General features: G+C 46.5%; 13 protein-coding genes, 2 long non-coding RNA genes and 2 pseudogenes across 39 annotated transcripts; 6 read left to right on the top strand and 11 right to left on the bottom strand.

The window, feature by feature from the left end:
• Positions 1 to 32426: 32426 nt before the first annotated feature.
• On the top strand, positions 32427 to 36420 carry LOC148659763 (immunoglobulin lambda-1 light chain-like). Its single transcript, XM_088633919.1, has 3 exons — positions 32427 to 34005; positions 34455 to 34814; positions 35945 to 36420. The coding sequence occupies exons 1-3, from the start codon at positions 33963 to 33965 to the stop codon at positions 36280 to 36282; spliced, it is 741 nt and encodes a 246-aa protein (XP_088490045.1). The 5' UTR covers positions 32427 to 33962; the 3' UTR covers positions 36283 to 36420.
• A 17798-nt stretch (positions 36421 to 54218) lies between these two features.
• Positions 54219 to 64423, top strand: LOC148659761 (ETS translocation variant 3-like protein). 2 transcript variants are annotated; one of them, XM_088633918.1, is made up of 5 exons: positions 54219 to 54391; positions 57281 to 57515; positions 59143 to 59314; positions 60790 to 60916; positions 61864 to 64423. In XM_088633918.1, the coding sequence occupies exons 1-5, from the start codon at positions 54334 to 54336 to the stop codon at positions 62208 to 62210; spliced, it is 939 nt and encodes a 312-aa protein (XP_088490044.1). In that variant the 5' UTR covers positions 54219 to 54333; the 3' UTR covers positions 62211 to 64423. The 2 variants fall into 2 exon arrangements, with proteins under 2 accessions (XP_088490044.1, XP_088490043.1); XM_088633917.1 differs by lacking the exon at positions 54219 to 54391 and having other exon boundaries at positions 57066 to 57515.
• LOC148659762 (uncharacterized) lies at positions 57588 to 58777 on the top strand (annotated as a pseudogene).
• Positions 64424 to 66267: 1844 nt separating the features above from the next.
• Positions 66268 to 91700, top strand: lig1 (ligase I, DNA, ATP-dependent). Its single transcript, XM_088633888.1, has 26 exons — positions 66268 to 66481; positions 67825 to 67896; positions 68647 to 68812; positions 69611 to 69746; positions 70268 to 70393; positions 71061 to 71522; positions 71651 to 71747; positions 72035 to 72148; positions 72506 to 72562; positions 72865 to 73037; positions 75856 to 76022; positions 76494 to 76570; positions 76739 to 76830; positions 77415 to 77514; positions 77911 to 77996; positions 78841 to 78956; positions 79405 to 79500; positions 79826 to 79936; positions 80069 to 80140; positions 81185 to 81329; positions 81729 to 81811; positions 82135 to 82287; positions 88968 to 89021; positions 89680 to 89823; positions 89937 to 90029; positions 90431 to 91700. Exons 1-26 carry the CDS (start codon positions 66465 to 66467, stop codon positions 90509 to 90511), a joined length of 3090 nt encoding a protein of 1029 aa, XP_088490014.1. The 5' UTR covers positions 66268 to 66464; the 3' UTR covers positions 90512 to 91700.
• A 1584-nt stretch (positions 91701 to 93284) lies between these two features.
• On the bottom strand, positions 93285 to 118141 carry atp1a2a (ATPase Na+/K+ transporting subunit alpha 2a). Its single transcript, XM_088633889.1, has 23 exons — positions 117880 to 118141; positions 112296 to 112391; positions 112107 to 112166; positions 109899 to 110102; positions 108810 to 108923; positions 107748 to 107882; positions 107125 to 107242; positions 105584 to 105852; positions 104650 to 104848; positions 103436 to 103545; positions 102905 to 103039; positions 101822 to 102011; positions 101160 to 101335; positions 100463 to 100599; positions 100141 to 100291; positions 99499 to 99667; positions 98898 to 99052; positions 98130 to 98253; positions 97666 to 97811; positions 96118 to 96248; positions 95568 to 95669; positions 93856 to 93947; positions 93285 to 93488 (listed from the first exon to the last, which is right to left on the bottom strand). The coding sequence occupies exons 1-23, from the start codon at positions 117889 to 117891 to the stop codon at positions 93460 to 93462; spliced, it is 3054 nt and encodes a 1017-aa protein (XP_088490015.1). The 5' UTR covers positions 117892 to 118141; the 3' UTR covers positions 93285 to 93459.
• A 3375-nt stretch (positions 118142 to 121516) lies between these two features.
• LOC148659758 (uncharacterized) lies at positions 121517 to 131323 on the bottom strand. 2 transcript variants are annotated; one of them, XR_015939312.1, is made up of 6 exons: positions 131193 to 131323; positions 128538 to 128865; positions 128102 to 128177; positions 125798 to 126091; positions 122689 to 123727; positions 121517 to 122273 (listed from the first exon to the last, which is right to left on the bottom strand). XR_015939312.1 is itself a non-coding variant. In XM_088633895.1 (5 exons), the coding sequence occupies exons 2-5, from the start codon at positions 128859 to 128861 to the stop codon at positions 122940 to 122942; spliced, it is 1482 nt and encodes a 493-aa protein (XP_088490021.1). In that variant the 5' UTR covers positions 128862 to 128865; positions 131193 to 131323; the 3' UTR covers positions 121517 to 122939. The 2 variants fall into 2 exon arrangements, 1 of the variants encoding a protein (XP_088490021.1); XM_088633895.1 differs by having other exon boundaries at positions 121517 to 123727.
• Positions 131324 to 131340: 17 nt separating this feature from the next.
• On the top strand, positions 131341 to 137056 carry LOC148659757 (uncharacterized). Its single transcript, XR_015939316.1, has 3 exons — positions 131341 to 132051; positions 133221 to 133305; positions 133476 to 137056. It is a non-coding gene; the product is annotated as an uncharacterized LOC148659757 (long non-coding RNA).
• Positions 133334 to 144218, bottom strand: LOC148659756 (uncharacterized). 2 transcript variants are annotated; one of them, XM_088633890.1, is made up of 4 exons: positions 144064 to 144218; positions 137677 to 138984; positions 136417 to 136533; positions 133334 to 135162 (listed from the first exon to the last, which is right to left on the bottom strand). In XM_088633890.1, exons 1-4 carry the CDS (start codon positions 144074 to 144076, stop codon positions 133994 to 133996), a joined length of 2607 nt encoding a protein of 868 aa, XP_088490016.1. In that variant the 5' UTR covers positions 144077 to 144218; the 3' UTR covers positions 133334 to 133993. The 2 variants fall into 2 exon arrangements, with proteins under 2 accessions (XP_088490016.1, XP_088490018.1); XM_088633892.1 differs by lacking the exon at positions 136417 to 136533.
• A 3050-nt stretch (positions 144219 to 147268) lies between these two features.
• Positions 147269 to 180444, bottom strand: LOC148659754 (uncharacterized). The gene is made up of 8 exons (XM_088638128.1): positions 179297 to 180444; positions 164187 to 176951; positions 162298 to 163636; positions 160993 to 161080; positions 159704 to 159785; positions 151101 to 152819; positions 149849 to 149965; positions 147269 to 148566 (listed from the first exon to the last, which is right to left on the bottom strand). Exons 1-8 carry the CDS (start codon positions 179304 to 179306, stop codon positions 147398 to 147400), a joined length of 17289 nt encoding a protein of 5762 aa, XP_088494254.1. The 5' UTR covers positions 179307 to 180444; the 3' UTR covers positions 147269 to 147397.
• LOC148659755 (uncharacterized) lies at positions 155883 to 159395 on the bottom strand. The gene is made up of 2 exons (XM_088633893.1): positions 158719 to 159395; positions 155883 to 158144 (listed from the first exon to the last, which is right to left on the bottom strand). Exons 1-2 carry the CDS (start codon positions 159362 to 159364, stop codon positions 156811 to 156813), a joined length of 1980 nt encoding a protein of 659 aa, XP_088490019.1. The 5' UTR covers positions 159365 to 159395; the 3' UTR covers positions 155883 to 156810.
• Positions 180445 to 181697: 1253 nt separating the features above from the next.
• Positions 181698 to 198118, bottom strand: LOC148659753 (butyrophilin subfamily 1 member A1-like). 18 transcript variants are annotated; one of them, XM_088633897.1, is made up of 12 exons: positions 196929 to 197213; positions 194161 to 194259; positions 192886 to 192963; positions 192381 to 192479; positions 186791 to 186835; positions 186618 to 186653; positions 185681 to 185716; positions 184378 to 184413; positions 184206 to 184238; positions 183766 to 183792; positions 183204 to 183294; positions 181698 to 182318 (listed from the first exon to the last, which is right to left on the bottom strand). In XM_088633897.1, exons 1-12 carry the CDS (start codon positions 197074 to 197076, stop codon positions 181730 to 181732), a joined length of 1317 nt encoding a protein of 438 aa, XP_088490023.1. In that variant the 5' UTR covers positions 197077 to 197213; the 3' UTR covers positions 181698 to 181729. The 18 variants fall into 18 exon arrangements, with proteins under 18 accessions (XP_088490023.1, XP_088490022.1, XP_088490040.1 ...); XM_088633896.1 differs by having other exon boundaries at positions 184206 to 184241; positions 196929 to 197076; XM_088633914.1 differs by lacking the exons at positions 194161 to 194259; positions 196929 to 197213 and adding an exon at positions 197972 to 198118 and having other exon boundaries at positions 184206 to 184241.
• A 178-nt stretch (positions 198119 to 198296) lies between these two features.
• LOC148659752 (E3 ubiquitin-protein ligase TRIM39-like) lies at positions 198297 to 208501 on the top strand. Its single transcript, XM_088633894.1, has 8 exons — positions 198297 to 198565; positions 198758 to 198854; positions 199982 to 200580; positions 204014 to 204109; positions 204956 to 205189; positions 205537 to 205684; positions 206553 to 206579; positions 207170 to 208501. Exons 1-8 carry the CDS (start codon positions 198440 to 198442, stop codon positions 207703 to 207705), a joined length of 1863 nt encoding a protein of 620 aa, XP_088490020.1. The 5' UTR covers positions 198297 to 198439; the 3' UTR covers positions 207706 to 208501.
• Positions 208502 to 209278: 777 nt separating this feature from the next.
• Positions 209279 to 227308, bottom strand: LOC148659751 (uncharacterized). The gene is made up of 18 exons (XM_088638127.1): positions 227251 to 227308; positions 225717 to 225794; positions 224604 to 224951; positions 224152 to 224433; positions 223625 to 223732; positions 222275 to 222301; positions 221912 to 221938; positions 221803 to 221829; positions 220221 to 220723; positions 218160 to 218205; positions 217323 to 217427; positions 215949 to 216296; positions 214776 to 215057; positions 214288 to 214395; positions 213620 to 213646; positions 212123 to 212149; positions 211966 to 211992; positions 209279 to 210802 (listed from the first exon to the last, which is right to left on the bottom strand). Exons 2-18 carry the CDS (start codon positions 225790 to 225792, stop codon positions 210255 to 210257), a joined length of 2916 nt encoding a protein of 971 aa, XP_088494253.1. The 5' UTR covers positions 225793 to 225794; positions 227251 to 227308; the 3' UTR covers positions 209279 to 210254.
• LOC148659750 (erythroid membrane-associated protein-like) lies at positions 227305 to 236805 on the bottom strand. The gene is made up of 7 exons (XM_088633916.1): positions 236528 to 236805; positions 236039 to 236146; positions 235344 to 235370; positions 234992 to 235018; positions 234883 to 234909; positions 231755 to 231875; positions 227305 to 229394 (listed from the first exon to the last, which is right to left on the bottom strand). The coding sequence occupies exons 2-7, from the start codon at positions 236115 to 236117 to the stop codon at positions 229325 to 229327; spliced, it is 351 nt and encodes a 116-aa protein (XP_088490042.1). The 5' UTR covers positions 236118 to 236146; positions 236528 to 236805; the 3' UTR covers positions 227305 to 229324.
• A 172-nt stretch (positions 236806 to 236977) lies between these two features.
• LOC148659749 (uncharacterized) lies at positions 236978 to 238993 on the bottom strand. Of its 2 annotated transcripts, none has more exons than XR_015939314.1 (3): positions 238792 to 238993; positions 238163 to 238267; positions 236978 to 237158 (listed from the first exon to the last, which is right to left on the bottom strand). It is a non-coding gene; the product is annotated as an uncharacterized LOC148659749 (long non-coding RNA). The 2 variants fall into 2 exon arrangements; XR_015939315.1 differs by lacking the exon at positions 238792 to 238993 and adding an exon at positions 238391 to 238782 and having other exon boundaries at positions 238163 to 238234.
• A 3066-nt stretch (positions 238994 to 242059) lies between these two features.
• Positions 242060 to 254634, bottom strand: LOC148659748 (butyrophilin subfamily 1 member A1-like; annotated as a pseudogene). The gene is made up of 8 exons (XR_015939313.1): positions 249442 to 254634; positions 248683 to 249045; positions 247875 to 248156; positions 246993 to 247100; positions 246231 to 246257; positions 245893 to 245919; positions 244612 to 244641; positions 242060 to 243604 (listed from the first exon to the last, which is right to left on the bottom strand). The product of XR_015939313.1 is annotated as a butyrophilin subfamily 1 member A1-like (transcript).
• A 2434-nt stretch (positions 254635 to 257068) lies between these two features.
• mpz (myelin protein zero) lies at positions 257069 to 274072 on the bottom strand. 3 transcript variants are annotated; one of them, XM_088633886.1, is made up of 7 exons: positions 273875 to 274072; positions 268243 to 268406; positions 267266 to 267479; positions 266489 to 266618; positions 265866 to 265920; positions 264102 to 264157; positions 257069 to 261363 (listed from the first exon to the last, which is right to left on the bottom strand). In XM_088633886.1, the coding sequence occupies exons 1-6, from the start codon at positions 273918 to 273920 to the stop codon at positions 264134 to 264136; spliced, it is 633 nt and encodes a 210-aa protein (XP_088490012.1). In that variant the 5' UTR covers positions 273921 to 274072; the 3' UTR covers positions 257069 to 261363; positions 264102 to 264133. The 3 variants fall into 3 exon arrangements, with proteins under 3 accessions (XP_088490012.1, XP_088490011.1, XP_088490013.1); XM_088633885.1 differs by lacking the exon at positions 264102 to 264157 and having other exon boundaries at positions 273875 to 274071; XM_088633887.1 differs by lacking the exon at positions 264102 to 264157 and having other exon boundaries at positions 257069 to 259901; positions 273875 to 274071.
• Between the last annotated feature and the right edge of the window lie 7602 nt (positions 274073 to 281674).

The raw sequence follows: 281674 nt of genomic DNA, 5'->3' as shown, positions 1-281674 counted from the left end.
GCTGAAATCGGTGCACTTCTGACTGATTGTCATTCGTTACGGTTTAGATAGATAGATACTTTATTGATCCCGTGAGGGAAATTGCAGTGCAACAGCAGCTTAACACACACAACACAGCCACAGTGTAACGAATTATATACTAATAGTACAATACATACAATACAATACAAGAGTTACTCACAGTCCGGACACACAAGAGGAAACTAGAACAGAACAGTACACAGAAAATCGTATCACACGTATGAATATAAATATAGATGTAACCATAGATATAAATATAAATATAAATGTATTGCACAGGTCCCTGGCATATATTGCACAAAAGTGGTTGTAAACGGGAAAAAGAAAAAGAAAAAGAAAAAGAAAAAGAAAGAGAACAGATGTAGCAGTATATGTGTATATGCGTTTAGTCCAGAAACAGGTCACTGTCGCTGTTGCCTCTGCCAAGACGCAAGGTGGATGCGTTGTACAGTCTTATGGCAGACGGCAAGAATGACCTCCTGTAGCGCTCCCTGTCGCACCGTGGGTGAATCAGTCTATTGCTGAACGTGCTCTTCATTCCTGCAAGCCTGTCATAGAGGGGATGGGAGAAGTTGTCCATGATGGCCTCCAGTTTGGACATCATTCTCCTCTCAGCCACTACCTCCAAGGGGTCCAGGTCAGACCCAATGACAGAGCTCGCTCTCCTGATGAGCTTGTTCAGCCTTTTGGAATCTACTGCTCTAATCCCAGAGCCCCAGCACACCACTGCGTAGAAAATGGCACTCGCTACCACCGACTGATAAAACATGTGTAGCATCTTACTACACACATTGAAGGACCTGAGCCTCCTCAAGAAGTAAAGTCGGCTCTGTCCGTTCTTATAGATGGCCTCGATGTTCTTAGACCATTCCAGTCTATCGTCGATGTGCACTCCCAGGTACTTGTACGAGTCCACCATCTCCACGCCACTCCCATGGATGTAGACAGGAGTAGGTTTGACCTTTTTCCTCCTGAAATCTACCACCAGTTCCTTTGTCTTTGTAACATTCAGTTCCAAGTGGTTCACCCCACACCACTCCACAAAGCTGCTGACCAGTCCTCTGTACTCCTCCTCCTGCTCACCCTTGATACATCCAACAATCGCAGAGTCATCTGAGAACTTTTGCAGGTGGCATGACTTTGAGTTGTACTTAAAGTCCGAAGTATAGAGGGTGAAGAGGAATGGAGAAAGAACTGTCCCTTGAGGTGCCCCTGTGTTACTCACTACCAGTTCAGACACGCAGTTCTGAAGTCTCACAGACTGTGGTCTGCCCGTCAGGTAGTCAGTGATCCACGAGGTCATGGAGGCATCGACTTGCATCTCCTCCAGCTTCCTCCTTAGAAGTAAGGGCTGGATGGTATTGAAGGCACTGGAGAAGTCGAAAAACATGATCCTTACAGTGTTGCCAGCCCTGTCCAGGTGTGAGTAGGCCCTTTGCAGCATGTAGATGATCGCATCCTCCACACCAACACTGGGCTGGTAGGCAAACTGTAGGGTGTCCAGTGATGAGCTGACCATGGGTCTCAGGTGGGATAAGACCAGTCTCTCCAGTGTCTTCATGATGTGAGAAGTCAGTGCAACTGGTCTGTAGTCGTTGAGGACAGAGGGGCGCCCTTTCTTTGGTACCGGGACCAGGCATGATGTCTTCCAGAGCACCGGGACTCTCTCCAAGCGCAGGCTCAGGTTGAACAGTCGCTGGAGCACTCCGCTCAGCTGATCAGCACAGGCCCTCAGAACTCTGGGACAGATGTTATCTGGTCCTGTGGCCTTACCCCCGTGCAGCCTCTTCAGCTCCTTCTTCACCTGGTCAGCTGTGATGGTCAGCCTGGCCCGGGGGATGATGCTCATAGTGCTTTCAGTGCCGGAGGTGTTAATGGCGGAGGTGTTGGAGAGTGGCAGCTGTGGGGGATGTGTGGGTGAGCAGCCGTCGGGGGTTGTAGCTGTAGGCGGCCATGTTTGTGGGGGGATGGAGGAGGTGTTGGGCAGTTGCAGCTGTGAAGGGTTAGGGAGCGTGTGGCTGTGGGGGGATGGGTGTTGCGCCACAGAGGACCCAGAATCAAACCTGTTAAAGAACTGGTTCAACTTGTTGGCCATCTCCAGGTTCCCTTCTGTTGCAACCCCAGCCTGTTTGAAGCCAGTGATCTCTCTCATGCTGCTCCATACATCTCTCACCCTATTCCTTTGCAGCTTGTCCTCTACCTTCCTCCTGTAGGCATCCTTGCTCTCTCTTAACTTCTGCTTTAGCTCCCTCTGTACACGCTTGACCTCTTCCTTATCTCCCCTCCTAAAGGCTCTCTTCTTGTCATTCAGAAGAGCCTTCAGGTCGCTGGTGATCCAGGGTTTGTTATTTGAAAAGCAGTGTACGTCTTTGGTGGGGATGGTGTTGTCTACGCAGAAGTTAATATAGTCAGTGACACAGTCCACCATGCTGTCTATGTCCTCCCCATGTGGTTCGCACAGCACATCCCAGTTGGTGGCCTCCAAAGCACCACGTAGATCCTCCATAGCCTCCTGAGACCATCTCCTCACGGTCCTCATGGTCACAGGTTGGCGCTGGACAATAGGCTTGTATAGTGGTGTAAGCAAGACAAGGTTGTGATCTGATCTGCCAAGGGGGGGAAGGGCTGTGGAACTATATGCATCCTTAGCATTGGCATATAATAAGTCCAGTGTTTTGTTTTCCCTGGTCGGGCACTTAACAAACTGGTGGAAAGTAGGCAGAGTGGTGGAAATAGATACGTGGTTAAAGTCTCCTGAAATAGCTATAAAAGCGCTTGGGTGCTTTGTTTGTAGCCTGGCTGTGACTGTGTTTATGACGTCACACGCTACCTCTGCATTTGCCGTTTACTGTAAGTTGCGATCAAGCTGGGCAACTGTTTTATTTAATCATCTAACTTAGATTTAAATTAGTCTGACTATTCAATTGCTTTATACAGGTCACCGAAGCAGCTTCGACCCTTAATGAATACCGCATGATTTTAAAAGACTGCAGAGCGCGTGATTTCTTTTGTCAAAAAGGCGGCAGTGTGCAGGCACTGATAACAGCAAGGACACCACGCTGCCTTCCGGAAGACAACTGAACTGGACAAGCAGATTCTCCACCGGGATTCGCAACGGAATCTCAGCTTTGTGTCGTTACTTCCGCGTTCGTGCTCATAGTACTCAAGTTGCTGCGATGAGAACAGAGCAACACCCCTGACAGGGAATTGCTGCTGTCTGCTGGTGAAAGAAGGTAGTGCACTGAGCAGAAAAGCGACCACTTGGAAGTGCTTCTGGCACTTTGTGATGTCAGTGTTTCTTAGTGATACAAATATGCTCATTATCCAGCTATCCAAGAACAAGCCTTCATTGTATACACTTCCTGTATTCCCTACAGTCTGAAGAATGATGACAGCAGCCTTCAGAATACTGTAAAGCTGCTCACTAGGGTGTGATCAGGTTCTATAGGAATTGAATACATCCAACCATTTTCTAGCTATTTCTCAGAGGAGCCTAGTAACCCCCATCTCTGAACTGGCTTCATCACTCTACTCTCCTCCCCACTGAGAGCTGCTGTGTGGTGAGAGTACTGGTGCACCATCCAGATGGTTCCACACATTGGTGGCTGTGGAGGAGAGTTCCCATTACTTGAGTGACCAGAAAACCTAGTGTAAGGGATTATAATCAGTATCAGTATCAATATCAGTATTGTCCCGATGGCCAAGAGGCTGGACTTTCACCAAAGCTAGTTTTTATCTAACTTATCAAAATTATCTAACTTCCAACCTCTTTATAAACTTCAACCTAAATTATAATTTAGAAGTTAGAACCTCCAGTTCTTGGATGTTGTTGTTCCTCAGGAAACATTTCAATGCTACTTAGTGTGTTTTTTTCTCAGTCATGTTTGTGAAATGTGTGGTGTATTAACATCTCACAGCAGGACAAATACAGTATATGTTGAAAACACACTGAGTATAAAAATGTGCTAGCCCAAATATAACTATAACAGCATGAAACACTCAATACAATTATTTTCTGAAGCCCAGGCACTATAGTAATATGTAATAAAAATGAAAATTTGTTCTAAAGTAATATTTTCCTTCCCCAAAGCTCTGGAACTCTATGCCTAAGGACATCAGAGAGCCACCTTCCCTAAGCTCTTTCAAATCTAGACTCAAAACCTTTAGAAGAGCCTTTACTTAACTGTTTCTGTTATTTACCCCTTTGCTCCTATCATATTCTGTACCCTCATCTACTGTCTCCTCTCATTGTGCGTATCTTGTGTATTTTTCCATTGTTGTTGTCGTTCTGTAAAGTGCTTTGAGAAACCACCTTTAAAGGTGCTATATAAAATAATGTTTATGTTGTTTTCATTGATTTTTCACCATTATCATTGTCAAACATGGGGGCTATTAACATCTGAAAATATGAGTAAAATGGATACTGAGAAAATTCATGAAAACCTCATTAAAATATATATTCTTAAGTCTAGGTACAAAATGTAAATATTTTAAACCATGGCGAAGTGGATGGTGGAACATTTTTACTTTAAAAAGAGTCAGAGAAGTAGAGATTGCTACAGCACTCAGGGTCAGGTTGTGTCAAACAAGTGTTTTTATTTCATTCTGTAAGATATTATCACGGATGTCAGAAAAGGATGAACCGTGGAGAAGCAGGAGAGCGGAAAAAGACCCTATGCGTAGCGGCGAGACAGGGGTTAGCCTGGGCTCAGCAGTTCAGGAGTCGTATAGAAACCTATGCCCTCAGGCAGCGGATGTGGGGCGACCTGGTGCTAGGCAGATCTCAGGACATCCGAACCTCAATGCTGAGCCCCGGAGAATAAGAGACCCGGAAATATATAGCCCCATAGGGAGAGAGACACCGGAAGGAGAGCAAAGCAAAGGAAACTAGGGACAGGACAGAGTAGGAGCGCCCTCTGTCTGCAGAGGGTGTGACAGATGTTTCTGTTGTAAACCTTCCTGCAGTAGATCTCCTGGGGAACCGTACTATCAAGGGACGACAAGCAGAAAATCGTTGGAGTCGCTGGAGATCCCATCTGTTTCCTGAATCTTAGTGAATCCAGGATGAAGAGAAACTCACACACATTCTCAAGAAGAGAAGAAGTGGGGTTTTACATGCAGAAACTACTAAATGACATTCACATATACATTTGGTTTATTATGACCATAGGTTACAATTGTACTCAGCTGAAAAGCATACAGCAGCTCAAAGATTGACAAAACAGGTATTCCAGATTTACAGACTAGAGCTGACCCACCAGTGGTTGTTGGCCAGTATACATTACCTTGACAAATATTACTAGACTCTATATAATTCAGTCATGGAAAAAGACAAGAGGGTTCAGGTGAACAAAACAGAGACTGATGTCATTCTGGTAAGTGCTCTTTATTACAGAAATGTGCACTGATATTCCTGAAGAGCAAGCTTATAGATAATATTTAAATTGTGCAGTCCAGAAACAAATGGAAGCTTTTGATGGATTGAGTGGCTTGTAGAGTCTGGTCCTTGAGTAGTTACTTTAACTGTACTGTATATACTGTAATGTAATGTCATGTACTGTATTTTAGTTCTAATTCCATAATGACCTATATACATCTATCAATGTATCTATTTTCTAACTGCTTTATCAAGTACAGGGTCATGGGGGCACAGGACTGTATACATTCTGGATATACCAGATTACCAGTCTAACACAGACACAAACATGCACACACTTGCACTAGGGACACTTTTTCCCAAAAGTCAATTAACCTAACAGTATGTCTTTGGACAGTGGGAGGAAACTGGAGCACCAGGAGAAATCCCATATGAACATTGGGAAGAAAATATAAACTCCAAGGATTTAGCACTCCAGCAATTAAACCCACAATCCCAGTACAGTGAAACAACATTGCTAACCACTATGCCATTGTGATACAATAAACACATTGTTCTGTAGTTAAATTTCATATTATATTATATATCAGCATGCGTAGGCACCTGAAGAAGGCTCCACGGTTGAAATATTGTGTTTTCCTTCTTCTCTTTTCAGCATGGAATACAATTATTACTTGTTCCTAATATTTAATATACTATATTATGATCATAGTTAAGCAGTGATATCAGTCTCTAATATGTACATGTTCAGTAATTGTACTGTATTGTCATTGTAGTTCAGCAGTAGTAATAGTTAATAGCAAAAGTAGGTGAGTGAGTTTTACTCTTATGTGAGGACTTTGATATGCTGCTTTGCAAAATATTATTTGAGAAACACTGGATCTACTGTATTACTTGATGTATTACAATACATTAGATGTTTTTCTAACAGGGTGAAAGATGTTTTTCTTTACTGTCACACAATAGTAAGATTCTGATGTGGTGGGATTTTGTCAGGGTTCAGATAAAACTTATCTCACTGTGACTATATAGCACAGTAATACACAGCAGTCTTCAGTCTTCAGGCTGTTCATCTGTAAGTGCAGTGTCCTTTTTTAATTGTCTCTAGAGGTAGGGAAACTCTAGAAGACATTTAAAGATGTTAATTAAATAAATTTAAATTAGATTTAAATTACAGCTTCTTCTGGTGCGTCAGAAAACTATAAATAAAAGAGAGATGACACAACTGTACTTTGGGCAGTGTACTGTCTAATTACTGCTGTGTTCCCGCACAAGATGTTGTGAGAGTCAGTGTTTTATGCATCAGATGCGGATACATCATTTTGGGACTCATATGTGATTAAGATATGTGACGAATATTTGTTTCATATTTTTGAATAATTATAAAATATAGAAAATGTTTGTAACCAGAAACTGAACTCTTCATGATCATGTAAGCTATTACAATGGATCTCCATAATGACAACTGTTTTTCTCACTGCACACCACAATGAATAATGGGGTTAATGGATTAAATGTAGATAATTTGTTTAAATTTACTTAGCATTAACTCATGAGCATTTCACTGGTTTAATACTGTTGAACTTAGTTTTTTTTTTAGTTAAGGCTCTAACAGTAACAATGTATGAAGGCACCTTGATAGATTTTAATGTGGAGATTAAAATTGACTAAGTATTTCTCATTACTGTATATGCTTATTTGTAAATATCTGTTTGCAGTACTGTGTTAATTGATATGTTTTGCTAATGAATACGCTCAGTAGATGAAAAGAATCCCAATCCCAAAATCATATGAGAACTGGTTAGTTTCAGTGGGTCAACTGGATAATGAACATAACTGCAAAATTTTAAGGATTATTCAGCCCTTAATATTGCAGGAGAAATTTGGATTTTACGTTGAAACAGGAACTCCAGTTTCCCCCCAATGGTTTTTATTAATGTCATGTCACTGTAGAAATTACTCAACAGTGTGTTCAGACAGTTATTGTACAGGCAGTGAAGGGAACTTCCTCACTGTGGTCCTCGGGCACAGTAATACACAGCTGTGTCGTCAGACTGCAGGCTGTTCATCTGCAGGTAGACTGAGCTGCCAGACTTGGACACTGTGAACCGGCCCTTGATGGAGTCTTGGTAGTTTGCACTTCCATCATGGTAAATTTCTGCCAGGAACTCCAGTCTCTTTCCAGGGGGCTGACGAATCCAGCTTGTTGCATAGCTGCTATCCATCAGGGAATATCCACTGACTGCACAGGACAGCCGCAGGCTCTGTCCTGGCTTTCCGATCTCCGAGCTGGACTGGGTCAACAGCACATCGCATCTGTGAAACCAGGAAACACAAATCAACCTCTTACTAGACATCAGAGACACAATATATACAGCAGACTTAAACAAAGCCAACGGGAAACACTCACACTGCACAAACAGCAAGACCAGTAATACTCCTGCTGAGACACTCATGTTTGGCTCAGGACTGTGACTGTAAAACCTGGACAGACAGTACAGGTTTCCTCAGAGAGCCCCTGTTCATCTGCGTTTAATATGCCTCTGCCTCTCGGTTTACATGAGGGATTTGCATGAAGTTTGAGAGACAGGAAGCTCAGCTTCTTTCTCTTACATAAAATCATTCAGAGTTCCAGCAACATGAGTTGTGTTGTGACTATGGTGTATAAGTGTGGATTTATGTACATGTAAGAGTGGATGTAGTGTACTTGAATAAGACCTTTCAGTGCGCAATGTTTAGTATAGTCTTTTTCTAACATGTATTTTTGGTTTAGAATTTCTGTGAAATTGGATAAAGACATTAGACTTTAGAAAATTAAAAGAGGGAAAAAACTTTGTCATGTCCAAGGGTAATTTCATATTCCTTATTTATAATAAACATATTATATAAATATATTAGTATCATCAGACAATATCTGTAAAATATTATAATTCAAGACAAAACTGAAGCAAAGCATTATACATGAAAATGGAACCTGTGTTCTGCAGTTTATACTGTAGATGCATTTTTACTTTACAAAGAGAAAAAATATGTTTCTCATTGCTTTTCTAGATTTATGCTATAAATCGCGATGCCGTTCTTAAACTCCGAATCGTGTTCCAACAGTGAATATTTTATAGAATCCCATTGTTTAACACCTGACACAAACTCATTAAGAAATATTTTATCCTGATTGTTTAATGAAATATACCACAGTACAGTATATGGTTTCCTATACAAATTAATCTACAACATTAGAATACCGTATCTTGAAAATAATACAATAGATTAAATTGTTTAACTTTGATGTTTCTATTCATAAAAGTTTTAGGTAAAAGTAAAAATACAAAACATATTTCTGCAAGTTCCTGGAAAATGTTACATACACAGTCCAAATGTGAAAATTGGGATTTTAAAAGAGTTTTTTTTAGAAATTCATATCAACAAGCTAGATAGTTTTCAGGTTGTTTTTCTATATTTTTGTTGAATTACTTCAGTTCTAAATCGTGTACCAACAGTTAATCTGTTAAGGAACCAGTTCTGGAATAAATCAATATAATTTCAGCAAAAAAAAAAAAGAAAATTGACAAACAAAATCTTCTCAGAGAGACTTCCATCTACCTCAGCCTAATATGGAAGTGGGAGCATATAGTAGTTGGCTACACTGCTTTGGGAATGCACTACATGGCTGTGGAGAAGTCAGTGGAATTATGGAATTCATACCCGTGATTGTAACAATTTAAATATTCAACCTTAAGTCTAATTTAATTTATTTAAATATTACAACCTTATCTGTCGCTCTCTGTGTTACATGGTCCTCAGGTCTCAAACCTATTGAAAACCAATGGTACCTGTTGGAATCAGTATTGCAGTTCCAAACCCCCTTGACCCCTGATAGTGACCTTAATTAAAGACTGTCCTGTGGAGGAACAACACTTTGTCTGGTGAGATTTTGTCATTTTATAATTAAAGCTCATCCTGTTGAAGATTGGGATGGAACTTGGTTGTAACTATGTGTCAAGACACTGGGAGCACACCTATAGAACCATTTACCAGGTGGGGTACTGTGTTTACAGAGGAGCAACACTGTATTCACTGGGATATTATACATTTTGGACCAGTGGGTCAACTGTGTGCTTTTATGATTTTTGTGTCATAGAAACAATAATACAGTCGTGTATTGCATAGACACCTGTAGCATAAACAATTCATGTACTTCCCTAAATTATGTACATTATGTGGTTTTTGTAAGATCTGTTCACTGAACTCGAATACACTGCAGAGTCTTCAGTCTTCAGGCTGCTCAATTGTAAGTACGGTGTGCTTTTGGAATTGTCTCCGAAGACTGAATATTCCCTCAACAGACTGGGCACAGGTTATGCTATCACCACCAAAATTAATGTAAGCCAACTATTTCAGTACTGTAGCACTCTTGGCTTCACATGGGTATGCACCCTTGCCGCTGCCGCCTCAGGTCAGCCCCCCACCACTGGGGAATCAAACCCGGGCCTCCGGCGTCACTCAACAGGGACCCAGCCAGTTGAGCTAAAGGGAGATCTCCCCTCAACCCGATGGCTGCGGTCCCTGCTATTCACAGGGAAGGGCGGTGACGTCACCGCTCTGGTAAGCCGGCTCTCACAATCTGCAATGTCGGCCGTAAGCATTACACTACTTTCCCGGAAGCCTATCAGATACAGTTCACATAGTAAGCAGTAATAGCATCTCCACCCTTGTCCTGTTCAGAGCCTTATGTCTTATGGCTTTTTAACCTGAACAATATCAGACTGGACACCGGGACATACAGAAAACGAAGCAAGAAAAATTGAGTTCCTCTCTATGTACTTTACTTTCTGCATCTCTTGTCTACCTTGTGACATACTTATGATTTGTCAGGTGAGTAGCTTGTTATCTGTGAGAGATGCAGACTAAGTAAAGTACATAGAGAGGATCTGTAGACAAGGAAATAGGACTTTAATGAGCAAAACTTTCACTTTTAATACTTTCTCAATCAGAAAGACCCTCTGCAACTTAAATAAGCAGTTAAGATCTGCATACTGCCATATGCTGACATCATTGGACACTAAAAATAAAAAATAAAAAAAACTTTTTCATACCTTAACAGATAATATCAATGTCTTCATATTCTGTGTCAGAGAAATATTATCAGGAAAGAAGCTAAGCAAAACACTTCTAACACACACACTTTTTACCTTTCAACTTCTTCCATAGAACACTGGAAATACTTTTTGTACAAGCAGTGCACTGACTTCACTCACTGTGTGTGTAGCACAGAAATACACTGCAGAGTCTTCAGTCTTGAGGCTGGTCATCTGTAAGTTCACTGTGCTTTTGGAATTGTCTCTGGAGATGGTGAATCTTCCCTTGACAGATGGGATATAGTCTGTGCTGTCACCATCATCACTGAGCCTCACCATTCCAATCCTTTCCCAGGAGCCTGTCTGATCCAGCTCACATAATAATCAGTAATGGCATTGCCAAAGTTGTCCTGCCCAGAGCCCTGACAAGACAGTGTGACAGACTCTCCAGGTTTTTTAACCTGAGCTAGGCTGGGTAAGAACAATGTCAGATCGGACACTGTTAATATCCTGATTGCTTCCAGAGTAATTATTGAAAAGACCTCTCTCTGCTTGTCCCCGGATTGATTAACTACTCACCTGTACAGAATGCTATCATGAACAACACAATAAGTATCTGCATTTTGGCCTGTCAATACTGCCACAAGGAATGAGCACCCTTATCAGTGCTTTACTTGTGATCAGGGCAACAGCAGAGGGTTAAATAAGAGAAGACACAGGCAGGTCACATTTAAAAAGCACTGACCTCTGGGAGAATGAGCTACTCTCAGTCTATCAGAGCGAATGTCTCATTTACAGCTGCTCCATTTTCAAAAGAGGTTACAGAGAGTTTCCTAAGTCATAATTTCAAAGCCAGGAGAGCTTTGTGAATCTGCCACAGTTCTTGTTTGTGTAATCCCTTTTGAAGGCATTAATCGCTCAATAAATAAATTATTTGATGAACAGATATAAAATAATGGGTTTATGGAGTAGACAAAAGATCATCATAAGTAAAAGGGGTTTAATGTAGTATAAATTTTGTCATTTTAAATCGTTACATGAATTATAATACGATATAATCGCAACATAACTTTGCAATTTGCTATAGATAGGTGGCCGATATGTACTAAACAATAAATCATTTTGTTTTCAAGGAGTAATATTTTACAGATTTGTGAAACCTGGTTTATTAACATTTCAGAGCAGGACATAAGAAAATTTTGAGCTCAATGGACAGTGAGTAGGAAAGTGTGATTGCCCAAATAATTCTTAATACTGTAAGGAATCCAAGTGTTGAGGTACGAGGACCCTATGCAGATGAAGGAGAATGTAGATACTGAAACAGGTGTCCAAAGCAAAACGAGTTTGTAGTCAACGAGTTTCTAACAAGAGGAAAGTTAGGAGCTCTCTAGGAGAGGAATCAATACCTTGGAGCGAGAAGTGAGTTGTTACGAAGCATCTTTCAGGACCCTATGCAGACAGCACAATCTGGAAGGGAGTGAACAGAACCCGGGGAGGAGATGAGGAGCTGGGGTGGTAGACGAACAGGGGGGCGTGTCGAAGGTGCTCAGGGGGCGTATTCCAGGCGAACAGTCCAAAGGGAGTCCGAAGGGAAATCCAATACAGGCACAAGTCCTGAGCCGGGTGATCCAATCCGAGACAGGCAAGACAAAGTTAAAAGCCGGAGCAGGATCTGGCGAAGGGTCATTGAAAAAAAAATGGGGGAACTGGACCAGGTGCTCCAAATCCCAAATGCGGCTGTTTCAAGATGCCGATAGGAGGCCTATGCCCTCGAGCAGCGGACATAGGGTGACTCGGTGGTAGGCGGAACAGCCTGAGCATCTGGCTTTTAAGGTGGGCTGAACAGGAGGCAGGTGCACAAAATCAACTCAAATGTGAAAGAGCCGGAGCACCCTTAAGGGTAGGGACTACAATCGTGACACAAGTTAAGATGATTGAAATAGCACTGTGTGCCGCACGGTAGAGCTGTGCAGATGGATTAACACGTGTGGCAGCGCTTGTTATTATTAACCCACTGCTGGCACTGGTTAGCTCTCATGTGGGTTGATCTCTGCTGGCTGGCGGTCATGACACATACCATGAAACAGTCGTTAAAAATATCTTCAAAAGCTCAGGCACGAAATGCAAACACTTTGCCCAACAGCGATGGGGACTGTCGAACATTTTCATGGAGGCTTTAACGCCTGTCAGAGAAGTGGGGAGCGCTACAGCACCGAGGGTCGGGGTGTGTCAGAAAAGTGTTTTGCTTTCATTTTTTGAGATATTATTCTGTTATAAACCCTCTGCCAGTAGATCTCCTGGGAAGGTTTGTGGGTCATTGAGCATTTCAGGGAAGGAAAAGCAGAAAAACGTTGGACTCACTGGAGATCCCATCTGTTTCCTGAGACTGAGCGAATCCAGAATGGTGAGAATCACACACACTCTCACAAAGAGGTTTAATGTGAGGAAACCCCCAAATTATTTTCACATGTTCATTTGTTTTATTATGTCCATAGGATACTCAATTAAACACAGTGTTTCTCAAACATTGATAAGACGGGTATTAAAGATTTACAGATTGATGTTGTGCTGGCTATATTGTGGCTTTGGCTGGGATTGAGTTTCTAGTATACATTTCTGAATCAAATATTTCCGGAATCTATAAAGCAAAACTGCAAAAGGACAAAGGGAGTGGTATGAAAAAAAGCAAAGCAAGATATTGTTCTGGTGAGTGCCCTTCATTACAGAAATGTGCAGCAATATTTCTGAGGGGCAAGTTTATAGGTCGTGCTTAAATTATGCTGTTTGAGCCACTGAAAACAAAAAGAAGATTTGAGTATTGGAGTCTGGAATGGACATTTTTCCTGAGGACAGCAAAGTGTTCATGTTTTTCTACTGAACACCCCTGTACAGTATGTACTGTAATCTAATGTCCTGCACTGTGTTTTAGGTCTTTTTCAATAGTGATTCTGGCCTTTATGTTCTGTAATTGTATTTCTGTAGCGAACATTGATCTATAATATGCAGCACTGCAACTTCAGTTCAGATACTGATATTGATTTATAATTCAGCCCTGTGTAAATTTATTTAAATAATTCATTATGTAAATTTGTTGTTTCCAGAAGATTTTGTCACGACTGCCAGCCAGCTGAGGTCAACCCACTGGCTAACCAGTGCCAGCAGTGGGTTAATAATAACAAGCGTGTTAATCCATCAACACACCCTCAACTGTGTGGCACGCAGCGCTATTTAAACCATCGAAACCCACTTCTCGCTGCTCGGTCTTTTTTCCTCTCGTAGAGAGGCCTTGCTTGAAATCGTCTAGCAATATCTCTTTTGGCTTTTGAACTTCCTTTTGCCTTTCGACCACGGACCTGTCTTATGTTTTGCATTTGGCGCCTGTTTCAGTATCTCTCGGCTTTTGAACTACCTTTCACCTTTTGACTACGAACTGGCCTAACATTTTGAATTGGACACCTGCTTCATTATCTTCATTCTCCTTTGTCTGCGTAGGATCCCCGTATCTCAACACTTGGATTCCTTACAGATTTGTGAATATAACATTTCAGGTGCAAGTCAGCTTAATGACATGTATGTTGTGCCGTTGCAGGCGAGGGGTGTGTTCAGTGTGGAGGCGAAGCCCTGCAGGTGTCGCGACCCTCTTTCTACCCCTAGAGGGCGATCCACCTTTCTGTCCTGATCTTCCATAGCGGGACAGGCTGACCTTTTTCCACAAGTTGAGTTTTTATTTTGGCCTTGCGCTCCCTGCCTGCTCTCCCACACTGGACTCCCGATAGATAGGGCAAGTCCAGTCTGGACACTGCTCTACACAACTGCTCAATTTTCTATTTTTTTCCTTTTTGTTTCTTTTTGGTTCTTGCTAAACTGACACCTGTCACCGTCGTCATCCCTCCTCTAGAGGGCACTCCTACCTTTTTCATTGTGTTTCCCATTTTATTTTTCCCAGCTTATCCCCTTTAAACCCAGCGTCTCCATAATTCCGGCTCAGCTTTGGAAGACAGAAGCTGCCTACTACCGGCCACAGGAGTGGCCCGAAGGCCTTGGACTGCACCCTGATTTGGACTTCCTGTCCAACAGGGGAAACGAGTCCAATTGGACTCGTTTGCCTGCGCTCCCCACCATGCACCAGATCACCACCGTCACCACCCCCCTGTGTTTCTACCCGACCTGATCCTGCTGGGACCCTGATGTCCTCCTCCAGTTACTTCCGGATTGTACCATCTCGCATAGGGTCTTATATGGGAAATTCCCCCGTGTAACACACATGGATTAAATGTGTTTTGAAGCTTAAAAAGGAAAGTAAAGCTAACTGACCTGTCTCTCTGTCCAGGTCTCCTTACTGACAGGAGATAAATGGACCCTGACCCGGCCTATTCCAACACTATAACCTCCCACTGATAACAGCCCATTCATTGGTCTGATTACAAACACATCAGCTGAAATTATTACAAACACAGTGCCCCTTTGGGTTCACTAATTTCTCCCTTTGCATCACTGCAACAGTAGTGGGAGGTTCTGTCATGAGTGATTGTTCCTACACAGGCAGCCATTCACCAAAAGTGAAGACCTCAGATCTCTCATGGTGTGTCTCTTGTGACATGATTCTCCAGTACCCCATGTCTGGGTCCAGGTCCATCGTCTATCCTGTTTGCATCTGGCTTCCCTGAATCTAACTTCAGAGATCTTGCTGCTCACCCAGTCCTGCATAACCAGTACCTTCATGCCACTTGTTCTAACAAACCCTATTGAAGGTGGAGGAGAGGGGTGATTTGGATGGTGTACTCCAAAAGATTATCTTGCCAAGCCTGTTGGGAGGCAAAAAGCCACAGTGGGAAGGAGGCTCACCAACCACCCCTCCGCTGTTAATGAGGGATGATCCAGGGGTTGTCTTCAAGGGATGAAGCTGGGTCAGAGGAAGGAAAGAAAAATTAAAGTCACAATTGAGTCAGCAAGAAGCACCTGGGTCGGTGGACATGGAGGGGATTAGGAGTTGACCTCCCGAAGTTCAGTTTCAAATCTCCATTAATGTATATAATTCAATATTCACTGCCACATATTTAGGAATGTATGATGTTCAGATGTTTCCTGTGGTGTATAGAGAGGCTCAGTCTTAAGGGCAGGTTTCTGTAAGGCCTCTTGGTTCAGTCTTGTAACCGTGTCTCGCGCACAGTAATACACAGCTGTGTCTTCAGCTCTCAGGTCGTTCATTTGTAAGAAGAAGGTGCTGGAGGAGGTGTCCATGGAGGCAGTGAAACGTCCTTGGACTGAAGAGGCATAGTACTTGTTGCCTTCATTATAGTAACTGGTCAACCACTCCAGCCCTTTCCCAGGAGCCTGTCGGATCCAGCTTTTATAATCACTGCCTATTGGGAACCCAGACACCTGGCAGGACAGTTTCACAGACTCTCCTGGCTTCTTCAAATCTGCAGAGGCAGGCTGGGTCAGTGTGATGCTGGACTGGGCTGTAACAGCTGTGGAAACAAACAGACATCGGCTCAGGATTCACCACTGTGAATGAAGCTCATGACCCAAAAGTGACACAGAACAGAGATTTTACCTGACACTCCCAGCAGAAGAAAACACAGGACACTGAAGTGAGTCATGGTGTAAAACTGCACACAGTCTCTCTTCTGAGGAACTACAGCTTCACTGTTAGAGAGTGAGGATGCTGTCAGTTATATACAGGAAACAGATGTTGATTTGCATGCAATGCAAACTACTGTGAAGCTGTTATATTCCTTCAGCTGATGCTCACTGCTATCACAGTCCCAATTTTATTTTACATATTATGTTCAGATTCATTCTAATCTGATTGAAACTACCATGCTTAAATTTGGATTCTGAGTGGCTACATACAGTACTATACATGAAAGATGTGGATAATAGAAATGGGAATTCAGGAACAGATTTAGCATTTGTCCCTGAGAAAGGTATTTAATAAGAGTTGATTTAGTATTGACTTCTTCAATCTTTTTGCAAGGGATAGCTTGCTTTTTGTTTGAATTTCATCTAGGTTGTAGCTATGCATGCTTATGGAACTTCAAAGCTTTTAGAATTGTAAATGCAAAAAGTTTAGTTTTCAGAACAACACTGTACTGTTGCTCTAGGTGCTTCAAATCCATCATGTTGTCTATTGTGATGTTCTGTATGAGTATACTGTACATATATATTATTTTACAATGTAAAACACATAAAAGTATATTATTGTTATTGTACAGCATTCACTCACCTGCACCTCACAGTTTATGTACCCTGTATCATGTGTGTTAATGTAGATGCTTCACTTGGGAGCTCTGCAGTGCCGTTTTATTGCAGCGGCTGCATTGTCGTGAGTGACTGCTGCCCCCTAGTGGTTCTCAACACGTAGTGATAATCACTATATTGAAGCGGTGGTGGTTGTTTTTTATACAATACAACGTGAATCTATAAAACGATGCACAATTGCATCACTTCCAGTTCTAAAGTTTTACTGCTACTCTAAAATAGATTTTAAATAAACATGTGAAATACAGTTCTAAGTTTACTTGCATGGCCAGAAATATGCACATATTTCATTTCAGGACCCAACAACTAGTGTACATACTGCTATCCACTATACTTTCTTATACTGTATACTATACTACTTCTATAACTATTATCTTATTATATACTGTACTATACAACTACTATACCTGTACATTCTGTTCTATACTATACTAGTATCCTCCAGTCCTCCTCCTGCAGGGGTCTCCTGTTCTGGTCCTGCAGGGGGCACTGTGTGTACAGCAAGGGTCCCCAGTCCTGGTCCTGCAAGGGGTGCTGTGTCTACAGCAGGGGGTCCCCGGTCCTGCTCCTGCAGGGAACACTGTATTATACCATACACCTAATTATTTTGTTTCCAGCTGAGCTCTCGGTTATAAACGTAATCCCTTAATTGAATCAATAACAGGACGGTGTAATTGTTTATGGCTCATAAACGTGTTGAGGGTAGTCTTCTAAACACTGATTTCTGAAGGAACGCAATATCCCAAACACCGGAGTTAAAATTAAGCTTGCAGATATTCCAATCAAGCAGCGACAATCAATTCCAATCATCAGCACCATAAAGACTTCAGTGAGTTACGTGAGCAGGGCTGGAAAGAAGAAGCAGCTGCTCTGTGGTCATTCTGAACCAGGACTGGGAACCCCTGTACTCCACTACTACTGCATGCAATCATGGTGACATGACAAGTCTCTCTTTTATACACCCAGGAAACACAAACTCACGTGTCACCCATCTCAACACAGCCAGAGCTCCTCCCACTCTTTGAGCTGCTATCAGGTCAGGATTAATATCAGCCTGGATCAGGGCTATATCAGTGCAAAGAACACCTCGTCTACGGGAGCAGGAGAGCTCCCAGGTCTTGGTGAAGGTTTCGGGCCTGGTATCTTATGAAACAATTAAGGAACTGGCCTATCAGGAACCAGAAGAGAGTCCTTGAGTCTCAAATGGTCCTTTGAGGATTCATTCACCCCTTGTTAGGTTTTATCCACTTCTTTTATGAGTAATCTTGTATATTTTCTCCATCTCCTTCAGTACTAATCTGAGTTTCTAAATCAAGTGCAAATGTCCTCTAAGATTTTAAAATGTTTGAAGGAATGTAGTTATCCTTCTGCATCGTAAATCATCAGTATCAGGACTCTTACTCCAGATATGATGTCTGTAGACTTTGGTCTTGAATTTCCCCCTGGTCTTTACCAATCATGGCCTCCTAATAATCTCTGAACCAGCTTAATATGGCCAGAAAAAAAAATACCACTCTGCAACTCACAACAGGCAGCCCACTGAAGCTAAGAAGGTATGAGTCTGGTCAGTACCTGGATGAGAGACCTCCTGGGAAAAACTAAGGTTGCTACTGGAAGAGGTGTTAGGGGGACCAGTAGGGGGCGCTCACCCTGTGATCTGTGTGCGTCTTAATGCCCCAGTATAGTGACGGGGACACTATACTGTAAACAGGTGCCGTCTTTCAGATGAGACGTAAAACCGAGGTCCTGACTCTCTGTGGTCATTAAAAATCCCAGGGCGTTTCTCGAAAAGAGTAGGGGTGTTACCCCGGTGTCCTGGCCAAATTTCCCATTGGCCCTTACCAATCATGACTTCCTAATAATCCCATCTATGAATTGGCTTCATTACACTGCTCTCCTCCCCACTGATAGCTGATGTGTGGTGAGCGTTCTGGCGCACTATGGCTGCCATCGCATCATCCAGGTGGGTGCTGCACATACTGTAGGTGGTGGTAGAGGGGATCCCCATTACCTGTAAAGCACTTTGAGTGGAGTGTCCAGAAAAGTGCTATATACTGGAAGTGTAAGGTTATGGTTTTATTTATTTAGTCCACCAATTGTCATAGTTGTGGTGGCTGGGTTGTGACAGTTTTCCAGGTTCAGAGGTCATGTCACCAGCATGTGACTCTGCTGTTTCCTCTCTGGTGTAGAGAGGCTCAGTTAAATTTGTTATGAGCCAATCAGGGTAAATTAGTCTGACAAACCAATAATTTACATGTGAGGGTCAAGATACAACTTTTGTACAGGTGCCACAAGGTGCCATTAAAAAAGAGGTGTGGAGGAATGGTTAACGTTTTAATTTATTACACGACAAGGAGTTGTGACAATGGCACAGCGGATTATAGGATGTGATTTACCATCAATCATTGAGATTCACACCATCCGCTGTCTCATGAAAGCCCCATCCATCTATTAGGATGCCAACCATCCCTGTCACAAACTGTTCTCCTCCCTGTGCTCTGGCAAGTGGTACCACACTATTAAAGCACAGATCAAAAGACTCAAGAACAGCTTCTACCTTACTTCAGTACCCATCCTTAACAGCTAACTGCAATGCCTCTGACTCAATACACATCTGCACTATACACTTTTGACTCGGACTACCATGTTTTTTTTTTCTCTACCACATATTTATTGTTCTTGTTGTGACTATTTATTATGCATTATTTTGTAATGTACTGTCCTATTGTATGGTGTTGCCTGTTATACTTTGTCATCGGCTGTACAGTGCATGTCCTGAGAGATCAGCACGAATAAGAATGTACATCGTACATGTCTACATGACAATAAACTCCTCTATCTCTACTTCTATAAGCATCTGGTTAATGAACTGTACAATCTAAGCATTTAATGAACCATATGATTGGATAAGAGGATCTTCTTAATATATTAAATACCACATTCTTCATGTTTATCACCAGGTTTGAAAAATACGCACACATACGTATGTAGATTAACATTATTTCTTTTCAAGGATGTTAGATTTAAGAATAACATACTGTACTGTATATATGTCAAGGAATGACATTTCTAAGACATTGTATTTCATTATGTTTTGTTTCATGTACTGTAGTTCTTCTGCATGTAGTGTGGTATCTCTCTCCACATGGCTCAGTTAGACATAACTTCTGGCTATGAAGTTCCCTCACTTAAGTGCAGGTTATTCCTAAAAGACAAAGCTGTTGCCACAACTACTGTCAACAGTGGCAATAATGAAGTGCTTCAGATAAGTGAGTTACACTGAACGCATCAATTCACACACATTTCACACTGCAGATTTACTGATATTAAACACTGACCCAGAAAAAAGCTTGGTCTCTACATGTAATGAGATCTTACTGGTTTATTTCTAATAGTAAGTCATCAGTTTATTTCCTCAAGGGACATAAACAGCTAAATCTAGAGACACACACTAGGGGAAAATATTGTCCTTCCTGAAGATAATTCATTCTATCTCTTACTACATCCATTGAAATTGATAACATCATGAATGTGCATGAAGAAAATGAGATTGTTTGACTATAGATGGTTATTTCAAGCCAAGTGTGAGAGAATGAGGGCCTGGTCTTGATGTGAGATCACAGGACTTAACGATTCTCACTTCAGCTGTTCAGCTCACTTGTTAAACAGTGAAAGTCTTCATACAGAGTCATTCTTCCTGTTTGTGAATGTGAAACCTGTTACACTTGAGGGTTTTTGTCAGGGCTCAGGCTTCACTTCTCTCACTGTGGGTCTTTAGCGCAGTAATACACAGCAGTGTCTTCAGTCTTCAGGCTGCTCATCTGTAAGTACAGCTGATTCTTGGAATTGTCTCTGGAGATGGTGAATCTTCCCTTGACAGAGTCCGGATAGTTTGTGGTGCCTCCACCGCTGCTAATAAAGGCCACCCACTCCAGCCCCTTCCCAGAAGCCTGTCTGACCCAGTGCATCTCATAGCTGCTGAATGTGAATCCTGAGGCTGTACAGGTCAGTCTGTGAGATCCTCCAGGCTGGACAACTGCAGGTTCAGACTCAGTCAACACAATCTGGGACTGAACACCTGAGGGAACAAAAAGGAAAATTGAAAAAAGATCAGAAATTAATATCCTTTCTGCCACTATTCAAAAGTCTGCTCACCTCTTAGACACATGCTTGTTAAGAGTACTGCAATCAGAAAAGCCATTGTTGCTGGTTGAGACTGTGGTCTGTAGACACACTTCAGTCCAGACAGTCGACACTCTCAGCTGTTTCTCCTCCAGCCCAGTGAGATAAATGAGACAGGAAGCCCTCTGAGTTTGCATGGACTCCTCCTCATGGGATGGGCAGTGTGACACAAAGCTTAAATACTGAATCACACTCTGGGGAAGGAGACCTGTTTTCTTAAAGATCATTGAATGGCTTTTTAATACCTGAGTGGCAAAATTCAGTGACATTAGGAGTGAGAGTTCGCTTCTGCTGGGTAAATTATTTCATTATCATTCTCAAATATACATATATTTAACAAAATTAATGTTATTAAATATAAAGATGCACAATACTGTGATTCGTATGATCACGTATGATTCATGTGATTTATACAGTATATTTGAAATAGAACTAGAAATATCATTCAATTTGATTTGTAACTATGTTTTTTCGAATTATCTTCCTTATATTTTGATCTCCATGTTTTGACTGTGTTATTTTCAGATGTTTATACAAATAGCCATGTGTGTTTTGTCATTTATTTCCAGTCCATACATTTTAATGGATTATAGTTCCATTGATTTTGTCAAGATTTGATGAATGTGACAGACAATAAAGTATTTAAAAGAAAGTCTTGTGTCTGTGTGTGTCTGCTCTATGGTGTCTCCCTACACATGGCCCAGAGAAACATGATGTGGGTGTTTTTTGTCTGGGCATGAAGTTCCCTCAGATAACTGCAGGTCATAAGGAAATATCAGTAAATGACAGAGGTGTTATCTGGGCAACAACAGTGGTAGTAATAAGATACTATAATTAAGAATGTTGCAATGACTACTTAAATGCACATAGATCTCAGGCTGCAGGTGCAGGTATAGATCAGGAAATAGTAGTTCAGGTGGGGAGCTGCGTCAGCATGCATAGGCTGCAAAGGAATAATAGGTTTATTCCATGCTGAAACGAGAAGAAAGAAAACACAACTTTTCGGCCGTGGAGCCTTCATCATTGTGTTTTCTTCTTTCTTTCTTCTCTTTTCAGCATGGAATAAAGCTATTACTTGTTCCTAGGTCAGGAAATAAGTTTAAAAAAACATTTTGACCGTGTACTAATGAAGCCTTTCTGCTGGCCAGTGACCTAAGAAATAGGAAATGTATTCCACCAATGAAGTAGAACAGCAAGCAGGAGAAAACACTATGGGAAAATACTGTTTCAAAGGCAAACCACTCTCTGTCCTGAAGTCATTCCTCTGTTTGTTTCTTTTTATTACGCAAATTTCTCTCAGGATTGTGTCGGACTTAACATCTTGTTAGAGGTTACTCTACCAGAAAAGTTACTCTACCAGAGGGTGTTGGTGAAACACTCCAGATATTTGGAGGAAGCCTGACTGCATATACTTGAGATTATTGGAGAACTGGCCTCACCAGTGCAAAGGCAGACTTCCTATAAGGGCAAATGCTATATTAGGTATAGGAGTGGTAAGACCATGTCGACTCAGGGAAATCAGAGCCACCAAGACAGTGGGAGGCTCTTGAGGTTGGCTATCAACCTCAAGAGGTTGAGGCTTTATCAATTTCCCTACGGGATTAATAAAGTATTATCTATCTATCTAATGGGTAGCTGGACCTCACTGTCATGGGATTCCATCTAAAGCCCCCGCAGGGGATTGATCAATATCGCAGGCAGATTGCTCTAGGGAGAGAACAGGGTGGACCGGGTTGGGAGCTTCAGGAGAGAATCAGTCTCACGGTGAGACATCGGGGAAGGAGTAGAAGGTTAATGACCCCCAGTTCGTTAACACGGAAACGACCAAACGTCCCACTCTCCATGACCATACTCACCCGTGTCTAGGAGGCCCCCTGTAGGAGGCATGTGATGTTTTAATTTGGTAATATTACTTTAAAAACAAACCTGTAAATATGTTGATGTTCTACTATTTGAAAACTACGATGTTTTGTTTCCGGAAAGTGCACGTATGCCTTTAAGACGGCCAATCGCCGCTGTTCGTTAACGTAAATTCTAGTAGTTTTCGTTTTCAAAAAACAGAGAGCAAGTGAGAGCCCAACGGCCTCTGACGTGCTTGTGTAGGTGCGAGTTTAGTTTACTTGAGCTTTGAGGAATAGCTTTGGTGCTGTGGAAAACTTCTCCTTTTGTTTTTGACGAAACCAAAGTGAAAGTGAATAAAACAAGTTTAATTTTTAAACCTGGCGAAGTTCATTGTGGGGTCTACATGGGCATAGCCAGCCATCAGCTCGACTTTCTTCGGATACTTTACCCCCTAGTAGAGAGCTTCCTAGACACGGGTGAATATGGTCACGGAGAGCGGGATGTTCGGTCGTTTCCGTGTTGGCTCTCAGACAAGAAGGAAGACGGGAAAGGAGCGAGACGGACCAACCGGAATTGACGAGGACAAAGTATTTCCACTGCTACACTATAGCAAGATACTATATTACATACTTAATCCTGGTCGTGCAGCTGTGGACTGTATGTGTAGAGAGGTTACAATGATGGTCTGGGTGCACTCTTAAGTGAGGCTAGAAACAGGTTTTAATGTGACGGATTTCACCCATGCTCGGCTACTATCTGGGTGAGCACAAGATGTTCGTTTCAAAACAGGGGTGAGAATGTGAGGGATTGGGATTGACAAGAGATCACAGGACGTACAGGTTCACCCCCTGGAAACTCACTGCTCAGCTGTTTGGTTCAGCTGTTAAACAGTGAAAGTCCTCATGCAGCATCAGGTTTCCTGTCTGTGAATGAAACCTGTTAGGCTTGAGGGGTTTTGGTCTGGGCTCAGGCTTCACTTCTCTCACTGTGGATCTGCCAAGCACAGTAATACACAGCAGTGTCTTCAGTCTTCAGGCTGTTCATCTGTAAGTACAGCTGGTTTTTGGAATTGTCTCTGGAGATGGTGAATCTGCCCTGGACAGACTGGGCATAGTTAGTGCCCCCATTGCTGTTTATATAGGCCACCCACTCCAGTCCCTTCCCAGGAGCCTGTCTGACCCAATCCATCCAGGCACTGCTGAATGTGAATCCTGAGGCTGTACAGGTCAGTCTGTGAGATCCTCCAGGCTGGACCGCTGCAGGTTCAGACTCAGTCAACACAATGTTGGAATGAACACCTGTTGGAAACATAGAAGCTTGAATTTAATCAAAATTTGAATTGCAAGGACTAGTATCCTTTCAGCCACCGTTGATAACACTTACCTGTTAAATATGTACTTGTTAAGAGTATTGCACCCAGAAAAGCCATTGTTGCTGGTTGAGACTGTGGTCTGTAGAGACACTTCAGTCCAGACAGTCGACACTCTCAGCTGTTTCTCCTCCAGCGCAGTGAGATAAATGAGGCAGGAAGCCCTCTGAGTTTGCATGGACTCCTCCTCATGGGATGGGCACTGTGACACACAGCTTAAATACTGACTCACACACTGGGAAAGGAGACATGCTTTCTTAAAGATCATTGAATGCCCTTTTCCTTATGGACACTTTCCTTTTGTAGGCAAAATACAATATTTCTGCAGAAACTCAGAGCCATCTGGATGGGTGACAGTGCCTGTAGTTTTCACACTGAGATTTCACTGAACGAAATAGTTTGTTACAGTTTGTGTAAGAGGTCTCTGTGAATTAAAATGATGTTGATGCGAATGGATTTTACCATGCGTGGATGTGTATGAAGGGGCTTCATTCCTCGATGGTTCTGACTTTGTTTGAGAACAGCGCCACCTGTAGGCAAACCAATGAGTGCATATCCAAAACGCAGAGCCAGCTGGCTGGGTGACAGTGTGTTCAGCCTTCAGATGTTGAGCCGGGCTATGAGGGAGCAGGAGAGAGCTTGGATCAGTTTGCGCGGTGCTCTCTGGGAATCCCCTGGAGATACTGAATTTGATAGCACAGGGCCAGTAATACACAGCAGTGTCTTCAGTCTTCAGGCTGCTCAGTGCAGTGTGCTTCTGGAGTTCTGTCTGAAGTATCTGCCCTGGACTATTCGTGACTAGGGAATAGACCGACAGTTCTGCAGGTGTGAACTGAACACCCACTACAGCCCCTTCCCAGCGGCCTAATTGACCCAGTGCATCTAGTAGTGGCTGAATGAAAATCCTTAAGCTGTACAGGTCAGTGTGTGAGATTCTCCATGCTGGACAACTGCAGGTTCAGGCTCATTCAGCTCATTCATTTATAATGAGATAAAAATGCCAGAAAAGGCAGTGAGGACAGATGCAAAGAGGCAAGGTGCAGCATCCAGAGACGTTAATATGAAGCTAAAGAATGTCTTGGTCCCTTTGCTGCTCTGTTGACTGAAAGGTACAAGTTGTTAAAATCCTCTCATTAGTCACTTACTGCCACTCTGCTTATTACTGGCAACTCTCTATGGTTGACACCAGGTGGCGCTGCTGTGTACATGAACACATAAAGCCAGCAGCCATATCACCCTGCAACTCTCAACTGGCAGCCCACTGAAGCTAAGGAGGTGTGAGCCTGGTCAGTACCTAGACGAGAGACCTCCTGGCAAAAACTAAGGTTGCTGCTGGAAGAGGTGTTAATGGGGCCAGTAGGGGGCGCTCACCCTGCGGTCCATGTGGTTCTTAATGCCCCAGTATAGTGACAGGGACACTATAATGTAAACAGGCGCTGTCCTTTGGATGAGATGTAAAACCGAGGTCCTGACTCTCTGTGGTCATTAAAAATCCCAGGGCGTTTCTCGAAAAGAGTAGGGGTGTCACCCTGGTGTATATATTTGCAGGGATCTACTGTAATGGGCTCAATACAATCTCCTCACACTGCTAAAATGGATAGATACTGTATGTGCATCAGATGTGTTGCATTTTTGAAAACTCAAATAATCTCTCCAGCCAGCACCTGCATTCTGTCAAAAAGGCATCTATCAAAGAAACATTGACATGTGTATCTGCTGTAAAGATAACTGTGTGATCTTGCACCATTACTACAAGATTAAATCATTAAAATGATCAGGCTCAGCAAATGCCAGAAGACTCTGTACGTCACCATCGTGAACTAAAGATAGAGTCATGAGAGTAAGTTGCTATGCAGGTGCATCCTCTTCACACCACAGTGACCTTCGTCAGAGTTGAACCACTTCCTCAGAGAGCAACGCCCTTCCAGATCGCAGCCGACCAAGAAAGATATAATCTTTAATCTGCTTGTAAAAAGGATTATTTAAAAAAATAAGTGCTGTGGTTGCTTTTTCATTTGCAAGAAGTTGTTTCCCAAAGGGAATGAGAATGAGTCTGTTTCTCCACCAGTCTTGATGAACACTCATCTGTTCGCCTTTTATTAATGACAAAACATTAAGGTCAGAGAGTCACCTTCTCTAAACTCTTTCAAATCCAGACTCAAAACCTTCTTCTTTAGAAGAGCCTTTATTGAACTGGTTCGCCTCTGTACCCCTCTGCTCCTACTATACTTACAGTACCACCATCCACGGTCTCCTTTGTGTATTGTAATTGTGTTTTGTCTTGTGTATTCTTTTTTATTTATCGTTGTTGTCATTCTGTAAAGCGCTTTGAGAAGCTACCTTTAAAGGCGTTACATGGAACAAAGTTTTTTTTTTATTATTATTATTATTATTATATTATTAATTTGCATTAAAACCTTGATTAGTAAACCAGAACTTGTTGTTCCTCTGTAACCCCTTGCACAAGCAGATGAAAGAAAACACAAAACGTTCCTAATATGACCATTTTCTGTTTTCTATTCATTTTCATTTCTCTGAGATAAAGATGGACAGGCAGGTAAACCTGAGACAGAACTCTGTCAATTGAACCTCTCCAGGACCAACATCTTCTGTTTCATTTGGCCTGTGTTCAGTACAGTATGTCTGATTCAGGTGATTAATAAAGAGGAACAGCAGCAGAACTGAAGTGTATCAGCTACAGGTCCAAGTGCTGGCCGTCTTCATCCGAAACACAGTTCTTTCATATATTGCTAGAAATAATGCTCATGTTCAAACTTAATGTTGTTTTAAAGTTTAATGGCTTCAGGTAATAATAAAAAAAGCATTTACTGTATGAAACATTTATTGTTCAACTCCCACGCTTTACTGTCATAATAACTAGTGGCGTGGAATTTGACTCAGTAAAGCTCATAAATTTAAAGCCATACAATACCAATATACGACATAAAGCCAATGACAGAATTCATCCACCCAACATATTCACGCACCAGTGATCAATTAAATAAATAACGCTAAGAAAAATAAGTGTGCCCCGATAGAATAACAATGAGCTGTGCAAAGACTTTGAATGTTGTTCAAACTTGATTTGGAGAATGTATGCATCTCACAGGCTCCAGGTAGGTGCTGCTGAGGGACAGCCCTCTCCTATTTGCGAGCGTTAGTTGTGTCTCGAAGCCACCGAAAGAGGAAAGAATGACGGTGCCAGTCTGAGTTGTTACCGTGAACGCACAAAAAAGGTCTCCAACTTACAGATGGCCTGTATGAAACGGCTTCAGCGAACAAAAAAAAAGACAAATCTGAAAGAGACAGCTGCGAGACTTCGTGACACCTCGACTGAAAGCGAGAAAAAAAGAACGGTAAACCCCAGATCGTGTAGGCTCTGCGTTAAATGTTGTTATAAGCACATTTTGTTTAATAAAATAATTAGGAGTGTATTGTTCTCGAATTGCGGTGCACAGGCACAAGGTTTTAGCACATTGTTTCTTTTAGAAAGCCAGGATTCTGCTGTGCGTCTCTAGACCTGAACATCGTTACCCACGTTTCTGAAATGAAAACCTACACAATCTCTTCAGCGGTGGTCGAAATTAGAGAATTTTGTCGCTATACCTCACAATGAATTTACATTAAATGATAAATTCGTCCATTAGCTTCGTGTTGGTTTTCCTACACGCTTATAAATACCTTTGCCTTTACCGAGATAACAGTGACATACAGTAGTGAATACGAGTACGCCGGCTAATATGAATATACAGTAGGTAAGATACTCATCTACTGTACAACCAAAACCCCTTTGAATAAAAAACAGTTTAAGAGCATGAATTGTCTTAGAATTGTGTCCTTGTAAGCAGGGGCGCTGCTTGATCTGTTGTTAAAGGTCTTTTCTTGCGTCTGTCAGCATTGTCGCTGGGTTTAAATTATAAAATCATTTCACATATATTTAATGTAGACTATACTGTTTAAAGACAAAAAAAGTATATAGACTACGAAAGACAAAAAAAAAATACCAACAAGACACTGCAGGCATGTTCTTCAAGTGAAATAATACATCAAAATGTACTGCAAAGTCAATTTGAAAAAGCCACATGTTAGTAAACCGTTTTATTTTATGTAGACTCAGTTTGAACCTGTATGATCAAGTGTACAGAAAGGATGTACATTTATAGAACATTAACCATATAAACACATTGGATTATTATGTAAATACAAACATTAGTAAAATACCTTCATTTCAAATATAGCAAAAGAAACTAATTTTGAGGGTAGTTAAGGTACCCAAAGAGACTTAAAAGAGCTCAATTTAAACCAGGCACACAGAACCGTCAGCAGTTTTGCTGACTATATAATAAAAATTAATATTTCGATTATATTTTTTTAAAAACATCAACCTAGTGATTAGAGTCTCAGGTTATACAAGGTGAGGGAATTCCTCCTCACTTGTAATGTTCTTTGCTTTTAGGTATACGACAACAGACTACCACCTTGGTTAATTTGTTCAGAACAATTATAAACTAGAAAAGGTTTGCTCATAATTAAAACAATAGGAGCACGATGAAGAATCTGTACTTTTTCAGCACAGTAACACTGGTGCACAGCTTACCGTGAACACAATTAAGTTAGGCACATTCAGGCATTTTGTTAGCCGTTTTGTAATAAGAGCCTTTTTTTATTATAACAGCAATAACTCTGGTCTTTATAAGGAGAGCCCAGAGGAAGAAAGGCTTGTCTGCACAGCTCCTCTATTTGGAATCGATGCGCTAGTATTTTATTAGGGGGTGTGTTTAATATCCTGACCTCTGTTATAAACACATATAATGATAACAAAAGGCTTGGAAGCAACATCTTAGCATGTGTTTTTAGTAAACCTCTGGAAAGTCCTTGCTCTGTTAACGGGACTCGAACTCAGTTGCACACAGCTGATGCCCACAGGCTGATCCAGGGCGGGTAATATGCATATCAGCCCAAGGCGATGGCCAATCAGGGCCCAGACCACTAAACCACGTGACCCAGAAAAATCGGCGCGATGAAGATGCAAATTCAACGGAGCTGACAGGAAACGCAATCTCATGAAGATATGCAAAATAACTGAGGCTGCATACAGACCGAAAAATATGCCGTTTTTATCGCATCCAGCTTAGACGCAAACTGAAGAAGCAGGCAACAAAACCATTCTACCCCATTCACCAGCACTGACAGAAAAACGTGCAAATGCGCTGTAAGTACCGATACTTTGGATCGGACAACACACCAATATCAATACAAGTGCACTACCCGCACAAACCAATATACAGTATACAGAACAGGGGCACCCTTGAACTTGACACTCGAAGAAGGCTCTTTTTCTTTTTACCATGGAATAAACCTTTACCTGTTCCTTAACATGTAATTGTTTTAATACAGAAACAATTATCCAGGAAAAATCCCTCACACCTGAAGAAGGCTCCATGGCCGAAACGTTGATTTCTTCTCTTTTTCAGCATGGAATAAACCTATTAATTGTTCTAATACTCCATGTTTAGGAGTATTAGGAGAACACATCCCCATATTTACAGGCATTCTTAGTACTTTTTAGTTGACACGTATTTGGAGTTACAGTATGCAACATCATTCAAGGCCCGCATCTCCCCCTTAAACCAAGAATGACCTGTTCTGCCAAACTGATTCTGCCACAGTGTGGCGTATAAATTTGCAGTGCTGAAAGTTCAAAATACCGCTGGTTTCCCGGATTTCACAGAAGGTATTCACATATGCGAGAGTAACTTTTATCAAGTTAAAAGCTTGAAAACCTCCTGTCACGAACCTCAATCATTTTAACGTGAAACAAAAACACACGGAAAGCCCCTGATTTATATGAGGGGACATTTTGAGTTGCACATTAACCTAAAGACAACTGTGAGAGACACACTTATCTTTCGTACGTATTAAATGTTTACATTTTTTTCAGTTTTGTCTCGTCTCCTTATACGATTATTGGTCATGAGAAATTCGGGAAAATCACTTGTCTGCAGGTGTGACACTATAGACTGTAGTAAAGTGACCTAATGTTTTTTAATATTTGAGGACATGAAAGCGATTTACAGACCAGCCAAATGAATAAGCTACAAGATCTCTTCAAACAAGTTTTTTTTCCATATCACAGTGTTTTGTAATTAATTAATATGACATAATTAATCAGAACACTCAGAAAATTCCATATGGATGTATGGGTAAGACTCTTTAGATTTAGGAATCTTTGTTTTAAGATTATGAAGTCCATCTAAATGACTCTGTTTACAAAACACTCTCTAGCCGGAACCAGAAGGTCCTACTCTGGCCAGAAATAAACTGACAGAACTCATAAACAAAGCAAAACAGGAAGCTTCCACTCCAGTGGGCGGGGCCTTCAGCAAAACAGGAAGTGCTTCGCAAAATGTGGTGGGACCTTTACCCTTTTGTAGAGACTAACAGAAGTCATAAACAAAGCAAACCAGGAAGCTTCCATGGCAGGTGGGCGGGGCCTGCAGCAAAACAGGAAGCGTCTGCAGCCTGTGGGCAGGATTTTCCTTCACTTCCTCTTGCAGTGTTTGCTGGGAGCATTTCTTCTTTCGATGAATATATAGGAGAGAGGGAACCTCCCAAATTATGTTTAATCTAGCAAAATTAATGTCAACACTCTTTACAAGGTTTGAGTCTTCCTGGAGAAGTGGCCCCTTCGTAGAAATTACACGTTGTAACTTCTTCCTAGTTCTGTTAGTATTTACTTTGTCAAATGTCCAAATGAACTGAAAGTAGGGCTTTGCGACCATGTACATTTTTAATAACTGGCTTTCTCAGATCTCATTGAGTTGTAAGGAACCATCTACACAGATCTGATGAGTATTAAAACTGCTGCACCCAATACAGCAAACTTTCTGCTGGGAGGTTTTTGAATGGTACTTGAACCCTACTGCTCTTATCTTTCATCGTGAGCCATCCCTCCCTGTGGAGCCCTCAAAGGCTGATGGGAATCAGCTGATGTGGCACATCCATGTGCTTCACACCTCCAAGTACCTGACCACCTACCAAAAGACCAGTCCCATTCTTCAAGGATCCTGGAGGTTCTGTAGGAACCTCAACAGCCTTAACATTGGAACTAAAATGATGGTGCTTCTACACACATTAGACCTGATTTTCAAAAGCAGGGGGTTGACAAATTATGTTATCTGTGTTTATCCATATTTACTTACAGAGTTTGCAATGATTATTGTCTCCTGAGACCATCCTGTGCTTCTTTGTGGACTTTGCAAGCACTTGCAAGCCTTTCTTTCAGTCTTTTCTGAACACTGGGCTTTATCCCTTAAAGGGGGAATAAGAGTCTTGATATATCACCAGTGAAACACATGGAATGCCTCTAAAATGTATATGATAATCATTTATTTATTTGTCTTATATTCAACCAGATAACAATTGATAAACGCTCAGAGACGAAGTAGAGAGGTCACTTTAACACATCATAGCAATCTTCAATAAAGGACTCTGGCTGACTGACCCAGCTGGGACATGAACCTACGAACCATAAGGTTGACTTCACTCTATTATCCCTTTTAAGCCTTTATTATCACACACAACATGGGCAGTAAGTTCAAGACACAACATCATGGAGAGGAAGATTTAGCAATTTTGAAATTATCTTGGTTCTCTAGATTTAATTACTGCACGCTTAGTCCTGAAGCTAAACCTCAAGAGCTCTTTAACAAAATACCTGCAAAGCATTCAAACATGCAGGTGTGTTCTGCTCCAGAATCTTTTAAGAGCTGAAATCCTATGAAAATTAGGGTTTTGCTGAGGGTTTTACTCACTTTTATCCTAAACCTAGTCAGTCTTCTCTATAAAATCCCTTTAATGAAACACATATTTTAAAGCAGGTGATATACTGTAATGGTGTGGGTTTTAGCCAGTGCACTTTGATCATAATTTTAATTTCAGACAGGAGTGCTGTTTTTGATGAGTCTAAATTCTCTCCAAAGAGACACGCTGTGCAGGTTAACTGGTGTGTCAGAATCCTCTCCTGTAAAGGTGACTGGATGGCAATGAAAACAGTTACTTAAAATGGATGGAAATATTTAGCTGAAAGTATTAAGTGAGAATTCTGAATCACTGAGTTACACCAGTGTTACAGAGAGGGTGATAACTGATGTGGTAAGATGCTCAAACTATGTGATATTAGAGTCAAAGATGTGTATAGTATTTCATAAAATTGAGATAAACCTTTAAATTAATCTTCATTCCTTTCACAAAGGAATTATTGTATAATTGTTATTTTGTATTGTATTATTATTATTATATTGTAGTAACTTGACAAAGATACAATAATAGAAACTACTGTATTTCAAAGCAGTTATCTGACACTGATCTCACAAATCACAAACCTACAGTATGATTTCCTTCACCACCCTGCTGTTCCCTGTTTATCCCCAGTTACTTCTCCTGCTCTCTCAGCTGCTCCTATTTCTCTCTCTACAGTGTCTGTTATCTCCTGCTCTCCTCTCATCGGCTGGTCTCTCAGCTGCTCCTTCTCTCTCTCCTGCCTCTTGTACTGCTCTCTACCCTGTGGAAGATCCCTTTGTCACTCTGCTCCCTTCTCTCTCCATCTCTTCATTCCTCTTCCACTCTGGTCCTCTTCACCTAGTCTCTCAGCTGCTGCTTTTCCTTTCTCTACAGCTGCTGCGTCTCCTCTCTCTACAGTTTCTGATATCTCCTGGTCTTCTCTCATCTGCTGCTCTCTCAACAGCTGATCCTTCTCCTCTCTCTACAGTGTCTATTCTCTCCTGGTCTCCTCTCATCTGCTGGTTTCTCAGCTGCTCCTTCTCCCTCTCCTGCCTCTTGTACAGCTCTTTCTCCCCTCTGAAACCTGTCACACCTATGGAGGACTCCTTCATCAATCTTCTCCCTTCTCTCTAGCTCCTCATTTCTTTTCTCCTCTGCTCCTCTTCGTCTGGTCTTTCAGCTGCTCCTACTCCTCTCTCTACAATCTCTGATATCTCCAGGTCTCCTCTCACTTGCTGGTGTTGTCCCTTTTCCATCTCCTCTCTCTGCACCATCATCTGTTTCTCCTTCTCCACCCTGGCACCACTGGGGTGACACCCCCCAATCACAGTCACACTGTCTCTGTCTTCTGTCTATCACCTCATCCACAGCCATCTGCTGATCCTTTGATTCATTCCAACATTACAATCATTTCTTCTGCCACTTATATCGTTTCAACTATCGCATTAGGTTTTTGAAGTGCTGCTGTTGTTTATAGTGTATTCTGGCACTGTTCAGTTTTTGTAGATCACTGATTGTCCAGAATGTAGGCAGAACACCCTGGATAAAGGCTATAGCTAAATAAACCAATGATGATATCAATTCACAGGCCTACTGACCCCTTGCCTTCTACAAGACTATTCTTCATCAGCATAGCACTGAAGACCTATAAGTCTATGATTGTCCATGCAGATCAATAGGGAAGGGCCTTGTTGTAACTTCAGCAGGAGACAGAGTTCTCCCACAACAGCTTATTTCAGGAATCTTTCCCAAAGTGTGCAGAATTCTTTTTCTTCACCAAACTCTGTCTCCAAAAGTTGGGTCTTGGAAAAACCTGTGGGGTCGTTTGAAACGCCTGACCGTCTCTCTAAAAACAGCTTGACAACAACGTGTTCGGAAACGGAGAAAAAAGTAACATCTCAGCAGCCAATCGCGGCCTGCCAATTTACATAAATGTCCCTGATTTCCCTGAGTGACGCACGGATACCTCATAAACAGCCCTTCGTAAGCTCCATTGGTCATAACGGCTGTGGGCGCTGAGCGTTGTAACACCTTGAGGAAGACGTCCAAGATGCTTACCATACAAGTCCTTGTAGCTCTGGTCTCTGTGACCCGTAAGTATGGTTTCTTGTCTTTAACACTCAAGTGTATTAAGAAAATTGTGAGGTTTTCAGAAATAGAATAACACGATTCCAGTAAACGCAAAAGGACTTTACAAATAGTGCTTACAGCTGAAAGAAATGAATGGAATTCTTATAGGACATTGCAGACATGAAAGAATTGAGCTTGGGACAATGAACCAAGGCGGTGCTGAATTCAAGGAAGATATGGATTAAGGGTAACAATAAAATGGGGTTTTTGAGGGGGAAAGTTGTCATGATACAGAAATCTCAAGCTTGAATTTGAAAAGAGTGTCCTATAGCAGATACATCGGCAAAGACAAATCATGTTAGAAATGTATGAGGTGCACAATTTTGTGAAAACTCCAGCATTTTTAAAGAGAATTAGGAGATGCACACCAGCAGTGCAGAGCGTAATGTTAAACTTTTTTTATCATCCACAGTTGTCCAAGGAGAAATAGTTTTCTCCCAGTCTCCCTCAGTAGTCCCTGTGTCTCTTGGAGAATCTGTCACTCTGGAGTGCTTGGTTAAGGGTGATAATGTCAGCAGAATAGGTGTGCCCTGGATTCGTCAGACCCCTGGGAAACAACCTGAAGGAGTAGCGTATTTTACTTCTGATAAAAAGATCTACAGACCCTCTGCGATCCCTGATCGGTTTGTGCCGTCCAGAGATGAATCCAAGAACAGCTATCTTCTCACTGTGAGCAACATTCAGGAAGGTGATGACTCCATCTATTACTGTTTCAAGTACTATACTGATGGCGAACAGACATGGGGAGAAGGAACTCGCATCAAAGTTCTCAGTAAGTGTCTTAACTTTCTTAAGAAGCAAAAACTCTCATACAGAAGACTATCATACCCACATAATCAAATTGGTTTTATTCAATATTCACCAAGATTAACGATTGAGCTCTGTGACATTCATGTGAAAAATCATTAAGAAGCCAAATAATATGAAAATGGTCATTCGATTAAAAAAATGAATTTTAACAAATTAAAATAATTAAAATTATATATACTGTTTAACACATTGACCATTAAACTAAAAAAGGAAGAAAAATGCTGTAGTTAATTCTAATGCAGCTTTTTAACCAAATAAAAGACAGATAATGTTTATTTGTTTTTTATTTCATGTGTGCTCATACCCTGACGTTAAAACCCTAGATTGATTCATCGACCCATCCACTTCCATTCTGCTTGAATCATGATACTTTGCAATCGTGATAATCATTATAAAAGTATTTGAAAACACCTGACTGAAAACGACAAGTGTCTCCGCAGAAAATACTCTGCACATTTTTAAAAATATTTATCCTCCACGAGAAAATGACGGCACTTTAAGAGCGGCAGTATGCTACCACCACCAAATTACATCGTACTATAACTCTAGGTTGCAGAAAATTCATAGCAGGCTGAAAGAATCACACACAACATACTGTATGAAACAAATGGCAGAATTGTTAGCATTGCTGCCTCACAGCGCTGGGGCCCTGGGTTCAATTCCTGGGGTGCTGTCTGTGTGGAGGCTGTATGTTCTCTCTGGGTTTGTGTGGGTTTCCTCCTGGTGCTCTGGTTCCTTCCTAAAGTCCAAAAACATACTGGTCAATTGGCTTCTGGGAAAACTGGCCCTGGTGTGAGTGTGTGTGTCATTGTGTCTGTGTGTGCCCTGTGATGGACTGGTGTTCCGCCCAGTGTGTACTTTGCCTTGTGCCCTTTGCTTGCTGGGATTGGCGCACTTCAATAAAATGCTTAATGGATATAAAGCAAAATAGAAATAACTCCATTTTAACAATGCAACAGCCATTTTTTTCCATTCATGGGGCTTAGTTTCATGATATATATTCCTCATATTAACATCTTAGTATTTAATTTTCTTAAACCCAGGTAAAGAGAGGATTTGAAAAGCTCATTTTCCATTTCCTTGCTCCTACAGAAAGCGGCCTCCCCCCTCCTGTCCTCCAGCTCTTCCCTCCGCCCACACAAGAGGTCTCCGCTAACGGCTCGGTGACGGTCACCTGCTTGGTGAGCGGTTTCTACCCCGGCTTCGTCGACGTGAGCTGGAGTGTGGACGGCGCCCCGGTCACCAGCGGCGTGCACAGCGCCCCCGTGTGGCTGGACAGCGCCAACGCCGCCCAGAACACCTACGTCACCAGCAGCTCCCTGAGCCTGCCTGCGGCGGAGTGGCAGACTCACGCGCTCTACTCCTGCATCGCCAAGCACGAGTCCAGCCCCACGCCCGTCATAGCATCCATCACCCCGCAGGGCTGCTGAGCGCCCCCTGGTGGCTCGAGAGGCTTCAGCATGCTGCTATGTGAACGCAAATGTCAAGATGTATGATCTCTGCAATTAAAACTCCTTCTCCTAATGTATCGCTTCAATTCAAGTATAATAAAGACACATGAATCCAGACTGATCTGAGTTTTCTGTTTAATATTTCATAAATTAACATGTTGCTTTACACACACCTTTCCCCATGAAAGGGAAACTCAGAGGGAAACAGTACAGAGTTTGGTTCCAGGTGGCATCAAGGTCACCTTGTGGACAGTTCTTCAGTTTGGGTGACAATCAAGTATTTGTAGTCTCATGCACTCCTGCTGTCACATTCAATGCTTGTTCTGTTATAATTAAGGTCTTTTGAGCAGCTGAATAAAATACTGTATCTCAAACAAAAAAAACTCCATAATCTTCCACTCTGTTGTTGTTATCGGTATCTTTAAGGGTAATATTATTGGACTGTGTGTGGCCTTTGAGAATGGCAGTTACATGATATTATACAAATGAAACAGAAGCAGTTAGCACACAGTGGGCAAACCCTGGAGAAGAGCCTGGATATCGTAAATACTAACTTGTACCCCCCCTGTTTCCCTAATAAAGCACCAATGACTGATTTCCAAACACGTAGCATGTTGTTTCAGTAATCAAGCACAGTAGTAATAGAGATCTCCTGTTCTAAAGTGGCCCCTTCCACTTGTAATTCAAAATACTGTGAAGTTGTTACCTGCATATTAAAATAGCAATAGTTTGGATTGAAAACTTACACTATCTTACAGAATTCATTGTCCAAGCCCCTGGGATGTTTCATAATTTTGGTGAAATGTCTGCTCACCAGTTGTATTATGAAGTTAATAAGGAGGAACCACCTGATAATGCTGTCTGAGCCCACAGGATAGATGGACAGGATTTTGTTAGTTGCTTTAATTTACTCTCCAGCAATAAAGTATTATGAAGTATGAATTGTCTCATGCACTCCTACTATAACAATGTATGTCTGTTCTGTTATACTCAAGGACTTTGGATCAGCTTACCCTGAGCTAAAAAACTCCATAATATTCCACTTTGTTGTTTGCTCACTACAGTATATCTTTAAGGGTTAGTCAATTATACCGAGAAGGCATTCTTACATTTCATACATAAAGGGATGGATAATTAATCGTATGAATTAAGTAATGCAAGCAATCGTTTCCGTTAACTATCTCAACCATCTTGAGATCCCTCTGCCCATGATGTTTTCAGTAGATCAGACTCCGCTCTTATTAACTCTTTAACAACGTTTTAGTGACAGGTTAATAGCTCTAAAGGTAATATTTAGGAAAGCAAAACAGCTCAAGCTACAGTACAGTCCAAAACAATACGCGCGCAGTCGTTTAATTCTCTCATTCAATTGAGATGCAAACTGATTAAGCAATTTTACCACATTCGCCAGCCCTGACCAGGGAAATGACGTGTAAGTCAAAGCTCACCATATCTCTACACGCGTACTGCTGCGGTCGTATCCAGTTCGGTGTCCTCCGAAAATCGGTTTCCCCCTCCGTAATGCGCAGGCGCTCCTCAAAATGCTCCTCAAAATGACTTAATGATATACAATAGGCTCATGCGTGCGCGTTTGTGCTTTTGGTCATTAAGGTCTGCATTAAAAGGAGCCTGGTGTTTGTGTATGTTTATATCGATATATTAGTGTATTTAATGAGTTGTGTAGGGATTCGCGTCGTGTAAAAAAACACGAATGAAAACTACACAAGACAAGGGAACCCGAAAGAAAGCACACAAGGGCTGTGTGCATCTTTTGTCCTTTTTGGCATATAAATATTTTCTATCTGTGCAGGATGAGAAAAAGCATGGGTCCCAGAGCATTTCGGAGGGGGATACAGATGGGGATACTGAACTAGATAGGAGCTGGTCCAAACCAGTGTATGCATTACATGCTCACGGACCAGTACACAACGAAAGGGAGACCTGTGATTTTCAAATGTGCAAAAGAGTCAACTCAATCTGCCCCCTGTTGTGAGGAAGCCCTGGGAAGACAGTCCCATTTTATTAAATCATCAATCATTTGAGATGGAATGGACACATTGTGCTAGGTTACACAAACGATTACGAGAGAATTTAAAAAGTGCAAAGCAGATGTACGTATGCATCAACTCAGAACACGCGGTACACTGGAGTCGAGCTTTCTGCGCACTCGGCAAAGACAAAAACCCGCCCTGCGTCGTTTCTCTGATGCGGGTAGCTGTTGTAGCTAGTTATCCTACAGTGAAGTCCTTAAGCTCCGTATTCTACGGCTTCCTCTACTTCATTGCTCCAGCAAATCAGTTCTATTTGCAGTGTGTTGGACAACAAATGATCGACTGTTTAAGTCTTTTTTTTTCATTTTATATTTTATTTCAACCAGTACATCGACAGTATATCTTCTAGTATTCTGTCATAGCGTGCAAAAGTCAAACTGCAGTTTGTATTTAGAGGCGTCTTATTGGACAGGTAGATGTGAAAGGACCAAAGACAACTTACAGGGGAAAGTCTTCTGATTTCCAAATCCACACAGGCACACTCACAGGGATTCCACAATCCTTTGAGTTTCTGTAAGAGATCAGATGAGATCACCTTATTGGCCCTATACAATTTCTTGTATTAGGAATTTGTCTTTTTGCAGACCCCAGCTTGTTCTCCATGAGACACACAGACAGGGAGAGAAGCTGGGGCTCAGAGCGTAGGGTCAGTCATTTACACAGCACCCCTGGAGCAGTTGGGGTGAAGGGCCTTGCTCAGGAGCCCAACAGAGTAGGATTCCTCTGCCAGCTGTGGGATTAGAACTGGCAACCTTCCAGCCACAGGCACAGCGCAGCTCCTTAGCCACAGAGTCACCGCTCTGCACTGAAGCATTGTAAGCATTGTTCATTTCAAACCCTTTAGTGAAAACCGCAAAATTTGAAATGAAATCTTATACCATGCTTTAATAATTTAGAAAAGAGTTCTATACTGTAGCTTCACTTTGGTCAGTTCGGTTCGAACCTGCCCTGTTACTCACATACCCACAACTATCAGCTATTTCGTCAGTAAACCTGACACTGCCGCAAGGACAATGTCATTTGGTAGCTGTGCAAGCTCCATGCCTGCATGACAAAATATCTCCCTGGGTTCACAGGGGCTGGTTCAAACCTGGCAATAATATCAACATTGTCAGACCTGACCCCTGATTCGTTTCTGTGCTGTACCTCACAATTATCCCCTGGTCCGCTGAGTTACAATGCTTTGTTATTGCAATGTCAGATATACTGCTGTCATAGCTGACATTTTTCATTCTCCTCAGCGGTACCTCAGCCTTCAATGCCCATCAGTCTCCTTACTGGTCCTCAGCCCTCATTCCCCGTCAGTCTCCTTACTGGTCCTCAGCCCTCACTCCCCATTAGTCTCCTTACTGGACCTCACTCCCCATTAGTCTCCTTACTGGACCTCACTCCCCATCAGTCTTCTTACTGGTCCTCAGCCCTCACTCCCCATCGGTCTCCTTACTGGACCTCACTCCCCATCAGTCTCCTTACTGGTCCTCAGCCCTCTCTTCCCAACAGTCTCCTTACTGGTCCTCAAACTTCACTCCCCATCAGTCTCCTTACTGGACCTCACTCCCCATCAGTCTCCTTACTGGTCCTCAGCCCTCACTCCCCATCAGTCTCCTTACTGGACCTCACTCCCCATCAGTCTCCTTACTGGTCCTCAGCCCTCACTCCCCATCAGTCTCCTTACTGGACCTCACTCCCCGTCGGTCTCCTTACTGGTCCTCAGCCCTCACTCCCCGTCAGTCTCCTTACTGGTCCTCTGCTGGCCATAAGCCTGCTAGAGCCTGCTGGCATTGTAGATACAGTATGTGTTTTTTAGACCATTTAAGTATTGCAAAAAAAACAGAAACCTGCCAACCATCTAAACCACTCATATTAAATTTCAAGTGTTGCAAAAGACAAATTCTTGAAAGTATTTTGAATGATTTGAATTCATCATATTGACTTTGAGATGGTTTTACCGGCACATACTATTTACCTGTTAACTCAGCATGCGGATCACATTGGAACATTTCTGAAGTGAAATGTCACAACCTGTACTTCTTTGATTGCACATCACGCTGAATCTCATCAAGAAACTTGCCAATGGGACCGAAATCAGTGCCCGTGGTTATAACCCATCTCTTGACGAGCTGACGATCACTTGGAAAGAAACAGTCTGACTTGCTGATCCGATCCTCTGTTTTGTGTGCGACCCCTATGTTCTGAACAGCCAAAGGCTTGACAGTGAGGCGTCATTTAAAATATACACATGAATTCAAAAAGACAAAACAGGATTGACATTATTAAGAGACCCCATTTCCCATTCACTTACAGTGACTAGTGAGCAGGAAGGGCTGCTTTTACATCACAATTTGCGCAAACTTTCACTCTTGCCTGCCTGCGACAACATGGCCACCTTATGGTGCTTTCACAAAGTTCACCATTCTGCACTTCATTTGAAATTTGTCAAATTTTGCGAAACCATCAATTAGTTTATTTTGTTGCTGAAATTTAATACCCGATCTGAGAAATTGTTCCCCATTAAACCCAAGGAATCCTACCATACCAATCCTACCATACACTGCACAAGAACGTGCTCTATGGCCATAGCTAGAGCATTAATCCGATCAACTGCAGCAATGTTGCCACGTGGTGGCCAGATCGTGTCATTACAGAGGCGACAGACCTCTAAGGAAACGTGCGTTAGTAATCGCTTTCAGGATTGATGTATCCTAACCCGTTAAAAAAAAATAACATTTTTGTTTTTTATTTTTTTCTCTCCTAGTGTGGAAATGGATTCAAAACGCATCAGGTATTCCAATCAATAAGACCCATAAGAAGGAGAGTGTGTGTTATTGACTCTCCTTCAAAACCACAATGCCCTGAATTATCTCAAACCTAATGTCCTAAATATTAAAACGCTTCCAGTTTCCAATTTTTGGAATATAAAGTTAGTTTTTAAGCATAGGACACTTTCCTTATTGTCATTCTCTGTCTTTCCAGCAGATGTAGTCCTGGACCCTGATACAGCCCACGTCAGCCTGAACATCTCCAAGGATGGGAAACGCGCAGTCCTGTCTGATGTGCCTCAGTCCTCTGCATCTACTAGATTTACTGTCCATCAGTGTGTGTTGGGTTAAGTGGGATTCATCTCAGGGAGGCACTACTGGGAGGTGGAGGTGGGGGATAATCTGAAATGGGGTGTGGGCATCTTCAGGGGATCTGCTCCTAGAAATAGGGATTTTTTAACTCTGACACAGCCAGCTCCTTAACTGCTTTTTGGTTGTTGCAAAATCCTGGAACGGAGTGGATCGGAAAGGCAGCAGAGATGGATTCAAAGGTGTGTTCATATCAGCACGCTAAACACCAGGAACAGGTAACCTGGACTCCTCCAGTCCAAACGTTTACATAGAACTGTTCTAGCATGTATTCGTATTTTTTCTTATGGGGTCCAGGTTCTAAAGGTCTGTTCAATAATGAGGGAAGAGCTGGAACAAAGACCTGTAGTGGAATGGAGTGGAATGCATCAGCCACTAAGCCAATAACCAGATCAATTAGACTGTTAAAAATGTTGAAGTCTTCAGGCACTGTTGTCCTCCAGGACTGCAGATCCACCCCTTGATTTATACAACAGCTTAGAGCTACAACATAACACAGCTTTTTATTATTATTTCCCACTATATAATAATGGATTATGTTGGTCTTCATTCTCGGATAATAAGGCATTTTTGTGTTTTTTCTATCTCGTGGTGAGAAGGAGCTGTGTGTGATTTTGAAACTTCAGCGGAGCCCTCTAGGAAGCTCGGTGCTATTTTCACCTTTCCTCTCTGTCCTTCATGTCCTTCTGCTGACACCTCAGTAAGACCCCTGTGTGGAGTCAGGCCTCACTACAGGAGATGTAGTCGTTCCTATCTGTGTTTTCATTTAAAGAGCAAAATTTCACTCTAACGAGCTGAGATCTTGAGATCTTGTAAAGCATCATCGAGATTCTGCTTTGCCTGCATCTTTTTGGGTGAGGAATTTGCTTTTTTTTTCTTCTATTTTAACTTCTTTTTTTAATAACGAAGGCTTGTGTGTGTTAAGTGCACAGAGTACAGCATTCTCTACTGTACTGCACTGAAAATGAGCGAGTTCTAATGTCTTCATACATCTGGATCAGCTAATGACATTAAGCAAAGTCACTGGAATAATTAACTAGGAATATTATTACTTAGTTACCATTCTGTGCTGTATTAAGGTGACGTCGGGTGTCTGAGGGAATAATTCTGAGGTCTGAGACCAACCAGAGGGTGCAACACAGGAAGGAATGGAAATGTAGTTTCCGAAGGTTTTTGCCTTACGCACAGTTCCGGAGGAATGAATCCAGAGTGTGTAATAAGGGGGCACTATACTGATTTACACCATCGATTGTGAACTGATTGTGAACTCGACAATAGGCCAACTGCAGCTGGTCTTATTTGTCTTTGCCTTGTTCAGTCACAGAGGCAACCGAAAAGTTCAGTAATCCCCTGAGACAGCCAGCCTCTCCGTTGCCTTATCGCCCTTTCTTATCGTCAATTCAACGGCGAAGTAGCTGGTTGTCACAGATCTCGATTTTTTTTTCGTTCCCTTTTCACTTATTTTCTCGGATTTTGTTGTTGTTTTTGTTGTTGCTGACGTGGTAAATCTGAGTCGCAGCGGTGTCCGCCTCTATAACCGGGCACTGCCGGGTGTGTAACTCGTCACGGCCCCGGTCTTTGCCGAGGGGGGCTGTCGTGTGCGTCCGGCTCTGCGTTTTCACCTTCTCCCTGCGGTCCCGCTCCCGCCCCCCTCCGTCCCAGGGGAGTCTTGAGTGACACACGGATGTTTTTTTTTTTCCCAGACACAGCGAGAAAGAAGAGTTCGAGTGACTGAGCGGGAAGTGTACAGAAACCTTTTAGAAACCGCAAAGTGGAGGAGGAGGAGGAGGAGGAGAGGCGGTGTGTGCGCGCGCAGGAGACCCACGCCGCCACACGATCTTCAAGAACCAGCCGGAGAGCGGAAGTTTATCCCCTCTGTTTCTGAGAGGAACTGTAGCAGCGATGCACTCGAGGGCAGCCTATAGGCCTACAGGACGGCCCCGAATCCCCGGCATTAATCCCAGACCTTTGCCCGGGGTTCGGCAGGATGAAGTCCAGCAGCAACGTTGTGGTCGTGAAAGTGTCCCAAGTCTGAGTCGCCCCTGGATAAAGCGCCGGTCCTCGTCAAAGGACAGGGTCCGGCGCGTAATGGTTTGACCCACGGTGAATAACGAAATACGGCTTTTCGACAAGAGATAGCAACAAAAGGCGTTTTATGTAATGAATCGCACACCGAGATGTATAGTCCAGTATGGCTTGTGTCTGTCCGTGAAAGATTCAGGTGCAGTTGTGCAAGGAGAGAAACGCGGCATTATCAGTTCTGTAAATGACTCCTTGTGTCCGCAGGGCGAGATTCTTGTGTCCCGGCTCGTCAATAATAATAATAATAATAATAATAATAATAATAAACTTTATTTTATATAGCGCCTTTAAAGGTGGCTTCTCAAAGCGCTTTACAGAATGACAACAACAATAAATAAAAAGAATACACAAGACAAAACACAGTTACAACACACCGTGGATGGTGGTACTAGGAAAAGCAGAGGGGTGAAGAATGGAACAGTTCAGTAAAGGCTTTTCTAAAGAAGAAGGTTTTGAGTCTGAATTTGAAGGAGTTTAGAGAAGGTGACTCTCTGATATCCTTGGGGAGAGAGTTCCAGAGCTTGGGGGCATAACACGAGAAGGCCCCGTCACCCCTACAATGTAGACGGATAATCGCCACCTTCACGGTGCACAGTCGTCCTGCTGTTTCACTGCACGGTTTTTCTCCGTTTCACATCGAATCTTGATCAGGGTTTCCTCCCCCGGCTGAATACATTTTAAATCTCTTCTAAAAGCCAACACAAGAAATACGTCGGGCACTTCTGTTTTCGAGGCACAACGACGTCATTACTAAAAAAATACACATACGGTATATATACATTTTACTTTGCGCGTTTTAGCTCTTGATGGTAACGTCTTTATGGAGAATTGGAGAAGGGAGATTGTATCCTCACAACCGCAGGGGACCTCCTTGATACGGACGTTCACTCAGGTGTTTAGTTGTGTTTTTCCTTAATGCTCGTATGTACAAACTTCTACACCCTGTTTTCCTGTGGTACAGAACTGCGACCAGGGGAGGCCGGAGCCCTGTGGTACAGTACACTGACGGTGAAAAAGAAAGAGACGCTTATAAATAGATAAACAAACACACCCACTGATCTTTTGTTGACAAGCGGGCTGTCTAATTTGGAACTGGCGGCGAGAAGCGGGTTCGAGGACGAATCCCACATAAATCTGGGGACCGTTTTTATAGACAGTTTTAAAAAGTTTCGCTGTTTCAGCTGGACTGCAATGGGCGGCGGGTTACCCTGCGCGACGAGACGCGCTCTCCTCAGCCGAAGGGGCGCTCGTCGTGAGCGCACGCCTCCGAGCCGCCCGGGTCTGTGTCCTCTGTCTCTCCGGCGAGCAGAAATAAGAGGCTTTCCTCCGAGATTTGCCCCGGGCTCGGATTTTGAGGATCTGAGAAAGGCCGGGATTAATGTCGCTAAAAGAACTGTTTGTTTTACTTTAACTGATGTCGGGGTCAAATCGCGTGGAGCACAGGATTAGAAGGAATTAAAGGAAACAGATCCAGTTTTACAGTTGTCTGTTGCTTTCCACGAGATTACATTAGCTAATGATATGATTCTAAGGCGAGCGTATTAGGAAAGCCGAGATACGCTGATACGAGAGGAAAGGCGTGAAAGGTGAAAGTATCTCGTACAGTTTCCACAACAAACACTAAACTTCCCAGTGGGCAAAAGACGTATAATATACGTCTATTAAACGTATAACTTAGACGTCTAAATGTGGTCTACAATTCGTCTAGAATGAAATTCTAATATACGTCTAAAGTTATACGTCGATTAAACGTCTATGTTTAGACGTTCATTATACATAAATGGTTGGAGTTCTATTATACGGATAAATTTAGAGGACTATTATACATATATGGTTGGAGTTCCGGATAACTTTAGAGGTCTATTATACGGATAACTTTAGACGTCTATTATACGTATATGGTTAGAGGTCTATTATACGTATATGGTTAGAGGTCTATTATACGTATAACTTTAGACGTCTATTATACGTATATGGTTAGAGGTCTATTATACGGATAACATTAGAGGTCTATTATACATCAAAGATAGATTTTATAGGTGTAGAAACAAGTAAACCAAGCCAATGATTAGGTTTAGAAATTTATTCTGAAAATACACATTCACACCTGAAACATACGTATTTCAAATTATACATTGTATACAATCAATCAACAATCAACATATGGGCAATAATCATAAAAAACACAACTAGTCTTAAACTTCAGCTACAAATTCTGGTAACATGGCAATATACAGTATAGTAATGACAAACACAAACTAATTACATTAACACACTAACTCAAAACCACATTTTGATTCAAATATACATTTTAAAATGTACAACTTCTATATTTCCAAGAAAAAAAATATTACAATGGAAGTTAAGACGATTTTTGTCCACTATTTGCAAACCCTGTCTAATTGTCCTAACAGTTAGAACCAAAAACCTATTATTTTCAGAGTCCAGATCTCCTGGCCCCCTGCCTTGCATATGCATTCTTCAAGTAACACATTGCGTGCTCCTTTATTTCTTTTTCTGTTGATGTAGGGTGGGACTTCAGCACCGCAGCTAGGAGAAAATTATATAATATTACTTCCCAAATAAATGATGATTAATATCTTCTTTAGTATAATCTAAAAAATGAACGGTTTACTAAGCTCAAAGCTGAAATAAATGTATAAAATTTGGCTTGCATCATAGCAGTTGAGCAATAAAGTCTGTCCTAATTAAAGAGTACCCAAAGTTTGAAAGTACAACATAGAATAAGAATAAGAGAAACGGCAAAACGATTTTGTGTCATCTTCCCCATTCACACTATTTTATGTGCCATTTTTTTGCTTATTCACGTACTATTTTAATCAAAATAATATTAAGAAAGATCTGTATGTATTCAGATAGTATTATTATTGTTCATACTTACTCGTCAAAAGAGGATTGCTGAGATATTTGCAGATATACTTCTACATTTGAAAAACGTGTCCAAAATGGTGACCAACGAATACTAGCAATGCATTGTGGTATATAACCGGAAAATATGCTGGGTTCGATATTTTCTCAACGTATGCGTTTATTAATGTTGTCGATATTATGGTTGAAATTTAACATTGATAATACATCGCGGCTATGTGCCCCCTGCTATGAGCTGATGTGCAATTTTAACGCATGCAGTTAGTAAGGATCGGTCACTGTTGTATGGTATTATATATAATGACATTATGGGATAGGATGGGGACAGGCCTGGCATCACGGGGGGAGGGGGGAATGTCGCCCCTTCAGTTTTGGGCAAAAAGATTTACCTAACTTAATTTGCGCCCTAAAAAAATAGTTGTACTTTGTCAATGGTCAGACAACACTAAATGACACGAACAGTTATTCAGTCTGTTTGATGGGTAGGAGGGCTATCCGTCCAGGAACTGCACATATCAGTGTCGTTATTGAGTGTCAACATTACGATCCTGTTTGCTCAGGTAGACCGATTCCTTGCAGTAGCTTATCATTATACTTAAAATCGTTATATAACTAGGACTAGTTATAGCAGTCTGTGCTTTCTGTTGGTTTTACAACATTTTTTTATTAACGATTCAGAACGTCCATGTAGCTGCAAAAATGAACGCTTATGGTACTTTTCGCTCCAGGCAATACAAACCGTGAGAGTGACGAAAAATGTGAAACTGAACTTCATCGCAAATACCAGATTGCTAGTCGTTATCTTCTATCATGAAGCACTAATCAATGGCATAGCTGCGAGATTTCATTTGGGTAGCTGCACCGTACAGCTCCGTTTCAACCGAAATATCACTCCCCCCTCAGAATTTCAGACGCCCCCTACAGATTTTTCCCCGGGCACCGCGCACTGATAGGGGACGGGGTGTCCAGGAAATGGTATCAACTTTTGTCAAGAAAATAAAAATAGAAACTCTATAGGCACTCAAACATTTTACTGTTTTTTTTTCAGGCAGGTGGCAAGACCCCCTCAGCAAAACCCTTGTATGCCAAGCTGTGGGCATTGATTCGTCGAATATACGTATATTTACGGCGAAATTACGTCTATACGTATATATACATCGCCTCGACGTATAATCAACGTCGAATTGCAACCGTAAAATCGACGACATGAATAAACGCATATATAACGTCGAAAACACATCTAACACAGTGCCTGAGGCTTTTTACTGTATGTATCGTGTGTGCCGCAACTAGGAGTATACGGCACTCTGCACAGTGCATGAAGTAAATTATTTTGGCAGTAATTAATTTATTATATTTACTATATGTATTATACACGTGTAAATTAATTACTGCCAAAATAATTTACTTCGTAATTTACAATAAAAAGCCTCAGGCACTGTGTTAGATGTGTTTTCGACGTTATATATGCGTTTATTCATGTCGTCGATTTTACGGTTGCAATTCGACGTTGATTATACGTCTAGGCGACGTATATACTGTATACGTATAGACGTAATTTCGCCGTAAATATACGTATATTCGACGAATCAATGCCCACTGGGTTAGTACCATGTTACTGGAGACAATTCCAACTGAGAGGCTGCGACTCTTCTATATATTTTTTTTCTTTTCAGCAAGAGCAGTGAAAATATTACCAAACAAAAGAATTTAGCTTTTGTAGCTAATTTAGCTTCTGTTACTTCTGCTATTTTTGACTGAGACTTCAGATAACATCGATAAAGTTTCTTTTAAAAACGTTCCTCCTGTAACTGTCACTGTGAACTGGCTAAGAGAACTGAATAGTACTGTTAGAATGGCCACTCGATCTGTAAATACACTGATCGTTTTTTTTTTTCGGAAAGTTGAGTGTACAAGGCGAGAAACACCCTGGATGGGCCGTCAGTCTATCAAAAGGCACAGACACACTCGCACAGCTGGGCCAAGTTTCCCAGAAGCCAGTTAACCTACCAGCCTGCCTTTGGACACTAGGAGGAAACCAGAGCACCTGGAGGAAACCCACACGAACCTGGGGGAAAACATGCAAACTCCACACAGATAGCACCCCAGGAATTGAACCCAGGGCCCCAGCAATGCCAAGCAGTGTGATGGTGGCTTCCCCTCGTCAGAAATCTACACTCTGATACCAACAGTCTGGAACAGGATCCCCAATTCTAATCCTTGAAGGACAGCATGTTGACACATTTGGATAGCAATTCAGCTATAAGCATCCTATATCAGTTCAGAACTGGACTTATTGGACCTGACTCCCAGGGCATTCCTCATAAACAGTAGGGGTGTCCTGGCCAAATTTCCCCCTGGTCTTTACCCATCATGGCCTCCTAATAACCCCCCTCTCTGAACTGGCTTCACCACTCTGCTCTCCTCCCCACTGAGAGCTGCTGTGTGTGAGCAGACTGGAGCTTCATCCAGATGGGGGGACACACTGGTGGGGGTGGAGGGGATCCCCATGACCTGTAAAGAGCCCTAAGTAGAGAGTCCAGAAGAGCGCTATGTAAGTGTAAGGAATTGTTAACTACTATTATAAATATGAATTCAGTCCCCCCAGAATAAAGCTCTGAAATATACCAGCTAAATCTCATTCTCTCCTTTTAAAAATCTCGCTTTTCGTTTTGCCCACCAATAACTAATCCTCTTCTGAGTGTTTGAGCTTTCATGTCAGAAACTTTAAATCGGTGAGGAGGCGAAACCCCTGTCACTGAGCAGCCCACAGGAATCTCACAGATTGAATATTCTGAAGAATTTTCTAAAGACCTGGCACCCCTTAACTGTCATCATTTAAAAGGCTGATATTTTTAAAGTAATTAAGTGTTTTTGTTTCTCAAATGTGTTCCCCGAACTGAACAAATGACTTGCCTAATTGAACAATAACTTTCAAGTTCTAATTAAAAAAAAACAGGTGATTTGTGATGACCTATTAGACTAACTGGACTGGGGGTCCCCAGGACCAGGGCTGGAGACTCTCTGATTTGGGGTGACCTGTGAGACTAACTGAACTGGGACTCTCTCTTTTAGATACTGGAAACGCAATCTTCGGATCTCTCCCTCGCTCACACAGGAGCTGACGGTGGTGTGCCCAGTGTGCCGGGAACCTTTGACCTATGACCTGGAAGCTCTACAGACCTCGCCTGCCCCTCAGTTCCCCAAGGTGAGGCCGCACTTTCTTCCTGTTGCTCTTCAGTCCGTCAGTCAATCTCATTCTTACAGCTCCAGGACCAGGACTGGAGATCTGGGGTGACCTATAAGACGACCTGGTCTGGGGCTCCCCAGGACCAGGGCTGGAGACCCCTGATTTGGGGTGACCTGTGAGACTAACTGGACTGGGGCTCCCCAGGACCAGGGCTGGAGACCCCTGATTTGGGGTGACCTGTGAGACTAACTGGTCTGGGGCTCCCCAGGACCAGGGCTGGAGACTCCCTGATTTGGGGTGAACTATAAGACTAACTGGACTGGGGCTCCCCAGGACCAGGGCTGGAGACCTCTGATTTGGGGTGACCTGTGAAACTAACTGGACTGGGGCTCCCCAGGACCAGGGCTGGAGACTCCCTGATTTGGGGTGACCTGTGAGACTAACTGGACTGGGGCTCCCCAGGACCAGGGCTGGAGACCACTGATTTGGGGTGACCTGTGAGACGATCTAGACTGGGGCTCACCAGGACCGAGGCTGGAGACTCTGTGGTTTGGAGAGTCTGGAACAATCTTTATTACTGGTACCATCTCCTCGTGTCCTCTGCCTGGGCCAGGGTCCACTGGGCCACTCTGGTCACTGTCTGCAGCCGGGCTGAAAGTCAAGACTCCAGCTGTGATGCATCAGACCGCAGGAACACTAACAAGTCACCTCCCCCCACCCCCTCGCCGTTAAAAGGCTGGGAATTGAATGGTTTTCAATTAGCCAGCTCCCACAGGGGGCATCAATTATTAAGGAAGGTGTCTGAGACTTTTATGTGTGTTTATAGTTGAATTAAAAGCCTCCTGTATCAATTACTGACATTCCCAACTCAAGTACGCCAGGATGAAAATTAACCCCTTCCCTGCCTCCCGTTATCCCGACAAAGGGCATGTTACAGTAAGTCTGGAAAGTCTGGAGAGCTTGTTCCAGACTCCCACAACTCTTTGTGTAAAGAAGTGCTTGCTGCCGCCCTCTTCTGGATCATGGCTGATTCATGGCAGGTGGCAGTAGGCGAACACGGCCAATTTCAATCTATATTTCTGCTTGACCAGTGACAGACCCTCCCAGGCGTGCCTTACTTCATCTAGGAAGACCGAGATGACCGAGACCGAGCGCCTGCTCCACCCGGGTGAAGCTTCTCTCAGACGTTTATTTAAAAGCAGTGAAAGGTAGTGTCGCAGTTCACCAGCTGTGTAAAATGGCGTCTCCCAGCGCCAGAAACTGCCCCAGCTGTGAAGGAGTGTCAACGAGAGTCACTGGAGCACCCCTGTTATGAGCTGAGTACAAAGTGCCGGAGTCGCTTTAAGTATCGCTGAGGCGCAGTCTCTGTAAGGCCGACTGGGCCCCGAACCGCGGTTTCGCCTGCAGGTGATCTCAAATCAAGAAGTGGAGTGGAAGTCAAAAACGTTATCAAAGCGATCGCTCGCAAAGAGCAACAAGCCGGGGCTCTTTCGCGAGGACAGGAAAGCATAAACCAAACACGAACGTGTCACTCTTCCCCCCCTGGTTTGGCGTGTCCACCGAGTAAAGTGATTACACCGCGCCAAAATCCCCTCGGATCTTAAGACAAACTTATTCCCGCACGTCTTAACTGTGTCTTAAGACGGGGGGAGACCCGCGTCCTCGTCTCTCTATCCAGCCAGAGGCTGATAAAAAAAAAGCAGCGTATCAGCAATCCTTTTAAAGAGATTTGGGACGAGGTGGGGGTTTGAGGAGGGTGGGGGGGGGGGGGGTGCGAGGGGTTTAGAGTTGAGGCATATAAGGCCCCGGGATGGGAAATGTCCAACACTTCCGAAAGACATTCCGCGCGTGGGCGTGCGTGTTTTCTCCGCGCCCACGGTCACACGCGAAACCGGAGTCTTCGCGGTTCTGGGGCTGGAATCAAGCCCGCAGTCATCGTCAGTCAGTCTCCGCGCTGGGAGAGAACAGGCGAGCCGGCCCCTCGGCAGAAGGAGTGAGTGAGCTTCTACATCTGTCTTAGCAGTTGTGCCATCTCTGTGATAATGTTATCGTTAAACTACAGTAGGTAGAAAAGTTGTTGTTAGTAATAGCATCATTAATAGTCATTTCCAGTATTAATAGCAGTAACATTATTATTATTATTATTATTATTATTATTATTATTATTATTATTATTATTATTATACGATATTATGAGACGGAAGACACTTCACGCAACAAAAACAAAAAGCACACACTCTTAACAAGAGTGTGCAAGAAAACGATAATTAACTGGAAACAGCAAAGACCCATAACAATGGTTTTAAAACTTATAGATTTAAAATATAATTTTAAAAAAGTGTAGACGGTGTACTTATTATTATTGATGTTCTACAGTTCTACAGTACATCGAAATGTGTCTTTTTACGCCATCAGATTTTAAGCCTTGAACAGGTCCGGCTGCGGCGCTTGTACTGTGCGTTTGCTGGGTTAGGCGCGGTGGAGGGGTTTCACGATTAAAAGCCTCACGGTCTTCCAACAACCCGAGTGAACGGCCGCCCTTCCAGCAAACAGGACGAAACAAAACAAAACAAAAAACAACACAACGCGTCTCACAAAGGCAAAAGAAAATGATCCCAAAATGGGCATTTTCAAGGACACCAGGAAGTGTGACGTTTTCTTATGAGGCGCGCAGGCCAACTGCCCTACAACTCGGGTTCTACAGTCGAACCCCGTTTTTTTTTGTGTGTGTGTCGGTATCACAGGTTTAAAAACAAACTGCTCAAGACCCAGAGTTTTCGCGCGTTAATTACCGGAATGCAGACCTCGGCAGCAGCAGACTTCGGTTTTACCGTGTGCAGGTTCAAGGGAACACACGTTGGTCCGTCCGAGAAATTATGAGTTTACATTATTACTGAACATTGACGATCAATAGTGTCTATTATTATTATTATTATTATTATTATTATTATTATTATTAATTTAGGGTTTGTTAGCGCGTAGCCTAATGAAGTTGGAGTTGGAGCTGGAATGGAAGAAGCAGAGATTAATTCGACACTTAAAAGCACGAAGAAGTAAGAAAATGCCGCTATGTCACCGCACCCACATGCCGAAACCTTGTTTTTTTCTTCGATCTTGTTATTTTTTTCAACTTAAGTTAATGTTCTGCGAAGTACCTTAGATCAGAGGAACCCGGGTTTTACAGTCTGTCTAAACCGCCACAGCTCCTCCGGCTCGACAGAAGAAACCTTGGTGTTTTTTTTATTTGTGTTTTTTTTTTCAGCTTAAATTTAAATTCTGAGAATTTAACTTCTTCGATCAAGGAAACCAGGGTTTTACAGTCTCTCTGACTCTCCAGGTCCTTCTGAACAGGAAAAGTCGTCTTGTCCCAGTAGCAGACATCACAAGCTACTGAGTTTCTGGTGCTGAACGGACAGCGCCTAGTGAATACGGCGGTCCTGCCTTGAAGCATCGTCATTATTGTTTCTCCATAAAATACTGGGTGGTTTTACGGTTTGCAGAAAAACATTGAGGCCTGAAATCTTGATCCCTCGAAACACAAGCGTGACTCTCTTCGCTGCTTCTGTGCAGCGACGCGCTGACTCTGCACGTTCTGCAGTACGACTGCTAAATTCTTTACTGTACAGTATAAAGAGTCGCTCTTCAAAGGACCACGTATGCTCTGTGAAAACTGCACGAAAAACAAGGTGGAGGACCCTAGTAGTTTGTAGGAAAAGTGCAAATTCATGTTTTGTTCCAACGGAATAGGTCTGTCGCACGCAGTCCAGTATTTTCTCCTTTCCTGTACATAAAAGACATGTATTTGTAACAATCACGCACAGGAAAACAAAAATGAAATGATCGTGGAAGACGACCTGTTTTGTTTTGTTTTGTTTTGTTTTGTTTTTTAGAATAAGGTGGTTTTAAAATGTTAAATGTTTTTTAAACCATTTGAAAATGTTTTTTTAAAACCACAAAGAAACATGAGGATTCCTTTTGAAACGAAATCTCACTGTAACGCCCCGTTCACAAGTTCAACGATATTTCTTTTTTGAACAGCGCTTCTCGTTTCTCGCCCCAAGTGTCGAGATTCACGATCTTGAGATGGAAGATACTTTGGAATAATAAGTAATTAACGAACTTATACATATTTAATTTATATATGTATCATTTTTACACCTGTATACATTTTTATATACTGTATAACATTTGAAGAAAATGGTAAACAATTGATTGGTAACAGCTTTTTTTAAAAAAAACGTAAAATATAATGAAAGGCATGTGAATTTATGAATTTAATAATAATAATAATAATAATAATAATAATAATAATAATAATAATAATAATAATAATAATGTGATTGATTTCAAAACAATTAACCAATTTTATTATTAATAATATTACTAATGGTGTCTTCAGACTTACATTTATTTACTACTTATTGCTATTAGTAGTAATCGTAGAAGTACTCCTGTGCAAAGTGTTTGAAGGAATGTTTTAACATTTCCGCAGGACATTTAGCTATGTTGCCGGGATTGTTTTTTTTTATCTTGCCCTAGAAACATCACATTTCATTTTTGTTTATCCTCTGTCAATCACCTAACGAAGTCCATCCTCCCCCCCACTGACGTCCTAATCAGCGGCATCGCAAAAAAACAACGAAACGAAACCGTGCCCGGGAGGTCGGGAGTCCAGCCCGTCCAGCCGGAGATGCACTGCGGCTGCGCGGGCGAGTCCGGGCCCGTCGCCAGCCCGTACTGGATGAGAGGTACAGCGGCCGACCGACTGAGCTTCACCGGCGCCTGTCGCTCATTAATTCTCGACTCGCCACGCCGCTTGCAGCAGCTCGGCGGTGTCGCGTTAGTTCCGTACTTTTCTTTCACCCTGTCAAAGGAGAGCCGCCGGGTTGATACACAGGGTGAATTTTACTGCGCAAAAATTCCTAGGCGGCTTCGAGAGACAGATTTCATTCACATTAAATACTGCAGCTCTCTCAGAATTGACGTGTCGTCTTTAAAAATATATTTATCATAAATAATTTTATTTATATAATAGACAGGTTCCATCTTACCTTTTTTAGAAAAAAAATAACTGAAGGGGCAGGGCGGGGCGGTGGCTCTGTGGCTCAGGATCTGCGCCTCTGGCTGGAAGGTTGGCGGTTCAAATCCCGCGGCCGACAGAGGAGTCCTACTCCATTGGGCCCCTGAACAAGGCCCTTCACCCCAACTGCTCCAGGGGCGCCGTATAAATGGCTGACCCTGCGCTCTGATCCCCAGCTTCTCTCCCTGTCTGTGTGTCTCATGGAGAGCAAGCTGGGGAATGCGAAAAGACAAATTCCTAATACAAGAAAGTGCATAGGGCTAATAAATTGATGTTATGTTAAACTGTACATTTTTGCGGGCGATGTGTCAGTAACTATTTACACGGGTTTAAAACTTACGTCTCTGGAATTAGCAACAGATTTCGTTTTGCTCTGTAATTGTAAAGGATTGTGGTGTCACTTGGACTGTTGATACTCCAGCATCGTTAGTAAACGCTCGGGGTTGTCATTCTCTGTACCCCCGATGACTCCAACACAGCTTTTTGAGGGCCTGTTGTCTTCTGGTAGGCGGAGATTTTTTTTAATTAATTGACGGGGACGTCAATTATAAAAACGTCTCAATCATTTTCTTAATCAGTCACGTATAATACGTTTTTAACGCTTTTTATATAGATTACACAACTCATGCACGTCAATCAAGATGCGGTTACCTGAGTAGTCACCTGTAAGTGGACTGCAATGCAAACCACTGTATATGTAAAATAAAAAAGTTAAAGTCCTTTAAATACACCTTCAAAGTGTCATGCTTATCATCCAATAAATAAAACGGTTTAAGAAAATAGTACGAGACTTAAAAATAAACGGTATTTAAAAGGCTCAATGTGAGTGTCAGTCCAGAAAATAGCTCTGTAGTTAGAATGAATCTATCGAATATAGGTTTCTATATTCTCCACACCTAACGCTAAGCACTTTATCCGCAGATTCGTGTTAAAACCGATGAACATTTAATTACTATCCGTAATTTGCACAACGTACAAAGGTGAATGTACAAAGTATAAACACTGCACATTAATTCATGTGCGTAATTGTTTTTATGTTATTGTTTAGTTCCATCCCCGGGTGGAGAGCAGACCCAGAGCGCATCTCCTCTCCCATTCACCGTTTATTGGACATTCGTTTTTAATCCACGCGGTTTTATTTATTTTATTTATTTCAGAGGCGTTTTTCAGCCCCACGCCCGCCGTGCAAATCGAGAACTGCCCGAATACGGGGTTCCTGGAAGGTCTTTTCCAACTACTTCCACAGGACTGTGAATTCATTAGAAAATCACCTCGGAGTCTGTTTAAAAGTGTTACAATCGCGAAGCTTAGTTAGAACAACTCCATAACGGAGAAAATAATTAAATAGAACAACTCCATAACAGAGAAAACAAATAAATAGAACAACTCCATAACGGAGAAAATAATTAAATAGAACAACTCCATAACAGAGAAAACAAATAAATAGAACAACTCCATAACGGAGAAAATAATTAAATAGAACAACTCCATCACGGAGAAAACAAATAAATAGAACAACTCCATAACTGAGAAAATAATTAAATAGAACAACTCCATCACGGAGAAAACAAATAAATAGAACAACTCCATAACGTACTGTAGTAAATGGGAGGAAAAAAAATCTCTGAAGACTCTAGGTCCTCCAGCAAATGAGACCCCTGGTTTAGATAAGATAAGATCCGAGGTGTAAATCGAGAGCTAGCTCCATGTTTTCTATTAATTAAAAAAATGATTGAGTTTTGTGGAGACTTTCTCTTGAGAGAATTGGAAACCATAACTGAGAACTCAATTACACGATTAACCTAATTATGTTCTAAATTAGATCGTTTATACTCCCGTACAGAAAACAACTACGATCCGCCCCGGACCCCAAAAATATCACCCCTACTTTTACGTACGTTTTCCACCAAAACATGAAAACAAAAAACAACAACAATAACTAACATCCATGCTGTGGTTTGCGTTTTTAGCAATAAGAAACACTGCTTACCTAGCTAGACACTCAAGTACAGTATTGTACAGTGAGCACTTCATTTCACACTCACAATTTTCATTTTTTTAATACCTTTAATACCACGATAAAGATGAAACCACCAATCTTCTTAAAAAGCTGTTAGCGCACACAGGAGAGCGAGTCACGCACTCGGCTCTGGTGTCTCTCCGTGGGCTCCGCGCTACAGTACTCACCCCGACCAGTTGAATTTGACGCGAGTCGTATCAGGGCCTTCCTCTTCCTCTCCCCCCCTTTAATTTCGTCGGAGGTCTCGCCATTCCTCCCCGCGTCGCTCCTTCGTAGTCTCGAAGTTGGCTTTCCTTACCCGAGACGTGGGTGACGATTCCCGGGCTGCGTTGTGGCACGTTTCCGCACGATCCCATTGGTGAAAAGAGGCACGGGTGAACTTCCCGTCTCCTACAGCCGAGGACAGTTACCCGTGAGTGGCGATGAGCGACTGTATAGCTGGCCTGGGAGCCGGTCGGGAAGCGCGAACCAGTAGGAGACGGACGCGGCCGGGACCGTGGGAGGAGCTGAGACCCCGGCCACTCCTCCTCTCCGCAGGGCTGGTGTACCCGGAGTGGGCCTACAAGCCCGACTGGACCCCCGGCTCCCGGCAGATCCAGCTGTGGCACTTCATCCTGGAGCTGCTGGCCCGCGACGACCTGGGCGCCGTGATCGGCTGGCAGGGCGAGTGGGGGGAGTTCGTCATCCGGGACCCCGAGGAGGTGGCGCGGCTGTGGGGCGCGCGGAAGGGCAAGCCGCACATGAACTACGACAAGCTGAGCCGGGCGCTGCGGTGAGGCGGCTGCCCACTGGGGGGCGCTCCCGTCCTCCCAGCCACTAACTTGTTTATCCAGTACAGGGTTGCATGATTCACTGTGACTGTTTTCACAAATCCACCCACCCATCCATTCATCCATCCATCCATCAATTCATTCATTCATCCATCCATCCATCCATCCATCCATCCATCGATTTATTCATTCATCCATCCATCCACCCACCCATCCATTCATCCATTCAGCCATCTATTAATTCAATCCATTGATTTATTCATTCATCATTCTCCCACCCATTCATCAATTCATCCATTCATCCATCCATCCACCCATTCAACCATTTACACATTCATCCATCCATCCATTCCTCTATCTTTTCATTCATCCATCCACCCATCCATTCATCCATCCATTTATCCATCCATCCATCGATTTATTCATTCATCCATCCATCCACCCACCCATCCATTCATCCACCCACCCATCCATTCATCCATCCATCCATCGATTTATTCATTCATCCATTCATCCATCCATCCATCCATCCACCCATCCATTCATCCATCCATTTACCATCCATTCATCCATCCATCCATCGATTTATTCATTCATCCATCCATCCATCCACCCACCCATCCATTCATCCATCCATCCATCCACCCATTCAACCATTTACACATTCATCCATCCATCCATTCCTCTATCTTTTCATTCATCCATCCACCCATCCATTCATCCATCCATTCATCCACCCACCCATCCATTCATCCATTCAACCATCTATTCATTCAATCCATTGATTTATTCATTCATCATTCACCCACCCATTCATCAATTCATCCATCCTTCCATCCACCCATTCAACCATTTACACATTCATCCATCCATTCATCCACCCACCCATCCATTCATCCATCCATCCATCCATCGATTTATTCATTCATCCATCCATCCACCCATCCATTCATCCATCCATTTACCATCCATTCATCCATCCATCCATCGATTTATTCATTCATCCATCCATCCATCCACCCACCCATCCATTCATCCATCCATCCATCCACCCATTCAACCATTTACACATTCATCCATCCATCCATTCCTCTATCTTTTCATTCATCCATCCACCCATCCATTCATCCATCCATTTATCCATCCATCCATCGATTTATTCATTCATCCATCCATCCATCCATCCATCCACCCACCCACCCATCCATTCATCCACCCACCCATCCATTCATCCATTCAACCATCTATTCATTCAATCCATTGATTTATTCATTCATCATTCACCCACCCATTCATCAATTCATCCATCCTTCCATCCACCCATTCAACCATTTACACATTCATCCATCCATCCATTCCTCTATCTTTTCATTCATCCATCCACCCATCCATTCATCCATTCATCCAATCCAACCATCCTGGGAAGGTTTTGAGAGCACTCCCAGCAGTCTACAAACTATTCTTGCCACAATATTTCTGTTCACTGTTGCAACTTTGTGTTGTGCTGTTGCTAGACCTTTATTTTGATGCTTTGGGAACACGCCCCGAATGTTTGTAAAGGGGCAGAATAGCTTGGATCTTCGTCCAAAGCCAAAGGACAGGAGTTTTATTTCCTTCTTTCTCTTCTAGGTACTATTACAACAAACGCATCCTTCACAAAACCAAAGGCAAGCGTTTCACGTACAAGTTCAACTTCACCAAGCTGATCCTGGTCAACTATCCGGGCTGGGACCTCAACGCTCTGTCCAGAAGCTCGAGTAGGAGCAGCGCCTACCAGGTTCAGTCCAGCCTGCGAAACCAAGTGAGTTTTTCATGTCTCAGCGTCCACTCGCTGCCTGAAACTGGGGCTCCCCAGCTCCCCAGAACTGCAGGCCCACCATACATATTGCCTGAGGCACTCCCACTGACGCATAGATGCACATTTAACTCTGCGTTTCACATGGGGCGACAGAGAAAACAGCTTTGACTGGGGAACCTCCTGGGTGGTTTCTAAGGATCCATCCGGGGGTCCCCCCAGATCTCCAGATCGAGAACCATTGGCCGAGAGCAGGGGTTCCCAAACCTTTGTGTCAGCCGAACCCCTTCAACCTAAATTATTTGCCTCGAGTACCCCCTTGGGATTTTAACTAAATCAGACTTTTCAAAAAATGTAGATAAATGCTACAGCAACCCTCTTAACATGCTTCTGTTCACTTTGTAAAATATTAATACTGTATTACTTCTGTTGTTTTCTTATTCTCATTATTACATTGTTATTTATTAATAGGACTATTTAACCTGACACTGACGTTTCCATCACAATCTCAGAAATCCCTGATGGAGAACCCCTGGCCTAGAGCACTGCAGTAATGGAGAGCATTCTCTGCTTAGATATGTCAAAGTCCTTGTGAAGAATGAGCAATGGTCCTATCCTTTATTGGAGCACTGTAGACTCAGCCAAACACCTGGTCCTTCACACACACAGGAAAGCCCAATGTGCACTCTGACTTCTGATATAGGGAGTCATACAAAGCTCCAGCAGTTCAGTTATGCTTCCTTGATGACAGAGCCATAGACACATAGTCACTACAAACACCATAAGAATGCAGTGGTTGCACGCTCAGGCCAGGAGCTCTTAGGTTGGAAAAGCTGCCCTACTTGTGACCCGTCCTGTCACGCCCTGTACTCCTAGAGGGCGCTCTACTTCTGTCCTGTTCCTAGTTCCCTGTGATTATTCATGTCTTTCTGGTGTGTCTTGTTGTGTAGCCTATTTACTTCCTGGGTCTGCTCCGCTCCTGGCTCAGCATTGAGGGTACGGATGTCCTGAGACCTGCCTAGCACCAGGTCACTCCTGTACGTGGCCTGAGGGCATAGGTTTCTATTCCGACATTGTCTGACCCCCTTGAGCCTGGGCTAATCTCCGTGTTGTCCCCTTTTTACTGCTAATCATAGGGTCTTTATTGCTCTCCTGGCCATTCCACGGCATGCCCTTTCCCGACATCCATAACACCTACAGAACCGCTACACCCACCCTTTGTGACTGTACCTCCAGCCCCTAGCTGTTGTCAGAACACAGCCCTGATGTCATCTTTTGCGGTCCCCAGGGGGTACTCCTTTATGAGCAGGAGAGTTTCAGGGTAACTGGTGTCACCACCGATGTCTCCGACTCGGGCTGTAGTTTTCATGTCTCTCCTTCTCCCTGCAATTCACCCTCCGGCCAGGGGGAGGTGCTGCCGGCCAACATACTCTGAGAAACCATCAGCCCTTATTCTCATCATCATCATGTCAATCTGTCAGTTCCTGCAGAACCTGCTGTTCACCCAGAGAGCCCTGGTGAACCAGATCAGCTCTCAGAGAGCAGGGTGTCCTGGTGACGTCACCTGTGGAGTGGAGGGGATATCAAAGACGCCAGGGCTAGACAGAGGTAGGACACCTACAGGGTTTGGTGGGGGGAAGGGGTGAAGAGGGATATCAGAGCCTTATTTATCAAACTCAGGGAAGCCTGCAAAATTACAGCTCATGCCATGGACTGGACCAAACTTCCAGTCCTCATAAAGATACGTCACTAGCTTGGGTCTAGAGAACCGATCTGCAGTACAAAGATTAAAAGCAATCAATGGTTTGGCACTGACGGCTACGATCAATTTAAATCTGCTTTTCACTGTGGCTCTGTATCTTACACACCTGGCTCGAGTCCAGCTGCATACCTGTGGACTGGAAAGATGATCGGTCCAGACCACGGGTGATCCCGACAGGTGCAATAAGAAATGAACACCCTTGAGGGAAGACAGCTGCCCCACCATTGCAAAATGTTACATGCTTTTCATTGTGTTGTTTTTAGTTACAAGCGTCAGTAAGTGTTTCAAATAATTATCCAGGAGAACATCAGAGAGCAAGCGTGGCACAGCAGCACAGCGGTTTGCGTTATTGTCTTGTAGCGCTGGAGCCCTGGGTTCAATTCCAGACCCGGGGTGCTGTCTGTGTGGAGTTTGTGCTTTCCGTGTTCATGTGGGTTTTGCTCTGGATGCTTTGGATCCTCCCACAGGCCAAAGATATGCTGGTGTAACCCAATTAACCAATTGGGTTCTGGGAAAATTGGCCTTGGTGTGAGTGTGCATGTCTGCCCTGTGATCTTGTCTTGCGCCTGTTGCTGGCTAGGAAAGGCTCTGGCTCTCCTGTGAGCCCAAGTTGGAAGATGGATGGAACTTTAGAGAGCACCTTGAATACTACTGGAAAAAACAAAATAAAAACGATAAAAAGCACAAATAAATGGGTGTCTGTATGTTGTAACTAAGTGGTAAAGATCTGCAATACTAACTGTCTAATCCTACCTATAAAATACTGAATTATCCCATTCATCTTCAATTGCAGCTCTGCATTTGGCTCGCCACCCGTTTTTTCTGCACCCCTGCTGTCTCCCAACGCCCCTCCCCTTCCCGCATTCCCCTCTCCCGGGTGGGCGTGTCTCCTATCTCTCGGCCCCGCCCCCTCCGGGACTGAACCTATCAGACGTCCCCCACCTGCCCCCCCTCAACCCCAGCCTGCACTTCTGCCCGCCCTTTCCGGGCGCGCCGATCCCCTGGCCAGCCAGCAGGAGCAGGATGGAGCAGGAGGAAGAGGAGAGGGCCGGCGGGGTCCCGGTGAAGAAGGAGAGCTGGAAGGGGAGTGACCAGACCAGGATGGGGCAGTGGAAGACCGGCTTCCCTGTTGCAGTTTGATTTACAGACAATATTCCTTCTGTCTTTAACACGCGATTGATTTGAACGCTTGTCCCTGCCAAATTCAAATCCCTCCTCCATCCGAGACTGTGGAAGTGCTCCACTTATCCTTCTCTCATTTCACCATTCAAATTGGTAGAAATCAGACTCCCACCTGGGGTCGTTACTCCTGACCTGTCCTGAGCACGTTTTAGACAGACGCCTGCTGTGGTACAGTGTACATGTCACGATCGTAAACCCCTCCTCTTAAGGACGTTCCAGCCCTTCCTTGTTTTCCACTCATCTCCTGCACCTGCTCCCTGTTCCAGCCCCCTTTAAAAGCCAGGCGCTCACTCTGTTCCGGGCTCTGCATTGGGTTCCGTACCAGGCGAGTCCGGGACCTGGAAGCGCCTGGTCCCGTTAAGGTTTTAGTTCCTGTTCCTGTTCCCGTTCCCGTTCCCATGCCGGTCCTGACCCGGTTCTTGTTTTATCTCGTCTGTCTTGGATGCATCGCCGGGCTTTGGACTTTTGCCCTGACTTGGATTCCCCTTTTGGACTCAGCTCTGGATTGTTTGCCTCGGCCACACCTCCCCCGAACACAAGCGCACCATGGAAACGCCCCCCGTTTTCATTCCCGATTCCCGCATGCTTTTTTTCCCCTGTGTTTTTTCTCACTCATCCCCGGATTGTGTCGTCTGCATAGGGTCCAGAAAGAACGCTTTTGTTACAGTACGAGACCTCACGAGTAACTGAAAGGCCGGGATAATGTTATCAGGAATAGACACTGGACCATAAAAGGAATGGTCACTCATAAACCCCTCTACATGGACTATTAAACCCTCTGGATCACTCCTGGAATTCAGGACACGGTGGAGGAAATCAGTTCCCCCTCCAGCACTCAGTGACTTAAAGACCAGAGCAGAACAGCAAGGAGAAAAATTACTAGCTGAGGAACAACGTGTTTTATACTTTGTTCTCTGCGGTTTTTACAGTGAGTCTGTTATGAGGTGACATCGCTCACGTACCATAGGTAACCTGACTTTGGCAGATCCCTTGTTAAAAGAAACAATATGTGCTGTGACCATTTACATTGAACACTATGCAAGTGGATCAATCTCACGGTTACGTATCGTGACCGTCGCGGTTCCGCGCGGGCTCCTGCCCTCCGCCACCCGTTTCGTCCCACCACACCTGGGGTGCGAACCTGGGTCTCCGGCGTAATGCAACAGGGCACCAGCCACGTGAGCTAAAGGAGACCTCCACAGCCCAGGCGGCTGAGGTCCCTGCTCTGCGCGAGGGAAGGCGATGACGTCACCGTGCCCGAACTCGCTCGGCTACAATATGAAGCTCAAAATACCCCTTGTGTGTGTTTGCTTCCAGTGTTCTTGAAAAACAGCTTCTTTTTTGGTCACAAATAAACTCATCTCCAACCTTCTGCGGACTGCACTATGACTCCCTGCATCCCGACAAATAAAAAAGCAGACATCCTCAGCTCCCATTTCCAGAGGACAGACCCAGATCTTGACAAGGAAGAAGACAGCTCATTGAGGAAAAAAAAGCAAAGGCTTATTGGAAATTAAGATGCCCCACTTGTGGCCGAATCAAACCCATTTATCTTTACGAAGAGAAACAAAAGTCTGTAGACACAGTTATAGCAGGGCTGCTCAACCCCTGCCCCTCCAGTTGACTCCATTGTAGGACTTAGATCATCAGCAGCTACAGTGTGTCGATCCTGCTAAAACAGGGTTTTTGATGAACGTTTGGGGAGGATGACAGCAACTAAGCACCCATCTATCTGCCTCCTGCCTCCACCTGCGCAGCCGCCTCTCGGTCTTCTCCCCGCCCTGCTGACTTCCTCTCTCCTCAGCCCAGGTGTCGAACCCCCCAGCCGAGCAGAATGAGCCAACGCGTCTTGCGTCCAACCCCCTGACCGCTATTCCGAAACAGATGCTCTTGCTGGATGTCGGGGGAGGGATCTGGACTTTGTGAGCTGCTGGAAGCATCTGCAGTACCACGTAGATGCTCAAAACTGAGATCCCCCCAAACAACTTCAATACAAAGTTATTAGTTGTTAAGTAGCAGGATCACTATAGCATCAGGAAAGCTGGTAGCATTATAGCACTGCAGTGAATGAGATTGGAGGGGTCAAAGGTTGAATGTTCTGGATCTACTCCGTGTGTCTCCATTCTAATTCTGTATGTTATTTCACTACAATTAAAATATATATAACTTTGTGCCATTTTCATTTCATCATGTTGTGGTTCACGCTTTTATTTGCAGAGTTTCTGGTTCGCATTTGTGTTTCTCTGTTCTTTGTTTGCTTCTTTGTTGAAACAAAAATCTGGATTCAATCAAAGCTTCGATCGAGTCACCCTCTGCAGATCTGTTTTGAATCAATGAAAGCAGAAGTGGTCGGAGTAAGTGATCAGTAAATCACGAAGTGATCAGAACCTCAGATCTCCAGGTGTCAGTGTGAACAGAGGAGGAGTTCAGGCTGTGGAGATCAGTAGGTGATCAGTAGATCAATAGGTGTTCAGAACCTCAGATCTCCAGGTGTCAGTGTGAACAGAGGAGGAGTTCAGGCAGTGGAGATCAGTAGGAAATCAGTAGATCAGGAGGTGATCAGAACCTCAGACCTCCAGGTGTCAGTGTGAACAGGAGTGTGTAGGAGGTAATCAGTACACTGTAGATCTCCAGGTGTCAGTGCGAAAAGGGGAGTGGAGGAGGTGATCAGTAGACTGTAGATCTCCAGGTGTCAGTGCGAGCAGAGGAGGAGTTCAGACAGTGGAGATCAGTAGGCTGATCAGCAGGTGATCAGTTGATCAGGAGGTGTTCAGAACCTCAGATCTCCAGGTGTCAGTGTGAACAGGAGTGTGGAGGAGGTGATCAGTAGACTGTAGATCTTCAGGTGTCAGTGTGAACAGGAGTGTGTAGGAGGTGATCAGTAGACTGTAGATCTCCAAGTGTCAGTGCGAAAAGGGGAGTGGAGGAGTTGATCAGTAGATCACGAGGTGATCAGAACCTCAGATATCCAGGTGTCAGTGTGGACAGGTTGGTGTAGCAATGGGGATCATTAGACTCTAGATCTACAAGTGAGCTGCAGGTCACCACTAACAGGCTTGTCAGAAGAAATTCAGTGGGTGAGTAAACCAGCCCTCTAGTGCCAAAAGACATTTTGTCTTGTGAATGCAAGGAAATGGTTCACTTTATTTGGATTATAATTCTTTATGTGTTTTTTTTTCCAAAGTAGGTGTGTGTTTGGCATAGGCTTCATGTCACACAAACAATCCAAATGACACGAACAATTCCTGTAAATTCTGTAAATGTCTGTGCACCAATAGTAATGTGCAAACATCATAAAATATGACAGAGAGAATTGCTACCTAGGCTGTTAAAGACTGTTGTAGCTGTTTTAGGAGTCAGGATACCATAAGGTATTTTGTCAAGAAATGGGGACTTAGACATATCCTGTCCTTATGGCAATGTGACTCTTTATTTTCACATTCAATATTATTATATTATTATGCTGCTGTAATTTCAACTAATGGGGATTCTGACAAAAGAAAACAGATACAAATGATCATGCTCTCTTTTTACTCCCATTTATAGATGCTGTTCAGAATGAAATCATATTTCATATTTCGTAACATATTCTTAAAGTCTTAGTTAAAGTCATCATAACTGGCCACTTTCAGTAGGCTGAACTGGCTGGCTTACTTCAATAATTGAATTTATCGTCGTCTAGACTGATTTGTACAGAGAATCTTTTTTTTTCTAAGTTTATATGAGTCTGATTTACTTTTGCCCATCGACTTAACATCATATACCCCTCTCCATGTATAGGATGTTCAATAAAGTCAAGCTGAAATAATCCACAGTTCTGAGTTTGCCCGTTTTTCTTTAAGCAGTAATAGCCCTGTGGCAATGAGAAGAGAATTCTGCGACGACCGCACCGTGACGGCGATACACTAACCTCTGCCCCCCACCAAGATGGCGACGTCGTGCGGCGTTTCCGGGTGTTTCGTGTCTATCTGTGTCAGAGAGCGAGATGTCTATGGTTCTCGTCTGCAGGGCGGGTTTTCCCGGCAGCTGCTGGGCGACGTCACTTTGGCGCTTCAGTTTAGAGTCGGAGCGCGCGGAAAGAAAGCGGTCGGGAAGGTGGCAGCACTTTGGATTAATTAAACAAACACACAAAAAGAGAAAAACACGTTATCTTCGATTTGATTTGCTGTTTGGCATTCTGGACCCGGGCCTTGAAGACATCCGGAGCTGACGATGCAGAGGAGTATAGCGTGAGTTTCATCACTGGCGATTTGCTGGGTGTTTGTGCATGCAGAGAGAGACTTTGCAGCAGCCTGGGCTGAGAGGGCATTGGGCATTGATGTGCACGTATCTGTATGTGCCGTCGTGTTCAACGGCTCTGCTGGCGTGCCTTGAAATGGTTTATTTTTTTCCGGTTGTGTTAACGATAGCACGCGTCGTTTTAACCGGGTTGCAAAAGAAATATGTGGTTTAAAAATTAAAAAAACAAGGAATCGCACTCAGCGATTGTGTCCTAGACACAGGTCTTTTCACAGGTTTGGGGTCTCTTCTACAATCGCCGATTGCATTCGGGATGAGCTGGAGTCTCACGGCCCGGCCTGCTGTAGGCTGTTTATTTGGCTGCTGTACTGTACTGTACTGTAGGGGAGGCTGGAGCCGGAAGTGTGCGTGTCCAGAGCCCCGCTTGGCAACCTGTTGACCGGTCAGTGCGACCTGCGGCTCTGACTTGAGACGAGAAACAATTTGCGCCGCCGCGTTTTATGCTCCGTGCGATTTAACGTTCAGGACTGACCGCCTTTTTCACTGCTGCAGCGTTGAGCTGCGTCCAGGCGCGTAGCTGCTGCGCGGTGATGCCGGTGCATTATTTATTTGCCAGCAGCCATGTCCCCCTGCAGCTCAGCACTGGCAGCCCCACTGGAGCTCAGCAGTGTGAGCCTGGTCAGTACCTGGATGGGAGACTCCTGGGAGAGCTGAGGCTGCTGCTGGAAGAGGTGTTAGTGGGGCCAGTAGGGGGCGCTCACCCTGCGGTCTGTGTGGGTCCTAATGCCCCAGTATAGTGACGGGGACACTAGACTGTAAACAGGCGCCGTCCTTCGGATGAGACGTAAAACCGAGGTTATGACTCTGTGGTCATTAAAAATCCCAGGGTGTCTCTCGAAAAGAGTAGGGGTGTCACCCCGGTGTCCTGGCCAAATTTCCCCCTGGTCTTTACCCATCATGGCCTCCTAATAACCCCCCTCTCTGAACTGGCTTCATCACTCTGCTCTCCTCCCCACTGAGAGCTGCTGTGTGTGAGCAGACTGGAGCTTCATCCAGGTGGGGGGACACACTGGTGGGGGTGGAGGGGATCCCCATGACCTGTAAAGAGCGATATTATTTATAAATTGCGGGGTTTGGAAAAGCAAGGTGTTGGGTAAAGAAATGTTGTTGAATCGTCTTAACCGAACGAAAATAAAATCAGATCTCTGGCTTATTAAAACCCATGATTTTAAAGGCGCTTCCGCCTGTAGTTATTGTCCGTGGCCCACACGGTTCGTGTCGACCTTGGTCGCTGTGCGTGTGTGTGAAATGAAGTCCGCGCTCTCTGTCGCAGCTCGTTCTTCCGGCCCGCGGCGGCTGGCGACGGGAAGACCAAGGGGAGCGCGAGGACCGCGGAGAAGACGGAGTGAGTAAAAGACTTTTACTGCCTTTTTACCCTGATCTCACTGGGCTTTACTGCACTGTACTGTACTGTACTGTGTTTGTACCCCGATCTCACTGGGCTTTTACTGTGCTGTACTGTGTTTTTACCCCGATCTCACTGGGCTGTACTGTGTTTTTACCCCGATCTCACTCGGCTGTACTGCTCTGGACTGTGTTTTTACCCCAGTCTCACTGGGCTTTAATGCACTGGACTGTGTTTTTACCCCAGTCTCACTGGGCTTTAATGCACTGGACTGTGTTTTTACCCCAGTCTCACTGGGCTTTAATGCACTCGACTGTGTTTTTACCCCGATCTCACTGGGCTTTAACTGCGCTGTACTGTGTTTTTACCCCGATCTCACTGGGCTTTAACTGCGCTGTACTGTGTTTTTACCCCGATCTCACAGGACTTTACTGTACTGTACTGTGTTTTTACCCCAATCTCACTGGGCTGGACTGCGCTGGACTGTGTTTTTACCCCAATCTCACTGGGCTTTTACTGTGCTGTACTGTGTTTTTACCCCAATCTCACTGGGCTTTTACTGTGCTCTACTGTGTTTTTACCCCGATCTCACTGGGCTTTACTGTACTGGACTGTGTTTTTACCCTGATCTCACTGGGTTGTACAGTAACTTTGCTCATCATTAAGGAGATCGTCACCCCCGGGTTATGATGGGGTGCCCAGCTCCCCAAGCCCCAGATCCTCAGCTCAACCTCTCCCTCTGTCTCCCAGGCCCGCCAAGTCCCCCCTGAAACCGCAGAACGGCACCCCGGAGCCCGACTCCCCCATAAAGAAGACGGCCAAGAGAAGCCGACGCATCGCGGACAGCGACGATGACGAGCCGCGTGGCGGGGAGACCCAGGGGGCCACTCCTGCACCCCAGGCTGCTGCGGAGCAGGTGAGCGCCCCGCTTTTCTCTCATGCCTGGGGGGCCGTGAGTTCAAATCCAGCTGGGGGGCACAGCTGCTGCCCCCTTAAGTGAGGTTGCGCCTGCAGTCCCAGCTGTGAGAGTGTCGGGAACAGACACTGCAGGAGACTGACAGGCGCTCTGGATAGCGGAATAATACAAGAATTCAGTCCCCAGGCAGTTAGCAACATGACCTCTTCGCACGACACTGTTTCCCATTCAACCTGAGCTATCCGTTAACTGGTTAACTGAAGGGTCTAATTGATCACTTCCTCGGTCAGTCAGACCACGCGGTCATCTGCTTCATGTTCATTGAATAAAGCCATCCAGTGAAACCTGCAGCGTGTGTGAGGTTGAGTCGTCAGCACCAGGTGGCTGCTCTTGGAGCAGGGGCAGCTGTGTTTTATCAGTAGAGCGAGGCCGTGTCTTGCATATTTGTTCGAATTTCAATCTGCCGGTAGCCAAAACAGCGTACATTCATGTTGTGAAGTGCCCATTTGTTGCTTGCTTTTATATTTATTAAGAGACGTCCTTATAGCACAGTGTGTATACATATACATTCCCAATGTAATGTTATAGATATATGTACATTGTAGCACGTCTGTTAGTTAATTGATTGGTGTAACTGACCAGTTAATTGGTTTAATTGGCCTTTTTTTATTTACTGTAAAATGTAAACATTCTTAGAAGACTTTCCCCTTTGATTGTATTGTAACGGTAAAATTGTCATCATATTTTTAGGGGAGCAATATTTTTAGGGTCTTTTATTCTGGGTTTTCTCCCCTCCAGGTCACCCCTGTATCTGCCCCTCCCCAGCCCAGGACGGATTCTGCCCCGGACGTCAGCTCCCCCTCCGGCAGCGAGGGCTCCCCCGGCAGCGAGGGCGCCGTCATCTCCCCCTCCGGCATCCCCAAGCGGCGCACCGGTACGCCCTGCCCCGAGGGGGCAGCGCTGGGTCAACCCTTCGGCGTGGTTCCCATAGATAGTTTGGCAGACTCATAATACTTCTTAACCCTGCATGCCGATCACATTGGAAACTATCTGCTATGAAATGTCTGTTGCACAACCTGCACTTATCCACTCATTCATGAGAGTACATAGTCATTGCAGGGACTAGTGAGCAGGAAGGGCTGCAATCAAGTTACAGTTGGCCGGAGCTCGAATGCCAGTTTGCGACCACATGGCGATTTATAGTACTTTCACAAAGTTCACAATTTAGCAATGCCATCGATGAATTTATTTTGTGATTGAGACTTAATAACCCGTCTGAGAAATTAATTAATTTAATTGATTAAGGGGGGCACAGCTTAAATCTGGGGATTTAAACCAGGATCCTCCTGGTTGTTTGCTGAAATACTTGAAGATCTACTTGTCTGTGTCTGTGTTGCTGTTCTGCGTGTTTTTCCATGTCGATGATGATGAACGGGAACTTGACTCCTTCTGCAGCCCGGAAACAGTTCCCCAAAAGGAAACTGGAGATCACAGAGGAGAGACGGGCGTCGCCCCCAGAAGACGCCGGGCCGTTGGAGAGCCAGCCCAAGAGAGCACGACTGGAGGATCGGGAGACGCCAGGTAAGAGTCTGAAAGGATTTGCTTTTGGAAAATGAGACTGAGAAATTAGGGAAACGTGTTAAGAAAAAACTGCTGGTCAGTACAGATCCCAGGACACTGTCAGTAAGAGTAGAGGTGTCCTGACTGGTCAGTACAGATCCCAGGACACTGTCAGTAAGAGTAGAGGTGTCCTGACTGCTGGTCAGTACAGATCCCAGGACACTGTCAGTAAGAGTAGGGGTGTCCTGACTGGTCAGTCCAGATCCCAGGACACTGTCAGTAAGAGTAGGGGTGTCCTGACTGCTGGTCAGTACAGATCCCAGGACACTGTCAGTAAGAGTAGGGGTGTCCTGACTGCTGGTCAGTACAGATCCCAGGACACTGTCAGTAAGAGCAGGGGTGTCCAGTCCGCTGGTCAGTACAGATCCCAGGACACTGTCAGTAAGAGCAGGGCTGTCCTGACTGCTGGACAGTACAGGTCCCAGGACACTGTCAGTAAGAGTAGAGGTGTCCTGACTGCTGGTCAGTACAGATCCCAGGACACTGTCAGTAAGAGGAGAGATATTAACTCCACTCTTGTAATTAATCTCTACTCTGGGTTACATTTTCCTGATATTCGGGGGTGGGTACTCTTCTTCACTTCTTTTTGCTTCTGGCTGTTCACATTTATGCGTGTGTGTCCCCGAAGCGGAGAAGGGGAATGGAGAAGCCATGGAAGTAGACTCCGGGGGCGTCCCCTCGGAGAAGCAGGGAAGCTCGCCCGTCGGGGGAGAGCCAGCCGGAGCGGCCGAAAGCGACCCCTCGCCCGGGGCGGTGGAGGGGACGGGAGACATCGCCGAGATGAAGGTCGAGCCGGGGCCGGGCGAGGCGAGAGAATCGGAGCCCTCCGAGGACGCTGGGAAAAAGAGGCTGGACGCCACGTCCAAGCCAGCTGCGCCGAAGGCAGGGGCCGCCTCCCCTCTCCAGAAGCCCGACGACGCCAACGCCAAGACCAAGACCAAGATGTCGGCCAGACCGGCTGCGAGCAGGGTGAAGTCCCCCCAGGCGGACAAGAAAGAAGGGAAGAAGGGAGAGGAGGTCGGAGCCGGGAAGTCGGTGGAGCCAGGGAAGGTGGAACCTGCCAAGAGCCGGGCCGTCAGCAGCTTCTTCAGTAAGTCCCCCCCCCCTCTGCCACGCGGCGCAGTGACCTGGGTCCCGCAGCCCCCGCCACGTCGCCCCCTCCCTCTCGGACCCTTCCCACCTTTTCCTTTCTCAAATCGGCCAACGTTGCTCCAACAGCCCCCAAGAAGGCGGCCGTCAAGCTGGAGAAATCGGATGGCGAGAAGCCTGCGGTCCAGACGTCTCCGCCGGAGAGCAGGGAGACCAAAGGAGGGAGGTGAGACTCGGGGATGGGGACAAGCACGGGCACGGCCGGGAAGTTGGGCACGTCGGGATCCCATTCCACATCCCTTTCTTTCCCCAGCAGGCTGCGATGGGAACGATGATGATTCAGGTGGGACCTTTGAACAAGGCAGGGTCCGCTGAAGTAGTTTCTAACAAGTGACACATTAGCCCTGCGTGCATATGTGATGATGTCACACCCCAGGAATCATGTAAAATCCTGTAAATGTTAAGAGCTGTAAAAGCTCGGCTGAGTGCCCCTTTCCCTCTGTTTCATCGTAGCTTCTTCGGCAAGCCGGCAAAGTCGGAGACGGCTGCCGGCACCCCCTCAGACTACAACCCCTCGAAGTCGAACTACCACCCTGTGGAGGACGCCTGCTGGAGCCACGAGCAGAGGTGGGGTGTCCCCTTCCGGGGGTGCTATCCCGGGGCAGCGGGCTCCTTGCGGGGATGTTCTGAGAGGGAATGTGATCCCACATCTGTGCACGCAGGCAGCGGCGTTTTAAGAAACCGCGCAGAGCTTTTCTGCCCGAGTGCGCATTGGGGTGGTGTGAGAGCGTCCGTTCGCCGTCTGGGGTGACTTGCAGATCTTGCCCGTTTCTTTTTTTTTTTTGCTTTAAAGCGGGAACGTTAAACAAGGCAACGTCTGTTGAAAGTAGTCGCCGGCCAGTAAAACAGTAGCGCTGCTAGTCGTGAAAATATCTTTATTATTTCCCGATCCTCTGAATCGCCCCTCTGGCCCTTTCCCTGCAGAGTCCCGTACCTGGCTGTCGCTCGGACCTTTGAGAAGATCGAGGAGGAGTCTGCCAGGTGGGTTTCCAGCTGGGCCGGGCTTTCCTGCCTTTCAGAACCTGTGGGGATAACAGCCCAAGACGGGCGTCTGCTCGGCCCCTGCGTTGGTCTGGCGGCCTGCCAAACGCTCATTTTCCCCAGATGCTTTCCTGGGATAGTTCTGGGTTCGGAGTCGTCATTCGTGAGTCGCATGGGTGCTTTCGTTCCGGTTTGCGGGACCGCTCGGAAACGGTTGTATTCTTTGGAATGACTAAATGAGGACAGAGGGTCCGCTGTTAAAAGCTGTGCGCAATCTCCCATCTCCCCCTTGTCCCTCGCAGGCTGAAGAACATCGAGACCCTGGCCAACCTGTTCCGCTCGGTGATCGCTCTGACCCCGGCGGACCTGCTGCCCTGCCTGTACCTGTGTCTGAACCGCATCGGGCCGGCCTTCCTGGGCCTGGAGCTGGGCGTGGGGGAGACCGTGCTCATGAAGGCCGTCGCCCAGGCAACAGGTACAGAACGGGACTCATGACACCACGTCCTAGCTCCTGATCTTAGAGGAGTTTTGAACTTTCCTTTCCTCGTCCCCGTTTCCTTTCTGTACACCACGGGACGGGGGGAAGTCTCTAGGCCTCCGATCCAGTAGGATTTCCAGGTCCCTGTGAAATCGCCGGTTTCCAGAGAACTGGGACAATCTCTTTGCTATTAGTTAAAGCAGCCTTTTTTGTTTTTGGGTGAAGTCATTTCTTTTTAATTTTTAATTTTAGAGAACAAAACAAAACCATTTTACATATAACCCACCATTATTCAGCCTTACATCACAGGCAAAAATGGTCTATTCCTGTTTGTCCCCCTAGTATTTTGCAATTATATAACTTTTAAACAAAACTATATACATTCAAAAGAAGGAAGATGCATACATTTATGAATATGAAAAGGGAGGAGATCAGTTATTTTGTATCTCAACAAAATCCAACCTTAAAGGTTTAATGTTCTGAACCCATCTAGACCAATATTTGACAAAATATTGTTCATTTGTAATTTTAGTGAAAATGTTATTTTTTCCATTATATGTACAGTGCCTTGCGAAAGTATTCGGCCCCCTTGAACTTTTCAACCTTTTGCCACATTTCAGGCTTCAAACATAAAGATATACATTTTTTATTTTATGTGAAGAATCACCAACAAGTGGGACACAATTGTGAAGTGGAACGAAATCTATTGGATTTTTGAAACTTTTTTTACTAATAAAAAAATGAAAAGTGGGGCGTGCAAAATTATTCGGCCCCCTTGCGTTAATACTTTGTAGAGCCACCTTTTGCTGCGATTACAGCTGCAAGTCGCTTGGGGTATGTCTCTATCAGTTTTGCACATCGAGAGACTGAAATTCTTGCCCATTCTTCCTTGCAAAACAGCTCGAGCTCAGTGAGGTTGGATGGAGAGCGTTTGTGAACAGCAGTTTTCAGCTCTTTCCACAGATTCTCGATTGGATTCAGGTCTGGACTTTGACTTGGCCATTCAAACACCTGGATACGTTTATTTGTGAACCATTCCTTTGTAGATTTTGCTGTATGTTTGGGATCATTGTCTTGTTGGAAGATAAATCTCCGTCCCAGTTTCAGGTCTTTTGCAGACTCCAACAGGTTTTCATCCAGAATGGTCCTGTATTTGGCTGCATCCATCTTCCCCTCAATTTTAACCATCTTCCCTGTCCTGCTGAAGAAAAGCAGGCCCAAACCATGATGCTGCCACCACCATGTTTGACAGTGGGGATGGTGTGTTGAGGGTGATGAGCTGTGTTGCTTTTACGCCAAACATATCGTTTTGCATTGTGGCCAAAAAGTTCGATTTTGGTTTCATCTGACCAGAGCACCTTCTTCCACATGTTTGGGGTGTCTCCCAGGTGGCTTGTGGCAAACTTTAGACGAGACTTTTTATGGATATCTTTGAGAAATGGCTTTCTTCTTGCCACTCTTCCATAAAGGCCAGATTTGTGCAGTGTAAGACTGATTGTTGTCCTATGGACAGACTCTCCCACCTCAGCTGTAGTTCTCTGCAGTTCATCCAGAGTGATCATGGGCCTCTTGGCTGCATGTCTGATCAGTCTTCTCCTTGTCTGAGCTGAAAGTTTAGAGGGACGGCCAGGTCTTGGTAGATTTGCAGTGGTCTGATACTCCTTCCATTTCAAGATGATCGCTTGCACAGTGCTCCTTGGGATGTTTGAAGCTTGGGAAATCTTTTTGTATCCAAATCCGGCTTTAAACTTCTCCACAACAGTATTACGGACCTGCCTGGTGTGTTCCTTGGTCTTCATGATGCTCTCTGCGCTTTCAACAGAACCTTGAGACTATCACAGAGCAGGTGCATTTATACAGAGACTTGATTACACACAGGTGGATTCTATTTATCACCATCAGTCATTTAGGACAACATTGGATCATTCAGAGATCCTCGCTGAACTTCTGGAGTGAGTTTGCTGCACTGAAAGTAAAGGGGCCGAATAATTTTGCACGCCCCACTTTTCATTTTTTTATTAGTTAAAAAAGTTTCAAAAATCCAATAGATTTCGTTCCACTTCACAATTGTGTCCCACTTGTTGGTGATTCTTCACATAAAATAAAAAAATTATATCTTTATGTTTGAAGCCTGAAATGTGGCAAAAGGTTGAAAAGTTCAAGGGGGCCGAATACTTTCGCAAGGCACTGTATTTCCTTTATTAATTCAATTAAATCATTCATTGTTGTTGGTAAATCTAGGAGAAGCCACTTTCTTGTTATAGCTTTCTTCCCTGCTGATATAGGGATTCCAAACAAGTATTCGTCAGTTCCCCTCCAATCAAAATCCAGTTTACCAAAATATAAAGCCTCAAATGTAAAGGGTACATTCCTATCAAATAGAGTTTCCAGGGCCTCATGTAACTCCTTCCAGAAAAGCCTTATTTTAGGGCACTTCCAGAATATATGCCAATGATCACCTTGGTCTCCGACACTTAGTTTTCCCCAGTATGGTGCGCCTTCTGGCTCGGAGTAATGAAAAACCGAACAGTGTTTTTCCAGCAGAGCTCTCTCCATAAATGCGAGTTTGGATATCTCTGTTGAAATTCACAAAAGTTAAGCCACTCTTCATTCGAAACTCTAACCGGGTGAACTCATTCCGAGACCGTTCAGGATCAAAATCCCGTTGGCGTCGGGGCCAGGCTGCGTCCGCGCCGGTCGTTCTTGTCGCTCTCCGCGTTATCGGTTCCCTGTTGTAGCCCGCCAGTATCTGGGAGCTGTCACAGCCGTAAGGAATCTCGAGGCCGACAGCAGCACCGTGTTTCTGCCCTTTCAGGCCGGCAGCTGGACAAGATCAAGGCGGAGTCCCAGGAGAAGGGAGACCTGGGATTGGTGGCCGAGAGCTCCCGTAGCAACCAGCGCATGATGTTCACGCCCCCCAAGCTGACGGCGACGGGGGTTTTCGGCAAGCTGACGGACATCGCCAAGATGACGGGGAACGCGGTGAGTGGGGGGGGGGGGCAGAAGACGGGGGCGGGGGGGTCCACCAATGGCAAAGGGGGCCGATATCTAATATCATTCTCTCCCCAAGGATATCCGAGATCCACCTTTCCCAGGTGTTTAGAAAGGCTTTCGCTTAGTGTCTGTCTTCTCCATTGCCTAACCTCCGCTGTGCTTCTAACTGCTTGTCTTTTGTCATTTGTAATCCTTAATAACCGTTTTATTTTTAAAGCCTACTTTGAGCACCTACTTCTAATAAGTAAACTTTATTATTATTATTCTATTATTATCCGGTCGTGCAGACATTGGCTAAGCCAACTCCCGAGTCAAAGAAATCCTGGGGCGACTAGCTGCTCCCTGCTTTGCTGTGATCTTGGCCGAGTGCTTCTTCTGGGGGGGGTGGGGGGGGCAGTACGCTAGCGTTCAGTCCCACCCCAGCCAGCCCCCGGTCTCATACCTCCTCCGTCTCCGCAGTCGACGCACAAAAAGATCGACATCATCAAGGGGCTGTTCGTGGCCTGCCGCTTCTCCGAGGCACGTTACATCGTCCGGTAAGGCTCTCCCGGCCTGGTTTCCCGAAACCCGACCCGTTTCCCCCGCCGACGCCTGGATTCGGGGCCGCCGATAACCCTGCCGTCTGATTTTTCTTCTTCGGGATGTGCTGTTGGGTGGGGCGAAGGTCCGGGACTAAGAGCACCATTCCCCGGGTTGATTCGCAGGTCTCTGGGCGGGAAGCTGCGGATCGGCCTGGCGGAGCAGTCGGTCCTGGCCGCTCTGGCGCAGGCGGTCTGCCTGACCCCGCCGGGACAAGGTGAGCCCCGGCGCCCTCGCGCCCGCCGCCTCCAGGAGCCCCGCACCAGGCGGGCGCAGTCGGATCCCCGTTCGGGACGTGTCCCGATATGATTGGCGCTGCTCCAATTAATTAATGAGCAGAAATGAATGTATTTGTCCGGGTAGGTCAGTGGGGAACTGATTCTGCTGACGATCCGGTGGCCCAGGCGTGATTTATTGAGGCGTTTTTCTGAGAGCAGACCAGCACCAGCGTTGTCCCCTGTGGTTTTGAACCTCAATCCCTCCTGTCTGGTTGGGCTCTGGGCTTGTACACTTGACATCACATTACGAACAGACCCTTTCACTCGGGTGTGAAAACATTTCTTAGGTTTTGTCAGGGTGAGATTTGGGAACTAGATTGTAGCCGGTTCTCTGCGTCTTGCGCAGCTTATTCTTAGAGAGTTTAGTTGTTTTTAGGTCTTTGAGGGCTCTTCTTTGCTTGAAAGTTGCTGCATAGCGTCATTTGATTGCTAATATGGAGAAAGGAATGCCGAGTTTTACACCAAGCAAGTGAAACGTCCGTTTTTGCTCTCTGCTTCCCCCAAAACCCACCCCACGGTGCAGAATTCCCACCTAAGGAGGTGAATGCTGGGAAGGGAATGTCCCCGGAAGCTCGGAAAGCCTGGATTGAGGAGAGAGCCCTCATCCTCAAACAGACTTACTGGTAAGTCCTTTCAGACACTTTGTATTGTTCAAGTAGGGGTTCAAAGTGACTTGCGAAATATCGCTCACAGACCAGATCTTTAACATGTTAAGCATTTCTCATGTCTCAGGGATTTCTATTTGTCTGTTTTGGCTGAACAAATTTCAGGCACCAGTTGGAGAGAGCTTGAAACACTCCCATAGGCAGTAGTACTTTAAATGACGTCAAATGATAGATGAATTCCTCTATCTCATCTCTTTGGTTTTTTGTTTGTTCTTCAATGAACACATTTGCTCCAGTTTTACTTTAAAATCCCAGATTGTAACTGCCTGGGCCTCCAGCGTGTAGAATCCCTTGGTGGACATCGCTTGGATCTTGGATTTGTATTCCCTAATTTCCCGTCCCGTCCCGTTGCAGCGAGCTTCCCAACTATGACGTTATCGTTCCGGTCTTGCTGAAAGAGGGGATCGAGGAGCTGCCGAAACACTGCAAGCTGACACCTGGTAGGGAGAATTCCAGACGCTTTGCTTTCCTGTTCCGGCCACTCTGCCTCTTGTGTTTTGTTATTTATTTTCTCATCTTCGTTTTGACTTTCCCTCTGAGGAATTGAAAAGCAGCAGCTTCTCAATTCCCCAGTGGGAGAGAAGATGACCTCACTCATAAAGAGCACAAGAAAAGTTGCCTGTAGTACTAGGATCTACAACCAGCCACATCTTGAAGTGGCCCCGCATTTGGCTCTCGCCCACCTTCCTCGGTTGCCTTTGGGATCCTCGATGTCAACGAATGTTTCCTGTTCTCTGTTCGTTTTCCATCTGTGAAGATGGGCCGTTTGATTTGCAGCTGAGACTGAAATGCTGCCCAGGGTTGACCCAATCGATGTCCTTCGGGATCTTCCAGACTTGAATCCTGTCTTTTCTCGTTCTGTTCGGTTATACAGTGATGCAAGGAACCTGTCCGCGTACTGTTGAGGGCACAGGTGGAAAGTGTGGTTTAAATGGCTTTAAAACCGGGAAGAGGGGGAGAACTTCTGTACCCCAAGGGCTGGGCTGTGAGGAGCAAGCAGCTCCGGGCATGTTGTTGGAGCTGATAACCCTGGCTTCTTTCAAGAAACAGCTGATCAGATCAATTGATTATCCATTACCAACTAGGCTAAAGGGTCCGCATGTCCGCCTTTTGGTCCCACCCGTTCTTATGCTCTAACAGTTCCCTGGCAGTCAGTATCTTGGGGGGTATCTCTGGTGACCTCTTCCTACGGCTGTAATAGTCTCTTTGTGTCTTGGTGGGCCGCCCTGTTCCCGCTCCTCAGCCCTAGGGTCACCAGGGTCATGCGCGTTTGGTCTCCTGCAGGGGTGCCCCTGAAGCCCATGCTGGCTCACCCCACGAGGGGCATCGGCGAAGTCATGAAGAGGTTCGACGAAGCCACCTTCACCTGCGAGTACAAGTACGATGGGGAACGGGCGCAGGTGAGCTGGGGCGCGGAGGTGCCTGGGGGGGGTGGGGTACGGTCGCACCTCCTCACTGTGAAACCCCGAAGAGGGGGACCCCAGGCTTGAGGTTAGATGAGAATCGGAAAACCCTCGTTGGTAGCCAGCCAGACTTTGTCATCTGATGAGAATGAACATGTTTTGGCTGGCACTTGAATCCAGGGTGGTACTTGTTTTATCCAGTCGGGTGGAGCTGGTGCTCGGAGGATGGGCTCAAGGGGCGGAGCCACAGCTTAGAGGGTTGACTAGATGGGCGGAGTCATAGATCAGGGGGTGGGGCCATGGGGTCAGGGGAGGCCTTGTGGGACGGGACCGCTCTGGTGGAGGGCCTTGCTCAAGGGTGCGCCGGTCGTGCCCGACGAAGTGTTCACCTCCGCTGCCGCAACCCTGGCCCTGACCGTGTCTCCCTGCTGCCCGTTTCCTTCAGATCCACATCCTTGAAAACGGAGAGGTTCACATCTACAGCCGAAACCAAGAGAACAACACCAGCAAATACCCCGACATCATCTCCAGAATCCCGCAGGTAAGAGCTCCTTTCCGTTTCTTCTCCCGACTCGCTGTTTCATTGCTCAGCTCTGAGGGCTGTCAGTTCCTCGTGACTCCAGTGAGCATGGGAGAAGTCCTCACTGTATCAAGCTTCTCATCCACTTGCATCCCTTGTTCCGTTTCTAGTTTCAGATGGTTTGTGTCATCCTAGTGCCTTTGTCCATCTTGATCACCCTCGGTCAGCCTAGTGACTCTCTGCCCGTCTCTCTCTCTCGCCCTCGGTCAGCCTGGTGGCTCTCTGCCCCTCTCTCTCTCTCGCCCTTGGTCAGCTTCCTTCTGTGAATGTTTGTCTGTCTGTCCAGGTGAAGAAAGAAGAGGTGCGCTCCTGCATTTTGGATGCGGAGGCCGTGGCCTGGGACAGGGAGAAGAAGCAGATCCAGCCTTTCCAGGTGCTGACCACTCGCAAGAGGAAGGTACGTCACTGACCTGTCCGCACCGGGCAGCCTCGAGTTCAAAGCGAGCGGCCCCACAAAGCAGCCAAGCCCATTCCGGAAAAGGTGGGGCTTGTGCTCTTTCAAGAATGAGTTTTTCTTTCTTTTTTTAAGGATGTGGACGCCTCCGATATCAAAGTCCAAGTGTGCGTGTACGCCTTCGACCTGCTGTATCTGAATGGAGAGGTAAGAGAAGGGTGTGCCCCTAGAAATGCGTTGTCTGAGCCCTAGATAAGGCACGTATTCAACGGACACATTTTAGCTCTCATGAGAAACACGTGCTGTCTCTGTGGAACTGTCTCCAGTTTGGTTTGCCCGCCAGTTACAAAACTGTGGTCTTCATCGATGTTTATTAATTAATGAATTAATTAGATTAATGAATTATCCTACTTCATATTAATGTACAAAATTGATCATGCTTCAGTCATTTCATGTCATTCCATTCCGCGGTTGTGTAACCCATCGTGCCTGGGAAAAATTATTTATTAAAATCTCTTTGTAGGTAATGGCAATGCCATACCCGAGATTTTATTTCTAAATATCTTCCAGTTTTAGAAAAAAAAAGTTAAATTTAAGGAAGTGTTTTTTTTCCGACTGGCAGCGCTTTACAGATAATGGGAAATCCCACTACCACCACCAAGGTGCAGCACCCACGTGGATGATGTGATGGCAGCCATAGTGCTCCAGTACGCTCACCATATGTCAGCTCTCAGTGGGGAGGAGAGCAGAGTGATGAAGCCAGATCAGAGAGGGGGGTTATTAGGAGGCCATGATGGGTAAAGACCAGGGGGAAATGTGGCCAGGATGCTGGGGTCACACCCCTACTCTTTTCATGAAACACCTTCTTGACGGCTTGTGGCTTCTTAAATTTTCTTCATTACTCTGCGACGGGGACGCTATACTGTAAACAGGCGCCGTCCTTCGGTTGAGACGTAAAACCGAGGTCCTGACTCTCTGTGGTCATTAAAAATCCCAGGGCGTCTCTCGAAAAGAGTAGGGGTGTCACCCCGGTGTCCTGGCCAAATTTCCCCCTGGTCTTTACCCATCGTGGCCTCCTAATAATCTACAAATTGGCTTCATTAGTCTGTCGCATCATCCAGGTGGGGCTGCACACTGGTGGTGGTGGAGGGGATCCCCATTACCTGTAAAGCGCTGTGAGTGGAGTGTCCAGAAAAGTGCTATATAAGTGTAAGCAATTATTATTATTATTATTGCACGTGTTTCCCGCAGTCGCTGGTCCGCCAGCCCCTGTCCAAGCGCCGCGCCCTGCTGCGGGAGAGCTTCACAGAGCGGGAGGGGGAGTTCATGTTCGCCTGCTCCCTCGACTCCGACAACACAGATGTCATCGCCGAATTCCTGGAGCAGTCCGTCAAAGGTTGTTCCCTCTTTGCTTTCCCAGTGAAGCCCGTTTGTTTGTTTGTTTGTTTGTTTGTTTGTTTGTTTGTTTGTTTGTTTGTTTGTTTGTTTGTTTGTTTGTTTGTTTGTTTGTTTGTTGTTTTTTTTGCATCCGCATGTTTTGCCAGCGACCCGTTGTGGACTCCCACCCTCCTTGGGTTGGGCAGCCTCGGATCTGTTGTTGGCCTGTGCCGGAAGCTGCTGATCCTTTTTGAGTTGGATCCGTCAGTAGGCCAACCTCTGTAGTGAGGCTGCAGGACATCCAGGCCCACACCGAGCGCTGGGCAAAACGCTGCTCGAGACTGTAACCACTGCGACGTGTTTCCGCAAGCCTCTTGTGGCTTCTTTCATGTAGCAAAAATTGTCCCCCATCGTGCAGATTCCTGCGAGGGCCTGATGGTGAAAACCCTCGAGAAGGACGCTACGTACGAGATCGCCAAGCGGTCGCACAACTGGCTCAAGGTAAAGGCCTGCACTCTTCGGGCGGACGGGGTTTCAGATCTCCTTTTCTCCTTCCGGGGACAGCCTTCAGAAGCCCTGCTGTGCCTGTCACGGGTTTTTACTCTTTTTTTCGCTGATCTGGGGGGTTTGCACGTAGCGGTCGTGTTTGACTTCCTCCCCTTTTTGAGGTGATGGGGTTGGTAATGGGCAGTTGTGCCAGTAACGGGCTACGTCCGTCCTGGGGTTCTCCGTATCCGTATCCGTTTTCTTGTCGGTTTGGTGTCCAACTGGTGCGGGAAGGCTCTTGTTTGACCCCCCTTTTGCTTTCGTCCCCTTCTACGCAGTTGAAGAAGGACTACCTGGAGGGCGTGGGGGACACGCTGGACTTGGCTGTGATCGGAGCCTACATTGGCAAAGGGAAAAGAACTGGGACCTACGGCGGGTTCCTGTTGGCTTGTTATGACGAGGAGAATGAGGAGTACCAGTCAATCTGCAAGGTGGGCTCCCAGCTCTCACTGTGGCTGCAGTGCAGTGTTAATGTACTGGAGTGTCCAGTCAGTGTGTCTGTATTAACCACTCTCTCTCTCAGTGCAGTGTTAATGTACTGGAGTGTCCAGTCAGTGTGTCTGTATTAACCCCTCTCTCTCAGTGCAGTTTTAATGTACTGGAGTGTCCAGTCAGTGTGTCTGTATTAACCCCTCTCTCTCTCAGTGCAGTGTTAATGTACTGGAGTGTCCAGTCAGTGTGTCTGTATTAACCCCTCTCTCTCAGTGCAGTGTGAATGTACTGGAGTGTCCAGTCAGTGTGTCTGTATTAACCCCTCTCTCTCTCAGTGCAGTGTTAATGTACTGGAGTGTCCAGTCAGTGTGTCTGTATTAACCCCTCTCTCTCTCTCAGTGCAGTGTTAATGTACTGGAGTGTCCAGTCAGTGTGTCTGTATTAACCCCTCTCTCTCTCTCAGTGCAGTGTTAATGTACTGGAGTGTCCAGTCAGTGTGTCTGTATTAACCCCTCTCTCTCAGTGAAGTGTTAATGTACTGGAGTGTCCAGTCTGTGTGTCTGTATGAACCCCTCTCTCTCAGTGCAGTGTTCATGTACTGGAGTGTCCAGTCAGTGTGTCTGTATTAACCCCTCTCTCTCTCAGTGCAGTGTTAACGTACTGGAGTGTCCAGTCAGTGTGTCTGTATGAACCCCTCTCTCTCTCTCTGTGTGTTTCTCGCGAGACTGAGTGAGTGAGTGGGCGGAGCTTCGGTGGGTTTGATCGTGTGGCGGTGTTTTCTTCACTGGGTTTGTGTTTTTCTGTCTTTTTTGGGGAAAAGCGGGGTTTATTTTCTCATCATGGCTGGTTCTGGAGGCTCTGATCCTCCAGACCTCTCCTTTGAGAAACTAACTCGTCGCCATGGTGTGAAAATCTCCCCTGCGGAGTTCTGTCCGCTTGAGAGGTGCGTTCTTGCGGTCGGGGAGGTCGTGGGCTGCAGGAACATCAGGTCCGCTTCCCGCATGAGTGGAGGTATAGTCATTTTCTTGCAGTCTACCGATTTGGCAAACACCCTGGTGGAGAAGGGAGTTGTCCTGGACGGCACCTTCACCCCGGTACTGCCTCTCGCGGCCCCGGCTCGAAAGATCACCCTCTCCAACGTGCCTCCGTTCATGAGGAACGAGCTGCTGGAGAGGGAACTGTCCCGATACGGACAGGTGGTCTCTCCGATCAGGAGGGTCCCTCTGGGCTGCAGGGCTCCGCAGCTGAAGCACGTCGTCTCTTTCCGGAGACAGGTCTACGTCATCCTAAAAAACCCCACGGAAGAGATCAATGTGGCCCTTAAATTTCGTATTGACAGCTGCGACTATGTTGTATTCGTGACTTCGGAATCGATGAAGTGCTTCAGGTGCGGGAGCGAGGGGCATGTGGTGAAGAACTGCCCGGAGGTGGAGGAAGAGACAGGCAGGGAGCCTCAGCCCCAGGGCGCACAGGAGGCTAGCCGACAGCGTCAGGCAGCGGGGAGCGGAGCAGCGCAGGGAGGCAGCGGGGAGTCAGAGCCCACGGCCGGGGTGCAGGAGAGGAGATCGCTGGAGGGAGCAGGTGAGCCCGAGCCGGTGGCGTCCCAATCAGGAGAGCAGATAGTAAAGAGTGGACCACCGCAGCCCTCAGAAGAGCAGGGAGCCCCCCACACCGGAGAGCAAGAGATGAGCGCTGGCGGAGAGAGGGAGAGAGAGAGCAGGTAGTGACACCGACAGGGGAAAACGCGTCTCAAGCGCCAGCGAAAATTGTAGACACGGTGTGGGGAGGAAATGAGTTATCATCTGAAAAAATAGATGATGGTTTTAAGACGCCGCGGAGAAAGCGCACGAAAAAATCTGTGCAGAGTGCGGTGCAGAAGAAGCGCAGCACAGAGAGCTCGGTGGAGGGCGGCTCTGTCGCCGGCCCGGGGGCCGCGAGTGACTCCGACACCGGGAGAGTGAGGACGCGCTGGAGTGTCCTCGCCGCCACCGCCGCCGCCGCCCGGAGCTCCTCGGAGTCCGGGAGCGACGACGAGGGCGGCTTCACCGACTCCTCTCTCGCCTCGGGCTCCTCGGCCCGGCGGAGCTGCAGAGGAGGCTACAGTTTCCAGAGCATTAGGGAGTTCTTAGAGAAGACTAAAGGTAAGAGGGGAACTGTGGTCGAGGACTTTTTTCCCGACACCGAGCTCTTTGTCCTCTCCGCGACGCGCCATCTGAAGAGGGGCTCAGGTGCGAATGACTTCAGCGATCAGGAGAGATGGCGCCTGAAGAGCCTTTTAGGTAAGATCAAGGCAGGACCGCGGAACGCACCTCAGCACGAATGAGTCCTGTCCCTCACATCACATCACTATCCGACTGCGTGCTACATGTCTGTTCGTGTTTTATGTTTTTTCTTTTTTTCTTTTCCGCAAACATGGGCGACATTAGGATAGGGAGTTTGAACACCAATGGGTGCAGGAGGGCTTTGAAGCGAGCTGCGGTGTTGGAGATTATCAAAGAAAAGAACCTGCAGGTGACTTTCCTGCAGGAGACCCACACCGACAGCTCCAACATCATCGCCTGGCAGCGGGAGTGGCAGGGGGACATCGTGTACAGTCACGGGTCCCCTGTGAGCGCGGGGGTCGCGGTGCTGTTCTCTGTGGGGTTCAAGCCCCTCTCTATCGCCGTCCAGGAGGTGGTGAAGGGTCGCCTGCTACTCGTGCGAGTAGTTATCGGAAAGAAAACCTTTGTTTTTATTAACGTTTACGCTCCCACCGACGGCGGGGAGAGGGTCACCCTCTTCAGGGAGCTTGAGACTGCACTGGCGACCTGCCAGCCTGAAGAGCTGGTCTTCCTGGGGGGTGATTTCAACTGCACAGAGAACAGCACACTGGACAGGAATCATGCAGAGCCACATGGCCCGTCGGCCAGGGAGTTGCGCAGGATCCTCGTCAAGTCTGACCTCACTGACATCTGGAGGAGATGTCATGGGGACACGAGGCAGTACACCTGGGCCCAGGTCAGGGGGAATACCCTCTCTCTGGCCAGGCTAGACCAACTTTACTGCCGTAAACATCATTACAGCATCGTCAAGCAGTGCTCCATCTGTCCAGTGGGCCTGTCGGACCACTGTCTCACTGTCTGCACAGTCGCTGTGCCATCAGTGAGGGCCCGCAGTGCCTACTGGCACTTTAATACCCAGCTGCTTGACGATGCTCACTTCTGCGACTGCCTCGTGTTCTTCTGGCAGCAGTGGAGGAGTCAGAAAGCCCACTTTGTCTCCCTGAGGCAGTGGTGGGATATTGGCAAGGTGCAGATTCGCCAGTTCTGCCAGCAGTACACTGGAAGTGTCACGAGAGGTATCCATGAGTCCATGAAGGCTCTGGAGAGAGACATTCTGGAGCTCCACCAGGCTCTGGAGTGTCGTGCAGACAGGAGGCTAATTGATGACCTCCAAACCCAAAAAGAATCACTCATTGGCCTTCTGGACACAAAAGTACAAGGAGCTCTAATAAATTCTAGGGTTCAGAGTGCATCACAGGTAGACGCCCCGACTCGCTATTTCTTCGGCCTAGAGAAGAAACCGGGCCAGAGCCGGCAGATCCACTGCCTGTGCTCGGAGACAGGGCAGGAGCTGCACGAGGCCGGGCAGATCCAGGAGAGGACCGTGCAGTTCTATAAAGCGCTCTTCTCCAGCGAGGCTAGTGAGGACTCGGTCCGCACACGCAGGTTCCTTGAAGACCTTCCACAGGTCCCCGAAGAGGAAAGGGCAGGGCTGGAGAGGCCTCTCTCCCTGGAGGAGCTCTCCACCGCACTCAGTGGCTTGAGCAATGGCAAGACCCCTGGTCTCGATGGCCTGCCAGCCGAATTCTATCGTGCCTTCTGGGCTGTGCTGGGTCCTGACCTGCTCGATGTATATTTGGAAAGTCTGGAGCAGGGGGATCTGCCACTGAGTTGCAGGAGAGCTGTTGTCACCCTGCTGCCCAAGAAAGGGGACCTGTGTGACATTAAGAACTGGAGACCTGTTGCCCTGCTGTGTGTAGATTATAAAATCCTGTCCAAGGCTCTGGCCAACAGGCTGAAGGTGGTGCTGGGGTCTGTGGTGCACTCCGACCAATCGTACTGCGTGCCCGGAAGGTCAATCTTTGATAACATATTTCTGATTCGAGATGTTTTGGCCACCTCCAGACTATTGGGTTTAGACACTGGTCTCATTTCGTTAGACCAGGAAAAGGCCTTCGATAGGGTTGAACATCAGTATTTGTGGAGGACCATGAGGTCGTTCGGGTTCAGCCCTGTCTTTGTTGCCATGATTCAGGTGCTGTACAGTGACATCTTCAGTGTGCTAAAGGTCAACGGAGGGCTGAGTGCTCCGTTTCCAGTGCGGAGGGGAGTCAGGCAGGGCTGTGCACTCTCAGGAATGCTCTACTCCCTTGCCATCGAGCCTCTGCTACATCAGCTGCGCCGGGTCATCAGGGGCCTGTCCATCCCGGGCTGCCCCGACTCCACTGTCAAGATCTCGGCGTACGCTGATGACATCATGGTCGTGGTCAGTGGAGAACAGGATGTCAGGGCGCTACAGACAACTTTAAGTGATTTCCAGCGGCTATCATCAGCCAAAGTGAACTGGGCCAAGAGTAGCGCCCTACTCCTGGGGGAGTGGAGCGAGATGGGTCCCCCAGCCTTGCCAGAGAGGCTCAGCTGGACCAGAGGGGGACTCAAATACCTGGGGGTGCACCTGGGGGATGAGGCCAGCGTGAAAAAGAACTGGGAGGGGCTCCTTGAAAAAGTGAAAGGTCGTCTGGACCGCTGGCGCTGGCTGCTCCCCCAGATCTCCTACAGAGGCCGGGTTCTGATTGTCAACACCCTGGTGGCTTCGATGTTGTGGCATCGCTTGGTGTGTCTGGAGCCACCAGCCGGACTGGTCGAGGAGCTGCAGGCCACGCTCCTCGACTTCTTCTGGGACGGACTGCACTGGCTGCGGAGGGGCGTCCTCTATTTGCCCAGAGAGGACGGAGGGCAAGGACTTATCGACATCCGGAGCCGAGTGGACGCCTTTCGCCTGCAGGCAGTGCAGAAGCTGCTGTTCGGCCCGGCCTCGCTGTCCTGGAGGGAGCTGACCTTCACCCTGCTGCGTCGAGCAGGACACCTCGGGCTCGACTGTGTGCTCTTCCTAATGGACACCAGCAGGGTTGACCTGTCTCCACTGCCGCCTTTCCAGCGCAGTCTCCTGGAAGCCTGGCGGCATCTGCGCGTGCAGAGGGAAGAGGAGCGGCCCAGTCTATACTGGACACTCAGGGAACCATTAATACACAATCTACGAATGGACATAGAACCGGGCCGCTCCTTGGACTTTACCAGCAGACTGGTCCACGCCAACATTACACAGCTCCACCACCTGCTGGACGTGGATCAGGGCTGCTGGCGCAGCGTGGAGTGGGCGTGTGATGCGCTGGGACTACACTCGCGGCGGTGTGTAGACAGGTTTCTCAGTCAGCTTCGCTCTGCTCTGCCTCTCCAGGAGATGCTGCTGATCCAGGGTCTGTTTGAGGACCATCACATTCCAATCACACAGCCTCCTTTCCCTGGTCTGCTAGTGTCTCCTGCGCTCAGTCCCGGACCGACGGGATCTCTCCTTGAGCCCCTTGCCTCAGAGGAGAGGTCTCTAGCTGGTGTTGGGGGGAAATGTCTGTACAGACTAGTCGTAACATCTAGGCACCAGGCCCAGCTGTCCGCGCTCCCTGACACCCCCTGGAGGGCTCGTCTGGGAGTGCCGGATGACGTCCGGCCTGCCTGGGGTAGCCTCTACAGATTTCCCCTCAACAAGAGGGCTGGTGATCTGCAGTGGAGGGTCCTGCACACCATCCTGGGGGTCAACTCGTTTGTGTCGGTTCTGGACCCGGCGGTGTCTGACGCCTGTCCCTTCTGCGCTCAGAGGGAGACGGTGTTCCACTGCTACAGCGCCTGCCCCCGCCTGTCGCCCATGTTTGCTGTACTGATCCGGCTCTTCACCAACCTTGGCCTGGCCTTCAACAATGTTATCTTCGTGTTTGGGGTAGGTCACACAAAAAAACGGAAAACTCAGACCCTCCTCGCTAATTTTTTGCTGGGCCAGGCCAAACTCACCATCTACAGGACTCGGAAAAATAAGATCTCTGGTTCCGGGTCTGTAGACTTGGTGAGGATGTTCGAAGGGTTGGTGAAGAGCAGGATATCGTTAGAATTTCTGTTTTACAAATCGCATAATGACCTCAGAACATTCGAAAAGTTTTGGTGTTTTGGAAATGTCCTGTGCAGGATCATAAATAATGAAAGAGTTTTATTCCAATTATGATTTTTATTTATTTTTATTATTTTTTTTTTCTTAATTCTTAAAATAGAGTTTTAAGACCCTTGATTAATACTTTTGTTTTTTTTCTGTCAAATAAAGTTTGATTGAACTCTCTCTCAGTGCAGTGTTAATGTACTGGAGTGTCCAGTCAGTGTGTGTATTAACCCCTCTCTCTCAGTGCAGTGTTAATGTACTGGAGTGTCCAGTCAGTGTGTCTGTATGAACCCCTCTCTCTCTCAGTGCAGTTTTAATGTCCTGGAGTGTCCAGTTAGTGTGTCTGTATTAACCCCTCTCTCTCTCTCAGTGCAGTGTTAATGTACTGGAGGGTCCAGTCAGTATGTCTGTATTAACCCCTCTCTGGCTTTTTAAGATTGGGACGGGATTCAAAGATGAAGATTTGGAGCAGCATTTTAACTTCCTAAAGGTAATTCTCCAAAACAGGATTGTTCTGAAAACCAGAAAGTGTTATTTTGTAATAGAAGATCTCTGTAAAAGAGCCAATCTTTTAGACAAAGTAGGGGAAACTCAGTTGCAAAGTTTGGAAAAAAGTACGCTTTAAAGGTTTAAAGTTGCATGGTTCCTTAATTGATACACATTGCCAGTAGATGGCGGTAGAAAATTCTCAATGTCCCCTGGGGTCAAAAGAAAGCAGATGTATGAAATGCCAGTCTAGAGGCATGTGGAATTTCATTATTTAAACTAATTTCCACAGAGCATGTGAAAATGACCCAACTGTTTTTTTTGTAAAGTGTCTTGTCACTTTTGCTTAGGAGCTTTTATTCTGCAAGGGTAGAAAATGCTTGCAACCCTGTAATCATATCCCGTACAGGATTGTTAGGGACAGAATGAGAATCCCAGTGGCCTAATAGATAAACAGCCCAAGGCTGGTGGATTGTGTCCCATGTGGTGTGGTGTTGTCTTTTGGGCGAGATGGGACAGATGACCTCCTCTGGTTTGTGTGTGCTTTTGTGATCCCAGTTTCCGTATGACCATGACGTTCCAAAAGCATCCTGCACGCTTATGAAAACGGTTTGTTTATGGACTGAGTGCAGCAGTGCTGAAGCCCGAGTTGTGTGTTGCAGGACCACACCCTGCCCAGTCCCCGCCCCTATTATCGCGTGGACCAATCGGCCGAGCCCGACGTGTGGCTGGAGGCGGTCCAGGTGTGGGAGGTGAAGTGCGCCGACCTGTCGCTGTCCCCTGTTCACAAGGCGGCAATGGGACTGGTCAGTCTCCCTTCGGCATCCTTCGCTTGCATTCGTGATTCAAAGTGCCCGCCGGATTCTCGAAATGGAAGTTAACTGTGTCTCTTGCAACGTTTATTATCGTACGCCTCTAGGCGGACTCCGATAAAGGGATCTCTCTGCGCTTCCCTCGTTTCTTGCGGATCAGGGATGACAAGAAACCGGAAGAGGCCACCACCGGGGCGCAGGTCAGTCACCTAGGGGAATATTAACCCCCGAATCCCCCGAGTCTAATTTTCTAGGACTCTTTCAATAATTGTTTTAAAGCCTAAGAGAAGAACAGGAAAATGGCCCAAATAAGACCTTTAATATTCACGTGCAGGTGATCTGAAGTGTTCCTGCACGGTCTCTCTTGGGGAGCGCGGTATTTTTTTCAGTCCCGGTGCAGAGAGAGAGAAACTTCCTGTGTTAACACCGTGGGGTGTTACAGAAGTGACATCGCCCATCGTGGTGCCAAGCCCTCGCGCTGCGAACGTGCCAGTCTCGTGACATAGCGTGAGCTCTCGTGAGCAGAGCAGTGCACGTTTATCTGATCGCGTTCCCCGTTTTTTTTTCGTTGCCCACACCCTGTGCCGTTCTCGACCCGCAGGTGGCAGAGCTGTACCGAAAACAGCAGCAGATCCAGAACCAGGCCTCCGGCGAGAAGGCAGACCTGGAGGACTATTACTGACGCCCCCATCTTCCAGCGAGGTGCCCCGACTCCCCCGTTCTCAGCCTTGACCACCAACGCCACCGCTCAGACACACACGCGGCTGCCGCCTTTGGCCTGGCCAGAAACGATTTGCTTTTAGGTTCTCGGGAGTGGGTGAAACATGCCGGTTGACGGCGCAGTACGTTTATCCGCCTTTTTACTCTGCAGAAGTGACAAAATCAGGGCGGTGCTGTGGGATAGACCATATTGTAATTTTTATATAATATTTTTTATACGAGGAATGATGTGATCCCAGCCCCGTTCCTTTTTGCGACCACTGCGGGTTCGAGAGGTTTAAGGTTCATGGCAAGTGTCTTCCCAGTCGACCGTCTGCCTGTGTGTGAAATCAACAGGGGTGGGGGTATCATCGGCCTTTGACGTCTAGACGACAGGTGACAAATTCCGTTAAAAAAAGGTGTGCGAGAGTTTGAGTATTTCAATTGCAGCTTTCGAAGCACGTTGAGAGCACAGCTGTTGAAAGCTTGCTTATTTGGAAGCGTTGTAGTACCCATTTAAATGCATCTCTTTCCACGGTACCAGTCATTGTATTTGCTATGTTTAAGTCTTACTGTGAAGAAACCGGATGAGGGTAGCAAAGAAGCTGGCGTTGCGAAGATGGAAAAGACTGTTCAAGGAGTGATGGCAGGTTGTGTCTTGGGTTTTAGTTGTGCAGGAGCACCGTTAACAGGGTAAAGGGCGTTCTGAAGCAAACTGGGCAGTTTTGACACTTGAATAAATATTTGTTGTTTTTTTTTTATATTTGTTATATGTTGATTCAGAAATGTCAGATATTTTTTTCCCACTGGCAAAGAAGATTTTTTAATTCCTAGAACAGATAAAGAGTGCAAAGTCGATGACTCGCAGAGGCGGGTTTGTGATCTCGTTGTCCGAAGCTTGCGGTGTCAGCGGTGCAGTTGAAAAGCCTTGAATGCTGTTCAGATAGAACGTGTCAGATGTTGATCAACTAGCAGTGTTTCATGGAAGTGATCCATTTTTAAAGTAAACGATTGTGCCTGTAAATACATTACTAGAATGTGATGTTGAATCCAAATAACCGTGTAATAAAATAAGATGTCATTTTGTTTTGTGAACATGCTGTTGATTCTTGTCTGTTGTCTTAACTACAAAGGAACAATTTTAAATAAAAAATGCTATACTTTCTGCTAAATGTTTTTATAATTATCCTGTTATATAAAGAACTTTAATACTTATATAATAATAATAATAATAATAAACTTTATTTTATATAGCGCCTTTAAAGGTGGCTTCTCAAAGCGCTTTACAGGATGACAATAACAATAAATAAGAAAACTACAACAATAAATAAGAAAATTTCACAAGACAGGACACAATTATTATTACAACAATACAACAATAACAATAGAGGAGACCGTGGAAGATGGTATTAAGAAGAGCAGAGGGGTGAAGAATGGAACCAGTTAAGTAAAGGCTTTTCTGAAAAGGAGGGTTTTGAGTCTGGATTTGAAGGAGTTTAGAGAAGGTGACTCTCTAATATCCTTGGGCAAGGAGTTCCAGAGCTTGGGGGCATAGCAGGAGAAGGCCCTGTCGCCCATACAATGTAGACGGGCTTGGGGGACAGTAAGGAGGGCAGAATTTGAAGAGCGGAGGTTGCGAGGTGGGGAGTAGGGCGATAAAAGTTCAGACAGGTATTGAGGTGCCAAGCCATGTAAAGCCTTGTAGGTGAGCATGAGGATTTTAAAGTCTACGCGGAATTTGACCGGAAGCCAGTGCAAGGACTCCAGGATAGGAGTAATGTGAACACTTGCACTAGATCTGGTCAGGATTCTGGCTGCTGAATTTTGGACATACTGCAGCTTGTTCAGAGTAGATTTGGATACCCCAGGGAGCAGAGCATTGCAGTAGTCAATTCGAGAGAATACAAATATGTTGATCAGCTTTTCAGCCACAGTTAATGATAGCATAGGGCGTAGTCTTGCGATATTTCTAAGGTGAAAGAAAGATGTTTTGACAGTATGCTGTACATGTGGGTCGAATGTTAAGCCAGAATCGAATATAACCCCAAGGTTTTTCAATTTTGATTGGAGCTCAAGTACAGAGCCATCTACAGACAGGGTTACAGGACTGGCTTTACGAAGTTGATGGGGGGTACCAATAAGCATGACTTCAGTCTTGTCACAGTTAAGATGAAGGAAGTTTTGAGTCATCCAAATTTTTATGTCAGAGATGCAATTAGATAGAATAGAGACAGCCACATCAGTGTCAGGTTTGGTATGGATGTATATTTGAGTATCGTCAGCGTAGAAATGAAAGCTGAGGCCATGTGATCTTAAAAGCTGACCAAGTGGGAACATGTAAATGCTGAAGAGCAAGGGGCCCAGTATTGAGCCCTGAGGGACACCAGACTTGACAAGACCAATTTCAGACCTGTACCCATTGAGAGAGACAAAGTGACAGCGATCAGTGAGGTAAGACTTAAACCATTTGAGGGCAGTGTCAGAGACTCCAAACACAGTCTCGAGACGAGAAAGCAAGATGTTATGGTCAACAGTGTCAAAGGCAGCACTGAGATCAAGAAGGATGAGTATGGAAAGAGAACCAGAATCAGAATACTTAAAATGGGTGAAATGCATTTTAATATCAGCATTTAGAAGAGCAATCGGTCAGTCCCAACACATTTATTTAAATGTCGCTCTCTTTTAAGACCACATTTTTTTTTCTTTGTGTAATTGCATTTATTTTTCCTTGATGGGGAGAAACAAATCGCAGTCAGTTTGTATTTAGAGCATTTTATTTGGTGTCTGAATGAGAGACAACTTCAGTCTGATGTATATAAAAGAAGCCCTTTGTACACTCATTTAGATTGAAGATAACATGTAAAATGTTTTTTTTCCATGCCAGCTAATATTTTAGTGCACACACTGCTGACATCTTGAATTGATCTTCAGTTAGTAGTACGTCTCTTTTTCAACCCAGCCTGTTGAGAAAGAAATTGGATAAGGAGAGGGCAACTCGACTCCTTAATACAAACTAGGATGGATCTGTTAGAGCACTTAAGCATTTCTAGATGCGAAATATTTTATTTTAAAAGACAACCGTAATTTAGTTATTTTTAAAATGTTAATTTCTGTGGTGACTTCAGTGCAGATTTGGCTCATCTTATCAAGGTATTTAAAAACTATCTTAGAATCTTAACTGTATATTCTATTTCTCCAGTAACTTGGGGGGCACTTAATGACCCAATTAAACCAATTGTCTCAACTGGAGCGTTTCTATGAAAAAGAAATCAAGCGTCTTCTAGAACTCTTCTAGAATCAACATGGTGAATCAGAACGAAAACATACCCCCGGGATTCCTTCGGAGTATGAGCTTCCTGATCTCGTCGTAAATGAAGATGAGGAGACTGTAGGGGAAGGCACAGAACCACCAGGTGATTCTGAAATGGAGAAAGATTTAATCCCGTCAAATATTAGTATATGCACCTGAGCAGTTGTCTTCACCTGAAGGTAATCACAGGCACGACTGAGTCTGCATAGTAGCAGCGCTCCTCCCTATGAAGTTGATAACTGGGAGAGTGCCCCATTCCCAATGAAAATGGAGAATATTGGCATACCCACTTTACTAAACAGGAGGAAAAGTTTTTACCAGCGAACAGCCCCAAGAATACTTGAGAACATGCAAACTGGGGTGTCAAGATCCAAGAGCTCCGCAGACATACCTCCCAAGTTATTTTCCTTTTCATACCTTACCAGTTTGGAATCGCTAGTCATTTTAGTGGCTTGGTTTCAAAGTTCCCTCTGTACCACAAAGGGAGAACGAAGGCCAATGATAACTCATATCTCACACGGCCACTTGTCGATAGCATTGGTCAGTTGAAACATCTCTGCTCCATACTGCTTTACAGGAGAGTTGGAAGCAATTGGACAAGTAGCATGTCTCGCGCTGACTTCACAGTAGGCTCTGAAAGAAGAACCACAAAGCCCACCCAGCCCTGGGAGTGCTTGACTAATTGTAGACAACCACCTGGGCAATCACAGGCCTGTCACGTTAAAGCAACAGTGGTTGGATCACAGTGTTCATCACCAGTGTCTTTTTATGTACCAAAGTGCAGCGCATCTTGAATGGGTTTCACTATCAATCTCTGGTTGGCAAGTTTGCTGAGTGGCTTTTTCTTAATGAAATCATCCACTTGCAGCTACCTTAAAGTACGCATTGATATGGGACAGCAGAATGGTAATATAGAAAGTGCCATCAGATAACCAAAGTTTCACAACCAAATAAACGACACTTTCATGTAATAGTGTTTAACGTCATTACAGTGAATGTTTCGGTTTTACTCAGTTTGATTCAGTTGGGTATTTCAGATGCCTAGCAGTTACAAAGTAATGTTTTGGTACTTGTTGTCCAATTTCTGTTAGACGCAAGACATCTCTGTGCAACGGAAAGCTGGTATAATATAGTGAATTTCCAATCTGTTCAGGAAGTGGGAGTATGGCTTTTCAATTATTGTGTTCATTTTATCAATAAGATTTTATTATTAAATTTCTTACACTTAGCACTTTTCTGGACTCTCCACGCAGAGCTCTTTACAGATCATGGGGATCCCCTCCACCCCCACCAGTGTGTCCCCCCCAGGAGAGCAGAGTGATGAAGCGAGTTCAGAGATGGGGGTTATTAGGAGGCCATGATGGGTAAAGACCAGGGGGAAATTTGGCCAGGACACCGGGGTGACACTCCTCCTCTTTTCGAGAGACACCCTGGGATTTTTAATGACCACAGAGAGTCGGGATCTCAGTTTTACTTCTCATCGGAAGGACGGCACCTGTTTACAGTAGAGTGTCCCCGTCACTATACTGGGGCATCAGGACCCCCACAGACCGCAGGGTGAGCGCCCCCTACTGGCCCCACTAACACCTCTTCCAGGAGCAGCCTCAGCTTTCCCAGGAGTCTCCCATCCAGGTACTGGCCAGGCTCTGACTGCTGAGCTCCAGTGGGCTCAGTCAATGAACACTCACAGCAGCGTATGTTGGGGAGGAGGGAGATGGCGAAATCATACTTGAGCGGGTACATGCGCAGAGCGATATCCATCCCGGGGCAGTAGGAGAGAAAAGCCGCCAGCGCCGTCTCTTCGAACAGCCCGAAGATCAGGATCCGATTCCTGAAACCCAGAGAGTGGCAAAAATTGGCTCTCTTTTACGTAAATGTGAAACCACTCTCTTGTGTTCTTTTTTCCTACAAGTGGACGTAATAAATAAATCACACGGGGCCCATGGGGGGCCAGATGTTTCCTGTGAACAGCAGCAGAAAACCAACTGCCCCTGAAAGCTCTGTAGAGCTAACCCAAACCCTGATGCTGAGATTGCTCAAGACATAGGCTTCGGCCACACGAGCAAATTGTTGTTTGTGGTTTGTACTGTACCAAGCTTTCAGCCTTATGATAACTTCTGAAACAAAAATACCCTTAACGCTATCCAGTCATCTATCCATCAGATCATCCATTCATCCATCCATCAACATCTCCTGGGCCAATTTTGTACTCTGGACGTTTCGAGTGGTTTCTGAAAAGGCAGCCGTAGAGTACAGGAGTTTTCACCCGCATTGCTTACTTCATGCCCTGTTGAAAGACGGAGTTCCTGCGAGTCTTGCAGATGATGAGGTCGGCCCACTGCACCACCACGATGCTAGAGAAGAAGGCCGTGTGGCAGGTGAATTCCACGATCTTGCGCTGCTCGTAGGTCTGTGGTGAAAGGGGAGTTATACACGATTATACAACCGGGCATTTTATTGGAAAAATCTCACCTTCCTTAAGGGTACAATAGTAGTGATCTGAACCCCATGATCTTCATGATGGTGAATCCAAAGCCACTACTCTTTCCTCCTGCTTGAAAGGAATCTTTCAGCAAAGCTGTCCTATCTCGGTGTCCTTTGGATCAAGAAACTTGCTGGTTTTTATTGGGAAAAATCTCACCTTAAGGTACGCTGGGCAAACGTTCGAGGTCAGATTCTTCCACCAGGGGGGTACCTTTAAAGCGGAGACGACGGCACCGAAACATTTTGGGCGCGCCCTCTCTTTAAAGCCCTGGCCAAATACGAAGACTGTACGTCTAGTTAAAATTCAAACTGAATTAAAAACTACCCATCCCAGTTAACATGGCGGTGCTTATGATCCTTGCGTTTAACCAAGGAAACGGGGCGAAAAATCAGTCACATGACTTTGGGGGTTTAGAAAGATTAACCTATCGGCAACAAAGCAAACTTTCCTCAGATGCATGATCATGGAGATGATGCCACTACTCTTTCCTCCTTCTTGAAAGGAATCTTTCAGCAAAGCTGTCCTATCTCGGTGTTCTTTGGATCGAGAAACTTGCTGGTTCTCAGTTTTCTGCTCAGACGCTATGACTGAGAGTGCGGTAGCTTTGATGTGAGACTGGGCTAAAAAAAATGAAAGAAGCCTGGTTCTGGAGCTCCTCGGTTACATTGTCGGCACTGGCTGTCATCGCCACTGCTGTAGAACTGTAATAGAATGTCAGGAGAGGTTTTCTCATTCACTCAGTAAGGTCTTTATTCATATTGCAATATGGGAAAAAGCCATCACCCGTCTGTGCAGAGAAGTGAAGGCTGATTCAAAAGCAAGCAGGGAGAGCCCTTGTTTTATATCTTTTTTTAAGCTGATGCAACACTTCAAGGACAGGCAGTAATTTTCCATTCCTTATAGGTTTCTGCTTTAAGCAAAGAAGAGCAGTTATTCAAATAGTTTCTCATACTCCCTTCTTCAAGCAGCAGAGATAGACATTATTAAAACATCCCGTGCCCTTGACGAGCTGGGTGCTGTCACACTTTGTTCTAAGTATTCGGCTGCTTCTGCAGCACAGCTCTGTCCGTCAACAACATTTTTAGGATAAAACACTTTTTCTCAGTAACTTTCCATTACGCTCTCTATTTCTATATAAAGCTACTGGACTGTATACACAAAGGGTTGCAATCCTGGTCATGAAGGTTGAGTGTGGCTGCAGGTTTTCTAGCTCTCCTTAAAGCACCGGCATCTGAAGAGCTGGCTGGATTAGAGGAGGGTGTTGTTTCAGTGAAGCCGTTGCTTGACTCTCACGGCTCCCGGTCCCTGCCCACTCGCTTGCCCCCCCCGGCTCCTGACTCACCCACTCCTGCCCGTAGCTATCCTCCACATCGTTCCTGCTGCGGTCGTCCCATTCTAGACGAATCCCCAGGAGCCTCGAGGGCAAGAAGCCGTTCTCCGCCAGGATCACGAAGTAGGTGAAGAAGCCACCCAGAGCCTGAATCATTCCTGGGCAGAGGGGTCGGAAGTTATCTTTCACTATTTACAGTTATCAGAGTGGAGGCGAATCTCTTTGGTTAGCGTGGGACAGACCTAGAAAGCACTGCAACGTCCCAGCAGGAGCGGTCGCACACTAAGCCCTTCCAGTCTTTTACGTTGTGGGTCTAGCGGATGCACCAATTTCTAAACAAACCGAGCAAATTGGCTGGCCTACTGCACCAGTAGGACCCAGGAGAATCGGCGCAGGAAAAGAGGCTGCCGTCTGGCTCAACGGTCTGAAGATGAGTGAGCAGGAGCATGAGTAGAGTAAGCAAGGTCTGTCCTCACCGATTTGCCCGTAGGCCATGCTGATGAGCCGTTCGTTGACCAGTTTGTCCGTCCTGGGGTTGCGGGGCTGTCTCTTCATGATGTCGCTCTCTGCTGCCTCGTACGCCAGGGAAATGGCCGGGACCTGTGAAGCGTGTGATTTGTCGATGACAAGAAAACAGAACACGCTCCGGGGGGCAGGAAGTGAAAGCTCACAGTGCTTCGGGAGCTCAGTCTCATGTCTCATGTTTTGATATAGGCTCCTGTACAAATCTTAGTAATGGGAAAAATCACTATGGTAAAAAATGGGGACGAATTCTCATGCAGGCATAGGGGTAATTGTAATTTCATAGTATTGGCTTTAATAAATTTGCTAAAATTTGAAATATTCTGATCGCTACACAAGTAGCGCCCAATCTGTACGTACAAGTCCACTAGCTCGTTTCAGTAAAGCATTAATAAAGTGTTAAACATCTTAAGTAGACTTCGAATGAACATCCTCCCACGTTGGAGTGAATTGGTGAGTTGGTGCGCCCGGAAGTGGAACTTGAGTATTAATATACCCATAATGCCTCAGTGCACTGGCAGGCAAGTATAATCTCTCCCTTAATCAAAAGGTTAAAACTTGAAAAGTAGGCTTAGATTAACCTTAATCAGAATTTTGGTTGGACAATTAAAGGAAGAGTATTATGGTACATCTGCCCTGCACTCCTGTTTCGGAAAAGGAATCCCATGTTAAGAGGTGTAGGGGAGAATATGTACAGTTGTGCAATGTTGCCTCATACCCACCATGTCAGTGCCCAGGTCAATGCACAGGATAGTGACGGTGCCCAGGGGCAAGGGGATGTTGGCGATGATGAAGAGCAGGAAGGGAGTGATCTCTGGGATGTTGCTGGTCAGAGTGTAGGCAATGGACTTCTTCAGGTTGTCAAAAATCAGGCGACCTGTGTTGAGCCACAGTAATGTCAGTACCTGCTTTCTCGTTTCTGGAGTTGGACCAGCGGGTGTGAACGTCACTTTTATGAAGGACTACAAACTGTCGACGAAATGTCTTTTGAATCTGGCTGCATAATACTTCAAAATTTAAAAGGTCAATCAATCTTGGAAAATGTCGCCCTCTTGTGAAAAGAAAATGAATCGCATGGTACAGTAAGTAAGCGAACTGAGGAAAATTGCTTTATGTTAAAATTTATGTTAAAATCATTTCTCTCTCTCTTTGCAAAACCCGGAAAAAGTGCGCAGGGTAAAAATGGGAAAATGGGAATGCCAAAAGGGTTAAGTAATGATTTTACAATTTTGCTGAGGCAGGAGTGTCTTTGCCTTCGGTGATCTGAATTCAAGGGTGCATTGTGGACATCTGGGAGACGGACTCCGAGATGCCTTCGCATACCTTCCTCCACTCCGGTGACGATGGAGGCGAAGTTGTCATCGAGGAGGATCATGTCGGCGGCCTGCTTGGAGACGTCCGACCCGGCGATGCCCATGGCCACCCCGATGTCGGCCTTCTTCAGGGCTGGGGAGTCGTTGACGCCGTCTCCTGTGACGGCCACAATCGCCCCCTGCCGACACGGATAAGGAACATCTTCTGATTGGCAGCAGAACCAGCATTTCAGACATGAAACCTATATAGACAGCTCATCCATGCAGCGGTTTCCTGTATGGACACAGTTTCAACAAACTACACATTTGCACTTTATGTACCCTGTACCTTCTCAGACATGTCTATGTCTACACTGTCTATAGCATTGTCTTGTCAGTGCCTTGTCTGTATTTGCACCGTAGACCTGGAGAACGATATCTCGCTCCTCTGTATACTTGTATATGGCTGGAATGACAAATGAACTTGAACTTGATTTAGTGCATAACTGCTGACCCCGACCTGGCAAGCATTAGTATTTAAGTGTGTCCGAAAGCACCTTTCAAATCAATACCATATATCTCTAATCCAGAACTTGCTCCCAGGTTTAAGATATTTGATTTTGGTTGTTAACTGGAAGTTGTCGATAGCAAAAAAAGCCTGTCAAGCCCCCACCTGTCTCTGGCAGCCTTCTACGATGATGAGCTTCTGCTGAGGAGAAGTGCGAGCGAAGACAATCTCCGTGTGGTTCTTCAAGATGTCATCCAGGTACTCAGCGCTCATGTCCTTCAGATCAGAGCCATGGACCACACACGCCTTAGCATCCCTGCAAAGATAACAAAGCTTCTAGCTGAAAGGTGCGCAGGTTTGGCCCCAGACAGCCCTCCCCTCCTCTTTGCTATGTAAAAACCCGCAGCCAGATCCTGCTGTCAGCTGAAAACCAGCAGATATTTACAAACGAGAGGAAACGAGGCCTGGTCCAATGCCCTGGTCTCACCTCGGGTCGACTTGCGACAGAGGAATGTTCAGCCTGTCGGCGATGTCTTCCACCGTCTCATTCCCTTCTGAAATGATGCCCACCCCCTTGGCGATGGCCTTCGCAGTGATGGGGTGGTCCCCGGTTACCATGATTACCTGTCAACAAGAGCCACGGCGACGACACGCGCTCAGATCAGCACTGCCTGGTGTTTTCATCGACAAAGGGTTGGGGCTGCCTGCAAGGAAGTCAACTCGCAGACCGCTCAAGCTCTCGATTGGCCAGGTTTGATCAATACTCGCCTTGAGTGAGCCCTCGGATTAATAAAACTTGAGATTAAGGCGATGGAGCCATTCCCCATTCCCCATTGATGTTTCTATTTTATAGTCGTTTTTTATCATGATCTACAGAGAGGAAAGCTAAGCCTCCAAATTGGGTAGATGCTGATGAATTAGGTCATTAAACATAGAAGTGGAATAAAACCTCTGAGGGTATTGAAGGTATTGAAGACCTGGAATTGCACGTCACGGGTTTAGAAGAACAAATCGCAGATGCTCTTCCAATGATTAACCTAACACCAACAGGTCAGCAAGCTGGGTCCAGCTGCTGGGCGTAAATTTGGACTGGAAGAGTCAGCGACTGTTTGTGGGTTTTTCAAGCAGGGCTCGGCGAGTCGGGTTCGCGCGGCAGCGGCAGAGGCGGTGGTTGTCACCCGGACCTTGATCCCCGCGCTGCGGCACTTGCCCACCGCGTCTGGCACGGCTGCTCTCGGGGGGTCGATCATGGACATCAGCCCCACGAAGCACAGGTCCTCCGTCGGGAAGTTCACGTCTTCCGTGTCGAACCTGAACCCACGCGGGAACTTGTCCGGGCTGAGGTGATAGTGACAGAACCCTGTACGGCACGGAAAAAGAGGAAGGAAGCAGCATTGATCATGCAGTGGGAGATAAAATTGCTATTGCACGGTTTTAAAGATATCATTTCCCATAATTTTCCATAATTCAAACTACTTTTGTAATTCAAGAAAGGCGATGGGTTGATATAAATGATCTGTATATCTAATGTAAATGTAGCATGTAGTTTCTTGCCAGTGGTATTATTTTGCTTTGATCTGAATCTTTAACATTAATATATAAAAGAGCATTAGATACACAACTGTCATGGAGTCAGAGGAGGAATTGTCACAAGAGACACCTGTGTTGCACATTGCTACCCAGGCAAGAACTAACAATGTGTGTCTCTACTTCTTTTCTGCTGGTTCAAAACACGTGAAGCATTTGCTCTGTCATGTGTTCCAATGATACTTTTCTGAAAACTTCTGGCATATGAAAGTACTTTTCAGAAATAACATGCTTGCCAAATAACCCTTTGTGTCCTCACCCAGTACCCTCTCTCCCAGTCCTCCCAGTTCCATGTAGGCGTTTTGGAAGGCATCCTTCATGTCCTCATCGAGTGGGACCTCCTGACCCTGAATCAGGATGGTGGAGCAGCGGTCCAAGATCCTTTCGGGGGCTCCTTTCATCACCAGGATGTGTCCTTTGGGGTTATCCTGGAATTCGTGAATGGAGAGCTGCAAGAGGGACGGAGAGGAAGTTTAACAACAGATGAGCTGCAGGTGGTCAAGACGCACCAGGAGTCCTCGCTAACTTCCCACCCTGCGAATACTAAATCCCACCCTTGTCAAAGCATTCCTGTTTTGCTTCATCGTTAACTGTTTTCGATTATTTTAATAAGCATTCCCAAAGTCTGAAGCTGGGGCCGCGTGGTGATACAGGGGTTCGCATTCCTGCCTTGCAGTGCTGGTGCTCTGGGCTCAGTTCCAGACCTGGAGAGCTGCCTGCATGAAGGTTGGATGTTCTGACCTCGTGTTCACATGGGTTTCCTCCGGTTGCTCCAGTTTCCCCCAACGGTCCAAATTGCTCTTAGCCAACTGGCTTCTGGGAAAAATCGGCCCTGGTGTGAGTGTGTTTGTGTCTGTGTGTTCCCTGCGACAGACGGGCAATCTGTCCAGGGTATATCTTGCCTTGCGCCTCTTGTTTGCTGGGATTGGCGCCAGCTACCCCGCAACCCTCAACTGTTAAGGTGTGGTTAGAAAATGGAGGGATTGATGGATGGACAAAGCTGAGATTAAAGCTGGTTCGCACCTTCCGAGAACGTAGTTTGCCAGGCTTGTGGGTAGGTAATCCGAATAACTCAAGCGAGTAAATCTGAGCTGGGTTTAAGACAAGGCAATGGGATTGCAGCCCTTGAGCGTTATTTGCAGTAGGACTCTTATTTTCTCAGAAGATACGGCTGAGGTCAGGAGTGAGACTGCTACAAGATGTCATAAAGGGGTTGGTGAAAAGAGGGGCTCGGGTGTGTGGGGCACGGTCTTTACAAAGGCAGTGATGGGGGGTCCTTACTGCATGTGATTACTGCCCGTGACCCCGCCGCCTCTTTCCTGCCTGATGACTGTGTGCTGACCTGGTACTTGTTGGTCGAGTTGAAGGGGATCTCAGCCACTTTGGGGTTGTCGTCCCTCATCTTCCGCACCGAGCCACAGGACAGCTCGATGCACTTCAGCAGGGCGGACTCGGAGGCGTCCCCGGCGGTGTCCCTCTGCAAGAAACGGCCGCAATTCAGAGGACCGCTCTTCAAGGGCCGATGTCTGGGACCTGAAAAGATCTCAACCCTCCGGGGTAAGATCTCAAAAGCCTACCGTTGACCTTCACAGAGAGACCTTTTAAGGAGCCTCTAGCAAACGGCTTTCAATTTTTAAGAAGTAGGTTGATTATAACGAATAGTTAGTGTGCAGACACTATTTTTTGCTTCTGAACTGCAGTTGTGGCCGCAACTATGAATGTATTCCCGTGTGAAAGAGAGCAAATCATTTAATATTTACAAGGAATCAATTTGATCATAAAGTAAGAGGTTATCCTGGCCCCCCACTCCTCCGCTAGACGATTTCCCACCCGAAACTCGGCGACACTTACGTGTTCCAGCAGGCAAACGCACCTTAAGTATCAGCACGTTCTCTTGACCTGGTTTGAAGGTGGCTCGGTTGCAAAGACCAGAGATGTGAGCCAGAGCCGTCCAGGTCGGCGAGCTCTTGTCAAAGGTTGAGCCTACAGGGGAAAGACAGAGGCAGGGTTCTGGGTCAGAACATATCAAACTGGGTTTGCATCTCCGCGAGTCTACTGGTCTCACACTGCCCCCTCACTCCCCAGTAATGCCCTAAACTGCCCCACACAGCCCCACACTGCCCCACAATACCCCACACTGCCCAAAACATAGGTTAGAACATCTCAAACTAGGTTCGCATCTCCGCGAAACACCAATCAAATGGACCACATTTCAAGTGGAAATGGACCACACTGACACCAGTGTACCCAGATGTAATGTCCTAGATGCTGTGCATTAAGTGATGCCGGGTTAACAAAAGGACATAGCCAGTGTAAAATAACTGAGCAATTACCCCTTATGAGTATAGCTAGGTTTATAACAAGGGGAGCAGACAAGAACACATGAGTTTCTACCAACTACCAGGACCTTCTAGAGATATATAGTTTATATAGTATATTTTATATTATGTGCAGGGAAACGCTATTGGAAGACTTCACTATTAATAATAAGAATCCTAACATTTATTAGGGAGTGCTTTTCTGGCCACTCCACTCAAAGTGCTTTACAGGTAATGCAGAATCCCACTCCACCACCAGTGTGTCCCCCCACCTGGATGAAGCTCCAGTCTGCTCACACACAGCAGCTCTCAGTGGGGAGGAGAGCAGAGTGATGGAGCCAGTTCAGAGAGGGGGATTATTAGGAGGCCATGATGGGTAAAGGCCAGGGGGAAATTTGGTAAGGAAATCAAGGTAACAACCTTACTCTTTTTGAAAGATGCACTGGGGGTTTATAATAACCATGAACAGTCAGGTGTCTTTGGACATTTATGTCCCACCTGGAGGTGTCCCTGTCACTATACTGGGGCATTAGGACCCACGCAGACTGCAGGGTGAGCGCCCCCTACTGGCCCCACTAACACCTCTCCCAGCAGCAGCCTCAGCTCTCCCAGGAGTCTCCCATCCAGGTACTGGCCAGGCTCACACTGCTGGGCTCCAGTGGCCTGTCAGCTGTAGCTGCAGAGTGATAAAGCTGCTGGCTCTTAAATGCTTTTTTTTCTGCTCGTTGTCATGTGGCATCTCTTCACAGCTCCCATGGCAATCAGCTACCTGATTGGTCCTCTGTGGTGTCCGCCTCATAGATTTGATTGTCGAACCACATGTGGGCGACAGTCATCCTGTTCTGTGTGAGGGTGCCCGTCTTGTCAGAGCAGATGGTGGAGGTGGAGCCCAGCGTCTCCACAGCCTCCAGGTTCTTCACCAGACAGTTCTTGCGAGCCATGCGCTTGGCCGTTAGCGTCAGACACACCTGTCCGTCAGGGATGAAAAGATACAAATATCAGGAGCCACAGGTGAACTCCCCATGGAGCCCTTATCTCTGGCCAGGTTAAGCTGCAGGACCCCATGACAAACCTTAACTGTCACGTACAGTCAGTCACTATGAAAGTCATAGCTTTCATAGGAACAAGTAAAGGTTTATTCCCATGCTGAAAGGAAAAGAAAAGAGACACAACGTTTCGGCTGTGGAGCCTTCTTCAGGTGTCACCACACAAGCTCCACAGTTGAAACACTGTGTGTCTTTTCTTTTCTGCACAGAATAAACCTTCACCTGTTCCTGTGAAGCCTACGCATGCTGTCACAGCTCCCCACTCAACTAGCTTCTGTAGGTCTTTCTTGCTTCTGATCGGACAATAAACTGAATGTACGTACAGGTCTTGGCCACAAGGGGGAGACAGTTTATTATCATTCCAGCTGATGGATGGATTGTGAACGTTAAGCCTGTACTTGCTATACTTAGGTCAGCTGACTTTTCGGTGATCTAGTTGGACGTCTACTGCAGCTGATGTGAGCTAATAATTTTTACAATCACTTGGAATAATGCAGCAAGCTCAATGCTAAACAGTGCAAGGCAGGCAGAAGGTTTGTCCTTCTCACTTGTAGAATTGCACTTAAGCCGATATTCTCTCTTTCATGCAAGCCGGCAAGAAAAAAGATTTATCTCCTCTAAAGGCAGCGGTGCGGGAAGGGAAACGGTTCTGCTCACGGTCACAGTTGCCAGAAGCCCCTCGGGCACGTTGGCCACGATGATCCCGATGAGGAAGATGACGGCCTCCAGCCACGAGTACCCCAGGATGAGGGACAGGGCGAAGAAGCTCACGCCCAGGAAGACGGCGACGCCCGTGATGATGTGGATGAAGTGCTCGATCTCCATGGAGATCGGGGTGCGCCCCACCTCCAGCCCGGAGGCGAGCGTGGCGATGCGGCCCATGACCGTGCGGTCCCCGGTCGCGATCACGATTCCCCGGGCTGTGCCTGGCGGGTGGGGGAGGGAGGCGGTCAGACGGCAGAAACCCCACCCAGCCCTGGCCGCTCCTCACTGGTTCTAAGACGTGGGCATTCTTCAAGAGGCAACCCTTCAGCTCCCTTTCTCCTAGAGCCCTTTGCATTTGCAACATGATTAACAGTAGGATCAGATCAGATCACTTTAGTGGCCATATACTGTACAATTTCTTGCATCAGGAATTTGTCTTTTCACAGACCCCAGCTTGCTCTCCATGAGACACACAGACTGGAAGAGAAGCTGGGGGTCAGAGCGCAGGGTCAGCCATTTATACGGCGCCCCTGGAGCAGCTGGGGTGAAGGGCCTTGCTCAGGGGCCCAACAGAGTAGGATTCCACTGCCAGCCGCGGGATTTGAACCGGCAACCTTCCAGCCACAGGCTCAGATCCTGAGCCACAGTGCCACTGCTCCGCCCTGTGGAGGGGTATGCATGCCCAGTCGGCATTTTTAACTGAGCCTTTCAGTTTTCTTGTCTAAGCCCTGAGCTCCATATACAGTGGATTAAAACGTTTTAAAAGTCAAGTGCCGCTCCTCCCCTCTTCCCTGTGAGTACAATCCCACTATGGCAAAGGAATGCTTGTTCTTGGCAAGCTCTGGGCTTCTGTGGGCAGATCAACCCTGACAGCGAAGTTATAAATACTGGAGTTGCGCGGAGCGCAGGAGGTGTGCGCTTGGCACGGTCTCTTGTGATCAACAGGGGGGAAAAGGAGTTTTCCACTGGCGTTAAAAACAGCTGCAGACGACGAGCGTCGTGGCGAAATGCAATTGACTGGTAGATTGCAATGGCTGCTTTGTTTTCATCAAATCGGGTTTGTGACGACAGCTCAGGAGGGGTGACGACAGCCAAGTTCAATCAGACTTGGCCGTCAGTATCAACTATCACTTCTCATATCCTCTCCTAAAACTACGTGATCCCCATCTCTCCCTTCGCGTACGTCTTTTGCATCCCACCTCCACCCCATCTCCACCTCTGCAGCTGCCCCTGGGTCACTCCTCCCTCTGCCTGGGGGTCCCGGCCTCCTCGTCCTCTGGCCAGCAGCTCAGCCTTCAGCCAAGCGGGTTAAGCCAAATTATCACTCCATAATCCTTTCATGACGATTGATTCTTGGGTTTTGTTATTCCTAGTGAATCGGTTTAGCAACCGCAAAAAAACTCTTCCACCCCCCACCCCCCCCCCCACACACACACTGCTCCCCTGTAGAGGAAGAAAGAAATCTCTGGATGCAATATGTTGTTGAAGTTTACCTTCCACGCAGTTGGTGGAGAAGAAGGCGATGTTCCTTGTTTCCAGGGGGTTGTCGTGAGTGTATTCAGGGGATCGGGTCTGAGGCTCGGATTCGCCGGTCAAGGAGGAATTATCCACCTGAAATGGACCAGACTACGTCATGGCTGCAGGTGACTCAGTCTGCTGTCTACCAGTACCTTCGCATCCATCCGTGTGCTTGTCTGCCCTTTTCAAGAGAGCCATGCTTGACTTTGGATGATACAAATTGCGCCAGAATTGTAGCCACTGGTCCTATTTTAGGTATCCTTCCCCACTTAGACTTAGCTTTCCCCCACTGGCTATGAAGAAGACAAAGATAAAGGCCTAAAGTCAGAGATTTTAGAACCAACTATCATAATCATGCTAAAATGCAAATCCTTCCATCCATGAATCCGTCTAATCCAATACAGGTTACAGGCTACAGTAGCTGGAGTCCAGCAAGGGCACAAGACAGGATACGCCTTTGATGGAATGCCATTGCGGGGGGCACACAGACACAGTCACGCACTCACTCACACCAGGGCCAAGTTTCCCTGGCGCCAATTCACCTACCGGTATGTCTGTGGACTGTGGGAGGAAAACAGACCCAATAACAAAATTTGACCTTGCAGCCATGTGAAGAGATGATCCGAAGGTCAGCTGGGATCCGGTCTCCACCCTTGATCTCGACTAGGTCCCCCAGAACCACTTCTTCTGCATTGATCTGAAGCTTCTCTCCATCCCGGATTACCAGGGCTTGCTGGGGTACCAGAACAGCATGGGTTAGCCGATTGGCATTTATTTATTTTTTTGCTCCTGTTGCTGAATGCAGCACAGTACATTCATCTTTCTGATGGCATCATGAGAAAAGCAATTGAACCTACTGACTGATCCAGCCGTCTGAGACATTGGCTTGCTCGTAAATGTCAAGCTCAGCTCCAGACCACGCAAGGGTTAAGAATGTTTCGGCCTAACTCTTGCGTTTGTTTTCGGAACAGATTGCTTGGCTGTTAGGGAGAGAGTCAATGTGTGAGACTGAAACAGATCCCTCACTGTTAAACTATTCAGAGAAGATATTTTCCAGAGCGCATTGTTCTTTGTTATAAATATCATCAGTATAATGGAGAGGTACTTGGCTCGGCTGCAGAATTTGAATAGTTTCCATTAAATCCCAAGGAAAAGTTTGTTTACTCTCCCGCTTGTACTTGAAGCTCTGTTTGAAGGATTTGCTAATGTGTCAGATAAGTACATATGGAAGATGAAAGATCAGGAAAACGCTTCCCCCCGGAAAATAATCATGAACACAAATGCATACAAGACAAGATTAAGCAATGATCTTCGAGAGCTGCAAAAATGAATGCATCAATTCCCATTGTCTTATAATACTCATGCTGACCTTTGGAAAACTACACAGACCCATCAATTAAATCTGCTTTCCTATTGCATCTCTTGAGCAAAGCATCCATCACAAAGCACTGTCAACTACAATGCCAGAAACAATTCACCTACAACAGAAGAAGCTATAAAACAGTGCAAACACATAAAAAACTACATACTGTCTCCAGAAAAGGAACAGCTGCAAAACTAAATATATTTCACAGATCCCCATACATGGAAATTTTCATACATAAGGATGAATGGCATTAACGTAACAATAGCTGTCCAGGGACAAAGCAGTGCCAGATACCTGAGGCACCATGTTCTTGAAGGAGTCCATGATCCGGGAGCTCTTGGCTTCCTGGTAGTAGGAGAAACAGCCCGTGATGATGACGACGGCCGCTAGCACCACCCCCAGGTACAGCTGAAACAGAGCGGACAATGGCAAAGTCAACCAATATTGACCTCCGGACACTAAATAACCACTGGTCACGACTGGTGACCGGATTTCAAACCAAGAAAACAGCACGACGAACAGGAGAAGAAATTGCCACTCCCTTTGACACACACCTCCTCGAGCCCAGTCAGTTCGGTATCGGTCAGTGCTAGGAAAGAGCATTGCATCGCCTGAGCATGATCATTCCAAACTCCTGAGTCGTGAAAGCTGGATCCTATATTTCCCGTTCACCTGATCGGGTTTGTAGTTCATTTTTAATTGAAATTGCCTCCACCACTTAAACCTTGGATTTTGGACCCTGAAACTCCCTCGGGCGTCGTCAGATTTTTCCACAAGGTGGATGCGAGGGTGTGCTCTGCAACTTCAAACGTGGAAGTTCACAAAAACGAACCACTTTCAGCGATCTTAACGGGGGAAACCAGGACAGTTAAGAAGCAGCATCTCCCTTCCTGAGTTTGGTCAAGTTTCACCTTTGACCTCCCCCCTGCCTCATCGGTCACACTGATCATCGAAATGGAGCCGAGGAGGAGAGGCGTGTGAACTCCTTTCTTTGAGGAAGTGAGTCCCGGAGCAGGACGGAACCACGGCTGAAGTTGTTCTCCGCCAGCCGTGACCATTTTCGAAAGGGAAAGAGCAGCACCGCACACGCCACAGAAGAAACGTTCGACTTCCGAGCGCCGCCGTGTGGAAGGGGCTCCCGAGAGGCCCCCGAGGCCGTTGCTGGGTGGTAACCAAACCAAACAAGCCGCCGGGGCACCGTTTGTGAACTGGATCCTAAATATTCCAGCGGCTCCGTGATATTCCGGCTCGGCTCCCCCGAGTGGGGATGCCAGTGAGTATTACTTTAAGGGACATGGCAGCGGGTGGGCTCGGCCTTATCAGGGAGGGGGGAGCCTGTGTCTATTAATAGGACCCTCGGAGAGGACGACTGGTTGGGCTCACGTTGTCGTTGGCCGGCTCATCCTCCATGGCCGCCTGAATGCTGTAGGCCAGGAAGCAGAGGATGGCCCCGATCCACAGCAGGATGGAGAAGCCCCCGAAAAGCTGCCGGCAGAACTTCACCCATTCCGGGGTGGTGGGGGGCGGGGTGAGAGCGTTGGGGCCGTCCCGGGCCAGGATCTCCACGGCCTGGGCGGTGGTAAACCCCTTCAGAGAAGAACAGTAGAAACAGGCCGTTAGACGGGGCACAGTATATCCTCGTGTGAAGATCACGGCTGTTCGCGCAGGAGGGGCCGTGGTTCAACGTGAGCTGTGTCACTGGCAGGGTAAATCCAGAGTACGAACATGGAAGAGCTGAGGGTGTGCCTTGGCCTGCAAATTTACCGCGGTGCGGTTTTGTGGTGGAATTGGGCAGGGGGTGGTTGACATGAGAAATTTCAATTCAGGTCCTCTCAGGCAAAGAGGTGTCAAAGCTGTCTAAGACTGCATATGAAAAGTGCGTATATAATTGTAAAATACTAGGGGAACAAACGGGAATTTGTGCCTGTGATGTAAGGCTGAATAATGGTGGTTTCTATGTAAAATGGTTTTGTTTTGTTCTCTAAAATTAAAAATTAAAAAAAGAAAAGCTCAGCGCATCTGAGGCAGCTGTTTTAATCGATGTCGTCTGGTGCTCATTTCAGCTCAGTGTTGTAGGTCACAAAACGGTACCCTTGACCATTCACAATGGACACAGGGAACTTCCCCAAGTGCAGCTGTATAGAAATATATCTCACGCTTCTCAGTATTGTCCTATTTTTACATACAGAAATCACTGAATTTTCTATGACAACTTACAACAAACACTGGGATCTTGAGAAACTCCCTTATCATTGAGGAGAGAAGCTCTTACAGGCTGGTGCTCGACTGCTACTCTTTCGCCACTGTATGCAATAGAGGTCATTTACAGGTACATCACAGACAGTTGGGAGTGTTGTAAATCTGTCTCATGAATATAGTAACTCACACCAAGCACATTTTATTTTGTGATAATCTGAAAGTCCTCTGGCCTTCTTTATTTATCAAACGTCCAGGATATCTACAGTACTCAGTTAGATGTCGTAAGAAGGCCAGGTCTATTCTCAAGGCTCCCAGTCATCCTCCTCCTACCATCTGGCAAGGTGTATCGAGTCATTCGGTCAAAGACCAACCGATTATAGAATAGCTTCTACTTCCAGGCAATAAGATTGGTTAAACAGCCAAGCTGCAGTCACTATCAGCAAACCACCCTACGTGGATATGTAGTATTTTTATTGTATTTGGCATGCTGTATATTGCACTTTGTGGACATAATACATTGTATACACCTTGGACACAGAGCAGTTCTATTCATATTGAGTTTTATTTTATTCAATCCTTATTGTGTTATTTATTGTGTCATTTTATATTGTAACTTTTAACTCATGTCATGTTTTATTCTATTTCCTCCGGTGAGCTTGTGGGAAAAAAAATCATTGCCAGCAATTACTGCTGTACGCTGTATTGATGTGTGCTTGGTAAATAAACTTTAAACTTTGATCTTTTTTACCAAAAATGACTCAGTATGCTGGCCAATGATAGATCACATAGGCTTGGTGGCCTGTTTCCACTGCAGGATTGTCTTGAAGCTTCACACAAAAGAGATCTGGGTGTTTGTGTAGAAGTAACCGTGTTCTTGCCAAAACAGTGTGTGTAAGCAGTAAAGAAGTAAGCAAACTGCCTGGGTTACAGGGCCAACGAACCCAGGAGGTGCAGAAACAACAGGGTGGTGCGGTGGCTCTGTGGCTCAGGATCTGCGCCTGTGGCTGGGAGGTTGCTGGTTCATATCTGCGGCCGGCAGAGGAATCCTACTCCGTTGGGCCCCTGAGCAAGGCCCTTCACCCCAGCTGCTCCAGGGGTGCTGTATAAATGACTGACCCTGTGCTCTGACCCCAAGCTTCACTCCCTGTCTATGTGTCTCATGGAGAGCAAGCTGGGGTCTGTGAAAAGACAAATTCCTGATGCAAGAAATTGTACAGTATATGGCCACTAAAGTGATCTGATCTGATCTTACTGTTAATCATGTTGCAAAAGCAAAGGGCTCTAGGGCCCTGTCTGTGTGTCTCATGGAGAGCAAGCTGGGGTCTCTGAAAAGACAAATTCCTAATGCAAGAGATTGTATAGGGCCAATAAAGTGATCTTCTCTTATCTTACCCGAGACAGATCCACTCCATATCTTCTGCCCAGCTCATCCAGGGTTATTCTGTGGTCGTCCTGTAAGAAAACGGAGAAGTGTTTATCTCCTTCGATCGGACCTATGGATGTGGAGCAAGGCGTACGAGGAGCCACGAGGGGATGGTCAGAGAAGCAGAGGTTTCAGGAACACCAAGCGGAAGGCCTCACCAGCGACACCTCTTTCTTCAGTTCATCCAGGTCCTTCTCCTTCTGCTTCTTCTTCTTGTCCCGCCCGTTCTGGTTCGGGGTGTGATCGCGGCCCCTCTGATTGCAGGAGCGGCCGTCAGTCCCCACGGGGTTTGTTGCGAAGGGAAGAAAAAGAGAAGAAAAGGCCAAGAGGAGAGTCAGGGGGAGCAGGGTGAAAAGGGGCCGTCTACGGTGACTTGGCCACTGCACCTGCCCAAATACCAATCATCTGCTGTACTTTACTCAGCGTGCATCCTAATACAGAACCTACTGCCTTTGAAATGCAGTTCCCGTGCTGCTACAGCTAACTGTGTCCAGTGAAGTTGACTCAATAGAGAAAATAATGTCAATGAAACAGCATAAGGAGGCAGCGTTAACATACTGGAATAATACATACAAATTGACACACAATCAATAATAGTGACAATCACACCTGAAGAAGGCTCCGCGACCGAAACGTTGTGTTTTCTTTCTTCTTTTTTTTCAGCAGGGAATAAACCTATTACTTGTTCCTTTGCAGCCTACGCATGCTGACGCAGCTCCCCACCTGAACTACTACAATCTGATCATTATTGCGGTGGCTCTGTGGCTAAGGATCTGCAGCCAAGAGACCTGCCTTGTGAGGGTGGAGGGCTGGAGACCCATCCTGGTTTATTTCAATCGATCCGTCAGCAATGAAGATAATCCATAAAAAATATATAAAAAATAAAATCGTACGTAATATTAATTATATAGTGATTATAACTGTAATAAGTATATGTCAGGAATATTATGACATTTATAAATATATACGTAAGACATTAATAAATATTTAAGTAATATAATTATATTATGGACCTAGTGTAAATTCAGGCTGAATGCTCTTTCTTTTGTGACCCTTTATATTGTGTTCTATTGATATCGCGGTCAACGCCCTTAGACCACACTTTGTCGATTCTTTCTCAGGATTCAGTCTTACGGGATAAAAAATAATAATAATAATTGTAAAAAGTATTAATGAATCAACTGGCCTAACTTTTGCACATGCCACCTTCGCTGTTGTTGTTTTTTTCAATCGGTGAAATCCAGCAAATAAATAGCACTTGTGCATTAAAACGGACGGAAATGCGTGTTCGTTCCCTGCGGAGGTTGTTAACGTCTTTTCACTTGGAGATTCTGTGAAACATGCAGTTGAAAACTTTTAAACACCACTGTATACTTTTCAGTGGCTTTTTGTAAAACTGCGACATCTGTGACAGCGTGGGCAGACAAGTTTCTTTCAACCACATTTAATTAGCTCAGTTGTCACTTCTTGAAGCGCGCGAGCTTCCGTTCTCGCCATCGTTTTTGGTTGTGTTTTTTTGTTTGTGGCATTTTCGTCAAAAAAAACAAAACATTCCTGCTCGGCTGTCGGTTGTGTTTCCTGACGAAGATGAAAAACGAGACCGCGGGCGTTTTCCTTGCGCTCCGCGCGGCGCGGAAACGAAGCTAGAGAGACAACAAGTCCTTGAGCCCTTGATAATAAAAAACACCCCCCGGCTGTAAGCAAGCCCCCAGGTTACCTTTGACCTGCCAGTGTCACCAGCAAAACAAACACTCCTTCCTCAATAACAGCAGAGGAGTTACCGAGTGTGTGTTCAGAGATGCTGGGATTATTTATAGCCCCTTAACAGATATCTATCTCAACACACCACCTACTCATCTTTCCTCACATTTAAAACTGATACTATAGACTTAATCTAAGTGGACCTCAAAAACACACGTTTTTATGAACGAGCTGCTAAATATGATCTCAGCTCTCCCCATCCACCCATCGCCCCCTCTGCTACAGACTGGGACTCTGGCCTGCAGGAGTGTGGCCTGGCAGATAAGGCATCAGGCACGGTTTTGAAAGACAGGAGGCACTTCTGCACATACGCGCTCTTCCTGCAAAAGTGGACCCGCCCACCGTTCTCCATAACCCATTATCTATTACAGGGAAGTTCATTTAAAGGCTGAAACCAGGAGGCAGTGTATTTTATCCACAAGAGCTTGTGGGAGGCTGTGGGAACTGCTCTGAAAGGCCGGGCTGTTCCCGGTATCACTGAGCTATCAGCAATCAAGCTCTCTAGATGGGCTGAGCGTTTGTCGTTATTTTTTTTACATTCTTGTGTCCCCCCACCCCCACCCCCCCTTGGCATCTCAGCAAACTCCCTGGCCGACTTGGCTGGGTGGCTCAGATTACAGCAGCTGCCAGAGACAGAGTGACGCGCTGCAGGGAAGCATTAACTCCTTCTGTCCAGTTTCGCACGAAGCAGCCCACACATCAGACACTCACGACATTTGTGTGTGTGTGTGGGGAGTTTAAAAGCGAATTGAAAATAAGATCTGAAAGCGAGTTATGAAAAGGTCTGAATGAAGGCCCATTCACAAGATTGAGAACATCATCAAGGGTTCAGTGATAAGCGTGTAGTTATATCTTAGCTCAATCACAATCTTAAAAGAGCCTCCCCTCCCCCCTTATCTGCTCAGCTCCTGCGCGAATGTGAAACTTTCCGAGCCGCTCCCGATGCCTGTGTTCCCTCGTTGCGATAGATACAGTAACCATTGTGCGCAACAGCTGCAGTCACTTAGGAGTTATCAGTCAGCTATAATCCCCAGTGGCTGGTAGCAGTTAATTCAGTTCTCGCCACCTGCTGACCTCTGCAATATGCCATCACGGGCCAATAGAGGACTCCGGGCAACATTTTCCGGACATTTTAAAAAGGATCTGCCGGAGCAAGCAAGCAACAAGCCCGGGATACAGGGATTTCGGGCACAGTGTGGCGCGCCAGCGGGTCCCGGAATCTCCGCCCCGCCCACCTCGGAATTTGAGAAGGAGAAACAGATGACAGAGCGAGTCAGTGGGAACGTTGGTTCTGCAAGCTGCTTAATGTGTGACTACTTTTGGGCAAGAGGGGGTGTCCTGGCCACATTTCCCCCTGGTCTTTACCCATCATGGCCTCCTAATAACCCCCCTCTCTGAACTGGCTCCATCACTCTGCTCTCCTCCCCACTGAGAGCTGCTGTGTGTGAGCAGACTGGAGCTTCATCCAGGTGGGGGGACACACTGGTGGGGGTGGAGGGGATCCCCAAGGCCTGTAAAGAGCTCTGAGTGGAGGGTCCAGAAGAGCGCTAAGGAATCATTCTTTTTCTATGCTGACTGATAAGATGAGACTGTGCATAAGTCGTGCTCACAAGCTCTACTTGTGACTACTTGTCATTTACAGACAGGTGTGGGAATAATTACTGTGCCTGAACGCAGGCGCTCACCTATGAGCTGAGACTGAACGTCACCGTCCGTTGCTGTCTTTGCAAGATTATTTCCATTCTTTCTTGCCAGTTTCGGCCGGCACAACATACCGCAACCTGACTTCCTGAAAAGAAAGGGTGACGTCTTCATTCAAGCTCTAGAACTTCTCTCTTCGTAAAAATGCCGGGTGCAAGTGTGGGAGACCACTGTCTGCTCCTCGTACGACGGGCATTACGTAAACTGTGATTGCACACGTGTGGGTGCCAGCTTCTCCGCGCGAGGAGCTGTTTTCCCTGACGTGACGTCACGTGACGGTGACGTCATCACCCCACCCCACCTGCCCCACGCGTAGCAGGGACCTCAGCTGCCTGGGCTGGGGGAGATCTCCTTTAGCTCATGCGGCAGGTTCCCTGTTCGCACCCCAGGTGTTGCGGGAGGAAACGGGCGGGCGGAGAGCACGAGCCCGTGCGGAAACGCGACGGTCACAATGAGAGTCGAGCGTCGGGTGATGAGGCTGGAAGATCCCCCACACGCAGAGGTCAAGAGACCAGACGCTCGAAGAGTAACCCCAGAGATCACTCCTACTCTTCAATCTCTGAGTTTGTTGCCTACGAAGATGTCGTTCGCGACTTTTAAGGCTCGGCGTAGTCTCAGTTCAGTTCCTTTGCCGTCTGCACAAGTGCGATGAGACGCTTATCTGCATGTGCGCTCCGACAGCAAGACATGAAGGAGATGGCACACGTTAACACAGAACAGCTGCAGCAACACCAACAAAGTTGGGTATCACACGACTTGAATGCCAGTCAGCACAGGCAGTACGCAACTAAAAACATCAGAGAGGTCGAGTCGAGTGGTAGAGGTCGAATTCAATAATCTGACAGCGTGTGTGAAGAAACTGTCTCTAAAGCTGGAGGGAAGTGCCTTTAAAATGCCTTTAATCTGACTCCATCATCCATCTCTGAGCTCCTCTGTCTTATGACCCCTCTTGTAGACTCTGTCCAGCTGAGGCCGGTCCTGTGCTCACTGTACCCAGGACTAAATCTTGGACTTTTGGTGACCATGCCTTTTCTGTAGCTGCTTCCTCTAACTCTTCGAGAGAGAAACGCACTGATTCTCTTCAAATCTAAACACAAAAGTCACCTTTCTGCCAGGGGCTACGACCAATTGCCTTGTTTGGTCTTGTTTCATTGTTTTGTACTTTTCAGTGTACAGTGTTTTTTTATTTCCTTTGTGTTCTTCTTGATCACTGTGTACACTTCTGTTCGGAGGGGTGCTTTATACATAAACAGTAATATTGTTAGCGGATCAGGCAGCGCCATGGACCAGACACGGACATGTTTAAATGAAGGATCATGGAGAAGAGCTTGGCCCCAGTGCAGGAGCTTTCCAGTTTCAACTGCATGACCGACAGACGCTTCTCGTACTTTGCAGAGCTCATTTCGGCTGGACGTGAGAGGAAGAGGAGCCCCCTTTTCTTTAAATAGTTCAGGATCAGGGCACCAGGCATCTCCCTAAACCTTCAGTACTGTACAAACTTGGTCACATACTGTACACATTCAGTCATCTGCTGATTTTAATTTTATCAGGCCTGTCAATTAAGAGCCCGTTCCCGTTCACAACAAGCACCTGAGGAACACAGCAGGGAGTTGCACTGGAGCAGTCTCAGTGAAGAGCCTTCCTCGGGGGTTCAACAACAGCATCCCATCCAGGATTTGAACCCACAACCCCCTCGCTGAAGAGGCACAGCTACCCCGGCTCGCTAATGGAAAACGTGATACAGCCGCCTCGTCGAATTACTCCAAGGGCAAGTCTGAATGTGCCCTAAGGTTGAAGACGCTGAGCCATTTGAATAACTTTGAGGTGTCTGAAAGATGTGGCAGATGTGGCAGATCTAAATAACACAGCAGATGTACAAAATACTACATTGGGCTGCTTCTTCAGGACTAAAATGTCAAGTTGAAGAACTACGGGGAAACTTTTAAAGCCTTTTCGCCTTCGAGGGCAAAATTAGATCTCCCCTTTTCTGAGGTGAAATTCCGCAGCCGCCCTGAAGTGGCAAAAGCTACACAGCTCGAATTTTGCCTCTCCCCCTCCTCAACCGCCTGTAAAGCCCCGCTTCACAAACCAACTGTTTCTCCCCCAGTTGGTGCATTTCACAGCCTCCTGAGCGTCGACGCTTCTCCAATCAATTTCCCACGTCCTCCCCCCCCCCCCCAACTCCGAAAGTGGTTATCCCCGAGCCCGCGAGAAACACGTGGGCGTCGCGGCGGATTAAAACTACGTTCCCGAAAAGAAGGTGGCCAGCTGCCCACTCACCTCTTTGCCCATCTCGTCCTGCCGTGTAGGAGCCCCGAGCCGACCTGCTGTGTTGCTTGTGCAGAAGAGCCGGGCAGAAAGGGGGGTCTCTGGTGAGCCGCGGTGAGGGTGACCAGTGGGCCGGGAGCTTCGTGGGAGTCTGCTAACCTTTGAGGAGAAGTGCTCAGTGCGCCCGGCAGTCCTGAGTCACAGCTAATCATATCTCTCACACATGGAGGAATCCAGTTGCTTTTTTTGGCCTTGACACCCCTCCCTCCCGCGCGCAGACACGCCACCCCGTCGCTGTCTGTTTGCTGCTGGGAAACAGGACCCAGGCTCCTCTGCAGAGCCCTTGCATGTGACTCTCACATACCCCCCACATAACTTCCCCCACCCTCCACACTCCACACTGCTGCAGAAACAGCTGCAACGAAAGGCACAAGAGACACAGTCCCAGGGCCCAGCCGCACCTTGTGAAGAGAGGAGAGAAAGACAGCCCCTGCTTGTGTCCGAGCGCCTGCCCAGATCCGGGGGTCTCAGAGGGGGGTTGTGCCATCAAGCGATGCTTGCAGGTTTTAGGGATACGGGATGGAAACTGTGCTCCCCAGCGTTTACAGTGAACTGAATGGGAAATTCTATTTTTTGGCTGGATACACGTTGGTTATGCTGGGGACGAACAGTCCCAGGAGACTGTTCCGCAAAACACGCAGGGTTACGGTTGGAAAATGAAGTGGGATTCATTTAGGACAGAGACTAGGAAACCTGTCTTTACTCCAAGAGTGGTAGGTGCCTGGGACAGGCTTGACAGCCAGGTGACTGAGGCACAAACTCTGAGGTACCTCTAAGAACCGGTGGGAGGAAATTGTAGATTCACTCAGCTATTGTCACGCCTTCTGTAGCCAGAGGGCGCTCCTTCTCGGTCCTGTCTCTCATTTCCGGTTATTTGCTGTCCTTCCGGTGTTTCTCGCACTCTGGGACTATATATTTCCGGGTCTTGCATCTCAGCATTGATGTTCGGATGTCCTGAGACCCGCCTAGCACCAGGGCGCCCCACGTCCGCTCCCTGAGGGCATAGGTTTCTAAACGGCATTCCTGAACTCTTTGCACTAACGAGCCCGGGCCTTTTTCCTGTTCCTCCGCTACGGATCTGGGTCTTTTTCCGCTCTCCTGCCTCTCCACGGTTCGTCCCATTTTCAGACATGAAACCAGCTTGATTTTTTTTAATTATTACTGAATTTTATTTATTATGATCAATTACCGAACTGCCTGTCCTTGAGCTCAATTAATTATTTGGTTTCTTGAAACAGATGATTAAATTCACCTCTGAAAGCTGTTGCATTGGAGCTCTCCAGGACCAGGTGAGGGGACATGATCATAGCTGGGGCTGCTCAGCTCTCCTTTGCCACAGTGACTGGAAATGCAGACACAGTGCTTTCCCTTATCTTTGCCCTTACGTAATCCCTACGATTTAAGGGTGGTGCACAAAGCCTCTTATCACATTGACTTCCAAGTTTCGACTGGAGCGAAAGGGAGTCCATATTTAAGACCTACGACGTCCTGTAATTCCAGCCCAGGACGCTTAGGCTAGGTTGTGCAATGGTGGATTGTTAGAGGTTGCTGGTTGTCCTCTCAGCCTCTGCGCAATAACTGGGAGCAGGGCTCCCAGCCTGCAAGACCGAGGACTGCAAGAGTGCCAGGCCTCCGCCTTGCGGAGGGACGTTCCTGGACCCTTCCTGCGCTTAAGGAATCTGCCTGTCATGAAAACCTGGAGTAGAAGTTAAACTGAGGGTCAGACTCACACAGCCGGCAGCTGAACGGCTCCCACTTTCTTCTTGAATGCAGACAGTGCACAGTAATTACATTACAAGCCCATCCAGCTCGTCTGCGTGAACACTGAGCAACGCTACTGACTTTCTCACTCACAGTAGGCTCAGCAGCCAGGGTGGGGCACTGAGTAATATTTCAGAAAACACAAGGGGGATCAGGGCAGCGTGCTGGCACAGTGGTGAGCATTGCTGCCTGGCAGCTCTGGGGCCCAGAGTCCAAGTCCTGGGGTGCTGTCTGTGTGGAGTGTGCATGCCCTCCTTGCGTTTGTGTGGGTTTTCTCCCACAGTCCAGAGACGTGGCTGGTAGGTTAATTGGCTTCTGGGAAAACAGGCCCTGGTGTGAGTCTGTGTGTGCCCTGCTGCGATGGACTGGTGTCCTGCCTGGGATGTACCCTGCCTTGCGCCCGTTGCTTGCTGGGATGGGCTCCAGCTCCCCTGTGAGCCTGAATTGGAAGAAGCGGTGAGAAAAAGGCTGGACTGGTGGGACGGGAGAGATCGCAGAATCCAGCCAGGGAGAAGGAGACAACGTGGAGCGTGTGGGAGACAAACGCCGTGCGGGTTCCCGGGTGAACCTGCCTACTAACGACGTTACGCATTAGACCGCATCCAAATGAGGCTGCACCCGCCCTCGGCGAAACTCCAAACAAGGCGTTAAAGGGCGGGAGACCTGTAGTGTAAATCCCACTGCGGACACCCGCCCAGCCCGAGACTCGGACGGGACGGGACTGGGATCTGTCAGGGCCGCCAGGAGAGAAGACGTACTGCCTCTGTCCCTCTGGCGGGCTTGCAGCTCACGGCGACCTCTCTCCGTGAGACGCGGTGTTTAATACTGTAACGCTTACGGCCGACAGGCACTGTGTAAGAGCCGGCGTACCAGAGCAGGTGATGTCACCGCCCTTCCCTGTGATAGCAGGACTACAGCTACTGGGCTGTAGAGAGATCTCTCTTTAGCTCACGGGGCTAGGTCGCTGCAAAGAGACGCGGGAGTCCCGGGTTCGAGCCTCAGTCGGGATGGGGCCGACCTGATGCGGCAAGGGCGCCAGCCTGAGCCCCCGTTGCGTTACATTGGTGTCAGAAGCGGGGTGGGATAGCCCTTCGCCGGGGACGGCGATTTAAGCGGGGGAGAGTGTAACGCTTACGGCCGACAGGCACTGTGTAAGAGCAGGCATACCAGAGCAGGTGACGTCACCGCCCTTCCCTGTGATAGCAGGACTACAGCTACTGGGCTGTAGGGAGATCTCTCTTTAGCTCACGGGGCTTTAGTCCCGGGTTCGAGCCTCAGTTGGGATGGGGCCGACCTAATGCGGCAAGGGCGCCCGCCTGAGCCCCCATTCCGTTACAATACTCCCGCGCCGCCGCGTCAGAGGACGAGTATACCGCCGGATGAGCTTCAGCGAAAAACAAGGCCAATTTGTTTCCCCACAGAACCCCCCCCCCCCTTCGCCTCCCCTTTTGCCCCGGAGGCGGACTAGGCTCTGGAATTCCAAACTCTCTGACTGTGGACCAAGGCATATTTTCTGCAGGGGGAGGGGAGTGGGGCAAGTGTTTGATTACAGGCTTTGATTAAGACAAGACTGTATCTTGATAAATAAAATTCACACCCAGGCTGTAACTCTAAAAAAAAAAAAAAAGTATTGCTATACTTACGATGTATGAAAAAAAATATACTGAAATATGGCCAGCCTCCCCTTTTCTACCCTCTTCTTCCAATTCAAAGTATAATATTCAAATATTATATATAAATTATAAAAAAAACCTGTACTATATAATTATATGTCATTCAAAAAAAGCATACAAATAAAAATAAATGAAAAATGAAAAAATGTCGGGAAGATTTTTACAAAATCTGGGATCTGCCTATTATGTTTTTTTTTTATTGTATTATTTCACTTCGTTGGAAACATTCTGGGCTAAGACAGCAAAAAAAAATTAATACCATTAATTACGCAGTAGTAGTAGTAATAATAACAATAATTATCATAATCATAATAATTCAAAGACATAAAATAAACATAAAATAAGACATAAAATCAGGCCTCTGATTTAGCTCAGCTTGCTGAATTACAACTGCAGCCAATCCATGACGAGGGACAGCGCACTTAAATAAAACGTTATAAAACAGGGAATGGAGAAAACATGTCTATCTTTCTGCTCCTAGGACAGCGGTGATCTTTTCTTTTTCAGCCTGATCGGTTTCCTGACAATGAGCATTACGTCTTAGAAGTGATAAAATTAAGCTTGGTTTAATCCGAGAAGGCACGTCACTGCTTTCGCGCCTTTCTAACACCTTCGACACCGTTTCTATTAACATTCCGACAGACTTTATGACACTCTGTGACTGGAGATATGAAAACAACAATGTTTTATTCTACCAAAGCGGGATGAAACAATGCGTGCCGTATATACTGTACGTCCTGTGTGTCCATGTCATTCGTGTGCTACACGGTGTATTTACTGCGCCAGCGGTACCAAAATAATACAAAGGCGTCGACGGAGAGATTAAACGTCTGTTTCGGTTTTCAAAACGGTCATCTCATCACGCCCTCCAGGCTCACAGCTGGCTGTGTCTTCAGTGCCGTAACTACATTCCTGTGTGCTCAGAAGGAGGGTGAGAGACAGAAATCGTGTTAATTCGTTTTCTGGGATTGTAAGGCACAGAAGGGAAAATCGAGACGGGTTGCAATCCATCAATTATAACCAACGCACCACAGCTATATCATCGTAAACAGGAAGTATTGCACTTCATTTTAAAATCGATCTAAGGTGCTGTTCAGCCGTGTTATACTGTTGTCAGAGCGACACATCAGCTTGGGAATTTACCTCTCACTCCCGCGCCCGGTTTTCAGAAATAAAATCGTCTTTTAAAAAAACAATTTCCCCCAGCGGAAGAAGAGGAGCTACAGCAGGAACTAGGAAGAGAGGGCGGAGCGGGTCCAGTGTCCCCCCCCCCCCCCCGTGGGTCGATCTAAAACGCTCGGTACCGGGAGCTGCGGGACTGACTCACTGTTGTCTGTTTCTCCTGGGCTACGGGCTTGCTGCAGCCCAAATCAGCCTGTGTTCCTCACCCTGGGAGGTGCTCCCTTTCCGAACCTCCCAGTTATCCAAGGTCCAGATGTCAGCAGCGGTTACTGCTGCCACAGTCTCTCTCCCTACCCCCTACTCCGTGTTTCCTGCTTCAGACGTCTGGATTATCGCGAGTACAGCTATGGCTAACATCCTGTGTGCCGGCCTGCCTGAGCCAGAGTTCTCGGCAGGCTAGCGAGGCGAGTGCTTGTCGGATGGGCTTGCGGGACTACGGGCCGGAGGAACCGGACCGACATCGGTCACGTAGACTGGGCTTGTCGGACCCGAGACGGGCTGATCCGAGAGGTGGAGGCTCAGCTGGGCCCCCGAAAGCACGTCTTGCAGGGAGAAAGGGGGAGCCGGCAGCAGGGATGCCTGGAGGCTCTGAAAGTACCGCAGGTAGAAGGCTTCTATCTGGGCCTGGTACCACCTCCACTGCGCGGGGTCAAAGGGCACAGGCGTGTCGTACGCAAAGGGAAAGGACCACAGCAAGGGTGGCTGGCCAGCGCCCATGGATAACTCCCGGGCAGGCGGGACATGAGAGATTCCGATAGCCGGCGATCCGGAAGACGCCCGTCCGTGTGGCCCGGTGGTTGGAGACTGACTCCTGAGAATGGCTTTCCCATCTTTCTCTTCGTCCCAGAACTCAACCGCGGCGTTTGCACCCTCCCAGCTCGCCGGATACCCAGCACCTTCCCACCCGGATCCGAAGGTAAAGGAGGGCATCGATTCCCGATCGGATCCCACTCGGGATTTTTTGTGCCCCTTCGAGCGTCTTTTTGGTCTCCTGGAAGGCTGCGCCGGCTGGGATGGTTGGGAGGGCGGGAGGGGGGGGCTTGGGGCTGGTGGACTGGGAAGGGGGCCGGCCGGCCGTCGGCCGACCTTTCCGAGCTCCTCTGTTCCCTTTAATTCCGGAAAGCCGGAAGGCGGAAGACCGGGCTCTAGTGGGGGGGATGCCGAGGCAACCGTGGCTGGAATCCCTGAGGGGGAAAACGAGAAACAGTTTAAGACTGAGCAGTTCTTCCAGAAGCGACCAGGTCCTCACCTCCAACAGCAATAGAAAATGTGACCAGGCACAGAAGAAACCTCCACCTGTAACTTTGCCCTTCTTAAACGACATTTAAACCTCTTCCCAACATAAAGAAGAAAATTGCGTTTAAGAGTAGTATCATACAGACGTCAGCAGGCAAGAGGGCTGGATCGCCGTTTCTTACCTGTGCCGACTCACACTTGCTACGATTAAAAGAGCCGTGACTAGATCTATCCCTGACAAGCCGGCGGCAGTAGATCAAACAGCGTTGCTTGTGGCAGCACATCGAGCAAGAGAAGGACCTTGCCTCCGATACAGGGTCCCGGCGCAACTGATTCTGCGGCGCACACAAAGCACAAGCCTGCAGGCGTGCCGAGGATCGTCTCTTACTGATCGATTGATTTCCAGATCATTGCACTGAGTGAGCGCAGGCTGCAGCCCAGGCACAGAAGCAGCACCTCTGTGATCAAAGGAATTAGTGCCCCCCCAATTAAGACACACTAGACAGACTAATAAAGCAGGTTTTAATAGGGTTAACCAAGCAGTATGAACGGTACATTCAGAACTGCAGATCCAGTGAGTGACAGAAGATTGCACAGGCAGAGGAAAGAGATTGTAAAAATATAGCCACTCAGATATTTGACACTTCATTCATATATACAAACATCCTCCATAGGCAGCATACTGTATTTACAGACAATACAATCATGGGAAAAGTGCATTATGTGGCAGCGCGATTTTATCTGAGGTAAAACACCAGCTTATATACGATTGAGCATTTCGGATTCATTCCTTTTGCTTCTGTGGCTATGGCTGGGTCTGAAGCAAGCTTGAGGGAGTCCAGGGAAGGTTTCCCAGCTGCTACCCTGGAGTCTTCAAGATCTAGCAAGGCAAGAGCCTGCGATCATTTCAGTTTTGAAACAAATTAGGTGGAACAAACAGCGTCCTCTTCTTTTGTAGCCTTTCTTAAGTTCTTAGGTCACTCTAACACACAGAGTGTTACCCTCACAACCTTTGTTTAATGAATTCCACTTACTCCCTTCCAGATGCAGATACAGATTTTCCCAGTTAAAAACAGGTGGATTCAGGTTCTCAGCATAGGATTCTTTTTGCTGTATGTGCATGTGCGTTGTTTGTGTCTGGGTTTTCTTAACATCGCCTGCTGCTGTAAAACACATCGCACCTTGGGGGGTTCAGAAAGACTCTCTTTCTGTAGTCGCTGTCGTAGTTAAGGGAGTGTTGTATTAATACTCAAGGTAATTTTGTAACTTGGTGTTTGGCTCCCTCTAGAGGGCAGCATCAGGTCTGCTTTACCAAAAGGTCACCAGCTTATGGTAATAATGATGTTAATAATAATACTTACATACACTTCACTCAAAGTGCTTTACAGGTAATGGGGACTCCCCTCCACCAATGTTCAGCACCCACCTGGATGATGCCATGGCAGTCAGTGCACCAGAACGCTCCCCACACACCAGCTCTCAGTGGGGAGGAGAGCAGAGTAATGAAGCCAATTCATAGATGGGGATTATTAGGAGGCCATGATTGGTAAGGTCCAATGGGAAATTTTGCCCAGATGCCAGGGTAACACCCCTACTCTTTTCAAGAGACGCCCTGGGATTTTTAATGACCACAAAGAGTCAGGACCTCAGTTTTACGTCTCATCCGAAGGACGGCGCCTGTTTTACAGTCTAGTGTCCCCGTCACTATACTGGGGCATTAGGACCCACACAGACCACGGGGTGAGCGCCCCCTGCTGGCCCCACTAACACCTCTTCCAGCAGCAACCTCAGCTTTCCCAGGAGGTTTGCCATCCAGGTATTGACCAGGCTCATACCTGCAGAGCTTCAGTGGGGCTGCCAGTGCTGAGCTGCAGGGTGATATGGCTGCTGGCTCTCTATGGCTGTGGTAGAGAGAAATCCAGAGATCCAGAGCAGAATTGACATAGGAGCAGTTTAGGATATCGTTCCCTCCCAGGTGTGACAAGATAGCAGCCTCTTTCATTACTGGGAAACCCTACCAGAGCCTTGAGGCGGTGAGGAGGGCTGAAGATGAGCTGGGAGAACACAGGTCTGCACCCCGATTCCCTGCAACCGGACAACATCTGTCAAGGACTCCAGGAGCTGCCTGACGGAAGAGTGGCCCACCAGCAGGTCAGGATGGTGCAGGAGAGAGAGGCAAGATTTCCGAACCTGGGCCAAAGGCAAGCCTCCGGGGTGTGCCCGCAGCAACTCCCCGAGGGACGCCTTGAGCAAGGACATGGGATCTCCCGAGGAAGTCCCGGGAGAAATCGAGGGAGATACCGTGCTGGAAGCTGTGGAAAACCAGAAACAGGTGAATGGACTACATATACAAATGACTGAAAGATATAGGAGGTGTTGTGGTTAGCATTACTGTTTCATGGGACTGGGGCCCTGGGTTCAATTCCTGACCTGGGTTGTTGTCTGTGTGGGGGCTCGCCAGCTCTCCCCCCATCTTCACGGTGCTCATTCTTCCCGATTCTCCACAAACTCCAAAAAACCTACAAGTGGGTTTAATTGATTCTAGGAAAACTGGCCCTGGTGTGAGGGTATCTCTGTGTGTCCCGTCTAGGGTAAACCCTGCCTTGTGTCTGTTGTGTGCGGGGATAGACTCTGGTTCACCCACAGGTCTGAATTGAAAGAATAATAATAATAATAACTCCTTACACTTATATAGCACTTTTCTGGACACTCCACTCAAAGCGCTTTACAGGTAATGGGGATCCCCTCCACCCCCACCAATGTGCAGCCCCACCTGGATGATGCGACGGCAGCCATAGTGCCCCAGAACGCTCACCACACATCAGCTCTCAGTGGGGAGGAGAGCAGAGTAATGAAGCCAATTCATAGATGGGGATAATTAGGAGGCCATGATTGGTAAGGGCCAATGGGAAATTTGGCCAGGACGCCCCTAATCTTTTCAAGAAACGCCCAGGGATTTTTAATGACCACAGAAAGTCAGGACCTCGGTTTTACGTCTCATCTGAAGGATGGCGCCTTTTTACAGTAAGTGTCCCCATCACTATACTGGGGCATTAGGACCCACATAGACTGCAGGGTGAGCGCCCCCTGCTGGCCCCACTAACACCCCTTCCAGCAACAACCTTAGTTTGTCCCAGGAGGTTTCCCATCCAGGTACTGACCAGGATCACACCTGCTTATCTTCAGTGGGGCTGCCAGTGTTTGAGCTGCAGGGTGAAATGGCTGCTGGCCATAGTGGTTAGAACATGGGTGGACAGAAATATACTGTAGCAGACCTAATCAGTTATGATACCAGTGCTCTTTTCTTAAGCAGCACTGGGTTTCTAAATGAAGCGAGCGGAAGGTTCTGGCTGGCAGCTGGTAGAAACATTGTTCATTACAACTTCTTTTCCGCAGGTTGAATTATAAAGAGGGACAGGAAACTCCCCCCCTTCACCATTTTCACATCAAACATGAGCAGATGAACACACTCACACCTGGGTAAAAGAACGTTTGGTCAAACAGATTTTCGCTAATCTGGACACGGAGGACCTGTACCTTGTAATTCGTTATAAGAATGAAATTTGGCTCATCTGGACTCGAAAGTCAAAAAGTGACCGATTTTGGCTGAGAACATTTGAATTCACAGCCACCGAACAGCTGCTTGTTTCTGCGCTGGGAAAGGGGCATTATGGTGAAGGACGCTGTGAGGCAGCAGTGCTTTGTTTACGATCACAGCGAAAGCTTGTGCTCTCATTTTCAAAGAGGTTTTTTGTGTGTTTGTTTTGTAGTTGCTGTTCATAATGGGCCCTAAGGAAGAGAGAAAGATTCCTTAGCATAATTGTCGACAACAGTATGCACATCGGGCTAGCCGATCGCTTGGATAGAGATCTATTGCGAAAGAATGAAAAATGTAAATATGATATCATTAGTTATTTTACAGCTATAGTTGGCTTATTTGAGCAGAACTGCGCTGTTCACTAAGCTTGCTCTAATCGTCTGTATGGTATTATAGGTTTAGAGTGGTTTTTGAGTGAACTCGTCTTTGGGGTTGAATTTTCCTCAGAAGAAATCATGGAATTTTTACTTTCGATTTACCGTCTCCCGCCTTCCAAACGGGTTTTCAGGAACGAATTAGGTGCAGATACGGGGGTATTAGTATACAAGATCTTTTTTTCTATTTTTTTATACAGCGCTGTACGATCCCAGGATCTCTCCACACATGAGGAGACCAGTGTGACTCTGTTTCATTCCCTTATTCAGCGTCCATTTTTGGGGATAAATCCAGGCCGTGCCTGTATGCAATGCAGCGCACATGTGCAAGACAGATCAAAGGCTCTCACCTGCCGCAGAGGGTGTGGATCTCCCACCGTTCAGGGCATCTCTGTAAGATTTGGTTCTGGGTTTCTCTTGAGACCTCTGAGGAGGAAACAGAGGTGACCGGTCAGTTTCCTGTAGTTCCAGAGTTTCTTACGCCTTCAAATCAATCACTTGTGTCATTCCACCCTCACTGGCCGGCACTGGTCCTCCCTGAAGCAGTGCTGACCAGCCCCAGCCAGGCCCTCCGAGGCAGAGCAGGAGAGGAAATCATAATCATTGTCCTCCACTGTCTTGTTTTCAGCCTAAGTAGCTGAAACTCAAGTTTTAAGTGGAGTGTCCAGAAAAGCGCTATATAAGTGTAAGGAGTTATTATTATTATCGTCCTCTAATGAAAACTACTCAGCACCCGGGTGAGATCGAGAGCCGTCAGGAATGACTCTGCCCTCTGGCCGGTCTCACCTGTCCCTCCTCGCGCACCCCCGGCGCGGGCAGGCGAGCCGCGGGTGGCCCCCGCCCCCCCTGGCCATCACCCGGCGGGTCCTCGTCCCCGGGGCACTGCGGGGAGGGCGACCTGAGCCTCACACACGTGGTGCCCGAGTCCTGCACCATCTCCACGCGGTCCGTCAGGAAGGTGAAGAGGCCCGTCAGTTTCTTGAAGCCGTGCTCGGAGAGGACCAGGTTCCGCCCGAAATAGTTGTTGTAGGCGCCCGTGAAGTCACAGATCCTCAAGCCCCGAGGGTGCTGGGACAGCAGCTGAAGAACCTCCCCCCGAATTTCCGACATTTCTCTACAAAACACAGTCGAATCACCGTCTGGCTGATCTTGGAACAATGTCCTCATTTAGGACTTGCGAGGAGGTTTATATGTTTTTTTCTTAATGAAGTCATCATTTAAACATGTTAAACATGGCTGCAAAGGAACAAGTACTGCACTGTGTTTTTACCCTGATCTCCCTGGTCTTTCCTGCGCTGTTCTGTGTTTTTACCCTGATCTCACTGAGCTTTACTGCACTGTACTGTGTTTTTACCCTGATCTCACTGGGCTTTACTGCACTGTACTGTGTTTTTATCCTGATCTCACTGGGCTTCACTGTGCTGGACTGTATTTTTACCCTGATCTCACTGAGCTTTACTGCACTGTACTGTGTTTTTACCCTGATCTCCCTGGGCTTCACTGTACTGTACTGTGTTTTTACCCTGATCTCCCTGGTCCTTCCAGTGCTGTTCTGTGTTTTTACCCTGATCTCACTGAGCTTTACTCCACTGTACTGTGTTTCTACCCTGATCTCACTGAGCTTTACTGCACTGTACTGTGTTTTTACCCTGATCTCACTGGGCTTAACTGCACTGCACTGTGTTTTTACCCTGATCTCACTGGGCTTTACTGCACTGTACTGTGTTTTTACCCTGATCTCACTGGGCTTAACTGCACTGCACTGTGTTTTACCCTGATCTCACTGGGCTTTACTCCACTGTACTGTTTTTACCCTGATCTCACTGGGCTTTACTCCACTGAACTGTTTTTACCCTGATCTTACTGGGCTTTACTGCAAAGTAGATTCAGTAGGTAGCTGCGTCAGCACGCGTAGGCTGCATAGGAGCGTAAAGGAACATAGGAAAGTAAAGGTTTATTCCGCGCTGAAAAGATGAAAAGAAACAGAACCGGAAGAAGGCTCCACAGCCGAAACACTGCGTTTCCTTTCTTCTCTTTTCCGTTTGGAATAAACTTTTACTTGGTTATTTAAACATGACACCTTGTTTCAAAACACAAAAACGCCCAGCTTTTCTCTTTTTATAAGTCACTTCACGGCGCGTCATTGCGGGAAACTCAGATGATTTCATGAACCGCTTAACTGTCACACTTCTTACCAGGCTGCGAGGTGTTAAATAGGTTTCTGTACCTTTAATGACGTGAATGTAGTGAGTAATGAGCTGTTAAAGACCTCACGTGAAATCCTAAATATGTCAAAGCATCGAACTAATTAGGTTTTCAACTGACTGCTAAGTTTGTCAGAAGAAACAGCAGATACTAGAGTTTCCAGAAATGTAGACTCGAGTCCTCCGAGTGAAGACTTCTCTCCTCAATAGGACGGACGGCCGGCCGTGATTGACGTTTCATGGTGTTTCCGGAAGAGGGCGCCATTCCGCCGTCTTTAGTTTTGGCGCTGAACTCCGGCTTTCGGAGTGATGAAACAGACAAGTGTTTTCTCCGCCTCATGAAGCAGTGTTAATAAAAAAATAATTATAATAAAAAAAAATGAAGCAGTGTTAACCGGGGGAGAAGCCGCTTTCCAACGAAGGTTTAACGGAGCAAGGAAGTGCCTTTCAACGACGTTTTAACGGAGCAAAGAAGCGCCTTTCAGCCTGCTGATGATTAGAGGTATACAAAAACCTGCTGAATTCTGAATTCCCCGGTTCGAACGGTACCGGGTTGGGATGCCGTAGACCAGAGCACTTTCTGGGTTTAAGCGGCGGTTGCTTTCGTGAAGGTCATCAACTTGTATATGTGGAATTAACGTGGCATTAGCAGCAGCAGCTGCAGCGGTAGCAATAACGATCACCTCCATTTCTACCTCTGCCGCGATCACGTTAGCTTCTGCCTCGGAGAGCGAACGCGTCGGAAGGACCGGAGCTGTAAGGGTCGTGTTCAAGACTACTCGACAGTACTCGTTAACACGCGGGAAGCACAGAAAAGTGATAATATCGCGTAACGCAGTTTTCACCGTCGTATTATTACAGTAAAGACATTGACGGATTTTTTTTTCCGCCGAAGAAATAAGAAGATCTGTTGTGTTGTGTAAAAGGTTTTCAATATCCTAGAAAAAAAAAAACTTCCAACAGCTGGGATCAACCTCTAACGAAAAGAATCGACCTACTTTTCTTTGGGACAGTTTATTTTTACGTGTTTTGTGGCAGTAAACTTCGCATCAATAAAAGAATAATCATAATGACAGTGTATGGTCATAAACATCAATTATTAGCACTGAACTTTTTTATTGATAAACGCCTTCTTATTGTTGAATGACTTATTCAACAATTCTTCTTCTTCTTCTTATTATTATTATTATTAATTTGTATTATTATAATTATCATCATCATCATCCAATTTGCTTACCTCTGCCTGAAGTCGACCTCGGTCGCGAAATCAAACACCTACACAGTATTTCCAACTCTGCGGATCAGCTGTTGGACTTTCAGTTTCTATTCTCAAGAAACCTCCGTGTCGCGTCCGGAGTGTCAGCCAATCAGCGTCAGCTACGCCAGGGGGCGGGGCTACGGAGCCCGGTCCGCCTCCGCCGCGTCGACACAGCGTCTGCACATCAGGAAACGGAGCGGTGTTCAAAAGTTGTTTTTTTTCAATTACGCGACATCAGGTCGACTAAAACTGTGGTAAACTGGTTACTATCTATTATTTAGATAATAGATACTTTATTGATCCCGTGAGGGAAATTGCAGTGCAACAGCAGCTTAACACACACAACACAGCCACAGTGTAACGAATGATACAACAATAATAATACAATACAATACAATCAGTACAGTGAGATGTGCACTGAGAAGAGTTACTCACAGTTCAGAACACACAAAGAACAAACCAGACCAGAACAGTACAGAAAAAAGTCGTATTGCACAATATGACTATAAATATAAATGTATTGCACAGGTCCCTGACGTATATTGCACAAAAACGGTTGTAAACGGGAAAAGAACAACAAAAAAAGAAAACTGAGCCACCGAATGTGGTAACCGCTGACAAAGCTACAGGTCCCCGTCATAAAATGTACAGTGATGCCCTCTTCTTAAAAGCGACAAGGGCGCAATATCCCACAGGAGAGCTGCCGTGGGCGTCCCTTTGCGCTCCTGACCAGGAGGAAGTTTGTTTTCCAGGTGCCAGACTGCAGACTGGCTTCTCTCCCGAGCCGCGTTACTGGGCTTCACGGAGAGGCTGGGTTGACACCGCAGTTCATTTCCAGGTGAATTCAGTTCTTACAGAGGAGACTTGTGTCTTCTCGGGTTGTTTTTTTTTTTTATTGCAACCGGAGTTGTCCATAAAACTGTAAAAATACTTAGTTTCCTAGACAGGTGTAGGGTGTTCTGAATGTCTTCTATGGACGTCATCTACTTTAAAAAAAATCACCAATAAATAAGTAATCACTTTTCTGATCACCTTGGAGCCTAATGAGAATTACAGTCTGAGAGCTCTGATTGAACAAATAGAGGTTTTAAAGTGCTATAGAACAGTATTGCTTTCTGAATTCTGCCACTGTCTGCTTGAACCAATCAATCAACCCATTGCTAATCTTGAATTATTTAACTATTAATATTGGTATTGAACTGCCAATTAAGAGCTGCCATATATTAGCGACAAGAAATTGATATTCCACTTTTTATACATGCATCTGGTTTTCAATTACAGTTGCTGTGGCTCGTCCTGTAGGCTGCTGGTTGGTGAGGGTCTGGGTTTAAATCTTTGGGTCTCCACAGAGCACAAAGCATTTTTCTTTTGTGCTGGCAGCCATATCACCAACAACTCCCAGCTGGCAGCCCCACTGGAGCCCAGCAGCGTGAGCCTGGCCAGTACCTGGATGGGAGACTCCTGGGAAAGCTGAGGCTGCTGCTGGAAGTGGTGTTAGTGGGGCCAGTAGGAGGCGCTCACCCTGCGGTCTGTGGGGGTCCTAATGCCCCAGTATAGTGGTGGGGACACTAACTTGGTGTCCTGGCCAAATTTTCCCCTGGTCTTTACTCATCATGGCCTCCTAATAACTCCCATCTCTGAACTGGCTTCATCACTCTCCTCACTGAGAGCTGCTATGTGTGAGAAAAGTGCTATATAAATGTAAGGAATTACATAATAATAATAATAATAATAATAATAATAATAATTATTGATAAGAATTAATAATAATCACTGAGAAAGCAGAGAGGGAATAGTTCTCAGTGTGTCTGGGAGAATGGGTAGAGAGATAGGGAAAAGAGTTTGGAAAGGCGGAAAAAAAAGGATATGTGAGAATGAGCAGCGGGAGGTGACAGGGAGATGGAAGAGCAAAGGAAATCTGAACAAAGGATACTAAGGGGGGGGGGGGGGGTTGGGACTACCAGCCTGGAGGGATCACTGTCACAGCTCTGACATATTCTCTGACAGGATCTGCCAGTTGTCTTCCATTTTCACATCCTGCAAGAGAACGTTCTGCAACTGATATCGCTGGGCAAATAGCGACAGGTGTACAGTATGTCATTAAGGTACTTGCAAACATATGTTTAAATATCATAAAAAAAATATTTATTTTATATACTGTATGCAACAATATATATTGTGTTCAGTCTACAAAATTACATGGATACAGTGTTAGTGCAAATCCTTGAAGAACACGTTCACAAATGAATTTGTTTTTTTCAGAACTTGCTTTCACATTACAAGAAGCACCCTTGGGGTCAATCACAGGATAATGGTTTGACTCTGAAGAGGGGAGAAGCCCTGTTTGGATGATGGTGGAAAGGTTGCCAGGAGAGAATGGCAATAGTAACAGCATTATTTCCTCATGCCCACATTACTAGTAGTTACACAGTAATTAGATGAAGGAACAAGTAAAGGTTTATTCCAGTAGTTCAGGTGGGGAAGGTAGGCTGCAAAGGAACAAGTAATAGGTTTATTCCATGCTGAAGAGAGAAGAAAGAAAACACAATGTTTCGACTGTGGAGCTTTCTTCGGGTGTCTAGGTTTATTCCATTCTAAAAGAGAAGAAAAGAAACACAGCATTTCGGATGTGAAGCCTTCTTCAGGTGTGACACAGCCAAAACATTGTGTTTCGTCTGCAGCCTATGCATGCTGACGCAGCTACCTACTTAAATGTCCGAAATTAGATGAAGTTTCCTTGAAGGAACCGTGGACGTTAGCTGCTGGGATCAGGAGACTCTCTAACTGATGGAACAGCAGGCAGTTTGTCTTCTTCTGTGAGCTGAGGCTCTTCTTCCTTCTGTTGTTCCCCCTGCCGCTGCTTCTGTTTCAGTGTCCGGCCTCCCAAAAACCTCAGCGCACTCGGCGTCCCTCTCGGCTTCCTCCCGCGCCCTTTCCTCGTAGCCCCTGCGGATCTCCTCCAGCTCTCTCCGGTGCCTCTCCTCCCGTTCTCTCCTCTCCTTCTCCATCTCCCTCTTCAGCCCGTCCACCTCCTGCTCCAGCCTCTCCCTCTCCGCCCGCTCCCTCCTCAGCTCAGCCTCGAGCGTTCTGATCCGCTCCCGATCCCCCTCTCCGGCCAGCCTCTTCTCCAGCTCCGCTATCCTGTCCTCTTGCTCCCTGATCTTGTCCTCTTTTTCCCTGATTTCGGCCTGCATCTTCTGCTTCCAGTTATCCAGCTCCTTCTCGTACTTCCGCTGGTGCTTGTCCTCCTCCCTCTGTTTTTCCTCCTGCTTCTCCCTCAGGATCTCTACCATTTTGCGGTTGATCTTGGACTCCGCATTCCGGTATGCGCTATTATTGTAGTACGAGAGATTCGTTTGGATTTTCTCCAGGAGTGCGGCGACCTGGGCCCGATCTTCCATGTCCTCACAGTCGAGGACGTGGCACCCCTTCCCGCACTTGCCTACGAGCCGACGGAGCTCCTCATCGCGCGACAGCAGGCACTCCTCGGCCGTGGCGCCCCTCGCCTCCTCGCCGCGCCCGGTGAAGAGGGCCATCGTGTACCCCCACGCCTCCTCGCCAAACATTTCCACCCCCCGCTCCAGCGATCCCCACGCCTCGCCGGCGCCCCCGCCCAGCGGCAGGACCAGGAGGAACGCATGGGGTCCTGGGGCCGACAGGTTGACGTATTGATCGATGGCCCTTCGGCGCCAGTGTCCAGAGACGTTGGTGGATGACAAGTCCGGCGCGTCTACCACCGCAACGCGCCACCCCTCCACCAGCCCCTTCCTCTTCTGGATCTCCGTTGTCTTGCTCCCGGGGTCGGAGCTGAACGCTTCTCTGCCCAGGATGATGTTTCCCACGGCGCTCTTCTCGGCCCCAGAGTCCCCCAGAAGCACCAGCCTCAGCTCGGGGGCCTCTGGTCTCCCAGAACTCTCTTCGGTCCTTTCAGACGATTGATCACCGGCCACTGCAAGTCAACAGAGCCAAGTTAACTCCCTTTAAAAACACAGATTCGTCCCCTGTGCCAAAGTGAAAAAAGGAGGCAAACAGACATTCGACATCTTTTGTATTCACAGTCTATTTTGGAGACGGGTTTCTCTTTGTGCTCTAAAACTTATATATTTTTTTATGCTAGAAAAGAGGTTTTTGTTTACTCTAACCATTTGGTCCACATATTGGCTGCATGATCTAAGTCCTGTCTATGTGGTGGAAGTAGCATCAGCATAGTCGTAATATTGTCTGCTTGGTGTGCCAACTGTCTCCTTGGTCTGCGTAGTCAAACTACTGTCTGTATAGACTAAATGAGTCTGGGAAATATATTTTATGTATGTTTTCTAAATACATTTATAATGAGATTCTATTTTAATTACATAGTAGGCTTTTCAGTTCTCCTGCAACCCTGAATTGGAAGAAGCAATTAGAAAATGCATGGATTTAGAAATGGCCCTCTGCCTTCTGGTTTTCAGTATAGATGAACCCTTATTTGGTTAGTCTAATCTGTATTTGATTGGTTTGTCATTGATTATGAAGTTGAACTTAACTTTGGATATCAACATCAACCCTAAACCTGGAGGTGTCTGACACCAGTTATGGACATCTCTTACAAGCTCTTCAGACAGAAGTAAGACAGCAACCGTTTAATTGACAGGTTGAGGAGAGAAAGGAGACTGCTAAATGTCTTTGCAGACAGAAACAACCCAGGTCTTATTGAGAGAGAAGCTCAATTAGCCTCAGTGGTTGAAAGATCAGTTGGAATGAACACTGGGAGATACAGTACATGGATCCTCCAGTACCGAATCTGAGAACCACTGATACAGACTTTCCTTTCTAGCCAGCCATTTTCTATTCTTTAACAAGTACGAAGTCACAGAGGAACCGGTGCCTCTATGGGCAAGCAACAGGTGCAAGGTGGGGTACACCCTGGATAGGACTCCAGTCCATCTCGGGACACCCAGTCACATATACTCACATCAGGACCAATTTTCAGAAGCCAGTTAACCTACCGGCATGTCTCTGGACTGTGGGAAGAAACCAGACCACCTGGGGGAGACTCACACAAACATGGGGGGGACAGAGAGTATAAACTTCTCGCAGATAACACCCCAGGTCCAGAATTGGACCCGGGGCTCCAGCGCTGTGAGGCAGCTGTGCTGACCACTGTGTTAATGTGCCATTAATGTGCAGCCTCTCGTGAAGTGAAATACTGGGGGGATGAGCTTACCGGATGGGGGTTCTTCTTTGCTTTGCCTCCTCTTCAAAGCGCCCTTGGGTCGCTCGTTGATCTGAAGCCTCCCCTCTCCCTCCTCTTCCTCCCCAGCTGCCTCTCCAGTCTCGGACACTGCAGGAGGAAGAACAACCGCTGTCAACCTCTGGATCTGCCGGCCTGCCGTTACCCCTCCACCTTCAAGGCATGGCAGGCAACTTGAAATCAACTGCAGAAGGTTTATATTTGGCTTAAAGATATCCCACTCCGAACTATGGAAAACCCCAAGGACTAATTTTGACTGCAGCTTCGGATAAAAGTTTCCCCCAAAATAAACTCTGTTGCAATCCGAGGAGGAAAGACATCCTGTATGGAATCTGATGGGCCAGGAAAGAGATTTTTCCTGACAAATGACTTACGTCCTCCAAAGCTTATGGTGGCAGCTAAGTTAGATTGAATGTCAAATATCTTGTGTCCTTTTTTTTACCTGATGTTTGCTTTAATATCCGCAGTGTTTAATCTCACCAGGAGATCAGGTTACTAAGGCAAAGACCCGGCCACTGTCCAGGCTCCTACCGTGCTTCTCAATGACACTTCACAAAGATAACTGATTGTGAAGTATAAATGACACGACAATAAACATATTTCTCATGCCAAATGAATGTTGGTCCAATGTCATTGTATCATTCAAAGACGGCTTATCATTGACAGGATTTTAAATTGAGCTTTTCACTGTCTATAGTGGAAATTTGTGCAGGAAGATTTTCATTATAAATTGTTCCCCCTCCCCGGAGATGAAATTGAACTGAATTATGGGCTTTTGTATTGTATTTTAGATTTTGTTTTCCCAGTGTTGTAATATAACCTGTTTCAGTTCTTAACATAGGCCTAGATAGGGACTCATTGTTTAATTGGCAAGCGAGGAATATGATCTCTTGAATTTCAGGATGTGCTACAAGTTGTATCCATTATTATCTGGTTGTGAGCAAGACCCTCCTGGCCTTACCTTACGTCTTGGCCAACTCATACCTCCGCAACCCAGGAGTCACCTGGCCCATCATGCTCTGCTCCTTGAGGAATCCTGGGTACAGGACGCCAACGGCAGAGCGCAGAACTGCACAAGCAATCACTGGATTGCAGGACACAATTTGAGCTTCTATCCAGTTGAGCCATGTGGGATATCTCTCAATTTATCTTTAATACTACTCCAGGGTTTCACTTGGGCTTTCCAAGAGGATAAGAAAAATATCAACCCCATGAAATAAAAAGGAATCTTACTGTTAGGGGGATGTTCCAGGCTATTCCTCCTCTCGTCTGCCTTCTTCTCTGTCTCCTTCTCTTTCTCAAACATGTCTTTTAGAGCTTTCTCTTCCAGCTCTGGCAGCTTGTATTTTTCCTCATACTTCTGTTTCAGTTCTTCTACTGTTTTTAGATTTTCCTCTTTGTACCTCTTTTTCAGCTCCTCTTCTTTCCTGAGCAGTGCATCTTGAAATCTCTTTTCTATCTCCTGTTCTCTTGAAATGAGAATTTCATTCTGAAATGCATTTTGTATCTCCTGTTCTCTCCTGAGGAATTCATCTTGAAATTTCTTTTCCAGCTCCTCTTCTTTCCTAGACTGTTCAACTCGAAATCTCTTTTCCATCTCCTGTTCTGTACGGGTCTGTTCATCCGCAGATCTCTTCTCCAGCTGCTGTTCTCTCCTGAGCTGTTCATCCTGAAACCTCTTCTTCAGCTCCTGTTCTCTCCTGAGCTGTTCATCCTGAAACCTCTTCTCCAGCTCCTGCTCTCTCCTGAACAGTTCATCCTCAAATCTAATTTTCAACTCCTCCTCTGTTCTCCTCTCTCTTTCTTTCAGTTCATTTTCATGCTGCTGCTTCAACTCCTCTTCTCTCTGGATCCATTCCTCCTTGTACTGCTGCTCCTTCAGTCGTATTGCTCCTTCTGTCTCCTGATATATGTTCTTTGTGTAGTACCAGCCAGCGTTCTCTTCCACCATCCGGTCAATCCTCTCCAGCAGTCGGGTAACCTGCAGCCTATCACTCACGTTCTTGTTGTTGAGGACGTGATGCCTGTCGCCACATTTCTCAAGCAGTTTCTTCAGGTCGTCCCCGGATTCTTCAACATGCTGCTGAATCGTCTGGCCCTTCAGCTCGTCCCCGTGGCTGAAAAGGATCATCGTGTGCTTCGAAGCCGCCTCCCCAAAGACGTTCCGGATCGCTTCCAGAGCGTCCTCCTCCTCTGTCGTGAGTTTCCCCACCCGCACGACGAGAAGGAAAGCGTGCGGCCCCGGAACGCAGAGGTCCAGACACTTCTCGGCCAGAGTCTTGTCCCTCGTCAGCGCCGCATGGAATAAGTCCGGGACATCAACCACTGCCACCCGCCTCCCAGCCACCATGCCCTCTCGCTTCTGACATTCGCTGGTTGTGGAGTACTCGGACTCAAACACTGAGCCTCCCAAGATCGTATTGCCAGTCAAACTCTTCCCCACCCCCAGTGCTCCGAGAAGGACGATCCTCAGTTCAGAGGGGTGAACTTGTTCGCTGGAGCTCACACTGGGTCCTTTCTCCTCTCTTTTTCTCCTTCCCCCTACAGAGAAAACAGATTTGTTTCTATGTTAAATCACACCTAGAAAGCTTGTTTATACAGATGCAGCCATTCAAAATGCGCGGTAAAAACCCGCGGTACAGTAACCTACCCGCAGGGCACCGCGGTAAGTGATTGGCTGGCCAAAATGACCGACAGGGGCACTCGTGGTGCATTGGTTGGTAGTGAAAAGATTTAATCATTTAATTTCTTTACTGTGCACATTTTAATCCGCTTAGTTTTGAATATTTATATGGAATTTTACCACTAAAGGGGAATTTTAGTTGCTGAGCATAAAAAGAAGAGGAGCATAACGCATCTGAAGGTCATAAACGATATTAATTTAGGAACATAAACATTACTGTATGTACATAAACTGTACTGTGTATGGCTGGTCTTGGTAGTTTAAAGAAAAAATACACACCAGTCTTCCATTTCTCCCTAAACATTTTAAGCATGAAAGTTTTATGAAACGGTACCCAAATATGTGATTGCTGTATAGAATGAATTTTAATTTTTAAAAATTATTTAACACGGAAATTAAGTTGTTTACATCTTCCGCCTGAGAACAGTCACCCGTTGCTACCCAACGCAGAAACACAGCCACTAACTAGCAAAGAGAGGACATTAGCTAGCCAATATGATAAATAAATAAATGATTATTTTGTTTGTTTCTTTTGCACATTTATTTGAACATTTCCATCGTTTGTACAAGCACTTGGAAACTGTCCAATCCCTAGTTCATCAGGCATTTTCTTTTACGCTGCGGGCATTCTCCTGGTCTGTGTCTTCTAGGATATAATGCCAGCGAACTCTTGTTTTTATGTCCACTATAACAGACAATCTCCTTTGCTTTTAACCGAGCGTTTAATAATTTCCTAAAATTAAAATGATTTACTTTATTTCCCTCACGGGATCAATAAAAGTATCTATCATCTGTCTAAACTATGGGACAGAATTCTGGGGTCTCCCCATACCAGAGATTATGGTAGGGCTTCAGAATGGTGATTGGCTGACACCATCTGACACCCCTTTGATTGGAGAAAAAAGACGTGCTGGTTTGCTATACATACAGTACTGTACCAGGAAGAGGATTTCTTTCTGTTCGAAACGTGTATTTTAAAAGTTTAAGAAGTAAAAACCTTACAGCGTACACAGATTTCGTCATCTTTGTCTTATGCATAATAATGGAACAAGTAATAGGTTTATTCCATGCTGAAAAAAAGAAGAAAGAGAACACAACGTTTCGGCCGTGGAGCCTTCTTCAGGTGTGAGCCTGACTCACACCTGAAGAAGGCTCCACGGCCGAAACGTTGTGTTCTCTTTCTTCTTTTTTTCAGCATGGAATAAACCTATTACTTGTTCCTTTGCAGCCTACGCATGCTGACGCAGCTACCCACCTGAACTACTTATGCATAATAATGTTCACCGCTCTGTCTAGCAAATTAATAATAAACTTTATTCTATATAGCGTTTTAAACGAATAAGTAATTAGATTGCTCATAAACCTAATCACTTGCTTTTTCTTTTTATTTAGGCTCAGATTTCAACTATAGATCGTATTATTAATAACCATAATAACAACCAACCAACAAAAACAACCATATAAACATAATACCAACCAAAAACATAGATAACGACCACAATACAAAATCAAATATATCAAACCATTATACTCTCGCAAATTCCTCCAATTATCATAATCCCGCCCCTTATGCAAAACCAAACCCTCCTCCCATCCCCGTTTCTCCTCTTTATCATCCTCAAAATCCACCTCGATTTTCAACTTAAAGCATTACTGCTTACTGGGTTTTTGAGGGGGGGGGGGGGAGGTGTCTTTCGCTGGAAATCTCGCCTGCTTCTACTTTACGAGTACAACCCCCTCTCTGCCGGAGTGCTGGCTGTGACGAATTAAACCGGTTTCACAGGTATTTTCAAACTAGGAAGTACAGTGTTAAGTGGTAGCTGGGCTCCTCAATAGAATAGCTTTAACATGCTAATGCGTTGGTTTAACAGTCCGGGAGTGGCAAGCTTCCAATGTCAACTCGACTCGATTGGAAGACAATGAACGTATTTTAGCTCTAAATGAATTAATAGCAAACATGGTTTACATAAAATACATTTTTCCAAGAAAGTTTATAATAATACGATCTATAGTTGAAATCTGAGCCTAAATATAAAGGAAAAGCATTTTCAGAGAGCAATCACGCTGTGTTTATGTAGAAAAAGCGATTAGGTTTATGAGCAATCTAATTACCTATTCGCTTAAAACGCTATATAAAATAAAGTTTATTTAGAGATGAATGATCAGTGTCACAGTTTAAATAATTTTCGTAGGAGGGCTTGGACAGATTCCAAGTGCATTTTTGCAATTTACGTTGCAATTTAGAGCTTTCTGGCAAGAGGAGACACCCAAATTATAATGTAACATGCCACTGTTTGTGCATGAACAAAGTTATACTGCAATTTTCCTTAGATACGCGATTAAAAAAAAAATTTTTTTTAATCCCCCGCGGAACACACTCCATAAGAATCAGCACTTTTATACAGTATATCGCTTTTAAACACATATATTTAAACACGCGTTTACGATTTAAATCAAAACGCGATTCAAATCAATATAAATGTTTATTTTGTAACGCATAGGTGACTATTCATTGTTATTAAAAATACTTAAATTCGATCATGTTGTGATATTTAGAAATATAAATTTGTTTGGTGCGAGTGAGGTTTTATTTAATCTCCGACCAAGGGAAACGTTTCATTTTTTCAAAGAAATGTTTGTTAAAAAATAAAGTCATAGTTCCATGGGATTCAATCACAGACCATGTGACATGGGAGTCAGGAAACTAACACACAGCGCCACCAGATTTGACAACGCTATAAAAACGCTATAAAATAATGTGACTAGGCACAGTAGAAGTTTACAGCACAGTACAATAATAAATGCTGACCATGACTTTAGAAGCATAAATTACCTTACACTCAATTTAAACACAAGCTGTCTTTAGCCCTCTAAGCTGGTTCATACAGAAATGTAGAGATCCAGGCTCAGAACACACAGCTTCATTAGCGAATACATATGCAGGACAACTAGAGAAGACGTTTTACAGAGGATGGATTTTTAGAAACATCCCATCAGTGACATCACTGAAGTCAACTCCTAGGTACTGTAACTGTCGTGTGGATAGTTTCACAAGAATCAGACAAAGGTTTAAGCATCGCTTGTTCTAGATAAAACTGCAAAAAAAACAAAACAACAACCCATAATGTACTTCTTTGCGGCTCTGTTTGCCCAAATCATATATTCACAACGTGAAATCTAGAAAATAATATTACGTAACCAAAATCCGCAATATGGAAACAGAACCTGTGTAATTGTTGATAGATGATGTACTCGTAACATTTTTACAAGACGAACTACAACATTTAAAAAATGACTTGTATGTACTTGATATCTCTAATCAATCCATGGCCATATTGTTAAAAGCAGAGTCCCAGCACAAAACGAAACTAAAACGCATACCGTTTCGCGCTTCTTATTAGTTGCTCAAAAGTAATTTGACTGTATGAAATGCATAATACAAACCTAGAAACATATACGTGAGCAGTATTTACGCACTGTAGTATCGGTGTTAAGACATACCTCTCAAATACTATAAATCAAGTTAAAAATATCTCAAGACCGATTCTGGTCATAATGAAACCATGTTTCGTGTATGTTTTCTTTAAAGTACCGAGACCAGCCATATACTGTATGTTTATGTTCCAAAATTAATATCGTTTATGGCCTTCACACGCGTTGCAGTATGCTCCTATTCTTTTTATGCTCAGCTACTAAGATTTCCCTTCAGTGGTAAAATTAGATATGAATATTCAATACTTAAACGGGCACAGTTAAGACATTAAATATACATACTGTATACAGTACAGTTTGCATACGGTAATATGTTTATGTTCCTAAATCAGTCTCTTTTATGAGCATGTGAAAGGCATGGTGAATCACTGTACTTTGCATGATTGGAAACAAATGTGTGATTGCGAAATGCTGTGGTGTTACTTTTACAAAGACGGTCAATGAAAAAAAGAATGTTGACCAGGGCAATACTTTGAGTTTACACTTACAGCTTGTCCAAGGTCATTCATTATTAATACTATTAGTAATATCTTCGTTAAAGACTGATGGCCACAGCTCAAACATGAGAGGTTGAGCTTTATTAGCTCCACCTTGCGGAAATTCCGGATACTATTATTTTGCTTGTCGTATTATAGGAGAATTTACGGTAACTAGCGGTATTTACCGGTAACTCGCGGTATTTACCGGTACCTTGCGGTAGACTGCGTACAGCGTACCGGAAAATAATGCGGTATCGCCCGCGCATTTTGAATGGCTGCATCTGTATATGGTGGTTAGCAATGCTTCCCTGAGGCCCTGGGTTCAATTCCTGGGGTGCTATCTGTGTGGGATCATGTGTGTTACCTCCAGGTGCTCTGGATCCTCCAACAGTCCACACATATACTTTTAGATTAAATGACTTCTGGGAAACACTTTTAGATAGAGATGATTAGTGTGAAAAAAATGTGTTAACATATGGCATATATAACAAATATACGGTATATAAAAACACAACATATATACATTTCTTGAATATATATATATAACATAAAAAATATGAGGCAGATATCCATTGTGAGTTTCCTTGGAAGATAATTTTCATACTATTTCAGCTCCGTGAAGCTGTAGCCTCAGATCCATGTAACTGGGTTTCCTGCTTCTCACCGTTAATTCAACTGACAGCATCTGTCGGCCACATACGGTCAAATGCTCAAATGAACATTTATGATTGGACCTCGAGCTGAGTAAATCTGAGTAAAGCTGAGTAAATCTGAGGAGAATCGTGACATTTTGTCCTTTGTTGATTGTTTTAAAAAATACAAGATAAAAAAAGCTGAATCTGAGAGTGTGTGGTGTGTTCAAAGTGAAAGTAAAGGCAGTTTCACCTGCAACCCATTCCTCTACAACACGATTCATCTGTCAGACTACTAACGACCAAGCTGACTGTTAAATGAGATATACGGTACCTTCAGTCGCCATCCTTTCGTATTTCTTAAAAACCAGTCGCAGTGAAAAGGTTTTAGTACTGTTGAGAGAAGCTGTGATGATCTTTCATTTTTTTGTGTGGCGGATGTGTGGTTTCATCTTGCAGTCAAAGTCTTCCTGTTGCGCACACAAGACGCAGGAGAGAAACGACGCCCTTTCACACCGGAACAGCTCTACGCCACGCTAAGACAATCCTTCAGAAACAAATCATATTGTCTTGCACTGAATCTCCATACCGCTGAATTCCAGGAGAGGGCATCCCTGATACCCCTGTAGGATTGTTGGGTTCCTCTAGGATTTAGAGGCACCTTTCAGTTAGCAACTTGTTCAGATTTGGAAACCACAGCTTGATTAGACATTAAATTGGTTATCAAGATTCAAGATTCAAGATTTCTTTATTTGACATATACACCAAGTGTATTGGAATGCTTGCTCATTCAGCTGTACCCAGTAACATGAGAGGAAATAAAAACAGGCACAAATGACAAACAGACATGGACAATAAATTTAGACAATAGACCTTACATTGTCTACAGCCAAGACAGGACATAGTGCAAACAGTGCAGTACCTTAAAGTGCAGGCGCTAATTTGAGATGTTTATGATGCTAAAGGGATGAAACTGGTTTTGAAACTATTTGTCAGTGTTCTGATACTGCGATACCTCCTACCAGAACCCAGGGGTGAAAACAGATCGTGGCCAGGGTGAATTGGGTCCCTAAGTATACCACAAGCCCGGTTGTGGCTATGTACTCATGTCTGAGATGGGAAGAAAGTCATCAAGAAACCTTTAAGATTAAGATCACTTAATTGGCCATATACAATCTCTTGCATTAGGAATTCATCTTTTCACATACCCCAGCTTGTTCTCCATGAGACACACAGACAGGGAGAGACGCGGGGGTCAGAGCGCAGGGTCAGCCATTTATACAGCACCCCTGGAGCAGCTGGGATGAAGGTCCTTGCTCAGGGGGTCAACAGAGTAGGATTCCTCTGCCAGGCATGGGATACGAACTGGCAACCTTCCAGCCACAGGATCAAATCCTTAGCCACAGCACCACTGCACTGCCTAGCCCCTCCAATCCCTTTTTTCCTAAATTGGAATCTCCAGGACAAAGGGAACAGTCTCCTCCTGATTCGCTGTTCCAGATAATTCCAGCGGTGTTTCTGTGGGATTGAGGTGGGCAACAATAACCTTCCAACCTATCAAACACGTCCTCCATCCTTTCGCTATATGCATGTCAAGGAGGCCAGGAGGTGCTGTTCCTCTCTGCTTGCCAGCATGACGGTGAGCTCTTGCACCACAGCCAACAAAAAGATGTTGAAGAAGAAGAAGGAGGAGATGACTAAGGAGGTGATGAAGAGGCTGGAGAAGGAAGAAAATGGAGGAGGCGGAGAAGAAGAAAGGAGGAGAAGGAAAAGATGAAAGGGAAGAAAATGATTAAGTTTTCACTGTGACATTTTTTGAACTACAATTAAGGGTGGCAACACTTTAATCACCTGAGCCCGATATCTGCAGGTCACTGAAACCAAATGAGCTTTAACTCACCTATTACCTTAAATTATATCAAACAAATCGTTCTCCTTATCGATAGTCTTACAGGCCATGTTTTTTAAAATCATGCAAAAAACATGGATCTTTCGCATATCAAATTTATTTTTATGTGCTAGAAAACACTTCGACAAAGACAATTTTTTTCAAAAGTTTAGAGCAAAATTATAACAAACAATATTAGAAATGTATAGGAACTAGTAATAGGTTTATTCCATGCTGGAAAAAAAAGAGAGAAAACACAACATTTTGGCTATGAAGCCTTCTTCCACACCTTAAGAAGGCTTCACAGCCAAAACATTGCAGACTGCACATGCTGATGCAGCTACCCACGTGAACTACTTATAAATGGATATTGATATTAAATATGAATATTGATATAACATTTTTCATCCATTGTTAGCTTTGCTAAGCACCTTCTCTTGAGTTTAAGATCAAGCAGACAAATCATTAGAAAGAATGTATCTAAAGAACAGCAGCAAAAACTGACAAATTCAATCAAGTCCCGTCATTTCCACTGTAAACAATTTATCCCACTGTAAATGATAATAAATGGCTATCTGAAAGTTCCTGAAGATTGAGAATCTAAAACTTAGGGTTTAGAAGTGGTGGGAGATATTAAGCATTCTGCACAATGTTGCACGGCTGGAGATCATCTTCTCATCCCAAAATATCTTTTTTCCTATAGATCCTCCTGGGAATCGGAACGGATCTCAGGGATCCTTACTTGGCACCACCCTTTGTATGGAGCTGTTCGATGTTTTCAGGTCACTTATCAATCAATGTCTGTGCTCCACTCACTTAGAAATTGGATCAATCAATTGTGCTGACTGCTCTGTCTCTGCCTGCATTTCCCTCTGCAGGTCTTCATATTTCTGTCTCCATTCCTCCATTTCTTTTGGAAATCCCTCTGTGAGCTCCATCTGTCTCTGCTCTTGTCTCATCTCTGTCTCTCTCTCTTCATATTGCTTACTCAGTTCTCTCTCTCTTCTACTAATCTCTTCTTCATACTTGACTCTTAGCTCTTGTTCCAGTCTGCACTGCTCCTGTGATATTGTCTCTCTCAGGGGCTCTGTTTCTCTCACCTTCTCCCTTTCATATCTCTGTCTTAACTCTTCCATTTCTTGCTCATGTTTCTGAGTTATTTCACCCATTTGCCCCAGGAGCTCCTCCCTGAGTTCCTTCTCTGTCCTTTACATTTCAGCTAAACTCTCGGTCATCATCTCGATTTGCTCTGCTCTCCTGTTAAGCTCTTGTGCTGACTGCTCTTTCTCTGCCTGCATTTCCCTCTGCAGGTCTTCATATTTCTGTCTCCATTCCTCCATCTCTTTCAGAAATTCTTCTGTGAGCTCTCTCTCTCTCTGAGCCTGTTCCTCCTGGTGTCTTTCTGCTCCTCTCCTCTGCTCCTCTTTCATCTCTGTCTCTCTACTGCCAATCTCTTCTTCATACTTGACTCTTAGCTCTTGTTCTAGTCTGCACTGCTCCTGTGATATTGTCTCTCTCAAGTGCTCTGTTTCCCTCTCCTTCTCCCTCTCATATCTCTGTCTTAACTCTTCCATTTCCTGCTCATGTTTCTGAGTTATTTCACCCATTTGCCCCTGGAAATCCTCCCTGAGTTCCTTCTCTGTCCTTTTCATTTCAGCTAAGCTCTCGGTCATCTTCTAGATTTGTTCTGCTCTCCTGTCAAACTCTTGTGCTGCCTGCTCTTTAGATGAAGTTTCCTTGAAGGAACCTGGGACGTTAGCTGCTGGGATTAGGAGACTCTCTAACTGATGGAACAGCAGGTAGTTTGTCTTCTTCTGTGAGCTGAGGATCTTCTTCTTTCTGTTGTTCCCCCTGCCGCTGCTTCCGTTTCAGTGTCCGGCCTCCCAAAAACCTCCGCGCACTCGGCGTCCCTCTCGGCTTCCTCCCGCGCCCTTTCCTCGTAGCCCCTGTGGATCTCCTCCAGCTCTCTCCGGTGCCTCTCCTCCCATTCTCTCCTCTCCTTCTCCATCTCCCTCTTCAGCTCCTCCACCTCCTGCTCCAGCCTCTCCCTCTCCGCCCGCTCCCTCCTCAGCTCGGCCTCGAGCGTTCTGATCCGCTCCCGATCCCTCTCTCCGGCCAGCCTCTCCTCCAGCTCCGCTATCCTGTCCTCTTGCTCCCTGAGCTTGTCCTCTTTTTCCCTGATTTCAGCCTGCATCTTCTGCTCCCAGTTCTCCAGCTCCTTCTCGTACTTCCGCCGGTGCTTGTCCTCCTCCCTCTGTTTTTCCTCCTGCTTCTCCCTCAGGATCTCTTCCATTTTGCGGTTGATCTTGGACTCTGCATTCCGGTATGTGCTATTATTGTAGTACGGGAGATTCGTTTGGATTTTCTCCAGGAGTGCGGCGACCTGGACCCGATCTTCCATGTCCTCACAGTCGAGGATGTAGCACCCCTTCCCGCACCTGCCCGCGAGTCGACGGAGCTCTTCGCCGCGCAACAGCAGGCACTCCTCGGCCGTGGCGCCTCTCGCCTCCTCGCCACGCCCGGTGAAGAGGGCCATCGTGTACCCCCACACCTCCTCGCCAAACATTTCCACCCCCCGCTCCAGCGATCCCCACGCCTCGCCGGCGCCCCCGCCCAGCGGCAGGACCAGGAGGAACGCATGGGGTCCTGGGGCCGACAGGTTGACGCATTGATCGATGGCCCTTCGGCGCCAGTGTCCAGAGACATTGGTGGATGACAAGTCCGGCGCGTCTACCACCGCAACGCGCCACCCCTCCACCAGCCCCTTCCTCTTCTGGATCTCCATCGTCTCGCTCCCGGGGTCGGAGCTGAACGCTTCTCTGCCCAGGATGATGTTTCCCACGGCGCTCTTCTCGGCCCCAGAGTCCCCCAGAAGCACCAGCCTCAGCTCGGGGGCCTCTGGTCTCCCAGAACTCTCTTTGGTCCTTTCAGACGATTGATCACCGGCCACTGCAAGTCAACAGAGCCCAGTTAACTCCCTTTAAAAACACAGATTCGTCCCCTCTGCCAAAGTCAAAAAAGGAGGCAAACAGACATTCGACATCTTTTGTATTCACAGTCAGGGAAGGTCATCAATACTTCTGACTGTCTATTTTGGAGACGGGTTTCTCTTTGTGCTCTAAAACTGATATATTTTTTTATGCTAGAAAAGAGGTTTTTGTCTTTACTCTAACCATTTGGTCCACATATTGGCTGCATGATCTAAGTCCTGTCTATGTTGTGGAAGTAGCATCAGCATAGTCGTAATATTGTCTGCTATAGCCAACTGTCTCCTTGGTCTGCGTAGTCAAACCACTGTCTGTATAGACTAAATGAGTCTGGGAAATATATTTAATGTATGTTTTCTAAATACATTTATAATGAGTTTCTATTTTAATTACATAGTAAGCTTTTCAGTTCTCCTGCAACCCTGAATTGGAAGAAGCAATTAGAAAATGCATGGATTTAGAAATGGCCCTCTGCCTTCTGGTTTTCAGTATAGATGAACCTTTATTTCGTTAGTCTAATCTGTATTTGATTGGTTTGTCAGTGATTACGAAGTTGAACTTAACTTTGGATATCAACATCAACCCTAAACCTGGAGGTGTCTGACACCAGTTATGGACATCTCTTACGAGCTCTTCAGACAGAAGTAAGACAGCAACCATTTAATTGACAGGTTGAGGAGAGAAAGGAGACTGCTAAATGTCTTTGCAGACAGAAACAACCCGGGTCTTATCAAGAGAGAAGCTCAATTAGCCTCAGTGGTTGAAAGATCAGTTGGAATGAACACTGGAAGATACAGTACATGGATCCTCCAGTACCGAATCTGAGAACCACTGATACAGACTTTCCTTTCCAGCCATCCATTTTCTATTCCTTAACCAGTACAAAGTCACAGAGGAACCGGTGCCTCTATGGGCAAGCAACAGGTGCAAGGTGGGGTACACCCTGGATAGGACTCCAGTCCATCTCGGGACACCCAGTCACATATACTCACATCAGGACCAATTTTCAGAAGCCAGTTAACCTACTGGCATGTCTCTGGACTGTGGGAGGAAACCAGACCACCTGGGGGAGACTCACACAAACATGGGGGGGACAGAGAGTATAAACTTCTCGCAGATAACACCCCAGGTCCAGAATTGGACCCGGGGCTCCAGCGCTGTGAGGCAGCTGTGCTGACCACTGTGTTAATGTGCCATTAATGTGCAGCCTCTCATGAAGTGAAATACTGGGGGGATGAGCTTACCGGATGGGGGTTCTTGTTTGCTGTGCCTCCTCTTCAAAGCGCCCTTGGGTCGCTTGTTAATCTGAAGCCTCCCCTCTCCCTCCTCTTCCTCCCCAGCTGCCTCTCCAGTCTCGGACACTGCAGGAGGAAGAACAACCGCTGTCAACCTCTGGATCTGATGGCCTGCCGTTACCCCTCCACCTTCAAGGCATGGCAGGCAACTTGAAATCAACTGCAGAAGGTTTATATTTGGCTTAAAGATTTCCCACTCCGGACTATGAGAAACCCCAAGGACTAATTTTGACTGCAGCTTCGGATAAAAGTTTCCCCCAAAATAAACTCTGTTGCAATCCGAGGAGGAAAGAGACGTCCTGTATGGAATCTGATGGGCCAGGAAAGAGATTTTTCCTGACAAATGACTTATGTCCTCCAAAGCTTATGGTGGCAGCTAAGTTAGATTGAATGTCAAATATCTTGTGTCCTTTTTTTTACCTGATGTTTGCTTTAATATCCACAGTGTTTAATCTCACCAGGAGATCAGGTTACTAAGGTAAAGCCCCAGCCACTGTCCAGGCTCCTACCGTGCATCTCAATGACACTTCACAAAGATAAATGATTGTGAAGTATAAATGACACGACAATAAACATATTTCTCATGCCAAATGAATGTTGGTCCAATGTCATTGTTTCATTCAAATCATTGAAAGGATTTTAAATTGAGCTTTTCACTGTCTATAGTGGAAGTTTGTGCAGCAAGATTTTCATTATAAATTGCCCTCCCCCCTGGAGATGAAATTGAACTGAATTATGGGCTTTTGTATTGTATTTTAGATTTTGTTTTCCCAGTGTTGTAATATAACCTGTTTCAGTTCTTAACATAGGCCTAGATAGGGACTCATTGTTAAATTGGCAAGCAAGGAATATGATCTCTTGAATTTCAGGATGTGCTACAAGTTGTATCCATTATTATCTGGTTGTGAGCAAGACCCTCCTGGCCTTACCTTACGTCTTGGCCAACTCATACCTTCGCAACCCAGGAGTCACCTGGCCCATCATGCTCTGCTCTTTGAGGAATCCTGGGTACAGGACGCCAACGGCAGAGCGCAGAACTCCACAAGCAATCGCTGGATTGCAGGACACTATCTGAGCTTCTATCCAGTTGAGCCATGTGGGATATCTCTCAATTTCTCTTTAATACTACTCCAGGGTTTCACTTGGGCTTTCCAAAAGGATAAGAAAAATATCAACCCCATGAAATAAAAAGGAATCTTACTGTTAGGGGGATGTTCCTGGCTATTCCTCCTCTCGTCTGCCTTCTTCTCTGTCTTCTTCTCTTTCTCAAACATGTCTTTTAGAGCTTTCTCTTCCAGGTCTGGCAGCTTTGCCTTGTATTTTTCCTCATATTTCTGTTTCAGTTCCTCTACTGTTCTTAGATTTTCCTCTTTGTACCTCTTTTTCAGCTCCTCTTCTTTCCTGAGCAGTGCATCTTGAAATCTCTTTTCTATCTCCTGTTCTCTTGAAATGAGAATTTCATTCTGAAATACATTTTGTATCTCCTGTTCTCTCCTGAGGAATTCATCTTGAAATTTCTTTTCCAGCTCCTCTTCTTTCCTAGACTGTTCAACTCGAAATCTCTTTTCCATCTCCTGTTCTGTACGGCTCTGTTCATCCTGAAACCTCTTCTCCAGTTCCTGTTCTCTCCTGAGAAATTCATCTTGAAATTTCTTTTCCAGCTCCTCTTCTATCCTAGACTGTTCAACTCGAAATCTCTTTTCCATCTCCTGTTCTGTACGGGTCTGTTCATCCGCAGATCTCTTCTCCAGCTCCTGTTCTCTCCTGAGCTGTTCATCCTGAAACCTCTTCTCCAGTTCCTGTTCTCTCCTGAGCTGTTCATCCTGAAACCTCTTCTCCAGCTCCTGTTCTCTCCTGAGCCATTCATCCTGAAATCTCTTTTCCATCTCCTGTATTGTACAGGTCTGTTCATCCTCAGATCTCTTTACCAGCTCCTGTTCTCTTCTAAGCTGTTCATCGTGAAACCTCTTTTCCATCTCCTGTTCTGTACGGGTCTGTTCATCCTCAGATCTCTTCTGCAGCTCCTGTTCTCTCCTGAGCTGTTCATCCTGAAACCTCTTCTCCAGCTGCAGTTCTCTCCTGAGCTGTTCATCCTGAAACCTCTTCTTCAGCTCCTGTTCTCTCCTGAGCAGTTCATCCTCAAATTTAATTTTCAACTCCTCCTCTTTTCTCCTCTCTCTTTCTTTCAGTTCATTTTCATGCTGCTGCTTCAACTCCTCTTCTCTCTGGATCCATTCCTCCTTGTACTGCTGCTCCTTCAGTCGTATTGCTCCTTCGGTCTCCTGATATATGTTTTTTGTGTAGTACCAGCCAGCGTTCTCTTCCACCATCCGGTCAATCTTCTCCAGCAGTCGGGTAACCTGCAGCCTATCACTCACGTTCTTGTTGTTGAGGACGTGATGCCTGTCGCAACATTTCTCAAGCAGTATCTTCAGGTCGTCCCCGGATTCTTCGACATGCTGCTGAATCGTCTGGCCCTTCAGCTCGTCCCCGTGGCTGAAAAGGATCATCGTGTGCTTCGAAGCCGCCTCCCCAAAGACGTTCCGGATCGCTTCCAGAGCGTCCTCCTCCTCTGTCGTGAGTTTCCCCACCCGCACGATGAGAAGGAAAGCGTGCGGCCCCGGAACGCAGAGGTCCAGACACTTCTCGGCCAGAGTCTTGTCCCTCGTCAGCGCCGCATGGAATAAGTCCGGGACATCAACCACTGCCACCCGCCTCCCAGCCACCATGCCCTCTCGCTTCTGACATTCGCTGGTTGTGGAGTACTCGGACTCAAACACTGAGCCTCCCAAGATCGTATTGCCAGTCAAACTCTTCCCCACCCCCAGTGCTCCGAGAAGGACGATCCTCAGTTCAGAGAAGTGAACTTGTTCGCTGGAGCTCACACTGGGTCCTTTCTCCTCTCTTTTTCTCCTTCCTCCTACAGAGAAAACAGATTTGTTTCTATGTTAAATCACACCAAGAAAGCGTGTTTATATATGGTGGTTAGCAATGCTTCCCTGAGGCCCTGGGTTCAATTCCTGGGGTGCTATCTGTGTGGGATCATGTGTGTTACCTCCAGGTGCTCTGGATCCTCCCACAGTCCACACATATACTTTTAGATTAAATGACTTCTGGGAATATAGGCCCTACTGTGAGGGTGTGTATGCCCAGCAATGGACTGGTGTCCTGCCCAGGGTGTATCCTGCCTTTTGCCGGATTCTTACCTGGATTGGCTCCAGCTCCCCTGTATTACATAAAGTAGTTTAGAAAATGGATGGATGTTTATTTAAGTTAATCTGTACCATGTCTTAACTCACTTTACAAGTGCACTACGTTGCAAAGAGATGATTAGTGTGAAATCAATGTGTTAACATATGGCATATATAACAAATATAGGGTATATAAAAACACAACATATATACATTTCTTAAATATATATAACATAAAAAATATGAGGCAGATATCCATTCTGAGTTTCCTTGGAAGATAATTTCCATACTATTTCAGCCTCGTGAAGCTGTAGCCTCAGATCAATATAACTGGGTTTCCTGCTTCTCACCGTTAAGTCAACTGACAGCATCTGTCGGCCACATACGGTCAAATGCTCAAATGCTCAATTATGGACCTGGAGCTGAGTAAATCTGAGTAAAGCTGAGTAAATCTGAGGAGAATCGTGACATTTTGTCCTTTGTTTATTGTTTTAAAAAATACAAGATAAAAAAAGCTGAATCTGAGAGTGTGTGGTGTGTTCAAAGTGAAAGTAAAAGCAGTTTCACCTGCAACCCATTCCTCTACAACACGATTCATCTGTCAGACAACTAACGACCAAGCTGACTGTTAAATGAGATATTCGGTACCTTCAGTCGCCATCCTTTCGTATTTCTTAAAAACCAGTCACAGTGAAAAGGTTTTAGTACTGTTGAGAGAAGCTGTGACGATCTTTCATTTTTTTGTGTGGCGGATGTGTGGTTTCATCTCGCAGTCAAAGTCTTCCTGTCACGCACACAGAGACGCAAGAGAGAAAAGACGCCCTTTCACACTGGAACAGCTCTACGCCACGCTAAGACAATCCTTCAGAAACAAATCATATTGTCTTGCATTGAATCTCCATACCGCTGAATTCCAGGAGAGGGCATCCCTGATAGTCCTATAGGACTGTTGGGTTCCTGTAGGATTTAGAGGCACAGTTCAGTTTCAGCACCTTGTTCAGATTTGGAAACCACAGCTTGATTAGACATTAAATTGGTTATCAAGATTCAAGATTCAAGATTTCTTTATTTGACATATACACCAAGTGTATTGGAATGCTTGCTTGTTCAGCTGTACCCAGTAACATGAGAGGAATAAAAACAGGCACAAATGACAAACAGACATGGACAATAAATTTAGACAATAGACCTTACATTGTCTACAGCCAAGACAGGACATACTGTAAACAGTACCTTAAAGTACAGGTGCTAATTTAAGATGTTTATGGTGCTTGGGGGAAGAAACTGTTTTTGAAACTATTTATCAGTGTTCTGATACTGTGATACCTCCTTCCAGAACCCAGTGGTGAAAACAGATCATGGCCAGGGTGAATTGGGTCCCGAAGTATTCCTCGAACCCAGTTGTGGCTCATGTACTCATGTCTGAGATGGGAAGAAAGCCATCAAGAAACCTTTAAGATTAAGATCACTTTATTGGCCATATACAGTCTCTTGCATTAGGAATTCATCTTTTCACATACCCCAGTTTGTTCTCCATGAGACACACAGACGGGGAGAGAAGCGGGGGGTCAGAGCGCAGGGTCAGCCATTTATACAGCACCCCTGGAGCAGCTGGGGTGAAGGGCCTTGCTCAGGGGGTCAACGGAGTAGGATTGCTCTGCCAGGCATGGGATACGAACTGGCAACCTTCCAGCCACAGCCTCAAATCCTTAGCCAAAGCACCACTTCACTGCCTAGCCCTCCAATCCCTTTTCTCCTACATTTGTCACGATTATAGTCCCCCCTCCTTAAGGGTGCTCCAGCCCTTTCACTAAAGACTTCATTCTCTGGACCTGTTTCCCATTCCCTGCCCACCTTAAAAGCCAGGCGCTGACGCTCTTCCGGGCTCTGCATCTGATTTCCATATCGTGCGAGTCCGGGACCAGGAAGCGCCTGGTCCCGTTAAGGTTTTAACCTCGGTTCCCGTTCCTGTTCCCCGTCCGCCGGTTCCGACCCGGCCTTCGTGGTTTTTAATTCTTGTTCTGATGGATCTCCTGGTTTTGGACTTACTCGTGTGTTTTGGATTTTCCCTAAGGATTACTCTTGGATTGTTCGCCTCGGCCACACCTCCCCCGTGCACCAGCGCACCTTGGACACGCCCCCCTGTCTTCAGCCCCGTTTTCCTGCGTGACGTTTCCCTAGTGTTTCCCCACTTCGTCGGACTGTGTCGTCCGCATAGGGTCCGGAAAGAACTGTTCGTTACAACATTGGAGTCTCCAGGACAAAGGGAACAGTCTCCTCTTGATCCACGGTTCCAGATAATTCCAGCGGTGTTTCTGTGGGATTCTGAGTGGGCACAAATAACCTTCCAACCTATCAAACACTTCCTTTATCCTTTCTCTATATGCATGTCAAGGAGGCCAGGAGGTGCTGTTCTTCTCTGCTTGGCAGCATGACGGTGAGCTCTTGCACCACAGCCAACAAAAAGATGTTGAAGAAGAAGGAGGAGGAGATGACTAAGGAGGTGATGAAGAGGCTGGAGAAGGAAGAAAATGGAGGAGGTGGAGAAGAAGAAAGGAGGAGAAGGAAAAGATGAAAGGGAAGAAAATGATTAAGTTTTCACTGTGACATTTGTTTGAGCTACAATTAAGGGTGGCAACACTTTAATCACCTGAGCCCATTATCTGCAGGTCACTGAAACCAAATGAGCTTTAACTCACCTATTACCTTAAATTATAACAAACAAATTGTTCTCCTTATAGATAGTCTTACAGGCCATGTTTTTCAAAAATCATGCAAAAAACAGATGGAGCTTTTGCATACAAAATTTATTTTTATGTGCTAGAAAACACTTCAACAAAGACAATTATTTTCAAAAACTTACAACAAAATTCTAACAAACAATATTATAAATGGATAGGAACTAGTAATAGGTTTCTTCCATGCTGCAAAGAGAAGAGAGAAAACACAACGTTTCGGCTCTTCAAGCCTTCTTCAGCTTTCTTCCACACCTGAAGAAGGTTTCACAGCCGAAACATTGCAGACTGCACATGCTGACGCAGCTACACACCTGAATTACTTATAAATGGATATTGATATAAAATATTTAATCCATTTTTTAGCTTTGCTAAGCACCTTCTCTTGGTTTAAGATAAAGCAGACAAATCATTAGAAAGAATGTATCTAAAGAACAGCAGCAAAAACTGACAAATTCAATCAATCCCATCATTTCCACTGTAAACGATCTATCCCACTGTAAATGATCATAAATGGCTGAAAGTTCCTGAAGCTTGAAAATCTAAAACTTAGGGTCTAGAAGTGGTGGCAGATGTTAAATATTCTGCACAATGTTGCCCGGCTAGAGATCCTCTTCTCATCCCAAAATATCTTGTGTTTCTTATAGATCCTCCTGGGAATCGGAACGGACCCCAGGGATCCTCACTTGGCACCATCCTTGTCTTGCTCTTTCCTTGTCCCACCCTACCCCTTTGTACGGAGCTGTTCGATGATTTCAGGTCCCTTATCAATCAATGTCTGTGCTCCACTCACTTAGAAATTGGATCAATCGGCTTTTTACTTTGTCCAGTCATCATGTGATGAATCCCCTTTGTGGAAGGTGGCTCCCCTGCGGTATATTCAGGAACCAGCTGGGTGAGGTCTGGGATTAATGGACACAGGCAAGATGATAAGCGTTCCTTCAGTTTGTAAACCTTTTAATGTCCTCAAGCTTTTCATGACTTTCTACCAGGGTTCCTGCTCTCTTAGCTTCATGTGTGGTTCAATCTTCCAGCTGTAATCTGGGACTCCGATCTTTCTGGAAGCCTGGGTGCTGTTGGTTGTGTTGCTCGGCTCCCGGAAGATCGGAAGATCGTGGCCCCTTTCCGCCTCTTCCCTCGCCTTTTTCTTTTCAGTCCGAACACCTTCTTCCATCTCTTCCCGGAAGCGGTCCTCACAGCGTTTTCTGTAGCTTTCCTCCCGCTTCCTCCAGCACCTCCTCCCCTGGGAAATCTCCTCATTCCTCGCACATTCCAGTCCCCTTCCCCAAACATCTTGACTCCCTATCCTAAATTCGTAGGGTCTGCGCCAATCCGTCCACAGCAGACTGATCCCGGATCTCCCCAAACTCTCCTTCTGGTGCATTACTTCCAGCTGCTGCAAGTGACTGGTTTCCTCGTACTCTCTCCTTTGCCTCTCCTCCCTGAGTTCCCTCATCAAAGCTCCCATCCTCTTCCTGTCCCTCTCTTCCTTAATTTTTTCCTGCAGCTCTGTAATCCATGCTTCTCGACCCTCCATCTCGTTCTCATCGATCCTCAGGTTTTCCTCCACCCACTCCTCGTACTCCCTCTGGTACTTCTCCTTCAGCTCCACCTGCTTCCTGTTCAGGTCCCTCGCGTATCTCTCCTTCATGATTTGCCTCTGTCTGGCCCTGATGCTCTCTTCCACCTCCCAGTACCTCAGATTGCTGTAGAAACTGCCCTGGCTTTCCTGCAGCATTTGCTCAATTTTCTCCAGAAGACCCGTGACTTGAACACGGTCGGCTGTTTCGCCAGCACAGAGAACGTGCCACCTGCGTCCGTACTTTTGGACGAGTCGTTGGAGGTCCCTGCCGCCTTGTCGAACGAACTCCTCGGGTGTCTTGCCTTTCAGTTCCTCCCCACGTGTGAACAGAATCATTGCGTGACTTTCGGCCTTTTCCCCGAAAAAGCTCAGCAACTCGGCTAATCTCTGGACATTTGGATTCTTCCTGATGGGGACCAGCAGCAGAAAAGCATGAGGCCCCGGAGAGGTCAGGCTAACACATCGCCTGATGTCCAGCTCGGTGTCTTTCTTCGGAAAACCACTGTGGAACCAATCCGGAGTGTCTACCACTGCCACCTGCCTCCCGGCCACTTCCCCTCTCATCTTCTTGCTCTCTTTTGTCACAGCCGAACCTTCGGCTTCCGAACGGAATGCCCTTCTTCCCAGAATGAGGTTCCCTGCGGTGCTCTTCCCAGATCCAGTCCTCCCCAGCAGCACCAGCCTCAGTTCGGACACCCCAGCAGCCAAAGGTTCAGCTGGGCCTCTCGCAGACAGCCCTGCGTCAGACAAAATAATCAAACAGGATTAAATGGATCGCTCTGTCCGACAGGTTTGTTTGTGTACCAGATTTGAAAAAAAAAATGGTGTTTGATTTTGGGCTAACAGAAATCTTTCTTTCTTTTATGAACTTTCCTTGAAGCTTTTACACTTGGTAGAACTTGGCAACAAAATCTGTACTAAAATACAATTAATTTAAAATGTCTTTTTCCTGCCAGATGATATTCCCGAAATGCCTTGCCCTTTACCCACCCAATTAAATGGGAACAAGCCAAGCTTTCAAGTGGTGCGAATAGGGGCTTTGTGTCTTTTCAACGCTACTTGACCTGCTGGGGACACACTGGTGGGGGTGGAGAGGATCCCCATTACCTGTAAAGAGCTCTGAGTGGAGTGTCCAGAATTGCGCTATATAAGCGTAAGGAATTATTATTATTATTATTGTAATGGACACACTATATACTATATAGAGTACCATCACACCTCCTTGAACGGCAGTGTGAAACAGGGTGGTGGGAAGAGAAGCTCGGCAATATGAGGAAATGGACCGGAATCGAATTTCTCTCATGAACTTACCTGGGGGAGGGCCTTTGTCCGTCCTGTCTCCTTTCTGGGAAGCACTTCTTCGCCGTTCTGCGCCCCTCTCCCTCTTCGGCTTCACCTCGCCTTTCAGATCCTTCAGCTGCTCAGTACGTTGGCGAAGCTCCTCCTCCACCACTGCTAGTTTTTCTTTCCATTTCTTAGTGATGACATCTGCTCTGCCAATGGCTTTTCTGTAATTTGCATCATAGTCCATTCTGGCCTTCTTGAGTTCCTGGCACTTCGCTTCATACTTCTCCTGGATGATTTGTTTTTTCCGGCGTTCAGAGGCGATTTCCCCTTTGAGCGTCTCCATTTCCTGCGTGACCTTGCTCTCTTCCTCCTTGTACCTCTCCTCCAGCTCCTTCACTTTTCTCTTCAGCTTCTCCTCGTACGACCTCTTAATCTCTCTGCAAAGCCTCTCAAGCCTTTCTCGTTCCTCGTTCTCCTCTTCATCACAATGCACGGCTTTCCTCTTTGTGGGATCCTCCTCGAACCTCTTTCTGAGCTCTGCTACTTTCCCTCGACATTTGCTGTCATATTTCTCTTTAGTGTTCTCCATTTCCACTTGCTGCTGCTGCTGTAAGTTTAAGAATTTGCTTTGTAAGAAGAGCAGATGGTTTTCCTTATCAGCCAGTGCCATAGTCTGTCGCTCGCAGTCCCGTTGAACTGCTTCTCACCCTTAATTCAACTGACAGCATCTGTCGGCCACATACGGTCAAATGCTCAAATGAACATTTATGATTGGACCTCGAGCTGAGTAAATCTGAGTAAAGCTGAGTAAATCTGAGGAGAATCGTGACATTTTGTCCCTTGTTGATTGTTTTAAAAAATACAAGATAAAAAATGCTGAATCCGAGAGTGTGTGGTGTGTTCAAAGTGAAAGTAAAAGCAGTTTCACCTGCAGCCCATTCCTCTACAACACGATTCATCTGTCAGACAACTAACGACCAAGCTGACTGTTAAATGAGATATACGGTACCTTCAGTCGCCATCCTTTCGTATTTCTTAAGAACCAGTCGCAGTGAAAAGGTTTTAGTACTGTTGAGAGAAGCTGTGATGATCTTTCATTTTTAAGTGTGGCGGATGTGTGGTTTCATCTCGCAGTCAAAGTCTTCCTGTCACGCACACAGAGACGCAAGAGAGAAAAGACGCCCTTTCACACTGGAACAGCTCTACGCCACGCTAAGACAATCCTTCAGAAACAAATCATATTGTCTTGCACTGAATCTCCATACCGCTGAATTCCAGGAGAGGGCATTCCTGATACTTCTGTAGGATTGTTGGGTTCCTGTAGGATTTAGAAGCACCTTTCAGTTAGCAACTTGTTCAGATTTGGAAACCACAGCTTGATTAGACATTAAATTGGTTATCAAGATTCAAGATTCAAGATTTCTTTATTTGACATATACACCAAGTGTATTGGAATGCTTGCTCATTCAGCTGTACCCAGTAACATGAGAGGAAATAAAAACAGGCACAAATGACAAACAGACATGGACAATAAATTTAGACAATAGACCTTACATTGTCTACAGCAAAGACAGGACATGCTGTAGTGCAAACAGTACAGTACCTTAAAGTGCAGGTGCTAATTTAAGATGTTTATAGTGCTTGGGGGAAGAAACTGTTTTTGAAACTATTTATCAGTGTTCTGATACTGTGATACCTCCTACCAGAACCCAGGGGTGAAAACAGATCGTGGCCAGGGTGAATTGGGTCCCGAAGTATACCTTGAACCCAGTTGTGGCTCGTGTCTGAGATGGGAAGAAAGCCATCAAGAAACCTTTAAGATTAAGATCACTTTATTGGCCATATAGTCTCTTGCATTAGGAATTCATCTTTTCACATACCCCAGCTCGTTCTCCATGAGACACACAGACAGGGAGAGAAGTGGGGGTCAGAGCGCAGGGTCAGCCGTTTATACAGCGCCCCTGGAGCAGCTGGGGTGAAGGGCCTTGCTCAGGGGGTCAACAGAGTAGGATTCCTCTGCCAGGCATGGGATACGAACTGGCAACCTTCCAGCCACAGGCTGAAATCCTTAGCCACAGCACCACCACTGCTTAGCCCTCCAATCCCTTTTCTCCTACATTGGAGTCTCCAGGACAAAGGGAACAGTCTCCTCCTGATCCACGGTTCCAGATAATTCCAGCTGTGTTTCTGTGGGATTGAGGTGGGCACCAATAACCTTCCAACCTATCAAACACTTCCTCCATCCTTTCTCTATATGCATGTCAAGGAGGGCAGGAGGTGCTGTTTCTCTTTGCTTGCCAGCATGACGGTGAGCTCTTGCACCACAGCCAACAAAAGGATGTTGAAGAAGAAGAAGGAGGAGATGACTAAGGAGGTGATGAAGAGGCTGGAGAAGGAAGAAAATGGAGGAGGTGGAGAAGAAGAAAGGAGGAGAAGGAAAAGATGAAAGGGAAGAAAATGATTAAGTTTTCACTGTGACATTTGTTTGAGCTACAATTAAGGGTGGCAACACTTTAATCACCTGAGCCCGATATCTGCAGGTCACTGAAACCAAATGAGCTTTAACTCACCTATTACCTTAAATTATATCAAACAAATCATTCTCCTTATAGATAGTCTTACAGGCCATGTTTTTAAAAATCATGCAAAAAACAGATGGATCTTTCGCATATCAAATTTATTTTTATGTGCTAGAAAACATTTCAACAAAGATAATTTTTTTCAAAAACTTAGAAAAAAATTCTAACAAACAATATTATAAATGGATAGGAACTAGTAATAGGTTTCTTCCATGCTGCAAAGAGAAGAGAGAAAACACAACATTTTGGCTATGAAGCCTTCTTCCACACCTGAAGAATGCTTCACAGCCGAAACATTGCAGACTGCAAATGCTGATGCAGCTACCCACGTGAACTACTTATAAATGGATATTGATATTAAATATGAATATTGATATAACATTTTTCATCCATTGTTAGCTTTGCTAAGCACCTTCTCTTGAGTTTAAGATCAAGCAGACAAATCATTAGAAAGAATGTATCTAAAGAACAGCAGCAAAAACTGACAAATTCAATCAAGTCCCATCATTTCCACTGTAAACAATTTATCCCACTGTAAATGATCATAAATGGCTATCTGGAAGTTCCTGAAGCTTGAAAATCTAAAACTTAGGGTCTAGAAGTGTTGGGAGATGTTAAATATTCTGCACAATGTTGCCCGGCTGGAGATCATCTTCTCATCCCAAAATATCTTGTGTTTCTTATAGATCCTCCTGGGAATCGGAACGGACCCCAGGGATCCTCACTTGGCACCACCCTTGTCTTGCTCTTTCCTTGTCCCACCCTACCACTTTGTACGGAGCTGTTCGATGATTTCAGGTCCCTTATCAATGTCTGTGCTCCACTCACTTAGAAATCGGATCAATCGGCTTTTTACTTTGTCCAGTCATCATGTGATGAATCCCCTTTGTGGAAGGTGGCTCCCCTGGGGTACATTCAGGAACCAGCTGGGTGAGGTCTGGGATTAATGGACACTGGCAAGATGATAAGCATTCCTTCAGTTTGTAAACCTTTTAATGTCCTCAAGCTTTTCATGACTTTCTACCAGGGTTCCTGCTCTCTTAGCTTCATGTGTGGTTCAATCTTCCAGCTGTAATCTGGGACTCCGATCTTTCTGGAAGCCTTGGTGCTGTTGGTTGTGTTGCTCGGCTCCCGGAAGATCGGAAGATCGTGGCACCTTTCCGCCTCTTCCCTCGCCTTTTCCTTTTCAGTCCGAACACCTTCTTCCATCTCTTCCCGGAAGCGGTCCTCACAGCGTTTTCTGTAGCTTTCCTCCCGCTTCCTCCAGCACCTCCTCCCCTGGGAAATCTCCTCATTCCTCGCACATTCCGGTCCCCTTCCCCAAACATCTTGACTCCCTATCCTAAATTCGTAGGGTCTGCGCCAATCCGTCCACAGCAGACTGATCCCGGATCTCCCCAAACTCTCCTTCCAGTGCATTACTTCCAGCTGCTGCAAGTGACTGGTTTCCTCGTACTCTCTCCTTTGCCCCTCCTCCCAGCATTGCCTGAGTTCCCTCATCAAAGCTCCCATCCTCTTCCTGTCCCTCTCTTCCTTAATTGTTTCCTGCAGCTCTGTAATCCATGCTTCTCGATCCTCCATCTCGTTCTCATCGATCCTCAGATTTTCCTCCACCCACTCCTCGTACTCCCTCTGGTACTTCTCCTTCAGCTCCACCTGCTTCCTGTTCAGGTCCCTTTCGTATCTCTCCTTCATGATTTGCCTCTGTCTCGCCCTGATGCTCTCTTCCACCTCCCAGTACCTCAGATTGCTGTAGAAACTGCCCTGGCTTTCCTGCAGCATTTCCTCGATTTTCTCCAGGAGCCCTGTGACTTGAACACGGTCGGCTGATTCACCAGCACGGAGAACGTGCCACCTGTGTCCGCACTTTTGCACGAGTCGTCGGAGGTCCCTGCCGCCTTGTCGCATGAACTCCTCGGGCGTCTTGCCTTTCAGTTCCTCCCCACGTGTGAACAGAATCATTGCGTGACTTTCGGCCGTCTCCCCAAAAAAGCTCAGCGACTCTGCTAATCTCTGGACATTTGGATTCTTCCCGATGGGGACCAGCAGCAGAAAAGCATGAGGCCCCGGAGAGGTCAGGCTAAGACATCGCCTGACGTCCAGCTCAGTGTCTTTCTTCGGAAAACTACTGTGGAACCAATCCGGAGTGTCCACTACTGCCACCTGCCTCCCGGCCACTTCCCCTCTCCTCTTCTCACTCTCTTTGGTCACAGCCAAACCCTCGACTTCCGAATGGAACTCTCTTCCTCCTAAGATGAGATTCCCTGTGGTACTCTTCCCAGCTCCAGTCCTCCCCAGCAGCACCAGCCTCAGCTCGGAAATGCTGGCAGCCAAAGGTTCAGCTGGGCCTCTCGCAGACAGCCCTGCGTCAGACAAAATAATCAATCAGGATTAAATGGATCGCTCTGTCTGACAGGTTTGTTTGTGTACCAGATTTGAAAAAAAAATAGTGTTAGATTTTAGGCTAACAGAAATCTTTCCTTCTTTTAGGAATTTTCCTTGGTAGAACTTGGCAACAAAATCTGTACTAAAATACAATTAATTTAAAATGTCTTCCTGCCAGATGATATTCCCGAAATGCCTTGCCCTTTACCCACCCATTTAAATGGGAACAAGCCAAGCTTTCAAGTGGTGCGAATAGGGGCTTTGTGTCTTTTCAAAGCTACTTGACCTGCTGGGGACACACTAGTGGGGGTGGAGAGGTCCCCATTACCTGTAAAGAGCTCTGAGTGGAGTGTCCAGAATTGCGCTATATAAGTGTAAGGAATTATTATTATTATTGTAATGCACACACTATATACTATATAGAGTACCATCACACCTCCTTGAACGGCAGTGTGAAACAGGGTGGTGGGAAGAGAAGCTTGGCAAGATGAGGAAATGGACCGGAATCAAATTTCTCTCTGAACTTACCTGGGGGAGGGCCTTTGTCAGTCCTGTCTCCTTTCTGGGAAGCACTTCTCCCCCATTCTGCGCCCCTCTCCCTCTTCGGCTTCACCTCGCCCTTCAGATCCTTCAGCTGCTCAGTACGTTGGGGAAGCTCCTCCTCCACCACTGCTAGTTTTTCTTTCCATTTCTTCGTGATGTCATCTGCTCTGCCAACGACTTTTCTGTAATTTGCATCATAGTCCATTTTGGCCTTCTTGAGTTCCTGGCACTTCGCTTCATACTTCTCCTGGATGATTTGTGTTTTCCGGCGTTCAGAGGCGATTTCCCCTTTGAGCGTCTCCATTTCCTGCGTGACCTTGCTCTCTTCCTCCTTGTGCCTCTCCTCCAGCTCCTTCACTTTTCTCTTCAGCTTCTCCTCGTACGAACTCTTAATGTCTCTGCAAAGCCTCTCAAGCCTTTCTCGTTCCTCGTTCTCCTCTTCATCACGATGCACGGCTTTCCTCTTTGTGGGGTCCTCCTCGAACCTCTTTCTGAGCTCCGCTACTTTCCCTCGACATTTGCTGTCATATTTCTCTTTAGCTTTCTCCATTTCCGCTTGTTGCTGCTGCCGTAAGTTTAATAATTCGCTTTGTAAGAAGCGCAGACGGTTTTCCTTATCAGCCAGTGCCATAGTCTGACGTTGGCAGTCCTGTTGAAGAGCTACACACATGTTTTCAGTGTTGGTGAGCTTCTCCAATGTCGGTGAGCTTTGGTTTGGAATACGTTCTTCAACATCTCCTCTGTCCTCGTATTTCTGCTTTAATTCCTTCAGTTCTTCCCTGAGCTCTCTGTCTTTCTCATTCAGTTCCTTGTCACACCTGGCCCTGATTGTTTCTCTTTCCCTCTCTGCTTCTTCCAGTTTTGTCTTCAGCTCTGTCTCTCTCCTCTTCTCTCTCTCTTCATAGTGCTCTCTCAGCTCTTCTTGCATTCTGCGCTGTTCCTCTGTAGATCTCTTTTTCATCTCCTCCATTTCCCTCTGCAGGTCTTCGCACTTCTGCCTCCATTCCTCCATCTCTTTCAGAAATCCCTCTTTAATCTCCCTCTCTCTCTGAGCCTGCTCCTCCTGGTGTCTCTCTGCCCCTCTCCTCTGCTCCTCTCTCAGCTCGCTCTCTTCATATTGCTCCCTCAGTTCTCTCTCTCTCCTGCTGCTCTCCTGCTGGTGCTGAAGCCTCAGTATCTCTGCTCTGTCTCTGTGCTCCTCCTCACACCTCAGCTTCACCTCCCGTCTCTGCCTTTCCATCTCCTCTGCGTGTTTCTGGGTCAACTCCTCCATCTCCTTCCGTAGCTCCTCTCTCAGGACTCTCTCTATCCTGCTCTTCTCCTCTGCTAAAGTGTCTTCCATGGCTGTTGTTTCCTGCTTGCGCTTTTCATCGTCCTCACACAGGTCCTTACCTTCCGTCTCCTTCGCTTTCTTCTGTAGCTTCCTCAGAACCTCTTCCTTTTCCTCCAGCATTTCTTTATATTTCTTTTCGATGTCTTTCACTCGGTCGCACGCTTGCCGATAACTTGCCTCATACTTAATTCGGGCTTTCTTGGCTTCTTCACACTGCTTCTGATACTTGTCCTGGAGGCGTTTCACTCGGGCCCGCTCGAGCTCAGTCTCCTTGTGCAACATCCAGACTTCGTTCTTGGCCTCCTCGGCTTTCTGTTTCAGCTGTAGTTTGTCTTCTTTTCTCATCAAGAGGGTCTTCTGTTCTTCAATGCTCGTCCTCAGTTCCTCTTGTGCAGTTTTAGATTTGAGGAGCTCGTCCAGAGTGCTTTGGAGTCTCCCCATTTCTTTCTGGTGTTTCTGCTTCAACTCCTCCATCTCCTGATGGAACTGCTCGCTGAGGACTCTCTCAATTTTTATTTTCTCCTCTGCTAATGACTGTTTTGCCTCCTCTAGCTTTTGGTCCTTGTTTCCTTTACATTCCTTTTTTAGTGCATCTAATTCCCTGACCTTCTCTTCCAGTCTCTTCTCCAGGAGTTTTTCCCTGCTCTGGAGCTCTCCATGTCTCTGCTCCAGGTCAATCCAACCTCTCCTCATCGCTTCCAGCTGTCGTTCCAGTTCCTTCTCTCCTCCACACTCCTCCTCTCTCTTCATGAGTTTCAGTTCCTCTATTTGCTTGCTATCTTCCTCCCTGATGTCTCTCTCTTTCTCCTGCAGTTGATCTTCCCGCTGGTCCCTGATCGCTGCTCCATCCTTCTCTGTTTCTCCCAGTTTAGGATTCATCTCCATTTCTCTCCTCTTCTCCCTCCATTGATGTTGCTCCCTCAGTTCTTTCTCTCTGCTGCTCAACTGCTCTTCATAGCTCAGCTCCTCTTCCATCCTGTTTTGTCCCTCTGTAGATCTCTTTTTCATCTCCTCCATTTCCCTCTGCAGTTCTTCATATTTCTGTTTCCATTCCACCATCTCTTTCAGAATTCCCTCTGTGAGCTCCCTCTCTCTCTGAGCCTGCTCCTCCTGGTGTCTCTCTGCTCCTCTCCTCTGATCCTCTCTCAGCTCTGTCTCTCTCCTGCCAATCTCTTCTTCATAATTGACTCTTAGCTCTTGTTCCAGTCTGCACTGCTCCTGTGATATTGTCTCTCTCAGGGGCTCTGTTTCTCTCTCCTTCTCCCTCTCATATCTCTGTCTTAACTCTGCCATTTCCTGCTCATGTTTCTGAGTTATTTCACCCATTTGCCTCTGGAAATCCTCCCTGAGTTCCCTCTCTGTCTGGGCCTGCTCCTCCTGGTGTCTCTCTGCTCCTCTCCTCTGCTCCTCTCTCAGCTCTGTCTCGCTCCTCTTCTCTCTCTCTCCATATTGCTCTCTCAGCTCAGTCTCTCTCCTGATAATCTCCTCTTCATACTGAGCCCTTAGTTCTTCTATACTGAGTTTTTCATCTTTGGTTCTGTCTTTCATCTCCTCCATTTCCCTCTGCAGGTCTTCACACTTCTGCCTCCATTCCTCTGTCCCTTTCAGAAATCCCTCTGTGAGCTCCCTCTCTCTCTGAGCCTGTTCCTCCTGGTGTCTCACTGTCCTTCTTTTCTCTTCAGCTAAACTCTCGGTCATCTTCTCGATTTGCTCTGCTCTCCTGTCAAGCTCTTGTGCTGACTGCTCTTTCTCTGCCTGCATTTCCCTCTGCAGGTCTTCATATTTCTGTTTCCATTCTTCCAATTCCTTCAGAAATCCCTCTGTGAGCTCCCTCTCTCTCTGAGCCTGTTCCTCCTGGTGTCTCTCTGCTCCTCTCCTCTGCTTCTCTCTCGGCTTTGTCTCTCTCCTCTTCTCTCTCTCTTCATACTGCTCTCTCAGCTCTATCTCTCGCCTGCTAATCTCCTCTTCATATTGGACTCTCAGCTTTTCTTCCATTCCGAGCTGTTCCTCTTTGGTTCTCTCTTTCATCTCCTCCATTTCCCTCTGCAGGTCTTCACACTTCGTTCTCCATTCCTCCGTCCCTTTCAGAAATCCCTCTGTGAGCTCCCTCTCTCTCTGAGCCTGTTCCTCCTGGTATCTCTCTGCTCCTCTCCTCTGCTCCTCTCTCATCTCTGTCTCTCTCCTGCCAATCTCTTCTTCATACTTGACTCTTAGCTCTTGTTCCAGTCTGCACTGCTCCTGTGATATTGTCTCTCTCAGGGGCTCTGTTTCCCTCTCCTTCTCCCTCTCATATCTCTGTCTTAACTCTTCCATTTCCTGCTCATGTTTCTGAGTTATTTCACCCATTTGCCTCTGGAAATCCTCCCTGAGTTCCCTCTCTGTCTGGGCCTGCTCCTCCTGGTGTCTTTCTGCTCCTCTCCTCTGCTCCTCTCTCAGCTCTGTCTCGCTCCTCTTCTCTCTCTCTCCATATTGCTCTCTCAGCTCAGTCTCTCTCCTGATAATCTCCTCTTCATACTGAGCCCTTAGTTCTTCTATTCTGAGATTTTCTTCTTTGGTTCTGTATTTCATCTCCTCCATTTCCCTCTGCAGGTCTTCACACTTCTGCCTCCATTCCTCCGTCCCTTTCAGAAATCCCTCTGTGAGCTCCCTCTCTCTCTGCGCCTGTTCCTCCTGGTGTCTCACTGTCCTTCTATTCTCTTCAGCTAAACTCTCGGTCATCTTCTCGATTTGCTCTGCTCTCCTGTCAAGCTCTTGTGCTGACTGCTCTTTCTCTGCCTGCATTTCCCTCTGCAGGTCATCATATTTCTGTTTCCATTCTTCCATTTCTTTCAGAAATCCTTCTCTGAGCTCTCTCTCTCTCTGAGCCTGTTCCTCCTGGTGTCTCTCTGCTCCTCTCCTCTGCTCCTCTCTCAGCTCTGTCTCGCTCCTCTTCTCTCTCTCTCCATATTGCTCTCTCAGCTCAGTCTCTCTCCTGAGAATCTCCTCTTCATACTGAGCCCTTAGTTCTTCTATTCTGAGCTTTTCTTCTTTGGTTCTGTCTTTCATCTCCTCCATTTCCCTCTGCAGGTCTTCACACTTCTGCCTCCATTCCTCCATCCCTTTCAGAAAGCCCTCTGTGAGCTCCCTCTCTCTCTGAGCCTGTTCCTCCTGGTGTCTCTCTGTCCTTCTTTTCTCTTCAGCTAAACTCTCGGTCATCTTCTCGATTTGCTCTGCTCTCCTGTCAAGCTCTTGTGCTGACTGCTCTTTCTCTGCCTGCATTTCCCTCTGCAGTTCTTCATATTTTTTTTTCCATTCCTCTATTTCTTTCAGAAACCCCTCTGTGAGCTCACTCTGTCTCTGCTCCTGTCTCAGCTCTGTCTCTCTCCTCTTCTCTCTCTCTTCATATTGCTCTCTCAGTTCTCTCTCTCTTCTACTGATCTCTTCTTCATACTTAACTCTTAGCTCTTGTTCCAGTCTGCACTGATCCTGTGATATTGTGTCTCTCAGGTGCTCTGTTTCCCTCTCCTGCTCCCTCTCATATCTCTGTCTTAACTCTTCCATTTCCTCTTCATGTTTCTCAGTTATCTCTACTGTTTGGCTCTGGAGGTCCTTCCTGAGTTCCCTCTCTGTCCTTTTCATTTCAGCTAAACTCTCGGTCATCTTCTCAATTTGCTCTGCTCTCCTGTCAAGCTCCTGTGCCGACTGCTCTTTCATCTCCTCCATTTCCCTCTGCAGGTCTTCACACTTCTGCCTCCATTCCTCCGTCCCTTTCAGAAAGCCCTCTGTGAGCTCCCTCTCTCTCTGAGCCTGTTCCTCCTGGTGTCTCTCTGTCCTTATTTTCTCTTGAGCTAAACTCTCGGTCATCTTCTCGATTTGCTCTGCTCTCCTGTCAAGCTCTTGTGCTGACTGCTCTTTCTCTGCCTGCATTTCCCTCTGCAGGTCTTCATATTTCTGTTTCCATTCTTCCATTTCTTTCGGAAATCCTTCTCTGAGCTCTCTCTCTCTCTGAGCCTGTTCCTCCTGGTGTTTCTCTGCTCCTCTCCTCTGCTCCTCTCTCAGCTCTGTCTCTCTCCTCTTCTCTCTCTCTTCATATTGCTCTCTCAGCTCAGTCTCTCTCCTGATAATCTCCTCTTCATACTGAGCCCTTAGTTCTTCTACTCTGAGCTTTTCTTCTTTGGTTCTGTCTTTCATCTCCTCCATTTCCCTCTGCAGGTCTTCACACTTCTGCCTCCATTCCTCTGTCCCTTTCAGAAATCCCTCTGTGAGCTCCCTCTCTCTCTGAGCCTGTTCCTCCTGGTGTCTCACTGTCCTTCTTTTCTCTTCAGCTAAACTCTCGGTCATCTTCTCGATTTGCTCTGCTCTCCTGTCAAGCTCTTGTGCTGACTGCTCTTTCTCTGCCTGCATTTCCCTCTGCAGGTCTTCATATTTCTGTTTCCATTCTTCCAATTCTTTCAGAAATCCCTCTGTGAGCTCCCTCTCTCTCTGAGCCTGTTCCTCCTGGTGTCTCTCTGCTCCTCTCCTCTGCTTCTCTCTCGGCTTTGTCTCTCTCCTCTTCTCTCTCTCTTCATACTGCTCTCTCAGCTCTATCTCTCGCCTGCTAATCTCCTCTTCATATTGGACTCTCAGCTTTTCTTCCATTCCGAGCTGTTCCTCTTTGGTTCTCTCTTTCATCTCCTCCATTTCCCTCTGCAGGTCTTCACACTTCGTTCTCCATTCCTCCGTCCCTTTCAGAAATCCCTCTGTGAGCTCCCTCTCTCTCTGAGCCTGTTCCTCCTGGTATCTCTCTGCTCCTCTCCTCTGCTCCTCTCTCATCTCTGTCTCTCTCCTGCCAATCTCTTCTTCATACTTGACTCTTAGCTCTTGTTCCAGGCTGCACTGCTCCTGTGATATTGTCTCTCTCAGGGGCTCTGTTTCCCTCTCCTTCTCCCTCTCATATCTCTGTCTTAACTCTTCCATTTCCTGCTCATGTTTCTGAGTTATTTCACCCATTTGCCTCTGGAAATCCTCCCTGAGTTCCCTCTCTGTCTGGGCCTGCTCCTCCTGGTGTCTCTCTGCTCCTCTCCTCTGCTCCTCTCTCAGCTCTGTCTCGCTCCTCTTCTCTCTCTCTCCATATTGCTCTCTCTTCTCAGTCTCTCTCCTGATAATCTCCTCTTCATACTGAGCCCTTAGTTCTTCTATTCTGAGATTTTCTTCTTTGGTTCTGTCTTTCATCTCCTCCATTTCCCTCTGCAGGTCTTCACACTTCTGCCTCCATTCCTCCGTCCCTTTCAGAAATCCCTCTGTGAGCTCCCTCTCTCTCTGCGCCTGTTCCTCCTGGTGTCTCACTGTCCTTCTATTCTCTTCAGCTAAACTCTCGGTCATCTTCTCGATTTGCTCTGCTCTCCTGTCAAGCTCTTGTGCTGACTGCTCTTTCTCTGCCTGCATTTCCCTGTGCAGGTCATCATATTTCTGTTTCCATTCTTCCATTTCTTTCAGAAATCCTTCTCTGAGCTCTCTCTCTCTCTGAGCCTGTTCCTCCTGGTGTCTCTCTGCTCCTCTCCTCTGCTCCTCTCTCAGCTCTGTCTCGCTCCTCTTCTCTCTCTCTCCATATTGCTCTCTGAGCTCAGTCTCTCTCCTGATAATCTCCTCTTCATACTGAGCCCTTAGTTCTTCTATTCTGAGCTTTTCTTCTTTGGTTCTGTCTTTCATCTCCTCCATTTCCCTCTGCAGGTCTTCACACTTCTGCCTCCATTCCTCCATCCCTTTCAGAAAGCCCTCTGTGAGCTCCCTCTCTCTCTGAGCCTGTTCCTCCTGGTGTCTCTCTGTCCTTCTTTTCTCTTCAGCTAAACTCTCGGTCATCTTCTCGATTTGCTCTGCTCTCCTGTCAAGCTCTTGTGCTGACTGCTCTTTCTCTGCCTGCATTTCCCTCTGCAGGTCTTCATATTTTTTTTTCCATTCCTCTATTTCTTTCGGAAACCCCTCTGTGAGCTCACTCTGTCTCTGCTCCTGTCTCAGCTCTGTCTCTCTCCTCTTCTCTCTCTCTTCATATTGCTCTCTCAGTTCTCTCTCTCTTCTACTGATCTCTTCTTCATACTTAACTCTTAGCTCTTGTTCCAGTCTGCACTGGTCCTGTGATATTGTGTCTCTCAGGTGCTCTGTTTCCCTCTCCTGCTCCCTCTCATATCTCTGTCTTAACTCTTCCATTTCCTCTTCATGTTTCTCAGTTATCTCTACTGTTTGGCTCTGGAGGTCCTTCCTGAGTTCCCTCTCTGTCCTTTTCATTTCAGCTAAACTCTCGGTCATCTTCTCAATTTGCTCTGCTCTCCTGTCAAGCTCCTGTGCCGACTGCTCTTTCATCTCCTCCATTTCCCTCTGCAGGTCTTCACACTTCTGCCTCCATTCCTCCATCCCTTTCAGAAAGCCCTCTGTGAGCTCCCTCTCTCTCTGAGCCTGTTCCTCCTGGTGTCTCTCTGTCCTTCTTTTCTCTTGAGCTAAACTCTCGGTCATCTTCTCGATTTGCTCTGCTCTCCTGTCAAGCTCTTGTGCTGACTGCTCTTTCTCTGCCTGCATTTCCCTCTGCAGGTCTTCATATTTCTGTTTCCATTCTTCCATTTCTTTCGGAAATCCTTCTCTGAGCTTTCTCTTTCTCTGAGCCTGTTCCTCCTGGTGTTTCTCTGCTCCTCTCCTCTGCTCCTCTCTCAGCTCTGTCTCGCTCCTCTTCTCTCTCTCTTCATATTGCTCTCTCAGCTCAGTCTCTCTCCTGATAATCTCCTCTTCATACTGAGCCCTTAGTTCTTCTATTCTGAGCTTTTCTTCTTTGGTTCTGTCTTTCATCTCCTTCATTTCCCTCTGCAGGTCTTCACACTTCTGCCTCCATTCCTCTGTCCCTTTCAGAAATCCCTCTGTGAGCTCCCTCTCTCTCTGAGCCTGTTCCTCCTGGTGTCTCACTGTCCTTCTTTTCTCTTCAGCTAAACTCTCGGTCATCTTCTCGATTTGCTCTGCTCTCCTGTCAAGCTCTTGTGCTGACTGCTCTTTCTCTGCCTGCATTTCCCTCTGCAGGTCTTCATATTTCTGTTTCCATTCTTCCAATTCTTTCAGAAATCCCTCTGTGAGCTCCCTCTCTCTCTGAGCCTGTTCCTCCTGGTGTCTCTCTGCTCCTCTCCTCTGCTTCTCTCTCGGCTTTGTCTCTCTCCTCTTCTCTCTCTCTTCATACTGCTCTCTCAGCTCTATCTCTTGCCTGCTAATCTCCTCTTCATATTGGACTCTCAGCTTTTCTTCCATTCCGAGCTGTTCCTCTTTGGTTCTCTCTTTCATCTCCTCCATTTCCCTCTGCAGGTCTTCACACTTCTGCCTCCATTCCTCTGTCCCTTTCAGAAATCCCTCTGTGAGCTCCCTCTCTCTCTGAGCCTGTTCCTCCTGGTATCTCTCTGCTCCTCTCCTCTGCTCCTCTCTCATCTCTGTCTCTCTCCTGCCAATCTCTTCTTCATACTTGACTCTTAGCTCTTGTTCCAGTCTGCACTGCTCCTGTGATATTGTCTCTCTCAGGGGCTCTGTTTCCCTCTCCTTCTCCCTCTCGTATCTCTGTCTTAACTCTTCCATTTCCTGCTCATGTTTCTGAGTTATTTCACCCATTTGCCTCTGGAAATCCTCCCTGAGTTCCCTCTCTGTCCTTCTATTGTCTTCAGCTAAGCTCTCGGTCATCTTCTCAATTTGCTTTGCTCTCCTGTCAAGCTCTTGTGCTGACTGCTCTTTCTCTGCGTCCATTTCTCTCTGTAGGTCTTCACACTTCCGTCTCCATTTCTCCATTTCTTTCAGAAATCCCTCTGTGAGCTCCCTCTCTCTCTGAGCCTGTTCCTCCTGGTGTCTCTCTGCTTCTCTCCTCTGCTCTTCTCTCAGCTCTGTCTCGCTCCTCTTCTCTCTCTCTTCATATTGCTCTCTCAGCTCAGTCTCTTTCCTGATAATCTCCAGTTCATACTTAGCCCTTATTTCTTCTATTCTGTGTTGTTCCTCTTTGGTTCTCTCCTTCATTTCCCTCTTCAGGTCTTCATATTTCTGTCTCCATTCCTCCATTTCTTTCAGAAATCCCTCTTTAATCTCCCTCTCTCTCTGTGCCTGCTCCTCCTGGTGTCTCTCTGCTCCTCTCCTGTGCTCCTCTCTCAGCTCTCTCTCTTCGTATTGCTTCCTCAGTTCTGTCTCTCGCCTGCTGCTCTCCTGCTGGTGCTGAAGCCTCAGTGTCTCTGCTCTGTCTCTATGCTCCTCCTCACACCTCAGTCTCACTCTCTTGAGCTCTTCTGCGTGCTTCCTGGTCAACTCCTCCACCTCCTTCCGCAGATCTTCCTGGAGCTCCTTCTCTGTCCTTCTCTGCCCTGCTGACATCTCTTCCCCTTCATTTGTCCTCTGACATTCCTCTGCTTCAAATTTCCGCCTCAGGTCCTCTGATTCCTTCATCAGCTCGGCTAGGGCTTCACTCAGCTCTCTCTCTCTTTTAACACCTGCTTCTAAACTGTGTGTCATTTTCTCAATTGCCCTGGACGTCTCTTCCTCCACTTTCCTTTGCATCTCCTCCAGCTCGTTTTTGTGCTGCTCCTTCATCTTCTTCTGTTCTGCGTTTTGCTTTTCCTGTAAAGCTTTCTCCCTCTCCCTTTGTTTTTCTTCCGTCTCTCGTTCTTTCACTTTGTATAATTCTTCCCACAACTCTTTCAGCTCTTTTGCTCTATTAAAGACTTCCTCTGCCCATGTTGTCCTCTCCTCTTCGATTTCTTTCTCTTTGACCTGATCCAATGGCTTCATTGTATCAAATTTCCTGACCTTCTCTTCCAGACTCTTCTCCAGGAGTTTTTCCCTTCTCTGGAATTCTCCGTGTCTCTGCTCCAGGTCTTTCCAATCTCTCATCATCGCTTCCAGCTGTCGTTCCAGTTCCTTCTCTCCTCCACTCTCCTCCTCTCTCTGCATGTCCCCCTGTATCTCTCCTGGGCTGAGCTCCTCTTCACCCTGCAGGTCCAGCTCTTTGCCTTGTGTAGGACTGTCCTTTCTGGACTTGGACTGAGTTTCCTCTGCTATGCTGTCCAGCTCCTCCACAGCCCTCTGTCTCCCTGTCTCCATCTTTCTCTGCAGCTCATACTTCATGAGTTTCAGTTCCTCTATTTGCTTGCTATCTTCCTGCCTGATGTCTCTCTCTTTCTCCTGCAGATGATCTTCCCGCTGGTCCCCGATAGCTGCTCCTTCCTTCTCCATTTCTCCCAGTTTAAGATTCAACTCCATTTCTCTCCTCTTCTCTCTCTCTTCATATTGCTCTCTCAGCTCAGTCTCTCTCCTGCTAATCTCCTCTTCATACTGAGCCCTTAGTTCTTCTATTCTGAGCTTTTCTTCATTGGTTCTCTCTTTCATCTCCTCCATTTCCCTCTGCAGGTCTTCACACTTCTGCCTCCATTCCTCCGTCCCTTTCAGAAATCCCTCTGTGAGCTCCCTCTCTCTCTGAGCCTGTTCCTCCTGGTGTCTCTCTGTCCTAATTTTCTCTTTAGCTAAACTCTTGGTCATCATCTCGATTTGTTCTGCTCTCCTGTAAAGCTCTTGTGCTGACATCTCTTTCTCTGCCTGCATTTCCCTCTGCAGGTCTTCATATTTCTGTCTCCATTCCTCCATCTCTTTCAGAAATCCCTGTGTGAGCTCCCTCTCTCTCTGAGCCTGTTCCTCCTGGTGTCTCTCTGCTCCTCTCCTCTGCTCCTCTCTCAGCTCTGTCTCTCTCCTCTTCTCTCTCTCTTCATACTGCTCTCTCAGCTCAGTCTCTCTCCTGATAATCTCCTCTTCATACTGAGCCCTTAGTTCTTCTATTCTGGGCTGTTCCTCTTTGGTTCTCTCTTTTATCTCCTCCATTTCCCTCTGCAGGTCTTCACACTTCTGCCTCCATTCCTCCATCTCTTTCAGAAATCCCTCTGTGAGCTCCCTCTCTCTCTGAGCCTGTTCCTCCTGGTGTCTCTCTGCTCCTCTCCTCTGCTCCTCTCTCAGCTCTGTCTCTCTACTCTTCTCTCTCTCTTCATACTGCTCTCTCAGCTCAGTCTCTCTCCTCTTCTGCCTGTCCTCATATTGCTCCCTCAGTTCTCTCTTTTTCTTTCTGAACTCTTCTTCATACTGAGCCCTTAGTTCTTCTTTCACTCTGAGCTCCATTTCCCTCTTCAGGTCTTCACATGACGGTTGTGTCTCCTGTCTTGTTGTGTTCCATATTGGTTCCATCCCAGCTCCCAGTTTTATTCTTTCCTCGGTGTGTTGTGGAGTGTCCACCCACATTTTCCTTTCAGTGTTCTCCCTCACCTCTGCCCCCTGCATCTTGGCTAGTGTCTCCTTGTCTTCTCCTGCCTTGCCTTCTCTGTCCTTCTCCTTCTCCTCTGCGACGATCCCTCTATCCCATTTCCTGCTCCGCTGTGGGATCAATGTTCTCGCCTCGCTCTCACTGTTTTTTCCCGGTCTCCCCCCTCCCTCCGCCTGTTCCCCTTGCCGGTCCGACCTCGGGGATCCTCCCGGCTCGTTTTCCAGCTCGTCCCGGCTCTGCGGTTCCTCTCGGCCACCAGCCATCTCCGTCCCTTCTTCCCGAGAGCCCTCGGCACGCTTCGGCCTCACTTCCTCCTCCCGGCCCTGCGGCTTTCCCTTTACTTCTCTCTGGATCCTCCCTCTGCTGAAGTCAAACCCTCTCTTTATCGACTCCAACCTACTGCCCCGTTTTCCCACCGCCCTCCTGGGCAGAGAGCTGGGCCGCGACACAGGAGTGCTCACTTCCACGGCTGTCTCCTGCGCTTTGTCCGCGAGCCTCTCCTCCGAGTCCTGTCCGTGCCGAGAGCTCCTCCTCCACATCTCGTCGATTTTCCCCAGCAGCTCCTCCACCTGTCGGCGGTTCCCCATGTCCTCGTTATTGAAGACGTGGTACCGCCTACCGCACTGGTGCAGGAGCTTCTGCAAGCCCCCGGGCTGCCCCCTGAGGTACCGCTCGATGGTCTCCTCCCCGAGCCGGTCCCCGTGGGTGAAGAGGACGAGCGTGTAGTTCCGGCAAGTCTCGCCGAAGATGTCTTTCATGATCTGGAGGGCCTCCTCCTCTCCGGATCTGAAATCCCCGATCTGCAGCACCAGGAGGAAGACGTGGGGCCCCAGATTGGGCTGCAGCATGCACATCCGGATCTCGCTGCCGGTCTCCTTTGGCCAGGTCTCAGAGCCGAGCAAATCGGGGCTGTCGATCAGCACGATCCTCCTCCCGGCCACGGTCCCGATCCTCTTCACGCAGCCCTGGGTAACCTGGGACCGGCCGTCCTCGGACGACGTCTCCACCTTTCCCAGGATGGTGTTGGCAGCGGCGGTCTTCCCGGCCCCCGCCCTCCCCATCAGCATCACCCTCAGGCCGGAGGGGCTGCGCTGGCCCAGCTGGGGAGCTACGGCTTCGCTGCCCTCTCTCCCCGCCCGCCTTGGTCCCGGATCTAGGGGGAAAAAAGGGGAAATTATGGCGGGTCAGTTGATCCACAAAGGATTTTCTCTTTTCGGAGGCCCAATAAGCCAATAATCATCCCGATGTCAGGATCTGGAGCCTGGGGTCTTTCCCAACCCATTTTAGAATCTGTGTCAGTACACAGTTATCCACCTAGTCACACACAGATGTACAGTATATAGGATATAGGAGTCGGGGCACAGTGGAGCTCCATGTATTTATAATTTCCCTAAAGCTCTGCTGTTAGCCCGTCTACAGCCGTGTGAAAGTCCGACTTCGGCTCAGTTGTAAGAATTCCTCACCGGGCTGCACGGCACGTTGGCCAAGAGCTGTACAGCCCAGGCCCCTTTCTCCCCAAAGAGCATCATTCTCCCCCCCCCCCCTCGCTTTCACAGAGCGTTGTTTCTGATTTTTTAAAACATTCTTTCTTTTTCCTTCGCTCTGAGCGCCGCATCGTCTTTTGGACGTCTCCCGAGCGCGTTTTTTAAAGAGAGACGCCCTCGTCGTCAGCCCCCGCTGGCCTCACGCCGGGGGTCTCTTGTCAACCTGGGGAACTCATCGGCTCGAACCGGCGTTCACTAAGGCTCCCTGTCACAGAGCGTATCTCCTTTACGCAAGTGATACGGTGCCGCTCTGTGCGCTGGTATTTTCAAACGATATGATTTGCCCTCTGTAACAGGTGCTCTGCTAATCTCCTCTGCACGAGTTACACTGGTCACCCCATCTCACACTAATACTCACAACAGACGTCAGGAAAGAAACCCTATACTTTCTCACAGGGATAGGTTTGTCATCTTAAAGAGCTTTTACCAAATAAAGTACAATAACAACTCAAAATACTCAATATCACATAATCCTCAATGTTATTTGGTGACAATTTTTGTTAATGTTTGTTAATGTTAAAGGCCTGCTCACGCAATAAAAAATATGCGTGCACTATTGTAGAAATGGAAAGAGACAGGTGCTCTGACTTGTTTCTACAAAGTCTCGCACAACTGTCACTGAGCCACACGGGAAAATATTGCCACATATTTGCCAAGACCTGGCCTGTTGGCCAGCAAGTGTATCACCCTCCAGCTCAGCACTGGCAGCCCCACTGGAGCTCCGCAGTGTGAGCCTGGTCAGTACCTGGATGGGAGACTCCTGGGAGAGCTGAGGCTGCTGCTGGGAGAGGTGTTAGTGGGGCCAGTAGGGGGGCTCACCCTGCAGTCTGCGTGAGTTCTCATGCCCCACTGTAGTGATGGGAACACTCTACTGTAAAAAAGGTGCTGTCCTTTAGATGAGACAAAACCGAGGTCCTGACTCTCTGTGGTCATTAAAAATCCCAGGGCGTCTCTCGAAAAGAGTAGGGGTGTCACCCCGGTGCCCTGGCCAAATTTCCCCCTGGTCTTTACCCATCATGGCCACCTAATAACCCCCATCCCTGAACTGGCTTCATCACTCTGCTCTCCTCCCCACTGAGGACTGCTGTGTGTGAGCAGACTGGAGCTTCATCCAGGTGGGGGGACACACTAGTGGGGGTGGAGGGGATCCCCATGACCTGCAAAGAGCTCTGAGTGGAGTGTCCAGAAAAGTGCTCTATAAATGTAAGGAATAATCATTATTATTATTTTCACTCTTAGAAAATTTGTTGTTAAATTTCAGACAATATGGGATTGTACGTAACGACTAATATGAGGTGGCAACTGGGGTGGCAAAGCCATATTTAGGGGTAGCAGCTGCCACCCTGGCTACACCCCTGGGCCTGTTTTGTCCCATCAATATCCGTGTGGCTTTCCGGCTTCCAGACAATCCTGACCCCCGAGAGCCAGCAAGGAACGGGCCGACCCTCTGCTGAACGAATTCAAGTCCTCCTCACAGCCAAACCCCGAACCTACAGCCGCCATCGCTCCCCACACACACAGTGACCGGCCGCCCCAACAGCCCGGCCTCAGCCCACACAGTGACCAGAACTCAGCCCGCGGGCCCTGCCGGAGCCGAAGGACGGGGAGCTGCCGGAGAAACTGCAGCTTGGCTCTCACCATTTCCCCATCACCCCCCCCCCACTTCCCCTCCTGTCGTAACCTCGCAGAAGCCGGCATGCGGACTTCCTGTTTCAAAAGGGGCGAGTTGTAAAAAGAATAAAAACATTTTTTGGGGCATTTTTACTATGCGTCTCTGCCTCGATTCTCTGGCTGCGAAACCGGAACGGACGGCCCTCCCGATCATCCGGGGAGACAGAAGCAACCTGCTGATCGCAAAGCGAAAGTAAAAGCACTGCCTTGATCTACAGCCCGCTGGTCCTGTACCATTAATCTACGTCAATCGGGACAAAGATGGATAGAACGAGCAACGTACCTGTTGCCATAGGTCTGAGTGTTTGATAATGATGATGATGATGATGATGATGATGATGAGAACCGGGCCGGCAGTCCACAGAGAGCAGCAGCAGCCACGATGCTGCTGCAGTTTCTGAAGTGACTCACGGATGTTGTGGTTTCCCACTCACATTCACAATAAAACAAGCAAGCCTTGAACAGGAACATCTTCAACACATGACGGCGTTTCAGCCTGCAGAGGAAGAGAGGCCTCCCACTCTGCTGCACGGTGCACACTTGTCTGTCTTGAGAGGACGCTGGATGCTCACGTGAGGCGAAACATATTTTCCCAGCCATGGACCACAATTCAGCTCTCCATTATTTTGTGATTTGAACCTGGACAGGACTGAGAGTATAGGAGAGTATAGCTATGAAGACAGGACTGAGAGTACTGGAGATTATAGTTAGGAGGACAGGACAGAGAGTAAAGTTGTGAGTAAAGGACACCGGACAGGACTGAGAGAACTGGAGAGTATAGTTGAGAGGACAGGACTGAGAGTATAGGAGAGTAAAGTTGTGAGTACAGGACACTGGGCAGGACTGAGAGTACTGGAGAGTATAGTTGTGAGGATAGGACACTGGACAGGACAGAGAGTATAGTTGTGAGTACAGGACACCGGACAGGACTGAGAGTATATGTGCGCGCATAGGACACTGGACAGGATTGAGAGTATAGGAGAGTATATGTGTGAGTACAGGACACTGGACAGGACTGAGAGTATATTTGTGAGTACAGGACACCGCACAAGACTAAGAGTATAGGATAGTATAGTTGTAAGTGCAGGACACTGGACAGGACTGAAAGTACTGGAGAGTATAGTTGTGAGGATAGGACACCGGTCAGGACTGAAAGTATAGGAGAGTATAGTTGTGAGTACAGGTCACCAGACAGGACTGAGAGTATAGTTGTGAGTACAGGTCACTGGACAGGACAGAGTATAGTTGTGAGTGCAGAACACCGGACAGGACTGAGAGTATAGGAGAGTATAGTTGTGAGTACAGGTCACCAGACAGGACTGAGAGCATAGTTGTGAGTACAGGACACCGGGCAGAACTAAGAGTATAGGAGAGTATAGTTGTGAGTACAGGAAACCGGACAGGACTGAGAGAGCAACTGCTCTGTCCCTCTGCTGGCAGATCTGACCCCAGAGGGTGCGAGACGGGGAAACACAGGGGAAGGGGGGAACATGCAAACTCCACACAGACTGAAGCACAAGGCGAAGAACTGAACCCAGCTCCAACAGTCACATCACTCGAGAGGATGGATGTTATATTCTAATGTCTTCATTTATCTTTAAACGTTCTACAATATCAATGGAATGACTTGCCGTTGAACCAGACTCCTATGATTAAAAGAGAGGTATTTCACCCCAACACAAAGCTATGAGAAGAACTCTACTTGACACGTCAGCATTGTCATATAGTTGCACACACCCTTGTTTTCGAATGATCATTAAATAGGTTAATTGCATGGCTTGTTAACAATGGCACATTCTTAGGTATTCCATACAGAGGTAAACCACAAAATGTACACTTGTTCAGCCTCTCCTTCAACCTGATATCTACACAAACAAAGGCGCAGATCTGATTATATTAGCAGCAAGGTATCGGCGTACAGTATATGTGCATAGAGACAAAGGTCAATTGAACTGAAGTTTTAGGACACAGGACTGGTCTGAGCTGGGTGTGTCTTGGAATCTTGAATGAAACAATATTCCAAAGGTGGAAAGAAAAACTAAAATAAAATTAAAATGAAGGGAAAAGGAGACACAGAAGAAAAGAGAAAGAGGAAGGAAAGGGGTAAGGGAAGAGAAAATAAAAGCAGGGAAGGGAGAGGAGTAAAATATTGATAAAATCATTGGGAGGAAAGAGTTGTATATACAGTTTTATATTTTTTCTGGTTTGGTTGTATGTGGAGAGAAAATGACTAAGAGTTTGCAGTGTGGGATATTTGGGGGAGCCCATACTGTATGTTGTATATTCTGTTTTTAATTCAAGTTGATAAAATCACTTTTCTTTCATTAACTGAGGGTGGGAGGGGGAGGGACGAGGGATTGATTGATGGAGCGATTTTTGTTGATGTACATTGATGTGATTGCTTGATGTACCGATCAATCGGAGAAGAATAAAGAAAATGAAAAAAAAACAAAAGAAATAGTGCAAGAGCGATGCAGGTCACGGACTGCCTGGCCTCTCACCATGAGGAACTGCAGACTGCTGTCATAATTACTGTCAATAACTGGCCAATAACTGTATTAGTACTCATTAACCGTATTCGTATTTGTAACTTGCATTTGTATTAATTAACTGTATTTGTATTAGTAAATGTATTTGTACAGTATGTGTAACTTGTATTTGTAGTTGTACTCAATCACTGTACATGTAGTCGTAGTTGTAATTGGACAACAGTGTATCAACAGTACAGGGAAATGGAACTGAAACTAAAACAATCAGTAAGATCTGTCAGCGTGATTATGCCCGTCTTGCCGGGACGATCCTCATGGGCTCCTCGTCGTTGTTCCCCGGAGAGAAGAAGGGACGCACTTCCCCGGAGAACTTCTCCTGGAAGGTGTAAATGTGGGCTGCGGTCTCGGCGTTGAAGAAGGAGACCTCCATCTTCTCGTAGTCCAGGTAGACCCCCAGTGTCCTGGGGATGGGGATGTTCTTCAGGGGGGTCTCGGAGCCGGTGAGGGCCTGGAGCTTCTTCCCGTCCCACAGGCTGAGGACCCAGAATCCCTCCTCGGGGCTCGGAGCCAGCTGCCCGAGCCGGCACACGGACGCCCAGGCCACCCCGACCTCCCAGCACCTCTTGTCCCCCACCTCCACTTCCCAGTAGCGGCCCCTCCTCACGTCGCTCATCGCCCCCAGGACGCCGGGGTATTCGTCGAAGCACTCCGGGTTTTCCGGGAGACGCTCCCTGATCCCGGTCCACCGCACCTCCCTGCCGTCTTCGGAGAGCCCCAGGTAGCAGTTGGCCGTGCCGGGGTCCAGCGTCACCTCCACTGAGGGGTGGGAGAATGATTACTTTATTCTTAAATCCATTTCTCGGACGTGAAACCCAAAAGAGACGTCTCCCCAATTTCACCTCCCGCTTCCTGATCCCATCCCACAGGTTGGCACTTAAGATAAGATCAGATCACTTTATTGGCCATCTACAATCTCTTGCATTAGGAATTTGTCTTTTTGCAGACCCCAGCTCGCTCTCCATGAGACACGCAGACAGGGAGAGAAGCTGGGGGTCAGAGCGCAGGGTCAGTCATTTATACAGCACCCCTGGAGCAGCTGGGGTGAAGGGCCTTGCTCAGGGGCCCAACGGAGAAGGATTCCTCTGCCGGCCATGGGATTCGAACTGGCAACCTTCCAGCCACAGTGCCACCGCTCTGCCTCTTGGAGATTTTTAGGATTGTATTTTAATGTCACTGTATTATAGTTACAGCTGACTACTGAATCCTGATCCCTTTTATACACATTTTACAACCAGACCCTAACAGGGCAACATGTTGTTTTCTTCTCATCACTTGTACTGTACGTATATTATACAACCAGACGCTAACAGCGTAACCACTTGTTTTCAGTCTGCTCACACACAGCAGCTCTCAGTGGGGAGGAGAGCAGAGTGATGGAGCCAGTTCAGAGAGGGGGGTTATTAGGAGGCCATGATGGGTAAAGACCAGGGGGATATTTGGCCAGGACACCGGGGTGACACCCCTACTCTTTTCGAGAGACGCCCTGGGATTTTTAATGACCACAGAGAGTCAGGACCTCGGTTTTACGCCTCATCCGAAGGACGGTGCCTTTTTTACAGTCTAGTGTCCCTGTCACTATACTGGGGCATCAGGACCCACACAGACCACAGGGTGAGCGCCCCCTACTGGCCCCACTCACACCTCTTCCAGCAGCAGCCTCGGCTTTCCCAGAAGTCTCTCCTCCAGGTACTGGCCAGGCTCACACTGCTGAGCTCCAGTGGGGCTGCCAGTGCTGAGCAAATAAAATAATATGTATTATTTTATTTTGTTGTGTTATCTGTTGTGGATCCACAATGTTGTTCTGTGTTGGTCTATTCCACCATCTTGTGTCAGGTTACAGAGCTTGTTAACCCACCCCTTAAAATGGAGGTTCACCTGTCCATCAAGAGGAGTTATAGTATCTAACCTGGTCTAGATGGTGTGGTAGTGGTTTTGTTACGGCCTGCCATTTCTCTGTTTGGTTTCTCCTTATTACATCTGCATTTATTTTGTCTCTTTTTCGGATGGTCTGGTTACAGCAGTTTGTTTTTTTCCCACTGGGCTGACTGCTCCTGCTGAGGAGCTAGTCACACAGCTCCTCTCGGCATGCTGGGAAAAGTGGCTCAGCAGGGAGACCAGTTTCAGGGCAAAGGGTGGAGCGAATCTTTAATGGCCACAGGTGCTCGGGAGCTTGGATAGATCGCACCCGAAGCCAGAGACATACCTTCCATGCGCTTTCTCCACTCCCACTCTGGCAAAAACAAAAAGAGAAACGTGTTTAAATCCGAGAGGTTAAAGAGGACACGTTACGTTACACTTGTCCCTGAACCGTGGTGCTTTTGAAGTGAATTGAAATGGAACAGGCAGATGACAGCGGCACAATTACTGTACTTTGGCCTGTGGGAAAAGCACTGTAAGCTTGTGCTGGTCGCGGTTAAAAATAAGGATTAAAAAAACTTCTCTCAAAGCTCCTAACAGACCGAGGATACGTTTTCACTTCGTACTGTAAACACAAACTCGTCCTAGCAAGTGGTAGCAGGAAAGAGGTTGCCTTTACTTCCCAGTGAAAACAAACCGCCAATGTTAAAATTGAAGACTATAGTAAAACTTGACACAAAGATCATAATGAGATTACAAGTGGTACACGGGTTTTCAGCATCTTACCTATTAAATTGGGTGCTGCCGAGTTGTGAAACTCTGCTGAAAATCAAATCAGAAGAAGAAGCTGCATCATTCAAAAGCTTTTTGAATTTTGTGTTGAAAATTAAAGCCAGAACTATAAAGCAAGTCACAACTTCTCTTTTTTCATGAATTAAAAGAATGATTTTTGACTTACGATCATCCCCGGTTTTGATGGTTTTCACCCTTGAGTCTGAAACAAACCACACATCATTGATACTGTCATAACCTTATAGTACAACTGTCCAAACAAAGCTTTTTATTTAAATTAATGTCTTTTTTTAATGAACTGCAAAGCCCCTAAGGCAATGTGTCAGTTCCAACATTGCAGTTTTCCTATCGATCCATTCACCCAGATGAAGAACAGTTGTTCCTGGATTTATATAGTGCCATTCAAGATCATAATTAAGGCATTACCAACAACACCAAAAATAATAATATCAGTAATAATCCATTTTATAAACACGTCGTCCAATTCAGGGAGCTGGAGCCTGTCCTGACAAGCAGTGGGTGCAAGGCAGGGTACACCCTGGACAGGACAGCAGTCCATCACAGGACACACACACACTCACACACCCTGGACAGGACAGCAGTCCATCACAGGACACACACAGACACACACCCTGGACAGGACAGCAGTCCATCACAGGACACACACCGACACACACACCCTGGACAGGACACCAGTCCATCACAGGACACACACACAGACACACACACACCCTGGACAGGACAGCAGTCCATCACAGGACACACACAGACACACACCCTGGACAGGACACCAGTCCATCACAGGACACACGCACACTCACACACCCTGGACAGGACAGCAGTCCATCACAGGACACATACAGACACACACCCTGGACAGGACACCAGTCCAGCACAGGACACACACAGACACACACCCTGGACAGGACACCAGTCCATCACAGGACACACACAGACACACACCCTGGAAAGGACACCAGTCCATCACAGGACACATACAGACACACACATTCAGCAGTTCTAACTTCTGTGCTACCGTAAAGCCCCACATTAAACACAAAGCATACTATTTTTATTTTCTGTATTGTTTTGAATTCCTGATGCATATCTATCCAGGAGAGACAGTCACTTCCCCAAACAACACGCTTCTATTAAATGAACTGAAGGACTTCATGGTGTGTTTGGCTTCAACGTGCTTGTCTTTAGGGACCACAGCTGGGCTGTGTGGCCAAGGCAGTGTGAATCTCCAAATAAAACATGCCACAGGTGGGACGCATTGGTGTTGGCCGTGGGATTTATGGAAAGGTGCTTGGGCCTCAGTGAGGTGTGAGTTAGCGTTTCTCTGTTTGGCTCTTCCCAGTGAATTTTCAGAGAACAAACAGCAAATGTTAAAACTGAAGACTATAATAAAACTTAAAACAAAGATTATAATAACATTCCAAGTGGTCCACAAGGTTTCAGCATCTTACCTTTTGGATCGTGTGCTGCTGAGTTGTGAAACACCACTGAAAATCAAATCGGAAGAAGAAACAGCATCCTTCAGAACCTTTTTGAATTTTGCGCTGAAAATCGTAGCCAGAATTATAAAGCAAGTCACAACTTCTCTTTTTTCATGAATCAAAAGGAATGATTTCCAACATACGAACATCGCGAGTTTCCTTGCTTTTCTTCCTTATTGAGAACACACAGACACACACACCCTGGAGAGGACAGCAGTCCATCACAGGACACACACACACAGACACACACCTGGAGAGGACAGCAGTTCATCACAGGACACACACAGACACACACCCTTGACAGGACACCAGTCCATCACAGGACACACACAGACACACAGACACACAGACAGGACACCAGTCCATCACAGGGCACACAGACACACAGACACACAGACACCCTGGACAGGACACCAGTCCCATCACAGGACACATACAGATACACACATTCAGCAGTTCTAACTTCTGTGCTACCGTAAAGCCCCACATTTAACACAAAGCATACTATTTTTATTTTCTGTATTGTTTTGAATTCCTGATGCATATCTATCCAGGAGAGACAGTCGCTTCCCCAAACAACACGCTTCTATTAAATGAACTGAAGGACTTCATGGTGTGTTTGGCTTCAACGTCATTGTCTTTAGGGACCATAGCTGGGCTGTGTGGCCAAGGCAGTGTGAATCTCCAAATAAAACATGCCACAGGTGTGACGCATTGGTGTTGGCGGTGGGATTTATGGAAAGGTGCTTGGGCCTCAGTGAGGTGTGAGTTAGCGTTTCTCTGTTTGACTCTTCCCAGTGAATTTTCAGAGAACAAACAGCAAATGTTAAAACTGAAGACTATAATAAAACTTAAAACAAAGATCATTATAACATTCCAAGTGGTCCACAAGGTTTCAGCATCTTACCTTTTGGATCGTGTGCTGCTGAGTTGTGAAACACCACTGAAAATCAAATCAGAAGAAGAAACTGCATCATTCAGAACCTTTTTGAATTTTGCGCTGAAAATCGTAGCCAGAATTATAAAGCAAGTCACAACTTCTCTTTTTTCATGAATTAAAAGGAATGATTTCCGACATACCTGTACGAACATCGCGAGTTTCCTTGCTTTTCTTCCTTTTTGAGTCTGAAACAAACCACACATCATTGATACAGTATTAACCTTATAGTACATCTGTCCAATCAAAGCTTTTTATTTAAATTAATGTCTTTTTTTAATGAACTGCAAAGCCCCTAAGGCAATGTGTCAGTTCCAACATTGCACTTTTCCTATCGATCCATTCACCCAGATGAAGAACAGTTGTTCCTGGATTTATATAGTGCCATTCAAGATCATAATTAAGGCATTACCAACAACACCAAAAATAATAATATCAGTAATAATCCATTTTATAAACACATCGTCCAATTCAGGGAGCTGGAGCCTGTCCTGACAAGCAGTGGGTGCAAGGCAGGGTACACCCTGGACAGGACAGCAGTCCATCACAGGACACACACAGACACACACCCTGGACAGGACAGCAGTCCATCACAGGACACACACAGACACACACCCTGGACAGGACAGCAGTCCATCACAGGACACACACAGACACACACCCTGGACAGGACACCAGTCCAGCACAGGACACACACAGACACACACCCTGGACAGGACACCAGTCCATCACAGGACACACACACAGACACACATACCATGGACAGAAAACTAGTCTATCACAGGACACAAAAAGACACACACCCTGGAGAGGACAGCAGTCCATCACAGGACACACGTACAGACACACACACCCTGGAGAGGACAGCAGTCCATCACAGGACACACACACACAGACACACACACCCTGGAGAGGACAGCAGTCCATCTCAGGACACACACACAGACACACACACCCTGGAGAGGACAGCAGTCCATCACAGGACAAACACACAGACACACACCCTGGACAGGACACCAGTCCATCACAGTGCACACACAGACACACACCCTGGACAGGACACCAGTCCATCACAGGACACACACACACCCTGGACAGGGCACCGGTCCATTACAGTGCACACACACACAGACACACACACACCCTGGACAGGACACCAGTCCATTACAGGACACACGCACACTCACAGACCCTGGACAGGACACCAGTCCATCACAGGACACACGCACACTCACAGACCCTGGACAGGACACCAGTCCATCACAGGACACACACAGACACACACACCCTGGACAGGACACCAGTCCATCACAGGAGACACGTACACTGGGCCAGCCCTAGCTTTGTGTAGGCCCTAAGCAAGATTACGATTGGCATATACACTATATCATTAGCTCCCACCCCAAACTATTTAGAACGATTCAAAATAAATTAAATTATATCACTAGAAAACTTTGATTGTCCAGTGTCGGAGAACACATAATAAATAGCTTACAAACAAGAACAAGAAGCTCACGTTACAAAGATAACATGTATTTTCAACATTGAAAGTACTAACATGTAAGGCAAAACTCTTAACTTTATAAAGATACTTCAAGCAGTCTATGTGTCTAGCGAGAAAAAGAGCCTTTTCTTCCGTTTGGTAGTTACGTTGATCCGATCAACTCGAAACTAGATAAAATACCAATGGCATTATTACAGTGACTTGTTCCGAGATCACTTATCCTGCTCTTTTCTGAGCTTCCCTGTTTCAGTGCGCCATTAGGAACGTCCTTTTGCAGGACAATGTGCGTTTAAATAGTCGCAACTACAGGATTTGAATCTGAAACCGTTACAACACAGTTGGCGACGCAAGGAAAAGGTCACTCGTAATGTGTCGTGCAATGAAATATAAATAAAACCGACCATCACAACACGTGCTGCTTTCCGAAATCAAAACGAACAGCGCACTGACATTGTCACCTCATGGTGAAGATCAGAGTCATTTACTACACCAAGACTGAAATAAACCACTGTACTTATATTTTCAACGAATACTATTATAATTCACGAATAACATATATATATATAGTGTTGCACACTGAAGGGGCACCCGCACGCACGCACGCACACACACACACTCACACCAGCAATATGGAAATTTCGCTCGCGAAATGTTCACCAACGTCCCATTTTTCGTTTGAGTCAACCACGCCGCATCGCTCCCGGCACATGATCCACGATGACGAAGACTACGTGGCGGGGCAGTTCTTGTGTGAGCCAATGAAGACGAGAAATAAAAGGTACATCCACAACACGGCAGCGGGTTCGGAACACGCGAGGTCCTCCGTCTGCGCGTGGGGCCGGACCGGGGCTCACCCCAGAGCCGTGAGTGCGTGTGCGCAGCCTGGAGCCTCAGGGCGGAGGCTGTGTCACGGGTGCGGGTATCGGGGTGTGCCTGCGCCTTCTTCAGGCGTGACTTCTGCGACGGAGGCGGCACAGCGAAACCGGAGCGTTTCTTTCCTTTCCCGGTCCTCTGCAGCCTACGCAAGCTCCCTACTTTTCTCTTCTGTTTTGTATCGGTCCCTCATTTCCACCCAGTCTTTTCCACACCCCATGTCACGAATCTATAATAATAATGGAGCCGGTTCAGAGATGGGGGTTATTAGGAGGCCATGATGGGTAAAGACCAGGGGGAAATGTGGCCAGGACACTGGGGTGACACCCCTTCTCTTTTCGAGAGATTTTGGGATTTTTAATGACCACAAAGAGTCAGGACCTTGGTTTTACGTCTCATCCGAAGGAAAGCGTGTTTACAGTAGAGTGTCCCCGTCACTATACTGGGGCATCAGGACCCCCACAGACCGCAGGGTGAGCGCCCCCTACTGGCCCCACTAACACCTCTTCCAGCAGCAGCCTCAGCTCTCCCAGGAGTCTCCCCTCCAGGTACTGGCCAGGCTCTCACTGCTGAGCTCCAGTGGGGCTGCCAGTGTTTGAGCTGCAGGGTGACATGGCTGCTGGCTCTTTAAAGTCATGTGTGATAAATGTACACGCTGTACTTATTAAAACACTAAGAATTTCTAAGAATAGATTCTTAAGCACTAAGATGAAAATTATGATTCCTTGATCTTTTCTTACATATAGATTAAGAGAGAATAAGATAAAGAACAGATAGAGAAAACTAGAACACCCTGATGATAAAAGGAGAAGCCACACTTTCACACAACACACACTTTCTTATAGTATTCCATGCTTCCAGCTGGAGGAAAAAGATCGGGAGTCTGGCAGTACTTTGTACACAGTGTGCAAACCAGAAAAAAAAGCTCTGTGAAACATTACTGAAGATGACGAGAACGTAGCGATATTCAAAATGGGGAAAAAAATGACAACAAATCTCAAGAACCGTAAGAATGAACAGGACCCAGAGCTCAGCGATGCTAAGACATCCTTTCCTTCCGTGGTAGCTAGTCAACAAATTAAATAGAAAACTAAACAAGAGTGATTCGTACTTTACCATTGGTGTATTAGGAAATTACTCATTTTGTGTCTCTTTCAAAATGTGAGATTTGCTCATACAGGCTGTGTGAGCTACATTTCAGAAATAAATGGGGATTCCTTTTGCTCATATCTTATTTTGAAAACTTGAAAGCATGTACTGTAAAATGCTCTTTGCGTGACAGTCCACTGCAGGTAACAAGTCACCAGAAAAGAATGTTCTTTGATTGCATGGAGTTGTATTGTGTAGAGGGGTGTATCTCACCGAAATATTATGATCTTAGAGCCAACAGCACGTGAGGGCATTCCTGTCTGTTTATTCAGAGGAATGTGTGTGGAGTGAAAGAGCTGTGACACACGTGAAGCTCAGGTCTGTCACAGTGTTAGCATAATGCTGGCACAACGTCATGAACACTTAAGACTACTCTTACACCATGGTAGCTTTTCAACTGAGACAGCCTGGTGTCAGGAGGGAGAGTTGTTAATAATGTAGCGCCCCCATCAGGCGCTACATTATTAACAACTGAGGCGGTGACGTCAGTCTCAGGAGTGCATGATGGGATAGAAGGGACCTGTCTGGCACAATGGGGAGATATCAGGGACATTAACTCCTGGGACTTGGGGTGAAGGACAGGGTTTAATTGTATGTACATGTCGTGCTAGTATATGGGTGTGACTGTTGCATATTTCCCTTTGAAACATTGATAAAAGTCGTTTATTAAAAACAAAAGTGCTTTAAAACTCCTTGAACAAAAGAAGGGAATTACTAACAGTACCAAGACAGATTTTCTTGTTAGGAAATACTCGTACAATGTTCCAGTAGAAGATTATTTATTTTTTACCCTTTATTGCATAGTTTTTTCTTGTATCTAATATTTGACCTCTCTATGGATCAATATACTTTAGATTGTGCAACAAAGACATATGCTTTTTGATAGAATGTTACCAGATGTGTGAAACATTTTCTTAGAGTAACAGTTCAGGTTCCTAATCTATTTTGTGCACTTGTTCCCTGCTTAACACTGTAAGTAAAAAGGGTGCCACACAGTTAAATCCAATGCCATTAGAACAATTGCAAATTATCTTGTAAATTAAAAAAAGGACTAAATTTAATTTCCTTAATACTCCACTAAAAAGAAATAAACTTAAGAATGTATTTTAGACAAAAAACGAATAAACCAAAACCGTTCTACATTTTATGATGAAAATAAATTAAACTGCACAACTAAAATGTGACTAAAACAAATGTTTTTATAGGTCAAATAAGAGTTATTCTAGTCAAAGTGTAGTCAACAAGAGTAAATTAAAAGTGGATGACTAGAAAGTGACTCTGATGTAATAATAGACATTTTAGTGAATCCAAGACTGCTGGCAAAATTAACAATGGACTGGGGTTGGAACTGAAGGAAACCGCTGCAAACACAGGGAGAACATACAAACCCCACACAAATACTCCATACAAACCCCCACGAATCGCACCCAGAGCCTCAGAGCTCATAATAGTACTAATCCTTATTTTATAGGATTACAAAGCCCTACAGCGGCTGGTGAAAACTGCCCAGTCCATCACTGGGGTTGCTCTCCCAGCCATCCAGGACATTGATGACAGACGGTGCTTGAGGAAAGCTCTAAGCATCATCAAAGACCCCCACACACCCCAGCTACAGACTGTACGACCCTCTACCATCTGGAAAACGGTACTGGAGCATCTGGGCCCGGACTACCAGACCCAGAGACAGTTTTTACCCCTGCACTATCAAACTATTAAACTATTATTCCCAGCCTCTCTCACCTATGATCTGAACCTCACAGTGCCTTCTCTCTTTACCAAAACTCAAACACACATTGAAATTTCCCTCTACCTCACATGTCAAGAAGCTCACTCTCCATAATTTTCTATCCTTTATCTCATTCTGTTGATGTATGATTTTGCACATCTGATGTTGTTTTGCACATTACCTGTTACCTGTTGTTGTTTTGCACATTGCCTGTTGTCTCTGTCTTTCTTTTCTTATACAATTGTATTGTTGTTGTTTTTTTGTACTGCTTACCATCTGAGAGGCAGCTAAATAGCATTTCGTTATACCATATAGCTGTATATGAGTATAATGACAAGAAACTTGAATATGACCTTGTACACCTTTACAGACCTCCCAGTGATGGACCATTAAACACACAGCACACAAAGACGCATATTCGTGAATGTGTTTCTGCACAATGATCCTGTACTGTTTACACTTCAGGTCCGAACGAGCTTACCTCTGCCCCTGAGGAAATACCAGACTCCCACGCCGATGGCCCCAAGGAGCAGCAGGCAGACGACAATCATCGCGATGGCGACACCGCGCCATGTCTCCCCTGCGCGAAACGGGGAGTCGAGTTTAACAAGACCGAGGCGTGTGGGGAGACGGGATCTGTTCGGTACAGCACTGCAGCACTGTCCAGCACCGCCGACTACATTATTACAATATTGGTTAATGGACAATAAAGATCCTTTTCCCCCAGAGAAATAACTTTTGTCAGACCAAAAGCAATGCTAAAGGCTTTGGAGTAAACTTCGATGGTTTTGAAATATATCTCTCTACATATATATATGAATATAAAACACAGGAATTAAAGACACAACAAAACGCATTTGATTTTAGTGCTCATTTGTTTGGTTTTGAATGTCTCAATGTATATGAAAACAGTCTTGATCGTTGATGGTTAGTTTCACTTTGTATTCCAAAATACAGAATCCAAAATCCAAACCACGAAGGCTCACCTTCAGCTCCGAGATTTTCCATGGTTATATTGGTTTTAAGCCAGGAATCTTCAGGGTTGCTTGTCGACGCAGTCCTCACTGTAGCAATGTAGGCAAATACCATCAGTACACCAGAGAAATACTTGCAATAATAATTACACACACAGCACACTGTTGTCAATCATTGACGTCCCTCAAAATCACTGCCAATATCATTTACTATAATTAGATATGTTAAAGACTGTTCTGTTTTCACAATGGCATCCCAACCAGGGTGCATCCTGCCTTGTGGTCACTGTCTGTCAGGCTAGGATCCAGATCACCATGATATAGTGCCCCAGTATAGTGACAGGGACACTTAATTTTATTTCTGTAAAATTAGAGCTGTCCTTCAGATGAGTTGTAAAACCGAGGTCCTGACTCTCTGTAGTCATTAAAAATCCCAGGGCGTCTCTCGAAAAGAGTAGGCGTGTCACCCCGGTGTCCTGGCCAAATTTCCCCGTGGTTTTTACCCATGATGGCCTCCTAATAACCCCTGTCTCTGAACTGGCTTCATCACTCTGCTCTCCTCCCCACTGGGAGCTGCTGTGTGTGAGCAGACTGGAGCTTCATCTAGGTGGGGGGACACACTGGTGGGGGTGGAGGGGATCCCCATGACCTGTAAAGAGCTCTGAGTGGAGTGTCCAGAAAAGAGCAGTGTCAGTGTAAGGGATTAATTATTATTATCACCTGTTAAGACACCTTAAAACTGAACAATGTGACTGGGTGCAAAGGGATAATATTCATGCTGTAGAAGTAATTAGAAATCCCTAGCCTCCAGTCCAGCACCTTTTTACAGTCTAGTGTCCCCATCACTATACTGGGGCATTAGGACCCCCACAGACCGCAGTGTGAGCGCCCCCTACTGGTCCCACTAACACCTCTTCCAGCAGCAGCCCGGTAGTCTCCCATCCAGGTGCTGCTGAGCTCCAGTGGGGCTGCCAGTGCTGAGCTGCAGGGGGACACAGCTGGTGGTAAAGAAGAGTTTCCTGTTGCCTGTGCTCAGTGAATTCCCTGCTCTGTTTCCCACTGGGGCTTGTGTCTCTCCTGAGTGGGAGACAGTCCTGTGGGGTACTCTCAGCCCTACAGCTTACAAGCTCTTTACAGCTTCACAAGGCAAGCCCAACAGACCTTCCCAGAGTAAAACCTTGGACACGCATTTAAAATGAGTTACAAGAGGCACTTCTTTACACCAAGGGTGGTGGGAGTGTGGAACAAGCTGCCCAAGCCAATACCCTGACATCTGTCAAGACACACCTGGGTTAGATCCACCAGTCAGGACAGGAGGTGTTTCTTTGCACAGAGGGTGGTGGGAGTGGGGAACAAGATGTGTTGTTGAAGCCGATACCTTGATTTCTGTCAAGACACAGCTGGATGAGACACTCTTTTCTTTACACAGAGGGGGGTGGGAGAGTGGAACAAGCTGCCCAGCCATGTTGTTGAAGCCGATACCGTGACTTCTGTCAGTGTTGAGCTGTAGGGTGATGTAGCTGCTGCTGCTAGAAATGACTCTATAATCTCTGACATGAAACCGAGGATCTGTGACAGCTCATTTGCATGTCAAATGAGAAGAAAACCTCATCAAAGGGACTGCAGCATTTTCAAAGACAAATCCACAATACAGAGGAAGTTATAAAAAAAAGGCTTTGCCATTTCTGTGACTGATCAGCCCATTTCCAGGAAGAAAGAAGATTAAATGAATTAGGCACTTAACAGTGCACACATTCTTTGAAATCTCCCAGGCTTGGCATAAACAGTGTATAGTTTGCCATCAAGAATGGAAAACAAATTCAGCACAGAACTTGGGGGGTTGCCAAAACTTTCTATGGCACTGTTCCTCGAACTTCAAGGGCAGCAGGCCATACAAATGGAGGCAATTTCAGTTTGATATGTACAATACCACCACAGTTCTGTCAGCAGTGCTAGCTTATCTCGCTCCTCTTAACAAAACGGATCTCATCCTAACTCTAACTCACACACAAGCACTCCACAACCGCAAAGTGACACCGGCGGTTTGTTCCAAAACTGTGTCGCAATGCAGAAGAGCCGGCGATGGACTATTTTTTTTTACTAATCGACTTCCCCAGAAGCCAACCAGCCCACCAGGAGGTCTCGGGACTGTGGGATGAAACAAACGTGAACATGGGGGGACATGCGTCTCTCCAGTATATAACACCGATATACAAAATATATAATATAGCTACTATATATCCGGGTGACCAGACGTCCTCTTTTTGAGACGTAAAATATTGGTCCGACCAGGGTTGATCAAATTCCAAAAATTGTCCGGGATGTTGTTTTGCTCGTTACTCAGACTGTGTAAACAAACAGAGGCCTACAGATTTTTCCATGCGTTACTGGTAGATGTTTTGAACTGACACGCAGCGTAGCTTGAAAAGGGTTTGTGTGTGTGTGTGGCTGGGTTTTTAAAAAAAATGTATTTAAGAGAACAAGACAAAACCATTGTACGTATAAACCACCATTATTCAGCCTTACTTTTACAGTACACTTTCGACTATACATCACAGGCGAAAACTGTCTGTTCCTGCTTGTTCCCCTAGTATGTTGTGGCTGTTTTTATGGGCCGTGAGAAATAACAATGTTTGACTTGTTTCACTACCTTTCAAAATGTTTAGTTAAAATGTATCATTATCGCAACCGATGAGGACTTCTCCTAAGGTACGATGTCTTCGTTTTTTTCCTCAGATGTTCTGACTTTTGTTGCGTTTAAATGGGAAAAAAAAACTTTAAGTTTAAAATAGGGCTGTATTTTTGTTTTTTCCCTTGTTTGCCATTATAGAAGAGAAATGGCAACCCTGCAACTGTTTAAACGTTTACTAAGAAGTTTAATTAAAACTAGAGAGTTGAAATTCCGCTTTTTTGAAAACCAAACTATGGTCACCCTACTGTTTCTACTGTACATGATGTATGCTCAATTCAAAATACTTTATTCATCCCCAAGGGGGCAATTCAAGACTACATATAACACATATAATTTAAATCTACATATACTATAAATATACAGTGTTTTTACGTGTACTGTAATACAAATACAATTTTCAATTGTCAGCTCTGGTCAATGATCCCCAACCAACCTGACAGAAAAATTAAACCTAAGTTAAACCTACAAGAGGAAACCTACTTGAGCCTCACGTCGTGTGGTCTTGACGCACAGAGCTCACAGAGGACAGTCACCACCCCGGGGATGAGCTCTTCACCCCACTGCCCTCAGGCAAGAGATATAAGAGCATACGGACACTGACCACCAGATTCCTCAATAGCTTCTACCCACAAGCAGCGCGATTGGCGAACACATTTAGCCATCCCCCTCGGACCACACCATCTACTTCATTATGATTTCTTACTTATTGCACATCTCCAGTCATTGTTTACACGTCTACATTGTTTACATTCAAACTGTTTATTTGTTTACTTGTACATTGTCTACTGTTTGTATTGTAACGCTTACGGCCGACAGGCACTGTGTAAGAGCCGGCTTACCAGAGCAGGTGACGTCACCGCCCTTCCCTGTGATAGCAGGACCACAGCCCGTGGGCTGTGGAGAGATCTCTCTTTGGCTCACCGGGCTGGGTCCCTCTTGAGTGACATAGGAGTCCCAGATTCGAGCCCCCGACAGTGGGGGGCCGACCTAATGCGGCAAGGGCGCCCGCCTGAGCCCCCGTTGCGTTACAGTATATTGTCTTGATGCACTGTCTGCACTTTGTGTTTTTACACTTGTTTCAACAATCGAGAGACTTTCTGTCAGTAAGAATTCCATTGTACCAGTACGTGTACCGGTTACATATGGCAATAAAGTTCAAGTTCAAGCTGAGCGGCGTCTTTAATCGAGCGGCCGTGGTACTAACGCAGGAGGAGAAAGGGCTTTAAGCCCGGTATTTACCCCCCCGCATGGGGTGGGACTGCATCAATCGAGTGTCGAAACACAAGTTAAACCACTTATTATCTTATCTTGTGGCCTGACTCTTGACGCCAAAACACCGGAATTCGACTTTGGCATTGCTCACCACTGCTGACCTGGAGATCAACCATGTCGAACTTTAGTCGCGTACTTCCGCGTCGACGAACGGTTTTGAGCGCCCCTTTTCTCGGGCCCTGGGGGGGATGATCCGCGGAACCGTCCCTGGCGAACCCCGAAAAATATCCCACCGGCATTCGGGCTCACGGCGAGCAGTCCCCCGGTTCTGACGGGCTGGTCTCCCCCGTCCGCCCTCTGCTGCGCCGCCCGTCACCTTGGGGAGAGCGCTATCTCTAAGGGAAGGGGACTTTCTTCTGGGTGTGCGCCTGCGGGGAAGTTAGTTATTAACCGGGACGAAATGCATTTTCGCTTTAGTGAACTCCGGGAACATTTTCAAATGCTTAAAAAAAAACGACAGCTCTGATGTCGGGGCGCAACGCCAGTCCGGCACCGAGCGACGCGGGGTCAGAGATGTGTCTGGGGGCGATCTTACTCCAAAACTACTTCGTGTAAGGAGTGCTGTTGACTGCGCGGTACCGATTTCGCCGAGCGACGCCTCTGGCTGTCTGCTGGAGCGCTACTCACTGTCAGTCCCGTGACTTTAAAACAAAACCGTGTACTGGGACTCGTGAAGGAGATTTGAACCGAGAAGTGAGGCTGCAGTGTAGCTGAACGGACCGCCACACCGCAGAAACCGCAGGGAAACGCTGAGTCACCGAGAGGCGGCCAACAGGGAAGTTAGTTAGGAGCAGCGCAGTTGAGACATGTCCATACAGCGCAGTTTAATCAGTTTATTAACAGTGGGAGAGGGTTGGTCTACTGTACGTCTACGACGCGGAGCTAAAAATCCGAGATAACTCGACGGGCGCTTTGCAAACTTCGCAAAAGGCCCGACGGCGACACGATCGATTTGAATTCCCCACGTTAGCCTGAAAAATAGAAGCCTCTCAAAATAAAAATTGGATACACGCGCAGATCTGTGTACGGTGTGGTTGCATTTCATACAATAAAAGGGCCCAGGTCTTCCTGCAGCGGCAGCGCTCGTTCACTGCGCGGCCGATTCGTGCACAAACACGCCCTTCAAGTCCTTACCTACTGTACGCGTACGAGTAAGTGCGCTTAGGGGATGTCTTCATCGGGACAGCCTGGTGGACAGACTGTGGTTTCTGTCCCGTCAGTCAGCCAGCCAGATCTGCGAGGACACTGGCTTCTGGCAGACAAGATTTAGAAAGATTTACTGAAGTGCCCGAAACATTACCAGCACCCAGTTCCCAGTACCGAACCCGGTATTGACTATTCGACTTTTCACAAGCGACTCTGCTGGAGGAATGATTGGAAACGAATATTATTCGCACTGGTTTGTTTTCGGGTTCTAAATCAATGGTCCTAATTTAAAAAAAATAAATACATCTTGTATTCCTTGATTGCATGCCTCGGAATAACCCGAGCGCTGATCTCAGGGCTCTCAAAGCTGAGACCAAGACTGATTTATTTTGATTTTTGTTTTTGTCCTCTCTGCCTCAGGGCGGCTGAGCTCCGCCTGCCAGGTCCGTGTTTGTGATGCCGGCAGGCGGCGTCTGTTTGAAAAACGAAGGGCCTGCCCTCGGTGCACAGCCACAGCGAGCCCCGTCGGGGAGGAGCCTAGACGCGTCATTTTGCAGAAAAGAAAACCAGGATATCGAAAGTGTAAGAGTTTAAGATATTTGGAGCTTTTTGGGGCTCTTTGCCGTATTGTAATTCGCGTGTATGAGGCGTCGCAATCGACCGTCTCAAGCTGTTTCCTGGGTTGCCATTGCAAAAGCAAAAACACGCAGTTTGATTTGGTTTGATAAGCCGACTGGACCTTGAACTTCTGCTGCTGTGTGTGTTAACATACAGTCCGCAGAGCCCCGGGAGAGCAGCGCGTTGCTACGCATCTGGAATTTGAGGACGAAAGTCGGAGAGCCTGTGGATTGGGGTTGCTGTCAGTCCCGAGGCAAGTAGAGTATCTGCCGTTCACAACCCAGAGGTCTTCCGGCGCTGACCAGCAGGCAGTCGGTGTCCGGTTTATCGCCTCCTTTAGCGTTGAAAACGACACGTCTGTCACCTGTAGAAGACCTTACCTTTCTAGTTCCCTACCTGTTAGTGGGAGAGGACTTTTTGCAAGCGAGTTCATTCTTGTCTGTTAATTCATTAAAAAAAATAAGATCAGTTATTATTCACGACAGACCACATGTAAAAGCTGTCGACGTTTGCTGTCTACAGCGGGGGTCCCCGGTCCCCCTCATGCGGGGGGTGCTGTGTCTACAGCGGGGGTCCCCAGTCCCAGTCCTGTGGGGGGCGCTGTGTCTACAGCGGGGGTCCCCAGCCCCCTCCTGTGGGGGTCCCCGGTCCCCCTCCTGCGGGGGGTGCTGTGTCTACAGCGGGGGTCCCCGGTCCCCCTCCTGTGGGGGGCGCTGTGTCTACCACACACCTGCTAGTTCCTGTTCCAGCTGATCTCTCAGTAAGACAATTCAGCCTAGAACTGGTTTAATAATATAATTTCTTTGAACTGTCCGATTGGTTTTTGCTCTTTAACATAGCAGGACGCTTTCGTTTTAACTGTTGCATGCAGAAGGCGTTTAAATTATCCCCAACTTTTGAGTACGAGAAAAAAGCTTGCGAATATTCCAATCAGGGAAGGTGTACTGGGGGGCAGGGGGCGCCAGGCCACGGTGGAGAGTGGCACTGCCAGTCCGCCTCCGGGTCGCTCTCCTGCTCGCCCTCTTCCCCCCCTCCTGACTCTCATCTTCCTCCCCCTCCTTATCCTCCTCCCCGCCCTCCTCACTTTCCTCACCCTCCTCATCCTCCTCCTCATCCTCCTCATTCTAACCCCGGAATATAAAAACGGCCCTGCAGTTCCCCCTTTAAAATGAATTTTAATTCCGAATCTTAAACCCCACGTGTTCTGGGGTGATGTGTACCTACCAGATATTTTTGCCTGGGTGAGATAGTGTGAGCGCCCGAGCGCTGGGTGAGATAGTGGGGGTGGTGGGGGGGGCCGTCAGTGTGATCTTGGTGAATTGCTGCCCCCTGGTGGCTGAAAGGGGCACCTCCCTCTCCTCCCTCCTCCTCCCCCCACAGGGGCGGCCATGTCCAGCTGCGTCCTGCCCCGAAAGCTTCTGCGCTGCTCCCTCTGCGCGGGGACGCTGGCCCGGCCCGTCACCGCTCCCTGCGGCCACACGTTCTGCCGGGGCTGCCTGGAGGGCTACTGGGGCTCCCGCGCGGCCCCCGACTGCCCCGCCTGCGGGAGGGCCTTCCCCGCCAGGCCTGAGCTCGGCGTCAACGGCCTGCTGCAGGACATCCTGGATCGGGTGGGGGGCGCCGGAGTCGGGGGGACGGGGAAGGAGGAGGAGGAGGAGGAAGAGGAAGAGGTCGCCCTGGGGCCGGGGGCCGTGCCGTGCGACTTCTGCACGGCCCGGCCCGCGGCGGCCCGCCGGACCTGCCTGCTCTGCCTGGCCTCCTACTGCGAGACGCACCTGGGGGTCCACGAGGCCCGGTTCCCCCGGCACCGGCTGGCCCGGCCCCTGGCCCGCCCCGAGGAGCGCCTGTGCGGGGAGCACGAGAGGCCGCTGGAGATGTTCTGCAGGACCGACGGCGCCTGCGTCTGCTTCCTGTGCGCGCGGGAGGAGCACGGGGGTCACGAGGCCGTCCCCGTGGAGACGGAGTGGGGCGAGAAGAAGGTAGGGGGCCCCCCCGCGATTCCAGCCGCAGCCGCCAGAGGGCGTTCGCGCCCCACTTGGTGCCGTGTAATTGGTAGGAGACCTCAACCGTTCTCGAGGGTTTCTGAACTCCTATTGCAGGAAGACATCCGAAACCAAAATTATCCTGAAACACCTTCCCGCTTCTCTCAACCACAGACTTGTTTCCTTCTAATCCTCTCTGTTCACAGGCAGGTTTCGACATCGCCCCTCTCCTCCCCTCTCTGGACTTCGCAGCCCCTGAGTGCCCTCTCTGCCGACCCCCTGCTCCCGCCTCCTCCGCACTCCCGGCTTCTGTTCTCCTGTGCTGTGTAAACTCTGCCGATTCCCCCCCGAAGAAGGCTCCACAGCCGAAACGTTGTGTTTCTTTTCTTCTCCTTTCAGCAGGGAATAAACCTTTACTTGTTCCTTTGCAGCCTACGCCTGCTGACGCAGCTACACACCTGGACTACCTCCGCTTTCGACTTTCGAAAAACTGTCAACAGTACATAGAAACATTACATTATTCATAAATATAATCATACATGCAGAACATCAACCCACACAGGGTCATTAATAATAATATTAATTCCTTACACTTATATAGCGCTTTTCTGGACACTCCACTCAAAGATAGATACTTTATTGATCCCGTGAGGGAAATTGCAGTGCAACAGCAGCTTAACACAGTCAACACAGCCACAGTGTAACGAATGATACAACAATAATAATACAATACAATCAGTACAGTGAGAAGTGCACGAAGAAGAGTTAAGTGCTTTACAGGTAATAGGGAATCCCACTCTCTGAGGATGGTAATGATGTTATTGGAGGCCTATCTGAAGGCTCTAACAAAGAAGAGCCATCAACAACTGCTTTGTAATATAAAAAAGAATACTAGTGCCTACACATGAATTGCATTAATCGTGAATACAGTGTTGTACTATAATGTTCAGGTAAAAAGAATAGAATTACCTTACATTTTATCATGAATATGCATATTCATGCAAAAATATATACATTTACAAACACCAGAACAATCATGCGGTCAGATCTAAATTCCAGTCTGGTTACACTCTTGCCAGTGCAACAGTTGGAATCTTTGCAGTCATACAGAGCAGTATTTGTCATTTGTCATTCAACGCTTCATTCATTATGTTGCCAAACGTGATATTCATGATATTATTTTTTTAATTAAAGTGATTGTGGATGGGGGCACTGTGGAACAGCATTGCTGCCTTGCAGCACCGGGGTCGCAGGTTCAAATCCGCACCTATCCGCATACTATTTGTGTGGAGTTTGTGTGTTCTCCCCGGGTCCATGTGGGTTTCTTCCAGCTGCTCCTCCAGTCCCAAAGGCATGCTGGTAGATTCATTGGCTTCTGGGAGAACTGGCCCGGGTGCAAGTGTGTTTTTGTGTCTGTGTGAGCCCTGTGTCCAGGGGGCATGAATGTGGATCCTTTGCTATAACGTTGAGCGGTGGCTGTAACATACACTTTGCATTTAGTGGACAGTTGCCAATTACAAACAACCCTCCCCCCCCCAATAAAGTCTGTTAAATGGAGGTTTTTACTGTAGTATACTGACACAGAACACCTAGGGTACCACCTCAGAATCACTAAGAGGTCTGAGCAGGGGGCTGCGATGGCATGTTTCGCCTGCAAAGGGACAAATAAAGAGGAATTCAACTATATAAAAAGGACTTTCTTCCCTTTTCATCTGGAATAAACCTATTACTTGTTCCTTTGCAGCCTCCGCATGCTGACGCAGCTCCCCACCTGAACTATATCAAAAGGATGACCACCGTTTTGGCCGAACAGGCCTGTATTAGTCCGTTTCTACCAATCAGGAAGCTGTCACTAATATAGTGGTTATTGGTTCTAGATTACTGATTGCAATCAGCTGCTCATAGACTGATTGTATAATTGATGAAGTCTGAGCAGGGAGCAGCATCAGCAAAGGAACAGGTCAAGATTGGTTCTGTGCTGAAAAGGAAAGAAAAGTTTCAGCTGTGGAGCCTTCTTCAAGTGCGAGGTAGAGAGGGAAACTGGCAGCTGATACATAATAATAATAATAATAATAATAATAATAATAATTCCTTACACTTATATAGTGTTTTTCTGGACACTCCCCTCAAATCGCTTTACAGGTCATGGGGATCCCCTCCACTCCCACCAGTGTGTCCCCCCACCTGGATGAAGCTCCAGTCTGCTCACACACAGCAGCTCTCAGTGGGGAGGAGAGCAGAGTGATGGAGCCAGTTCAGAGAGGGGGGTTATTAGGAGGCCATGATGGGTAAAGACCAGGGGGAAATGTGGCCAGGACACTGGGGTGACACCCCTACTCTTTTCGAGAGACGCCCTGGGATTTTTAATGACCACAGAGAGTCAGGACCTCGGTTTTATGTCTCATCTGAAGGACGGCACCTTTTTACAGTCTACTGTCCCCGTCACTATAATGGGGCATCAGGACCCACACAGACCACAGGATGAGCGCCCCCTACAGGTCCCACAAACACCTCTCCCAGCAGCAGCCTCAGCTTTCCCAGGAGTCTCCCATCCAGGTACTGGCCAGGCTCACGCTGCTGAGCCCCAATGATGGTAGTTCACTACCAGTGATGGGTAGTTGAGAGGAGGCAGGGAGCAGAGGAGAAGGAGTATCGATGCTCAAGGAGAACCAGAAGAGAGGTGTGAAGTCAAAACCTGCAAATGATTAGGGATTATAATAAATTAATAATGGTTATTGTTGATAATGCTACTGGATTAAGAGCAATTGCTCATGGGTTCGGTTATCCTGCCTGCCACAGGATTTTCATTGTTCCGGACACGGAGAGTTCGCAGCTGAGGTTGCATGCCTGGGAGTCCGCTCTGCTACCTCGTCTCTTGTTGGTTCCGAACATCCGCACCCCTTTTCTGTACATCCGAGCACATTTCCCAACGGTTCGTTTGCAGGGTGGGTGCTGGGCCTGGGCCTGGGCCTGAGATGAATACCCCAGAGACCAACCTACGTCAGCCCGTCCTCTCCTCCTCAGGAAAACCACGCACTGCCTGCCCAAGGCGGTGGTCGGCTCCTTCATCTCTTCGTTCTTTATATCTTGGCCAGCGCGTGTATTTGGTCTGTAAATCCTCCAGATCATTTCATCAGAGCAAAATACGTTAAACTGCTTATCTCTGCCAAAGGCAAGCTGGGAAGCAAGCACCTTAGCAGTGGAACAAGTAATGGGTTTATTCCATGAGAGAAAACGCAACGTTTCGGCCGTGGAGCCTTCTTCGGGTGTCATGACTTCCTTTGCAGCCTACGCATGCCAACGCAGCTGCCCACCTGAACTACTACACCTTAGCAGTGGACCCCTACTTTGCTACGGAGAAAGCAAACTGCTTAAGACTGGTATTTGATATTGTCCAATTTGTGAAAACCAATCTCGAATTTTTCCCCAGATCCAGCTGCAGAACATTGAGGCCGACATCCAAAGGATGATCCAGGAGCGACACAGGAAGATGGAAGAGATCAAAGTTTCTATCAGGGACATCAAGGTGGGTCTGGCTATGTTCACCTCCCACAGTGTTCCCTTTCTGAGGTCTTGGTGACATCATATTCACCATGCTTGTGCCCTGCCTGAGGTTTCGGTGATGTCATATTTACCATGAGTGCGCCTTATGAGGTATCAGTGATGTCATATTAACCACGAGTGTACCCTACCTGAGTTTTTAGTGATGTCATATTCATCATATTCACCATGCTTGTGCCCTGCCTGAGGTTTCGGTGATGTCATATTAACCATGAGTGCGCCCTAAATGAGGTTTCGGTGATGTCATATTAACCATGAGTGCGCCCTAAATGAGATTTCAGTGATGTCGTATTAACCACGAGTGTGCCCTACCTGAGGTTTTGGTGATGTCATATTAACCACACATGCGCCCTACCTGAGGTTTTGGTGATGCCACATTCACCACAAGAGTGCCCTACCTGAGGTTTTAGTGATGTCATATTCATCATATTCACCATGCACGCACCCGACCTGAGGTCCCGGCGATGTCACATTCACTACGAGGGTGCTCTTCCTGAAATGTCTCGGTTTAGACACATTTACCAGCCACAGTCTCAGTGATGTGATATTATCTGCACACGTGTCCTATCTGAAGTCTTTCCGATGTCATATTCACTAGACACAAGCACTACCTGTGATGTCATATTCACCATATTCACCACTCGTGCGTCTTGCCTGTCTTGCTGATGGTTTTCTACCTAAGCCCTGTTGTGTTGCTGTCAGGAATATCTCAGTGCTAGGATGCCCTTTTTCTTCCAAGCCCTGAAATAAACCCCCAAACTGCCAGGCTTTCTTTGAGCGATCTCATGTCTGTCCTTTCGCGTCGCCCCAGAGCTCCGCCAGGAGAGCCTTGGAGGAGAGCAACCGTGTGTTTGCTCAGCTGCTGCGCTCCGTGGAGCAGAGCCACGAGGAGGTCATGGAGCAGATCGAGGAGAAGCACATCGCCGCCGAGGAGCGCGCCGAGGAGCTCCTCGGGGACCTGGAGCGCGAGATCTCCGCCCTGCGGCAGAGGAGCTCGGACCTGGAGCAGCTCGCCCACACGGAGGACCTGATCCACTTCCTAAAGGTGGGAGACGAAAGAGAGCCCTCCCACTTCAAAAGCAGAGAGGACTGTGGGAACATCAGAGATCGCGGTAATGCTGGTAACCTCCTGCTGGAGTTTTTCCCGGTACCACGATCTCAAGGGAAGCACAGAGTTGTTGGTGTTAGGCTGTTTACTCACCCCCCCAAACATTCAATGTTATGATTTTAATGATTAAATGTTTCCTTTCCGTTGCGAGAAACAAAACAAACCACGCAATTCAACACAGGATAACTGACCATCCTGCAACGCTCCGATAAAGGAAAACTAGATTCCGTGTTTTTGGTCGACCTCGAGGAATAGTTATAATTCCCTCCCGCTTTCTGCTACAGACATTCCCTGACATCAGTGCCCTTCCGGAGACGTCGGACTGGTCTCAGGTCACCGTGCAGACAGACCTGTTTCTGGGCACTGTCAGGAGAGCGGTGTCTGGTCTGATGGAGAAAGTCCAGAAGACGCTTGATGACATCTACGCAAGAGGTTGGTATTGCAAGTGAAACATGTTTCCCCTGTATGATCAAGGGCTGCGCTTGTACCTCCATTTCAAAGAGTCTTGTACGTGACAGTAGAGTCAACTTGGGGGCATCAGCGTGGAGCTGTGATCAGAACCCTGCTGTCACATGTATACATCGATCCCATAGTAACAGCTAAATAGATCAATAAAAATGGTCATGTTTGGACATTTATGGGTTATGAACTCCTATGTAAATGAAACAGTGTGGCTGATCCATCGTAAATATGTGGAGATCTATTGCACTTTTACCACAGTGCAGTCCTGTAGGGCTTTTTCTCAAAGGTGAGTCACTTATCTCCCAGGCCTCTGGTAGGCGTGTTCACACAGGCAGCAGGCTGGAGCTGTGGTCAGGGCTCTGCTCTCACCTGGAGGGCTGTGGGTTCAGGCCTCAGGTGAAACAGTGCAGTTGTATCCTTGAGCAAGGTTCTCTCTCCGTCTCCTTTAGTCAAAGGCCCAGCTGTGGACGTGGGTGCAAACTGTAAGTTATTTTGGATAAAAGTGTTACCCAGATAAATTAGTAATTACTTAATGTTCTGAGAGGTTTGTAAGTAGATTGTGTGCGTAATTGAACTGAGTCTTTTTTTGTATACTAGATCAGGAATGTATGACTCCAGTCCTGGAATATCAGAAGGTTTCTTTCTTCTTTCTTTGCTCACTTGGACAAATTTAAACCTTTCCTTCCTGAACATGCAATAATGTGAATACGGTTTTGATTGTTGTGTTGTGTTTTAATAGTTTTAATAAACTTTGCAGTTTGCTTTGCAAAAAAAACAAAATATGTTTCACATGTTCTGACAGTGAAATTAACATTTCTACCCTAATTCCATTTTTCAGAAGTGGAGAAGATACAGATCTATGCAGGTAAGATCTTGTCTCTCTTTCTCTTGTTTTAATTTGTCTTAATGCTCTGTGATGCAATACTGCCCCCCATCCATTAGCACTGACCTGCACACACCCCCAGAACAAATGGGATGTGAGTTCAAGGGGGTGAAGACTCTGTAGCCCAGAAGAGCCCTTGATCCCGGAGAATGGTTGCGTCTGCAACGTTTTATTCCAACTTGATTGGTAACGACTTAAATCAGCTTATTGGGACCAATTTATCAGCTTTACCCAATTATTTAGGAATACTTTAGAGACCTGCAGAACTTACAGACACCTCTGCCAAACTTGGGTCCAATTAAGCTGATTAATGCGCTGATTTAAATCGGGAACAGGACTGAATGACCAAGACTGCACATCACTGGCCTATGGGGTCTTGGACCCCTCAACTTCCTCAGTAAATGGATCACCCCATCATTTTTTTGGGGGGGGCAGGGTTCTGTGCAGGACCTACGCAGGTGCAATAGTGGACTCATGCCAGGAGAGCGGATTTCTGGGGTACGTCTCTGGGGAACCCCCACCGATTGTAGGAATTTCTAACGATTCCCCTTCCTCGCCTTCCCGCCCCACAGCCGACGTGACAGTGGACGCCAAGACGGCGCATCCCGGCCTTGTGCTGTCCGCCGACGGCAAGCGGATCTCCCATGGGGACAAGCCCAAGCCGCTGCTGCAGAACCCGGAGCGGTTCGACCGCGCAGTCGCCGCCCTGGGCCGCGAGGGCTTCGCCTCCGGGAAGCACTACTGGGAGGTGGACGTGGGGGCCAAGACGGACTGGGACCTGGGGGTGGCCGGGGAGTCGGCCAAAAGGAAGGGGGAGGTCAGGGTGGCGCCCGGCGACGGGAACTGGCACGTGGCCTACTTCGACGACGTGGCGTGCGTGGCGGTGACCGAGCCGCTGACCTTCCTCTCGCTGAGGGACAAGCCGCGCCGGGTGGGCGTCTACCTGGACTACGAGGAGGGGGAGCTGTCCTTTTACAACGCCGAGGACCGGGCGCACATTTTCACCTTCAAGGACGATTTCGCCGAGAAACTCTACCCGCTGTTCAGCCCCGGCCTCAATCTGGGCGGGCAGAACGCCGCCCCCATGATCATCTGCTCTACGTACTAGGCGTCCCAGGGTGGGGAACAGTCTCTCCTGTGACCTTCGGGGGGCGCCAGTACGGAAAGCATCTGCCGTTGTTCTGAAGGGAGGGCATTCCTTCCAGGTTAAGGACCAAAACCGCCGGCCAGATTCTCAGGTCATTCTGTTGAAGTGCAAGAGCTGGCGGCGCCTCGCTTATTCCAAATAATTATTCCATTCTGCTTGTTTAGACAGCAGGGTGGGATGGGGTTGTTGGGGGTGGTGGTGGTGGAACAAAATTATTTCCTTCTGGCTCTCTTTTACATTCGCTGCCGGGGGAAAACGGGGAAATAAATGTTTACTCTGGACCGAGCAAAATCGAATGGATCTGACGGTGCCACTGCTGCTTCGACTTGACTGTATGTAGCAAGGAGAACTGCTCGTTCTTACTAATGGAATCATCACCAATGTTATCATAGGGATTCGGGAGGAAGGTTAGATCTTAACCTTGCCCACTTCTGCTCGCCTTCGTCTCGTACCCAGAACTCCCTTTTGTGTTCCTCTCTCACATCTCCCCTGCCCTCCCCTCTGTACCTTTGCAGCAGCTCCCTGCAGCTCTTCATAAGGGGGTTTGGGCCTCAGATTGGCTGCTGTTCTCTCAGCTAGCTGAGTCTCGACAAATCCTTTATACATCTTCCTCTTTCTCCCGCATTCGTTAGGAGCCAGCCAAACTACCGAATATTGTTATAAGTTGTTATAACAACAGCGTGTGTCCAATACTATGATTTATTGTTTTATTCATGTAATAGTCCTTCATTAATACAGTCTGTTGATCAGTTATAAATGAGTGGTCAATCGTGAGTTGTGGTAACAGCCTATGACTTGCCGTGTGTGTGCGTGCGTGCGTGTAAAAGCTCCACTGACACTTGGCTCGTTACTGAACCGCAGTGGGCTCTGCCCAGGCCTCTGAGCCAGCAACTTGAGACCATTGAGAGGTTTTATCAATGGGAAAGAGAGTGTTTCAGCCAGCAGCCTAATCAACCTGCAACTCCCAACTGGCAGCCCACTGAAGCTCAGCAGGTGTGAGCCTGGTCAGTACCTGGATAAAGAGACCTCCTGGGAAAAACTAAGGTTTCTGCTGGAAGAGTAGTTAGTGGGGCCAGCAGGGGACACTCACCCTGTGGTCTATGTGGGTCCTAATAACCCAGTATACTGATGGGGACACGATACTGTAAAAAACACACCATCCTTTTTGAGACATAAAACCAGTCCTGACTATGATCATTAAAAATCCCAGGGTTTTTCTCAAAAAGTGTACTAGTGTAACCCTGGTGTCCTGGCCAAATTTCCCCCTGGTCTTTACCCATCATGGCCTAATAACCCCCATCTCTGAACTGGCTTCATCACTCTGCTCTCCTCCCCACTGAGCTGGTGTGTGGGGAGCGTTCATTACCTGTAAAGGGCTTTGAGTGGAGTGTCCAGAAAAGCGATATATAAGTGTAAGCAATAATTATTATTGAAGTCAAAGCCAAGTGCCCACAATTCGAGTGCCTTGCATCAGTGTCCTATCAAAGGATCGCCGGTGGTCACTGTTTTTCACTTGCAAATCAAAGGTAACAAAGACATTTGGCCACACACACACAGCATAGCCTTTTATTTACACGCAACACAGAAAACCTGAACATCCCATCAGCCTGTACCTCTGACAGTTTAACCTATGCCTCACTGGCTGGGAATGTTTCTGTCAAAGACTAAAGCATGAATTACATTACATATGTATACATTAACAACCAGGGCAAAATAGACACTAATAAAGAAAAGACCCTCCTAGGTGATATGACTGTATCTTAACTCTGTTTCATAGTAGGAAGTAGGATTGCTTATCTTGCATACAGGTGAATGAATATTACTATAATATACACATATCCATCCATGGCTCAATGTAGTGTTTCCATGTGTGTCTGTTGTTCAAGAGAGCTGCTGCTGACGTACACTGCCTAATCTTTGAGAAAGGGTTTCTTTCACTGTCCAACTTCTCCTGGATAGAATTTCATTCCCAGCCCGATTTGGGGAAAAAAAGGAGCGCTCCCCTGCCTCAGTTTCACGTTCCTCTCTTTATTCTGTGGAGACGATCATGACCGCACTAGGAAAGGCTCACCCGCTGTTAAATATTTATTAATTAACATGGTCATGATCGACAGTGAATGTAAGTAACTAGAGTAAATCACTCCTTTTGATCAGCTGTCTTCCTTGTGTTTGGTTGCCTCTCAGCCCAAGAACGGATTGCTAAATACAGATGAGCAATACCCAATCCCAAAGATCATCACGATGAGAAGTGTACACATTGCTAACCCAGATGAAAATAAGCTGCCCCCCCCCCCATCCCAGTACCAACACTGGGACAGTGGGCTGGTGCAGACTTTCTTGAAATATCATGATTTTAGGCAGTGCAATACTCTGAATAAATTCATCGGTACTCAATGTTGCATAAAATCATGCTTTTTCCCTATGCATAATAAAAATAATCTAATAAAAAAATTAATTTAAAAAATAATATGTTGTAAGTACAAAGTTCTGATGGGTTTTATAGACAGAATTCAACTTTCAGGGACAGGAGGAGCTTGGTGATCCCTGGGAGGCTTGATCACCAGGTCGTTATTAGCGTCAATCGTGCGAAATAATGGAAAGAGCCTCTCCCCTTCGTTGAAGGCCATGTCGCTGAAGGTGTAGATGTGCTCTCTGCTCTCCACTTTGTAAAAGGAGACCCGCCTCTCCTCGATGTCCAGAAACACCCCCAGCGTCCTGGGCAGCAGGGTGCGAGAGAGGGGGGTCAAGGGGGTGGTGAGAGCCGAGAGATTGTGACGGTTGTATGCTAGCGTCCAGTAGCCCTGCCCAGGAGTGAAGGCAAACACTCCTTTCCTCGGCGCAGACTCCGCGGCAATGCCTATCGTCCAGTGCTTGTTCACCTTCACCTCCCAGTAGTGCTGGCCCGCGCTGAAGCCCTCCTTGCTCACAACGCAGGACCACTTTTGAAATCTCCACCGGCTGTCGGGAAGGTCTCTCCATCTCCGCCCTCGCACCCTCTTCCCGTTCCCCGATAGCAACAGCTCGTGTTGGACGGTATCGGGATCCAGAGTCACGTCCGCTGGAGGAGAAAAGAAGATGAGATTGGGCTGGACCCACCAAGCAGCCTGGTAAGTGCCAAAATACAGGAAAGTGTTTTAACAGGCTGTTGGGGTCACCCTCAGCCCCCAGAACTTCAATGCCCCTTGGTCAGATTCCACGACTGTCTGGGACCCTGTTATCATCCTAACACATTCCTCTCCCATCAGGATAGCATGCCTCCCCCTAGGATGAGTGTGATCACACAGAGTGGCTTCGTATCTTATTGGCGTTTACCTTGACCTCTAAGGGGTTGAGTGGACTTTAGACATGCCAGGAAAATGTATCTGACACCATAACTGAGCATCCAGAACCCTTCACCGTGGGCGATAAGCACTCTTTCAGCATACACCCCATGCTATCATCCGCTTGTAGAGAACAGGGTGAAGGATGCCTCATCTGACCCACTGGCGTTTTTCCACAGCTCAGAAGACTAAGAATACCACAGCCTCTGTTTCTTTGCACCACTTTACTCACAAAGGTGCATTTTCAGTTGGAATAAGGGGTTTACGCACTGCTACCTAACCATACAATCCCTCTCCATCAATCTTTTGACAGACTGTACCTGACGAAACTCCCTGCTCGCGCCTTAAATTGACATTGGCAGTTAACCGAGCCCAAGTCGCTCGTCCGTCTTGCCTCGGATCTTGAGCCGCTTGCATGGATAGTGCAGTCGGAGAATGGTTTTGTTCACAGTTGCCCCTAATGGACGAGGTCTTTCCCTCAGACTCCCATGCCACCCTCACCTTGAGCCACGGTTCCTCATGGAACATCAGCAAGTTGGGGGAGCTTTCGTCCCGGAAGCTCCTGCCGAGTGCGCCTCGACAATCACCCCATGCTCAGAGTCACCCAGTGTCTTCTAGACATGGTAGCCAAACTAATGGACAACTGGGCCTGCCAGGCATTTTTATACATTACCCTGAGCATGATGGGCTGTTAATTGCTTATTTAACTCCAGAACCACACCTCTGCTTTCAATCTGCTTCGTATCCCTCAATTCGTGAAGCGTCCCCTTTCTTTTGGCAGCGACCTGTCAATACAAGCTTCATAGTGCTTCTAACCAGCACTCCCAGAATTCAGCGGTTTAAACACCCCACCTTTCCATGGAATGACAGCAGAATATACATTTTGTGCACCTTCGTTTACCTGCAGTGCTGCTCAGCCACGCCCATTCTGGAATACAGGAACAGACAGGATTAATGAGCACTGCGGGTACCTTGTGTGTTGTGTAGTGTGATGTACTGTAGGTACACAGTGAATAAGAAGAGATCCAACAACAACAGTCTGTGTGTTGTTCTCATACCTGCATTACGGCAACACCTCACCATATCTGGAAAGAGGAGAGAGGGGTGGAAGTGAAAAATTGTGGAATATTTTTAGTGATCGTTTGCTTTCCATCACACAGAAAAAAACATTATTTTCTTCTAATAAAATATACACAGTGGCACAAATCTAGTAGTTAGCAATAAAGAGAATGAACACATAACTGCCACTGGTGCAGAACTGAAATTTGTGTGACATGCAGCTAATAAACAACCTCACTACTGGGTATTTTGTGATCCAATGCAGTGTACAAACTACAGACTAACTGCACTACTACGTGTAGCTTACAAAATCCTAAGCTAAATACTACTTAGAAAACCGACACCATCCATGGAAGAAGCCATAGGTTTTCAACAAGCAGGTTTCAGAAAGAATAAATCAACAGTGGACCAGATGCATACTCTAAGAGAGATATTGGCAAAAAGGAGTTTAATCGAGAAATATATTGCCCCTTTGTGGATTTTAAGAAAGCTTACGATGGCATAGACGGGAAAGCGGTTTTGAGAGAAATGGAAAAAAACAGGAATCCCAGAGAAACTGATAAGACTTACAAAAAAGGGTGTTGAATGCTCAAAATACAGAGTAAGACTGGGCAACTAGCAGAAATGGTTGAGGTCAAGACTGGCGTCAAAAAAGGTCACTGCCTGTCCCCATTGCTCTTCAATTTAATGTTCGAAAGAGCCGTAAGAAAAGTCGCAGCAATGGAAACGGGAATTAAGTTGGGCAGAAAGTCAAAGTCAAAACCGCTGTAACGAACAACCAAAACAAGGATATACTGAACAAGACAGTAACCCAGCCCGTAGGACTGTATGGTGCAGAGCTGTGGACTCTCACTCAGAAGATGGAGAGTAAACACATGGGTTTTGAAAACTGTTTCAAGATAGATTTTTGGACCCGTGAAAGAAAATAGAGAAGGAAAAGCAGAATTAAGAGAGCTTTATAACGACCCGGATATTGTTGCTACGGTCAAAAGACGACTACAGTGGTATGGCCATGTAATGAGAAGAGATCAAGACCCAACAAAAGAGGTAGTGTAGTGGAGCTCGTTCGGGCACAGCGATGTCATCGCCCTCCCCACGTGTAACAGGGACCTCAGCCGCCTGGGCTGGGGGAGGTCTCCTTTAGTTCAATCGGCTGGTTCCCTGTGGCGTTACCCCGGAGACCGCAGGTTCATGCCCCGGGTGTTGCGGGACGAACTGGCGGAAGGGCACGAGCCCCGCGCAGAACCGCGACAGTCACAGTAGCAGAAGAGAATATGGTGGGGAAGAGGCCACGAGGAAGACCTAGAACAAGATGGCTTGACTCAGGAAAAGAAGACAGCGGCAAGGGGGTAATTGCTGTAGATGCCTGGAGAGACAGGACGCACTGGAGGAGGCTGGTTGGCGAGGCAACGGACCGGCTTCGGTTCGAGACTCCACGAAGTACACAAGTACCACTAGTTATTTTATTTAACGAATTCTGGGGATTCAATGCTCACCAAGTTCTCTGTGCAGCATGGGAAAGTCTGTAAAAAAGAAATCAGAGAAACAATCTTTAAGCCCACTCACAGTAAAGAAAGTGGTGCGATTACAGTAATAAATGCACTGAATTAAATCCCACCGCTGTATTTTGTGTACTGTGTTGGGTTTAAGGTAATGACTCCAACAACAGCAGCTCTTAGGTAAGTACCGAAATGGAAATCCATTAAGCTAATGTACTGCGTCTGATCTTCAAAAACAATTCTTTGCTTTTCCCTGCAGACATTTGGCATGAAAATCAAAGTAGTGCTCTATTTTGCAACTCAGTACAGTAGAAATTTCATGTATAAAAATGTATATAAAATGTCATTTTTCATGTACAGGCACCTCTCACCCTTCTGCTTTTTGTCTCCAAACTGAGGTGTGACGGATTGTTACTCGCCTTGACTCATTCTATCCATGTCCTTTCATAGGGAGTCAAAGACAGCAGAACATTAACATTATCCTTCAGCCTGGTGCCCCAGTCTCTAAATCTCACAATTCATTTGCAGATTTCTGTCCTCTACACTTCCCACTGCTTTCTAACTCTTTTGAACCCCTCTCCTCACTTCGCCCTACCCCTACCTCCATATTCCCCCCTCTCCTTCATCATATCAAAGACAGAGATGTGTCCATAATCGCCACATACCGTGCAGTCTCCTCCACTTGTGAATCAAGAAAGCAGCTGGCATGACCCAGAGAACTGCAGTCGGGATTAGAGCCACCAGCCATATCAAAGAGTCTGGGAAGACGTTCCCTGCAAACGGACACAGCCGTATGAGTCTAAAAGGAAGTATGGAGATTTAGCATTCCTCCATAAGGAAGAATCGGTTGGGTGCAGAGCTAGGTAGAAACTTATCTGTGCAGCACTGCATGCATCGGACCTCCATGGAAGAGATCTCAGTGTTTTCTCCCCAATAAAAACTAGACTCCATCAAACTATCAGACTTTGGTTTAGCAAGAAATAATGCAATATGATAGAGAGGAGAGTGTCTTATTCAAGTACGGGAACTTGAGTCTGCGGAATTAGCTTAATTGGCTTATCACCACCGCCTGATAAGACCACTGCTGTGAATCTGCTTGTCATTATGCTCCAATCATAATAGTCAAATGCAAATTAATACATTTAGGACTCACCGCTTATGTGGAGGAGAGACCCCCTGTCTGGATAAGGCACTGCACTTCTCACCAGGCAGGAGAAGATGTTGGACTCCTGTTTGACCGGGAGGTAGCTGCTGACACTGAGGAGCCCCCGACTGTCCCTCTCCACTGTGGTGCTGGACAGTGACGTCACATCCTGTCCATCCCTGTCTGTCCAGGTCACCGCAGGTGCGGGGAACCACCCCTCTGACCTGCACACCAGCTGGGTCTGACCCCCTCCAGTGGAGTGGAGAGACACTGAGGGCTGGGTCCCCAGAGCTGGCAGCAGTCACAATACAGGTATTTAGACTTCACAGACCGTTTTCTAACATACTGTGCATTACAGATTTCTGAGCAGTGATAGGGTAGCCTGCCTGTTCTTCTTACTAATTTTGAGGGGCAAATATTTCCTTACTCCAATAACGTTTTCTCTTTCATGCATGTTCTATACGATACACATGAGGAAAGATATGATACTTATCCCTCCATTCTTTCCCAAATCATAACAGTGGGTTCAGAGGTAGAGGTTTGCTTTGTAGGCTCTTAAGGCCTGAGATACAGAAGGTGAATCAAAAATGACCACCTTTGAACACCACTTTCAGAGTTTGAAGATGACCATGTTAACATAAACAGTTTGGCTGCTGGCCTCCCCTTCTATAGACACACAATGCGTTTGACCCTGCTGGGGGTCATCCCAAGGGTGAATGTGCCATTTCTGTGTCAAAGAATTAGGTTGAGAGATGGGTAACCCATAATTAGTCTTGTTTATTTATGACTTGTCCATTGTCTTGTAAAATATTATGTACATATCCCTTTCAAGGGCCACTGCTTCATGGGAACTAAGTGGGTTTCACCATATATGAAACTGGTAATAATCAGTAAGAGGGACTCAGATCTAGTTTGGCTGACTAAGAGATCCTTGGTCTGTTTCCAGTTTTTATGTGATTTTGGGAGGCTGGTAAGTAATGTTTTTTTTTTTGCTTTATGCACTTTAAAATCAAGAATATCAAGAACTGTTGAGGAAAATCAATGACAATGACTTTCCTCCAAGATGGTATGGTTACTATTTTCATGCCAGCATGTTAACATCAGTACTATTATTGAACAGCTTCTTTGTCACAATGCAGTAACAACTCACACTATAGAAAACCAGGCAGTGAACAGACTTACCCCTCACAGCCACGTCAATCACAGCTTCCTCGTACCAGATTGTTGATCTAACCATGCACGTGTACTGGCCATCATCGGTTCCTCGCACGTCCTTCAGTCTTAGAGAGGCGTTGCCTCTTGTGAATTCCACTTGGAAGAGATCAGTCCTTCCCTTGTAGGACGGGAGCTGGGAATCTAATTTAGGCACGTGGTTCAGGTACAGAAACACGGGTTTCGTGAAGTCCTCTCTAAACCACCTGATCTCCAGTTCCAGCACACTGATGCTGGGCGAGAGGTAACAGGGCAGGACAGTGTCTTCACCAACAGTAGCAACAACAGGACCCGCCGGGCCCAGAACTCGGAATGTCTCTGGGAAGAGAAATAAAATACATGATACATCCATCACTCCAAATTTCAAAACACTTCAATAAACACAAGGTTACAGGGGAGCCAGAGCCTATCCCAACATGCAATGGGCACAAGGCAGGGTGCACTCTTGATGTGGAAACCAGTCCATAACAGGGCACACACACAGAGATAGAGACACAGACACACCAGGGCCAATTCTCTCACAAGACAATGAACCGACTACCATCATAGGTATTTAATCTAATAGTGTAGCACCCAGAGCAAACCCACAATAACATGGGGACAACATACACAATCCTCACACACAACATCCCAGGAACTAAACTCAGGGCCCCTTACATGACTTCTTGCACATAAACAGGAAATAAATCAGAAGTGCTCTCTTCCTTCTCCCAGTAACAAATCTCTGCTCCCATTTCAAGACTCAGTGACATGGGTCTAAGATGTCTTTTGGGCCTGTTAATTCATTCAAGATCCAGCTCATGGGTCTATAGATCAGCATCAATCCCTCTAAATGCCATGCTGGCTGGGGAATTTGAAGTCCTTCTCCATCAATCTTTTAGACTCTAGAATGTCTTTGCAATGTACGGTCAATTGTGAATCACCATGGGAAACACAGATGGGCTCCTGTAACACTTCCACCTGCAAAGTGTTTGAAACTTTGACCCCCTGCAGGATCCTCTGGATCTGACATTGAGGTTCACACTGATCAGAACAGCTGTATAGGTATGTCCCTGACAGCTGGTGGCATACGTTTGCATGTGTCCAGTGACTCTCAGAGATCACCAATCCAAACTCTGCCCATGTGTGTGAGTCCCAGTCAGTCACAGGAGACAAGAGAAATGATCTAATCAGCCATGTTGTATCTCATATTATTTTATAATGTTTGGATTATATAATAGTGCTGTCTGATTCTGGTGCTCATAGTAGAGTTTCGGATACAAGACTGTGAGCTGCTGGCTGATGATCTCATCGTGTTGTGTTGCTGTGTTTACCGTTGGTAACGTTTTCATTTTCTCGCTGTACCTGATCTTAAGACAGAGACCTGGAGGACACACAGCAGAAGCACTAGGATCCATCCCGACTCCAACTTCATCTCTGGAACAGACAGGCAAGGTCCCAGTGAGAATCCTGGAGGGAAGAGCATCTCTCATGCACTGCTCTACAGCTCAGCCAACACAGATGATACAATAATTCAGTCTCGGGCAGTCCTCTTACAGTTCACTAAATCAATTTACCTGATCTCTATCTTACCATTGAGCATCTTCAGTCCCGTTCAGGCCTCAGGTGTTTCAGGCTTCCTAAGCTTTGCTCTGACAATGTTCTGGGCTCTGGTAGAGAGTTTTGCTCTATGAGTCTACTTGGAGCTCTCCTGTATTCTTAGTTCTCCCTTTCCTTAGTTTCTTAAGCGCTTTGAGAAGTCACCTTTAAAAAGGCACCATATAAAATAACATTTCTTATTATTTCCCTACTGAACCAGTCTACACACCCACCTTCAGCCTGAAACTAAAAATGGCACTGAGCTTGAACACACTTCAGTCAAATAAAGGAAATTAATCCTGCATCCTCTGTTCTATTACTACAGACATTTACCAGCATGGTGTTAGTAAAGGAGATCAGATATACTGTTTATCTCATAGAGATAGGATACTTACCTTCGAGCACAAATGAGTAGGTAAGCCAATAAAGCTAACAACTGTTCATTTTAGGTTTAAGAAACTTCTATTGAGAGACCCCAACTCTCCTTCAGTTCCTTTCTTTAATACTCCTATCACCAAAGTAACTTTTAAAGTTCTGTCATTAAAGAGTCAATTAGTTCAGAGCTCCATTCTTAGTTTTATCCATATCGACGACAGTGCTGACCTGCTCCTGCTGTCCTGGATCTCCAGTGAATCCAGATCTCTCCCGTCTCTCAATGCGCAACCCCTCCTGCAGTCAGTAAGGCCCACTGGCCATGAGGCTCCGTAGAGGGGAGGAGAAGACGTATCAGGGGGAGACACAGCCCGGAGACTGATATCTCAGCCCTGCAGCTTTCTTCTTGCCAGCCCCTGGCTGAACCAGTCTATCGCCCCCACCTCCAGATCGAAACTGAAAGTGGCGCTGCCCTTGAACTCACTCCAGCAGAATGAATAAACAAAGACTCCTGCACGCTCTGTCCAGACAGTTTCAGGCCTGGGGTGTGGGAGGGTGATCTGTAAATAATAGAAAACAAGGGCTAACAGGCACGCAAGACCACTAACTGTCTTTTGATTTGTCACAGCTTGTCGTGCCAGAACGGTTGCCCCCCAAAATGCTTCATAACGAAACTATCAATCCATTTTCTATATCTTCATCCAATTAAGGGGGGGGGGGAGAGCCAGCACCTACTGTATTCTAGCAAACAAGGAGCAGAGGGCAGGGACAGGATGCCCTGCACGACTATGCACAGACACTCCCACCCTGCTCAATTTATCCAGATGTCAATTAACCTTCCAGCATGTCTTTGATTGTGGGAGAAAACTGGAGGGAAATCCCTGCAAATCTGGGGAGGAAGACACTACTCCACAGGAGGCGAATCAGGTAGTGAAGGCAGGTGTGTCCGATTACTGTCCAGCAGGGGGAGCTAAGTGCACTGAGCTATTATACTACACACCCACTAATAATCAGCTTGTCTGAGCAGAGTCTTGAGGGGTGTGTTCTTTCTAAAATAACAGTGAGAAGCTTTAACAACTTCAGTACTTTTATTTTGTGTTTTGTAAGTGTTAAAATTCTTTGGATTATGTATTTTTTTTTGTTATTATTTTATTTTTACTTGTGTTTTGAATAACAAAGAATTGACAGTGTTGGAACATTACTAGTAACTGGTGCTTATAAAGTATTTTTAAGCACCTAGAGGGTTTTGGTGAAATATTTTTTTTGTAGTTTGAGAGAGTGATTCTGTGAGATCTGGTGAAATAATACCTGATTTCTCCATTCTGTGCTTGAAATTTCTCAAAACAATTATTTTTAATTGTAGAGAATTGGGAATTGTATTTGTTAACAGAAGATCAGAGAGAAGAGTTACTTTAGAATGTCAACAGAGACATTGCAGGGGAGTTGAAAGACTTCCTGAGCCTCAGCTTTACACCCGGGGACACAGAGACATCATCTAGATGGGAGGAGTGTGAATTCAGACTGCAGGGGGCCAGACAGACACTCCTAATGCCCTTGGCCTGCTTTAAAACTGCTTGTTTGTAGAGGATTTAAGATGATTCGAATTGCCCCAATTATTTTGTTACTTATTTTATTACATACTGTATTATTGATGTTACCAAACCAGCAAATAAGACAGTATAGTGTGCTCAGACACTTTCAATAAATGACTTATAGAAAAGTGTTAAATTAGTTTTATTTTAAAAACACATGACACATGTCTTAAGAATCATGACTTTTATAATCAATGGTATCACAACATTTGTCATTTTTGATGCCTATTTTTGAAGAGCCACATTTCCCAGAAGCCTATCAACCCATTGGTAAGTCTTTGGTTTGCAGGAAGACACTTGAGCTCCCAGACGAAAATCTCATGAACACGGTGAGAACATACAACTAGATAACACCCTAGGAATTAAATCCAGGGCCACTCTCCACCTTGCCAGGTTTGAGGTGCACACTGGGATCAGTAGGTATTTCATGCCCCTCAAACATCGTCTATTAAGAACCACGTAATACGAGACAGATTCTCAGACAGATATCCCCAAGGATATCAAGGAGTCACTTTCCCTGACTTCTTTCAAATCAAGGCTTTTATTTATCTGATTCTGCGTATGCCCCTTTGCTTTCCTACTGGATATGCATTTATACAGTAGGAAAGCCTTTTGTTTTCTTGCTGTTCTGTAAAGCGATTTGAGAAGAAACCTTTAAAGATGCTATTGTAAAAATAAAGTTTATTGTTGCGTTTTATCGTATCACAAGGTCTTTTTCTTCATCGATTGTTCGGAAAAACAGGAAGAGCTTCTCCCCTTCGTTGAAGGCCATGTCGCGGAAGGTGTAGACGTGCTCTCTGCTCTCCACTTTGTAAAAGGAGACCTGCCTCTCCTCGATGTCCAGAAACACCCCCAGCGTCCTGGGCAGCAGGCTGCGAGAGAGGGAGGTCAAGGGTTCGGTGAGAGCCGAGAGTCGAGCAGCTTCCCGAAACAGGGTCCAGTAACCCTCCTGGGGAAGGATGATGAAGGCGCCCTTCCTCTTGACCGACTCCCTGGCGACTCCTATGGTCCACAGCTTATTCACCTCCACCTCCCAGTAGTGTCGTCCCTTGGTGAAACCCTCCTGGCTCAGGACAGCAGACCAGCAGTCAAACCTCTCCGGGCTGTCAGAGACATCCCTGCTGTTTCCCCTGCGGACTCTCTTCCCATCCTCCGACAGCAGCAGCTCCCGTTGGGCGGTGTCGGGATTCAGGGTCAAGTCCTCTTTGGGGAAGAAAAGCAGAAAAAGTCCTGCACTGACACCATACCTACTGCTATAGCTGGGAGTAGGAAAGAAGCAGAAACCAACATTGTAGACTGTAACTGTGTCATACAGTCATACAGAGCAACAGCCCTCAGCCACTGGCTCTGGACATTCAAAGTTTATATCCGTCCAATGTCTAGCTGCTTCTTCATGTATAGGGTCGCAGGGAGAGACAGATCCTCTCCCAGCAAGACCAGGTACACCCTGGGTTGGATACAGGTCCATCGCAGGGGAATGCTCCAGACAAAAATCAGCACACCAGGGCCAGTTTGCCCCAGAAGCTGACTGACCCACCAGCATGTCTTTGGACTGTGGGAGGCTTCCTGAGCCCGGGGTCTGGAGGATCTCGCCCCGTCACCCTTGGACCTCCATGTCTTGTCTCTCCGTGTGTTCCCCCCCTCCAGGGGATTTTAACCTTGCTGCGTCCCAGGATGGATTACTCGCTGATGGACTCTCGGACTATGCCCTGACCTGCCTTTGGACCCGTTTGGATTTGGATGCTGTTCTTTGTCTCACCCGGTCACTGTCTCACGGATTGTCACTATTATTTTGTGCACTATTACCATGCCTCCTGTTTTCACCAGCTCTTACCGCATCGCATAGAGTCTACTACAAGACCCGACACCGATCTCAGTCCGTGTTCGTGACAGTAGTGGGTTCGTGTTCCACATTGGGTTCAAGGTTCTCTAATAACCTACTGTATACTGGGCAGCAACAGTATGGAGCGGTGTTGGTGGCGGAGGGTCAAATACCTGTGACAACGGCAACAGAACTCGCACTATCTGCGCAGAAGGCAGGACTGGCAATCTACTTCTGTATCTTGCCATATAAACTCATGAAAACTCAACACTATGGATAGTGACAGTGGAACTGTCTGTAGGGTCACCATGAGTCGATACTGACGCGACGGCACTCAACCACCACCACCACCTAAATTTTTTACCTTCTGTTAACATTCGATATGGATAACACAGGCTATGAAATCTAAATCTACTAAATCAGAAGGATTCATATATTTAGCAAAACTCTTCTTGCTTACCTGCTGCACTGCACAGCCACTCCCACTCTGAAACACAGACACAAAGGATGTATTAATACATACAGACGCTTAACACACTCCAACGCTTTTGCTTACAGGATGTACCTACCTGATTTACAGCACCGTCTCACTATATCTGGAAAGACAAGATGAAAAAGATTCCTCATTAGGCGATGCAATGATGCTTGATCTGATCACATCAGAATGGAAATGGCTGATTTTGCTTATTAGTTACTGGAACAAAGTGAAAAACATTTGCAGAAATGTGGTCAGGAGTCTATAAAGACTAGTCAAACATAAAACATATATAGCTGTCCTATATACAGTACATAGAACTGATCCATACTGCTGTTCAAGAATGGAAATGTCACTGAGTTACAAAGGTGTGTCTGTTATTGTGGTCTTCAGATGGTTACATTAAGATGATTTTTGATAGTTTCCCACTTAAATGAAAGGAACACAAAGCACTTACCAAGTTCTCTGTGGAGCAAAGGGAAGTCTGTGAATAAGAAACAGAATTTACAATTTCATCTTTAATCAGTGTTTGTTAAGACTATGATTGGTTTTGACTCCAGTGTAGAACCACTGAATGTCCTGCTGGAGTCTTTTACCAGTTCTTTGCGTAAAAGGATAAGGTTTAATATGATCAAGCTGTGCTATTGATCAATCAATGAAGGAACCAACACTTGTGCAAGTCTGTTGATAATGTGCTTGAGTCACCACCCTACAGGGGCTATAGAAGCTACCTTACCATGGGGAAAGACTGAAAAACCTACAGATAGAACAACACAGTAAATGATCTCTCACTCACCACAGTAGTGCAATAGCAGCACTGTCGTGAGTCAACATTATATTGTTGATCAGGTACAAGATAAGAACTGTCAGCAAGTTGCACGGTCAGTGACAACTGAAGGTACAAGAGAAAGAGCTGGACTCAATATAATTACTTTCCTTATAACGATTATGCAAAGGACACCCTTGTAATAACACTGCTCGTACCTGAGTAAGAATCCAAGACAGTGAGACCCAGACACAAGTGCAGGCGAAGCAAGCAGACATTTGCAGTAGACCGGCATGGTAAACGAGCAGAAGGAAGTGAAGGAGGCAACTAAACATGGGAACAGAGCTCCAGCAGAATCGACGAGCCAGGTCAAAGTGACTTTAGCAGCCCACTTTGTAGCCAGGAGAGCACAGGAACAAAGCACAATGGAAATCCACAAACGAGGTCGAAGAGAAGAATGTCAGAAGTTCACATTAGGGCTGATCCTAAATATTCTGCTCTCTCTGAGGTAGTGTGGCAATTAACTTAATTAATTAATTAATACAGGTGGAACAGATCTCCTTCCAGAGCTCGTAGTCACACCAACAGGTCAAGCCGAGATTCTGCAGGTTGCTATGGAGATTCTAATGCATTTCCCATGATGGAATTTTGGATGCAGATCAAATTAAATAATGTGGAGGCAGACAGATGCATTAGCCGAGCTTTCTTAATAATGAGCTCCTTCGTGGAAAAATGAAAATGAAACTCATTCTGCTTAAAAATACAGCTGTTGACAACAAGGGGAACTTTATACCTGTGACCCAGTTTCACAATGGTGAGAGCGTGTGTTCTAGTCTGGGGACTAAAATCAGGCAAAGAAGCAGATAATCTAGTTAATGATGGTCCCAGTGAAGAACAGGAACTGTCCCAGGCACATGCTTGGATACATTTGAATTCATACTTGATATGATTTTTTTCTGTAAGAAACAGCATGCAATGATCGAACTCTCTAATGGAATAGGGCCCTATTCCCTGGTCAATGCATGTGGAAAAAATGTATACCATGCAGTTTTCTCCAGTTGATGATCAGCAGAGCAGCTGCCCCAGCACTGAGAAAGAGAGTCAAGATGAGAGCCACCATCCACCCAGAAGGTCCTGGGGAAAAATCTCCTGCAGACAACATAGCAAAAGAACTTGAATTCATTATTGTATATTACCAGGGCATTTTAGGAAAGCTGGTCAAACTACTCTATGTAGCAAAAAATGCTACAAGCCTTGTCAATATACTTAAGAAATCAAATTGCTGCATTCCCTAAAAGGCAACACCTAACAGCAGTTGTGCTACATGGAGTTTTTAGAAAATATATAAACCTTAGTTTAAACTTTAGTGATGATGGAAGACAGCCAGAGAGAAATACTGAGCTCAGATCACTGGCTGTGCTCACATACTGTATATACAGCATCCTTATAATTGAAATCAAAAGTAGTGCTTGACTTATGCAGGCATTGAAGCTCTGTGGCACTGTGCTAGTGCCAAGCTTGTTACTGTATTATCAAAGAAATGGAATTAAAATACATTTACAACTTACTGGGTATGTGTAGCTCAGACCCCAAGTCGAGCTGCGGTACTGTGCTTCTCACCAGGCAGGAGAAGATGTTGGACTCCTGTTTGACTGGGATGTAGCTGCTGACACTGAGGAGCCCCTGTCTGTCCCTCTCCACTGTGGTGCTGGACAGTGATGTCACATCCTGTCCATCCTTGTCTGTCCAGTTCACTGCAGGTTTACGGAACCAACCTTCTGACCTGCACACCAGCTGGGTCTGACCCCCTTCATTGGAGTGGAGAGACACTGAGGGCTGGGTCCCCACACCTACAGTATGAGAAATTAGCACAGGAACAGGGGAACTCAGAATTAATGGGAAAAACAAATAGCCTCATGCTTAGACTTCATACATCATAATTGTTATTGGTCACTAGTTTGTGTTGCTCATTGCAGTAACAGCACCACACTATAGAAAACCAGGCAGTGAACAGACTTACCCCTCACAGCCACGTCAATCACAGCTTCCTCATACCAGTTTGTTGATTTAACCATGCACGTGTACTGGCCATCATCGGTTCCTCGCACGCCCTTCAGGAATAGAGATGCGTTGCCTCTCGGGAATTCCTCTGGGAAGAGATCAGTCCTCCCCTTGTAGAATGGATTCTGATTTTGTAATCTAGGCCTTTGGTTCAGGTATAAAAACAGGGGTTTTGAGAAGTCCCCTCTAAACCACCTGATCTCCAGATGCAGCACACTGATGCTGGGCGAGAGGTAACAGGGCAGGACAGTGTGTTCACCAACAGTAGCAACAACAGGACCCGCCGGGCCCAGAACCTGGAACATCTCTGGGAAGAGAAATAAAATACATGATGCATTCATCACTCCATCCTCAAAACACTTCAATAAACAGAGGGTTATAGGGGAGACAGAGCATATCCCAACATGCAATGGGCACAAGGCAGGGTACACTCTTGATGTGGAAACCAGTCCATAACAGGGTACACACACAGAGATAGAGACACAGACACACCAGGGCCAATTCTCTCACAAGACAATAAACCGACTACCATAGTAGGTATTTAATCTAATCGTGCAGCACCCAGAGCAGACCCACAATAACATGGGGACAACATACACAATCCTCACACACAACATCCCAGGAATTAAACTCAGGGCCCCTTACATGACTTCCTGTATATAAACAATTCTCTGCTCCCATTTCACGACTCAGTGACATGGGTGTAAGATGTCTTGTGGGCCTGTTAATTCAAGATCCAGCTCATGGGTCTAAAGATCAGCATCTATCCTTCTAAATGCCATGTTGGCTGGGGAATTTGAAGTCCTTCTCCATCAATCTTTTAGAATCTAGAATGTCTTTGCAATGTACGGTCAATTTTGAATTACCATGGGAAACATAGATGGGCTCCTGTAACACTTCCACCTGCAAAGCGTTTGAAACTTTGACCCCCTGCAGGATCCTCTGGATCTGACAATGAGGCTCACACTGATCAGAACAGCTGTACAGGTATGTCCCTGACAGTTGGCTGTTGGCTGATGATCTCATCTTGATCAACTTGTTGTGTTGCATTCTATTGCTGCGTTTACTGTACCTGATCTTAAGACAGAGACCTGGAGGACACACAGCAGAAGCACTAGGATCCATCCTGAGTCCAACTCTGACTTCATCCCTGGAACAGAGACAGACTCCCAGTGAGAATCCCAGAGAGAGGAGTTTCTCTCACACAGCTCTGAAGATGAACCAGCGTTGGCAATACAGACAGACTCCCAGAGAGAGGAATGTCTCACACAGTCCTAGAGCTGTACCAACACGGACAGTAGAGAGTGGCTCAACAGGCACTCAGTAAGACCTAAGTAGGAGCCTTCTAAATATACTTGAGCAGTGTGAATTTGCATGGTTTACACTCTGCACGTATTCGTTTTCCATAGCAAACGTGTTTAACGATGCATCTGAAAAATCCTTCCAGTCTCTTGCGTCCTCTGTATACCGCCTTCTAAACCCTGTTGTCTGCTTTAACTAAATCAACCCATCATTCAGATCCTACTATTGTTCTCATTGAGCACAGGAGAACCTCAGTCCAGCCCTGCAACAGCTCTACTGAAGACCGTCCTCTGTCCATCTCTCTCTGACAAGGATGACAAGCACTGAACCCAATCCACACTATAAAACAATGGACACTGAACGCTACAATCTCAATGTACGTATACTTTTGCCTTCATATGTTTCTGAGCACAAAGTCCCAAAACGTATTCTACATGGTGTGTAGAATAGTCACATGGGCAAGAATGAAAATAAGCAGAACACATTATGAATAATGACTATCATAAAAATTGATTTCTTAAGGAGAAATATGTTTTGTTTAATTTGGATCGAATTACTTTTTAAGCTGAGCTATATTGCTATTTTGAAAGTACTATTATTTCAAAACATCTACCGCTTAAAAAAAGCAAATGGAAGGTTTCCCAATGTCCGTGGTACAAACAGATTTCCATTTGATCCTGCTGTGCTCGTAAATTCTCTGACCCATGACACGTTCATTACAGCTCAGGCCAGTGTGGGAATAATGTTTACAAAAAAATATCTCCACATACAAACGTACACATACTGTATATGTAAACATTATAACATATATATATATAATAGATATTTGTACATGATAATGTCAGACTTACTGCAATGCTGTTTCTGCAAAGTTCTTTCTTGCACTTTGATCTGTCCCTTAAATGACTTTCATTTCCTTTCCTTTGAAAAAGCTGTCTCAGCACGACAGAGTCACACAGATTTGTGCTGGGTGTGTACCAGCTCTTTCTGTAACTGATTAACTACTAGAAAATGTATACAGTTGTATAACACTTCGATAACATTTCATATTGAGAAAATGCATGACATCATTATAGTTCTTTAGTACAATTTATTGCATATTATGAAATACTGTGATAGAGTGGGCAAAGCATTCTCCCAACAACACTGCAAGAAGAAATGGAAGCATGTGATGTGATACAATGGAGGGGACTTCGTTGCAGAGGCCCCATTTTGGCTCCAATCTCAAGCCCAGGGGAGGAGCCTTGAGCCAAGATGGCTGCCTGATATGTGAATGAAGCAGCAGAATTAGACTGTAGCTTCACCTGGCCTGGTTGAGAATTTAGCACTCGGGATGAGTGGAATTCCAGGTGAGAGGAACAGGAGAGGCTCTCGAAGACGACTCCTGTGAGGGTAATGTGGAGGTTAAGGAATCCGATTGACAGAAGGAGATGCTCTCTCTGTGTAGCAGGAGAGGAGACACAAACTGGGTTTGGTAGCAGGTCTGTGGGACTTGGTGAGCCATAGGATCGCTTGGAGATACAGTGAGTGATGTGAAAGATAAGTGGGCTGTGAGTACTCACAGAGGTATAAGGGTATATTGTTGCAGGAAATGCTTGAACAAGTTATTTGAGGTTAGCTTAGGTGTGTACTGTAACTATCAGAGCCATGATATAGTTTATCACCTGCTTCTGTGTATGGTGAATTTTTCTCTTGGTAAGAAAAAAAGTCATCACGAACTGGCAAAGAAATCTGATGGTAATCTTGTACGTAGGGAAGGTGAGAGTTTTGAAGAAGGACTTGGTGTGTTCGATAGTTAGAAGAAAATATGAGTTTAAAGTAGGTTAAAATATGAGGTTTGTAACGGTGTGGTTTGAGTGTGCCGGGCGTGGGCATGATGAAGATATCTATGCTTTTAGAGAACCTGTAATAAAACGGATATATTTAAGTGGACTGAAGCCAGATATAACAAAGACATTCCAAATGACGCAGAAATTAACAGTTCGCGGGATGAATTTGGGGAGCTGGTGACACTGCCGGCCAGGTAGAACAGAATATGGAGGCTCAAGTGAGGGCCCTGCAGTTAGGTGGCTCCAACAATACTAGAGGGGGTGGGAGGAAAGGGGCTGCCTCCTCTGCAGGAGGAGACGTGTTGTGCTACTATTGCAACAAACCAGGGCATGGACCAGGCTGCCACAGGGCTTCCACAACAGCCCAGCAGTGTCTGCGCCAGCATCTGCGTGACCTGCCGGAGGTCAAATCTGTTGTAATTCAAGATGTAGACGACATCTAGCGGCGTCCCCAGATGAGGAGACTCATCGGGAGGACCTGTGGAGGTAGGTGCCTGATTTCTTAGCTCAGAAAGGACATAAGGCCAATTTGGACAAGGCCCGAACTGGCATGGACACTGTGATCTATTTGGGGCAAAAGATTGGTCAAGGAAATCGTGAAATGACTGTTGACAGAACCCAAGCCATTAAAACACACCCCGTTCTCACTACAGTTAAAGAACTGTCTTCCTTCATAGGCCTGTGTAATTTCAACTGGACCTGGGTGGATGCATTTGCAGAATGGGCTCAAACCCTCACTGACAAGCTTAAAGGAAAAGTATCCTCTGATGATATTGTAAAATCAGATGACTCTGAATTGGCTCCTGTTAATGACTTGAAACAAGCTCATTTGCAGGCTCCAACCCTGGGTCTACCTCAGAACGACCAACCCTTTTTGGTTGTATGTGAGCGAGCAGCGGGGATTTTGGTCGGCTGTTTTGACACAGGAACACGGGGACCACCAGTGCCCAGTAGGGTATTATTCTAGACAGCTGGATGCGGTGGCCAATGGCTGAGGACCCCGCCTAAGGGCAGTCCAGGACACCTGTCTGGCAGTCCAGGCTGTAAGTAGCATTGTATTAATTTAATGCTGCACACACGCTTTTGTTTCTGAATCGAATCAAATATCTCAAGTTACCAGTGGTAACCGAGTCATCAAACAAGCAGGTGCAATCAACCCAGCTTGTGACCGACTGACGTGATTCCCCACTGGGATCAACTGAGCAAATATCATTTACAGGGAACACCATTGGTTGATGCTCTTCCTATGGTGCTGTGACCAATCAGACCGCCGGACTAAGTCCACATGACGTCATCACAGGAAGGCCAATGAGATCACCTGGGGGCCTGGATTTAACTACTGGCTGTACTGGTTTATTGACCGATTCTCTTTTACAGTACGGTGAGGAGCCGACAGTTGCAATCCATACAGCCCGGGAGCAAATGAAGGAGGCCGGGGGCCCCCGAAGTGAAGGGGGACACGACCTGATCCCGGGGCAGTGGGTGTGGCTGAAGACGTTTGCATCACAGGCGCGCCGAGCCAACTGGGATGGTCCCTTCCGAGTCCTGCTCACCACAGGCTGCGGTAGCCAGCAAGGGTCGCTGGATCCAAGCCTCGCACTGCCCAAGGGCAACAGCACCTGATTGAATATTAGACTGTTCATTTTAATAACTATTAAAATTAAAGTTTGAATCTTATGGTGGGGCCTCCAGCTCATTCTTAGCTCTATCGTACTTGTAAGTGGTTAGTAATAATCAAAGTTCTTGTTGGGTATGTATTGCTATTCCTGGGTATGTACAAGGGGGACTGCCAATGGGGGTGATCCCCTTCAATATGAATGATTTTTTAGGATTTTTAGATTATATATGTATAGGAACATACACATACAGTATATACAAGAACGGAACAAATTCCACCCAGCTGTATGGGGAATGGGTCGCTGAGCAAGGGTGGACCCCACTAATTTCACTGGATGGTACGCACCTTGTTACAAAAATTATAGGCGCCCACTGGTCTTACAGCTTTTTAGGACTGTAAAGGGTTGGCTCTGCTTCAGCAGATCTGACAACACCTCTACCTCCAACTCAGGGAATAGTATCTGTGATCATACTGTGCCAGGTAATGACAGTATTTATCCTTTATCCTCCACCAGTAGACAGTAGACAGAAGAAACAAAGCAAGTCTTTGCCACAACTACTCCTTAGTACAGAATGGGGAAATTGAAGTCATCGATATGGCAGATTTCTAAGAGAAACTGGCCAGTGAAACTGCAGTCGGCCTACAGTCTATTAGCGATGAGATGGTTGCTCTCAGGACAGTGGCTATGCAGAACCATTTAGCTTTAGATTCAACTTGTGCAGTAATTGGTTCTTAATGCTGTACCTATATTCCTGACAATTTGAAACATGTTGCAGATTTAGCACAACACCTTTGTAGCAAAGGGCAAAAATCCATAACTGTAATCCGGATGATTGGGGAATAACTAACTGGCTCCCAAGTATTTTGGGACATTGGGGAACCACTGTGGTGCAATATATATTTATAGGACTTATCTTTTTGGTCATTGAAGGGGCTTTTTGTGCTTGTGTACGTGCTTTATGTGTTAAATGTGTTGAAAATAATTTTTCCTCTGTCATGGCGCTGAAAGCTGAACCACTACTCTCAATAGGCCCCAAATCTACTAAGGCCCCTCTGAGTGTTCCTCTTAAAAGAGAATAGACAAATATGATTTTAGTTAAAAGAAACTCACCGTGTTGGTAGAGTTTCTAAAGGGGGGACTGAAGAAATGTTGTGCTCTGAGAAAGGAACAACGGGCTCTGTTCTCATACTGTAATTATGCTTAGCTTTGGTGAGTAGCTGGCTGATAGCTGCAATCGCTCATGACTCTCATGAATGTCTAACAGACGTTCCATTTTGAAACTAAATGTTCTCTTGGTACGCAAACAACTGAAACTGCCTGAGAAAATATCTTGTGGATGGTTTTCTGCTGGAATATCTATTATTGTTTTCGCTTCCTCTTATATGACTGAATTGGTGTGACTCACTGTATAAAAAGGGAAACACTGCTGTATTCATTTTCAGCTACATTCAGAACTGTATTCTGTACTGTGCTCCTGTATGCATACATAAAGGTCTGCTTTCCTGCTCACTTCAAGAACCTGATCATTGAGTGATTTCTACACTATACTCATACCAAATTATGTTCAGGTGATGTGGAACTGATTTCTTATAATCTACTGTATTACTTATTGACGGGTCTCTAAACCAGTTAAATTCAATTTTATTTTATTGTAAACAGACCAAGGTTCATTGTACCTGAGACAGAGCACTTGAAAATGATGTTTACAGCATATACTGTATATACTTTAAAAGTAAATATAAAACAGAGCACATTTATTCTTCTTCTGGGGAAAGCGCTTAAGTCAGCACCAGCTGGAAAGAAAATTCGAACTTAAAATATGGTGATTGCATAAACATTCCCCCCCCCACACACACACACACTTTTGCTACGGCAAACCTAAATCAGTTCAAAATCCTCTTTGTATGGGTTATAAAGGCACTCATCCACTATGCATACAGTAGAAGGATGAGCTGGATCTTTAGTGATCCTTTGGAGATACTATTGAAATGTCTTTTTCTGCGCGTGTGTAGATGAATGGAAAAAGTCTCTCTCCTTCTCTGAATTCCAAGCCAGTGAAGGTGTAGATATGAGATCTGGATTCCACTTTGTAAAAGGAGACCTGCCTCTCCCCTATATCAAGACACAACCCCATCTTCCGGGGCAGCAGGCTATTTGGGAGTGGGGTCCATGGGTCAGTGAAAGCAAAGAGACGAGACGAATGACTCGCCAAAGCCCAGTATCCCTGCTCAGGGGTGAAGCTGAAAGCCCCTTTCCTGCAGGCAGACTCTTTGGTCACTCCCACTGTGCACCACTCATTCACTTGTATCACCCAGTAATAACGCCCCGAGGTGAAGCTCTCCCTGCTCAGGATGCAGCACCAGTGATTAAATCTCTTAGGATTGTCAGGAACATCTTTCAGCTCTCCAAACCGCACTCTCTTCCCATCCCCTGACAGCACCAGCTCGCACTGCGCGGTTTCGGGATCCAGAGTCAAATCCACTACGGGAAAAAAAAAAGCGTTAAAACCACTGATTTGCATTCAGAATGTAGTGCATCTTGTCATCTTTTTAATATGTTCCATCATCTGCACTGCGAAGTTCCTTGTTTGAAAGGGAAAGACACAGAGAAATCAGATATTATCCAATACAGCACCTTTTGGAAAGAAAAAGGAAAATGGGTGTTGTATCATCGAAAGGATTCCATAAGGATTATGTTCTTTTAACATGAGATCACACTTTTTTATATTTTGGAGTTCTGCAAACATTCAAATACATACCCCCGTGATTCTAAGGGGGATCACAGCTCCCTGAAGTTGATTAAACCCAACACTTTTGTTTGTGCTGTGTTTGCACTGGTTTGTGCCAATGAAAGTAGTATTTGTATTGCTTTGTGTATCTTTAATTCCCAAGATATAGTGTGATAATGTAATATTACTCGGTCCCCCTACAGAACAGCATACAAGAACTGTCTCATGTGTTGGTTATGGTTTGTGCTGTTGAAAGTTGCATCTGAGGTGCAACTTTTACGTTTGCTTGTACATTCCTAAAATATCACATACTTCTGTCGCCACTGTAGGGCGGCTGAGTGACCAAAAAGGTGGTATATCTTGTGAATGAAAGCAGCACATGTGCTACTTTGAAAGGCACCAACTGGCACAAACTCAGCACCAACAAAAGAGGTGGGTTTTATTGTTTGTGTTTGTAGATGGGCCAACTCAATTGAGCTATTATAATCAGAGATTATAGTTCAGGCTGAGCCCTTCAAACCAAGTATCACAGTTTAAGTCAAGGTTTATGCTGTACAAATCAGCTGCAGAGCTTGCAAGTGCAAAAAACAGCACCTAGCTTGACATCACAATTTTACAGAAAAGTGTGCATACTGTAGTAGTCAGAAGAGCTGACAGACAGTTGTCAATTCCAAACTACATTTTAATTTAATTTTATTTAATTATTAAAGCTTAATTACATATTAATAAAACATGCATAATAAAAAATGTGTTAATAAACATCCAGTGAGTCATTATTAGAGGTTAGTTCTGATGACAAAATCTACAGTGCCTTGCGAAAGTATTCGGCCCCCTTGAACTTTTCAACCTTTTGCCACATTTCAGGCTTCAAACATAAAGATATAAATTTTTTATTTTATGTGAAGAATCACCAACAAGTGGGACACAATTGTGAAGTGGAACGAAATCTATTGGATTTTTGAAACTTTTTTAACTAATAAAAAAATGAAAAGTGGGGCGTGCAAAAGTATTCGGCCCCCTTGCGTTAATACTTTGTCGAGCCACCTTTTGCTGCGATTACAGCTGCAAGTCGCTCGGGGTATGTCTCTATCAGTTTTGCACATCGAGAGACTGAAATTCTTGCCCATTCTTCCTTGCAAAACAGCTCGAGCTCAGTGAGGTTGGATGGAGAGCGTTTGTGAACAGCAGTTTTCAGCTCTTTCCACAGATTCTCGATTGGATTCAGGTCTGGACTTTGACTTGGCCATTCAAACACCTGGATACGTTTATTTGTGAACCATTCCTTTGTAGATTTTGCTGTATGTTTGGGATCATTGTCTTGTTGGAAGATAAATCTCCGTCCCAGTTTCAGGTCTTTTGCAGACTCCAACAGGTTTTCATCCAGAATGGTCCTGTATTTGGCTGCATCCATCTTCCCCTCAATTTTAACCATCTTCCCTGTCCCTGCTGAAGAAAAGCAGGCCCAAACCATGATGCTGCCACCACCATGTTTGACAGTGGGGATGGTGTGTTGAGGGTGATGAGCTGTGTTGCTTTTACGCCAAACATATCGTTTTGCATTGTGGGCAAAAAGTTCAATTTTGGTTTCATCTGACCAGAGCACCTTCTTCCACATGTTTGGGGTGTCTCCCAGGTGGCTTGTGGCAAACTTTAGACGAGACTTTTTATGGATATCTTTGAGAAATGGCTTTCTTCTTGCCACTCTTCCATAAAGGCCAGATTTGTGCAGTGTAAGACTGATTGTTGTCCTATGGACAGACTCTCCCACCTCAGCTGTAGTTCTCTGCAGTTCATCCAGAGTGATCATGGGCCTCTTGGCTGCATCTCTGATCAGTCTTCTCCTTGTCTGAGCTGAAAGTTTAGAGGGACGGCCAGGTCTTGGTAGATTTGCAGTGGTCTGATACTCCTTCCATTTCAAGATGATCGCTTGCACAGTGCTCCTTGGGATGTTTGAAGCTTGGGAAATCTTTTTGTATCCAAATCCGGCTTTAAACTTCTCCACAACAGTATTACGGACCTGCCTGGTGTGTTCCTTGGTCTTCATGATGCTCTCTGCGCTTTCAACAGAACCTTGAGACTATCACAGAGCAGGTGCATTTATACAGAGACTTGATTACACACAGGTGGATTCTTTTTATCACCATCAGTCATTTAGGACAACATTGGATCATTCAGAGATCCTCGCTGAACTTCTGGAGTGAGTTTGCTGCACTGAAAGTAAAGGGGCCGAATACTTTTGCACGCCCCACTTTTCATTTTTTTATTAGTTAAAAAAGTTTCAAAAATCCAATAGATTTCGTTCCACTTCACAATTGTGTCCCACTTGTTGGTGATTCTTCACATAAAATAAAAAATTTATATCTTTATGTTTGAAGCCTGAAATGTGGCAAAAGGTTGAAAAGTTCAAGGGGGCCGAATACTTTCGCAAGGCACTGTATATTCTATGTAGACAATACAGGTTACTATCCTATCCAAGGTCATTATCCTAGAGGTTCACATCCTTTTTCCAGCATAGACAGTGAATGTTTAAACAATGTGTTCAATATGGACATGAAAAAGTACAATTGTTTATGTATTACTTGATTAATCAGATTGGGTTAGTTGACTTAATTGAAGGTCAGATCACACTTTAGGAACAATTAATCAAGAAATACATATTATTCCTAGGGGATTACACACTTTTTCTAACAACTGCATGAAAAAAATAGAAATGGAAGAAATCTGAAATATTCATAACTTTGTAAAACTGTTCTTGCTTACCAGCAGACCTGCAAACCCACTCCCATTCTGAAACACAGACACAAACGATTTGTTAATACACATATATGCTTAAAAAAACAGAATGCATTTTCTTACATGATGTACATACCTGATTTACAGCAACGTCTCACTATATCTGGAAAGAAAGGGGGAAAAATATTTTTCAATAGGTGCTGCAAATACTGTATGTATCATCTGATCATGTCAGGATAGAAACAACCGTTTGATTCTTATAAGTTACTAGAACAAACTCAAAATTATTTGCAGAAATGTGGTCAGCAGTCTAAAAACTAGTCGAACGTAAGCTGTCCTACATACAGTAGATAGAAGTGATCCATCACTGCCACTGTTCAAGAATGGAAATGTCACAAGGTGTGTCTATGATTCTGGTCTTCAGATGGTTACATTAAGATGATTTTTGATAGTTTCCCACTTAAATGAAAGGAACACAAAGCACTTACCAAGTTCTCTGTGGAGCAAAGGGAAGTCTGTGAATAAGAAACAGAATTTACAGTTTCACCTTTAGTCAGTGTCTGTTAAGACTGTGATTGGTTTTGACTCCAGTGTAGAATCACTGAATGTCCTGCTGGAGTCTTTTACCAGTTCTTTGTGAAAAAGGATAAGGTTCAATATGATCAAGCTGTGTTGATTATTGATTACTGATGGAACAGATCTCCTTCTAGAGCTCGTAGTCACACCAACAGGTCAAGCCGAGATTCTGCCAGTCGCCGTGGAGATTCTAATGCATTTCCCATGATGGGATCATGGATGCAGATCAAATGAAATAATATGGAGGCAGACAGATGCATTAGCTGAGCTTTCTTAATAATGAGCTCCTTCGTGGAAAAATGAAAATGAAAATGAAACTCATTCTGCTTAAAAACACAGCTGTTGACAACAAGGGGAACTTTATACCTATGACCCACTTTCACAATGGCGAGAGTGTGTGTTTCAATCTGGGGACTAAGGCACAGAAGCAGATAATCTAGTTAATGATGGTCCCAGTGAAGAACAGGAACTGTCCCAGGCACATGCTTGGATACATTTGAATTCATGCTTGATATGATTTTGTTCTGTATGAAACAGCATGCAATGATCACACTCTAGTGGAATAGGGCCCTATTCCCTGGTCAATGCATGTGGAAAAAATGTATACCATGCAGTTTTCTCCAGTTGATGATCAGCAGAGCAGCTGCCCCAGCACTGAGAAAGAGAGTCAAGATGAGAGCCTCCATCCACCCAGAAGGTCCTGGGGAAAAATCTCCTGCAGACAACATAGCAAAATAACTTGAATTCATTACTGTATATTACCAGGGCATTTTAGGAAAGCTGGTCAAACTACTCTATGTTGTAATAAATGCTACAAGCCTTGTCAATATACTTAAGAAATCTAATTACTGCATTCCCTAAAAGGCAACACCTAACAGCAGTTGTGCTACATGGAGATTTAAGAAAATATATAAACCTTAAATACTGAGCTCAGAGCACTGGCTGTGCTCACATACTGTATATACAGCATCATTATAATTAAAATCAAAAGTAGTGCTTGACTTATGCAGGCATTGAAGCTCTGTGGCACTGTGCTAGTGCCAAGCTTGTTACTGTATTATCAAAGAAATGGAATTAAAATACATTTACAACTTACTGGGTATGTGTAGCTCAGACCCCAAGTCGAGCTGCGGTACTGTGCTTCTCACCAGGCAGGAGAAGATGTTGGACTCCTGTTTGACTGGGATGTAGCTGCTGACACTGAGGAGCCCCTGTCTGTCCCTCTCCACTGTGGTGCTGGACAGTGATGTCACATCCTGTCCATCCTTGTCTGTCCAGTTCACTGCAGGTTTACGGAACCAACCTTCTGACCTGCACACCAGCTGGGTCTGACCCCCTTCATTGGAGTGGAGAGACACTGAGGGCTGGGTCCCCACACCTATGAGAAATTAGCACAGGAACAGGGGAACTCAGAATTAATGGGAAAAACAAATAGCCTCATGCTTAGACTTCATACATCATAATTGTTATTGGTCACTAGTTTGTGTTGCTCATTGCAGTAACAGCACCACACTATAGAAAACCAGGCAGTGATAGACTTACCCCTCACAGCCACGTCAATCACAGCTTCCTCGTACCAGTTTGTTGATTAAACCATGCACGTGTACTGGCCATCATCGGTTCCTCACACGCCCTTCAGGAATAGAGATGCGTTGCCTCTCGGGAATTCCTCTGGGAAGAGATCAGTCCTCCCCTTGTAGAATGGATTCTGATTTTGTAATCTAGGCCTTTGGTTCAGGTATAAAAACAGGGGTTTTGAGAAGTCCTCTCTAAACCACCTGATCTCCAGATCCAGCACACTGATGCTGGGCGAGAGGTAACAGGGCAGGACAGTGTGTTCACCAACAGTAGCAACAACAGGACCCGCCGGGCCCAGAACCTGGAACATCTCTGGGAAGAGAAATAAAATACACGATGTATCCATCACTCCATCTTCAAAACACTTCAATAAACAGAGGGTTATAGGGGAGCCAGAGCCTATCCCAACATGCAATGGGCACAAGGCAGGGTGCACTCTTGATGTGGAAACCAGTCCATAACAGGGCACACACACAGAGATAGAGACACAGACACACCAGGGCCAATTCTCTCACAAGACAATGAACCGGCTACCATCATAGGTATTTAATCTAATAGTGTAGCACCCAGAGCAAACCCACAATAACATGGGGACAACATACACAATCCTCACACACAACATCCCAGGAATTAAACTCAGGGCCCCTTACATGACTTCTTAAACATAAACAGGAAATAAATCAGAAGTGCTCTCTTCCTTCTCCCAGTAACACATCTCTGCTCCCATTTCAAGACTCAGTGACATGGGTCTAAGATGTCTTGTGGGCCTGTTAATTCATTCAAGATCCAGCTCATGGGTCTATAGATCATCATCAATCCCTCTAAATGCCATGCTGGCTGGGGAATTTGAAGTCCTTCTCCATCAATCTTTTAGAATCTAGAATGTCTTTGCAATGTACGGTCAATTGTGAATCACCATGGGAACCACAGATGGGCTCCTGTAACACTTCCACCTGCAAAGCATTTGAAACTTTGACCCCCTGCAGGATCCTCTGGATCTGACAATGAGGTTCACACTGATCAGAACAGCTGTATACTGTAGGTATGTCCCTGACAGTTGGCTGTTGGCTGATGATCTCATCTTGATCAACTTGTTGTGTTGCATTCTATTGCTGCGTTTACTGTTGGTAACGTTTTCATTTTCTTGCTGTACCTGATCTTAAGACAGAGACCTGGAGGACACACAGCAGAAGCACTAGGATCCATCCCGACTCCAACTTCATCTCTGGAACAGACAGGCAAGGTCCCAGTGAGAATCCTAGAGGGAAAAGCATCTCTCATGCACTGCTCTACAGCTCAGCCAACACAGATGATACAATAATTCAGTCTCGGGCAGTCCTCTTACAGTTCACTAAATCAATTTACCTGATCTCTATCTTACCATTGAGCATCTTCAGTCCCGTTCAGGCCTCAGGTGTTTCAGGCTTCTTAAGCTTTGCTCTGATAATGTTCTGGGCTCTGGTAGAGAGTTTTGCTCTATGAGTCTACTTGGAGCTCTCCTGTATTCTTAGTTCTCCCTTTCCTTAGTTTCTTAAGCGCTTTGAGAAGTCACCTTTAAAAAGGCACTATATAAAATAACATTTCTTATTATTTCCCTACTGAACCAGTCTACACACCCACCTTCAGCCTGAAACTAAAAATGGCACTGACCTTGAACACACTTCAGTCAAATAAAGGAAATGAATCCTGCATCCTCTGTTCTATTACTACAGACATTTACCAGCATGGTGTTAGTAAAGGAGATCAGATATACTGTTTATCTCATAGAGATAGGATACTTGCCTTCGAGCACAAATGAGTAGGTAAGCCAATAAAGCTAACAACTGTTCATTTTAGGTTTAAGAAACTTCTATTGAGAGACCCCAACTCTCCTTCAGTTCCTTTCTTTAATACTCCTATCACCAAAGTAACTTTTAAAGTTCTCTCATTACAGAGTCAATTAGTTCAGAGCTCCATTCTTAGTTTTGTCCATATCGACGACAATGCTGACCTGCCCCTGCTGTCCTGGATCTCCAGTGAATCCAGATCTCTCCCGTCTCTCAATGCACAACCCCTCCTGCAGTCAGTAAGGGCCACTGGCCATGAGGCTCCGTAGAGGGGAAGAGAAGACGTATCAGGGGGAGACACAGCCCGGAGACTGATATCTCAGCCCTGCAGCTTTCTTCTTGCCAGCCCCTGGCTGAACCAGTCTATCGCCCCCACCTCCAGATCGAAACTGAAAGTGGCGCTGCCCTTGAACTCACTCCAGCAGAATGAATAAACAAAGACTCCTGCACGCTCAGTCCAGACAGTTCCAGGCCTGGCGTTTGTGAGGGTGATCTGTAAATAATCAGTAGAAAACAAGGGCTAACAGGCACGCAAGACCACTAACTTTCTTTTGATTTGTCACAGCCTGTCGTGCCAGAACGGTTGCCCCACAAAATGCTTCAGAATGAATCTATCAATCTATTTTCCATCTCTCCATCCAATTCAGGATGTCGGGGGGAGAGCCAGCACCTATTCTGGCAAACAAGGAGCAGAGGGCAGGCACAGGATGCCCTGCGCCAATATGCACAGACACTTCCACCCTGCTCAATTTATCCAGATGTCAATTAACCTACCAGCACCCAGGAGCACCCAGGGGAAACCCCTACAAAGTTGGGGAGGAATATCCCAAACCCATCCCAATTGCTCCTCAATCGAACTCTGTCCTGTACAGCAGTCATACAAGCCACTGCACTGCCATGGCACCCTGCCTTAGAATATCTTGCTCGTCAATGAATACCACTAAAATAAAAATTAAACACATTAATATACAGTATTCATTGATGTCGTCTTCCAATAAGAATATGGATTATTTAATGGTAACGTGTAGCTAGGGCCTGTCACTAATTACATTGGTCATCCTGTAAACGGTTACGTGTTGGTAATAATTATGTTGCCAAGTCATTTTATGGATGTAATTGAGTGGCTACAGCTCTTTTTTTCGGGGGGAGCAAGTAAAGGTTAATAATGCTCTGAAAGGTAGAAAGAAGCAACTTTTTGCCACGAGTCTTCTAAAGGCGTGATGTAAGAACAATGAGGTGAGAATACTAACAGCGCAGTGTTAGCACAGCCCTGGACCCTGGGCTCAGGAGCTCAACAGTGAGAACAGTGGGCGTGAGGAGGAGGAGGCTGGAGACGGGAGACTGTTTCCACAACAGGGGGTTTATTGCCCTTTAGTTTACAGAGAGAGGTAGCACAGACGATGAGCTCCTAATTTCTTTGAGACTATTTTCTGGAACTGAACAAATAGTTTATTCAATTCAATTTATTTTTATATAGAACCTTTCACAACAAGGTTGCCCCAAGGCGCTTAACAATGCAGTTGACGATACATTTTGTCAATACAGAATAGAAGACAACGGAGGAGAGGAACCGAAAACCCCTTAGGAAGGAGAGACCCCTCTAGGGGTCCAAGGTCAACTGGTTGGCCAACCCCTTTGGGCATGCTAACATTAAATACATTTTAAAAAGGACATGATGAGGGTATTAATCCATTCATCATGTCTTCTGTGTTAGTACTCCATGCAGATCTCTGTAGACCAGGAAATTCCTCCTAAACGATAGCTAAGTTTAGCAAATAATTGTCATTGGGGGAAAAAAGTAATCAACAACGCAAACATCTGAAAAACTGAAGACCAACTATAAGACACAGCTACACCTGAGGATAAAGGACCCGAGGAAAAACTTCAGAGAAAAATCTTCAAGATATATCTACAGTGGGAGTGTCACTGTATTGAACATGACCAAGTGGAGGAGACACTATCAGATACTGTATATCCACAGTGGGCGTGTCACTGTATTGAACACTATCAGATATATCCACAGTGGGAGTGTCACTGTATTGAACACTATCAGATATATCCACTGTGGAAGTGTCACTGTATTGAACATGACCAAGTGGAGGAGACACTATCAGATATATCCACAGTGGGAGTGTCACTGTATTGAACATGACCAAGTGGAGCAGACACTATCAGATATATCCACAGTGGGAGTGTCACTGTACTGAACACTATCAGATACTGGATATCCACAGTGGGAGTGTCACTGTATTGAACAGTATCAGATATATCCACAGTGGGGGTGTTACTGTATTGAACATGACCACGTGGAGGAGACACTATCAGATATACTGTATCCACAGTGGAAGTGTCACTGTATTGAACATGATCAAGTGGAGGAGACACTATCAGATACTGTATATCCACAGTGGGAGTGTCACTGTACTGTACACTATCAGATATATCCACAGTGGGTGTGGCGCTGTATTGAACATGACCAAGTGGAGGAGATACTATCAGATATACTGTATCCACAGTGGAAGTGTCACTGTATCAGACATACACAGATTGAATTGAATTGGCATTATCTCAGACAAGCCCCTCTTGTGGCACGGTGTTGCTTTCTGCTTCAGTCCAACTGGTTATAAGAGACACCAAAATGATGGAACAAGGTTTCTGAAAATTACAAATCTCACTCCCCATTTTAACAGCTCAGCTGAAAGCAAATTGTAAAACACACACCATAGAAATTTAAAATAAATCAGCACATGATTAAGAACTTGGCTGGAACAGAACCAAGAAGATGGTTTTCTTCCATGACTGGATGGAGATCCACTGACACGTAGATGAGGGAGTGAAAACTCCAGTGTGTATTAGGAACACCTCATGTACAAGTGTTTTGTTCGAGTAGGTGTGAAACGCAGGGAGGACAGGAAGAAGAAACTCCTTCTTCTGCACATGAGGAGCACTGTAAGAGACCATGGATCTCAGGTCAAAACCTGAACAGCAGAGCCAACACTAAATGACTTAGAACACCTAAATAACAAATGACACAGCTATCAGTAGGTAAAGGGGATCATACAGTCATTGAAAGTCTGAAAGAAAAGTATCTGTCCATCAACTGATATTATACAGTTATTACAAAAATCGAGAATACCAGAAACAGTGAGCAGGTTAAACAATTAAACTAACCATAACCCCAAACTTTTAGAGATTATGGCAAGAATATTCCTAAACAATTCGTATAATTTGAGGCACTTGCTTTCTTTAATCTTTGGCACAGCTTTTGTGAAAATGGTTTAAACAAATCAGACATACTGGGTGAAAAAAATGTATTAATTCAAAACACGGAACAAATATACATTGAAAATATGCTATTTACAAACAAGGCCTTCGTCCTGATCAACCATAACATCCAAAGATTTCTACGAAGCGTTTGAATCCTTTGGAACATCCAACACATCCAAAAATAGAGATAATCCTGATCAGAATACAACCAAGAGTTAAATCTCCTAATACATAATCTAGATGCTACAAAATGAATGAGAACATATCTCCGTGTTCTAAAAACGCATCTACTAACCCGGAGAGCCTGTTTTTAACCTAGGGATTCACTATACAGGAAATCAGAGTTTCCTAAACACAACAGAATGGCAAGAGCTCTTAAAAAGGTTTAGATGCGGAACTCAAATCTGGTCTTAAAGGATGGTCAGAACAAGGACCTGACTGTCTGTTTTTATCCTGTGCTGTTCAGCTGTTGATAACTTTTAATCATTTACCCAGAACTCAAGTAACCAAGGTAAACCAGACGATTCCTTGGATCAGTGTCTCAGTCCCTCTTCCATTCAGCAAACACCTCAGTTCCTTTCTTCATTTGAGCTCCTAAAAACTACAAATGTTGACAAGCTAAGTGTTTGACTGTTGTACCTAGATCCTTGAGACATCAATAACTGTAACAGTGTATTCCATATAAATGATATACTGCAATTGTTAAAATGTTGCATCTTACCACACCTTTCAGATTGTTGTGCAATTGTGGAGGAACCATTTGAGTCAAAATTGTAGAATGGTACAATAGTCTGGGGGCTCAGACTTCGTTGTAATCCTGAATTTGCACAGTACTGTACTCTGGATACATCTGTTACCGATGAGCTAGTATTACAATTATTGCTACTTCTATTGCCAAATAAGAAATTATCTTAATACCCATCATAACTGAAATACAATAGCACGAGTCATTCATGAGCAGAGGGATTAACTCTACTTTCTGCAATCTGCAGGAGAAAGTATAGTAAGGAAATTGGCATTATCTAGGGTCCGGAAAAATGGGAAGAGCTTCTCCCCTTCCCTGAACTCCAGGTCAGAGAAGGTGTAGATGTGTGCCCGGGTCTCCACTCTGTAGAAGGAGACCTGCTTTTCCTCCACATCCAGGCACACCCCCAGCCTTCTAGGCAGCAGATGTGGGGGAAGATGGATCTCAGGGTCGGTGTGAACAACAAGATGAGAAAGGTCACATTGCAGAATCCAGTAACCTTCCCTGGGGGTTAAGGAGAAAGCTCCTTTACTCAGGGCAGACTCTCTGGTGATTCCTATAGTCCAGTGATCGTTCACCTTCACCTCCCAGTAGTGTCGCCCCCAGGAGAAGCCCTCCTTGCTCACGACAGCGGACCAGTGGTTGAACCTCTTGGGATTGTCAGAGACAACTCTCCAGTTCCCCCTCCGCAGTACCTTTCCACTGCCTGATATAATGAGCTCACAGTGTGCTGTGTCAGGGTCCAGAGCCACATCCGCTATGAAGGAAGAGTCAACAGCCTTAGGAAAACAGCTTCAACAGCTGTGGAATACAAACACTTAATACGACATCGCAATCTAGGAAGGCATATCAAAATTACCTTTTATTATCATTTTCCCCAAAACAAGCAAAAAAGCTTTTGGGGATTTTAAAGTGGTTTCATTGTTTTAAACATTCAGTGAGCACATCAAATGCTCTTTCAGGGAACCAGATGTGCACAGATAATGAACACACTCTTAAACAGAGTTTATGTACTGATCACACAGGCACGTATCAGAGGATGACATTAAGAATGTGCAGTTGAAATCAGTGAAGCATGTTACAGTGGTTGGTTGTCCGGAGTGCTGTGCAGAGGTTTATGGACTGTAACTCAGATTGCACTGTCGAAATGGAACCGCAGTACAATTCTGCGCAGTCACAGTGGGCAGGAGCAGTCTGGAGGATCTAGCGATGGTTTTGAGAGATGAACTGGTTGACCAAGCTAAAAACAGCCACAACAATAACGACAGAGAAGACTCAGGGTAGTAAAGCCAAGACAATGGTGAGAAGAAATTCTCTAACAAGGACAGTAAGGAGGCAGGAGGGGCTGGTAGTGGGCATGTAAGCCCTGCTGTCAGGCTGGTTCCCCACAAGGAGAGGCTGAGGGGAAAGGCAGTAGTGATGGGACAATAGGTTTGGGAGGTCAGGAATCTGTTTTGTTGAAATCAGTTGAGTTACAAATAAGGTTTATTCCCTGCTGGAAAGAGAACAGACAGCGTTTCAGGTGTGGAGCTTTATGCAAGTGTATGAAGCCTGAAGAAGGCTCCAGAGCTGAAACGTTGGCATGTTCTCTTTCCAGCGTGGAATAAACCTTTACCTGTTCCTCTGCAGCCTATGTTTGCCGATGCAGCTGCCGCCTTGAACTTCAACAGATCTTCAACCTTAACTTCTCTCTAGTACCCTACAGTGACTGTGTGAAAACAGACTTTTAGTGCTGCAATAACAGATTATAGCGTCTCTGCTTACCGGGTTCCACACTGCACACCCACTCCCACTCTAGAACACAGAAACACTGTTAGCGCACAGTTTCAGGAGTTTAAGAAAAGGAAGAGCTCACTGCTGTTATTGGACCAAGGCAAAGTTTTATCTGTCATCTGTATGTCAGTGAAGCTGTGGCTTGTAGCAGCACGAAAGGATCTCAGTACAACAGGGGAAAGGACCTGTACACGAGAGCGAGGAAATGTTTTTGCAGTTCCTGTTACAGAAAAGTAAAGCTCATATTGTTAGTGATGCAAACCATGAACTTAATTCAAAATTTAATAAGCTACATCACATAAATATTACAAATATAAAACATGAATTCTCCATTTACATATTTATTTATATTATGAGCTTGTGAAATAATTCCAATAAAAACTTCAGCAGTTCAGTCCAACCCCAATTCATTCTTCTCTTGGTGGAGAAGAGGTGTGCTTTGATTCACGAAACCTGCCAGCCCACCTGTTAGGAAGGGGCTTTTGAAATCCCCCGTCTAATGAGGAATAATTCAGGGGGCAGCTTCAAGTTTGATGACTGGGCAGAGGAAGGGATTGAATCTGCAAGAAGTGTGATATTTATATCAAAGTGGGTGGAGTGGGTGAGATTAGGGCATGACCTGCTCTAGAACTTCGGTTTATAACTCCAATAATGTGTAACTATGTAACATTTTCTCAATTAGAACATAGTGCGAATCCTGTATTGTGTGTGCTGAAGTATTGTCATATTAATAATAATTGCTTTTCCACTCAAAGCGCTTTACAGGTAATGGGGATCCCCACCTGGATGATGCAACGGCAGCCATAGTGCACCCAACACATCAGCTATCAGTGGAGAGGAGAGCAGAGTAATGAAGCCAACTCACAGATGGGGATTATTAGGAGGCCATGATTGGTAAGAGCCAATGTGAAATTTGGCCAGGACACCAGGGTTACACCCCTACTCTTTTCGAGAAACACCCTGGGATTTTTAATGACCACAGAGAGTCAGGACCTCGGTTTTACGTCTCATCCAAAGGACGGCACCTGTTTACAGTATAGTGTCCCCATTACTATACTGGGGCATTAGGACCCACACAGACCGCAGGGTGAGCACCCCCTGCTGGCCCCACTAACACCTCTTCTAGCAGCAACCTTAGTTTTTCCCAGGAGGTCTCCCATCCAGGCACTGACCAGGCTCACACCTGCTTAGCTTCAGCGGGTTGCCAGTTGTGAGTTGCAGGATGATATGGCTGCTGGATATTATTAGCCAGTCCCACACAGTGAACATTACCTGATTTACAACAACGTGTCACTGTGTCTGAAAAAAAGCAGATACATTAAGTTGCACTTAACAAGACATTGTTGGAAATAAAGTAATTGAATTTATATATATATATTACTATAGTATTTTAGAATTAGACTAGAAAATACAGCATTGAACACTTTATAATTGAAAAGTTCCCCCAGAAGTGGTGCTTACAACTCATTGGTAAATCAGAAACTGTTCTGGTTACCCACAGTTGGAACTGATCAAGAGTGTCCAGTTGGTACATCTGAACAGCTAGAGAAACATCACCTGTCAATTCTCTGCTGTGTTTGTTTAATGCAATGTGGACATGAAACACTCACCGAGTTCTTTGTGAAGCTGGGGAAAATCTGCAAATGAAAAGAGTTACACTTTCATTTCTACCCACACATGAGAGTGTTTAGTCACACTAAATGGAAGACATCCAAGCCACTTTTGCCCAGCTGTACTTAATTGTTGTCATGCCCTGTACTCCTAGAGGGCGCTCTACTTCACTCCTGTTCCTAGTTCCCTGTGATTATTCATGTCTTTCTGGTGTGTCTTGTTGTGTAGCCTATTTACTTCCTGCTTCTGCTCTGCTCCTTCGCTCATCATTGATGTTCGGATGTCCTGAGACCCGCCTAGCACCAGGTCGCCCCACATCCGCTACCTGAGGGCATAGGTTTCTATACGGCATTCTTGAACAGCTGAGCCCCGGCTAACCCCCGTCTCGCCGCTACGCATAGGGTCTTTATCGCTCTTCTGCCATTCCACGGCTCGTCCTTTATCGACACCTGTGACAATTGTAGTTATTCCCTGGATCATACTATACAGGTCCTAGAAATGTCATATGCAAAAACCTTCTCTTTTCATATCATGCATCTCTTCTACCCTCCATCTCCACCCATTGAGCTGTCCTTTGGTTCACTCCTCACCCAGCACAGGGGTTCCAGCCTCCTTGAACTACAGCCAGAGGGCTGGCTTTCAGCCTAGAGGTAAAGCCAGATGTGACGGTACCTAAAACACTCAATAAAAATCCTCAAACCCACCTAAAGGTCTTATAAAACACATCTATACAGACACAAGCCGATAGTGGAAAAACACACCGTGCAGTTTCCGCCACTTCTTAATCAGCAGATTGGTCAACCCAACACTGAGAATCAGAGTCAAGAGGAGAGCCACCATCCACCCAGATGGCCCTGGGGAAATGTCCTCTGCAAAACAACGGCATGGAAAAGATAGCTCAGCTCTGCTTTCATCCTTAATAGACAGCATTAGGAAGCCTGTCTACAATCTTTCCCAAGGGCTGCTCCAGGGTTGCCCCTGTTAACTAGAGCTGCCTGATTGATCGTTCATGATCATCCAACCCTGGTCCTGGAGGTCTGGCAGATTTTCTAAGTCTAAGTCTCTTCAAAGCACCAGCAGCCTGGTGGTCAGGACAAAAACAGCCAAATTGATCCACTTAAGCCAATAACAAGCCGCTTGAGATCATTCGGATCCGAGCTGGAAGGAAAACCCGCCGAGACTCACCCACCCGCCCTCCAGGACCAGGATTGGACACCCTTGGATTTTCCCCATTTGCCATTTGTAATTTCCCCCGGCCATCAGGCAAATCAAATACAACATTTCGCCTTACCTATGCACAGGTCACAGAATGCAAACTCGATAATACAAGTCGATAATAAAAGTTGTTCAGAGTGGAGATATGAAGCACAGATGCAGAAGACATAAATGCACAAGAAGAAAAAGGGAACAGTTGTAGAAATCAGATGATGCAACCTTTTCACACCTATTGGGTCAGATTGCTCAGTAACAACAGACAGGAAAGCATTATGGACGAGCCATTCAGCCTGGGTTAGCAATACTGTTCAAAAAGCATTTCCTGAACTACTGCAAGGACAGTACAGGAGAGGCCTCACTAGATCTACACAAGTGCCATGCATGTTACAGTATCACAATCTAATATTCAGAATGTGTTCAGGACTCACCGCTTATGTGGAGGAGAGACCCCCTGTCTGGATAAGGCACTGAACTTCTCACCAGGCAGGAGAAGATGTTGGACTCCTGTTTGACCGGGAGGTAGCTGCTGACACTGAGGAGCCCCCGACTGTCCCTCTCCACTGTGGTGCTGGACAGTGACGTCACATCCTGTCCATCCCTGTCTGTCCAGGTCACCGCAGGTGCGGGGAACCACCCCTCTGACCTGCACACCAGCTGGGTCTGACCCCCTCCAGTGGAGTGGATAGACACTGAGGGCTGGGTCCCCAGAGCTGGCAGCAGTCACAATACAGGTATTTAGACTTCAGAGACAGTTTTTAAACAGACATAATAGATTTCTAAGCTTTAACAGGCTAGCCTGTCTGTTCTTTTTTCTTATTTTAAGGGGCAAACATGTTTAGTTACACCAAGGGTCTTTCCCTTTCTTTCCCCTTTGTGTGTGGCTCTGTACTCATGAAGAACAAATACTCTTTGCCACGTCCCTACAGTGTAGCCAACATTTTTAGAGTTTTGTTTTGGAGACAGCAGTGAATCAAAGAGTTTACTGATGATCTTCAAGAGTTTGAAGATGGCCATGTTGGCATAAACAATATGGCATTATTTACCTTACAGGTTACCCTACTTCTTAGCACGGAAGTGTGACTTCTGAGCTGAAGAATTGGGCAGAGTTTGCTCAAAGCTGTCTGGTATCTAGATGGTAACGTCATGCCGTGGTTTCAACATATTTTTTTGCCTGGTATTGAGTGACTTATTTGACATTAAGTGACACTGCAGTAACAACACCACACTATAGAAAACAAGTCACAGAACAGACTTACCCCTCACAGTCAATCATAGCTTCCTCGTACCAGTCTGCTGACTGAACCAGGCAGGTATACAGGCCATCATCGGTTCCTCGCACGTCCTTCAGGCTTAGAGAGACGTTGCCTCTTGGGAATTCCTCTGGGAAGAGATCAGTCCTCCCCTTGTAGGACGGGAGCTGATAATCAAAGAGATTCTTATGTTTACGGTATAAAAATACAAGTTCTGAGAAGTCCCCTCTAAACCACCTGATCTCCAGATCCAGCACACTGATACTGGGTGAGAGGTAACAGGGCAGGACAGTGTCTTCACCAGCTGCAGCAACAACAGGACCCACCGGGCCTAGATCCCGGAACGTCTCTGGGAAGAGAAATAGAATGAAGTCAGGGGTCGTCATCGTCTTTGGACTAGAACAATTAGTGCCACAGTGAGCGCCACAACTGAACGGATTGCTTACAATTTCATGTGATTTCACAATTAACCCAAATTTTGATTCTAAGATAGGCTAAGAACTTATCTACATGCACCCTCCTGGGACACAAAGGTTATCCTACAAAAGCCCTCAATGCATGTGATCCAAGAAATCTAATGCCCATCTCACACTGCAAGTTCTTTCTAATTTCATTCTTTTGCTTTCCTTATTCCTTTAATCAGATTTTTAGTCACATATCAAACTTTATTTTCTTTCTGAGCATATCATGGCACTTGAGCCCAAATGTATTTTTCTTCACAATAGGAAAACACTCCTCACGGTACCTGATATTGAGACAGGGATCTGGAGAAAGGAAAGCAGAATTATTAGAATCCATACTGACTCCAACTCCAACTTCATCCCAGGAACAGACAGGCAGTCTCCCAGTGAGAATCCCAGAGTGAGGAGTGTCTCTCACACAGCTCTAAAGATGAAGCAGCACTGAAGACACAGACAGTCTCCCAGTGAGAATCCCAGAGTGAGAAGTGTCTCTCACACAGCTCTGAAGATGAAGCAGCACTGACAACACAGTATCAGGGGGAGACACAGCCCAGAGACTGATATCTCAGCCCTGCAGCTGTTCCTCCTTCCAGCCCCCTGCTGAATAACACATCCACACCCAGCCCGAAACCGAAAGTGGCGCTGCGCTTGAACTCTCTTCAGCAGAATGAACAGAATGAATCCTGCACGCTCTGTTTGTAGAGGAGATTGTATAAGTGAGAAACGAGGGATAGTGAGCGAGGGAGACCCATATTTTTCTTTTGATGTGGCACAGCTCCGTTACAAAACGCCTGGCGATCCATCTGTTTCCTATCTGCTTTATCCACTTCAGGGCTGCAGGGAAAGCTGGAGCGTATCCCAGAAAGCAACTAGAGTAGGGTGGGGTACACCCTGAATGGGATGCCACTCAATTACAGGACGGACGCACGCACGCACGCACGCATGCACGCACACCTCCTCAAGAACTCAACCCAGGGCTGCAACGCCAACCTGACTTGAAGCTGGTATCAAATAAAAATATTTTTTACAGGCCAAACAGCGTATTCATCGATACTACCTTCCTGAAATAAAAGGGCCTCTTTTAATGGAAATGTGCAGCTAGGGTTTCGTCAGCTACTTCATTGTGAAGACTGTTACTTTGACTGATGTGGAGTAAGTTCTTGGTCACAGCCATTACTTGCTCAAAAAACACAAAACTAATCAAGAAATGGTTCCAGCCAACGAGTCTCCACATTTCGTCTCGCTCCTGAAGAGGAAGGTTTTGAGGATATACACTGGATATTTCAGTAAACCACCCTGCATCCCAGATTCAGCAACGAGAGAACAGCAGTGAGGATGAGAGACTTAGTTTCCCCTCCAGGGTGTTTATTGTCTTTCATTAACAGCAAGCAGACCGACCCCTGAGAGAGAGAGAGAATGGGACACCTCCCAGAGCGAGACACAGGGAAGATGGGCAGCCTCCTTGCACAGGGCAAGGCAGGAGGGAACAGATGCAGTCAGGGCCCAGGTCGAGAGAGACGTGGGGCATTGGGGGGGGGAGGTGTTTGCAGAACATTACATAGCTCCTCCACCCTTGGAAGACAGCTTAGTCCTACAACAACTTCGTCCTCCAGGGGCAGACCAGGCTGGGGACCAGGTGTCAGGCTACAACGCAACATCAGGCTCTGCCATCGGCCGCAGGTGGATCAACTCCCTCACGCAAGGCCTCAGGCAGAGGCAGAGAGAGGACACCAGCGGGCTGGCAACCTGGCCTCTGTAGGGGGCCAGCAGGCCCTGGTGAAATACCACCAACATGGGGGTGGGCAGAGCAGAGCGGTGGCGCTGTGGCTAGGGATCTGTGCCTGTGGCTGAGAGGTTGCTGGTTCAAATCCCAAGGCTGGCAGATTACTCCTACTCTGTTGGGCCCCTGGGCAAGGCCCTGCACCCCAACTGCTCCAGGGGTGCCGTATAAATGGCTGACCCTGCACTCTGACCCCCAGTTTCTCTCCCTGTCTGCGTGTCTCATGGAGAGCGAGCTGGGGTCTGCGAAAAGACAAATTCCTAATGCAAGAAACTGTAGATGGCCAATAAAGTGATCTCATCTTATCTAAACCCTTCATAATCTGGACCTGTGGGTCCTCATCATCATCCTCTACTCTGGCATCTGGATGGGCACACAACCTCCAGCAAGGTGCTCTGCATCACAGCCCCTCTGCCTTGCATGCTGGTGTTCATGCTCATCAGGGATCACCCTCCCAAGAGCTATGGATATCATAAAGGTTCACCTCCACATCAAAGTCAAACAATCGATTCAAAACCAGTCCGCACTGCGGGCCCTGCAGCCACTCGGATCTCAGGATTTCAGGTTCAAATTGGCCAACTACAATTCACCCCCATGGTCAACTGTATGACCAGCTTCGTCATCTTCCATCCTGGGTTTCATGGCCAAAAAAGACCCACAAGGTGGAAGCAGCCATCAAAGGATCAGCTCTGGTATTCAGTCTGGAAGACACTGCAGGGTTACATGGTCACAAAAAGACAGAGGATATTGCCACTGAAGGAGCAGGTCTGGTCTTCCTCGTCTACCCAGAAGCCATTTGAGCCCTCACAGGGTCAACTTTCTGGGAGACAGTCTTCTTTATAGGGCAGCAGACCCTGGGCTTCAACAGCACTATGGAGAACCTGTACTGCAGGAAGCTCCATTTTATTGGAGAGGTATCGCAGCTGTATGGCGTAGACAGATTCAAAGAAACACATCATGAAGATAGGCCTCAAGCCAGGACTCTACTGGAACCTGTCCGGTTCTTTCTCTCCTAGTGACAGGAGGGGGGGGATTCCATTATTTGTGAGAAAAAACACTATCCTGCCCTGAAGCACAATGACACACATAACCCATCATAACCCTTTAGTTGTGCCAAACAAATAACAGGAACTCGGGTGCCTGTGTAGCAGAAGCCTTCTGTACTGCATATGCATATGGGAGCCAAGCTCTTGCAAGGCAGACTCAAAGAAAAGCAACAGATGGTCTTTCATACAGTGAAACAAGCTATAGCCAATCGTTAGCAATACAGAAATGTCTATATATGGATATACATTACACGCGGTTTAGGCCCAGTTTGGGAAGGCAAGCGGTTTAGCACACCACCAGTATAGCTGCGTCTCAATGAACTTGCCTGGCAATACATGACAAACAGCTCAAATATACAGATAAAAGCAGAGGTTCCCTGGACAGGTCTGAGTGAAAGGTTATGATATACATACAGAATAAGCATCTTATAACTTAAATCATGTCTCTTGGCTTATTGACAAAGACAGGTTCCGCTTTTATGTTCTGGGCACAAAGCCAACTACGTAAAAGTTAGTTTAAACAAAAGAACAGCCTTTTATTTCTTCACTTAACCAAAAAGCTCATATTCCAGGTCTTCTCAGAGACCTTCTGGAGCACATTAACCCATTTAGTCTCTTACACCCAGATTCCTACTAAACTACATTTGATCAGCATTTCTTTAGAGATCTCTTTAAGGAATAGATACAGTACCTGCTTAAAAATCAATTCTCTTCCTGAAGGCAGGTGTGTCCAATTACTGTCCAATTACTGTCCAGCAGGGAGAGCTACTTCCATTCTGTCCCTGAAATTTCTCAAAACTATTTTTTTTGATGTAGAGAACTAGCAATTAGTTGCATTTTTTTCTTCAGCACACCCTGTGGAACATGGCAAAGTGTATTACATTTGATTACAAAATTCTGTGACTACTTAAAAAAGAAACATGTACACTTATTGCGATTACTTGTTCTTAAACAATTGATTCGAAACATCGAGTTGAGTTTTATTATCTCCTGAGGGCGACTGGTTTTCTGGCACAGTCCAAAACAAGACAAACACTTCCAACAGAGAAGATGGTACAGTAGTGTAACAGAAGATCAGAGAGAAGAAAGCTACTTTACAATCTCAACAGAGACATTGCAGAGGAGTTGAAAGACTTCCTGAGCCTCACCTTTACACCCGGGGACACAGAGACATCTTTAAGACAGGAGGAGTGTGAAGGGGGCGAGACACACACTCCGTAATGCTCTTGGCCTGCTCTAAAAGCGCTTGTTCGTAGAGGATTTAAGATCAAGATGATTCAAATTGCCCCAATTATTTTGCTACTTATATTGAGCCTCTATATATTTTATTGTAATATAATAAGACAGTACGTGTTAAGATACTTTCAATAAATGACTTCTACAATAGTGTTAAAAGTTTTCTCTTAAAAACACGAGATGTCCTAAGCGAAAGGTCTCTTTTTTTAAATACCGACTTCTAATTTGCTCCCTGACTTCCAACTCATCGCTTCGCACTAGTTGATCAATGGGTGATAAACAGACCTGAGGAAATCGCAGTTATTAGCCTTATTGAGGGCCCGTTGCGTCATATCGAACGCTATGCGTTATCTTTGCAATGAATGCTACGCTTCGAAAACGCAGAGGTGATCGCCAGTATCCTCTAAATAACACCCTTAAGTTTGAGTGAATGCCTCTTCTGATACAGTTCATGAGAACCTGCTCACAGCGGCTCAATCGCCACCAACATTCACTTTAAGCCCGCAGCTACGTAAAAGAGTTGTGAACCAGTAAACGCGGTACTATCTGGAGATCATCCCCATCTCTGAGCTCAGTGGCAACGTCAAAACGCGCGGAACCAAGATCAGCTTTTAATTTAAGGACCGCATTTATGCTAAGATACACCAGCTGAGGGTACGTAACTTCTAATGCGATTCTCAAGTGCAATTAGTCAAGAGACAAACGAGTACATCAGCCCCGAGTTTGAGTTTAATCATGTATCGTATTGTAGCGGTTTATATCTACTGATAAATGATACCGATTAACACGGAGATTCCTTAGACGAATAAGCGTCGCTATTTCGGTTAATTTATTAGGCTACGTTTATGTCTGCACTACTGTAAATGGGAGCCTTGTGCACTATCAGGTTCTGCACTATTTCCGAAACGTTATGTCTCCTTTTCCTGTCAGCTGGGAATAAACATTTACCTGTTCAACGCAGAACAGGGTTCTGTACCAGCAAGATTTTAAAAACACACTGTACCAGAACCATTATATGCAAAATTAAACTTCGCAACGGAATCTACTCAGCTAGATGTCGGAAGAAGACCAGGTCCATTCTCAAGGACCCCAGTCATCCCAGTCACGAACTGTTTTCCCTCCTACCGTCCGGTAAACCGGCGATTTTGTGATTCTTGCGTTTTTTGTGATTCTTGTGAGCTCGCAGAAAAGACACTTCATTGCCAGCAACTACTGCTGCACGCTGTATTGTTGTGCATTTGATCAATAAACCTTGATTTGATTTGAATCTTTTGGAAGCAGATAACGATTTTCTAAGACTTTCTAGCGAATCAGTCTTGAGATCAAAGTGCATCCATTTAGCAATTCTCCAGCAAAATACACAAGACCAGATATCCTCATCTTGCAGCGGCAAACCTTCCGTGTACTCAACGTGGAATCGAAACGTGGAGGAATACGAGTTAATGGCTGAAAACTATTCAGTTTGCTTGGGTAATTTTAAAGCAACCGGCTAAGAAGTACGTTCATCTAATAGGTAGAAATAGCTGTCATTCAGCGAATTCTGACCAATCAGAAACTTCGAGGAGGATTAAATACTACTACAGGCTTTTTAATTTTTTTGCCGGCCGTGAAGTACAGCTCACAGCTTCTTATCGGTCTGAAAAAAGTACACACCAAAATCATGCAAAAATTGCAATTGCAAAAATAGTCAATTAATTAATTTTGTATAGTTATTGCTTTATTATTTTCGGTTATTGATTTCACATTTTGTGGAAGGAGGAGAAACTCGTTCCAGGTCCTATCTTCATAAAAATGCGTGCACAATTTGTTACGTTTGTTCAATCACTCTCAAATCTTTATCCCAGATAGCAGATATAGTAGAGCAACAACTTGAGAAATTGACTTACGAAGAAAGACAATAAAAATGTTTGTTGTTTTTTTTTTCTGGATGTTATTTTCTAATGTGTAAAGTGTACTGAGTGAGACATAAAACATTTGAAGGTTCATGCAGGATGTCCAAGGGGCGCCATTTAATTCAAGCCCCTAACCGGGCCTGTACTGTGTATACTTTCCAAAATAATTCAAGATATTAAAGGGTACATCCATTCCAGGTGGACACTGACCTTGGGTTTCACTTGGGTGAGGGTGTCTAGAAGGCTAATTAGGCAAACGTAGAGTGGGAGTAGCCGATATATATCAGACACGCCCACAGTGTGGAGTGACACTGTATCAGACACGCCCACAGTGGAGTGACACTGTATCAGACACGCCCACAGTGGAGTGACACTGTATCAGACACACCCACAGTGGGAGTGACACTGTATCAGACACGCCCGCAGTGGGAGTGACACTGTATCAGACACGCCCACAGTGGAGTGACACTGTATCAGACACGTCCACAGTGGAGTGACACTGTATCAGACACGCCCACAGTGGGAATGACACTGTATCAGACACGCCCACAGTGGGAGTGACACTGTATCAGACACACCTGACAGTGGGAGTGACACTGTATCAGACACACCCACAGTGGGAGTGACACTGAATTGGACATGCCCACAGTAAGAGTGACAGTGTATTAGACACAAACAATGGGAGTGACACAGTATCAGACCTGAGGTCCTGACTCTCTGTGGTCATTAAAAATCTGAGGGTGGTTCTTGAAAAGAGTAGGGGTGTCTTTACCCATCATGGCCTCCTAATAACCCCCCTCTCTGAACTGGCTTCATCACTCTGCTCTCCTCCCCACTGAGAGCTGCTGTGTGTGAGCAGACTGGAGCTTCATCCAGGTGGGGCCACACATTGGATGGAATATCCAATATTCCATATGATATGCATATGGCTGCCAGCAGCCATATCACCCTGCAACTCACAACTGGCAACCCACTGAAGCTAAGCAGGTGTGAGCCTGGTCAGTACCTGGATGGGAGACCTCCTGGGAAAAACTAAGGTTGCTGCTGGAAGAGGTGTTAGTGGGGCCAGCAGGGGGCGCTCACCCTGTGGTCCATGTGGGTCCTAATGCCCCAGTATAGTGATGGGGACACTATACTGTAAACAGGCGCCGTCCTTCGGATGAGACGTAAAACCGAGGTCCTGACTCTCTGTGGTCATTAAAAATCCCAGGGCGCTTCTCGAAAAGAGTAGGGGTGTAACCCCGGTGTCCTGGCCAAATTTCCAATTGGCCCTTACCAATCATGGCCTCCTAATACTCCCCCTCTATGAATTGGCTACATTATTCTGCTCTCCTCCCCACTGATAGCTGATGTGTGGTGAGCGTTCTGGCGCACTATGGCTGCCGTCGCATCATCCAGGTGGATGCTACACATTGGTGGTGGTGGAGGGGAGTCCCCATTACCTGTAAAGCGCTTTGAGTGGAGTGTCCAGAAAAGCGCTATATAAGTGTAAGCAATTATTATTATTATTATTGGTGTCAGTAGTGGGATTCCCCTGTAAAGCACTTTGAGTGGAGTGTCCAGAAAAATGCTATGTAAGTGAAATGATTCCTATTCTTCTTATTCTTCTTATAAAAGTCTTTACAAAAGTATTCCATCAATACGTAATAAACGTATTTACAATATGTGGATTCTGTCTTCACTGTAATGTAGCATTGTATTGTGTTTTTCATATGATGTGTATGTTCATCATGATTGTTTCTTTCTTTTTCTTCATTGTATTTGTCTCTTTTTGTCTCTCTGTTATTTTGAATGCACTACAAAATATTTCTAAGAACCCCAAGGGCTGGTTTGGCCGTAAAGCTGACTCTGGGTTTGGCCAATGATCTGATCGGAATGAGAGACTACCTAAAAATCCAATATGTGCCTCATTGCAACAAACTGTGAGGTCAACAAGCAACACAGGAAACTCGAAACCTAATAGTTCATCCTTTTGTATTTATTTTTTTTTCCACATTACAAGTTTCTTTTTTTTATTTTACAACAATTGCAGAAAAGACAGAAAAGGGGGGAGGGGGGAGGGGTTAGTACTGTCCCAGGACAGGACAAAAAAAAATGTTATTAATGATTTTTAACGTGTTTTAACAATCCACATCTCCGTTATTTCTAATGGAAAAAGGAAACGTTCACAAAAGAAAAAAAAATCGCAAAATGGTTTCAAGACACTTAAAGGCTTTTTATATGTATTATCTCAGGACCTCAGGAATCCTTCAGGCTGGTCTGTGACTCATCATTGCAACAAATATAAAACCCCTTTAAGAAAAACAAAGAAGTTGTGCATTTGGGGAATAAGCGATAGCTGACAGCTTGAGCCCGAGGAATCCGTGAAAAAATATGCTATTTTTCATAATTTGTCGGCTGACGAGTGTATGTGTTGGGGCTGTATTCGCAACTCACAAGAACGATTCGTGATTCTCTGAGAGGGGGTCTCTTAGCACCAAGACGGTCTGCCAAGACAGGCCCAGTAGAGGGCGCCAGCACAGCACCTGCTCATCCTGCAGCAGCTCTTAATGGCTCTCAATAATCTGCTTTGAAAAAGGCGATAACCTTAGTCCAAGCAAACTAGATACACTATTAAAAAAAAAACAGGAGAAGCTAAGAAGGTCTTTATTAATCATTGCTTCGGTGTTTCAAGGTTCCATTAAGTCCTTAATGCTGGCCAATCTGTTTTCTATCCTTTCAGTTTCCCCACAGCACTCACTGCTGTCAGCTATCAGCTATTCCGCTGTGCTTTTTCAATGAGGAAAACAGTGGAAATGTTGGTGTGTGGATCACTCACAAAACCAAGCCTCAGGGATCCTGTCTTACAGTCACAAAAAAGAGGATACAGAAATAATATCTGTCTTCTTTATTATTATTTTCTGTATAACCAGGTAAAACATAGGCCTATAATTAAGTTTATTTTAACATGCATTTCTACGTACACACCCGGCAGAGAGCTAGCACAAATTAGAATTTCAACACTTTTACTTGCTGCATTTTACAGTGCAGTGTTGGTCTAAAGTTTACAAAAATAATTCGCAGAGCCTCGTGCAGAGAGTTTTGCTTGGCTCAGTGCATCATGGGAAAAGAGCAGAAGTTTGTGAAGTCTTCCGGGGCGGTGGGAGAGGGACCGACTTTTTCAGGGCTGCGCGTTAAGGTGATCCAGCCGAGACAGAGTCCAGAAAGGGGCTTGTCTCCCAGATCGAAAGGTCAAAGGTCGAAGGTGGGAAGGTGGGGGCCAAACCGGCAAGTCGCCAAGGAGACCGAACGAAGAAGGAGTGCCAGGCGGCAGGGCTTTCCTTAAAGCTGTCTGACTGGCCGTGCTGGGTGGGTGGGTAGGGTGGTGGGGGGAGTCAGACATCTTAAGTTTTTATGACCCCGGCTGCCTTTCTCTTGAGTTTAACGTAAACACCAAGTTTGTTCTGGTTTTCCCTCCCAGCCTCCGATTCGTTTTCCGCGCGACTTCATTCGGCTTTCCGTCGCTCGAGAAAACAAGCCGCGAGCGGCGTCTGCTGGAGAACGGGTTGCCCCAGAGATCCGCCTGTTCGGAAGCACGGCGTTTCTGGGCAAATCTACACGACCGCTTCCGGCTCCGCTACACCTGGAAGCTTGAGGAAAAGCCGGCTGAGGAAACTGCGGGGTTCCACCGAAATCCCGGAAAGCCGCGATTTCGTGAACGGCATGATGTTAGAAAGGTTTGCTTTGGCTTTTCAGGGTGCGGCAGAGAGACGGTTCCGGCACCACAAGCTGGCAGCACAAGCTATGGGCCAATGTTGAGGAGGAGGAGGAGGATGAAGAAGATGAGCCTGAGTGCCGCTCGCTCCTCCAGCCAAATGACTAACAACAATTTAAAATGGCGGCTCGTTATTTACCCAGTAGGGTGCGAGGGATTTAAGAAGCAATATTTGTCTTGTCCCATGAACGGCGTGAGAGAGATTTCTGCCATGCTTCCCAGATTCCCAGAGTCGGACCCAATTCCCTTTAAGTCATTCCAGTCTGTGTTCCTTAAATATGCGCTTCAAGTAAACTGCAACCGACCGAAACGACAGAGCCCCCCAACTCCCCATGAGCGAAGCTCATCATCGTGAGAGTCGCTCGTTTCACATGGACCTGGATGCTAAAACGTCTCGTCAGGATGTAATAGCTCCTTTGGCGTGCCACATGCTATCCCGACAATTGGATTTTTGGGGGGGTCATGGGATGCTAGGGATGTTCAGACCCTTTATCAATTAGGAGGAAACAGGACAGGAAGTTAGAGTCAGTGACTGGGGTTGGACGTGCAGCTTTTAGAAGAAACGATAGACAGGAAGAAATAAGAGGCTTGTAACGCACAAAGAGTCTTTACAAATTAGACAACCTCACACCACTGCAGCTACAAGTTAAGGATCTAAAGTATTTACTTTAGTAAAGTTCGCACCATGAAACCGATCTTCAATTTACACATTTAAGTACAGCTCTGAGAGTCAGATACATATGTAGCAACCAACATTTCTATTTAATGCGGATGTTAACGTGGTTTAAAAGCGTTAACTTTTTAAGTGCTTTTTTTGTTCCTGTGACATTGGTTGTAAATGGAAAAGACAGGTAAATCACGACATGGTCTCAATATTGAACTTCATCAATGAGAGCCGCTCATTAATTTATGTGCCGAGAAGAGAAACAAACAGTAAGGTTGCAGGTGTATCCCCCGTAAAACAGGTTCAATTACTGGTTTCATAGAAACAGCTGTCTGCTGCCATTTAGTTCATAGCGATATTGACTTAAAATATCTTGCCAGGATGGGTTGAATGAAGCACAGGAGAGAAAGAGACAGAGAGACAGAGAGGGGGAAAGGAAAAAGAGAATTAGTGCCGGAAAAACATGCAAATGTAAAAGGCTTTACAGATAAAGGTCTGCACAAACCTAATTGAACAAGACATTTCGTTGAGCAGATAATCCTTTAACATTTGGGAAATTTAGCCTTAGGACACAAGTCTATCTGTAAATTTGTTTAGCAAAATGAAACAAGCGAGAAAAACAACATTGTTAAAGCACATATAGCATACAGCTTGTCCTGAAATCAACCAATCACTCGATCAATCAGTCCACCAATGGCTCAATCAATCAGTAAACTTGCAAAATCGAGGTTCTGAACCTACAGAACACTGGAAGTGTATTGTGGATTATAGCACTTGAGGCGCATGTTTTGCATTCAGTGATCTGTCAGCTCATGACTACAATCCTACAGGGCAGTGTCTTAGCCTTGCACAAAATGGGATTTCTGGGAGTGTAACCGAAACTTTGTTTTTTATGTTTTTTTTTAAATAAAAGGCTGCTTGTTTGCATTTGGTGAATATCCGCCATGACACACTGGGGCAGTAATTCTGCAAATGGAGGGTATTTTATGTAACTTGGGCCAAAATCGTATCTTATTTTCTTCCTCCCCCCCAACCTCCCCCTTTTTTTAAAATAAACCGAAGCACGTGAGGGATTCGAAACGGGCCGCAAAATCGCCTCTCGTGACAGTTGTCGGATTGATCGCACCGAGACCGTTTTTTTTTTATAAGCCGGTGTTTGAAGTCGTGGATAACGATTTTCAAGGGCGGGAAATGGTGAACGTGCCCGTTCTCCGAGATAGCCGTTTTGGTCGGACGCACGGTTCAACTTTTTTGCCGCTGCCCGGTCTCTGGGTTCTTCGTAATGATGTTTGGGGAAGCCCTCAAACACAGAGATGAACCCGGAAAACAGAACAACAGACGCTTGGTGTTTACGGTTAAACTCTCTCCTGGCGGGAACGGTCGCGTTCTCCTCCGACCTGGGCGGCTAGCCGTTGTTCTTGGGGCTGAGCTTGTTGGAGAGCTGCGAGAGGAAGCTAGAGGATTTCTTGGGGATCTCTGGGGGCTGTTCGCCTTTTCCCTCCTGGCCCTCGCCCGGGGCCGTCTTCCCGTCTCCCGTGAGCTCCAGCTCGATGGTCATGACCACCCGGGAACTCTTGGGAGACTTGGGCGACCTGCTCCCGTCCTCTCCCGCCCCCTCCCCCTCCCTCGCCCTCTCGCGCTTCTCTCGTTCTTTCCTCTCCCGCCTGCTCTCTTTTTTCTTGGTGCCAATTTGGTCCCTTTGCTCTGTTGCTAGCTCTCTGCTCGCCGTATCCTATTTTTTATCCTTCCTCGAGTCCCCCGACTTCTTCTTCTCCGAGCCGACCCCCTTCAGCAGCTTACTGGACTGATCCAGCGTGGCGTACAGCACTGGTCCCTGTGGGGGGGGGGGGAACAGAATCGGATCACTCAAACAGTCCGCCGGGAGCACTGGAACAAGCAGGCGGTCAGTTAGTCAATGTGGCTAAAAGGGGGAGGGGGGGGGGAGGGGAAGAGAACTGAACAGAGTTGCCAACTCTAGCGACAGGAAGTGCCTTCGGATCCCACCTCGGACCCAGCAGGAGATCGGCCCAACTCCCGAGAGCTGGGTTCAGGAGCAGGGGCTTTGGGAAGCAGAATGGAATCAGAGGCAGGCACCCAGACGAGGATACATAGCACGTACCTCTCTCTGAAATCTACTGGCCAGACTTTAAAGAACATCCCAGCTCGGGTCAGACTTGGCAGACTTGGCAGAGCTGGAGGAATCACCACAGTGTCGGGTGAGCATCTTTGATTTCGCTCTGCTCTGGAGATAAATGCGCCAGATCTGCCGTCGGTCGCTTGGGCCCATTGGCGAACAGGAAAATTACCAAAAAGAGGTTTGATCGACCGACAGAAATCACTAGGTTGGCAACACTGGAATCACTCTCCAAGAACAGGATCACCTACGGTCACACGCGGCATCCTGCAAACGAGTAACTGGGAAGAAAAGTCTTTAAAAAATAGCAGAGAGGAAGAGGTAGAGATGTTTTCATTATGATTCACACACCAGAAGAAGGCTCCACAGCTGAAACGTTGTGTTTCTTTTCGGCCTGGAATAAACCTATTCCTTTGCAGCCTACAGTACGCAGGCTGACACAGCTGCCTACTTGAATGCTCCTCCTAGAGTGGTTTTGTTAAGGAAACTGTGCTGATGGCTGGACCTGTCCACACCAATCAAAGTCTTTAAAACCGAGGTGGGCAGGCCTGGTCTCGGAGGGCCAGGTGTGTCTGCATGTTTTCTAGGTCTCTTCAGAGCAGCAGCTCCTGAAGAGCAGGACTGGTCCCAGCAAGCCATTACAAAGCCAGACCCACTGGCCCTTCAGGACAAGTACAGCGCAAACTTGCTTTAACCAAGCAGGCAAGGATGAGGAAGTGGGACTTTCAAAATGAATTTAGCCAGCACAGCAGGGCAGCACTGGTGGAATGTACAAGGATCTGAGGATCACCCCTCTAATACCCAATTTCAGGAATCTTCCAAGTCGTGGCAATCCCAGTGCCAGAATTAAAGCTCATTTGGAATACATGTATGTCCCCCATAAAGGAGATTCTTCCCTCCTTGGTGGAAACTAGTTTTGCAGGACCTATTTCCTATGGATCTATACAGATATAGACAATGGGGACAATTCGGTCAGTCCTACATGATTCAGGCAGCAGCTCTAACATTGATAACCTAGAAGGAGAGACACCAAGGGTGAGGTCAATGGAAAGCAAAGTGCCAACTAGATCAGAGGTTCCCAAAATGTCCTGATTGGGGTGTAAAAAACAAAGCTGCCCCCCACTCCCTTCCTGCCCTCCCCCTCCCACCTTTAAAAAGCGACATTCTTAAAAAAGCATGTCATCATGAACACGACTCACAATTACCTTGAGAAAGAAAACTGAACCAGTTAGCGCGAACAAAGGACGACTGTCAAGGAGAACAAGGCCGGTTATTGAAAACTGAAGTGCTGATTTGTCTTGTGGTGAGGGGAAGTTGATGTTCTGCCAGGCTGTGCCTGGGACACATCTGTCTCTCTAGGGATCATCCCGGCTGTTCCCACAGGCTCCCATTTTGGGAAACTTTGACCTAGGTCACACTGAGCGTCTCGTCCGTGCCGAGGGACACAAACTCTGTTAGAAATGAGATGAGGGTGATGGGGGACAGGCTGAGGTAGATCAGGGGTGAGCAGGAGAGCTGGACTGTCAGAACACTTTGACCCTTTCCGAACCACACGGAGCTCCCAACCCGCGTCTTTCCCAGCCCGGAACGGCACAAAGAAGCCGGAACGTGTTGGGCCAATCGTCTGGGACTTCAAAGAGTCCCGGGGCTAAATTTGAACATTTTTCAACAGGTTCGTTTCTCCTTGTTTTCGTCTGGGCGAACTCAATGCAAAGGGAATGCTTCCCAAACACCGCTGGGAGCTGACGTAACGCTCGGTTGGGAAGCATCCCGGTGGAGTCCCGCTCGGATCCCAAGAATCCTACTTGTGGGACCAGCTGAATTAATGGTTCCATGACTCCCAACTGACTCCAAGACCAAAAGGTCATTCAGTTGTGGTCCTAGTCAGGAATTTACGGCGCTTAAGCAGGACATCGTGGAAGTCGTAATGTGGGATTTGCCGTAAAAGCAGATGCTCGGGAACATCCTTCCCTGTCGCCAGTTAGGTCAGAGCACAGGTTCACTGAGCGAGGGTGCGGATAGGCCGGGAGGGAGCAGGGAGAGTGGCCGGGAGGGTTAGTGCACATCGAAGACCGGGATCGTTCATGCAGACACAGACAGAGACGCAGACGGACTCTCCAATCCCGAAGAGCTCCGAGGAGCAACATCCCGCGCGACTACAATTTCCTCCCACTCTCCCGGCATGCGCTGGGATGGGAGGGAGAGTCTGGGTTTTTTTTTTTCGGGGGGTGGGGGGTTGTGTGTTTTTCCCGACCGATGGGTGCCGTCTTTCCCCGGTGGGTGCTGTCTGGACGAACGCAGCCTCTCTGCTCTTTCCCTCGTGACCCTCGGCGGTCCCTGACCTCCGAAAACCACGCGCAAGTGAAGGGGGTGGGGGAGAGGAATGGGGGTTGGTGGGGGGGAAGGAAATGAAGGCGAAAGAAGATTTGCACCCGTACCTAGCCGAATTTGATTTTTCGAGCCCGGCAAATTATTCCTCGGACGCGGCCGACTCCTGGAAGACAGAGACGACCCCCAATGACATTCCGCCAACGACGTGCCTGGAGTGCCGTTTCGCCTCACTGTGTTCAACCCCCCCCCTTGACAGAAACTCCTGTGTCTCCCCTGTGCGTTCGGCTCCGGATGGACGAGTCCCTCAAACGCCGCCACAGCTATTACAGTTCTGTTTTATCCAGAGTTTTATCCAGAACTTCAAACACTCTGTCACAAAAGCTCTTTAGGTTCAGGTGGCGAGAGCAACAACGCGGCCCCGTTCTCTCTATAGCATCGGCGAGGCTGTGGGGGAGTGTCCCCCTATAGTGCGGTTGACAAGAAGGATCTGAACAGGACGAAGGACAACCGCTTTCTCTCTGCCCTTTGACAGTGCTGTGTTTATTTTACTCTTTTTTTTCATATCTGCGTCGCCGAAAGAAACAAAATCTCTTCTTTTAAGCACGCGCAGCTCTGTCACACTGAAGGAGTACCGGTTTAAGGGCACGGGCAATCAGTGCGCTATATTTGAGAGTGAAGGTGTCCTGTGCAATTATAGGGGCTTGAGGGGCTTGAGTTTTGGGGGGTCAATTTGAGTGGTCTGGTGCAGTTGTGGGGATTCCTGTAAGAGTAGTACAGTGCGTAAAGATTATGTATGGGTCGATTTATGTTACGGAATGATTTTTTGATATTTTTAATGCTATGTTTACTTCCACTGTTTTTTTTTCCTTTTTATAAGGATTTTTTTCTCCTTTTTGATAACTTCCTGCAGATGTAAAACATAGCTGCTTGAATGCAAAACACATTTCGGCGCAATCTGACACTGAAGTATTATTCCTATTGTATTTCAAGGAAAATGCATGGACCTGCCTCCCCATTCAGAACATTCTTGGGCTGAAAACGTTTGCAGAAATTGTCGAAATACAGAATATGTTTTCTCTTTTTTGGAGACCATTTCTTTGGATGTTATATCTGGTTTTATAATTTGGTATGCGTGACATCTTGATATTATATCTGGATGCAAAACAAAGACAAAGAAATCTGATGGGCCAGAAGGAAAAATATTTTTCCAGTGAGGAGCTGTGAATGGGTGAGACCTAACGTTTTGGCTGCTCTTTGCCTCTTTCAGCATCGAGTTAACTTCTACTTGTTCCACTCTCCCAAAAAAAAAATAGCTTAGTTATCTCTAATCCTGAGTTTTAGGAGTTTGAGAAAATTCAGATCACAGGTGTGATTCATTGTTACTTCCAAATCTTATAACCTTACGAGCTTGTTTGTTGGCAATAAAACATTTTTTGTTCCTTTTTTATAAGAAAATATCAGACTTTATCCTGATTTTGGTAATAAAGTGATTTTTACGGTAGATTAAAATGACAGAGAAACCACACATTGTAAGGAGACACTCTAATTGAAGCTGAGGTTTTTTTTTTTAAGGGGAACATATTTAGGCTGGGGATGGGGTGTCAGGGGGGGATGATATAAAGGGGGCACACAGGAACACATGAGGGGGAAAGTTAAGGGAGGACACACCAAAGCACGCTGAAAAGGCTAACTTGAGTTCAGCTTTCCAAACCAGAACAAATCCACAAAACCATAACATTCAGTATACTAGAACTGTGAAGAGCTCCTGTGACGCGCAATGGGATATACTGTATGCAAAGGCTCTAATGGGCTTCCTTGAAATTGAAATTTAACAAGGTGGTGTTTGTGACCTCCACCTACGGAGAACTTACCTGTCTCTGTTGTGAGCCCTCTTTGCCTTTGCCTTTCTTTCCCTTCTCAAGTTTGCTGGAATTAAGAAAAAAAAAACACGAGAATAATCAAATTCACTCAGCTGCGTGCAGATAGGATTCTAAACATGTTTTGTTTTTATTTTTTGGGCCCAGAGCAGGAGTTTGTCCAACTGTTGAAACGTACAAAGACACAGGAGACGATGAGGATAAAAGCTCTTTTACAAAATGAAATTAAACGAAATACAGGGTAGCAAAACATTTCACAAGTGGAATATATTTATAAAATGGATAAAGTGGTAATGAAGTGGAGTGGATGTGATAATAGCCCACTTCTACTGGAGAATCATTGCAGGATAATCTTCCTAAATCTGACCATCGCCTGAACCATATCCTTAACCCCAGCTCTAGAGCTATCAGCTGATGGTGGCTTGTTCCGTTACTGTACATTATAAAGGATTAAACAACTAACTTATTATTCATTTCTAAATAAACAAGAGTGCAACCAGAATCTCTGGGGAACCTGGGACACACAGTATGACCAGCATTTGATTTGGTTGTGTTCCTGTTGGAAGGTGTACCAAAGGGTGCCGAAGAGCAGCAGGCGCAGAGGGTGGCAGACTGACCTCACACTGAGGTTGAAGACCCTCCTCGCCACCAGGAACCTCATTAGGTAGTAGATGGCCACCACCAGGATGAGCAGCCCCAGGACTGAGCCGATGATTGCTCCGGTAATGACTCCAGCTCGGACAGGCACTGCAGGCAGAGCACACAGAGAGAGAGAGAGGTCAGGGACAATCCTGGCTCCAGCACAGGGCTGTGTGGGGGACCTCCAGGCCAAGACATTGACCATAACGATGCAGGGCAAGATTCTGGGCACGACAAGACGCTATCTGGACAAGACAAGATATCAGCTGTACCAGTCCAGGGAAAACAAGATGTCATCTGCACCAGTCCAGGGCAGGACAAGATGTCATCTCCGCCAGTCCAGGGCAGGACAAGCTGTCAGCTGTACCAGTCCAGGACAAGGTAATATATCAACTGTACCCGTCCAGGACACAACAAGAAGTCACCTGCACTAGTTCAGACCAAGACAAGATGCCAGCTGTACCAGTCAAAGGCAAGACAAGCTGTCAGCTGTACCAGTCCAGGGCAGGACAAGCTGACAGCTGTACCAGTCCAGGGCAGGACAAGCTGACAGCTGTACCAGTCCAGGGCAGGACAAGCTGACAGCTGTACCAGTCCAGGACAAGACTAACACCTGGTTAGCGAGGTGAAACTGACTGACTGAGTTTCAATGTCACTTAGGACTTTCTGCACATTGTCGGCCCTTAAGCTCCTTCTGGGCGAAGGCTGAGACCCCCTTCCTTGCTCGCAGGGAGCCGTGGAGGGACGGCGGTCACCTTTGTCGTAGACCAGGAGCCTCACGTTGGAGGGTCTCCCCACTATGTCTGGGGGGTTCTTGGCGTCGCAGGTGAAGGTGCCGTTGTCACTGTAGTCCAGGTTCCGGATCAGGATGGAGCCGTCTCTCCGGCGGGGATTCCCAATGAACTCCAGGCGGTCTCTGAAGGGTCCCTTGTTGTCCACGTAGGGCATGCCTCCGGTGTAGTGGAAGATCTGAAAGAGCACGCAGGGCAGAGTCAGGAGGCAGCGGGGTCGGAGACTGGGTCTGCCACCATTCAGGCTGACTCTACTGCAGACACACCTCACTCTGCCAAAGATCTGTCTTCCTCTCTCTCGCCTGTGTGTCCACTCTCACTGTTCCGTCCTCTGTCCTCCTGTCATTTATGTCCCTGCTGTCTTCCTCTCTCTCTCGCCTGTGTGTCCATTCTCACTGCTCTGTCCTCTGTTCTGTGATTTATGTCCCTGCTGTCTTCCTCTCTCTCACCCATGTGTCCATTCTCACCTGTTCTGTCCTTTGTCCTCTGTTCTGCGATTTAAATCCGTGCTGTCTTCCTCTCTCTCACCTGAGATTTATATCCCTGTCCAGAATGTCCAAAATGAGGCTGCTGACATGCACCCTTTCAAGGCCAAGCCCATCCTCTGGCCCCTTTTAGCCCTGATCTGCTGCTTTGGGAATCTAAAGAGCAGGAGTCAGGACAAACTGGACCTTTTGTCAAACTATAGCATAACAAGCCAAGGGCGCTGATCTTTCCCCCCTCCGCCACCTCTGTCACTTACGAGTCTTGCATAAAGCACATTCCTTTCTTGAGGACTCCCTTTGACTAATCAAGTCCAATCGCTTCCCCTCAGCTCCCAGGTTCAAGCTCTCCCCTATTCCCTTGCTCAGCAGTTGGTTCTGCGGCTCGTGTTAATGTGTTCTGCGTGTTTGTGTGTGTGTGTGTGTGTGTGTTCTGCCCCCCCCTCTCTGACGCCTCACCGAGATGCTGTCCCGGGAGCCGTCGGGCCGGTAGCTCCAGGAGAAGGTGACGTCCTCGGAGGTCCAGCGCCAGGAGAAGAAGGAGCAGTAGAGGCGCACCTCGGAGCCCACCAGGGCGTGCCGGTCCCAGCCTGTGTAGATCACGATGGCCTCGGACTGGGGGGCTGGTGGGAGGAGAACCAGAGAGACAGGGGATGAAACAGACGACAGCCTGAATGAAAGCGCCTCCGTTTTGGGAACGGATCTCCTCTGATCCCTGGCGTGGTCAGATCAGATCACTTTATTGGCTCTATACAGTCTCTTGCATTGGGAATTTGTCTTTTCACAGAGCCCAGCTCGCTCTCCATGAGACACACAGACAGGGAGAGAGGAGCTGGGGGTCAGAGCGCAGGGTCAGCCGTTTATACAGCGCCCCTGGAGCAGTTGGGGTGAAGGGCCTTGCTCAGGGGCCCAACAGAGTAGGATTCCTCTGACAGCTGCGGGATTTGAACCAGCAACCTTCCAGCCACAGGCACAGATCCTTAGCCACAGAGCCACCACTCTGCCCAGGCCTGAATACCCATCATGCTGCTGCCAAACCACACTGTAATACCGCACCGTCAATACTGCGCTACAGGTCAGACAACCGTCCGACATCAATAGCACACTACTGCTATTCATTGATTACAGCTCCGCCTTTAACACTATTTTTCCATCCAGACTGGTCACCAAGCTTAATGATCTGGGTATCAGCTCTGTTATCTGATCTGGGTGTCTCTCTGCAGCTGGAGTCTGGATTCCTAACTGGCAGACCACAGACTGTGAGGGGCGATGGAAAGCTTTCTTCCCCGCTGACCGCTGATACAGGTGTCCCTCAGGGCTGTGTGCTTGGTCCCCTGCTGCTCTCCTTGTTTACCCACGACTGTGAGGCCAGACGCAGCGCCTGCTCCATCTGCAGGTGTGCTGAGGACACTGCAGTACCATCATCAGCCGAATCGCCAGTCAGGATGAGACGGCCTACGGGGATGAGGTCAGGACCCTGGTGGAGTGGTGCCCTGACAATCATCTCTTTTCCTCAATGTCAACCAAACCTGGAGCTGTCCACTGATTTCAGAAAGCAGGGTGGGGACGACACGCCTATTCACATCAACGGGGTGGCTGTTGAGATGCTTCGCAGCCTCCGGTTCCTGGGTACCTTCATCGCTAACGATTTAATGGGGTCCCAGCATGTAACTGGAGCTACAGAGAAGGCCCAACAGTGCCTTTACTTTCTCAGACAGTTGAAAAAATCTTCATATCCTCAATGTGGACGCAGCAAAATGAGGAACTACTCATGCCCTCACTACTACCTCACTACTACCATGCCCAGTCGAAGTGCTCAATTGGAGTAATGGTGCCAGCAGTGCATATTGTGATGTGATGGGGTGATGTGTCATTTTATGGGCTTAGTGAAATTGGGGGGGGGTTGTAAATTTAAAAGATTCTCCGGTAGTTGTATGGACTCCTGTAGGAATGGTGTGAAATGATTATGTACTGGTAAGGATACAGTGTTAATGCCCCTGGAGCAGCTGGGGTTAAGGGCCTTATTATTATTATTATGTCAATTTTCCAGTTTTCGAATGCCATGCAATGAATGTTGCCTTGGTTTGGAATCGTTCCCACAGACTGGAGAAGCCCTTTGCTCGGCCCTGAGTTCTCCTCTGAAGTACCGTGTATCTGTTTGTGTTTAGATACAGGTGGGCTGTTATCCTGACAGAGACCCTGCTGGAAACTGGCACAGGGCTTTTCCCAGAATAGGAACAGCTGGATGTCTGTAAGTGAATGATACTCCCATCCTCCATTTCCTGACAGCGCCATTCAATTCAGGGCTGCACGGGCGCAAGGCAGGGTACACCCTGAATGGAACACCAGTCCATCGCTGGGCACACACACACAGACACACACACCCTGGACAGGACACCAGTCCATCACAGGACACACACACACACACACACACACACACACACACACACACACACACACACACACACACACACACCCTAGACAGGACACAATCCATCACTGGGCACACACATACAGATGTACACACCCTGGACAGGGCACCAGTCCATCGCTGGGCACACACACACCCTGGACAGGACACCAGTCCATCACAGGACACACACACACACAGACACACACAGACACACACAGACACACACACCCTGGACAGGGCACCAGTCCATCGCTGGGCACACACACACCCTGGACAGGACACCAGTCTATCACAGGACACACACACACACACAGACACACACACCCTGGACAGGGCACCAGTCCATCGCTGGGCACACACACACACACACAGACACACACATCCTTGACAGGACATCAGTCCATCGCTGGGCACACACACACAGACACACACACCCTAGACAGGGCACCACTCCATCACTGGACACACACACACACACACACACACACACACACACACACACACCCTAGACAGGATACAAGTCCATCACTGGGCACACACACCCAGACACACACACCCTAGAAAGGATACCAGTCCATCGGTGGGCACACACACTCACAGACATAGACACACACAACAGAGCCAATTTTCCCAGAAAACAATTAAACGACCAGTATGTTTCTGGAGGAAACCCACACGAACCAGGGGAGAACATGCAAACTCCACACAGACAGCACCTCAGGTCCAGAATCCAACCCAGGGCTGCAAGACAGCAGTGCAAACCACTGCCCCATCGTGCCACTCTCCGTATTATTCATGCAGGATGATATATACAACACTATATTGTACATGTAGAATTATGACATATATAAAAACAATACAGTATTCTACGTACTGTATTATACAAACAGTACAGCATTATACAAACACATTGATACATACAGTACTGTATTATTCATGCCACATTGTACATACAATACAGTATTCTACATACTGTATTATACATGCACAGTATTCTGCCTGCTGTATTATATATTCAGACTTATACATACAGTACAGTTTTATACATGCAGGATGATACAGTATTGTATTCTGTGTACTGTATTATATATATATAAAAAGTGCGGTATTATATATACAGTAATGTATTCTTTGAATATACAGTATGTTTATATTATGCAGTATACCCTGCTCTGATCAGTACTGCAGATTATTAAAGCCAGTCTGTCCCTCTTTCACCTTCTGTACCAACTCCTACAAACTGGTCCTGGCCACATGCCCAAACTCCTCTCATCTCTGCCCCAGCGTGGGCAGCCCCAGCCCCTCTCCCAGCTCAAGCACGTTTGCCCTGGGCAGTTTAACCCAGGAAAGCTGCACCCTCTATTGAGCCAGATCGGCATTACATATGCATGCCTCACCCACAGAGTACAGCTCTGCATACCAGGAATCTGTCATGTCATTTGCCAAACCTCTTTATACCATACGGTGTTGCGGGAAGCCGGAACCTGCCCGGCAAGCAACGAGCTCAAGGCAGGGTACACCCTGGATGGGACGCCAGTCCATCGCAGGGCAAGTGCAAGCCAATCATACATGAGGACAATTTGGAGGCCACTTTAAAGGCCGAGGGGGGAAATTTGGCCCGGACACCGGGACAACTCCCTACTCCTATCGAGAAATGCTCAGCGATCTTTAATGAGTCAGGACCTCAGTTTAACATCTCATCCGAAAGACGGCGCCCACTATAGTCTAGTGTCCCCGTCACTATACTGGGGCATTAGGACCCACACAGACCACAGGGTGAGCGCCCCCTGCTGGTTCCACTAACACCTCTTCCAGCAGCAGCCTTAGCTTTCCCAGGAGTCTCCCATCCAGGTACTGACCAGGCTCACACTGCTGAGCTCCAGTGCGGCTGCCAGCGCTGAGCTGGAGGGTGATATGGCTGCTGGCTATCAGGAATAGTTCCACATGAATTCATATTTCAGAATGTAAAACTCTCAAACATTGAGCATTCATGTACTGGCGGAACCATCCTATTTTTTAATCATGATTTGAACCTTTATTACGAAGCATCAATAAGCAGGTCATCAATATTTTTAAAAAAAATATCTAAAACAGAATATTGAGAAAAAACAAAGCAGAGCAAGACTGGACCTGAACCACCGGACCAGCTGTCCTCCTGGTGTAACAAGACTGGACCAGAACCACCGGACCAGCTGTCCTCCTGGACTAACAAGACTGGACCTGAACCACCGGACCAGCTGTCCTCCTGGACTAACAAGACTGGACCTGAACCTCCGGACCAGCTGTCCTCCTGGACTAACAAGACTGGACCTGAACCACCGGACCAGCTGTCCTCCTTGACTAAGAAGACTGGACCTGAACCTCCGGACCAGCTGTCCTCCTGGTCTAACAAGACTGGACCTGAACCATTGGACCGGCTGTCCTCCTGGACTAAGAAGACTGGACCTGAACCTCCGGACCAGCTGTCCTCCTGGTCTAACAAGACTGGACCTGAACCACTGGACCAGCTGTCCTTCAGCCAATAATACAGAAAAGGTAATAACACAACAGGTTAGACTCCGAAACTATTTAAATCAGATTGACATTCCATCATTATAAACTGGCGAGGCGAAGACATCAGCCTTAACAACAAGATCACTTCTAATTATAAGAAAATACTGTAACGCTTACGGCCGACAGGCACTGTGTAAGAGCCGGCGTACCAGAGCGGGTGACGTCACCGCCCTTCCCTGTGATAGCAGGACCACAGCTACTGGGCTGTGGAGAGATCTCTCTTTAGCTCACGGGGCTAGGTCACTGCAGAGAGACGCGGAAGTCCCGGGTTCGAGCCTCCAGTCGGGATGGGGCCGACCAGATGCGGCAAGGGCGCCCACCTGAGCCCCCGTTGCGTTACAATACCTTCAGGATTTTTCAGAAGATTACCTAGTCTACCAGTAACCTAGGCAAAAAAAACTATTTCACACACACATTTTGTGAGTGTCTGTGGCTTTTGCTATTTTTTTATTGTCTGTTCTCGATTTGTTTTCTTGGTTTCCTCTTGTTTCATTTGATCGTCCACCAAGCGTTTCGCGTAACGGCAAACCTTCGTGGAGAGGACTGTTTTAGAAGGCACATCCGAAAACGGACAATAAAGAATAAAGTTTGACACTGATACGTGGCCCAGGCAGGCATGCCGAAGACTTGCAGTTCTCTGACTGAATGATGGTGAAGAACGCATATCGCATGATTAAGATTGCACATGAATAACATTAAAACAAACTGTGAGCCTTCTGGAAAGTTGTTTTTTTTTTTCTGCGGCTCAGGTTAGAAAACATTTTTGTTTCTGCACTTGTCCCCTTAGAACGTTTTTTCCTGTAGTTAACCAGGGTGCAAGCCACAAGGAGCTGCAGTAAAGCCCAGCGAGGTCTGGTAAACCTTTAAACACTGAAACACTGGGGCAGAGCGCACCAAAATCATCAACAGCACACGCGAAAACAGCACCAATCTCTGAAAGAATAACTACAGGCAGGTTTTGTCCAGACACAGAGGCAGATATTTCTCAAGAGCAGGCTGCAGGTGCGAGCTGCCACAGAGCCCGGTCCTGCAGACCGGGGAGCCAGCGTCCAGGATGCAGGAGGAGACGACGAACACGAACACCCCCCCCGCCAGACATCACCGGCCCCCGATCGAGCCCCTTACCTAACCCCAGCACCGCGACGCAAGCCACTGCCAAAACACCCAACATCTCGTCCCGGAAGACCCAAAAAACCAGGGAGTCCGCAGCTGCTGTTGCCCCCCACAGAGTTCTCTCAAGCAGGCAGAGCCAGGGGCAGAGGAGAGGGGAGAGTGTGAGAGCCGGCGACGCTCAGAGGAGACTGCAGGTCCTTCCAGCCTCCTGCCCTGCTCCCAGGGTCTATATACTGGGCCACACCCCTCCGGCTCCTCCCCCTCTCCCCTCCTCCAGCCCTGCTTCTTCCTCTCTCCCGCCTCATCCCTGGAATTTTTTTTTTCCCCCCCAGCGCCAGGGCGAAGGTGTTTACAGAGCCGGCAGCGGAGCATGCTGGGAAGGCGACCCAGCCTGCACCTCACCTGATTCTCCCCGAGGCGCTGACGTGACCTGGGGGCCCTCCAATTTACTGACAGGAGACGGGACGGGACGGGACAGGGGTTCCATCTGCTTCCCAAATGTGTTCTGATTTTTGGGGGGACTTCACAAAAGGACTTCATTCCCAGAGTCTCCCACCCTTCGCCCAGGTCCTGCCGCAGAAGAGCCAGGTAGACATGAAGCAGCACCTCAGGCAGGCCCAGTGGGGAGAGTTGTGCCCTGTCCATCAGGAACCAGGATAAAGCACGGACTGGGGGAGGCGAGGAACGCTCTCACCCGGCACGGCACAGAGCAGGGAGCGAGGGAGCCAGAGGAGAGGATCCTGGCGGACCTCACATGGAGGATGGAGCGCGACCGTCGCCAAAGGGGGCTTCTCCACGGCGAGGGATCGCTGGAGGGGACTGTGGGCCCTGTCCCCCAGGCCAAGAACTGGACAACCGCAGTTTCCCGAGCCGAGACAGGGAAACCGCACGGACAACAGCGAGGGGTAGAGCCGGGAGCGACTCCAATCTGGCCCCGTCTTCTGCTTGCTCCGATTGCTTGATAAGGGACCCGGTGGAGAAAGTTTGTAATTGATTGGAGTGGGATGTATTACAGGTGTGTTCTTTGACAAGAAGTTTATTCGATAGACTACAAAGGCCCCTCGTGAAACGAGGAGTGTGGAGCTCGAGGAACACTCTCCCCCAGTAGAGCACACACTGGGGCCAACTTCAGAGGGAGGATGGGGGGGGGGGAATGGGACTTCTTGATGGCGAAGGGACCATGAGCCCTGTAAAGAGCTGATCCTCTGAGCTCCTGCGGGAGGACTGGACGACCGCAGTTTCAGAGCCGGGACAGGGAAAAGAGACACAGAGAACAGCAAGGGAGCTAGGGCTGGGAGGGGCTCTTTAATCCTGCAAGTCCAGCCCCCCGAAAACCACTTGCATAGATAGAAAAAGGAAAAACACCTCTTGAAGAACTTTTCAAAAGGTGGTAGAGATTGTGTGGTTTGCTAGAGTGCGTACTCATTGTGAGATGTCTACTGTGAACTGAACTTTATTTTGGTTCAGACAAATACAAAGGGGACCATGTAATTTCAAACACATTATCAGAAATATTCCTAAAAACCAAAAGCTAAACATAAACAAGAACTACTGACTGATTGATTTTATTTGCTAACTCGATTGAACCCCACTTACTGATCTCCTCAGCCCAGGAGGCCTCAGTCTGAACCCCACTTACTGATCTCCTCAGGACACACCTGACCCCAGAGGCCTCAGTCTGAACCCCACTTACTGATCTCCTCAGGACACACCTGACCCCAGAGGCCTCAGTCTGAACCCCAGTTACTGATCTCCTCAGGACACACCTGACCCCAGAGGCCTCAGTCTGAACCCCACTTACTGATCTCTTCAGGTGTGTGTGTGTGACAACAGGAGAGACAGGAGTCCTCAGGTGTGAGTGTGTGACAACAGGAGAGACGGGAGTCCTCAGGTGTGTGTGTGACAACAGGAGAGACAGGAGTCCTCAGGTGTGAGTGTGTGACAACAGGAGAGACGGGAGTCCTCAGGTGTGTGTGTGTGACAACAGGAGAGACAGGAGTCCTCAGGTGTGAGTGTGACAACAGGCGAGACGGGAGTCCTCAGGTGTGTGAGTGACAACAGGAGAGACGGGAGTCCTCAGGTGTGTGTGTGACAACAGGAGAGACGGGAGTCCTCAGGTGTGAGTGTGACAACAGGAGAGACGGGAGTCCTCAGGTGTGAGTGTGTGACAACAGGAGAGACGGGAGTCCTCAGGTGTGAGTGTGTGACAACAGGAGAGACGGGAGTCCTCAGGTGTGTGTGTGTGACAACAGGAGAGACAGGAGTCCTCAGGTGTGTGTGTGACAACAGGAGAGACGGGAGTCCTCAGGTGTGTGTGTGTGACAACAGGAGAGACAGGAGTCCTCAGGTGTGAGTGTGACAACAGGCGAGACGGGAGTCCTCAGGTGTGTGAGTGACAACAGGAGAGACGGGAGTCCTCAGGTTGCTGTGTCGTACATCTCTGTTGCTTCGCGATGCTTTGACAGGTTTTAACCTTGATAGTGCTGTGCCGTATATTCCTGGAGACTCTCACTAGAGCTGTTGGACATCAAGCAGTAAAACACAGCACATTTCATGGAGTCACCAGGGACATGATTCTTGGCCTTAGGACATAAAACTGAGGAAAACATTGCACTGAATTCCAATGGGAATAGAAAACGTCTTGGCACTTAATGTGATAATAATTCATCAACCAAAGACTATTTATACTTCTGCAATGCAACATTTGTTAGTAACAGCACAGTCCAGCGCAGTGAAGCCCAGTGAGAGCAGGGCAAAAACACAGTGCAGTGCAGTGAAGCCCAGTGAGATCAGGGTAAAAGCACAGTACAGTGCAGTAAAGCTCAGTGAGATCAGGGTGAAAACACAGTACAGTGCAGTAAAGCTCAGTGAGATCAGGGTAAAAGCACAGCACAGTACAGTGCAGTAAAGCTCAGTGAGAACAGAGTGAAAACACAGTACAGTGCAGTAAAGCCCAGTGAGATCAGGGTGAAACCACAGAGCGATCTGCTAAGTTTCACCTTGATGTTCTCCGTTCACCCTTAGGATCCCAACAGCTAGTGAAACATCCGACACCCCCCCCCCCCATCAGGTCTCGGCCCATGAGCTCCAGCCCTCGGGCGGGAGAGCAGGAATGAGGAACGGGCGGGGAAAGAGCTCTCCCTCTGTCCTTCTCCCTCCCTCGCCCTCGGAGTCCTGTCATTTGCCGATGTCGCCGGAGAACAATGGAGGAGAGCACAGTGTGCCCGGTGTTGTCCTGCTCAATAGCACGATTCTTCCTCTCCCTCTCCCGCTCGGCCTCGCTGGGATCGCTCGGGACAATGCCCTCCATTCTCCCTGCCTCCTTCTCTCCTCTCCTACTCCTCTCTGCTCATTCCAGAAATGTAGATACAGCTGCAACAAGTGGTTCTGATAACAGCCTTACAAACTCCTCTTCAACCATTTCTGGTCTGTTTGGCCTTTAACAGTTAATTGATCCATAGATCTGATCCAGCTTGAAGTCAGGATATTGGCTTCAACAACAGCTTGTTCACGCCCCCACCACCCTTTGTGTAAAGAAGAGCCTCCTGTCCTGACTGGAGTATCTCATCCAACTGCTCCTCAAGAGAAGCCAGGGTATCAGTATCAACAACACGACTGGGCAGCCTGTTCCACACTTCCACCACCTTCTGAGTAAAGTCGTGCCTCCTGTCCTCTGCACCTCCCTGTAGTCTCTATCTGTGCCCACTGACTCATCTCTTTCACTCTTCATTCTCAAGAAATCCTCAGACCTGACTTCGTCACTGCCTTTGAGGACTCTGAACATGTGTTACAGGTGCCCGTGTAGTCACTCTACAAGATTAAAGACACTCAGTTCCTTCAGCCTGCCAGAGTGGGATACTCCCTTCAGAATAAAGAGACTCAGTTCCTTCAGTCTGTCAGTGTGGGACACTCCCTTCAGACGAAAGAGACTCAGTTCCTTCAGCCTGTCAGTGTGGGACACTCCCTTCAGACTAAAGAGACTCAGTTCCTTCAGCCTGTCAGTGTGGGACCCTCCCTTCAGACTAAAGAGATTCAGTTCCCCCAGCCTGGCAGTGTGGGACCCTCCCTTCAGACTAAAGAGATTCAGTTCCCCCAGCCTGGCAGTGTGGGACCCTCCCTTCACACTAAAGAGACTAAAGAGACTCAGTTCCCTGAGTTCAAGCGAAGGGTTCCAGAGCAGCGATGTATTTTCTGTAACACAGTGAACACAATTTTTACACCACTGAGATCTATTCAATTTCACATCCCTCGCGTCCTACTCTTGTGACCCTGTAGTGTTTGTTTGCCTTGTTTATAGCTTTATTGACTTCTTATTGTCTTTATTATAATCAACATCTGCCTGTGCTGGATACCCCTTTATCACAACTCTCACTCCATAGGTCTGGAACGGTTCAGGACCAGCCTGAACCATACAGTATCAAAGACTCTGTCTTTCCACCCTTCCATTTTCTAACCTCTTCTTTCAATAGAGTCACAGGGGAGCCGGAGTCTATCCCAGCATGCAGTGGGTACAAGGCCCCTGGATGGGACAACCCAACTCATCGCTGGGCACACACCCAGACACTCCTCACACCAGGGCTCATTTTCCCCAGAAACCCGCCAGCCTGTCTTCGGACTGGAGGAAACCCACGTGATCGCAGAAAGAACACGCAAACTCCACACAGACTGCACCCCAGGGCCGGAATCGAACCCGGAGCCCCGGGGGCCGCGAGGTGGCCGTGCTGCCTGATCCGGAGACTCTCTAGCTTCTATTCCAGAACAGGAATATAACATTGTTTTTTCGGGGGGGAGATATACAGCTTGCAGCACTCAGATCGGTCTGTGGGCCTGCGTCCATCTTGGTATTACTGCCCAGGTGCCAGAGGCCTTTCAGGATAGGGCGTGCGGTGGTGGGGGAGGGGATATTTAATATTTCCCTCCCTCCCTGGGTAGAAATTGCTTTATTTTGTATTATTTATTTATTGTCTCCCTCTCTCTCTGCCCTGGAGCCTGCTGCTGTGCTCTCTGCCCTCCCCCTCCCAGCCCCACACACACACTGTCCCTCCGGCAGCGATGTCACAGACAGCCCTGCGCAGCCCAGACCTGACAGCTACAGCAGTGGGGGGGGGGGGGGGGGGAGGAGGAGGAGGAAGAGGAGGAGGGAGGACGGGGGGAGGAGGAGAAGCCGCTCATTGTTCCTCCCGTCACGCGAGGGAAGGGGGTGGGAGCGAGGGAGAGGAGGGAGACAGGCAGCGATGAAGAGGAGGGCGTGTGCGTGTGTGGTGGTGGTGGTGGGGGAGGGTTCATGCTCTCACACTGTTCCACCCAGCAGGAGAGCAGAAGGGGGGAGTTCTGTCAAGGGTTCAAGGCTCAGAGCGGGTTACTGTAGCATTCGGCGGTCTGGGAGCGCAGGACTCAGCTAAACTAAAGAGACTCAGCTCCTTCAGTCTTTCAGTGTGGGACACGCCCTTCTGACTAAAGAGACTCAGCTCCTTCAGTCTTTCAGTGCGGGACACGCCCTTCTGACTAAAGAGACTCAGCTCCTTCAGTCTTTCAGTGTGGGACACTCCCTTCTGACTGAAGAGACTCAGTTCCTTCAGCCTGTCAGTGTGGGACACTCCCTTCAGACTAAAGAGACTCAGTTCCTTCAGTCTTTCAGTGTGGGACCATCCCTTCAGACTAAAGAGACTCAGTTCCTTCAGTCTTTCAGTGTGGGACACTCCCTTCAGACTAAAGAGACTCATCTCCTTCAGTCTTCCAGTGTGGGACACTCCCTTCAGACTAAAGAGCCTCAGCTCCTTCAGTCTTTCAGTGTGGGACACTCCCTTCAGACTAAAGAGACTCAGTTCCCCCAGCCTGTCAGTGTGGTACACTCCCTTCAGACTAAAGAGACTCAGTTCCCCCAGCCTGTCAGTGTGGTACACTCCCTTCAGACTAAAGAGACTCAGTTCCTTCAGTCTTTCAGTGTGGGACCCTCCCTTCAGCCCTGGAAGGCATCTGTTTGCTCTTATTTGGATGGAGTCCAGAGCAGCAATATTTTTCTTGTAACACGGTGTCCAATAATTCCCACCACATTCTGCCTTATGTCTCACTTATGAACTGCACTGCTTTAACACAACATCCCTTTGAACTGGTTTAATTTCTATAATTGTGACAATGTGTTTCACACAATCCTTGGTTTTTTAATTGTTTACCCACATAATCTGAGCGATATAAACAATTTGGCTATATACCATGATTGCACTCGACAGATCTGTACTGAGTATTTACCATGATGTCATGGTGATTCACAGCTCCATACTGGGTATCTCCCATGATTTTACAACTCTGTACTGTACTGGGTATCTCTTATTTCACTGCACTTGACAACTCTATACTGGGTGTATATCATGATTTGACTGCGCTTGAGAGTTCTGTACTGGGTGTTTATAATTATTTCCCTATGTTTGAGAGCTCTGTACTGGGTATTTACCATGCTTTCACTGTGCTTGACTACTTTGTACTGGGTATTTATCATTTTTTCACTGTGCTTGACAGCCCTGCACTGGGTATTTACCATGATTTCACGGTCCCTGACAGCACTGTACTGTGAATTCGCTCTGATTTAACTGTGACATAGGTCACAGTGACCAAACCTTCACTTTAGTCATCTTTTGCCGTGGTATTCCACTCTAATCCTTGTTTAATGGTTCCTGCCGTTGACATGAGCTGTAAACTCAAATTTCAGGTGGGCTTTTTCTCCGCCGATCCGTCACATGAAAACCAAGCTGCTCCTTTTAATTGTTAGATTGCTCGTCTTGTTGTGCCTTAATGGGCTCCTGGCATCAGCGCTGGGAGAAACTCGAGGACCCGGCGGAACAGAAATCTCGCCCCACCGACGGAGAGTGAAATCGAAAGTGACACTCCAATCAGCCCGACCGCTGCTGGCAAACTGACTCAATCACTCCGGGCCCGGCGGGTCTTTTAGCATTGTATTACACGGGTAGATGAAACTCCACACAGCTGAGACATCTATCCGAGAGCGAAATAAACTGACTGGGACTCTGGAGCCGTGGGCCGTGCGAGGAATCTGTATTTATTTGCAGAAAAACAAAAATGCGTATTTATTTATGATGACAAAAACGAATGGAAAACCGACACCGACGCTTTTCAAAGTTTCATGTTTCCCTCCCTCCGTCGGTAAAAAAAGACTGCATTTTTGACGATTTATTTTTATTTTTATCGCAATCAAGTGCAATTGATCAAAACAAAAACAAAAGAAAACGTTTCCTAGGCTCGCTATGGTTCATACGGTACACTCCGCGCTTCTGAACTGGGGACCACGGCGTCGCGGACCGGCCGAAAGCGCGGGAAGACGCCACCGACCAGAAGTGAGAACTGAAAATATAAACATTTTTTTGCTCCCGACTGCAAAAAAAATCCAAGCAACTTCTGAAAATATCTTCCTCCCCTCCCCTGTAAATGTTTTCCAAGCCTGCCCTCGATGGGACGCATACATCGCGCATCGCGCCCACCGGCCCCTCGGGCACGTAGCGCCGGGGCCGCCGGCGGACAAAGGGCCGATTCACGTCCCTCCCTCCGCCGGCCAACACCGCCGGCCGCGGACACAAAGCGGCCACAGAGCCGCGCACACAGGGCGCGCACAGGCCGCACATTGTTCGGATTCCTTTTGTCAGGCGCACATAAAACCGCATTCACAATCTTTTTTTTTAAATTAGCTCCAGTAAGCTGATTTAGGCTGAAGAAAAACAATAGGTCCTTTGGGTGGGTATATATTTAGATATTAACATTATTCTAAACTGCAGCCTTCTGCAAACCCAAGACACAATCAAT

The sequence above is a fragment of the Lepisosteus platostomus genome, chromosome 6 (assembly GCF_059453375.1).
Source record: "Lepisosteus platostomus isolate fLepPlt1 chromosome 6, fLepPlt1.hap1, whole genome shotgun sequence".
Lineage (NCBI taxonomy): Eukaryota > Metazoa > Chordata > Actinopteri > Semionotiformes > Lepisosteidae > Lepisosteus > Lepisosteus platostomus.
The sequence above is the reverse complement of the archived record's forward strand: the minus strand, read 5'-3'. Positions and strand labels throughout refer to the sequence as shown.

Excerpts from the sequence above, each read along its gene's own strand:
- LOC148659763 (XM_088633919.1), top strand. The coding sequence starts at position 33,963 with ATGCTTACCATACAAGTCCTTGTAGCTCTGGTCTCTGTGACCC. Across the intron at positions 34,006-34,454 it reads AGCTCTGGTCTCTGTGACCC|TTGTCCAAGGAGAAATAGTT; the intron begins GTAAGTATGGTT and ends TATCATCCACAG. Across the intron at positions 34,815-35,944 it reads AACTCGCATCAAAGTTCTCA|AAAGCGGCCTCCCCCCTCCT; the intron begins GTAAGTGTCTTA and ends TTGCTCCTACAG.
- LOC148659761 (XM_088633917.1), top strand. The coding sequence starts at position 57,166 with ATGAGCGACTGTATAGCTGGCCTGGGAGCCGGTCGGGAAGCGCGAACC. Across the intron at positions 57,516-59,142 it reads AAGCTGAGCCGGGCGCTGCG|GTACTATTACAACAAACGCA; the intron begins GTGAGGCGGCTG and ends TTTCTCTTCTAG. Across the intron at positions 59,315-60,789 it reads AGTCCAGCCTGCGAAACCAA|TTCCTGCAGAACCTGCTGTT; the intron begins GTGAGTTTTTCA and ends TCAATCTGTCAG.
- lig1 (XM_088633888.1), top strand. Across the intron at positions 70,394-71,060 it reads GGAGGATCGGGAGACGCCAG|CGGAGAAGGGGAATGGAGAA; the intron begins GTAAGAGTCTGA and ends GTGTCCCCGAAG. Across the intron at positions 72,149-72,505 it reads TGCTGGAGCCACGAGCAGAG|AGTCCCGTACCTGGCTGTCG; the intron begins GTGGGGTGTCCC and ends CTTTCCCTGCAG.
- atp1a2a (XM_088633889.1), bottom strand. Across the intron at positions 112,167-112,295 it reads TGAAGAAAGAGGTGTCGCTG|GACGACCACAGAATAACCCT; the intron begins GTGAGGCCTTCC and ends GTTTTCTTACAG. Across the intron at positions 93,948-95,567 it reads CTGCGCATGTACCCGCTCAA|AATCACCTGGTGGTTCTGTG; the intron begins GTATGATTTCGC and ends TCTCCATTTCAG.
- LOC148659758 (XM_088633895.1), bottom strand. The coding sequence starts at position 128,861 with ATGTCGGAAATTCGGGGGGAGGTTCTTCAGCTGCTGTCCCAGCACCCT. Across the intron at positions 128,178-128,537 it reads GGGTGCGCGAGGAGGGACAG|AGGTCTCAAGAGAAACCCAG; the intron begins GTGAGACCGGCC and ends TTTCCTCCTCAG. Across the intron at positions 126,092-128,101 it reads ATCCACACCCTCTGCGGCAG|CTTCCAGCACGGTATCTCCC; the intron begins GTGAGAGCCTTT and ends GGTTTTCCACAG.
- LOC148659756 (XM_088633890.1), bottom strand. Across the intron at positions 136,534-137,676 it reads CCTGGAACATCCCCCTAACA|TGTCCGAGACTGGAGAGGCA; the intron begins GTAAGATTCCTT and ends TTCCTCCTGCAG. Across the intron at positions 135,163-136,416 it reads CAAAGAAGAACCCCCATCCG|TGGCCGGTGATCAATCGTCT; the intron begins GTAAGCTCATCC and ends GTTGACTTGCAG.
- LOC148659755 (XM_088633893.1), bottom strand. The coding sequence starts at position 159,364 with ATGGCACTGGCTGATAAGGAAAACCATCTGCTCTTCTTACAAAGCAAA. Across the intron at positions 158,145-158,718 it reads GGACAAAGGCCCTCCCCCAG|GGCTGTCTGCGAGAGGCCCA; the intron begins GTAAGTTCATGA and ends TGTCTGACGCAG.
- LOC148659754 (XM_088638128.1), bottom strand. Across the intron at positions 163,637-164,186 it reads TGACAAAGGCCCTCCCCCAG|GGCTGTCTGCGAGAGGCCCA; the intron begins GTAAGTTCAGAG and ends TGTCTGACGCAG. Across the intron at positions 161,081-162,297 it reads CTAAGAGAGCAGGAACCCTG|CCTCTTCATCACCTCCTTAG; the intron begins GTAGAAAGTCAT and ends TTCCTTCTCCAG.
- LOC148659753 (XM_088633896.1), bottom strand. The coding sequence starts at position 197,076 with ATGCCGGTGGGATATTTTTCGGGGTTCGCCAGGGACGGTTCCGCGGAT. Across the intron at positions 192,480-192,885 it reads GGAAAATCTCGGAGCTGAAG|GGGAGACATGGCGCGGTGTC; the intron begins GTGAGCCTTCGT and ends CGTTTCGCGCAG. Across the intron at positions 184,414-185,680 it reads AGCAGCACACGATCCAAAAG|ACTCAAGGGTGAAAACCATC; the intron begins GTAAGATGCTGA and ends GGTTTGTTTCAG.
- LOC148659752 (XM_088633894.1), top strand. The coding sequence starts at position 198,440 with ATGCCGGCAGGCGGCGTCTGTTTGAAAAACGAAGGGCCTGCCCTCGGT. Across the intron at positions 200,581-204,013 it reads CGGAGTGGGGCGAGAAGAAG|ATCCAGCTGCAGAACATTGA; the intron begins GTAGGGGGCCCC and ends ATTTTTCCCCAG. Across the intron at positions 205,685-206,552 it reads TGATGACATCTACGCAAGAG|AAGTGGAGAAGATACAGATC; the intron begins GTTGGTATTGCA and ends TCCATTTTTCAG.
- LOC148659751 (XM_088638127.1), bottom strand. The coding sequence starts at position 225,792 with ATGAAGTCAGAGTTGGACTCAGGATGGATCCTAGTGCTTCTGCTGTGT. Across the intron at positions 223,733-224,151 it reads GTCTGAGCTACACATACCCA|GAGATTTTTCCCCAGGACCT; the intron begins GTAAGTTGTAAA and ends TGTTGTCTGCAG. Across the intron at positions 221,939-222,274 it reads TTTGCTCCACAGAGAACTTG|ATATAGTGAGACGGTGCTGT; the intron begins GTAAGTGCTTTG and ends TTGTCTTTCCAG.
- LOC148659750 (XM_088633916.1), bottom strand. The coding sequence starts at position 236,117 with ATGGAGGCTCTCATCTTGACTCTCTTTCTCAGTGCTGGGGCAGCTGCT. Across the intron at positions 234,910-234,991 it reads GAGACGTTGCTGTAAATCAG|AATGGGAGTGGGTTTGCAGG; the intron begins GTATGTACATCA and ends TCTGTGTTTCAG. Across the intron at positions 231,876-234,882 it reads GTGGGTTTGCAGGTCTGCTG|TGGATTTGACTCTGGATCCC; the intron begins GTAAGCAAGAAC and ends TTTTTCCCGTAG.
- mpz (XM_088633885.1), bottom strand. The coding sequence starts at position 273,920 with ATGTTGGGTGTTTTGGCAGTGGCTTGCGTCGCGGTGCTGGGGTTAG. Across the intron at positions 268,407-273,874 it reads CGTCGCGGTGCTGGGGTTAG|CCCCCCAGTCCGAGGCCATC; the intron begins GTAAGGGGCTCG and ends TCCTCCCACCAG. Across the intron at positions 265,921-266,488 it reads GTCTTCAACCTCAGTGTGAG|CAAACTTGAGAAGGGAAAGA; the intron begins GTCAGTCTGCCA and ends TCTTAATTCCAG.